General features: G+C 39.9%; 6 protein-coding genes and 2 long non-coding RNA genes across 19 annotated transcripts in view; 1 reads left to right on the top strand and 7 right to left on the bottom strand.

The window, feature by feature from the left end:
• LOC147167384 (uncharacterized) overlaps nucleotides 1–14154 on the top strand; it is a 94349-nt gene extending 80195 nt beyond the window's left edge. The window contains exon 7 of the long non-coding RNA XR_015096279.1: nucleotides 12261–14154. This is a non-coding gene — a long non-coding RNA (uncharacterized LOC147167384). The remainder of the gene's footprint in view (nucleotides 1–12260) is intronic.
• slc6a11b (solute carrier family 6 member 11b) lies at nucleotides 13401–36015 on the bottom strand. The gene is made up of 15 exons (XM_086086923.1): nucleotides 35715–36015; nucleotides 35255–35535; nucleotides 35020–35154; nucleotides 34010–34150; nucleotides 33849–33930; nucleotides 30048–30180; nucleotides 28045–28179; nucleotides 22702–22805; nucleotides 22496–22620; nucleotides 21726–21838; nucleotides 20830–20967; nucleotides 18959–19061; nucleotides 18614–18714; nucleotides 17237–17407; nucleotides 13401–16467 (listed from the first exon to the last, which is right to left on the bottom strand). Exons 2-15 carry the CDS (start codon nucleotides 35463–35465, stop codon nucleotides 16324–16326), a joined length of 1836 nt encoding a protein of 611 aa, XP_085943049.1. The 5' UTR covers nucleotides 35466–35535; nucleotides 35715–36015; the 3' UTR covers nucleotides 13401–16323.
• A 6906-nt stretch (nucleotides 36016–42921) lies between these two features.
• On the bottom strand, nucleotides 42922–134515 carry atp2b2 (ATPase plasma membrane Ca2+ transporting 2). 11 transcript variants are annotated; one of them, XM_086086917.1, is made up of 25 exons: nucleotides 119233–119433; nucleotides 111166–111755; nucleotides 92293–92493; nucleotides 89991–90248; nucleotides 88943–89068; nucleotides 87746–87871; nucleotides 87441–87473; nucleotides 85570–85662; nucleotides 81258–81299; nucleotides 79086–79247; nucleotides 76139–76353; nucleotides 75812–76054; nucleotides 68158–68399; nucleotides 66912–67146; nucleotides 63557–63736; nucleotides 63391–63478; nucleotides 61389–61495; nucleotides 60799–60990; nucleotides 59248–59461; nucleotides 58913–59124; nucleotides 58612–58719; nucleotides 56968–57150; nucleotides 55225–55317; nucleotides 52887–52936; nucleotides 48537–48682 (listed from the first exon to the last, which is right to left on the bottom strand). In XM_086086917.1, the coding sequence occupies exons 2-24, from the start codon at nucleotides 111365–111367 to the stop codon at nucleotides 52895–52897; spliced, it is 3597 nt and encodes a 1198-aa protein (XP_085943043.1). In that variant the 5' UTR covers nucleotides 111368–111755; nucleotides 119233–119433; the 3' UTR covers nucleotides 48537–48682; nucleotides 52887–52894. The 11 variants fall into 11 exon arrangements, with proteins under 11 accessions (XP_085943045.1, XP_085943038.1, XP_085943036.1 ...); XM_086086918.1 differs by having other exon boundaries at nucleotides 48538–48682; nucleotides 52884–52936; XM_086086914.1 differs by having other exon boundaries at nucleotides 48582–48682; nucleotides 55134–55317.
• Nucleotides 134516–137664: 3149 nt separating this feature from the next.
• Nucleotides 137665–183755, bottom strand: iars1 (isoleucyl-tRNA synthetase 1). The gene is made up of 34 exons (XM_086087990.1): nucleotides 183712–183755; nucleotides 182895–183025; nucleotides 182310–182466; nucleotides 182110–182229; nucleotides 181940–182022; nucleotides 179673–179790; nucleotides 179460–179607; nucleotides 176690–176777; nucleotides 176179–176239; nucleotides 175937–176032; nucleotides 174599–174721; nucleotides 169883–169974; nucleotides 169283–169381; nucleotides 165396–165522; nucleotides 162627–162700; nucleotides 162308–162502; nucleotides 161233–161319; nucleotides 160833–160916; nucleotides 158111–158255; nucleotides 157513–157633; nucleotides 157329–157420; nucleotides 155984–156061; nucleotides 155395–155516; nucleotides 154691–154793; nucleotides 154501–154584; nucleotides 151080–151254; nucleotides 146516–146628; nucleotides 143227–143322; nucleotides 141169–141345; nucleotides 140418–140538; nucleotides 139954–140079; nucleotides 139729–139875; nucleotides 138297–138449; nucleotides 137665–138224 (listed from the first exon to the last, which is right to left on the bottom strand). The coding sequence occupies exons 2-34, from the start codon at nucleotides 183011–183013 to the stop codon at nucleotides 138142–138144; spliced, it is 3807 nt and encodes a 1268-aa protein (XP_085944116.1). The 5' UTR covers nucleotides 183014–183025; nucleotides 183712–183755; the 3' UTR covers nucleotides 137665–138141.
• Nucleotides 172098–173234, bottom strand: vimr1 (vimentin-related 1). Its single transcript, XM_086087934.1, has one exon. It carries the CDS (start codon nucleotides 173232–173234, stop codon nucleotides 172098–172100), a length of 1137 nt encoding a protein of 378 aa, XP_085944060.1.
• Nucleotides 183756–184246: 491 nt separating the features above from the next.
• On the bottom strand, nucleotides 184247–185851 carry rpl29 (ribosomal protein L29). Its single transcript, XM_086087266.1, has 4 exons — nucleotides 185792–185851; nucleotides 185312–185364; nucleotides 185128–185192; nucleotides 184247–184432 (listed from the first exon to the last, which is right to left on the bottom strand). Exons 2-4 carry the CDS (start codon nucleotides 185346–185348, stop codon nucleotides 184301–184303), a joined length of 234 nt encoding a protein of 77 aa, XP_085943392.1. The 5' UTR covers nucleotides 185349–185364; nucleotides 185792–185851; the 3' UTR covers nucleotides 184247–184300.
• A 21995-nt stretch (nucleotides 185852–207846) lies between these two features.
• LOC147167378 (uncharacterized) lies at nucleotides 207847–213789 on the bottom strand. 2 transcript variants are annotated; one of them, XR_015096299.1, is made up of 4 exons: nucleotides 213558–213789; nucleotides 212521–212639; nucleotides 209426–209500; nucleotides 207847–208241 (listed from the first exon to the last, which is right to left on the bottom strand). It is a non-coding gene; the product is annotated as an uncharacterized LOC147167378 (long non-coding RNA). The 2 variants fall into 2 exon arrangements; XR_015096298.1 differs by lacking the exon at nucleotides 207847–208241 and having other exon boundaries at nucleotides 208252–209500.
• Nucleotides 213790–214087: 298 nt separating this feature from the next.
• dusp7 (dual specificity phosphatase 7) lies at nucleotides 214088–224956 on the bottom strand. Its single transcript, XM_086087633.1, has 3 exons — nucleotides 224111–224956; nucleotides 221284–221712; nucleotides 214088–217949 (listed from the first exon to the last, which is right to left on the bottom strand). Exons 1-3 carry the CDS (start codon nucleotides 224511–224513, stop codon nucleotides 217633–217635), a joined length of 1149 nt encoding a protein of 382 aa, XP_085943759.1. The 5' UTR covers nucleotides 224514–224956; the 3' UTR covers nucleotides 214088–217632.
• Between the last annotated feature and the right edge of the window lie 13901 nt (nucleotides 224957–238857).

Below are 238857 nucleotides of genomic sequence, written 5' to 3'. Positions count from 1 at the left end.
AGAACGATGGAGTGACAGAGACAGAAGAAAAATAAGAAAAAGAGAGAGGACGACCAAGTAAAAAAAAAAAAAAGGCATAACGTGACTGTCTGACTTTGGACATGGAGCTCTGAAGCGATGACGTGATGCTGACTCACCAGTCCTGCAGACACGACGCTTGTCACACGACTCATTTCAAAGGTTGACAAGAGGACACGCGTGTGCGGATGCGTGCGAGCGGACGACAACATGGGCTAACTTCACATGAGCGGGTGTAACTGCTTCAATGTAAGGTACTGCACCCGCGCCGAGTCAATTGGGGGATCGAAAACTGCATGAATGCCAAATAGCCAAAAATAATCACGTTTCGATTAAGTAGTTAGTTTGAGAGTCCATTTGACGAGATGAAAGCCAACATTTAGACGCCTCCTCGGGTTCTGTCCCGGCTGGTCGATGAAGAACCTTCACAGCAACAGCCTCGCTTTGCTCATCCCCGGGTAGCTCCCTCTTCGAGCAGGTGACGGAGTGCGAGGTAGAAAAGAAGCGGGCCAAAATCAAGATGTCAGGTGTTAAAACCACGTCGAGAGTGAAGAAATATGTCTTAAGTTAAGACTTAAACATTCCTGCAGAGGCTGCCATTTTAATTTCCATAGGTAGAGCATTCTAGAGTTAGTAGTGTCAGTGGATCCATAGAGGTCCGTGGTGTCATTGCGAGGGGTCCGAGAAAATAAAATCTTTTCAAAAACATGATATTGCATTTATAGAAAAATCATTAATTTACTTAAATATGACTCAAATAGTTACTTTATGTAAATATAGTACAGAAGATAACAAAGCTTTTTGTTCTTTCTAATTAAATCCGTTTTACAAGTATAATTAATATTTTAATGACATTAAAGCTACTGCATGACACAGTACACACCGCATTCCTTCCAAATTATGAACTCCCGAGCGTTTCAGTGGGCATACACCATTCATGTCTTTAAAAAAAAAAAAAAAAACACACACACACACAAAAACATAAAGCCAAAAGCTAATGCTAAAACTTTTGTTGTGAAAAATGAGCAGGACGGTGTTGTGGGAAAACTCCCTTAATCTGTGAGGTTTAGGTTATCATTTGAAATTAAGCTAATGTTACAAATTAAGAATGATAAGCAGAAGAAGAAGAAGAAGAATATAACATTTCAGACAAGTCGTATATTCATGGCCGCATAGCTTAACATGTTAGCCACTTAGCCTTTCTTAATATCAATGATTCCATGAAAAGGCCACGATCAATAATGTACACGTGTGACGCATGACGGCAGATCAATTTCATCACAAGTTGATTGGCAGGGGCTTGCTGCTGTTGTCACCTAAAATCAATTCTTCTGTTCCACTCCATGCTTTCATCAAGAGTCCAACAATCCTTCCTTTAATGAAAACAATCATGAAGCAGCTCATTTCTGTGTTTGTTTGTGTTAGTTAGCAAGCCACTTCCTGGTTCATTGGTGATGATGTAGTATGGCAGGGGAATTAAGGTTTGGTTTAATTCTTGAGAAAAGAAATCCCTCCAACAAAAGTAAAACAATAAATAAATACATCACGCAGCAGCCTAAATTTCTGGTCCACTGAAAATCACCTGAGATGGACTTCACCATTTGCAGTCTTGGGCGCCATGTTAGCGGAGGAATAGCTAACGGCTGATAGCATGATGGAAGATTCCGCGCACTCCTGGTTCCATATGTACATTTCAACCCAATAACAGAAAGCGCATTATAGAGAATGTGTCAAATGTAGCTCGCGAGACCAAACGCCTGGCCTGCAGCCTTATCTCTCAATCTGCTGGTTGCGATGGTCACGGCGCATCCAGCGGCTTCGAAAATAGCCTTGGACCATATTGCACTCGCAGGAGTGGAGAGCCACTTGATACTGTACGTACAAGAACAAAACAGATAAGAAGGCCTCGGGCTTTGAATTAGGACCGAATTAGCCTCCTCTCTCTCTCTGTCTCTCCTCCGCGTTATTTCCGCGCAGCCGCTCGTGGCATTGTAAACCAAGTAAATCCACTCGTTATCGCAAAGCACATCATTTTATGTTAATAGCCTATCCGTGTTCACACGCCATTAGGCATCGGGAATATGGCTTTAATGTGCTGCACCGTCCACGAAAAGCCAACGATACATAAAACGTCGGAAAGAATGACATTTAAAATGACTAATAACCTTCATTATTCTGATTTCACCGTGATAGGTGAGTAGCACGGTAGGATGGCGCCGTCACGTGATTGGATGTTGGATTAGGGGAGAGGAAATGGAAGAAGAAGAGGAATTGGACACAAAAGAGGGAGCTAGAGTGAATTAAGTGGCTGAGGGGACAAGAAATAGAAACCAAAGTGGCGGTGCAGGAAATTGGAACGGAGAGCAGAAAATGAACGTCGCGGATGTTCTGACGTTCTGCAGACCTGAGGTACTTTTGGCCCGGTTCCTTTCAAACGTGTCCTAAGACGCTCCCTTTGATAACGGCCGAGGTATTTCTTTCGGGCGACCTCTATTTGACACGTGCGCTTTTGAAGTTTCACTCCTAATTGCTTTACAACAGATTTTAAAAGTTTACAAAATCGTTTTCAGATGCCAGGGTTTGGGGATAAAAAAAAGAAGAAAAAAGATCAAGGTAAATTGTTTTAACATTATGACTATAACCTGTAACAATCAGTTGATGTTAGTACAAGATAAACAATTAACTCATTCACTGCCATTGACGCCTATAAACGTATGAAAACCTAGACATTTTTTTAATAATCGTTTTTTTTGGGGGGGGGGGGGAGATAAAAAGTTATAGTTAAAAATTAGGGGCGTCAGGCGAGGATTTTTTTTTATTGTAATTAATCGCATGACTTCAATAGTTTATTAATCACAAATTTTATATCTGTTCTAAATGTACAATACATTTTTTTTCTAGGTTTTCATACTCTTGTTAACAGAAGTGGAAAAAAAAAAGTTAAACTAATAGAAATAGTTCAAATGAATTTTTGACGTCTATAGCCGTCAATGGCAGTGAATGAGTTAAAATAAAGTGGGGTTAGAGACCGGGCCTCGCCCATGAATAGCGAAATCTGTGTATAATTCACAGCCATTACAAATGCACTGGAAATAAAAAAAATTCAAAAAAGACAGAAATTGTTGAAAAATTGGGGTGAACTTCCAATAAACATTTTCCATAAAAAAAGGGGGGGCAGGATTACCCCACCCTACCCAAAAAAATAGAATCAACAGATGCCAAACTGCAAATATGCAGTGACGACTGTAATGTGGTTGCAAAAATGTTCACACCCTTTTACAAGTGGTGGGCGGCTGTGTTCAGAATTAACCAAAGGAATTGAATAAAATTGGAGTCAGTCCACACCTGACACCAGAAATGGTACTTGGGCTCCCTTTAGTGGTCCGTGAAAGTATTACTGAAATAAATGTAAATCAAATTGACATTGTTTAAATCAGGCGAAGTATTATGATTAAGCTTATATTATGCATGAAGCCTGTTTAAAAAAACAAAAAACAAAATTAGTACAGTACATTAATAGTTGTATTTATTTATGTATGTATTTATTTATTACAGCTGAATTTTCAATTGTATGTAAGTTTAAAGTTCAGTACAAACATTTGCATTTAAGCTTTAAGAAATGTAAACGTTTATTTAAGATTTATTTTACTTCTATTTGCAACACATTTTAATCGAACCATTACGTATTGAATCATTGAATTATCGCGTATTTTCAAAAGTACTATCGGTTTTTTTTTTTTCCTATATTTAAGCGTAGCATTTACCAAGCGGTAGCTTATGTTAGTAGCTCGCAATAATGAATATACCGCATTATTTTTGATGAAGCCGCTGGTGTACAGTATACTTCGTGAGATCCGTATACAGTACATAGTGATGACCTCATTTGAATACAAAGATGCGACTTCAGCACTGGAGTTGCTCTGCATGCGTTCGGACTTAATGGATGGTGAGCACATGATTGTGGGCGGCTCTCCACTCTCAGGATATTTGTTCTTTCTCCCTCTCGTGGAGACACCGTGGGTGGACACAACGCTTCCATCTAACTGTGCCTGCATGCTTCTTTTTTTTTTTTTTTTTTAACATAACCCGATGGAAAATCTTCTTAGTGCCATCTTCTCACAGGGAGGCGGGTTGAATTTGGAAAAAAGCAGAGCAGCTTCTTATCTGACGTCCACGTACGAGATAGTAATAGAGAGGGATTACAACCGCTTGTGGATTATTTCACTCATGTTTTAAGCGCTTGTCCTCATTAGGCCTCATGATCACAAATAATTGGTCGGAGAGCACAAGAATAACGTTCACTGAGCCACATGCTGCTTCACCCCTGGACATTATTATTTGATCACATGTAGCATGCTGCTAAGGTAAATTTCCATTTCTACATAATTACCTCCATGTTGTGAGCATGCACACGCAACATACTACCTCAGGTTACCCCCACAAAAAAAAATTCCGACCCCCTATGTTTTGCCGCCGGCTTCCACATGGTGACCTTTCTAAGCGCAGGGTGAAATGTTGTGGGATGGCGGCTGTACCTCACACGGAGGTCCCTTCCCCTCCATCAAAAGCCCCACCCCAACACGCCCGCAGCCAAATTCATCAACACGCATGTAACCAAGTCCCTATGGACACGTTGAAGGTCTATACATGTTTGGGGGGGGGGGGGGTTGTAGTCGCGGCCTATTTAGAGGGTGAGTTTGCCGCTTTAAAACTGTAAGCAAGATTTAAATGTAGACACATTTCATTTTAACATAACAGGTCCTGAGTGACAAATCGTTGATCCCGCCTCCTGTCTCTGATTGGTTGTTTTTCCTCAGGCGCTGTAATCTGAACATGAATAGAGTGAAATGCTTTGATTGTAATTGCGTCAAATCTCAGTAGATCATTTTGAAATTTCCAGATGAAATCCGGGATCTGGGTGAAAAAAGTATTTCACCGTACGGAGCTGATACGGCAATATGGCCGACGTCTTTATGCTCACTGGCTGGGGCTGGGATTTAATTCACAGCATCCCGTTTGTGATACCTCTGGAGCTGCTGATAAGAATATTCAAAAGATGGCTGTCTCATCCATTTCCACACTTTAGAGGGAAACATTTCAACTGAAGTAACACACACACACACACACACATGCAAGTCTTCGGAGGTCATATTATATTGTTAACCTCAATTACCTCGTGCTTTACAACAGGGGCTAGAGGTCACTTTCATATTAGAATGGCTAGAGGTGTTTTGGACAGATAGCGTCTCTGTCAGTCTGCCTTCTAATTGGGCCTCATCTTTTTTCTTTTTTCATTTTCCTGGCACTCGTCATCACCTCCTGATCCAATGAGGCTGACAGGCCTGCCAACAGCACGATAAATCCCACGCTTGTTTGGGGACAGCAGCTGAAATGCATCTCAAAACAAATACAAACTTTTGATGGGGTCAGCTACAATGAAATGAAATAAAAAGAAACACACCGCCTCAATAGTGGTGTGCTGCAAGCCGTACTACTGGGGCCCTTGTTTGATTCATTTTGAGCTAATTTCCCATTTGGAAAGTGTTTTTGCTGGATAGCAAAAAAAAAGAAGAAGAAGGAGAGCAAACAAATGGACTGGAAGTCCACAGGTTTACTTTATCAATAGGAAAAACTTCTTGACGCTACCACGCGTCACGATTACGCGTACAAGTCCGATCGCAATCAAAATGCACTTATGGCCAAATGAAAAGGAGGTGCCACCTTGTGGCGCGGTGCCATACTGCGGCTTGTTACACAATCATGGAGGACGCTCAAATCATCATTCATCAGATGCTTACCATACAAACGGATTCCTTCATTGGTTAAAATAAGAGAGATCCATTCATGCAGTCTTGGTTAAAATGGCCATCTTCTACTCTGGAGGTAATCTCAGAGTCTCCAATAAGCATAACACAGAAATTGGCTAGATTTATTGCTAATTACTTTTTTTAAATTATTATTATTAAACACCTGAGTGATCTGAAAAGCTACAAAGATTCTTCTTTGTCATGATGGTAACAAAAGCCCAACTCCGCAATTTTTGTGTTATTAATTAATTAACTAATGTGTTTATGTATTTATTGTGATAAGTAGATATTAAGTATGTTTTAATTATTTATCCTTTGTGTATATTAACCTATCAATGTCATAGAACTTTTATTAAGACTGGGTACTAGTGATTGGAAGATGAAGCTTCATGAAGCACTTACAGTATTTATTTTACTCCTCTAGATGATGATCTTGCTTTGAAGATAAAAGCTAGTGAAATGGAACAAGAGTGCCATCGAGAGGAGTCCAAAAATATCACAGGTGCTTCATGAAGCTTCATTTGTCCATCACGACTGGGAACCATTTGAAAATGTAAAAAAATAAAAATTAAATTAAATTAAATTGAATTAAATTAATTAAAAAAAACGTCTTCTTTAAAGTCCCAATTTTTATATGCCATTTTTAGACTCAATTAAACATATATTGATTATATGAGTTATTCACACAAAAATATTAGTAGTATTGTGATTTGTGTGATAGTAAAAATATTTAAATCATGATTATAACCAGATTTGTCATAATTTTCTGTATTTGCTGAAACTTGACATATTTTATTTAAAAAAATAAGATTATTATTATTAATAATGTTTCATATCAATTAGTATAATTTAGAAAACGTTTTTAAAAGTTTTTTTTTAAATAAACATTGCTTGAAATACTGTACATTCATTGAGGGCTTTTATTACACTGCACCATGCCAGTAGCTTATTTTTCCCTTTTTTTTTTTTGCATATTGCTCCTCCTCACAGGGGTGTTCGACTGTTGATTGATCGATGATTGCAGGGGCCTACCTCATTATGATACACGTGTTGTGCAAGGTGCAAAAAAGTTGCACTACTTTGAAAATATATCAAGGGGTCCTAATTCAGTGGTAATCTTTGATCATGGACTTGTATCCAATTGAAAAGAAAATTAAGTTTGAACCGCGGACCTTGCTACACTGCCATTTGAGCCGCTCCCTCACACGCATACACACACATTCTATTCAAGCAGTGAGAAGTGCGATAATGGTGGTTGTGAGAGTGGAGGAGAGAAAAAAAGACATTGACTTCTATTATGGTGGCAATCGATGAAAGAAGTGTGAGGGGAGGAGAGTGATGAACGTAATGGGAAAAAGTCTATGGGGAGCAATACAATAAATAAGTCCTCGTGGAGGTCGTGTCCTGTTTTTAAGTGAGTCTTAATGGGTTCATGTGTACCAGTGTGCTGGCTTTAGTTTCTTATTGCTCCTAAATCTGAAGACAGGAAACATTTCATTACATCGTTGATTGGTGCCTTTTATCAACATTTCAAAAAAGCCTCTTTGTTTCCACTAACAGACACTACGTTGCGGTCTTAAAAAGTTGACATTGATTATTATTATTATTATTATTATTATTATTTAAAAAAAAAAAAGGAAAAAAGGGACAAAAGAAAGAAAGAAAAAATATTATTATTATTATTATTATATTATTATTATTATTATTATTATTATTATTATTATTATTATTATTATTATTACGCTGGTCACCACACAATTTGGTGCCAAGAGTATTTTGATGTCCCTGAATCTGAAAATGACATTCTGAAACGGCTCAAAAATTTTAGATATTACTTTCTTTCTTTTTTAAGTGTTAATTAATATGCAAGTTCTGACAGTGGTATCCTCTTTATGCTACAACTTTGATGAAGCTGAATCCGTCTTTTAATGATTAAAGTAACTAGCGTGCCCATACAGTATTTGTTCATTTTTTATGTGATATTGTGAAAGATAGCAATCGTTGTCATAGAATGACTTCCACAGTATGTGCAAATCATGTTTCACGTGAAAAATCAAGGAAAAAAATGTGGAAACGAGGTCATATCAGCAGTTAAGAAACACAAACACAGGTTACGTCGAAGCACAGACGCAATTTTTTAGTTACGATCAAAGTGCATTTGGTAATTTGTAAGAGCGCATTAATTATCAATTAATTGTCAAAAATATCAATAGCTCAAAAAACTAGAGCCATTCCGAAGAAACGGATGTCATTCCGGCCCAAAATTATTTAGAAGCCAATAAAATTTGCTTTAAAAAAAACAAAAACATTTTTGTTAATCAGTTTTAAGTAGCAATTCTTCTTCAACCAATCAACTGACAGGATCATTGCGTCATCCTTACACGAGCATTAGCATAAATAAAGGCCTCCTCTCAAATCAATACTTTTATGGAGTTTATTGAAACCCGCATCCCTGCAACTATTTAAGCAAATAGCGCCATACTGAAAGTGAGAAGAAGAAGAGGACCAATTGTCAGCGCTATAAAACGTGTGTACATTGTCCGCATAATTAGTGATCATTAGCTCTTACACCCAAAGTCTTTAGACCTCATTAGACTCCTTATCTGCGGTTTAAATAAAGCGTCAGTGTAATCATTAACTGTATTCTCTGGCCTGTTTTTGTACAATGGCCCACCTAACCAGTGACCCATTCAAGGCAGCCAACAGCACTTGACAGGGAAATTAGTGGCATTGTCGTTGGCTGGTCCCTTGATGGTTACTTGACCCACTAACACCAAGTGTGTGTGTGTTTATGCGTGTGTGCGTGCGTGTGTGTGTGTATGTGTGTAGCTGGAGGGTGATCGGGGGGTGCATAATATGTGAATGCGCTGAATGAGGAGTGGAAGTAGAACTGGAAAGACTGCATGAAAATGAAACCAAACAATGTCAAGATAAAATATTGTATATTTGCCGCCGCCATAATGGAGCAGCTGGTTTCATTAAAAGCTGATCTATTTGTGAAATAATCACGACGACGCATTAATGTTCAACACGACCTTATAATGTGAGAATTTCAAATCGATTTTTTAGAGTACAAACGTGAAAGTTAATGGATGTGTGCGAAAGTTATTGCAATAGCACATTTCTGTCAATGGGGGGGGGGGGGTATAAATCTCTTCTGGGTGTGACGTGGCCGCAAGCAAGGCGTTTTGGTTAGGCTGCATACACAAATGCCGCACCTTCGGCTCTGGGTGGCGGAGTGGTTTTGTTAGCGCGTTTGGCTTTAACCCCAGGTGCTTGCTAGGTAGCGCCCTTGCTAGTTGCCATGGTGCTTGTTAACCTGCTAGGGAGCTAGCTAGATATATAGCTAGCATCAGCGGCTAAAGCCAAACTGTGGCAGGGTTTTTACTTTCTGGACCTGGATTTGCCTCCTCTGAGCACAACTAATACACATTAAAAAATGAAAAAAAACTTAAACTAAAACTAAGCATTTTTTAAATAACTAAAACTAATAAAAACTAACAGAACCACCCTGAAACTAATTAAAACTAACAAAACAAACAAAAAAATTTTTTTCTCAAAACGAAAAAAAAAAACGAACTCAAATGAAAATTCCAAAACTACACATCAAAGTTTAAGCTTCAAAATACAGCTCTAGTTCTACTGTCAACAAACGGCGCCCTTGCGTGGTCGACAACTACAGGTATCCGAGCGAATGTTAACAAGTTACAACAAACTGTCTCCGGTGGTCAGCATAAGAGAAAAAAAAAAGGCGGAGCTATAACCTGTCCATGTGGGCACACAGCAGCGATCACTCGGTGTACTGTCGGCTCTCCTCTTCTTCTATGCCTTGACAAATGCACGCAACCATACTCATAAAAAAAAAAGACGAAAAAATATTCTGACAACTGATCGAGATTTTCTGAAAGAAAACAAATGACAGAAAAGGTGATGGTGAGATTTTCCCGGAAATACGTCACATTGTTTGTATTTATCGATTATTTTTTGTTTTTTGTATACATACTCTTGCGTACATTGCATCCATTTGTGTTTTTGTGTGCACTGCAAATGACAAGTATCTTTTTTTTTTGTTTTCTTTCAAGGTCAGGATAAATCAACAGAAATTACACAGCTGCCAAAACCCATTACTGCACAATCATGCAAAGCAGGGCCCGCCCAACAGGCAAAGCAAACACACACACACACACACACACACACACACATCAGTCAGTGGCGTACACAAACACTGGCTCACCATCCCACACGATATTTATGTGCTTATCATTTAACCTTGTATGTGTGCTAAAAAACCTTTGCAGGAAATATGAGTTAACACACATTTGCGAATATATTGTAATGATTCTCCAATGATGTATTTACACGCTGGCGACTTTGACCTCCCACAGAGGTCACTGTGCTATTTCACGCTGGCTGACAGAGATGTCGCACAATAATAGTCGTCTTCGAGACAAGCGGCGATGTAATGGCGGCAAGTGTTCCTGCATGAGGATGAATCGAGTTTATCAGCAAAAGCAGTGTCTTGTAATCGACTGGTTGGATCTGCTAATGATGATGACGATAACCTTCATTACGCACCCTAATTTGAAAGACTAACACTGGCTTGAAATCGTACTTGGATACTATAAACCGCCTTTGAATCCCGAACCCATGTTTTAAAACATCATTTCAAGCCATACCTTGAAACCGAACCTTGGTTTGAAACCCTCATTTTCAACCTTAAAACCTTTACTTGAAGCCATAATTTGAAACTCTAAGCCTTTATCGAAACCCAACTTTCAACGGCTAACTAAGACTTGAAACCCTAATCCAGGTTTGAAACCCTATTGTGTAACCTTAAAACCTTTACTTGAAGTCATAATTTGAAACCCTCCCTTGAAACCATAACGACGTCTTAAAACCCTCATTTTAAACTCCAACCCGAGTCGACACCCTGATATCAAACCATACCTTGAAAAGATAACCCTGATTTAAACCCTAATTGGTAACCTTAAAACTTTCATTTTAAGCCATAATTTGAAAACCAACTTTAAAACCATAACACAGGTTTAAAACTGTCATTCAAAAACCTAATCAAAGTTTGACACCCTAATTTCAAACCATACCTAACCATAACCCCGATTTAAAGCCTAATTTGTAAACATAAAACTTTTATTTTAAGCCGAAATTTGAAACCCAACTTTGAAACCGTAACACCGGTTCAAAAGCGTCATTTGAAACCCTAACCCAAATTTGTCACCTTGATTTCAAACCAGACCTTGGACCCCCTAATTTGTAACCTTAAACTTTTACTTCAAGCCATAATTTGTAACCCTAAACCTGCCTTGAAATGTGATTTTAAACATCTACAACTTGCAATAGTGAGGTTTGAAACCCTAATTTGAAACCCGACCTAAAAAACATAACACGGTCTTAAAACTCGCACTTGAAACCCCAACCCAAGTTCCAACCATACTTTGAAACCTTAAGCCTGGCTTGAAACCCTAATTCATAACCTTAAAACCTTTACTTGAATCCATCATTTAAAACCCTACCTTGAAACCCCAACACTGACTTGAACCCCAATTTGAAACTCTAACCCTAGTATGACACCCTGATTTGAAACCCTACCTTGAAACTCTCAATTAAAACCTCAAAACCTTTACTTGAAGCCATAATATGAAACCCTAAGTTTGCTTTAAATCCAGCTTTGAATCCCTAACTAAGGCTTGAAAACCTCATTTGACAACCTGATTCGAAATCGTGCTTTGACACCATAACCCTGCTTTGAAACCCTAAAAACGTTCTTATTTCAAGCAGTAATAATTATTTCAAGCCCAAAATCATCATATGCGAATAATAGAAATAAATGAGTACTTTGCCATGTTTTAAAATATAATTGCTAAAATGTATATCTTAAAAAAGTACACCACTTTTTTTTAAAAACTTCATTATCATTAGATTCTGATTCATTCCTTGCCTCAAAATGTGAAGAAGGAAAAAAAAAAGCACAAATGTATGTTGTTTTAGCACGACTCCATGTCAAGACAACAAATCGAATGCAGTGTAGAGCGTTTGCAGAAGCTTTGCAATCTGCTGCCCCCTGCTGACAGACAAAGGAACATCCTGGCCTCACAATGGCAGCGGGATCAAAAGAGAAGAAACATAAATCCCATTCCTTCCGTTTCCATTGCATCCCTCCTCTTCCATAATAAGCATTGTGCGTGCAGTGCAAAGCGCCGAATGGCGATTGTATTCGATGCGCTCGTGCCGTTTGCCGTCCGCGCACGAGTCGGCAAACGTCGCGTTCATCTCCTCTCTGAGCCGAGGCCGACTTTTGGGTCATGCCCAATCGAGTGCTTCTTTTAGCTTGGCTGCATACCCGCAAAATCCACAACTCGGAAGCGCGAGCCAACTAATCTGCCTCTTTCTGTCTTTTTTTGTTCTCTCTTTTTGCAGATGTGCTCACTCGTGTCGATTTCCTCATCTGCCTCATTGCACCTGCATCCGCCCTGCAAATCCGCCACCATCTTGTTCGTCATGCTGCGAGCTCTTTTATCATCATTAGGAAACTAGAAATGTCATAGACTGAACTAGCGGCTCTCAAACATCTCCAAAAAAAAAGAAGATACTTAGCTTTCCACGTATGACCGTCAAGAAGAATTCAGTACTGTGTTCATTGAAACTGAGACAGATGTTTATTCCTAAAAACTATGTCAAGTATGATATTGTGTACTGTTTGAACATTAACTCATTCACTGCCATTGACGGCTATACATGTCAAAAATTCACTTTATTTCTATAAGTTTAACATTTTTTTTCCACTTTTGTTAACAAAAGTATGAAAATCTAGATATATTTTTTTTTTTTACAGATATAAAGTTTGTGATTAATCGTGAGTGACTAGAGAAGCCAATTTTAATCGCCGGACGCCCCTAATTTTTAATAATGTTTTTTTTTGTTTGTTTAAGAAAAGATTATTTAAAAAAAATTAATACTTTTTTTTAAAAGAAAAAAGCAGCCAGGTTTGAATAATGTAAGTAAAAAACAAAAACAAACATATTAATAATATACTTATATGGCCAACAACATCCCCCCCCCCAAAAAAAAAAAATTAACCGGACTTAATTTTTTTTGTTTTCTTTCTTTTCTTTTCTTTTTTTTTACAGACATGAAAGTACCATTACGATTATACATTAAAAGATAAAACTCACTAAAAGTAGTAAGAGGGTTTCAAGCTAAACTTTTTGCAAAAAAAAAAATATATATTACTATAATAATTCACATGTAGTGAATGAGTGAGGAACCTTTCTGAGCAGCTCCAGTTTGACTCAACACAAGAAGATTAACTTTCCTCCATCACCAACAGGATCAAGTCAAAGACGTCCAAACTCCAAACCAGAGAAGACAAAGCGGATTTGCGAAGTTTGGTACAAACTGCGTGCGTATGTCTGCGGGAAATTCTGCTATTTTGACTACACACTTTGGTATATGTTCAATTGTTTCACTTATACAACGTTAACATGCTTAAAAAAAAATTGAAACTGGCTTTGGGGGACTTTTAACTTTCTAATGTGAAATAATAAGAAAGACCAAAGGTGCGTTTCCTTCACAATATTTATTCTTAAAAATGAGTAAGCAGACAAGTTCATGTGTCCTGTGAACACCAAAATGTGTGCAGAACAATACAGAACACTAGACCAACTTTTTTCTTCTTCTTCTTCTCCTTCATTATAGTTCTATGACGACAAAGAGCTTTTGAGCTGCCATTGACAGCGTGTTCGTCTGGAGATACAGAGCACAGGTTTCCTACAAGGTGAACAATCGTACGCAAACGTGTTAAATATACGTGGCTAATACATGCGAGCGAGGAGGGAGATTGGCATTGTGTTGAAGAAGAACGTCGCAGCTTGGGCAGGGGGGGCCTCAAACGCTTTACACTTGCATCCATTTCCCCTCATCACTTACTTTATGCAAACAACTCGCACCTTCCTCACGCTTTCTTTGCCCCCTCCTGGACAAACTGCAGAGTTCCATCGCCCTCCAAGGACAAGGGGCAGGAAATAAGTGAGGATGAGAAAATGAATGGCGTCAAATGAGCGATGCTGATATTGAGCAACAATGAGGCCAGCTCATCTGCATGAAATAAATGGACGACGTGGACAGACGAGGATTTCACCTCTGGTGATGAAAATAATACATTGGTGCTATTAGTGAGAGTTATCCACTTCCACTTTCAAAGGAGTCAACCCAAAAAATTAATTATTGTCAATATGTTCTATGCAACCCTACTAGTCTAAATGCAGTATTCTGGTTAATATTGTGTTAGTGGAATATGAGTTAAGCAGCAACATCCAGCAGTTTTTATCAATATCAGGAGGCGGCCATTTTGCCACTTGCCTATGACGTGGGTAAAAACGACTGGATTTTGCTGCATAACTCATATTACACAAACGTAATATTAATCAGAATGTCATGTTCAGACTAATGAGGCCACATATAACATATTATTGTCAAGAAATGTTTAAGGATGACTTCCCCTTTAATTGGTCTGGATGATAGGCTATATTTGTTCGTCTTCTGTGTCAGCGTTCAGAGGTGGCAAATCCAAGTCCAAAAAGTAAAAACCCTGCCACAGTTTGGCTTTAGAACCAGTTGCTAGCTAGCTAGCTCCCATGGTGCTCGTTTACCTGCTAGGGAGCTAGCTAGCTAGCTAGCATCGGGGGCTAAAGCCAAACTTTGGCAGGGTTTTTACTTTCTGGTGCTAGCTAGCTTGCTAGCTCCCATGTTGCTCGTTTACCTGCTGGGGAGCTAGTTAGCATCTGGGGCTAAAGCCAAACTGTGGCAGGGTTTTTACTTTCAGGTGCTAGCTAGCTAGCTCCCATGGTGCTCGTTTACCTGCTAGGGAGCTAGCTAGCTAGCTAGCTAGCATCTGGGTCTAAAGCCAAACTGTGGCAGGGTTTTTACTTTTAGGTGCTAGCTAGCTTGCTAGCTCCCATGGTGCTCGTTTACCTGCTAAGGAGCTAGCTAGCTAGCTAGCATCTGGGGCTAAAGCCAAACTGTGGCAGGGTTTTTACTTTCTGGACCTGGATTTGCCACCTCTGCCAGCGACATATAGTGGTAGTCAGAACAATTAAATGTGTATTCTGTGTATCGCATTTATATCTTCTGTCCGTGTTCTGATGCCGTTTTTTTGTTTTTTTGCAGGGGTCTGGTGTCAAAGAGGCTAATAATGAGTAGGCGGAAGGTAAGAGCACAGGCGCAAGGAATGAAAGTGCAGGGGCAGAAGCCTAACGGTCTGTCAGTCACAGTGTGAAAGCCTCAGCATAATTACGATGAAATGACACATGCGGACGTAGAGGAGGGCAGAGAGAGGTGATTTGTTCTTTTTTCCCCCTTTCTTCTTCCTAAGACTCGGCCTGCCGGTCGCTCACAGCCGTGAGAAGATTTTCCGAGGCTTTAAACCTATTTTGATTTACTCATCAGCGTCGCTGTGAAGCTCCCCCAGCAGAGACGGGGGAAATCACATAAGCCCCCGAGGAACCGATATAGCCCAACGCCACGATCAATATCCTCACCACTTCTTTCTGTTGAATCCAATAATGTGATTTTTGTTTTTGTTTTTTTCTATTGTTGCCATGCAACGACAAATTTAATGCGGTTCGTCAACTGTAAAAGTCTGTTCGTCTAATACCCAGTCAAAACTTGATTACATTATGAACATTATTAGCATATTTAAACGGAATTGTTTATGGTAAAATAAATCTTTTCAGCATATCAGTATCATCTACAAGAAGATGCAATTGATCCTCTTGAATCAAACCTAGTATCGTGAGATGAATGATCCACGCATTAATTTGCTGATCTAAGAACTTTTTACACGTGTAATCATGTATGTTTTGTTTATAAGCACAAATTGTACAACGTGAGCACAATACATTTGAACACGTTTTGGTTATTGTGCCTTATTTGAAATGTTTTGACTAGAAATTAGACATTAAACAGGATTGTAGCATTTTACAGCAGCATGTCTTCATACGTCGCGTTTGACTGCTTTCAGTGCCCTCCTATTAAGTTTCGAAGTTTAAGACTTGTTATCGCGCAGCACATGGACCAAAAGCTGCTACATTTGACATATTTGGGCATCTCGTAGCAAATACGAGGCATAAGATGTGTACACTGTGAGCCTCGTACAACACGACTGTATTGTTCTCAAGGCACAGACACTAATTGGCAATATAAACATGTCATCAAAATCAACTTTTAGCTATTAAATGGTTAGCAAAGAAAATGTCTGCTTTAGTGACAAAGTTAAAAAGAACCCAACAAAAATGTGTTATCAAAAGTTTGTGCAAATCAAAAGCAGACTAAATATCTGATGATCCATTTTGCTAATTTTTTCCCTTTTTTTTTTTTTACAAAATCAAAATAAGCCTTTGAATTGTTTCACATTTGTGTGATGGCAGCTGATGGTTGCTGCCATTTTTGTAAGGGTTGAACTTAAGCGAGGCCAGCAAGTCAGTTAGAAATGTGTTTCCTTCTCTGAGACGGTGGATATTTTCCCATCAGCCTTGAGCATGGCGTCGTTGGCGGCGTACGGACTGAGCGCGGCCAGCTTCCCTCGCATTTTCAAATCCGGGCTGGGCGTCGTCAACTTTTTCATTCTCTGCAGAGGAGAAGAAATCCGAAGAGGAGATGGAAGTGAGCCTCTGGTTCTGGTCGGCACTTCCTCGTGAAGGTCATCCAGAGTTTGGTACGTATTTATGTTTAAATATATTTTTTATTTTTTTAATATATTATATAATAATATATAAATAATTATATAAATACATAAATATATTTTTAAATATTTCTTCATCACTGTGAAAACTCAGAAGAAGGCTCTTCTTCTCTATAACAATTTGGAACCACTATGAAATTAATTACTGCCACCCACAGGACTGGAGTGGAATAATATCAATCACAACTTCTTGAACGGAACTTACGCTTCACAACCGGAGTGATATTGTCGTTTTCAATGTCTCTTTATAAAACCTTCAGCACACTGTCTGCCATTTAAAGTATGCGTTGTCATAAACAGTCATGCACAGATAAACATTACGTTGCCATTAGAGTATGTTACTGACCCCATTTGCTGAGAGGTGCTGATGGCAATAAACAAAATGGATAGAGCAGAGCAGTAATAAAATCAACAATTATAAGCTGAATTAGACGTGTGACCTGCTAAGATTGACATTTTGTACACTTAAAAATGAGCATTGTGAGCTCCTGGAAGTCGAACCTCTTGGGCAATACAGGATAGGCAAGTGTGAAGGCAACCCGGGGGCCCAACGTGGGCGCCATAAACTTGGGGAAAAAATACCTTCAATATTCCGTATTTTAGTACCTTGTCTGAACATGAAAACTTGAAGATCTGCAGGTGTGCATGTCTTTACCTCAGAGAAGGTCCCGGGAGTCTTCCAGATCATCCATATCATCCCCAGAGGAATGCACACCATGGAGGACATGGCCATGAACCAGCCGATGCCGTAGCCCCAGTCGGGGTAGGTGTACACGTTGTTGTACTTGAGCGGCTTATATTTGATCAAGAAGAACAGGAAAATAGCCTGCAGGGCAAACGATGAAATGCACTCTTTGAGGTATTGAACACTTAAAAAAAAAAATAATAATAAAAAAAGGCAATCTGTTATTTATTAATCGTGAGAAAAATCAGATGAAATGGCGATCTGAAAACAGTTGGGTCAAAAATAACCCAAACTGGGTCAAAAAGGGGCAGACCCAAATTTTTTGGGGTTATTCAATTAACTCAAAATGTTGGGTCAAATAAATAACCCACAAAAACAAAAACAAAATTGGGTTGCTTTGTAGGTTATTCATTTAGTTTGTCCCACCTTTTGGGTTAAATAGCTCAAAAAGTTTGTTCGAATAATTTTTTAAGCAATTCAATCGGGTTATTCAATTAACCCAAAAAGTTGTGTGAAATGAATGATCTACAAGCAACCCCAAAAAATGGGGTCACTTTGTGGGTTGTTAATTTAGTTTGACAGACCTTTTGGGTTAAATAGCGCAAAAAGTTGGTTCGGATCATTTTTAATGCAATCCAATTGGATTATTAAGCCAAAAGGTTGTGTAAAATGAATAAACCACAAACAACCTAAAAATAAATAAATGGGTCGCCTTGTGGGTTATTAATTTAACCCAACTTTTTGGGTTAAATAACTCAAAAAGTTAGGTTGCCTCATTTTTGACCCAATTCAATTGGGTTACTTAATCAACCCAAAAGGTTGGGTCATATTAAGAACCCACAAATAAACCCCAACAAACTGGGTTGATTTGTGGGTTATTAATTAACTACATTCAACCAACTTTTTATCAAATTAATAACCCATTTATAATAAAAACATTTTGGGTTGTTTTGTCGGTTATTCCTTTTTTGGGTTAAATAACTCACAAATTTGTGTCGGTCCATTCTTGACCTTATTGTTTTTGAGTGTGGGCATTATGTAAAACCAACATGAACTTTGGCCTAATTTAGTGTCAGGCTGCTGAGCTGGACGGATCCTGAGTGGGTGGCGCCCATGAGCAAGGCATGATGAGAAAAATCCCCATAGATGGTGTACTCAGTTAATGAATGAGTTTTGTTCTTAAAGCAGAGTAACCTAACCTATGTTAAGTAGTAAATAAAAATAAATAAATAAATAAATGAGTAATAAGGCTCTTGCTTTGACACACAGAAAGTGTGTGCATCTGCCTATCATTCTACGTGGACTTGCTCATCTCAGTAATAGTGTGTGTTTGTGCGGTGGACTCACAGCACAGATGCCCGGGGTCAAGATCATCCAACACCATTTGATGAAAAAAACGGGCTTGTAACCAATCATGTCCTCAATGTTTCGGTAGAATCTGTCGCTGCCTGAAAAACATAAATATTGCCCGCTCTTATTTCCTCCATCGGCATCAAACGAAAGACATGACTGAACTGTGATGACGCGACGAGGCCTTGACGTTTTTCTCTGCCGCTATCCTCATTACCAGCAGATGGCAGAGTTGCCACTGGCTTGATTTTCTCCACTGCTGTCTCCGTGTGTGAATAGTGAGCCGACAGGACTGGACCGCTGTTATTGAGATGAAGTAAGAAGTCTTGAGTGATGTCTTACCGTACACCCATCCGATGCATATAGACTCAAAGATGGCCACAAACAGCAAGCACATGCCACTGGCGGCGTATGAGTCAAATAGCTGGAAGACGTACATCCCGCCCTGTAAAGGAGACGAGGCAGGCATGTAAATATATTTAGATTTGATGGATTTACGGGGTAATATATGCGGGACGGGCCGAACATATCCGATGAGAACCTTTTGGTTCTAGGATGTATAAGAAACAAAAGTTGGAGCCGGAACTTGAAGTGGAACTGCGCCTACATTAATCCCCAGTATGACGCATGGACAGTATGACCCCGAGGGGCCATTTGCAGCGATCTGATTGGATGATTTGTGCAATTCTGTGTATAATCTCGCCTTTCATCTCGCAGGCAAAATGTAATGTATCAGAGCTGATAAGGAAAGTAATAGCTCCCCCATATCAAAGGAAGTGCACTTTCGATGACGGGGGTCGTTTCAATCCGTTGAGAAATGGAGATTGTTGATGTTGTTTTCAATAGCAGATAAAAAAATAAAAATACACAGCATATAGTCTTCTGATTAATACGCAAGATTCTGTCATGTGAGCCGCAACCAACTGCAATTATTAATTCAAGGGCCTCTTCCAATCTTTTTTTAAACAAACTCATGCAATCATTTAAAACTGTATTAAAATGATATTTTTCTCCTCCGCACATTATAAAATCTTGCGTACAGTACCAGCGGAGATTCACTTTGGCCAACGAGTCTGTTCTTTCCCGCTAAAAGGACACTCATGAATAAAATCTGCCATGAATCTCAGAGCAGCGTTACGTCAGAGATCTGACCTGCTTGCTCGTAAATAGAAAATCTACGCACTGTGTCCATTGTTTCCGCTCAATTCTTAAACAGCCTCCCAAAGGACCTTTTAAACATCGCACTCTGTAATTGTTATGGTATATAATCCATAAGGGCTGTTTTGTGGCAGATGTGTAAAAGTAGCTGCAAATATCGGACATTTTAACATACAGGTGTCACTAAGGATGACCCAATAAAATAAAAATAAATCATTGAAATTTGTAGTTGTAGAGGAGGAATAAAACTTTTGTCTCGAGTATATAAATTCAGTCTCGTGCATTTGGTTTCACATTTAATGGCGCTTATGGACTCTGTAGAGTACAGAATGGTTGAAGAGTGGGTGGATGGAGGACAGCGCTTACAGAAGCACCAGAAGCTTTTAGTGGGTGATATAAGGAACGACTGTTGTTGCAAAGTACAGGACAGCATTAAAAGCACGGGAGAGGTGGCGGCTGCTCCACATGGTGCATAGTAGAGTAAAATCTACAATCACAAAAATGGTCTGTACCTGCTGGCTTTCATCTGGTGGTGATGACGAAGACAGTGATGATGATGATGATGATGATGATGATGATGATAGATCATGGAGTAGAAATTGGTTAACACAAATTGAATACAGTACACTCAATTGCTTTTAAATATAATGGTGCTTTTAAGATACGTGTGACTTGAGTTCAGGGTTTTTCAATAATTATCACTCCCAGTTAAAATACATTATTAAACTAAACATAAACACAAAGAGAATGTTTAAAATACTCAAATAATAGCTTGAAGCTAACACAATATGGGAATTGCCGTAGACAGGCTAAAATGACATCACTGTTGCTCAGGCACCAATCAATCCCAGCTCACCCGTTTCCTGAAGCTGAGCCGTGATTGGTTGTTACCTCTGAGCAACCATGATGTCATTTTCCGCTGACAGCAAGTGACAAAATGGCCGCCATCCGTGATGGATAAAAATGGGTGGGGTTTGCTGCGTGGTCGCAGGACAAATTCTCTTCATATCTTTAGGCACAACTTTATCCACAACATTTAAGTGTAAAAGCCTCACCTCTGTACACATGATGAGTCCTATGAGGAAAGACACTATCGACATGCCGAGAATCAGCAGTTCTCTGCGGTAGCCTCTCCTGAACGTCTCTGGGTACATATCAACCACGGCCGTCACCAGGCTTTCCACGCACACAAACTGGGGAACAAAGGAGACTTATTAGCATTCTATCACTTTAGCATTACATAATAGCAGCTATCCATTGAGGCAATTGTGCTACTAGCCGAGTTGTTAGCATGCTAGCTATTAGCATTCTATCGCTTTAGCATTACATAATAGCAGCTATCCATTGAGGCAATTGTGCTACTAGCCGAGTTGTTAGCATGCTAGCTATTAGCATTCTATCGCTTTAGCATTACATAATAGCAGCTATCCATTAAGGCAATTGTGCTACTAGCCGAGTTGTTAGCATGCTAGCTATTAGCATTCTATCGCTTTAGCATTACATAATAGCAGCTATCCATTGAGGCAATTGTGCTGCTAGCCGAGTTCTTAGCATGCTAGCTATTAGCATTCTATCGCTTTAGCATCACATGATAGCTATCCATTGAGAAAATTCTGCTGCTAGCCGAGTTGTTAGCATGCTAGCTATTAGCATTCTATCGCTTTAGCATTACATAATAGCAGCTATCCATTGAGGCAATTGTGCTGCTAGCCGAGTTGTTAGCATGCTAGCTATTAGCATTCTATCGCTTTAGCATTACATGATAGCAGCTATCCATTGAGAAAATTCTGCTGCTAGCCGAGTTGTTAGCATGCTAGCTATTAGCATTCTATCGCTTTAGCATTACATGATAGCAGCTATCCATTCAGGCAATTATGCTGCTAGCCGAGTTGTTGAGCATGCTAGCTATCAGCAACAAGGTGTTATGTGAATTGTGTTTGCTTGTGTTCACCTGACTGTCCAGTCCGAGAAAGATGAGCATCATAAAGAAGAGGCAGGCCCAAAGTGGAGACAGAGGCATCATGGTGACAGCTTTTGGGTATGCAATGAAGGCAAGCCCAGGACCTGAAAACAGACGTCGGTTGATTCTCGCCATCATGAGTCTGATATTTTTATCTGGCCCCTTTTATTGTTCATGAATAAAGCACAGTAGCTTTTGTCTGCTGTCAGCTCATGTTTCCGTTTGCTTCATTTGCAGCATCTACAGTACACTTGCATGTTCACAATCAAATGATAATTCAGCTCACTTTTGCCGTTCTTATCCTGAAATGCAAAACAGACACATTCATCACTCAGCTGGAGAAACTGTGATGCATTACGCTGCAGCAGAGATAAATGGCGCAGAACATAAAAGCGGGCGACTGATGATGTTTTTGCTGTTTTTGAATCAACGCTAACTGCTTCAAAATAAGATGCAGCAGGCAGTCGTGTTATCTTGGGGCGACCGACTCTCGGGAAAAGCATTAAGTTGTCTCCTCGCTGTGCTCCGAGACAAGCATTTGAAATCTCTCACGCTGTCATTCTCACTAAATCATTCATACCAACTTGAATAAATCATCAAGTTGTGGTCTGAGAGGCTGTGCCAGTGTGAAGTTACACAATCTGCATTCGCATTATGATGGACGAGGGAAGGAAATATTCAGAAACTCCACAGCCTATAGTTTGTGATTTCGATACGCCCACATGACAAACATGTGGCTGCGACTTCGGTTCCGCACTCACCAGACTCTGCCACGGCCTCGATGGGAACATTCTGTTCGTAGGCCATGAATCCCAGCACGGAGAAAATCGCAAAACCTGCCACAAAACTGGTGCCGCTGTTCAGACAGCACAGCATGATGCAGTCCCTGAGGAGAAGGTCAGGAAGAGATTACGCACCCAAATGTCATGACAAATTCAAATGAGGACACAACTGAAGTCATTCTTACCTGTAGCAGTTGTTGTTGTACGCGTTATAACTACCAAGAGCGGTAAGGCAGCCTAAGCAGATGGCGTAGGAGAAGAAGATCTGCGTCCCGGCGTCCACCCATACCTGCAAGTAATGCAGCATACATTACCGACAAGGACCAGTATTTCCAATGTTTAAAAGTCTACACACCCCAGTCACCCCTGTTCAAACGACATTTTTTTGCGATAAAACCTATTTATTTAGAAAAGGCCTATAACTATTATGTTTTTTTGTCTCTCTGTAGCACTTTGAGATCATGCTGATGAAAAACGCATTACAAATTGAATTTAGTATTAGTATCATTATTATTATTATTTTATTAATTATTTATACAATTAATAATTGCCGTATAGTATTTGAATAATAATAAATTATAATAATAATTATTATTATTATGTTATTAATTATTTCTATTATTATTTATTATTGTATTTTAACAATAAAAATAAGAGACCTAAAGCGCCCCAAAAAAACAAAAAAAACATCATGAAAATATATTGGCACCTTAAGAATAATGCCCTCAGTCAAATTTTGACACCCCCCAAAAAATTCCTAAACATCTCCTCATGATGCTGGCCAACTATACTAAAATCAACTACATTCTTAATTAAACGGATAAATCTAATTTACCCCTGAAATGAAATTATTCATAAATATAATATCATCAGAAATTTTCATTTTTTTAATGTTTTCTGAAAAAAAGGCCCCATTAGTTTAGGAAGGTGACAACAATTTGACCCTAGTTCGGAGCAAAATGGATCCTAAGGTGCATTATGAAACCAGTTTGAAGTTGCAGCACAGGACCTCTGAACCCGCAGACCTAGCATGGGGTGCGAGCAAATTCAAACAGAATGCAGCACGGCTCTTTAAAAACTCCCTCACATCACCATTCAGCCACTAATCTCATTTCACCACCGCAAAACAATTCACAAACGCACAATCTTCGCTCCCTCCTGCGAGTAACCACGGTAACTTCCGTGACCCCACAAACACAGTCCTGTTCCTGTGGAAGAACAGCCCTTTTCTTTCCTAATGTTCATTAATGTTCCCTTTAGTTCGTCATGGGCTGATGGCCGCACAGCGCAGGGAAACCTTAACGGCCCGGCCCCCGAGAGAATCTCTTGTTGATGTTGTGCCTAACTTGGTCGGCTTGTGTTTGCAAGTGTTGAGTCTTGGAAACGTATTCAACATGTGAAAAGGACGCTAGGCCTACTCTTGCTATTACGAGCTACTATTGCTGGTTTCGTTCTCAATCGTGTATACCGTGTATACATTATTGTTGATCTACTGTATGTATAGTCAGCAAGCATGCATTGCCACTGCATAACCCTAAACACACTGCAATAAAGAATTTCAAAGTCCTGGGGTGGCCAAGCCAGTCCCCAGACCTAAACCCCCAAATCTGTGGACAGAGGTGAAAGTCTGTGTTGTATTACAAATTTGGAGTTATCTTTTGTTGTTGACCAAATTTCAGTATTTTCCATCATAATTTACTAATAAATTATTTTAAAATCCTACAATGTGCTTTCCAGATTTTTTTTTTCACATTCTGTCTTTCACAGTTAAAGTGTATCATGATGAAAATTACAGACTTCTGTCATCATTTTAAGTGCACTTTTTAAATGTTATTTTAATTTGTTATGTTTTTTAAGTGAACTTAATTGGTGGCTGACTAAATATTTTTTGTATTGTTTTTTTTTTTTTTTTTTTTTAAGTGCACTTTACTTGCACAATCGGTGGCTGACTAAATATATATATTTTTTTGTAATTTTAATTTTTTTAATTTTAAGTGCACTTAATTGGTGGCTGACTAAATATTTTTTGTAATTTTAATTTTTTTAATTTTAAGTGCACTTAATTGGTGGCTGACTAAATATTTTTTGTAATTTGTTGTATTTTATTTTAAGTGCACTTTACTTGCACAATCGGTGGCTGACTAAATATTTTTTGTAATTTGTTTGTAATAAATTTTTAAATTTTAAGTGCACTTAATTGGTGGCTGACTAAATATTTTTGATAATTTTATTTTAAGTGCACTTTTCTTGCACAATCGGTGGCTGACTAAATAATTTTTGTTATTTTTTATTTATTATTTATTTTTATTTTAAGTGCACTTAAGTTTTGCCCCACTCTACATTTGAATGCTCTGATCTACATATTCACACTAAATAATTGATCATAAGGTTTACGGCCGAATCCACAAAGGACGCCACGTCTTATACACGTCGGAGCGTTCCCTCACATCAGTCACGTTGCAGATCGCAGACATCTTATTGGTCGCACCCGCACCCTCAACCCCCCGTGGCAAATGCCCTACGCACCTACGATACCTTCTGCGTGTTAGTTAATTAGATGCTATTTATCAATGAGGGATCATTTGCATACATATTGCATGCATATGGCCTCATTTAAATATGTGTAAATGAAACCAGCGCACTGAACCGCATTCTGCTTGCGAAGTTAGCGACGCATTTGACCACCTGCGCGTGCTTTGAGAATAAGACGCTCCCCGATTGCTCCATTTTTCTTCGGCCCTTAGTGAATTGCAGAAACTGTGCAGATTAATACAACTGAGACATCTTCATAATATTTGATTGAAGTTATTTTTCTGTTCCCGATTGCAAGTTTGATACAAGGCAGCTGCGATGCTGACATTTGGCAGACACAAGTTGATCTCATTGAATACAGCGAGAAACAATTACGACATGAAATGAGATTTTTGGAGAAGTGACGTTCATTTTGAAAAGTTCAAATCAGGTCAATTTGTGATTTTTACTGGAATGGAATGTAGTGGAAGTCTGTCATATTTGTTACTTTTAGATGTGGTTCGATTGTAACTGTGTGATAGCGGGAACTTACCTATTGTACAAACACTCACATGACTTCAAACAGATTTGCCAAAGTCATAACTGTCTAATGTTGAAATATTAAATATCCAAAAGTGAAAACCTTTAATCCACTGACCAATGACATCATAATATTTTGCTACAGTTGAACAGAAATGAAGTCAGGTGTTTTTTTTTTGTTTGTTCTTTTACAGCCAATGTAAGAGTTACTGATGATAGTGAGGAAACATAATTAGGGTAGCAATGGGAGAAAGTGTGAGAAATCAAGAGAGGAGGAGTGATGCACAGCACTTGTAGAGTAAGGACATGGAGCTGAGCTAACACACACACACACACACACACCCCACACACAGCCAGGAAGTGAACAGAGACCTGATTGTCCTCCGAGGAAGCCAATTTAACATCAGTGTCAGAAGTAATGTCTTCCTCTGTCGCTTCTATATCACCCTCCTTAACGACCTCTGTTTGGGCTTTTGACCCCGCCCTCGCCCCTTCAACACACTCACACACTTCCTCAATTCTTCTTATGTTTGCAGTTGAAAAGAAGTCTAAAATGGACGCTGACTTTTATCAAGCCAATTTTTCAATTTGGACAGACTGCAGAATTCTCACATGTCCAAAAGCACTTCTCCTTCAGGAAATCATATAATAACGCTGTCTGGCATGGATGATGTTTTATACCTTATGTTCATATATCATATCATATAAACATCAAACACAACACCAACCAAAAAAATGCTAATTTATTGCACTGTTATTGATTCAAATACTAAGGCCACGTCACCGCCGCCAGCCATGCACATCAAAGTCTGCACTCACGCTGAACCCCCAACGAGACAAAACACCTTTAATGCTTTGTAGAAGCAAAAGGTCTGCGATTACGTCACCTTCCCAAACTCTTTAAAAAAAATTCAAGAACGAGCGATGCAATAAATGAAAGGTTGCGCCATGCATTGCAACTTACCTTTGCGGCTGACCAGCCTCTTCTGCACCTGTAGCATAACAGCTATCCATTTTAAACAAAAGAGGTTTACTTAAATGTGTCCTAACCTAACTGTTTTCACTCATTATAAATACAATCTTGAGGCAACATAAGTTTTTCAACACTTAAAATTGGGTTCACATTAACAGACGATGTGGCTGCAGACAAATAGAATCGATTTGAGAAAAAATATTACATTTTGGGATTTTTCACTCATTAGCGACATTATGCTAATTAGCATTAGCTAATTCTGCCGAAAGGTGAAATGTAGCTGCTAATTGCTATTGGCTACCACGGTTGCGTTATGTAATTTTGGGACTTTTGTCTTGTTTGTCTAATATAGAGGTATCTCTGGTAACTGTTTCAATCTAACTACGGTATCGCGACATTATGCTAGTTTTTATTAGCGACGTTATGCTAATTAGCATTAGCTAATTCTGCCGAAAGATGAAATGTAGCTGCTAATTGCTATTGGCTACTACTGTTGTGTTACGTAATTTTGGGACTTTTGTCCAATGTCGAGGTATCTCTGGTAATAGTATCAATGTAACTACGGTATCTAGCGGTATTATTGGTATCTTTGGTATCAATGGTTCTCTATCAATCTATGGCAGGTGTCACCAACGTGGTCCCCGTGATAGCCTTCAAGGACCACTTGAGTAGCCCGCGGGGCTGTTCTAAAAATAGCTCGGTGTGAATTTGGTAATGACAATATTTCAAAAAATAAATACATAGCATAGGTCAAAGGTCAGTGCTGTAGCGTCTATATAATTTGAGCAAATTTGTTGTTTGAAGTGCATATAAAACTGGCAGCCTTCGCATTCATCAATAATACCCAACAAGAAGCCCTGATCCATGGCATCTCGTATCAATGGTTGGTATTTATAGAATCAAATGTATATTTATTTTTCTATCCATAAATCTATGGTATCAATTGTATATATGCGATATATCAAGCCTATAAACCGCATATTCCAGACAAGATCAGAAAGATGATTATATGTGACCTCACTAGTCTAAACATTTGTGAAAAAGTTATGAAGCAAAATCCAGCCGTTTTTATACATCTCAGGGGGCGGCCATTTTGCCACTTGCTGTCGACTGAAGATGACATCACAGTTGCTCAGGCAACGACCAATCACAGCTCACCTGTTTTCTCAAGCTGAGCTGTGATTGGTTGTTACCTTAGACCTGAGCAACTGTAATGTCATTTTCACTTGACAGCAAGTGGCAAAATGTCCGCCTTCTGATATTGATACAACCATTTTGCTGCTTAACTCATATTCGCAATATTAACCAGAATACCGTATTTAGACTAGTGGGGCTGCATAGAACATATTATTATTGTCAATACATTTTGGGGGGGGATTACTTCCCTTTTAAAGTGTTACACGTAAATCTCAATCTTTTGGATTCTGGATGATATAAACATTCAAATACTTGGCAGAACAAGGTCCAAATAAGAACAGGGTGAGGAAGTTATCTCCGAGCTTACCTGAGGATCGGAGAGACGAGAGATATCGGGGTACAGGTAAAACTTGATGCCTTCATACGCTCCCGGCAGCGTTACTCCTCTGATCAGCAGAATCAGCAACATGAAGTAAGGAAATGTGGCTGTCACATACACAACCTGCAGATACAAACACATGAGGAATATGGAATTTTTGCCTTGATTAAAAAAATAGAACGGTAAATTGACTTTTTTTTATATAGCGTTTTTATCTATACCATCTCATGCCCAAAGTTCACACACCATTGGTAGGCTGCTGCAATGCAATGGCGTTGCCAGGTCCATTGGGAGCAAATCGGTGTTTGTTGTTTTGCTCAAGGACACTTCCACATGCTCACCGGGGGGTGAGGATCAAACCCACAACCTCACGGATGGGTGACGACCACTCTACCACACAGCCAAGCCTCCCCAAAACTAACAAGAAATCATCTGAGGGGTGAGGATCGAACCCACAACCTCACAGATTCACAGATGGGAGACGACCACTCTACCACAGAGCCATGCCGCCCATAAAGTAACAAAAAATCATCTGAGGGTTGAGGATCGAACCCACAACCTCACAGATGGGAGACGACCACTCTACCACACAGCCATGCCGCCCATAAAGTAACAAGAAATCATCTGAGGGGTTAGTATCGAACCCACAACCTCACGGATGGGAGGTAACCGCTCTACCACACAGCCATGCCGCCCCAAAACTAACAAGAAATCGTCTGATGCTAACCAGTTGGCTGTAACTGCCGATTGTACGTACATTACATAAAACATACAGTATATCGTGTTCATCAAAGTGGAAAGTGTTTTGTGAGTTGATCTTAACATCTCAAGAAAACATTTGAAAGAAAAGCCGGCAACATATATCGGCTGGCTTTCTGGAACGCAGTCAACGGTCACCAATTGAGGACAGAACGGAACAGAACAGAGCCGGCCGGGCCAGCAGAGTGAAAAGAAAGCGAGGGCTCCCTTGGCTCAGTCTCTTAAACGGGAGGAGCCCGTAGGAGTGATGCTGGCAGTGTGGGAAAAAGTGCTTCAAAGGGACGCACAACACGCGGACAAATACACAACTTCATTCACAACGTGGAAGTACACACACAAAAAGCTGAACATACGCCTTGCGCAGCACACGGAATTGCTTCTTCTGCTGCATTGGCTCTAAATATAGCAAGACACTCAATTCCGAGCTGAGCGCGTTATGCAAACATTTGTAAAGAAGCAAGAAAAAGTCATGTTTTATGATGCTCAAGACTTATTAAGGCTATGCACTTCAAGATGTGCTAATCCCAACATGTTCAACTGAAAAAGATGTCTCCTGCTTCTTTCAGATTGACATCCATTACACATCCTAAACCTCTCGTCCTCCTTTTCCTCTACTTTGGGGGGGGGGGACCAAAAGGGCAATATTCACTCCCTGCGTGAACTTTTGCCGGCGTTGCCGTAAATCTTAACGGGAGGGCTTAAATGTGAGAATGGCTCGCAAACAGTCACAAAGCAAGCAGCTTAGCGGTGTCGCGGCTGAATGGGCCCCGTTGGGTCTGTGGGGGGAGAAAGTGAGGGAGGGAGGGAGGGAGGGGCTGAGGATGTACTCTGCATGCTCCTCATGAACGCTCCCCTTTTCCTCCAGTGAATACAGGAATCAATCTTGGACCGACTGCTAAAGCCCGGCCATGAAGGAGCATTCTCCCCTCGTTACTTCACAGACACACAAAAGACACTTTTGGGGGAAATCAGCATTGCCGCCTCGTTGTTTTGTTTTCCCTCTATCATGTAGAATGTGAACCCATTCATCCTCCCCACCCTCACGCGCCTCTTTTTTTTTTTTTATTCTGTTTTGCCATTCTTGCAACCCTTTTCCACATTCTACCGCCATCTCCCAACTTATTCTGGATCAGAGGATTTTCCGAAAGGCTGCTGGGTGTGCTTACGAAGCAAATGGGAGCAAAGTCGTCAGTAAACCGTTTTTTAAGAAGATGAAATCAGTGCCATCTCACCTTGCCAGTCGACTTGGGTCCCTTCCAGATGCAGAAGTAGCAGATAAACCAGGCCAGTGCAAGGCACATGGCCAGCTCCCAGCGCACCCCGCCCATGTGCTCAATGCCATCAGATATCTTCAGGACTCTCCGTCTGTAGGGGCCCAGGAAAAGACTGAGAACTGGCGGCTCACGAGACATACGAGTGAAGGCCGTGTCCGTGTATTTGTATATCTGTACCCTACAGCATACAAAGGGGGGCATTAATTTTTTTTTTTTTTTTTTGCCATGCTAGCATAAAGTGTAATTGCACATCCACTACAGTAGGTGGCAGTGGCGCTCGTTGTTAATGTGCACAAGGAGTGTTAGCTTCTCTGGAGAGGTGTCCCACTTACAACCATTTTGTCGACAATTTATACTATTTAAAGTCATGGCAGAGAGTTGGGGGAGGAGATTGCAAAATATTTTGTTCTTCCTTGGGAGGGGAGTGCGTAATAAAAAATAATTTAGAAGCGCTGACATAGATACAAATGCAACATGCAAATGCAATCAACTTGCCCAACGAGCAATGGCACTTTATTGTGATATTGACCCATACCGATGATCACAAAATCACAAAGTTAACGGCATTCTTGGCAAAAAACAATTGTGATTTAAACTACAATTCTCATCTCTTGTGCTTTTGAATAGCAAGAGCCCTGGCTTATAATATGGTACACTGAAAGGAAAAGAAAAAACGGAAAATGGAAATTTGGACAAAACGGCAGAGCTGAAAAAGCTCATCAGCCTCACTGGCAAGCAATGCAAAAAACTAAAAACACGTTGTTTTGGTCGCCCGAGCAGATGACACCACATCTACCAACAAGAGCAGGAGTCGCCAACATGGTGGCCCGCAAGGACCATAGCCTGTAGACCCGCCCTCCTCCAAAAACAGCTCAGCCATGACGGGCCGTTGTGATTTCCTAGGAATGTTGCAGAAGAGATATTTGAAAACACTTGAAATAAACCTTTTCCGGTTTTATGGGCGATTTGCCATTTTATCCTCCAATAGAGGTGACAATTGCTTAAGAAAAAGAAAAAAATAAAGCAGATTTGACCTATATTGCACCGCAGGTCGTTTGCAGCGGCAAACCAACACTGTGCTTCCTGTTTTGTCAAAGCATTTCCAGGCAACGGCATTGATGGAGGATGCGAGGCGGCACAGCTAAACGCCGTTTGCCAAACCTTGGCCACCGGGTTCACCCCCGGAGATCCTGAAGCAGCCATTGATCACGGTGACATGTTCTTGGTGGCAGGCCACAGGCAAAGTCCAACACGGCTACCCGAGCTGTCGCCCCTGGTCAGCCACAAATGCTACCTTGAAACACTACCATCTATCTGGATTGCTCTTGAGTGCTCTAAGAAGTGATTTGAGGCATGTTTATTGTTCGGCATTCATCTTCAGATAGACTTGTACGCATTATGCTAGTTAGCTAGCTAGGTAGCTAGCTATAGCAAAGGGTGGTATGATATATATACTGTTTAACTGGTCAGTCTGTTGGTCCTTCAGATGGTAAAATATTTTCAAATAGTATCAATGTATTCTCTTTGGGCATGTAGTTAAAAGACATTTGTCAAAATTGTGAACTTTCATATATGGGAGGTTTTCATATACATTACAATTTTATCCAAACACACATTTTCCATTTACACGTTCAACATACACTAACTGAGGTTTCATGCGTGCTGGTTTTACAGTGGGTAAAGATTAAACAAGGCCTTAACCGTTTGGAGCTGTTTTTGCTAGCTACGTAGCGCTACTTGGTGAGTCATCCTTATACCTGACATTCGGTGAATATTCATCATCATTAATTCAAACTCAAATGATATGTAATCTCTGAAGGGTGTAAAATTGGAGCGTTATGGTGTAACCACAGGGACTGGCAACGGGACTGGAAGTGCGGTCAGCATTGCCCGCTGGCAAAAGCTGATCTGCTGCCACACTTGTGACTCCAGCTGAGAGACAGCCGGCCTAGTGGACCCTGCTGACAAATATGAAAAGAGCTGACTAATTATTTCGAGGAGCGAAGTCGAGGAGGTCAGTGAAACCGTCTGAGGCTGTCTTAAGATTTTTCAATCAATATTATACACGAGGCTGTCCGACTTGGGCTCGGGAGATGTTCGCTAACAAAGAAATGGCTGCAGTGCGATGGAGTGGGAAATTGTTTCATTCATATTTGAGTCAGATGAGCGACAAAATCTGAAGATTACTGAAAGTATTGAAGCATGGAGCTGCCAATGTAGAGTAATTTTTGGCACATACAGTTTCATATGTGTCATGTTTAAATATTTAAATACGCTCGAACGTATTTCCAAATATGTTTGAGAATATTTACAAATATGCTTGAACGTACTTACAAATGCGTTTAAACCTACTAGCTAATGTGTTTAAACGTATTTTAAATACATTCGGAGAAGATTGCAATTGCGTTTGTACGCATTTGCAAATACTGTATACACTCGACCATGTTGTAGACCATAGGTGTCAAACTCCGGTCCTGGAGGGCCGCAGTCCTGCAGGTTTTGGAGGTTTTGGATGTTTCCAATCAGCAGGATCGTTATCAGGCTTATGCAGAGCTTGCTGATGAGCTGATGATATATCATCTGTGTTGGAGAACGGAAACATCCAAAACCTGCAGGACTACAGCCCTCCAGGACCGGAGTTTGACACCTATGTTGTAGACTAAATGCTAAAAACTATTGCCTTGTGCATGTGCAAGTTATTTTATTTTATTTTTTTAACACTTGGCCTATAGTACAGTATATAAATATATTTTAAAATGAAGTAAGTAAAAATTGTTTATACATAGTTTTTATGATTTATTATTATATCTGTAACGCATTATTTCCAGCATTTTTTCCCCATAATGGGGAAAAAATCCATAATAATTCATAAAAATGATATCAAATAATAATAAATCATAAAAATATGAACTAATTTAATTTGTAATTTTCATCATTTAATTTTTTTTATTTTAATTTGATGTAATTTTAAGTTTGAACGTATTGGTATAATGTAGGCCGAATGCAACAAAAAAAAGAAGAAGTTTTTTTTTTCTTTTCCTTTTTTACTTGCACATGCGTAAGTCAGTACTAGGGATGTAACGATAACAGCAATATTGTGATATCGCGATATCAAAAATGCCACAATATCGTCACGATATGAAAAGCAGCACGTGTGTTAAAAAAGTGTCAGGTTGATTTCCATTTGTGCAGTTGTAGCACACTCTGGTGGCTAGTTTTTTTTTATGTAGTTTAATTTTCATAAGGGATGTTTTGGCCCTTTTAAGTTTAAAATCCACGCTAATGGTCAGATGAAGGGGAACACAATATGCTTGTGAAGCGAGTCAATACGTGGAGGAACTCAATGTGTGCGTGCATTAGCAAGTAAGTGCCTCAATATTAAATCTTATTAGAGCTTGCAGGTGGTTTATATGTATTGCTGTTATGTACGAAAGCAGAATATTGTGCTTTTTTTTTAGTATGAGGTCATTTTTTTACACTAATATGACCTTTTTTTTAATATCGCCATCCTCCCCATAATATCGTGATAATTATCGTATCGTGAGCTTCGCATTGTGATAATATCATATCATGATGTTTGGATATCATTACATCCTTAGTCAGTACTACGGAGTTGGCCTACAAATATGTTTGTATTTGCATTCCAACATATTTGCAACCGTATTTTAATACATTCGAACATCAAAAATATTGACTCCACATTGGCAGTTTACGTAGGAAAGCGACACAAGATGATGGGATAAATTGGACTGTACTCACTCCCAGAATTCAATAACAGGAGAGGTCGCGTTGGCGTTTGTAATGTTGGTGGCATTTTCTCCATAGGAGTCGACGCAGTTCTCTGTGGAGACACATTGACCTCATTGGCTTGTTGATGAGGAACAAACATGAACATGAGCAAAGAAGCTCCTCTCTCCCACCAGTATTCCAGTAGTGGCCACAGGCTGCCCACGGAAGCTCAGTGGTGAAGCAGTTAAAGAGGTAGAAAATGGCCCAGGCGAGGATGACTACATAGTAGACGTTTAGATGAGCTTCAATCACCTGGGTTGCATAGCCAATGCCTGAAAATGGCACACAAAAAAAAAAAATTGTGAGATGGCATGTGAGTGATTATACTACGACGGCGTATTAGGGCCACGTATAAAAAAAAATGTAGAGGCCAGGGGCAATATTCAGAGATTTTTTTTTGCAAATTTGGCACTTTATAAAGTTGCAAATTTGGCACTTTATATAGTGGCAAATTTGCGAGAATTTTTTTTCAATTTTTTTTAACTCAACTGTTTGTGCCAATGCTTTTCGGTCGGGTTTCCAAATAAGGAGATAGTAATTGCTTTAGCATAGATTAACCATATCATGTTAAGCATTCGCTCTTTAAACCGTTGTTAAAATGTATATTTACTTGTACATTTATGTTTCCAGAATTATTATTTACACATTCATACATGTTGGTATTTTTTTGTACAAGTATCTAAATTGATGTGTCGAGTCTTCTGCTCTCCGTCATTCACCTATGGTATGCTAGCATCTGATTGGATAGTGTTAGTCAGCTGATAGGGGATCAGGAAGTGTTGTCGCTCTGCCTGCTGTGAATGACAAGTAAAGTTTTAATTTAAGAATAAATCCGTCTCCATTCTGCCTTTCCATTTTATAAAGTGTCCCATTAACCACCATCGAATCCTCACATGATTAGACTATAGCTATGCAATGTGTATTTTTTGTAAGTTTCTGAGTTTTTTTCTCGCAAATTTGCCACTTTTTTTAAACTCGCAAATTTGCAAGAAAAAAATTTGCGAGTTTATAAAGTGGCAAATTTGCAGGTATTTGTCTTGGAATATTGTCCCCGCCCTCTAAAAAAAATATATATTTATACGTGGCCCTAATACGCCGCGGTATTATACAACCCGTTGAAATATCATGAGGGCGTTCTCACCCTCAAAGAGGGGGCAGACTTTTCTCCAGCATGTGATTCCTCCCTCACTGGTGAACTGACCAAGGGCGGTCTCCAGGAAAAAGACGGGGATGCCGCAACATATGAAGAAGATGACGTACGGAACAAAGAAGGCACCTTGAGAAAAATAAAAACAGCAACAAGTCAAGAGTACAAAACTGCCCCGGTGACGGCGACCTTTCTGCTAAATAAGTTGCCTTGAGGTCAACATCCTTACCTCCTCCATTCTTGTAGCAGAGGTAGGGAAACCTCCAGACGTTGCCCAGCCCGATGATTTCTCCGGCCACAGACAGGAAAAACTCGATCTTGTTGCTCCACTGGCCTCTCTCGTAGTACTCCTTGTTGTCCAGGCTGGAGCTGGAGTCGTCCGTGTCCCTGCCGTCCTCCGGCTTGCCGTTTACAACCGGCTCGCTCTTCTCGGCTGTCATGGTTGCGCAGAATCTCCAGCGGCGGAAATGAGGAACTTTCGCTTCAAATGCAGCAGCACGGCCCTCCGCCCTGAATAAAACAGCAACAGTGGGGAAGTGGAGCGTGCCATTTCATTAACAATTCATTTCTCTTTTGCTTATGAAAGAATAGAATAAAAAGGAAATAGCAAAATTGGAATAAAAAAACCAACATTTGAATAATTCGGAGTCATAGACAGGTGAGGAAAAAAAAAGTTGAAATGTACTTACCAATTTAGACTCCTAAATGCAACAGTGGCAACACTCCGTTCGGCTCGCTCAATAATGACACCTTGGCAAATCGTAGGGGAAACAAGAGCGACTTGGGTTTTTAATTTCTGCTCTCCAAAAGATTCCCAGACGTGGTTGGTCTGCGTTGCGCACCGGGCGATGGACGGTGTGCGTCTGCGCTCCTGCTATCCAAGCGCGCCGCTCTCAAGCGCCTCCACTTGGACTAAAGCCACATGGTGGGAGGGAGGTGAAGGCAAGGCACATGATGGAACACGGAGGAACGCTGGCATCGTGCAGGTGAAAGGATAACAGGATACTATATAACAGCGACTTATGGCTAACCCAGTGCTTCTCTTTTTTTTTCACGCCCCCCCCAGAAAGAAAATAATATTTTGCGTACCCCCAACTCTCCGCCTTGACTATAAATAGTCAAATTGTTGTAAGTACACCCCTGCAGAGTAGCTAATACACCTTGCGCACTCTCTGACAATAAGAGCATTACTGACACCTACTGCAGTGGATGTGCAATTACACTTTATTGTAATACAGGAAGAAAAAAAAAGTTATCAGGGGTCACACACCTTCCTGAGCTCCCCCACCCCTATTTGAGAAGGACTGGGCTAATCCAACCTCAAAATTCAAACACCCAAAGGAAAATTTGAAAATGACATGTATACAAAATATGTACCTCAGAATTTGGTCTTTCATCTGGTACAAATTTGTATGATGTAATGATTCCAAATAATATATAAAAGTATACAAAGTGTGACACCAAGCCCTGGTCTCCCTGTGTCACAGTCAACTATTCCAGCCAAACACAATAATTCTCAGGCCATGTGCTGACATCATGCATGATGTTGGGTTGAACTTTTAAGGCAAACTTAGTTACGGTGGGTAATATATTTTTTTTTTACGCGCAATTAATGACCGGCCCTTACTTGGGGGAATTCCAGTTACAATGCAGCAAACATGTCAAAATTTAGCGGTAATAAATTTGATAATAATCCATATATTTGTGGAGATTGGGTTCAAGTTGTATTACAATTTTAAAAATGTGCAGAATTTCACAAGTTACTACATGCTAAAGATTAGATCGCTCTTAATACAAAAAGAAAAATGCACTGAGCTGTCGCCAACGTCTTACAAATGCAATTATGCCATCTAGTGGCAGAAAAATGACCTCAACACAAATCAATATCACACTTGTTTTTATACAGTACTTTTTTTTAAATTTGAACTTAATTTTATGAATTATTATGAAATTACTGTTTAACATTTTATTGCCACTTTTTTGTTAACAAGAGTATAAAAACAAGATATGTTACTATACATTTTAGTGTACATTTAGAAAAGATGTAAAATTTGTGATTAATCGCGAGTTAACTATTGAAGTCATGCGATTAATTGCGCTAAAAATTTTGAATCGCCTTGACACCCCTGCATATCAAACGTCAAAACCAATATCAGCCCAATTTTCTAAGACGTTTAAAGAATTCTCAGTCCCGCAAAAGTGACATGAGCTTAGCATTAAGCTGCATTCATGAAAACCCCCAGCAGCACAAAACAAGTTAAGACTTCTCTCTTTGTACCTGGCCTAGTTGGAGACAGTGACCCCCGGTTTGATTTTGTCAATTGATGTCAACAGTCTTGTTCGCTCTCTCTTTTTCAGCCTTGCGCGCAGCATACCAACTCACTTCCCTTTGTCTCCCGCAGCAGTCACCGCCAGCTCCAGCATACCAATAGACTCTTTTGTTGAAAGAAAAGACAAAAAGCAAAAAATAAGAACACGGGATTGTCTTTGTCGGCAGCTCATGATAAATGATCAGCCCCGTCATAAAGTCCCATCTCACACGCTGCTCGGGAAAACAACGGTTTGCTCCGCAGGGGATTTGAAAGCTTTAAAAAGCTCGTAGGTTGTTTGTTCATACACAAGACGATTCACCGGGTTTCCAGGCGTGATATGCTCGCCGCACAAGGAACTCCCCTAACTCTAAAAGCTTGACCCAGTCTCTAAGAATCCCTTCACGCTAGGGTCACTCGTCATTAGAAGCCGGGAGGAAGCGGCCTGCATAAAAATGACGGCCACCCAAAGTGGCTGGCAAACACCGTGTGTGCTTTTCTGCCAGAGTCAAGTCCTTTATTTATGTTGTGAGCTCTGCAACATTATCCAAGTGGGAATAATTCGCTTAGGAGGCGGAGAAATTTGGACCGGTGCGTTTGCAGATGCAAACTTTGCGTCATATATATCTGAGAGGAAATATTCAACTGTGAATGCGCAGTGAAGGAAACCAGAAGGGACTGGCAAAAAAACTGTGAGTAATTGACACCCACAAACATTTGGGGAAAACAGACCTAAGAATGTTGATATTATATGAATACTTTGTTTATAGGCCACTCCTCCCGGCTGACGTACGATACGCCATAATGTAATTACGGTTTCCGTCTTGTTAAAATAAATAAAATAAAACATTTACTAATATGTTGCTGTTCAAAGTTGCATACTTTCGACTTTAATATAATTAGAGCCAGTCTTCTGTGAAAAGTGTACTCAAGCACTTAATTCCGATGTTTCATTATTGTCAATCTTAGTTTAGCGATTAGCATGGCTCCTCCGTCTTTCCTTGTCATCCCTTTGTGAGAATGACACTTGCCAGAAGTGTAGCTTCTTCGCCGCCGCGAAGGCGATGATTTCTCACTTGAGAGCAACTTCACAAGTTTGTGGTTCGCCGCATTAGTAGCCAGTCGAACCTTGTTGCTAGCTGGCTGGCGTGAGCGACTCGTGCGCGTCCAGCGCAGCAAAGACTTATGGGATGATGTCGGTAGTTGATTCTCAGCAAAATGCTAATTTTACCTAACAAATTAGCTGTGTTGTGGAACCGCTTATTTTGAGCCATGCATTGCCTTTGTTTGTAAATAGCAAGCTGCTCTGTTGAACCCGTGAGGGAATTACAGTAAAAGTCTAAATTTTACACCCAAAGTTTCTAAAACAAGTAAAAAAATATATAATTAATCCATAGCAACCTGGTAGAAATTAGCTATAGCATGAAAGTTCCACGGAGAACTATGCTATAGCTCGGTGGTTAACAACTAGCAACATGCTAGCTAGCATATTGCAACAACTCAGAAGCTATACTTAAGCTAACATAACTTGTAGTTAACTTTCTTAAATTTGGACAGGCGAAGTTTAGACACCTTTTTATGCATGGTAGAAGTGTGTTGTAATTTTAATTTCTGTCTGAAACTAGATTTTAAACTTGATTCGGTCAAAGCATTTAAAGCGCTAGCCATGTAGATGTTTGAAATGTCTTTGTTTGCAGAAAAAGAGAGAGAATAGAAATGTAAATGAGTGGACTGAATGGGAATTGTTTTTTCAGGGAATAAAAAACACAAACATTGAATTGCTGTTTAAATAAACAAGGAGGCACAGTGGACACAACCACTGCATTTGAGAGGCGAAAGCTTCATTTTAAACTGTATACTTTTTATTTTTTGAATCATTCAAATTTGGCAACATTTGTTAAGAACACTCTTCTCTGTTATAGTCAGATTTATGTTTATTCTCAGTTTAATATACAGCAATAAGGGATAGTGTTTGTAATTAGTATATACTAAAAAGTATGTTTAGTAGCTCTGATTATTATTATGGTCAGCCAATCCTTTTATTGAAAAATGAAAATAGTATTATGGCAATATATTTTTTAAACAAAACAAAACAGGGAACGCACTGAGCAGATGACCCAAAAAGTGTAAACAAACAACTTTTTTTGTCTCCCGCTACAGCACCATCTGCTGGATCTAGTATGGAATTGCTCCATTTTGCCCCCTAATGCAAAAATCTCTTTCCCACACAAACTGATCCGTATTGCTAACATTTTAAAAATATATGTTAAGTTATGTATGTCGTTACTGATGCCATTTTGCATGGACTAATAATCACTGACATCTCATTTTGGCGATTTGTCGTTCATTTGGAATTGAGGCAACGACTTATACTGCCTCACAAAATTACTTCAATCAAGTGTATAAAGACCCCCAAAAAAAGATCAATGGCGGCACTTCCCCAAATCTTCACATCGACTGCAATTTTCCTGAATGATTCAGCAGCGCTTAAACATGCATCACTTGGCGGAGAGCGCTTTCGAGGGACAAGCCTGCACCAACAAAAGCAAAGCGTGAAGCAGGAGGGGAAGAAAAGTGGGAAGGCACACACACAAAGCAGATGGCAAACTCAGGTTCAACAAACTTGTCACTATATTTCTTCTATTCACTTTTACAATTTAAAAACATACCGTTTTTCTTTTCTTTTATTCTATGTCGATTCATCTATCAGCAAATGCATTATTTTTTGTTGTTGTATTTTTGTTATTCAAAGCATCTTTATCCAACACAAATTTTAGGGGTGCACTGCATCTCCTTTTTAATTAATCATGACGCCTAATTATAGGTTATAAACTATTCTTCTGGTCAGAAGTGCTCTCTATCTTTATTACTGTCATCCAATATTTCATCCTCACACACAGATAACATATTGATCAGTCTGGGGTGAGGTGATGTCGGAAGGTACCAATCAAAACTGAGCATTATTATCGTTGCGATTGGTGGACTTTTTCGGAGGCCATGGGGGCAACACTGGGTCACAGATGCCCCCTAGAGGCGAGTGTATGCGACTGCAGCCCATCACAATCACCCAATTGTTCTCGCCTTACATGACCCTTTGCGAACAAATAAAAACATCATAAATGTCATTTTAAGTTACACATACAAAGTTGCTGCAATGTATATGAGTCCAATGCATAAAATTGTTTTTTAACTAATGTGCAACGCGTTTATTATCAACACAACACAACACACATCCATACCAACCGGCAAAAAGAAGGAGACCCTCTCTAAAACACACCACCAATGTTGGCCCATTGTAAAGAGCTGTCAGTTACGGCTGCCTGCTTTTGGGCCCAAAGGAAAGCAGCAGGATTCAACTTGGGGGCCCTCGGAAGGGTTTTTCTTCCTGGAAAAGGGCCCTCGCTCATGGACTTGAATGCACTCGGACGCTAATCTTCCGAGCTGTGGGAGCCCACTCTATATTCACACGCCGTGCCGAGACACCCCCCGAGCAAGCGCGGCTACGCATGCTGATGCTATACCGTGTTATACGCGTGCTTGATGCCAACATGGCGAGTGGAATTTGCGGATTTGGAACTTTTTGTGCAATTGTTACACTGCCCCCAAGTGGCCAACAGGGAAAAGACAAAAACACCTGGCAGTGATATTGGTAAGGTCAAGGTCAACAAGGTCTAACAAGACAAATGATGGCAAAGACGACAACATATGGAGTCAAAGAAACACAACTCAGAAAATAATGACCTCAAGCTTGTTCTTCAGTGTTAGCGTCGACGGTCAAAGTTGAACCGCAAAAAGGTGAAAACTCAATGTCCATCAAACTCCATCGAGTCACATCTCATATTGAAGGGCTTGATGAGAACTTTCCAAAGCTACACTTGCTTGATCAATATGTAATCATTACGATGAACAATTGAGGAAACAAATCGTTTTTACCGCTGAAATTAACCTAAACGGCCACTTAATGAACAAGGTCGCAAACAACTCCCATCAAGTCACCTTTCATATTAAAAGGTTTGATGAAGATAATGTCAATATTTTTGCCAATATGTCGTCGTCATCATCAGGATGAAAAATTGAGCAAAGATGTATTTTGCCCCTGAAAATCTCAGCAATGTCAAAACTAAACATGCAACAAATCCTAACAAGTCACGCCTCATATTAAAGAGCTGTGTTATGATTTTCCAGATATGTGAGTATTCTATAAATATCCACATTATGTTGAGCAGTTGAGGAAACAAAAACATAATTCATAAAGTCGAAAATGTCATAAAGGTCCGCTTAACAGTCAAAACTCAAATTCCATAGAGTCGTACCTCATATTAAAAGGTTTGGTGAGGACTTTCCAGATATATAAAAATTGTCTTAAGTTGTCCTCATTATGACTGAGAATTGAGGAAAGACATGTATTTCACCTTTGAAAAAGACTGCAATGTCCACTTAAGAAGGTCAAGTTGCAACACAGGTTACTTATTTGAGAGCGTCCACCATTAAAAATATCCTAAATATACCTTTATATATGTTGAAATAAGTCCAAAGAAATCTCAACTGCATTCATCAAATTATTTCTATACACTGTCTGTAATCGTGGGCTACTGCCCTCTAGTGGACATTAACTGTACATTACCAGTTACACAACCAACAAAGAAAAGCGCTATATAAATCGGATGCTTTATTATTATTATTATTATTATTAACCTGATGACTCTGTTCTCTGGAGATGACCCGACAGGCTCACACACAGTGTGACAACTCCTCCCCTTTAAATCAATCCTCTTTCAAACCACACATCAGCAATGTTCAGTCCTCAGGAGTCCTCTGTATCGTCATTCCTAACGTTGAAATTAAAGTGTTGTATCCAGGCGGAATATTACTTCTTCTTTTTTTCAAATCACAAAATTAAAAGGGGAAAAGAGGGTTTGGTTCTATAGCGCCCCCTGTTGCCTTGGTAAGAACGTCACAGCCTGGACTGTCGGCTTAGTCCTTGTCAGTCTGTAATCACAAATAAAATGAAATAAAATATTAAAAGTAAATTGAATATAAATAAAAATTCTCAAGGAAAAATATAAATTCAATTAAAATAGGTAAATTGATTTGCTGGTGTTGATGGCGAGGTTGATAAAAACACCGCCTCTCCAGCACACCCGTGACCCTTGTGGATAGAAGCGTAGCGTTTGGGGATATAGCACCCCCTGCTGACTTGGCATAAACTTTACAGCTTGGGAATGCATTTACTAGTCTGCCTTATGTCTGCAATCAGACACAAAACAAATATTAACATAAGAAAACAACAAATACATTAAATAAAGATGATAAAAAATATAAAATAACCCAAAATTAGGCCTGGAAAAATCAGCAAGATGCTTTTTTGTTTTTTTTAAGTCAAAAGTAGATTTCGATTAATTGTACATGTATCAAATTGTTTGACATGCATCCTATTAATTAAATTCTGGCAAATGTTACCTCTCTAGACAGAAAGTTGTAGAAACACTGGTTTATGGTTCACTCACGTCTCTATAATATGTAGAAAACCAATACAAAAGCAATGAATCTGCGATACAGTGCAACGAATCAAACGAGGACATGTGACTCGGGGCCAGGACACACCATGCTGGGTCATGCTGCTCTGGGAGGTTTATTTAGTAATTTTCCATTTTTTTTTTTAATTATGTTTTTTTTTTCCACTTGCGCTCTTCTCTTGTCAAGGAGTGTTAGGAGGACAGTCAAGCAGCAAGAGTCACAGTTGATTATCATCATTATGAGCATCCTCCCCCGTAGTAACAGAATCATTTGTCATCATCATCGTCATCATCATCATCATCATAGAAGTTTTCCTCAAGCTAGAAAAATTTGTTTACATCACATCGTTTAACTGATTTTGGAGAGCACAAACATTCCAGCAACATACTCTAGGATTTAGGGTGGGTAACAATCAGGGAGGGAGGGAGGGGGAAAAAAAGCATGACTTTTTGCATAGTATTAAATGAACAAAGACATTGAGTTCTTTATTTACAATTATTGTATAGATTTAGAAAAAAAATTGAAATTTGTTTAAAAACAAGATGAACACTTAAATCACTTACCCAATAAATGGCTAAGCATGTACGCCAAAAGGTTAGTTAGCTTGTTGGCATGTCTCTTTTTCTTGGTTCCACAAACTGCATGCTGCTAAATACAGTACATCGAGGCAGGTGAGAGTATATTGCAAGAAGTTTCATTGTTATCATCAGCGGTGGCGTCAGGGTTGGGGTGAAAATAGCTTGGAAATCACAATTTTGAGTTTAATTTCAATACTGGTGCATCATGGGAGACGTTGCCAAATTATTTACAGTGGAACCTCCAAAGAATGTCCAAAACGTGAAAGTTTAAATTAATTGACATGACTCAGCAAGTCTTGGCAGAATATCAAAAACGATACATAAGACTAGCAAACAGAAGTGAGTTGAGTTGATTCATAAGCGAATGAATTGTGAATTAGCAACATCTAGTTAGCGACATCACCTGGTTTGATTGTGTATATATAAAAAAATAACCTTCATATAAATAACATTTAGTGTTATAGTTTTACGAATGAGTCATGCTACCAATGTAAGCAGAAATGGCTAACGTTGGCTTGTTTACAGCGTAAAGCTAGCTTAGTATTGCTAGCACTGTTATTTGGTTCAAACTGGATGTGTTTTTGTGTTCGAGAATTGTGCTCGTGCACATTAATGATTGTTGTAGAAACTCCAAACTCACATTAAGCTAAGCAGAAGCTTCATACTGAAAAACTACAATTAACTCAATTCCAGAGGAGCGCTATTGTGGTTAGCATGTTTGCCTCACAGTTTGAGGTTGTTCCAGATTAGAATTTTGGCTCAGGCCTTCCAGCATATTTCTCTCTGTGTTTAATCCAAAAGTATTCAAGATAAATTATGTTATGTGTGAATATGCGTGTGAATAGTAATTGTCTCAATGTGATTGACAGGCAACCAATCCAGGGTGTACCCCACATTTTAGTGTTAAATAGCACAAGGCTTTGATGATTCTAACGATGCTTACAACATGCCACAAGGTCAAAGAATTACTCCCCCAAAACACCTGTCCATTTCCTTTCAAACCCTTTTCACACTGCACTTAGCAGGGAATGGAGCATTGCTAGGCGCCACATAACGGCAAAAGGACTTGTTCTATTTGAGAGTGGAGATGAGCTGGCGGAGTAGCACACTGACCAAGTGCAGTGTGAAAAGGGCTTTAGCCTTCAAAAGGGTGAGTAATTTTACTGTATTTTAGTTTTATTCTGTAACTTTTCTTCTTGTTTTGACAGCTAAGCGTTGCACTTTCATTATTTCCTATGAGGGGAAACGCCTTTGGAGGTTCCACTTGTATTTTCCATTGAGAGTTAGAAATGTTATTTATTTTATTGTATCGCTGCATGTGCCTTGGTTATTGTAATTACAGACAAGTAATCAAATGAACAAACAAGTATTTTGATTCTCGGTCAACTTCCTTATTTTCCGACAGGCCTGAGCTGATTGGTAAAGCTTGTGCACCCTCTCCACACAGGATCAGACGAGAGGATTGGAGCAAACGAGATGAGACAGCTTGGATAGTAGCTTGTAATACTAGAGCGCACTTATTTAGTAGAAAAAAATGGTTATGGTTTGCATAATGAGCCTATAGAACACGCCGCGCTTGCCAGTGTCTTGAGTGAGTAATAGAAAGAGCACAGGCTTGTTTAAAGTGGCCTTTTCCTTCTGAGTGCAATTTGTGGGGGGGTTTCGCGTGTAACTTTCCCTCTGCTGATCGTGTGTATCGGTCAAAGCACAATAAATATTACAACTATAAGTGAGCACAGCTGAGATGCTAGAGACTGTATATTCCATGACGGCAGGAAGACAAGCTCGGTTAAAACACACAAAAAGCACATCTAGATTTTACACCACGTAAGTTGTCATTCATAACCAAATAGTGCAGAAAAAGAGTCTTTTTTTTCTTGTTTTGTTTTTTTAGATATATGTATATATGTATATGTGTATAGAAAAAGAGCCAAAGCAACATTCCATTTTTGTGTCATTGTTTCCCCCGGAGATGTTTAAAAAATGGCCTACAGCGCTGTGAGGCTGTTTGTGGAGGAAAATCAATTCAAATTAATTATTATTTTTTTTTTAATACACTCTAAAGCCAAGATTTTAAACAAATAATAACAATAATAAAAAGATTTCTGTCCGTGAAAAAACAAAAAAAACTAATGGACTTGTTAGCAAGTTACACATACCAACATGAAATTCTGTAGGCTAACATAAGTAGACCAACAACAACAAAAAAATCTTAACTCATTCACTGCCATTGACGGCTATAGACGTCAAAAATTCATTTGAACTATTTCTATTAGTTTAACATAAGAGTATGAAAACCTAGATTTTTTTTTGTACATTTAGAACAGATATCAAATTTGTGATTAATCGTGAGTTAACTAGTGAAGTCATGCGATTAATTACGATTACAATTTTTAATCGCCTGACGCCCCTATTTAATCATCTTATCTCTTTTTTTTATCGAGTCAGGCGATTTTTTGTGTTGTAATTAATTGCATGACTTCAATAGTTAACTCACGATTAATCACATTCCTTTATATCTCTTCTAAATGTACAATAATTTTTTTCTAGGTTTTTATACTCTTGTTAAAAAAAGTGGGGGGGGGAAATGTTGAACAAATTTTTGACGTTTATAGCCGTCAATGGCAGTGAATAAGTTAAGAACCCATGAGCAAATGACACAGGAAATCTGCCATTTTGGTTTGAAGTGACCATTTGAGGGGCATTTTAGCAATTACTATTCCTTCAAATTTGGTCCGAAATTTGAACCAAGCCGGCTAGAGTACTGTTTGATGCTAAATTTGGAAGCTTTTGAGATTTCACCATGACATGTGGGCGGAACAAGGCAAAACAAAGCTCTTATCACTCAGCTGCACATGCTCGGGTTTGACAAAATCCAGCCCCTAAAGATAGTTTGACTTGGCAGCATGAAATTTTGTAGGCATCTCTAAAACAAGTAAACCCAAAAAAAAAGTCATGGCCAGGAAGACACAAGAAGTCTGTCATTTTGGCTTGAAATGACTATTCTGATTGTTCACAAATTTAAACCAAGACATTAGTGAACACAATTTGGAGGAATTTGAGCTCCACAAGATCAGGGTTTTCAAAATAAATTCCCTGAAGGCAGTTTAACTTAGCAACGTAAAATTTGGCATGAGCAGACCTACAAAAAAAGTCGCAAGAAGCCATGCCCAAAAATACAAGTCAGCCATTTTGGTTTGAAGCGACCATTTTATGGTCATTTTCATTGGTCCATCAAAGACAACTCCTCGAAATGTTGCCTGATTGCTCCCAAATATGAAATGAAGTTTCTAAAGCCAGTTTTACTTAACATGAAATTTGGTAGGCATATCTATCACGAGTAGACCCACAAAAAAAGTCTGAAGAGGCTTTGCTGCCATTTTGGTTAGAAGTGGCCATTTCAGGGTCACTTTCTTAAAAAACAAACAAACAAAAAAAAACTTATTTTAGAAATTGGTTTCCGATTGTTACCTAATTTAAATAAACAATAAATGGTGATTATTTTTAGTTTGACACTGCGTGTGGTCGGAGCTTGACAGAAAAGTTGAACACGCAAAACACTATTAAAGTTTATTGAAGACCAAACTAGTAGTTTAATGAGTATGGATTAAACCGTCTACCTTTGACTAATAAATCAAATGTAGTGCAACCAAATCTTTTTTGTTTTTGTTTAAAATTGGCCTACAGCGCTGTGTGGATGTTGTTCTCTCTGACAAAGGGAATGCATTGAAATATATCAGGATTTGACAATAATTAAAAAAACAACAACAATATATCCAAATGACATTGTCGAAAATGATTCCTGTGATGTCAAAATATATTACTTTGCTAATGTGACTCAAGCAGTTTTTTGAAGGTCCTGATATTAACCTTTAAAATGGAAGAAACCCCCCCCCCCCACAATTTTATATTATATATAAAAAGGAAGAAGTAGCAGTGAAAGAAAGTTAGCGAATGATATAATTATTCCCCCTGTCCCCGTGGATGCCTTTTCTTTAGAAAACAAAAAATACAAATAAAAACAAAGGCAACTCCATCCCGACAATCAAAGAATAATACTAAGATTCCACATTTACTACCATTATAGTTTGGTTTCTTTTTGTTTGTTTATCTTCTAAAAATATCTACAATATTTCACAAGATAGCAGGCAAATTCCAGCACATTTTTTTTTTCAATTTTTCCCCTCAGTTTTTTTTTTCCCCATTTAGTTTTAATCCTCAGCAATAGTAATAACACACTGTCTGAGCTCCGGCATCCCTTCTTCTAGAAACCAGGAAGTATATCTCTAAGTGGTTTGTAAACAAATTACATTCTCTTTTAAGACATAAATAAGTCAAAAGTACTTTCGAGCCATTCGAAGCAGGAACAAGGCAACATGCCGACAAACAAAGATAAAACTCTCTCTACTGTAAATATATTTATATGTGTTCATATTTATAGAATATAATCCCGTAAATGCTCGTAAATTGCAGTCGTATTATTTTTGCGCTCCTCTTTTATTTTTTGGGCAGGTGGTGGGGCGGAGGTGCAAAGCTGCTGTGCAAGTTGAGCCCTGGCACCCGGTCACATGATCAAATGTCATGTGATCATGCCACGCAGAAGGAGGAGGAGGAGGAGGAAGCTGTCCTTACGTCCACCGCAAAAGAATCCAAACAGGAGGGCGGGGGTGGAACCCTTTTAAATAAAACTCGGGCCAATGTACATTCATGCAGGAGCGACAATAATAATGTAACAATAATATTAATCTGAATATAATCACGAGGAGAGGAGGGGTTCCAGTGTTTGTTTTCTTCCTCCTCCTCCTCCTCCTCCTCGTCAGTTTGCTCCTCCACAACCGCAAATGCAAGATGGCTGTGTCGCTTTTTCCTAATCTTTCTTTTTCTCTTTTGTAATCGTATGTACCGGTTAGTTGAGGAGTTGAAGGTTCCGAAACCAGGAGGTTAGAGGCTGGTCTCCAAGCTGTGCAAAGGGCTGGCGGGGCTGGACGAGGCCGCCGATTTACTGGTGTCGATGGTGAGGTTGATGCCGCTGTCGATGGCGTTGTTGTTCTTGTTGGGCGACGACGGCTGGCTGGAGTACTTCCCCCTCCGGCGAGCCGCGTCGTCGTCCGTGTCGTCGATGAGCGGGATGTTGGGCGTGGAGTCCTCTATCCTAAACTCGGGCTGCGTCATGAAGTTGTGGATGGAGGTGCGGGAGTCGGGCTTCTCCAGGCCTTCGTAGAGGGAGCTGCGGAATGCGTTCACGACGCGGATCTGCCGGGGGCAGAAGAGGACAGCACACGTGGGGATTAGGAGGGGGCGGGATGGCGGGGAGGAGGAGGAGGAGGAGGAGGAGGAGGAGGAGGAGGAGGGAGCCTCTCATGGTTGAGGTCGGACAACAGGAAGCTGCCTCATTGGTGTCGAGTAAAATGTCGTTACTGACACTGAATGCACAAAAGCGGTACATTCATGGATCGGTCATTGGAAATTTTGCCGTTCAGGTCCTTGTTTGAGAACAAGTTCAACATGTGTGTTTAAAAGTTTAGAAAGGGTCAAATTAAAGTCTTGGTACTGGGATTTTTTTTTTTCCAATCAGATTATATTCAACACTGCAGATTCCGCATTAAAGATAACCAGACGCATATTCTTTTGACCTTGATAAATAGATCCTGCAGTACAAAAACCAGAGGCGGCAAATCCAGGTCCAGAAAGTAAAATCCCAGCCACCGTTTGGCTTTAGCCTCAGGTGCTAATAAGCTGGCTCCCATGGTGCTCGTTTACTTGCTAGGGAGCTAGTAGCCAGAGCCGTATATAGAGACTCAGGGTTTCAGCAGGGTAACAAGATGATTGGTCAACTGCTGGTCACATGATATATGGACGCCATCTTGTTACCCTGCCAAACTCTCTCTATATACGGCTCTGCTAGTAGCTAGCTAGCTAGCACCAGGTGTTAAAGCCAAACTGTGGCATGGATTTTAGTTTCTGGACCTGGATTTGCCACCTCTGACAAAAACACACTTCTTCAAAAATGATCCTACGGTATTATGCCAAATTTCCGCAAAAGTAACCAGACGCATATCCTTTCGACCTTGATTATAGTTCATGCAGTACAAAAACCAGAGGTGGCAAATCCAGGTCCAGAAAGTAAAAACCCTGCTACCGTTTCGTTTAGCCTCAGGTGCTAGTTAGCTAGCTCCCTTGCTAGCTCCCATGGTGCTCATTTATCTGCTAGGGAGCTAGTAGCTTGCTAGCTAGCTAGCACCAGCGGCTAAAGCCGAACTGTGGCAGTGCTTTTTTCTAGATGACCAGTGGTTTTCTTCAAAAATTATCCTAAGGTATTATGCCAAATATCCTTCAAGGATTATCATTTACTTTGATGTAAAGAGAAACTTTCTGGTCTCTTCTAAGCGGACATAAAAATAAAAAAAAGGCCCCTTTGTTTTCACAAGACTAATATGGCGGCTCACACTTTGCGTCATGTCAACTTCCTCCATTGGCGCTTGTTAATAAGAAGGCCGGGCGAGAAGAGGGTTTTGCTTTCACAACATGACCATACATTTCACTCAAGTTGGAGACGTGCACTAAAGGAAAACTGTGAGGAACATAATCACCAAAAACAACAACAAAAGAAAGCAACACAAATGCCTGTTATAAGTATACGCTTTTTAGTCCAATGTGCTGTATACCTAGAAACAAGCCACGTTAATCAACGCAATGCTCAAAGGAGAAAACAAACGTGAAAAGAAATCAAACTTTAAAAAATGCATGGTCGTTGACCACTTTGTATCCCACCGGGCATCATCCTCCAGTTTTCAGTATTTCCAGTATTTTATTTGATTATTTTTACGTCTACGCTGACTTTCTGGACAATCTAAACATGTTTCATAATTGTATTTTTACAGATGATATTTATTTTTGATAGATACCAAGTTCATTTATAAAATCTTTGCCTTTATAATTGCATCACACTGACAGATGTTTCTAATACAGTTGACTCATGCAACTCAATTCACTGAAAAGAAGGGGGAGGGTGTTTAAAACTGACAATGTTGTTGCGTAAGTGTGCACACCCTCTTAGAAATAGAGAGGGGGCTGTACTTACACACATTTGAACTTGTGTTAAATAGAAGTTGGCCACACAATCGCTATTATTTACGTCTCTCATTAACCCAAAATTTGGTCCCACTGTTCTAGTAGGCTTTTACTGCCATATTTGTCATCATGCAGTATTTTAAAGCACAAGCTATTTTTCTTTTATATCCACTATATGTCTGATTCCAAAGTATGACATCACATCCAAATTTCATCTCCTCTTCCAACCAGTGAATAACCCCCCCCCCCCCCCAATAGTTACATTACATTCATTATATGACAGTGTCAATCAAACTGAGCATTATTACATTACTTATAGAATACTATATAATGTAATCTCCCTTTAGCTTTCTAGCACCACCTGCATTCTACACAAATGCCATCTGTTCAAAGGAAACACATTAAAATATCTGTGGCAGCACCGGAGGGGCGACTATGGATCCATAGTCTGACACGGTGGGATACAATTCAGGAGAATATCACATGCAAGTTGGAGGAAATCTGGTGGACAAGGTCAGTAAGGAGGAAGGAGGTTAGATCTGAGCCATCCAATCGGGTGCTCTAAAAACAAACCAAAAAAGTACAAGAGCCAACTCTGCTGGCTCAGCATCCACACACACTGCGTGGGACACAAACATGTAGAGCACAGGGTGGTCCCAAACAAAAGATGGTTTGCGCACATACACAAGCAGTGCAGGAGTAGACGACTCACAACAACAAAAACAGCACACGCGTGTTGTGAGACAATGAGCAAACATCGTCACGTACAGTATGACGACAACAGGAAGTCAACACAACCGACATGCAACAAGACAAGTAGATGCAAAACGCATGGATGGGAAGAATAGTTAATATATACTTTATATATATATTTTTTTGTTTTTTTTAAACCGGGTCTGACGGCCTCAACTCCATGCATGGATTGGTAAACATTCAAGTAAGAGGTATTGAGGTAGATTTATGACTATAAAATGATTTAAAAAAATACTTTTAATCTTGGGAGCTCCAGCAAAATCCAATTTCAAAAGCAATAATTTATCAAACTCCAGTTAATACACTTTAACATCTTAGATATTAAATAGTTTGCCCAAAAACCCATAAAAAGAACAACAAAATATGTTATCCCACTGTATTAAAATAACCATTTGTATTTACACAATACTTTTATAGTATCTTTTTAGATTGGGAATATATGTTTAAAGATCCTTTTAATCCAACATAAAATATTTAAATGCACATTATTTTATTTAGATGTTTCAGTTGAGTTTTTAAATGAACTATAATAATAAAGATAGCACAGTAATACACTAACAGCAGGATTACCATTTTTTTTAATGCCTGCCAATTTCTTTACATTTTAAAATAAGCTTTAAAATTAGTTTCTCATTTAATTTAAATGTATTAAATGTGTGTTTATAACATTAACATTTTTATACCAATACAGTACAAGTATTACACAATTATATTCTAAAGCATCAAATAAAACTATAACGCATATTAAAAAAATGTGTATCAGATTTAGATTATTTAAAATATTGACAAATTGAACAGTGATTTTAAACATTAAAAATAGATTTAAAAAAGATAACTGTTTCCAATTATATATATATTTTTACAATTTAAAAATATTTATTATGCTAATGAAAGTATTAAATAGTAAAAATATATACTAATATCCGGCAAATATACTAAATCCATTTAAAAATAATAAATTATAATAATAATCCCCGAAAATGAGATCATGTAACAGGACGTCTGACACGTAACACCGATGGAGTGTTCCAAAATAGTGGGAGGTTGAATTTGCCAATTGTCGCTTCGGCTGCAGTTGAAGTACTGTATGTGTTCGTAACCATGGCGACATAACACTCAATTTCACGACAACATGATGCAACAGAACGGGGGTGAATACATTTCATTCGAGAACATATGAGAAAATCAAAACCGTGTGTGAATGTCTATGACAAAGGAATACATTTTGGTTAGTAAAGTATCCTCTTCATAAAAACTATAATTAATTTGGACCCCAACTAAACCATTTCCAATGTGAGGATCAACAATCGTGCTAATGCTTTTAGCAAAAACAATGAAACTGAACACTCCCACCTTTTTTAAAAGCACCGCCATCGAATAAATTATCTCAATGCTAACATTTTTAGCACGTTTTTTTTGCCACCTAATGAGATTGAAATAAGACCAGGATCCTTAAATGAAGCAAACCACCGCAGCTCATACTTGAATGTTCACCATCGGTGGAATTAGTTTGAGTTAGCGTCCGTCAAGACACAAACGGGTCGGGTGGGATGCCAGTGGTGAGGATTAGTGGTCGAGTGGTGGGGGTTGTCGGTTTTATGGGGATATGAGCAGAGGGAGACAAACTCACAACCTGAAATGTCACGCCGTGGGTATCACCCTTAGTCCCGCGCTCCTAGCACTCTGAGGAAACAGACAACACATCGACCAATGAGAGGACAGTACACCCGAGCATGGGAGGAGATTTGAAATCCAGCGTGAACAGCAACGAGACAGAAATATGCAAACAAAAAAGCAGAAGAAAAGCAGAAAATTAAAAAATAATGATTCAGAATCTCCAACCCCGCCAAAGAACTCTGATTGGTTTAAATTGTTGATACAGTGCATCCTCCAAAGTGGAATAATTGTAGGGCTGCTCGATTATGAAGAAAATATTCATCACAATTAATTTGGTAATAATTGAAATCACGATTAGGACAATCATTAGTTTTTTGGTACAGAACAAGAAAATGTAAAACAAATATTAAGAAAAAAAAAATTCTTTGAAACGCTATAATTATGCAAGTTCCTTTTGGAACAAGCAAGATTTATTAAATTAGTCATTTTAAAATAGAAAAGGTGCAAATATATAAATTTAAACAACTCAAAAGCAGTATAAATAATATTTTATTTTTGTATACGATTATGCAGATTTTGTAATTGTGGAGTGTAATAATTGAAATTGTAATTGAATTTCGATTAATTGCAAAGCCCTAAATTATTATTTGTAAAACCTTTATCAAAACTCATTTACTCCCAAAAACTTATAAATAAGTTCTATTTTAAATGTTTGAATTGTCCCAAAGGCGTATTTATGTGTTTTTTTATGCTAGAGCATACAGAAGGCTTCGATGCAGCCTCTGAACTGCAGAGAACGGCTGAAGCAATGGTAGTTATTACAAAACGGCCAGCAGGTGGCAGCATAGTATAAGAGATCAACCAGGGCCATGTTGCAAACAAGCTGATTTCCCCACAGTTCTAAACACATTTGTGAATAATGATGAAACTTAGCTATATTCTAATGCTAATTGCTGCAAAACGGAAATAGATAGAAATATACTTTTTTTTTTCCTGATGAAAGAAGAGACTCTAATCTTTCTTTTGGTAGGTTTTTATAGCAATATAACTCAATATTCAGTGGGCCTTGCAAAATCAGTCAAAATCCGGGAGCGAGGGGGGTTGCTTCAGTGAAAACGGCTGGGAGTGAATGAGTTAACGATCCACGCATTCACACATTCCCTCATCATCGAGTGAGTCCCACTTGGGTTGATGCAGTAGTTAGCTATTTTGGGGTGTTTAAATTTAGCGTAGTACAAATGACCTCATCAACCTTATCTACTGTAGATCCAGTCTTCCACATCACGCACTCCTTTCAAGCGCCAGAGTTCACACACGACGTCTTACAATATTGTTCATAATTGAAGCCTTTGAGACAGACAGAAAAAATGTTCCCTGATTTTATTAAACGCTGTGCTGAAATTCTACTCTTAATCATTCAGATAATTAATCACACTTTAGGCTCATTAAGCACAAGTCTCAGTAGATTTATAGACACCTAGTTAGTTAGTGATAGAGCGGATATTTATTTGCAGTAAAAGAGAAAATATTAGTGTCAAAATTTTAAACAAATGTACAAAAATTATAACAAAAATTGTAAATAATTTCAGCAAAGTTTTCTACTGTAAAAACATTTTATTTTATTTATTTATATTAAATTTAAAAATGTAGGGAGTTCCCAGTGTCAGCATCATTTTTCATAAAGTAGAAATTAAAAAAAATCCATAAATAAAAGGTTCTCTGTATATCACAAGTTTTCTACTGTAAAAAAAGTTTTCTTTTATTTATCTATTTATTTTTATTATATCTTTTTTAAATATTATTTAAAACAAATAAAAAAATGTAGGGAATTCCCAGTGTCAGCATCATTTTTCATAAAGTGGATATTTAAATAAATCCATAAATAAAAACTTTTTTTTTTCATTAAGCGACAAAGCATGCGAATATAGCTAAATTGAGGTTTTCGACAGGGTTCGCTTTATAAGATCTTCTGAGACAGTGAAAATTTGTCTGAATAGTAAAAACTGTTACAAATCCTGATGAAAACCCTCAATTCGCTACCTCCGCAAGCATTCCCGCTCAATCAGATTCAGATACGTAAAAAGGCCGATGCCGCTATTTGTCAAAATGCCAAATATCGGCACCGATAATCGGTCTATCCCTACACCTAGCACTACGTTAGTGTTTTCAACTTTGGAGGCTCCACTATGTTTTCAACATTAACGGGGCTGACGTCCCTGAATGCGAGCAGACAGACAAGCAGACTGACAGAGTTCTGACTCACGGCCAGTAGACGGAGCAGCAGCAGCAGCGCTTGTAGGAGAGGAAAGGGCATTGGACAAGGACACGTGACTAGGACTAGAAACATTGGTTACATCCTGGTTCTGGCTGGTGGTGGACGACTGGCGTCTCAGAGCTCCCGCCCCCTGAAAGGAGGTGCCACTCTTGAAGGTGTTGACTACTTCGATCTGCGGGGGAGGAGAGAGCGGGACAGGAGAGGACAAATGGCGGCTCGGGGTGAGCGCGGCGAGGCCAGGGACATCAACAAAGCACAAAATGTCCCGATTGTGACGAGACGAGGCTGAAGGTCAGGGTGTTGCATCATCTCGGCAAAATGCTTTCTGCTCACACTCATTGCTTCTCTGAATGACCTCTAAAACAAATCTATATTTGTTATAACTGTATTTGATTTATCAACCAGAAACCTCCAATTGTAATTTATTTATTTATTAATGTAACCAAATTAAGTGGCAAAAACCTGAAAGGCTAGTAGCGAAGTATAAACCACAACAGTTAAAATAATGTTATATAAGGCATCAATAATGATTTCACTTAATTTTGGCCTCTCTAAAAAGTGTCTATTAAATGTTATTATTTTAAATTGGGATCAAGTCGGGATTTTAAAACTGTCGCTGTCCAAAAAGTCAACCTGTGTCTGTCTGCAGCAGGGTTATATTATAGATTTGGAATTTTCATTTTAGCTGGCATGTTCATTTTAGTTAGCTTTTATTTTATTTTGAGTTTAGTTTTTTTAATTTAGTTAGTTTTAAATCGTTTTCAGGGTGGCTCGGTTAGTTTTTATTATTTAAAAAAAATGCTTAGTTTTAGTATTAGTTTTCATTTTTTTCCCAATGTGTATTACTTGTGCGCAATATTTAATAAACACCATGGTAAAATGAAAAAAGTAACTCATTTCTTACCTTATTTCAGGTGAGTTAAATGAATTAGCAGGCGAGCCGAGCCATTGGAGCCAAAAGTCAACCCCGCAAAATTGTCGCCTTGGAGCGACGTCATCTGAAGGTGCTTTTTATTAGCTGCTGCTCGATGACGTCACTTCTGTGTGACACACGTTCAAACGTTCCGTATGCCGGTTAAATAAATCTACTTAAAATCACATTTAAGATCATCCCCAAAGGCTCATGCTTTAAATTAATGACCAAAGACTAAAACGAAGGGCATTTTCGCTATAATTATAGTTGGTTTTAGTTAGTTTCGTAAACATAAAATGTAGTTTGTTAGTTAAAAAAAATTTTAAAAACATTTTCCTTTTTTTAAATTTAATTTTAGTTTTAGTTTTCGTTAGCTTTCCTTAACTAAAATAACATTGCTGGCATGTATTCTTTTGCATTTTAACGGCTTGTTTAAGTCTGACTGTACAGTGATTCATTTTTCAATGTTACACATTTATTTGAATGTGAGTGTTGAAAAGCAACACAGTTTAATTAATTTAATGTGCGTATACAAATAAGTTTCGACCGTTTTTGCTTGATGAAGCCCCTGCAGGACGTCGACCTTTGTTACCATTGCGATGTGATAGCACCACCCTGAACCATCAGCAACACACAGTGAGATGAAACCATTCGGTACACAACAGTTAGATTGTATTGAATATCACAGTGATAACGGTCTGCAGAGCTCAGGGTCCAAGAAGCATCTTCTTGGGGGTCCACCGGGGCCTTCATTTCCGTACCCCGAGCGAGAGCCGCGTGTCTGTGAACTTAACTCATCTTGAGAGCAAACATTTTTCCGTTGCGGACTAGGGTAATAAAAGTTGAGTGTAATTCAGACTTCATAGGTGACGACGACGTGTAGCTTAAAACTGCGATTGAGCACCCCACCTGAGTCTGAATGCGGTTGAGTCCCCGGAACCAGAGGATCTGGCCTCTCCTCAGCTCCCTCTCCGCGTGGTCGATCTCCTCGTTGTCCTCGTTTAAGTCCTCGTCCGGGAGTTCGTCCTTTTGGCTGAGCTGGCCGGCCCGCCGCAGGAAGCGCAGCTTGCTGTTGGGTACTGTGGCGATCACCTGAGAACCGCAGAGAGGAGCGATGTTTATATTAGAGATAGACCCATATGTTTTTTTTTTTCAGGGGCAATAAATACCGAGGTCGATTATTAGTAGCCAAGGAGGCCGATAACCCATATTTGGAGCCGATATTCATTTTTCCTATTCTTTGTTGTAATGTGTTAAAGCATGTTTATTGACCAACTTTTCAGACGTTTCAAAATGTAGAATTATTATTATTTTTTTAATCTTAGACAATAGACATCCTTTTAAATTTCTAACTAAATGTTCAGGGAGCTCCCAAGGTTATCAGTACATCTTAAAAAGTTAAATGGCAACTCTCTATAGTCTTCTACAGTAAATATTTATTTTCCCGAAATTTTTAAATACCTGAAATCTTACTTTCACATTTCTTTGTTTTAATGTTGAACAAAAACAAAAGGTTCAGAGGGCTCCCAAGGTCAGCAGCATCTCTATAAATGTAACTGAAAACTTAAATAAATAGTTCCCTGAGATTAAAATGATTTTAGATTTATAGCCGGTCTATCCCGAGTTTATATTGTGTGTGTGCAAATAGATGTTAAGTGCAACTAATAAACATGGTTTGATTGATATATTATCCTCGCTGATTTGCTTCGTACGGCATATTATATATATTGGGGGGGAAAAGTCAATCATGTGAAAATAAATTCATGATATAAAAGGTAATCTTTTTTGTGGGGAAAAGGACATAATATTCTAAGTCTTTTCTTTTCCTTTTTTAGATAATTTTGGGTCCTAATGATGAGCACAAGATCACTTTTTTTTGGGATAGGTTTACGGCTATGCTGTTTTTTCCCCCTCCACACCCGTTCACCCAGAAAGTCATTCTATCATGAGAATGAAATCCCATTTTTTGAGAATGAAATTGAAAGAAATATTTGCGGAACAAGTCCTCACATCAGAAATTATATTAAAGTAAAAAAATGTGTATGCTAATGAACTATAAAGCCATATATTTTTTTAGTTTAAATTATTTGTGATAAAAAGGTAGTTAATATCAGGGCTGAAAAAAATTGTAATATAACAGTTCAAGTCATATTTTTATGACAATTTATTTTAGAATTATATTTAAAAAGAAATAAAGATAAAAATTCTTATTTTGAAAGAAAAAAGTACTCACAAGAATTAATTGTTTAATTTTTTTTGTTTTTAATTGTATTTCCGAGATTAAAAAGTAATAATAATAATATAGCAACATTAAACTTAAAAATCCATCAGAAGCTTATTCGACTAAAGTTGTACTTAAAGTCTTAACAATCCAACATTAAAAGTCCAAATTTTGTCTCAATATTATGACGCTCGCTTTGCATGTTCCCAAAACATATTTTTAACTGATATATCCAATGTGAGCTAAATACTGGACATGATCTGTGTTATGGATAGGGGCTTTCCGAATTGATGCGGAGAAATTGTGACGGGTTTTTTGGGTTTGTTCTTTACCTGCCCCCACACGAGCTCCCCCAAGCCGAGGAAAACGCACCACATCCACTTCTCCAGGTCCAGAGGTTGGCAGCTGAATGGCTTCCCTCCAAACTGTACAATTATTATCTAAACATAAAATTAAAAATAACAGGCATACAACAGAACATGTTTAGAATTAGTATACTGTAAGTGTAAATGAAATGATGTTCTTAAAAAGAACTTAACTTAACTTTTAAGAAAAAAAAAAAAAGAAGAACTTAACAAACTCTACAGGCAGTTTTATTTGACTATCAAACAAGTGCGACAATAAGTAGCTTACCTGTACAGCGAAGGTGCCAAAAACGATGGAGCAGAAGATGGGGTTCCTAAAGATGCCGTCAAACACGTTGCGCTCGCCGTGTATCTTGCGAGCGTTGATCTCGTTAAAGAGTTGCATCATGACGAAGGTGTTGAAGATGATGGTGTAGTGCTCCGATGGGGGCGCGTGGAGGGGCGCGTTGCGGCCACTGTCGATGTCGAAGATCTGCTCACCTGTGGAGGAAAGTATAGTGTGAAGTCATGCAAACAAATGTAGTAGACCACTTTAATCTTAGATACTTGACTTTTTTTTTTTTAAATTGCTAAGCGCAGTGTGAAAAAATCTTTAGTTCATACCGACAAAGAGGAGGAGAAAGATGATGATGAGCTGATAGATTCCATGTCCCAGAATGTTCTTGGTCATGGTGCTGGAGATGAGAGGCTTGTTGCGTCCGTACGGCTTCCTCCTGAGCAGGGACTCCGTGGGTGGCTCGGTGGCCAGGGCCAGCGAGGCGAACGTGTCCATGATCAGGTTGACCCAAAGCATCTGCACCGCTTTCAGGGGCGAGTCCTGAGGAGCACCAGAGGAACTTTAAACCATCAACACAAACATACTAACACAAGCTGCCTCGTCATGATCAACATGTCCAATTGCTTTGTGGTTACTTTTATGCTGCTTCACTTGATTTGATCTTATGGAGCAGCCTGTGATATACATTTGTAGCTCAGTAACAGCTCCTTACATGTTATTCTCTTAAATATAAATTAGATACAAATCTGCGAAAAGATATCCATCTTGTTACACCTCAGACTGGTTGCAAGTCAATAACTGCACACAGATAAACAAAGAATCACACTCACACACTTGTTAATGGACCTAACATGTAAGGTAATAAAGAATACAATATTAAAGTCAGATTTTTATAAAAGTGTTAATTTCTGTATAATTTCATAAGAATAAAAATGTCATAATTTATGAGAGTAGAGTCAGATTTGTTGTTTTTTTTTGGAAAAAGAAAATGTCATTATAAACAGATTTTGTTGTAATCTTATGAAAATAACGTTTTACTTTTTTGAGGGGAAAAAGTCATTAGAAAGGATTCATAGTCAATTTTTTTGTCATAACCTTGTTAATAAAGGTAGACGTTTTGGAGGAGAACCAATTATAATCCTATAAAAAGTTAAATTTTTTTGTGAACAAAGTTTTGCTTTTTTCCCTATGATGAAAAAAGTATCTATATTGAATTAATATTACACGAATAAAATCATACAATATAGGATAAATGCAGCATTTTTCAAGATTATTATTTTTTTTTTATTAGAAAATAATCATAGTAAAAAAAAAAGCCAACCCAGAAAAAATAAAGTATGACGTTTTGGAAGTAAAAGAGTCATTATCATAGGAGAAGTTTTATTTTTTGAGAATATAGTTGCAATTTTATTTTTATTTTTTTACAAAGATAAAAGCTTGAGTTTGAGCGTTACATGTCCCCACAAGCGCCCCTTTGCCGCCCAAAAATCAGGAAGAAAATGGGCTAATTCAATTCAAACTTAATACGGCCTGTCACCTGCTTGTATGGGTTTCATCCAGGTACTCAAGCTTCTTCCCACATTCCAAAAACATGCATGTGAGTTTCATTGAAGACTCTTAATTGTTAGTAGGTGTGAATGTGAGTGCGAACGCTTGTTTATATGTGCTGCTGGCGACCGGTACAGACTGTACCATGCTTTTTACCCAATGTCAGCTTGGATCGGCTCCAGCTCACTTGAGATCAGAACAACGACAAGCGCTATAGAAAATGAATGGATAAATGAAGTGGAATAAAACTGCAATGCAGCATACTGACATACTGAGAAGTCTTATCCAGTTACATCCTCACGCATGACAAATAGCTCATCCGTCCGTACCTGAGTGATGCAGGCGCCCGTGAACGCCACGATGACGGCGACCACGTTGACGGTGAGCTGGAACTGGAGGAACTTGGAGATGCTGTCGTAGACGTTGCGGCCCCACATCACTGCCTTGACGATGCTGCTGAAGTTGTCGTCGGTCAGGATGATGTCGGACGCCTCCTTGGCCACGTCGGTGCCGGCGATGCCCTTGGGGAGAAGCGTAGGAAAACCGTTTTACCAAACGTCTATGACAGGGAAGTTCAAACTACTAATTGCAGCCATTTTTTAAGTGGACCGCATCTTACAAAAAGTAAATAGCAAATTATTAAAGTAAAAGTAACATCTGACAAAGCTATTTAAATGTGAATAATCTGTTCCAGACTTCCTTACAAATCGGCACAGTGTCACTTTGTATGACAAAATGGATTATGCCACAGACACAATAGTTTAATAATCCACTGCAGTGATGGTGTGTGTCTTCTGTCCTCCACTAGGTGGAGCTCATCATCTTTACAGGGGCAACCCCACAGACCGCAGAGGTGAAGAAGATACATCTGCAGTTGTGAAGTGAGATCTATCTCAAGGGGGAAAATAGTTTTGGTTACCATGGCGAAGCCGACATCAGCCTTCTTCAGGGCCGGCCCGTCATTGGTCCCGTCGCCTGTCACCGCCACCACCTGCCTCTGCTCCACCATGGTGCTGTCAATAATGCCTGTCACACACACACAGCAACATGTTATTTGTGTCTACACAGTACACTATAAAAGGGCAATTGGACCAAAAGAAAACCAAAAGTGCTGTATGTGAGTTACACTGACATGTATGTATCGCATGTACGGGTTTTATAATGTATGCAGAGCAATGAAAACTCATTATTAAAGGTGACTATGATCTAAATATTGATGTTTTTGGTAGTAATTTCTGCACCAAGGACACAGGATGATGAGTATAACTACAACATGCTAATAAATTCAATTACAATTTCAACTATTACACTCCACAATTACAAAATCGGAATAATCATAAACAAAAATAAATGATTATTAATACTAATTTTGAGTTTTTTAAATCTATATACTTGCACCTTTTTTTAAAATTTAAAATGACTTATTTAGTATATCTTGTTTCGTCCAAAAGGAAGGCGTAATTATTGTGTTTCAAAGAAATGTAATATATCCATCCATCCATCCATTTTCTTAACTGCTTTTCCTCACAAGGGTCGCTGGAGCCTATCCCATCTGGCTTCGGGCAGTAGGCGGGGTACACCCTGAACTGGTTGCCAGCCAATCGCAGGGCACTGAAATTTAATATAACTTAATTTAATATTTTCTTTATAATCCAGCGGCCCTAATACAAAGCAGTGACAATATATGAAAATAAATTATTTTAGCTCCTAATCTGAAATATTGCCAAGGAAAAATGCACAGAAAAATGCCAACTTTGTGCTGTATCATCAATACTGAGCAGTGAATTGGTTTGCAAAATGAATGCATTGTCAATAGTTGTGTTTTTCAAGAATAAAGTAAAAAAATATATTGTTAAATCCAATTCTTGAGAAAAAAATGTTGTTAAGTCAAATTCTTGAGACATTTTTTTTTGTCAAGAAAAGTCAAAATACAAATACCGGTATACAGGAGTGGGATAAAAAAAAAAAAGGCCATACACACAAGAATAAAGTCTTTTTGTTTTGTTTTTTTGTCGCGTTGTATACCGGTAAATGAACTTGGCCGATAATATTAAATAGTGCCGTTTCATGTACAATACTAATTTCTGTGCCAACAAAACACCATTATAGGTGTATAACTGCACCATGCCAAATATTCTATTGGGCTTTTTGAGATGAGCTCGGCCCTTGAAAATAAAATGTTGTGGTTTTTGGAAATCATTTTAGTGCTAAAGGGAAACAAAGAAAAACAAGTGGCCAATCATGTGTTTTATAATAAAGATCAGTGGATTGGTTTGAAAAATTAATGTGGTTAGTTGTGATTTATGATAATAAAGTAAAAAATAAAGTTAAAAGGTCTAATTTGTTTTGAGAAAAGGGTCCAGATATACAAAAGTCTAGTTTTGTATGGTCTCATTTTGTTGCAGGAAAAAGTTGTACAGAACAATACTGAAGTCATATTTTTCCAGAACGAACCCTTTTAGCCCCCTCACTAAAAAGTCTTATTTCTAGAGAAAAAAAGCTGTAACATCCCAAGAATAAAGTCGCCTGGTATAAATGAACTTCGCCCATAATCTTAAATAGTGCGGTTTTGTGTGCCAATGAAACAGCATGACTGCACCATGCCAAATATTGAATTTGGCTTTCTAGGTGTTTTATAATTAATGCAGAGGAATGAAAATTTATGAGTATAAATGAACTTGGCTCTTTTTCTGCGCCAAGGGGGAAAAAAAAACATGATGGCAATGACTTTAGTGTGCTTTTATTTTAAAAGATCAATAAAGAGCAAAGCGAACAAGCTTTTTTTTTGTGTGTAAGTGTTTCCTAATTGCGCCAAGAAAACAGCATGGTGGGCATAACTGTTGCATCGGTGCTATTCTTCCTCCCACCCCGTGATTTCCGCCTAGCAACAAGTGATGTGATCAAGACGAATGCGTATTTACCTTTAACCAGTGTGTGTTTGTCAGTCGGGGAGGATCTGGCCAGGACGCGCAGCTTGGGCCAAACCTTATCAATACGCTCCTGCTCCACCTAAACACAAACGCATTGTGAGTGAGTGATGTTTTGTTTTCTCAGGGTCAACTCTTCCGCTCTCGGGCAGCAGCGTACCTCTCCTTTTTCATTGCGGATCCTCCTGTTGAACTCCTTGCCGTCAATGCAGAGGAAGTCCTCTCCGGGATGGATGATGCCGCACTTGATGGCAATGGCCCTCGCCGTGTTTATGTTGTCGCCCGTCACCATGCGCACGGTGATGCCTGCACGCTGGCACTTCTGAATGGCGTCCGGCACCTACGGAAGTACACAAAAAACAGAGATTTACATTTTTGGGTGGGCATTTAAAGGGGAAGCCCCCCCCCCAAAAAAACCTAACAATAACAAAATCTTGACAATAATATATTCTACACATAGTATTCTGGTTAATATTTGTGTTATATATGAGTTAGGCAGCAAAATCCAACAGTTGTCATCATTATCAGAAGGCAGCCATTTTGCCACTTGCTGTCATGTGAAAATGACATCACAGTTGTTCAGGTGTCAGGTAACAACCAATCACAGCTCGGCTTTAGAAAATAGGTGAGCTGTGATTGGTCGTTGCCTGAGCCCGGAGCAACTGTGATGTCATCTTCAGTCGACAGCAAGTGGCAAAATGGCCGCCACCTGAAATGGATAGAAACGGATGGATTTTTCTTCATAACTCATATTCCACAAATGTAATATTAATCAGAATGTCATGTTTAGACTAGTGAGGTCACATATAACATATTATTGTCAATAAATATTCAAACTTTAAGGTCACAATTTGTTTGGACCATGATCCCATTTGATCCCATCATCAAAGGAAGTCACCTTTAGGCAATTAGTACCTTTTTGAGGGGTGCCAATTACAAGAATCACAGATTTTTCACGTGAAACACAGATCCATTGGAATGTGGATGAGGGAATTCAACCATGTGTTTCTTGTTTATTATACTTGGCAGATCTCCAATGGGAACATTCCCTTCACATGACAGACCGGAACCATTGTCATAAATACAAGTACACCGTGCGCAGTATGCAGTGCACGTAGTTCTTGGGGCGAGCGCTCCACTGCCCGTGTATGATCATGTGATGTGGGACAGCATGGTGCATCCGCTGGGAGATATTATGTATGGAGATTGATGCACGCAAGAAGCCAGCATGTCCTCTTCTCTGGCAAAGGTCAGTGTGGGCGAGCTGCGCTCTCCAAACCCACACATCCACAAACACAGAGGCGGACCGGCGCATACGTTTGACCCGCGAGTCACTTGGGCATGTTTCACATACTTTTCAAGGCATGGAAGCCCGCACTGATATCAGAGAAACCCACCAGCGCAATTATATAGCCGAGCTAAAACAAGCCACTCGTACACAAAAACACAAAAGATTGACGACATACAAAAGAAGCAGTTTACACAGAGTGAACCAACAGTATAATATTTATGTATCATTTGGTCCAACTGGACATTTCACACGCTCACATCTGTTTGTGTCACTCACATGACTTTAACGCTTTGGAGACTTCAAACTAGAAACTGCAATTCCAAATAGAGAAAGTAATTCCTTTATCTAACCAGGCAAAAAAAAAAAGTGAGATTTAAAATCCCTTTTCCAAGAGTGACCTAATGAATTACTGTAAGAACGACAGGCAATCTGATTGGGCGCTTTTAGAGGGTTTAATTTCAGCATCATTATTTGAACATTATTTGCATGTTTTAAATGTTTCCCTCCTCCAACACATCTGATACAAATGATCAGCTCACCAGCAAGTTCTAAAGAAGCCTGTGGAATATTATTATTCCATTTTTCGAACCAAAGAAGTTATTGTTGTTCCACATTTTTCTCATCTACCCAGCTCATATTCTCGCTGTCTTCATGTCCGCTGGTCATAAGAAAGGAATTGTTCAGCAAAAAGCACAACATGGGTACAAAACAAGAGATTTTTTTGGAACAGCAATTACACTCTGCTTGGCCACAATTGTCATAAACTCCAGAGGTTATTCTTCTTTGTATATTTTCTGTTTAGTTTCCCCTTCATCTCAAATTTTCTCAGGGAGCCCTACAGGCTAGCCGGTCATCAAAACGAGCTACCTACAGTTGGGTTAATTGAAAAAGAAGACGAGCGGGGTAGCGAGGGGACGAAAGAGCTGAGGTCTGAGAGTGAGGCGGGCTGTTTGCGAAGAGGGTGAAAAGAAGAGGTTTAATAATTCAACACGGCTTTCCTGTACCTGCACGAAAGACGCCCAACGAGGTCAGATGTCCCACTGCACACAGATAACTTCTTCAAGCACAGCTCTGCTTCTGATCTTCGTCTTGTTCAGAGTCATGTCAAGGGCTGGAACATTACTCCGCTAACTTGTGGGATGTTTTTATTTTTTTCAAGACATGAACTAGTTAACATACTGAAGGTTAAATAAATTTGAGATCAGCCATGATTCATTTCTGCGTGTTCCACTGCTAGGTCAGCTCATCGTTTGATCTATTGCATCACCCGTGGCTCTAAGACCTTTGAAAAAGAGTTTGGGGAGGATGAGTTCGTTGTTTTTGCTTTAGTAACACTTCAAACGATACAAAAAAAATAAGTCAAAGAAAGGACTTCAGACGGTGACATAATAACTTCTATAAAGATAAACAAATAAAAAAGATAAGAAACTGTGAGCAACGCTGACTCGCCGCATGGCAATTCAATTGGCTGCTTCTTAAGTAATGAACGCTGTTAATTGACATGCAGCAATAAAAACACAACTTGAAATATGAGTCCATATACTCTGTTACTTGAAAGCAATTTTCTTCTCAAGGTGCAACACATCCATGGCTCAGTCGTCACAAAAATTCTCTAAACAGTCATCCTTGGACATTTGTGGATTATTGCCCGAGCGTTCAATGCCACAAATATTATTAAATCTTAAGAACATCCTTGGGAGAATCTTAATTGTCACGTGCAGCCTTTTAAAATGAGGAACGGCCCGATTTCTCATTTTGATGTTTGCGGTGGCCTCTTTCAGTGTCTTTTGTTGCATCTGACTTAAGAATATCCCATTTGTGCACCCAGCTCATCTTCTTCTTAGCTATTCTGTATTATTTTGCATTTCCACGAAGCAAAGCAACACTGACGATAACAGCATCAAAGGATGATGCGAGTGAACCGTAACCATGGTTACTGAAATGCACGTGTAAAGTAACTAGCGTGGAACAGCAAGCAGAGACTTTCAGTTTAAAAAGGTAAAACGTGCTGAAATAAAAGTTTGTGTTCTCTGCAGCAGTTCATTGATTTCATAAATGCAACACTAAAAAACAAAAACAAGTTATATATACAGTGTTTCCCTCACTCAAGATGTTCAAATGTTTTTGCGGCTCCAGTTTTTTTTTTTGTGGGACATTTGGCCTAGTGCGCGTATTAACTTAGAACACCCTGAAAAGAACAAAGTGATCGGGAATCTTGCCCTACCTCTGGCCTGACGGGGTCTTCGATGCCGACGATGCAAATGGCCGTCAGGTCGTTGAGGATGTTGTTCTCGTCCTCCCAGTCGGGCTCGGGGTTGCTGGGGAAATCACGGTAGGCCACGCAAATGGTCCTCAGGCCGTCACAGGCCATGGGCTCGATCACCTTCTTCACCATCTCGTCCTTATCCCGTGGACGGAAAACCCGGGGCTCGCCCACCTCGCTCAGGATGTGGTTGCATCTGTATGAAAATGTATCAAAACCTATCAATGGTGTTTAGACATGATATAACTGTAGGCATAGGAAGTACAAGAAATACATGAGTAGTAACTGTATCTTAGTTCATAGATTGTTCATATATGGTTGTCCAAAAGTTAACGGCTGAACTCTGTTGCTAACCAAAACAGCAGCACCAAATCATGAAACAGATTCTGAAATGAAGGAAAGTGTGGCGTCAACTGCATTTAAACAAGTTTGCTGTGGAGTAGTGAAAGGTGATCCTGTACGTTAAACTGTTGACATGTGGTCGCTCCATATTTGTGGGAAATATGCATTTTCATAATATAGTAATGCGAAGAGGGACAGAGCCTTTACGCAAATAGTAAAGAAAACGTTATTAATGCATTCAAACCCCAAAATGTATAAATATGTTTTTTAATACTTTGTCCTTCACTCCCAAAAACATATAATTTTTTTATGTTTTTAACATACAGAAGGCTTTGATGCAGCTTCTGACATGAAGATGTCACTTAAAACAATGGTAGTTATTACAAAAAACGGCCAGCAGGTGGCAGCAGAGTAAAGGGAGATCAGCCAGGGCCAACAAGCTCTTTTTCCCAGTGTTTTTAACAGGTTTATGAATAGTGATGAAACTTAGCTATATTCTAATGCTAATTGCTGCAAAACAGAAACAGATACAAATGTACTTTTGTTTCCTGATGAAAGAAGAGACTCTAATCCTTTTTTTGGGGTAAGTGTCATGTTTTTTTTATAGCAATAGAACACAATTTTCTGTAGGCCTTGCAAAATCAGTCAACATCCAGTAAAACAGCCGGGAGTGAAGGGGGTTGCTTCAGTGAAAATGGCTGGCAGTGAATGAGTTAAGTGGCTACGTGCCAATGCAAAGTAGATGATCTTACTTTGTGTGGATAATTATTAATGAATTAAAATGTTATGTATAGTGGCAGCAAATGTTCCCGTGGACAAACTTGTGCCCACCTCATCCCATCTGCAGTTGACTAGATAATCTTACTTTTTGAGGACGATCTCTGACGCTCCTTTGCTGTACATGCGGAAGCTCCCGTCAGGCAGTTTCACGACGGTGCTCATGGACTTCCGCACTGAGTTGAAGGTGTACACTTTGTAGAGCTTCTCCTCGGGGATCTGGTTCCTGATTGGCTGGTAATCTCGCTTCAGGTTCAGCACCAATCCTAGCAGGCCGCACTCCGTCTTGTTGCCCACCTGTTTCGGCAGGCCGCCTTCCTTATCCGGGGGCTGCGGGGACGCAGAAGAGAGGTTCTGAGATCAAATCAAATGTTCCTGCTTTTCTTTCCCAAGCATCTTGATCAAGAAGTACAACTTCTGTATTATCACACCAAAGCCATGTTGGTTTATGTGAGCATCGTATATTGTTGCAAAGCTCACATTAATCTCCCAGTGACTAAAAATATAGCTGACACAAATAAAGAAATACACAAGCAACGCAGCCTGTCTTCTTTTAATACATGTTCCCTTTCAGCCGGCGCCGAAACACAAATCTCATTAACGTCAACATCGCAGGCACTTCACTGTCGCTTTGCACATTTGCTCGTCTCAAGATCACATTAGGATAGCGAGCAATGCTGTCATTTGCACACATTTATCAAGAAAGCCTGCTTCTACCCTCCTCCTGTTTCTTTGGTGCATTAAAAATGCTCAAGGGTCAGTGTGACCTGCTGCATGCGTAACCATAAAAACAAAATAAATACCTTCTATTTAAAAATAAAATAAGGATTAAGAATTAAAATCAAGGTGTTGCATGATATTGGTGTTCCACTGTTTGTTATAAAACAAGACGTTAAGCTAAAGCTAAGGAAGGTGTCCTTAGCTTAGCATCTTGTCTTTTGCGACCCACTGTTTATTTTACTATTGTTTTTTTACCAAGTTAATAAATTATACCTCTTCTGTTTCACTTTGCTTTGCCAAACCATTAGCACAGTGGTCAAATAGCACAATGCACACCGGTGAATTCAATACAAATAGCAGCAAAGATAATTAAATATAATTTCCCGTTAGTGACTAATTATTCTAATGAATTAAGATATTTTTTATCTTCTGTCTTATGTTAGATTTTGAGCCGGAGGGTCACACTAAGATGTATTTAGACTTTTATTGGTTGCTATCTCCGTTTAAATAAATCATTTCTGAATGGCGTTCGAGGCAAGGAACTACGGGTTATTTTGAGACAGATTTGTGAGTCCCACTAGCTAGCAGCTGGCTAAAAACACACACGACGCAAGTAGGTTATTTTTGGGAAAATCTCAAAATTTGCATTTTTGTCCAAACTGTGTATTTTGGTCAATAACTGAAAACTAATCTCCGCAACATATGCCTGATTTTGTGAAAACACATAATCAACAGTATGAAAGCATTAAAAATATCTTGTAATATACTAAAATAATTTGCAAAATTCTGGGGTTAAGATGAAAATAACATTGAAATGGAATACAATTTGATATAATCTTTTTTGTATTGCTGTACATTTAGTTTCAACATCTTTAGCTAACAAGCTAATAACTAGTACAATATCCTATTGTGTACACTAGTACATAGTAAAAAGTGAAGTGATTTTGTAACCTGTGCCACAAAGCAGCCGGTGTGGATGTGAACAATTGTTCCATCCGTTCATTAGCCGAAGACGGACAGCGTCCCACTACTCTCATTATCGACCACGTAGGAGAGAGCCTTCATCTGTTTTTTTTAACCACACACTCACTGTAAAGTCTTTATCCTGCCGCCCAGCTAAACATGAATCCAATTGGAACAAAAGTGATTGGATTTTTAATAATTGATAACATTTTATGTGATTTCTTGTTTCCATCTCAGCTGGAGCTCCTTGGCTGGTGGCAGCTGCGGGGAGACAGCATGTAAATACGGCCGCGGCGAAATGAATCAACATTCATTATTCTTCCTTCCCGGAAAGTCCAAATATTGAGTTGCTCTTTCTGGAGGCGGCTCGCTCTTCTCTCGACATCCAGTTACCTTTGTGGACTTTATTCCAGCAACTCACTTCATCCGAAGGCCATTAGCAATGAACAAGGGTTGAAATTAATTTTGATGAATTCATTACAGACAAATAGCACATGAAAATAAAATAATATGAATCACATTACACATTTCACAATGCTCAAACTCCACTGTTGTTCCGACACTTTAAAGGGATACTTGACTCCATTTTCAGCAGTAAAACATGAATATTTTGTCCAGAATTAATTTGATAACATTATTTTATTAATTAGAGACAAAATATTATCTTCTAACTGTTGAAAATGGCTCAATGAGTCAATTATCCCTTTAAGTGTTCTGTGTGACCAGCATGTGTTTTTATGTATTAATTTAAAGTTAATGAGTTGGATGATATGATACGAGATTCATTTTGTAGATTTTTAAAACTTCCATCCTGTGTGTAAAACACCACCGAAACCAAAAAAAAGCCATGAAGTCTTCCCGATAAGTACACACAGTTGCGGCAATAGTCGCCTAGCTGTGTGCAAAAGGCGGCAAAATGCAGAATTTTCAACTCAAATGCTGCATGTCTCCGTGAAAGAGGCTTTGTGAGATTGCGCTGAGGTTGAAGGACGTCGGTACTTCCTCGCTGGCAACGAGAGTCCAACGTTGGCACGGCTGGGCTGCCGCTGGCACGTTTCAGGTCCCGCTCGGGCTGAGGACCAGCTGCCCTCTCCCTGGTCTTCGGGTGTCCCCGCGGGCAAGGACATATGCCAGAGGGAGAGCTGGCAACCGGACTTCCTGTTCCACACGGGGATCTCCTTGCTCCACGCCTCCTGTTCCTTCCACTTCTTTTCTTTCTCCTTGGTGATCTTCTCATTCACTCCCCTCCCTCTCAATGACCTTCTTCTCCTCCCTCCATCCCTCTCGCGAATGATACGCAAGCGCTTCGCATGAGTTAGACAGGCCAACTGGGCTGAAGCCGGGAGGTGCGCTGGAGGGCACTGAGGCGCTCTCGTAGTCCACGATGAGGACACACTTGTCACTCGGGTGCGCTCTGACAAACTCCCTCCTCCCCTCCAACAGTATCATGTCACCATCTTGTCTGACACTGCTTGCTCTAGTTCTCCAATTCCTGCTCCCTTTTCTTCCCATTTCAGGCACTTCTATATCTAAAAATATATTTAAATATAGAAGAAAAATGCAATAAAATTATTTTTTCAAACTAAAATGTACACAAAACATAAACATATGACACTTAAAAAAAAAAGCTCAAATAAAAACATAGTGAAACATTCAAGAATGAAAACAAATCAAATTAAGTAAAATTACAAATAAAAAGTTAAAATAAAGTTCAAAATAAAATAAATATTTCATATTTAAGCCTATACATTTAAAGTAAAACGGACCAAAAAATTTCATCATGGTGACACGTTAAAAACATGCAACTGATTTTAAAATAAATACAAATTAAAAAATATATTCATAGCTTTGTACCTTAACTGTTTTATCTGTGCAATTTGATATGCTCTTTCTGCTGTCGTTTATATTACGATTGACACTGTATATATTCGTTTGAGAGGAACATACAGAGAACACCCACATTTCATTCAACACAGACAATGTGGTTCTAAAGTAAAAATAAATAAATAAATAAAAATAATAAATCCCTCCATGAATGGCACAAATGTTCCTAAAGCTCTCTTTAAGGGTTAACAATAAACCCCTGCCACAAAAGACACATCACTGTATCCTTTATGTGTCCGAGCGTTTCCCTCTACTGCAGTCAAAAATAACCTCCCAAGAGATACTTGTAAAACACAAGTGGAATCAGATTGTGTGTAAAAAGAGCAAAAAGACAACTACATAAATATCACTTTCACTGTGAAGAGGCGTTATGGTCCCTGCGGGCCAATCATGAGGACGTCTCTTGCCATTTTGCTGAGAAATATCCGGACTGGCCCAATGTCATTAAAGAGGTTTGTTTACTTTTCCTTTAAGCTCCACTGATTATCGCCAAACAAACCGTGGAAGTAATACCGGCGTTTGCTTCTATATCATAATGGTGCATGATTAGAAATTGCATCACCAATGGCACTGATCAGTGGAAGTGCAGATTCAACACAGTGAGATGGGGAAAAGCTCTCAAAAAAGTGCCAATATGATGATGATGATGATGATGATGATGATGATGATGTTGCTCTGTCAACTCTGATGAGAAGGAGGGTGCAGATTCCCAAACGGAGGGAATGAGCAAACTATGTTAATCAGAACATGGGGGTGGCTTTCATACAAGACACTCCAGATGACAAATGGAGCCCAAATGAACCTCCGTGCCGAGCCAAAATGAGCAATGTTTCATAATAGAAACCACATTGTTGTTGCTTTCTGTTGTTCTTTAATGCCATTTATCAGCATCAGTGGCAATTTTGCACAAAGATGGCGCTTTGGCGAGGAAAAAAACTGAATGTTGTATTTTATATTGAATACGGAGCAGTAACACAATTGTCTAACCATTCATTTTCTGTACTGCTTATCCTCACTATAGGGTTGCGGGTAAGCTGGAGCCTTACACAGCTGACTTTGGGTGAGAGGCGGAGACCACCCTGAATTCACCAGCCAATCACAGGGCACTTCAATTGTGAAATCAATACAGTTTCTCACAATCCTGCTTATCTTTTCGATGCCCATAAAAAATGCAACACATATGTTGTACTGTACTGCAAGCCAGCAAGAAGTTGAAGTCAGGTTTGTTATTTTGTTTGTTGGATGAGAAATATGAAATTATGTATTGGCACGATGACACTATATGGCATCAGCACTCTTACCCCGGCTCTACTCTTTCTTGACTAAGTACTAGCTTCTAAAATTCTGCTACTGGTCTATAGATCACTGAACGGTTAAGGTCCTGAATACATTAAAGAAAATGCTAAGTGAATATAAACCCAGTAGGGCTCTGAGTTCTGCAGATTTGGGTCAATTAGTGGTTTCAAAGCAAAAATGGTGAAGTAGCTTTTAGCTGTTATGCTGCACACAAATAAAATAAGATGGCAATAGAAGTGAAGTCAGCCCTGAGTGTAAATGCTTTAAAATCCAGGTTAAACACTTTCAAACTATTTTGGGATTGAATGACAATTACACGATTTTGCAAAATTGTTCGCGTCTAGATTTTTGTAGGCATATTTCAGTATATTTTCGGTCTGCCTTCCGCATCTCCACTTGAGGCAAAATAGTGGCTGGATTACGAAGACATCAAGGTGGTAAGGAGACTTGATGCGAGTATTAAAGATTACGTTCTTTGCCTTTTGTGCCGCTGCCGTGTGTTTGATGGCCATCAAAGACTTTCCACAGCCATCTTGGCATCCCACAAGATTTGCCTCTTATATAAGAACACAGCAGCTAACAAACTCCAGGGCCGGCGGCGCAATGAGTGACTGGTGGGGGCGTTAAGAGCTAAATATTCCTCTAAAATGTCCCTTTTTTCAGCTCCTGGATGAACTTCCTTAATTGCATGCTTCGCGTTTCTTCTTCATTCAAGAGCTCCTAAAGAATAAATGTATTCACATTTCCGCATGTATGCGTGTTAATGCATGCTTGTATGGATGGATGAGCTCGTCTGTGCTCGCGAATGGCCAAAGTGGTGGTGTAGGGGCTTTTTGAGCGGATGTGCTCAAAGCGCTTTACTGTGTCGTTTTGTTCACACACACGCATGCAGTGAAGGCAGAGGCCGCTGTTTAAGGTCCGCACACCAGCAGCACTTCGCAGTCTTACAAACCGACCTCGAATTAAGTGTGGCCACTTAACTGTAAGAAAAATGAAGTCACTCATTTCTGTCCATATAAAGGTGAGTGGATGACAGAAGGGTGGAAGAAAGCTTTTTTGAGCGTGTCCAATTATTTACACATGGATTTCATACACAACCTTAGCAAAACTCACTCGGTAAATGTCTACGCTCAATTTCAGAACCAACACTGAAAGCCAGGAGCTTTTTTTTGGGGCAAAATGCAAATATGGAAAAATAATGTCATTCAGAATATCTTGAAGAAGAAATAATCCAGTGGTGTACTAAGCAATAGATGTGGTACAGATTGACAGAGGATAACAGCAGCAAGCTGATGACATTTTGAGAGCTGTCGAGAAAGATCAAGTGTTTGTCATGAGACAAAGATGAAATAAATTGAGGGGAAGACAAAAGCTTCAAGAAAGAACAATACAGTACAAAGAATAGTACAATGGTGCTTTAACTTATGAGTCATCCAATTTTTGCCTTTTTTTTATTTTATTTTTTTACTGATAACTTAATTACTTAGTTGTGTAACTCTTCTTCCTGTATTATCTATGTCTGTATTATACTGGCCCCTGGTGACAAAGGCAAACACTAGAAGGAGCAAAATGTCAATGGAAATTGACGCATGAAATCATGATTCATAAGCTGTTTAATTCTTTATATATTATATATTTTTCAAATTAATCTGCCTATCAATCGGAAATTGGAATTTTACTCTGCCAAATAACGGAATCGGCATAGGCCACGAAAAATCTGGTATGTAGTATTTTTGAAATTCACTTATTAAAATGGGACTTTCTTTCGTCATTAAACTTTTACTTTAAAATCATTACATCACAATTTTACTGTCATAACATTACAACTGTATTCTTCAAAAACATGAACTTGTGAGCCTAACCTTACAATTTTTTTCTTTTTCAAAAATAGCAACTTTTTAAATCCCATCACATCTATGGGCACACATGGTAATTATGCGTGATTATTGTTAGGAATATGAAGAGGTGCTCTGTAAGGGAGTAGAAGAAGAAGTGACTTTTGTGTTAAAAAGCCAAGTAAAAAAAGAGGCTGAGGTAAAAAGCCTGGGAAAAAAATGTCAACAGAACAATGTGGTAAAATCCTAGTGCAGCAAATAAATAATGTGGTGCGGAACATTTTGTACAAATTCTGTCTCAACGACTGCGACAACTTGTTCCCGCGTGCATCGAGAATGGTCATTTCAGCTAATAGGTTTTTCAGCCATACCAGTTCTGTAGACTGTTTTTGAAAAAAAAAATGCTTCCAGTGAGAATCACTTTGAAGGGACAGCATGAGGTAGGGGGTAAGTGGATGGACGGATTTCATTTTATTTATTTTTTTAATGCAAACTGGTATTCAATTTCATGTACGACTCCATCTCTCAAGTTCTCCCCGGCATCCATCCGCCGAGCGCACCGTCTGCTGCACTTGGACAGATTGGATCCAATTGCAGTCTGCTACACTCTGAATGTCAGATTGGAGCAAAATTACACAAGTGCTCTCAAGGTGACAAGTTTGAGCGAAAGCCTCCTGCATGTAAAGAGGCAGCCAAGGACACTGACTGCCTGACTGCCTGACTGCCTGACTGCCTGACTGCCTGACTGCCTGACTGCCTTCTTGTCTCCAAGGTGGCGGTGGCGGCGCAGCATGAAAGTCTTCCTCTCCCATCAGATGATGGAGAGGAAAGTGTGCAGTTCATTGCAGATACTCATAAGGTCAAGTCTTCTTAACTACAGAAGCTTTGGTTAAAGAGCTCTAAAATGCTCGTTTTTTTTCTTTGTAGAGCAGTTTTGCGAATCAATGACTTCATTTAACACAGAAACAATACAAATGAATAGAATTAACAGTGAATAAGACGTGAACATCAATAAATTAACAGTGAATACAAATCTTTACTTACCAGAATTTTGCTTGTGTAGGCGCTGTTGATGGAGATGGAATTGACCAGCAGGTCCAGCGATTTCGGGGGCAGGACCCCCGGCTCGGGGATCTCCTTGTAGTGCACGTCGGCGACGTAGCACTGCACGGCTGTCATGCGGTTGGTGGTGAGCGTGCCCGTCTTGTCCGAGCAGATGGCGGTGGCGTTGCCCATCGTCTCGCACGCGTCCAGATGACGCACGAGGTTGTTGTCCTTCATCATTTTCTGTTGATCGAAACCCAAAAAGAACGTTTTACCAAGGCGGATCTATTAGAAAGACACGCCGGCGCGGTAGTGCCGGTCGGTCACCTTGACGGAGTAGGCCAGAGAGATGGTGACGGCCAGCGGCAGACCCTCGGGCACGGCGACCACCAGCACAGTCACGCCGATGATGAAGAACTTGACAAAGTATTGGATGTAGATGGGCGTGCACTCGGTCATCCAAGGACGCTTCTGGATGACGAAGGCGTCGATGGCGAAGTATAAGACCAGGATGATGACTGTGATGGCCGACATGAGCAACCCTGGGCAAATATACCACACGGTGTTATACGACATGGAGACACACACTAAAACCCTGACACCACTTTGAAAATCATTCTTCGCATCCCTAAACAAAGTTTGAAACCCTCATTTTAAGCCTGAACGAGTGGAAACTCTAGCACAGGATTGAAACCCCACATTAAAACCCTGAACCAGGTTCAAAAGCCCTCATTTAAAACCCTAACCATTGCAATCCTAACTAGAAACCCCAAGAATACTTTGAAACACTAACCAGGGCTTGAAACCCGAAAACTGGTTGATATCTCAGTTGAAACTCTAACCGCACCATAACATTACTTACAAAATGACAAAAATAAATACAATACAAATCAACAGGCTATCTTTTTGATGTAGATGATGTGAAACTGCTGCATTGTAGCGCCAACTACAGAGGAGGAGGACTTATTCGACGTCAGATTAATTGTTTTGCCTTAATCAGCGGCTGGTATCAGTAGCCTCCACGAGTATCCGATACCATCAAATAAGTCCGGTGTAGGTACTCACCCCTCCCTAGTACAAAGCATCCCAGTCAAGTGCAAACAAAAAATGTCTTAAATACAATTTGTTTATATAAATAATCTGATTGTCATTCTGCATTATTTTTAAGAGTTTTTTTTCTCCTGAATAACATCATGCATAGTGCCATGTAGCAGCAATATCATCTGCACACCGCAATTTCAGTGGAAAACAGGTTGTACTAAAAGGTGACATCTTTACAGCAGCATCCCCGATTTAGAGATAAATCAAGGAGCCTCCCGGCAACAAGCACAAGTGCAGAGTAAATATAAAGCGTAATCATTCAAACATAATTTTGCTTAGTCGCCAATTCAAAAGGTCAACCATACAAGTGCTTTAATCAGTCTTTGTATTTGGATTAAACTCAGTCGACAAATGTGTGCAATTCCCACTGCTGGGAATCTTTTTTTTCTTCTTCTTTTTTCCCATAGCACAAGCAGCTTGTTGGGGGAAACACAAATATTTTTCACATTGCTCATTGTACACAGTCTAGTTTGGTGCAATACAAGCCCTGCATCAAAAAGTCTACCTCTACCCTTCTAATAATAATGAGCTTTAAGAGGTTTTAATGTCACAAAGTATTTATCATTGTGGATGTCATTTGCATTTTGGAACATTTTAGACAACATATTAGGAACTCCTCTCAATAACTATATTTTTGTTTCGAGGCAACTGGTAGCATTAGCATATTTAGGCAGGTTGTCTGACAGCAGCTGCCGTACCATTCGCAGAACACTGCATTCTGTTTTCATGGTCAATACATATTTCTCCTCTTCTTTCAACTTGCAGCATTTTGTTTGGTATCGAAGTTTATTTTGTGCACTCTCTCGTAACAGTACGCAATTTGTTTGTGGTCATGTGGTGGTTCGTGCAGGAGTGTAGTCAGAATAACTTGCTCTATGCAATTTCTATTTTTCTTTTTTAGACTTGATGAAGCAGGTTATTTTTGTTTCAAGCAATTGTAAACATCAGCTGTCATATTGGCCAGAAGAGTTGGTGTATGTATACTCTTCTTCTTAGTGAAGCAATATGTGGCTCATTAATCAAGGTCATTGCAGTACCTGTAAACATTGTATGTTTGTTGTCACGGCGGCAGCTCCCGTGATATCAGCTGCTGTGTTAGCCGGAAGACCTTGTGTACGTACTTCATTCTGGACGTCTTCCCTGTGCATTTTACCCTCTTCTTTAGACTAAGTGACGCAGTAAGTGGCTAATTAAGCAAACCTCTTCTTGTACGTTCTGCTCCTCGGAACTGTCAGCAATTTTATAGCACGTTTGTGGTCATGACAGCTCATCCTGTTTGTCCAAAACCCTTGTGTACTTCATTACATCCATCTGTTCTATGCAATTTCTGCTTGTCTGGCAACATATGAACAACATTAGACAACTAATGGTGTTTGCCAGAATTACAGCTATGCAATGCCATATGTCCTGCTGCAGAGGATAATTTTGTGCCCAACGTTGAACCCCAAGTCACCTCGCAAAGCTTCAAACGATATTTAGCGGCACGCCACACTGGATGTCAGGCAGAGTGCACGGCGACGCGTAACATAAAGCACCCACACGCGAGACAATCACAAGCTCCCGCAGTGAACAAAGTCCAAACAGTCTGCGCCGAGAGCACCTGATGATCCAAGTGTATGCTAATCTATCCGCAGCATTGCATTGTTCTGACACCACGTCCTCATTCCGTCACTCACGCCGACTGGCTGATGTAATGGCGTCACTATGACAACAAGGATTTTCTTTGAGGAATTTTCAGGAGAACAAAAAGCTTTTCACAAAAATAGTCCCTCCAAAATACTTTCTTATGCAACTTTTAAGTACTTAGCTAAAAAAAACTTTACATGCATGTTACATGCCATCGCTGCAGAGAGGACACCCACAATGTGGGCATGTTGGCTGTGCTAAAAATGCCTGCCAGTGCACACACACACTCCTTCACACCCTAAATTTATGTGTGTAGGTCCACAAGTACAAAAGTATTTTTAAAAACTCCATGAGAAAACACATTTAGCAGGCTGTTAAGTGCATGCCAACGCAACAGGTGGCGCTCTGACCCCTAAGCATGGCAGGAGGTTGTTTTAATAAATAAGAACAAATTAGAAAAGAGGCAATATAAATAAAATAAGGCACTCTCAATGATTATTTTTTTTAGGGCAGCCTACAAAAATGGCGGATTATACACACACTTTACCTGCTTTTCCAATCTGGACGGCCAGTTTTGTGAGCTTCCCTTGCAGCACCGACTTCTCCTTCTTGGGAACGGAGACCTTCTTTCGCTCCTTCTCCTCCTCGCCACCCTCGGCGCTCTTAAGAGGCTGCATCTCCATGGCGGCCGCGCCATCCTGCTTCTTCACTGTAAAGAGCACAAAGCCACAGCGAGGAGCAGAGTCAGGAACGGTGAGTTTAGGTCATGGAATAAGGATGAAAAAGGACGACTGGGTTTAGCGAGGAGAAATCGAAACAGGAGGTAATTAGTATGCACCTTCCTTCCGGAAGACTATGACCAATGCGACCATGTAGGCCAACATATATAAATAAACTCATAAAAATGTGCAGGATTAGATTTGAAATTCCATACATGTGCATCCAATAACACACCACAGACCAATAATTTTTATAGCAGTATATACCAAAAACGATGAGCTACAAAATGATGCGTTAACTGCATCATTAGAGCTGAGCGTCAACTACGATACGAGAGCGTAGAGACACAACCACAATCTAGTGTCAACTACATCATGAGAGGAGATATCAACCATGCTGCATGACAGCCTGAAGCGTCATGTCAACCACATGAGAGCAGAAGTGACAACAGCCAAATGAGAGTTTATAAGAGTCAACTTTGAAAGACTCGACCGTAACCTGAGAGCCAAAAGTATCAACGACCACGTGTGAGCCTGGAGTCAACTACAGCACAGTGGCCTGAAGTGTCAATGATGATATGACAGCCTTAAGTGTCAACCATGAGTCGACCACAACACGGCAGCCCAAAGAGTCAACTGCTACGAGAGCCTCAAGTGTCAACAATGAGAGTCAACCACCACATGAGAGGTCAAAGTGTCAACCATGACATGAAAGCATAGAGATTCAACTATGATATGAGAACCTATAGAGTCAATTACAATACGAGAGCCTAAAGTGTCAACAACTACTAAGAGAATGCAGGGGTCACCAACCTTTTTGAAAATCAGAGCTAACTCTTGGGTACTGGTTAATGCAAAAGGCAAACAGTTTGATACAAACTTTTGAAATAACAAATTTGCTCAAAATAATGTATGCTGTTAATAATAACTAATAATCAACAGTGATTTAATAAGGTAGGAAGCAGATAAATATCAATATGCAACACTAAGTCAAGTAAAAAGTGGCAAGAGAACAATGGGCGCAATGGCCATATCAACAACAGTAATTGTCCTATTTCTACAAATCTCTGCAAGTGTTTACATTTTTAAAGGATCACTTCCACAACATTCTTAAAAGGTCAGAGAAGAAAACTAAATTAACCTTACACGAGCAAAAACTTGGGGACAGAGGCAAGAAACCTCAAACAGAACATATTCTCTGGGGCAACCATCTGAGCCTGGGGCTTTACCCATGTGACCCTTGCGGAATACAGTACTGTACCTAGCGCCTGAAAGCAACATTTTGGTGACCCCTTGCCACAACATGAGAGCCTAAAGAGTCAATTACGACATGAGATCCTCAAGTGTCAATATGAGAGTCAAGCACAACATAAAATTGTATTGTATGTCATCTTCGGAAACTCTTATAAAGGGCCTCTTTACTGTATATAGTTTTGAGTTTTCTGAGCCCATTTAGTGTGTAATGCTAAAAACATTTGAGATTAACAAACAATGGATGGACAATGACAAAAAGGTTTAATGTGCAACTGAAGTCATATCGGGTATTGTCAGGATTCTGAACGCTTTCAGGTGCCCGGATGACCAGATCACATTATCGAGGCTGCTGTCGTCACGACAACATGTCAACAAGAAGAACAAGAACAACAACAGGACAACACAGCAGTGGCAGACGCAGCAGTGGGGAAGCGAGTGGAGGGGAGGGGAGGGGAGGGGAGGGGAGGGGAGGGGAGGGGGTTTGTAGGCTAACCTAATAAGACTCCAGGTTAAACAAAGACCAAACATGAGCTCTGATACGGCCCAACTCTTTAATTGTCTAGGAGAGTTAATTCCCCAGAATCCTTTTCTGCATTAAAAATGCACATTCTTTGTGGAGACGAATTGAATCTAACCTGCATTTGACCCACAGCTTACACTGCACACCAGAGAGAGGGAGGAAGGGAAGGGAAGGGGAGGGGGGCTAGGAGGAGGAAAGGACGGAGGGACAGATGTGGTCTGGTTACCTTTAATCTGGTTGCTCTCCATATTGCCATCCTGCATTTTACCTATGATGGAGACATACAAGACAGTAACAACAAAGATAACCAAAGCAGACAAGTCAACAAAGGATCATCACATAGACAAAAAACAAACAGTGAGGGGACTCCCTCCCAGCAAAAACAGAAAACAAATACAGGGAGACAGGAAAATGACTTTTAATAAGACATTTTTGCAACACAGAAAGTGAAATGTGAGTCGGCTGGGTTGCACAATTAAAATCTTACCAAAAAGCTTGGAAATCCGTGTTTGCGTGATCAAATTATTGCATCTGTTTGTGTGCCTACAGTCACCAACACAAGGACAATGGCAGACTTGCAACAACTGGTTCAAGAGTGGAAGGCCATCCCACAGCAGTGTGATGTGCCAAGCTATGAATAGTTCTTTCTTGTACTTGGTAACTTGGGTGTGCTGTCTATTCTACAGCAGCGGTGTCAAAGTCCGGTCCTCGAGAGCCTGAGTCCTGCATGTTTTAGAGGTTTCTCATGTTCAACACAGCGGATTCATATTTAAGGTCATCAGCAAGCTCTGCAAGAGCCTGATAATTATCCTGATTATTGAATCAGGTGCGTTTGGAGTAGAGAAACCTCAAAAACATGCAGGACTCAGGCCCTCCAGGACCGAATCTTGACACACGTGTTCTACAGTGACAAATCCACAATCGTGTCTTTCAACAACTCCCGGCAGAGGACTTGCGACGACTACTGGTTGAAGGGTGGAATGCCATCCCACAGTAGTGTGTAATCAGTCTAAGGTACCAGGCTGTTGTGGCTACATACGGCCCTAATTCACACTAAATTGGGCTACAAATACAATTTGGTCAATTGCTCTAGAATGACAAACATACCCATGTTGGCTGACTTACCAAACTTGGTTGAAGAGAATGGCCATTTCAGAGCAGCGTGTGACTAGCATAAGGTGTCTGGCTGTTGTTGCTGCCCATGTTTTCCCCCTCACATTATTAAAGCTCTTGAACGCAATATTCATTGGAGCTGCTTGTTGGTTCTAGATTGACCAAAGCCGTTGTCAGGCTTGGAATGACTGCTTCAAGAATGGTTGGCCATCCCACAGCAGTGTGTGACCAGCATGAGGTGCCAGTCTGTGTATGATACTTCCTTTTGGATTAACTCAGGGTGCTGTTTGTTCTAGAGTGACCCACACAACCGCATTGGCTGGGTTGAAAAGTAAGGAAGGCCATCCCACAGCTCTGTGTAACTAGCAAAAAGTACCAGACCGTTGCGGCCAAGTACGGTTTTCCCTTAAATTTTTGAGGGTCTTGAATTTAACAGTTCTCACATTTGTTTGAATATAGACTGACCAACACAGCCATGTTCACAGACTTGCACAGACTGGTTCAAGAGTAGAAGGCCATCCCACAGCAGTGTTTAACCAGCATGCGGTGCAAGGTTCTGTATGGTTACAACATTTAACACTTGTTGGATGAATTTGGACATGCTGTTCATTCCAAAATGAACAAGAAATCCATACGGGCTAACTTATGGCGACACAAAGTTAACTAATGGAAAATACCAGTCAATGGCAGCGTGTGACCAAGACTCTTGAATTGATATTTTCGGAAGGGGGCAGCTTGTTCCTTGAGTATGACCCCCCCCCCCCCCCCCAAAAAAAGCACATTGGATGTCAGGCAAACCCCTGGTTGAGGAATTGAATATATCCTTCCACAGCAGTGTATGACTAGTCTGAGGGATACTAGGACTTTGTATAAATCTTCCTCATAATAATGTCTCTTTAACTGACTACTTCTGTGTCCGTAAAAGAATAAGGAATACAACCACATTGGTTGAGAGCTCTTGGTAGGCAGGCCATCCCCCACCAGTGTTTGGCCAGGTTTTCCAACGGCACAAAATTAACCATCAAAAAGCATCAAACACGAACTTCCCAACGTTTTGGTGTATGTTGACTTTGAGTGTGCTGCATACATAACACAAATGAGCTATTAATAGTACCATGGCATATTTCATCCAACAAATTGAACAGGCTGTAACATATCGTGAAGCATTTAACATTGAACACAATGATGGCCCCGACAGCACGCAATGTTTGGAGACAGCGTGCACAATGTGTGTGCATGCAGGATCACAGACTCAAAGTGAGCAGAATGAATATGTGAAGAGGGAGGTAGGGAGGGAGGGAGAGAGAGCCTGAAAGAAGAAAAAAAAGCCTCCCACACAGTGAAGTTACGTAAGGATGAAAAAATCAAAACTTAAGTTTGGGGACAGAGAATTTAATTTGCCGGTGGATTCTTGCTTGCTCAAGGAAAGAAGTTTAATTTAAAAAAATATATGTCTTGCTCATACGTTTGATTGTTGTCTGTAGTATTAGCGGTTGAACTATCGCACTGCATGGTGGATGCCATTTATCTACCCTGGGCTGTAATTACAGTAAGAAGCACTAATTGTCTAAAAATTAAGACAAAAACCTTTCTGCCTGTGCTTTAAATATCATCAGAGAGGAATGTTGGACCTGTCCACATGGCTGCAAAGGATCTGCTTCACCCAACAGACGCCAGAGTTGCGGTGAAGATGACAAATGGCTGCATCCCGGGACGCTGCAAGGTCGCCGTCACCGTACAAATAACCGCCCAGCTGTGTCGAGAACAGGCTGCACGTTGGCGCTGGTCTCCTTGGAGACGCCGCGGTGCCACGGTGAAAGGAGTTAATCTTTTATTTCATCCTGAACCAGCGAAAATGCGGAAGAGAGGGATTAGCACTAAAGGAAATAAAGACGGTAGCTCTTTTGTATGATTTTGTCAGCCAGATCCTCATTTATTGTTAAATAGGAAGATTTATGCTCAGGCTAAAAATACATTAACTTTTCAGAATCCTTTGTTAAAAAAGAAATAAAAGATCTAACTGAGCAAGCCAATACAATAACAAGTGTCAATGTTTGTGTTTTTATTACATAATTCTGATTGTGCAAATGGTTACCGTTGCACTTGTCTTTGTCCTCCATTTCCAAAAAGGACCAACAAATCTTGCGCTTCATTAAAAATATATAAACTTACATAGTTAATTGTTATTTTATTGTATACATTATTTGGCTTGGTTGAGAATTTATTGAAGAATTTATGATACATACCAATTTGCATTGTATCTTAATCTATCTTTTCTTTTGTCCTTTTTCTGAGATTTGTAAACTTTAAATCAACAAACTGTTATTTTTAGCATATTCCCATATATGTGTGGTGCACAAACCATTTTGTACGTGTGCTATATGTCGGCTGTTTCAGGTGTTGAGAAAATTTATATCAGCTATGTGTCACTTGGAAAAAACAAACAGACCACAATATAAAATAAACAGTAAAAAAAAAATGGATACAGGTACAAAATCAGTATTGGGCATAGCTTGTAGTTAATTACACTGGGTAGTTCAATATTAAAGCTGCTTGGTTAAAAGCAACCCAAATTGGGTAAAGTTGCTGACCCAGCGCTGGGTCCAAAAGAGATCAAGCAAATGCTGGACTCAAAGCATAGGGTTTAGGATTTGACCCAACATGTTGGGTCAAGGTGTAGATCTACCCATACTGATGAGTTAAAGCTACCAAGATGTCAGTTACCATGTTATCAGTATAGCTGTGGTATAATACTAATTGTATGACTGACATGTTCTAAGAAGAAGAGGCAAATCACCACAGCAAGTCACTCGCATGATGTTTGGCAGTTTTTACATCAAATGTCCTTCTTGACTCAACCCACCCTTTTTTATCCAGGATTGGGCTTACTGCATGAACGATCATGCCTAGGGACCCAACTGGATGCTACTCTTTGCCCTGTAAAGAATTTTCACACCAACATCTGATCTCCAAGTCCAAAGTCAGCAGTGCTACACACTGAGCAACCTAGCCACCACCAACATACTTTATTTTTTTTTATTTTAATTTACTTCAACTTCAGTACACAATAAAACTGTGTCCAAAAAGGCTCCCCAGCACGCCCAAATCCATATTTCAACGCAAAAATAATTAACCCAACCTTGGGTAAAAATAACCCAATCAGCTCAAAATCCACAGCCACCCAGTGAGTGGGTTAGGGAAACAACCCGACATTTTTTTAGTGCGAAACATCTTAAGAAAGGGAAATTCTACCTGTGGGGGCAGGCAGATGAATGAAATCAAAATCATCAACAGAGACAGTACAAGGCCAGACAGGGAGGGGGGGGGGGGATTGGTAGAATTTAAAGGTCAAGCAGTTCATATGAGGCGGTGGATGCAGGACATGGTGAGGAGGCAAAGATGACGACGAGGTTTTGTCAACCTACCATTAATAAGGTTGGCACTGCCTGGGGCATTAAAGCCCGCTGCCCCATCCGTGGCAATTGTGGCGATGGGGTGGATGGGGGGATGCGAGCAGTCTAGCCAGTAACAAAGGAAGCCCAACATAAATGGACACACACACAAGAACATACACAAGACAGTGACCAGAAATAACATGGTTATAAGACATGTAACATTTGCATCATTTTTATTTTGTCAGGATGGATTAAACGTGTGGTGTATTTATCCTTCATGTAATATAGAAAGTGATTAAAACAAACAAGTATAACATTGGACAGACACGAAACACACAATCTAAACATTGTTTATTGGAAGGAATTGTCGCACAGAAAGCTCGACCTACTGCATAAAGAAGTAATTGTGTTTTAGCTCGTGTGGTGTTGTAAAAAGTACAACAGATCTTGCAGGCATTTTATTTGTTGGGCAGCTGCCACGTAAACTTTGTAAAGTCAAAGTTGAATTTGTTGAAATTGAGCGAATAGTGATGCCTTCAGGAGATTTTTCCACGCGAATGGCTTTACTGTTCACAAAAACAAGTTTATATAGTCATTAGATGTGGTCACTTCATCTTTTATTTATGATCTAATTAGGAAGTAATTGCATTGCAGCGCTCAGCAACTTTTGCAGGAGGGCTTAAAGTCTTTAATAGTTGTACTCAAAGATGGAACATATATATATATATATATATATATATATATATATATATATATATATATATATATATATATGCTCAAGATTATAGAGATGTTAACCTGAAATAGAATAGATGAAAAGTCTGAATGGCTATGTATAAAAAAAAAAGAAGGTTGCTAGTTGAACAGACACACTTGATAATTTTTTATCATGAGTCACATGCAACAAGAATGGAGGAAAAATCTTACACTTAATTGGATCCCTGAATCACACTACAAACGCAATGGTGTTAATTCGGAGACAATACCAAGGTGACTGTCACAAACTAACTGACTCACCAAGTAACAAATTAAATCACTTAAATTAAATCACTAACTGACCGACCAAATAAGTAAATAATTGATTAAACTCACTAAGACAAGACAATCTTTTTTTGTCCCACGATGGGGAAATGTGCTACTTTCAATTTGAGCTAACTAACTAACTAGCTATCTAACTGATTGTGTTATTACTGAACTGTTACTAAATCAATGACTAAAATTCAGTGACTAACTGGCTAACAAACTGACTAAATAAGTGACAGAGTTCCTAACTGACTAAGTAAATAACTTACTGACTGAACAAGTAAATGGCTAACTTACTGACTGATCAACCAACTGTGTACTAATTGACTTATTAACTAATAATACTGACTGAAAAACTAAGTAACCAAGTGTCTGACTAACCTTCACACTAACTGACACTGACCACCTACTCAACTAATTAAATGGTTGACTAACTAAATCGCTACCTGACTTCTTAATTAGCTAACTGACTAATTAACTTGATAAATGACCAACTGGGCAAGTGACCAACAAAGTAACTAATTGATTGACTGACTAGCTAGCAAACTAATTAAGTGACTAACGTTTAACTAACTAAATGATTGGCTAATTTACAAACAAACTGAAAATGTCACATAGTCACTGACTGTCTGACCGACAAACAAACTAACTAACTAACTAACTAACTAACCAACCAACCAACTAACTAACTATGGATGCTAGATCTATAGTTCCAGTGAAGTTAAAGACGTGTAGATTCCACATAAAAAGGTTTTCTCTTTTGTAAGTGGGGACGTGTTGAGGAGGAGGTGACTTGCGCCTGATTATTAGCGTAAGGGTTAAAGCTCAAAGGAATTGAGAGTACCACTCCTGGGTTTGAGACAAAGAGGATACTCTACCTGTATTCTGGTGTCCGTCTTCCACCGCGCCTCCTTCAAGGCAAATGTGGAACAATGAGACAAAGTAAAGGACAAAACATTTGCTGAGGTCTACTGCACCTCACCACCAAACCACCAGTCACCAAATCACACAATAAACAGTATTTCAAGCATGGGTGTTAGCAATGTGATCAAGCATATAATTTAAGGGCTTGTGGAAACAAATGTTTTTTGTTGTTGTTTTTTTTGCGGGGGGAATACGATCCGATAAAAACACATGTCATGTTTATTAATTCTTGAAAAAAAAGTAGTATTAAATAGCTTGCCCTTCTTTTCTTTCTTCTCTTCTTCCTCCACACCGGCTCCAAGCAGGGTGAAGATGATTCCAGTCTGAGAGTTGACGCCCACAGCGGTCACCACCATGCGCCCTGAGCCCTCCATCACATGGGTCCCTGGAGTTGAGATATGTTTTATCAAGGCGTGTTTGCACAAGTATTTGTTTTCCTATTTGTACTACGCTATAATAATTTCATGAAAAATCCTACACTAGGAACCATATTTGGCAACCTACAAAATTCCGACTGGATGCAACACTTTAAGTACATGGCTAATTGAACAGCCAATCAGCAAAAAAAGGTAAAAAAAAAGTCCAATTAAACATGATAAATATAATTTTCCAGTCATCACACTTGAGCTTTGTTATGTTAATTCTGTAGTGGAACTGGAAATATAACAAGAATAAAACAAACAATGTATGTAATTATGCAATTTTAATCCCTAATAGTAATATAACAAACAATATTTAATTCAATATAGAGGCTTATTGTCTGATTATACTGTACATTGTTTTGACATTTGTCTTAGCTACAGATGACAATAACGGAAACTCCTCAAACATTGTCAGAGCACGCATGCACACACATACAAACACAGACACGCACACACTCACTCACACACAAATAGCAAGCCTGATTAACCTTTGGGAAAATGTGGGTGAATTCGAGGCTAATTAATGACGGCGGCAAAACGGCACACAGCTAATTATCCAAGGAGGGGGAAAAAATGCTAAAGAGAGATTAATTCAAAAAAAATTTTAAATCAGATATTATGCAACTCCTACAGCTACGGAATGTGATTTATCTGATGCAGTAAACCCTTAAAACGCCCGAAGATAAGTTTAGCACGCAAAGGGGAACTGTGTCAGCCTTGCGATTATAGTGAACAACCTTTTTCCTTTGTCTGAATTAATGCCAAGGTAATAAATTAAATGCATTTAGAGAGAATGCTATATTTAGAAAGAAAGATTTAAAGTGTAAATAAATAAAACCTTTCCTCAACAAAACAAAATGGATATATAGTGGAAAAAGAAACATACAAATTCATGTTAAACAAGACTCACCCTAAACCTACCACCAATTGGAAGTACTTCTGATAAATCAAGTACAGCTGTTCTAGTAGGCTTTTCCTCAAATTTCTGTTGTATACTTATTATATTCACTGTGCTTGTGAGTTTGTTGACATACCAGAAAGCAGCATGGGGTCCTTGTCCGCGGCCTTCTTCACATGATCAGACTCTCCGGTCAGCGACGACTCGTCGATCTTCAGGTCGTTGCCTTGGATCAACACTCCGTCGGTGGGGAGCAAATCACCTGAGAACAAAAAGGCAGGACCATGCCATAAAACTGACACTCTTACATCATATATTCATTCTTTTGTATGAAGCAAAAGCAATGAATAGCTTTTTTTGTTACATATAACACTTGGCAGTTATTGTTGCTGCTGTTCATATCCACTTTTTAAACATACATTGTTTCATGTTTGTATAATTTGCCATTGAAATCTGCATATATATATATATATATATATATATATATATATATATATATATATATATATATATATATATATATATATATATATATATATATATATATATATATATATATATATATATATATATATAGAATTTTTCATTCCTTTACAGCTGTCACATATAATGCCTTCTCCCATTCTGCTCAGTCTCATTGTCTGATATTGTAAAAAGACATACTCGTGTGCTGATAATGTCCATTTTGCTGTTGTAAAATCAGAATTCCCTCATTATGAGATTACTAAAGGGTTATCTGCTGTATTCTATTCCATTCTTGATGAAGTAATCAATTAATCAGGAACCACTAGGAGCAATTTGGGGAGCACCAAAAACTCATAAAAACATGTCTCCTATTGAATGTGATGAGGTTTTGTCAAAGTGTGCCGCGCTTGAATTGAGCATTTTTAATTTCAGGCGCTACTTCATGCGCCGCCAGCCTCCGCAAATAATGAACACAATGAATGGGTTGATTAATGGTACAATGCGTTGTACTCAGTGAAGTGTGAAAAGGACTTAGGATTTCACGTTTTGTAATGTGACACTGAATTCCAAAATAGAACAAATTTTTCTGGAAATGTTTGCTGATTTTTTTTCTTCTTTTTTAACAAATTTGCAAAAATCGAGAGAAGAAGACTGATGTAAAAAAAAAAAATTGGAGGAAGCACCCAGGGAGAAAAAAAAACATGCAATTAGATACCTACCATATTTAATTTGTGCGATGTCGCCCACCAATATGTCCGATACGGGCAGCTGGATGACTTGGCTTCCGCGGACCACCTGGAACTTCTGCTCCTGCTCGATGCGACTCTGCAGCCCGCGAAACTGCTTCTCCTTGGACCAGTCGTTGAAGGCGGTCACCAGTACCACGCACACCACTGACAGGAGGATGGCGGCGCCCTCGATCCAGCCCGCCTCCGACTCGCCCTCGTCCTCCACGCCGCCCTTCAGCGAGCCACAAGCTGCCCAATTGACAAAGGTTTATATCGAAACTGTGCGATATCAAGTGTTGGATGGACGCCTCCCCTCAATTAATTATCTAGTTGAACAAATGAACACCATACCTCAAATAGATGAACTACGATTAAAAGTGATCACGTTTACAGTATTATGTGGCATTGGCAGAGGTCTGGGCTCTTTTCAGTGGTTCTATTTGAGACTGAATTTAATGAACACACTGTAAGGTTGAACCCAAACCCCCCAAACCATTTTAACTGGGTGTCAAGATCATGATAAATTTGATTTGGACCATAACACATTGGAAACTGAAGTATGTTGTGGATATTATATTTGCAAAGAGTTAAAAGCTTAAACGTTTAACCTTAATTTTGTTGCTTTACTTTGGCTTGCACAAATGCATTAACCCATCAACGAATCAAGCATGTTGCTCTCCAACAGCACTATGACAGCAGCTTGAAGCACCGTTGTAGCTGTCCATGGTGCTGAAGTCCCAATTGAGAAAGCTGCACTTCATTCATTTTCACTTTTTACTATACAGTAAAATGTTTTGGCATTTTTAATTTGACAAATTATTGTATGGACTGGAACCTTCATAATTTAATGTCATAACATAAGTGAAATAATTGAATATAAATATATAATATATCAAATGAAAAAAACACTGACAAAATATAAAAGAAAAACAAAATTTCAAAGAAGAAAATAAAATTACAAAAACATAAAATAAATGTAAAACATGCTTCCACATAAAATATATATTTTTAAAATAATAGTATTTAAAATCTAAACAATAAAAAAAAAAAAAAGTAAATACAAAACAACATGCTAATTTAAAAATAAAATACCCCAAAATATATATCACCTAACCATATAAACAAAATAAAATTCAAATTTAATTTAACATTAAAAATAAAATATTAAATAAAAAACAGCAAACCATTTTAAAGCCTATAGCTGTGCTGACATCAAATAATCAGAAAATAATGATGCATGTAATCAATAGCTGGGCATAGCAACCCATCATCCTGCCTTGTGTGCATCTTTCTTCGCATTTTCAATCTCCACATCACATGCATCGACAAGTTAAAGGGGAGCCTTTATTTTACGACTAAGTTATGAGCATAAAGATTCCTTCAGCACAATTCAACCTCTTTTGTCGAGTGTGCACTCTTCACTCTACAGGCAAGTAAAGAAAGTTGGCAGGTCAAAATCACACATTCTTGCAAATTGACGCATGAAGTGTTTAACAACCGATGAATTTATCTGAATAATACGACCGCTCGGGATGCTACACGCAAAATATAAATAACACCACTTCCGTTCCCTTTGGACATTCTCTAAAGTTTTTACAGACATCAAAATGATGACTGGTCCCTTTTAGCGAGACGGGCCGAGTGCCATTACTCTCACAACGCTACGGGCGGTGGTGACTTATGGCGCTGACTCAGCGCCTCGTTATGGGTCTTCATTTCCTGTTTCACGGCTCACGGGGCTAATGTATAGACACTGGGTGCTCAAGGTTATTTCTTGGCGCAACACTTCATTAACCTCCCGCTAACATGCCCGTGCACATGCAAAGTATGCGCGGTGAGTCATATGACACACTGCCCCCCCCATCCCCGTCCAACGTGAAATCTGACCATGCAATTAAGAAGCAAATATTTCGGTGTGAATGTGTGTCAGCGGTGACATACATTACAGTTGATTTGTGCAGAATGATATAGTTATATAGTTATCAGTGTTTAAAATGAGCAGAGCACAGAATCTGACATCATATTGTTCCAATCCAGCAAGTGAATTTGAGTCAAATTGAAAACTTTTTCTTTTGCAAGAATTCCATGTTAAGAATAAAAAATATTTCATTTTTTTACAGTTGTAGCCCTCCCACATACTTTAAACACATAAAGTTATTTTAACACACTGTCATCATGTTCAATAAATTACTGAAAAGTGCATCTGGGATGGGTGGCTCTCCTTTCCCACATGTGAGGGCAGAAGATGTAGCTGACACTTTTTTATGTGTCGAAGATAAATAAGTGGACTCACACTCTCCAGTGCTCTCTCCGGGCGGGTGGTAGAAGGAGAGGCCCAGTGAGATGAGGGCGGCGACCTCCAGTATGATGAGGGTGACGTCCTGCAGGGCCTCCCATACCAGCTGCAGGAAAGTTTTTGGCTTCTTTGGAGGTATCAGGTTTTTCCCAAATTCTTCTTTCCTCTTGTCCAAGTCACCTTGGGCACCCGTGAGTCCTGACACAAAGAAGAAAGGCCACGAGGAGGGTCAGTAATAGGACACAAAGATTGCATGGAAAAATAAGATAATCATATTTATTCATGGTCTAAACACCTTAGAAGGAAAAAGAAAAACAATCTTTCTCGAAAGGAACCACTCATTTTTAAAGCATACCACACATATCATGTGGTATTTATTTATCTATTCGTCGAAGGAACATAACCTGAGCTAAAGCATACCACATCTCGTGTTTTCTGTCATCTATCAATGTAATGTATGCAAAAGAAATTGCACATAATCCAAAGTATACCACATCATGTGCTTTCAATCTATCTAGGAAAATGAACTGCCACGCATGCTTTATTTATTTATATATAAATCAATCCTTCTATGGATCCAAAGCATACCACATCATGTGTTTTCTCTATCTATCTATTAGACTTTACATAGATATGATCGGCTAAAAAGTCTTTAATTCGCCGATCGATCAATGACGACATTGATCATCTGGGAAATAAGACAAAAATCCAAATCACGTACAGCCAATTATCTATCTATAAAGCAAATCCAAAGCATATCACATCACGTTTTCTATTTATGTTAGGAAAAGAACCGGTTAAGATCCAAAGCACACCACATATTGCATTATATACAAAAAGCGATAGTTCCTGATCCAAAGAATACCACATCATGTGCAATCTATCAATTTATTTAACTATAGTAACATTTAATGAGAAAAACTGTGGAAAAGAAGAAGTCATGATCCACAGCATACCACATCGCTACCTATCTATGGAGGCAACGTGCTTCTCATTGTAGCTCCATAGTTTGTTTACACAGTAGCATTGTGCAGCCTCACACAAGAGCAGACATTAAAATGTCGTTATGTCACGCGGTTGTGCGTCACCAGGATCTCCCGGGAGTGCCCCTGGACGATACCTGATAACGTGTCACGTGTGCACCGCATATGCACAATATAACCAGTGAATGACAAGAGTGGGTGGATGAAATAAAGATATGCGGAAGTGGGAGGGATCGAGGCGGGAGGAGGGACAGGGGAGAGCACAAGGAAAGCGAAGCATTCCCGGCTCCTACGTAGGAGAATGCCCTTGTTACAAATAGATCTGTCTATAAATAGCTTCATTATCTATTCCCTTTTAATTGTCTGTGGGAGAGGACCAAGCATGCTCTATCACTGAACTCACACAGTAGCAGCAGCCTGTCCCGCATCACACACGTGCACGCGTGCACGTGCGTGTGACAACTAATGACCTTTTGATGTCCTTTCAGCCACGTCGTCAATAAACACATTTCTCCACCGCATCAAAAGGGTTTATTCTTCCACGGCGGAAAGATGTAAAATCAATAAATATGCAAATCTCTGCATGGCCCACATTTCCGCGCGGGTGAGGGAGCTAGTTGAAAGCGGAAGAACTGCACCAACTTCTGTTAGCCGTCATTAGCATGGTTAGCGGTGATGCGGCATCAAAAAAATTGAATGTGCCGCATGCATGTTAATGTTTGGACTGCGATGTAATGGGACTTCATGGTGTAAATATTACCATTACCTCCCAAAGACATATTTATAAGTTTTTTTTATTTTTATGCTAGAGCATACAGAAGGCTTTGATGCTTGAAGAAATGTAGTTATTACAAAAACGGCCAGCAAGTGGCAGCAGAGTATAAGAGATTAACCAGGGCCATGTTGCAAAAAGCTCTGTCCCCCACTGTTTTAAACAGATTTGTGAATAATGATGGAACTTAGCTATATTCGAATACTAATTGCTGCAAAACGGAAACATAGTTTCTGATGAAAGAAGAGACTCTAATCTTTCTTTTGGTGAATTCCATATTTTTATAGCAATAGAACACAATATTCTGCGGACCTTGCAAAACCAGTAAAACAGCTGGAAGTGAAGGGAGTTGCTTCAGTGAAAATGGCTGGGTGTGAATGAGTTAAGTAGATTTTATTTTTTTAGGAAAGGTTATTCATATCCATATTTAAAAGAAGAGTCAGAATATAAGATTATAATTTTCGTTTTTTTTGAATTAGCTAATATTAAGAGATGATGGTTATATTATTAAATTAAGAATGGAAACATTTTACAGTTAAGTTTTTCTTTTAAAGAGACTTAAGTCGTATTTAGATTAAAAAAGTTATGATCTGAGAATATGTTTCTTTTTTTATCAAAAGAAGGTCTTGATATTATGAGATATTTTTAAATAGCTTGGTGAAATACCATTAATTTACACAAAATCGAACAAAAGGCATTTGCATAAGACAAAACTGTCCCCCAAAAGTGAGTGATTCCAACCAAGTGCTGTCATTTTATTTATTTATTTACCATTTGTGTATTCTGACTGATGGGTCTCAGAGAACTTAAGGCATTTTTCAAACTGTGAAAAAAATTATGCATTACGTTTTTTTTATTTCTTATAAAGTGTTTTTTGAACGTATTGTATAAAGAAGCCGACAAACCAAAGAAGTAAAGCATTAGCAAAGGCGGATAGAGAGTACGGCGGCTGTCTGTTCTCTTTCTAACAGTTCATGGCTTCTAATTCGCTGATCTGTCAAATGTTGCCGGCTCTGATTCAAATCTGCTGTGACAAACGGCGCCTACCTAACATCCTGTTTCCAAATACACGAGACATGGACATAAAAACCAAGAAGAAAAAAAATCTTGCTTCGTTCTCTCTCACCCGCTGCATGAGGATTTTTCTCTCTCCCAGTGAGTAGGAACATGATGGCATATTTTAACAGGGACTAAAAATAGATCACTATGGAAACACTATGCGTCCCACTCGTGTGGAAATACCCGCAAGTCTGAACCTTGAAGAACATGTGAATTAAGTGTGTGTGTGTGGTCCATCTTTATCGGCGTGACCAGGAGTATGCATGTAGCAAGCAAGAAAAGACGACTGGGGAATATAAATATGCAGTGACCTTTAAATGTCCTTGAAGAGCAGCAAAGGGATTATAATGTATATTTAAGTTAGTCCTCATGATATGTATCAGCTGTGTATTTGATTTTGCAACTTTCCCTCCGACTTTATGCGCGAGTCGCCATGGCAACAGGCTTCCGTGATGATCATCAACGTATTGATAGGAGAAAATTGGAGTGAATCAATGTGTCCGTGGCACATTCTCAGCCGCTCTTTGAAAAGCGAGGGAATAAAGAGAGGCTTCAAGTGTGACTCAGAGAGAGAATGTGAGAGAGAGAGAGCACACGGCGACAGAGAGTAGGCCGACTCCATCGTGAATAATAAGCCATCAGCGAGCGAGCGGCTAAAAGGTGGCTAATTATCACGCTGCCGTTACGAGATGGAGTGATGGAGAAATGTGTCACCGTGTCCTTGATAGTGACCTACATCATAACCACAAGTATGGTACTTACCAAGGTGGGGACAAATAGTAATCAGCAAATCGTTTCACTAGATAACAAATTCTCAAATCAACCCCAAAAAAAAAAGATTTGATTAGTTTTTTATGAGAAAAATAACTTCTATTGTACTTTATTAAAGCATACAGTAATGGGATAACGTAAACAATATTTGTCATACATTGCGTTATTTTGAGGCTTGCTCAAGGGTACTTTGAGAGCAGATAGTCAAAGCCAGGAACTGAACTACTGATCTTTTCGGCCAGAATTTTTTTTATCATGAATTTCGATCAGTTTTGGCTAATTACCCTCCAGGAAATTTGACGACTAAAGCGATATACAGTATATCGTCGTCAACGTTCCTTTCACCCTGTGGAATTTTTACATGATCAAGTATTAATACTGTTTCAAAAGAAAACACGAACGGGTCCATTAATTGGCTCCAAAGTAGGAGGATGTGATTACTGATAAAGGTTCCCATTCGGCAAATCGGCGTGCAGAGACGGCTGAGGGGGAGGAAGTGATAAGTCTTCATTCTATGAATCAGCGGGCAGGATTCAGACACATGACATTCAGTCATATTTACTAGAAATCTATTTGAAAACTTTTTCTCATTCTGATTGTAGTAGTAAAAGTGATAGACTTGTACGTAATGTAGCTCAAAATGGGATGAGTGTCATTATGGAGTGATAGGTGACATTTAAGTAACACAAAATCAATGAAAACACCCTATACACTAGATTTGATTGATATATATATAGTATATAGCCTAGACATAATTTTTTATTTCTTCATTGTTAAACATTGCCATAGGATCTCATTGTGCGATGTTTTGCAGAAGTTGTATGAGGAAATTAAAAAAAATAACAGCTGTTGTTCAGAAGCGCCGTCTGTCCAATTGCTCTGTGAAGCAAGTGGTGATTTGCAGTATTTTTTGTAGAACATCAGCAAATTATCATTATCGTTTTTTTCGCATATCCCGACTGACATTTGTTTCCTCTCCCAAGTATTTAGTTATATTATTATTTGTTTATAATCATTTATCTATTATTATGAGTTAAACTTTAGTCGGCTATGGAGTGGGATGGAGTATGTTGGCTCTCGTCAAAGACTACACTATGCACTCTCAGCATGCAACATAAATAAATGAAAGGGGTGACACAAGGAAGGAAGTGGACCACACCTAACAGCACAGCAGGTCCACCCACATGAATATGCACAAAGGACAAGAGAACGTCCTAATCCACATCCACACACAGATCGGATGTCTGGATGGATGGATGGTAGGTTGGTAGGTTGGTGGTGCGCTGCATGAGGCCAGCTCAAGTTGATGTGTCATGACTTGAGTAGCAGCACATCACATGCAAGCTTACACTGAGCTGTGCACACACCATTGAGCAGTCAAATCTCACAGGCAAATTTCAGCGGGCAGGCAAACAAATACAAAAAAACAACAAGCAGATGAATAGCGCTCCATAGAGCGCACACCCTCAAGTCTGTACTATTTTTTTTTAGTCTGGAAATAAATATGAAATGTTCAGATCCCCCCCCCCCCCCACACACACACTTTTTCCCCCTCAACATGAGTTTTTTCTTAAAAGAATACAAGATAGTTGGTAGAATCTTATCCAGATAATAGCTTTCTAGCAATACAGCTAACCAGGCTAACAGGCTAACTAAGAAGGACGGACGGACGGATGTACAGGCAGACAGAGCGAGAAAGAGAGATAATACACACACATGCACACACACACAAAACCCGCCCTTTTCTTCCCCCTATACCCCTCACTTTGAAGTTGGAGCAGTCGCGGTAACAGCATGGTGGACTCCGCCTCCCATTTGTCAATTGTCACGCAAGGAAAACTGGACATTTTCATGATTTTTATTTATTTATTTATTTTTAAATCCTGACACTCGACCAGGATGTAAAAAAGTGGGCATGTCCTGGCAAAAGAGGATATTTGCATTCTGGGGCAGGGGCAACAGTTCAATCATCACGTAAACGACTAACAGAGAAAATCAATTCCATAATTCCATTTTGGCTGCTTCCTAGTTTCTGGTCACAAGTTAAAACTAATAACACAAGAAATGTCCTGGCTGGTCCAGCCAATATTTTTGTTGCGGACTTTTGCTGGTCGCCATGACAACAACCGACCTATTACCCTCTTCATTTTGAGCCAGTATCGTCAACATACTTTGGAAGAAGTTGTAGTTTAAAAAATAAAATTAATAAATCAGGCCACATTTAATTAATAGCCCAGGAGAACAGTGCAGTGTTCAGAGCACTTTTAAACGGCTTTGCAACAAGCCAGATCAAATGAAGAAAATAGAACGTGCGAGTGTGTAGGGGTGTGTGCGTGTGTGTGTCTGTGTGTATTTGCGTGTGGGGGCAGCTGTACAAGTGGGTGAGTTTAGCTGTCAGGCACTGTGCTCTAAGAGTCTGACTCATGCGAGTGATAACCGAGTGGAGTGAGAGAACACAGCTCACAGCTCCCTCTTTCACACTCACAAACTGAGACACACACACACACACACGCACACACACTAATCCCACTTCAAAATGTATCAGGGCATCGAGGTTAGGGGCAATTTTGTAAAGACGAAACAGTGTGTGAGAAGAAAAAACGAAGAAGTCATCTTACATAAAATTAGGCATCTTCTGACCTAAAGTACACACGCACAAAAGCATACATGCTCTTTTGTTTCCATGACAATGATTCTTCTTGCAGTTTTTTTGTTTGTTCCTTTTATAAATGCGGGAAAGTGTGATTGTGTAACGTTATGCAAGGAAGACAAGTACGAAATAACAACAAAAACACATTTGAAAGCCATACATGGGGATTCATGGGGAGTCTTGGAGGGGAGTAAATCAAAAGTAAAGCAACATATTGTACAACAATAAGAGGACATAAAGATGGCTTTCATTTCAATTCACATGGACATTAGATACATTTGAGACTCACACTGAACAGAATAAGGGTCATCATTTGATGCATGGCTTTTTGCATTGTGTCAAACACACACACACACAATAAGTAATGAAAGTGCACACAATATGCAGATCAACAATCGTCGGAAGGAATGAAAAGTGAGAGTGCTCTTGACAAAGCGGGAGAAAGGTTGCGTGACCATCTTGTATCTCCCATCTGGGTGTCAGTCTCTGGTTTCAGCCCTCGGATCAGATACACTCGCAACACAATAAGGGGGACAGCCTGAGCCATTAATATCCAAAGTAGCAGAGAGAGTCATGAGAAAGTCATGACAAGTAAGCGAAATGGACAACTTAATCAGGAGATTAAAATTGAATGAACGTGTTGTGACATCGCAATTCGGCTAATTCACATAATAAACGCCCACACCGATTAGAGAAAATCACCAAAGCTCGGCAAAGATCCGGAACTACTTAGTTTCGAGTAATGGCTAGATGATACAGAGCACTACAGAGCACTAATATTTAGAAGTATCATGCATAAACCCTCACATCCCCATGGGTTAGAATCCCCACGTCAAAGCCTAAAGGTAAGCAGAGCTGCAATGAGTTTTGTTGGATGCAAAGATTAATGTTCGCCAACAGCGTTAGCTTTTGATACCCAGCAGATTTTTTTTTTTAACAGTGGTGGCAGTTGGAGTAGTGGGGTTGGGTGGATAGTTGTGTTAGAGGATGTGTTCATATAATATACGTGGTGACCAAAGCAAAACTTGTCATAGGTCAAGTAGAATATAGGGGCAGAGTATGGAGTCGCTCACTTGCATGGTCATAAAATAAAATAAATGGTGTGTGTGCAGTTTTCTACAATTCTTTCTTTTGAAGTATATTAGACATTTTGACAAAAAAGTGATTAAATTGGACTGTTTTTTTCCATGTCTCACATAAAGCATTTCTTTACTTAGGCTCACAAGCAAGTAGAACCAAAAGGAGAATGGTAGCGTATTGAACTATCACGGGACTGAGCCAGCGAAAGTCTTTCCAAAACAACAACAAATGATCCATCTGCCGCATAGATTAATCTCTGTCCATACTCCTGAAATAACACAGGTGCATTTACAAAGTATTCCACACAGTTTTTGTTTTTTTTTCTGGCAGAAAATGAACCTATGTTAATCTCATCAAGGTGTGACATTTGTCACTGACGAGCCAGGTCAAGTCAGGCCCTGACCTTGCGGCATTGCAGTGAACCCCCCCAAGTAGTCGTGGTTTGGCATTCACAAATTTCCATATTCATTGATTAAAAAAAAAATCTTTTTTAGGGAACCCATTCCTCCATTATTCGCTAATAACTTGTCTTTTGGGTGTGTTTGTGATCAGGTCAAAAATAATAAAAGCGACTTGTTAAATTTAAACTGTACAGTGAAAGTTTGCGTTTATTTCTCTCCAAATGCAGCTACTGCAAGCCGGATTTGCTTCCAGGTGTGTGCAAAACATGTGGTGAGATGGAGACTGTCCTGTTACCATCCTACTGAGTGTCAAGATAGGAGACGTAGAGGCCACCCTAGGAAAAACACTGACACGAAGAGAAGCGAGCCAGTTATAGCCGGGGAGGGACTGTGCGTTTGCAGCTAAAAGCATCACTACGCCTGTCAACTTGCTTGTCACACTGCCGTCTTTCAAGTGGTGGTTCACACTCGGAACATTTTGCAGGACATGTACTGAATATAAATGTACAATTGAATACTGGAGGAAGAAGCACTTGAATTGTAAGATGAGGAGGGTATTATATTTTAATACTTTAAATTGATAGTCATTTATGATTCAACTTCATCAGCGTCATCTTTTAATGTGTCCAGATCTTTTATAGTAAAATCTGACGGCTTTGAGATTGGCTAAAATACTAAAATAAGCAAAACTAAGAATGTTAAAATAATTAGCATAAAATAAGGTCAAACAAGAGAGCTCGGATAAGTGAACTGAGCTAAGGTTAGCTAATGAGGAAAGGCTGAGAAACGTGAAAACTAAGAAGGTCAGGCCTAGCAACGCAAGTGAATCTAAACTAATGAGGCAAGGCTATTTAAAGCATGCAATAATTTAAATTTAATCGTCTAGGCTAAATTAAAGAGACTAGCTAAACCGCACAAGACAGGACACACTATTTTTGTATTTCTGTGTTTCCTATGAAGGAGCCTTTTGCACTGGGAGCTATCCATCCATCCGTCTGTCTGTCTGTCTGTCTGTCTGTCTGTATATTTTTTTATTTTAATGCTTCTGCACTGAAAATGTGTGTATCCCAACTGTAACAATCCATATGCTACCATAGCCACAAAAGTAGCAGCTTATTAAAACGTGACAGTTCAATGCTTTATATTCCATTCATCCATCCCTGGAATGGCTGGCAACCAGTTCATGGTGTATCCCGCCTACTGCCCGAAGCCGGCTGGGATAGGCTCCAGCGCCCACCGCAATCCTTGTGAGAACAAATGGGTGGGTGGCTGGGCTGGCCCTTGACAAATTCCAGTTTCTTATGGGGCCCCTTTGGAAAATGAATTGCCCTGGGCTAGGCTAAACTAAGAAAGCTACGCAAAGCAACATCAGCTAGGCTAAGGTACTGCAAGCTAGCGCTAAGAAGCCTGTACTACTGTTCAGGGTCTTGAATGTTTACTAACAACCACTAAGTACTTTAAGATAAAAAAATAAAATAAAATAAAAAGGTAGACCTTCTTTACTAAAACAAATGTCAAATTCTAGTCAAGCTACCTCAAAGTTAGCGTTATTGTCAGAAGAAGAATTGTTTTAGTTTTCTGCAGTGGTGTCATATGGGTGAAGTCATCACAGATGATCACAATAACAAGATAAAATCCTACAACACAATTATGATTAAATCCTATAATACAATAGAGCAGATGTCAGCATAATATGCATACGAGATTCATATGAACGTACAATGTTATATAGTACAGCAAATCTAATAAAACCACTCCTAGAGGAAGACATTGTTCCTCCATAGAAACAAGAGTCTGTTTATTGGCATGTGTTCACTTAATTTAGTCAAGCATCTGTTGGGACTGCTACACTCACAGCCATGTCCACTATCCGTGTAGCACTTCCACTGACAAGCCACGACCTACTCAGAGAAATACGACATTGAGTCATTGCAAACTCAAGAGAGCAAAACCAAAGCTTGCTTATGAGATTTTAAACATGTGAGAAGTGATCGCACTTCACATCACGTCCCAGTGGAGGCGTTCACAAGCCATTAGCAGCTTTTGGAAGGTGGCACATTGGTAAGTAAACAGGTACAGTATCGCTGTAAGGCATGACTGAGCAGCTACGAACTCAACACACACACACACACACACACACACACACACACACACACACACACACACACACACACACACACCCCCACCCCCACACACACACACACACACACACACACACACACACACACACACGCAGCTTGCTACAACTGATTGTCAACAGTGAATAAATTACGATCAAAAGCTAGATAAACAGACCTATGATTGGGAAGAAAAAAACTTTAGCTAGCAATGGAATACCAGGACAGGGGTGTGATGTCACGCCACCAACTTTTAGCCCATTTCAGAGTAGCTCAATGTGCTTTTTTGCTTGGTTCTGTATAAAAAAGAAAAACTGAGAGACAAATGCTGGCCCCTCTGTTACGGCCATTTTGCAGGACCTCAAGGGAATTTCCTCTGCCCGTCCAGTTTCTATACTACTTGGTCTTACTAACATAACAGGCGTGCAAATGTTCCAGCGGACATTTGGGAGAGAAGCAGGGTACGATACACAGATAGACAAAACAATCATTCAAATACTTTCAATTGACCTAACGTATATGGTTTTGGAATGTAGAAGGAAGCCGAAGTACCAAAAGAAAACCCACAGAGTGAAAGGGAGAAACAAAATTCAATTGGTGTTTTAAGTCAAAAGTCTTGTATGATTTAAATATATCACAGTGACTGGGGTGCACCAACCAATGTTGAAAGGCGTGTACGATTTCAAAAAGGATGAATAATTTGCTAACTAAAATTATCAAAACTTTTAAACAAGACAACACCCCAACTTTCTGACACAGTCTTGATAACCTTGGTAAAATATTAGCACGGTAATTTACAACAATTTATTCCAACTTAAACCAACATTAAGTTATATTGCACCAAGTTTTATAGCACAATGTAAAAAAACAACCCTACTGAGAAAAAGGATGGGTTTTTTTTTACCTTGTATGATAGTCTGCCCTGTAATAAGTCGCACCTGTGCTGGACTACCTTATGGTCTCGCTCCCTCACTGAGCAAAATGGCTATGTATCATTCAGAATCTGTCCTCTGGGATCCATCGCTCTCCATTCTTGTCTGACTCCGATTTTATTACCACTCTTTCTACCCACACTGTAACCTTCTGCATGGCTTCGGGAACAGGAGACACTGTCCTTGTTCCGTACAAGACATCCCTTGTGGGACGGAGATTAAATAGATTTCATCAGACAGGAACGGATTTGTAGGGAGGGGGTGTGATTAGTATGATCATCAGGGAAGGAAGAAGGCGAGGTAGCACCCACAACCCATCAGACACGAGGGATTTGATTTGAGAAACTGGTGGGTGATCTGGCTCTCAAATAGCGGGCACACTGGTCGGTCAATAAAAGCAGAAATGTTTATCCTTTCTCTTATCCCATCTGTGTAGCTCTAAGCTATCGCTCGCTGCATTCACTCATTTACGTCATTCATTTCCCGGTAGTGCACCAATCTATGGCCATGCACCCTCAGACATCCATACTCACATTCAAGGACCCCCAGGATTTAGACCAAAATGACCAAACATTCAATGACTACTACATCATGATCTGTCTGAGAGACAAAAACCTTTCCCACCAATTTCCCTTTGTTGCGGGTCACCGGTCTGGTAGTCAATGCCAACCTTGCTCTGCAAGATGGATTCTCGTGGTATTTGTGAGTTCACAAAGGAGAATACATCTTGTACCGAGCCCCGTTGATTTCCCCTGATCCGACCCACCGAATCACAGAGCGACATTGTGTTTGGGGCGTGGACGGCGGGGGAAACAATCAAACCTAACATGGACGAATGGACGCTGCGTTGGGTCACATTGACTGTATATAAACCCTTTAAAAAAAAAAAAAAAACCATATGTAGGCATTTTGGACAGATTTTGCCAGAACAGTTGACTTAAGGTTTATACAAAAACATTTGAGCAATTTTAACTAACAATGGTTGAGGAATTGGTCATCAATCAGAAATAGAAAAACAACTCCAGATCGTCCTTTTTTTTCGTTTTATGCCATCCATGCTCACTCAACTCCCCAACTGTCACCATCAACATCATGGTTTGAGAAATGGATGCAAATGGCCACATAATTGATTGGTGATCAATAGTGTCAGCGTGTGCGGAGGCGCAAGGATCATATGGCGATAAGCAATACGAGCAGGCTGTTTACGCCAGAGCCTTCTCCCAGGAGGAAAGGATGATGTAGCCGGCCGCCAGTGACCACTGTCACTGTTATCAGCAAACGCAACGCAGGGCCACGTCCCTCTGGCGTTTACTCGAAACACAATTGGCTCTCATCAAGTCTGTGCCTCCCACATTGCTGCACTGCATCATCACTGTATCCTCTCCCAAAAAAATCTGAAATGTAACCTTTAAAAGGACGTGCTACTTTTTCCAGCCTTGTTACCGAGCGAGCAAAGGAAGGATGTGTAGCGGAGAGATGATAAAGGTTACAGATGTAGAGCAGGTATATTTAGGCCACGCTGCACAGCGGCCCGCTGGGACAGACGACCGACCAGCAAATGGAAATAGAAATGGGAGCAGAGGCGCGAAAAAGAGATAAAAATAAAAAGGAGCAGAGAAGTCAAGAGAAAGGGCAGGTGGAAGGTATAATGAGGAGTTATCAAATTATAGTGTGTAGATTAACATCAGGAACTGTATTACGGTGAGGGATGGGCATTTGGCTAGCATGCGTGGCCTAGATTTGTCATTGGCAACTAAACTTCTTTAGATTGACCATGCGTGCCAAATAAATCACCAAAATTCGAACTCATTCTTGCTAAGAAATAGGCTTGAAGCCAAGTAGTCATCTACCCCATTTTGTCGTCATTAGATTAATATACATTAGATCGTTTGATTAACGTTCCTTAACTGACATTAGAGAACACGTGTAGCCAATTCTTGCTAAATATTTTGAAGGAGTCAAGATGCTATGCAACATTGCCCCATTGCCCCATTAGAAGCACAGATGGACAAAATTCCACACAACAAATTCTTTACAAATAATACACAAACGGGTTTTCTGCTCATCATCGATTATCAGGAATGTATTAAAAATAGGAATGTCTTGTCGTCCTGGGTGCCATCTAAAAGTGTCTTTTGAATATATGTTTGTGGATTGTGAAACCCGTATAAACAGGTTTAAGCGCTGTTGCACAAGTTTTGCACTTACAGTAATTTGTGGGGTTTTTCTGCTTGTGTTTTCCAGCATTAAAATAAACTATTATTCTGTACATCTATGGCTACAACACACTAATATTTCAATATTCCTTTAGGTAGGACCCAATGTAGACCCCCACCTCCCACCCTGTTCTCACTACATCAGAGATCCGTTCTTCCTTCTCAAGCTGAATATGTACTGTCAGCAAATGCAGTAAGCATGCTTTCCCTTTCCATGAGTAACAAAGAGTCGGGTCCATAGCATGTGAAGCATCATGTCGGAGCATCTGTGAAAGTGAGCTGTGAATCCACTGACATCCCATCTGGCCTCTGCATGACTTATTCACCTGCTGTCTGCCTGAGGGGAACACTAGCTTCTTCACCCCGCACTCACCTATACAACGCATGCTGTGAGCAAACGCATCCCGCCTCCACATCGGCATGTCAGTTGCACACAATCAATACATGCTATGGATTTCAAATATAGAACATTGGGCCTCTTAGCGGAATCATTATTATAAACATAATCTTATATAATTGATGAACAGTTTGAAAATGACTGTCTTACAAAACAGGTACCTGGCTCTAAGAAGGTCTTACGAGAAGGTTCACTTGAAAATTGATTTTCAATTAAGTCATTTGCTCACAAAAATGTACAAATATGCAGCCTCAAAACTGAAGAGAAAGCTTAAAGCAATGGCTGTTATTAGAAAAACGGCCAGCAGGTGGCAGCAGAGTATAAGAGATCAACCAGGGCCAGGGCTTTCCCCCAGTGTCTTAAACAGATTTGTGAATAATGATGAAACTTAGCTATATTCTTATGCTCATTGCTGCAAAACGGAAACCGATAGAAATATACTTTTTTTTTTATAATGAAAGAAGTTACTCTAATCTTTATTTTGTTAGGTTCCATGTTTTTATAGCAATAGAACACAATAACACTCCCCTCCAATTTAAATGCACCACACAACTGTGTGTGTGTGGGTGGGGGGGGGGGGGGCATCAGTTGGGGCAGACCGCAGTATAGAGCAGTGCTGCGGTCCCCTGTCCGTGTCCCCGCCGCTATTAATTTTTTTAATGCACCACATACACTCACGGACATGCCTAGGAGGCGGGTGGATCGGAGCGTGGGGATATAATTTCCCTCTGCTCCGGTTCACCTGCTCCCAATTTTAATGCACCGCACACACACACTTGTATATACACTGGGTGGGGTCACATTCAAGGTTTAGGGGTAGAGTTCGCCAGTCGGCGAGCTGGCGGACTCAGTAACAGGGTTAGCTTTCACTAAGAACGCTGGAGTGATGACCGGGGCCTTTCCCCGCTGGGCCTAGGGTTCGGGGGTGCAGCCCGTCCTCCGATGCCCCCATCTCCCCTTCTGCCCCCGGTGTTCCGTCCCTCCACGCGGCGGGGGGTGGGGTGGGCGCGGGTGCCCTCTCCGCTGTCCGGCCCCTCTTCGGGTTTGGGAGGGATGGCGGGGGTGGATGGGGGGGGGTCGTTGGGGGAGCGGGGGCTGTGGACTGGTGGGGTGCCTGGCGAGCCTGCAGTGCCCCGTCCTATGGCGCTGCTGCGGCCTGGGGGGCCCTGAGGTGTTGCGCTTGCTCTGTCCTGGCAGGGGTCGACGGCTCCCCTCTTTGGTGGAGATTTTCATGCATGCCAGATCCACTACACCAGCATCTATCCAAACTCAGACACAATCTACTTCTTCCTCTGGTCGTTGAATCGGTGGAGGCTGATGTCTGTGGATCTCACTTTGCTTCGTCTGTCCTTCCTTCCTTCCTTTCCTCAGTCTTTCCTTTGGTCTCTTGAGGTCTCCCTGATTTGTTGGAATTTAGATGTTTCTGGGGTTGGTGAAGGACTCTGGTTGGTGGCCCGGTGGGTGGTGGGTGGTGCCTGGTCGGTGCTGGATTTCACTTTCCTTTCTTTTCTTTGGTCCTTCCTCGGGTCTCCTGACAGCGTTGTTCGGTTTAGGTGAACGGTATGGGATTTTTTAATAGGTTTTTGGTGTACTAATGAATACACACACACTCACACTTACGCACAAATGCACGCACGCACATACACATACAAAATAATAAAAAATAAATTAAAAAAAGAACACAATATTCTGTGGGCCTTGCAAAATCAGTCAGGCTGTGATGCGACAAGATTCTCGTTAAATGTGATTATCTGTAATTTGTATCACAATGGAAAGATTAATTTGATTGTAATTAGCCCCTTTGCTGTAAAATAAACAATTAAGGGCCTAACAGAGGAATAATTTTTCCCCTTGAGTGCTTCTTGTTGATTAAATATTTTTTTCATATGCTTGATTGTAGAATGTTTGATTAAAAAAAATGAATGATTTCATACAACAGTAGGTTTAAAAAAATTAAATAAATACATATATATATATATATATAATTTTAAATGATAAATTATTTTTAAAATGATTAATGCCATATTTGTCTGACAATGGAGAAACTAATTTGATGTATGATAGATATATTGAGACTTGTACTGGAAGGAAGGTCAATCCAAACTAATACAATCATTCTTAGAGTACAAAAGTCTACAGACTTTCAAATCTTGGACCCGTGCAACCCTTTTGAGAAGCGTTATACAATATGCATGGATGAAACAAAAACACTCCTTAATACTGCTTTAATCTTAAAGCAGATTAATAAATAACCAGTCGCTAAGTGAAATGCCTTATGCATTATATTTGCCATAATGGATTACAGCTATCCATGCAATGTGCAAAGCATAGGAAAGGGCCAGTACAGAATGCAGGGGCGGTAATAGGCGGGGGCCATACTCAAGGGTATCTTACCCACCGCTTGTGGGATGCACACACATGCGCACAAACAGTTGACAGCAAAGCAATGCCCTCGCAGCTAATTAGCATGATCATATTTCTCATGTAACACATGTTGTGCGACGCAGCCACACCGAACGGACCGATACGGCGTAAACATGCATCACCTGGGATCACTAATGCAAATGACAGCGCTTTCCATGCGAAGCGAAGAAATAATGCATTCCATCAATTAATGATTCTCGCCGGGAGAACAGCAAAGGCATCTTCGCCAGAACCGTGCATCCAATAAAGACGACTATAAACGTGTTATGGAAACAAGTCGTTATCTGAGCAGAGCGCGGCACAAAAGAAACATGTTGCTGGAAATCCAATTAATCACACAAGTCCATACTAAGTCATGCAGTTCATCAAAGACGTTTTGAATAATTGAAAGGCTAGTATTTACATATTGTGTTGCTGTATTACTGATGTTAATATACAGTACAGCAATTGCCATTGGGGAATATCCTAAATGAGGATTTTCTGTCAAATGATCCGGCAGAGAAAAAAATTAATCCTAAACTTTTCATAGGGGACTGGGAAAGAGCTCCATTGTGAGTTATTGACGCCTTCCTCTAAAAATGTTTAGAATAATTGGATCCAAAATGGTTTCAATATGATTTCCATTTTATAACAATACCCATAAAAGTAAATGATAAAAAATAAATAAAAAAAATGCACTCGAAGTGAGCATATACATGCGTCAAAAACTCTTCTAACTTTCTCGAAGAACCCAGGCCAAATTTCCTGACACATGAAGCTGGTCTCTACGAGCAGTATCACATCAGCGTACCTGCTTGAGACTAATTAATATTTAGACAGCGCTTTGGCAGCCATTTTGTGGCATCTTAAGGCATTTCAGAAAGAGCACAAAAATACAAATAGGGATATCAGGAAGGGAAAAGATGCTGTGGATAAGTTCTACTAAAAAATATACCCCCCCCCCAACAAATATATATATGAATAAGTGAATTTGTATGCCCAAAATAAGTTGTAAGGTTCATGTTGTGTTTCCATGGCAACAACGTAACCCAAATTTGTAATTTATGTCAGAACTCTCTGAAGTCCATCACTAAGCTGCAAACACAATATTAAAGTAATTACAGTAAGAAAAACAAGTTTAGGCCATAAATATAAAATAATTAAACAAAAAATAGTAACTACGGCAATAACTGAGCATGCCTTCTTTTGTCGACTCGTATTCTTACACAGCGACACAAACTAGATCCTTGAACACACTTAAGATGATTGCCTGTATTGTGTAATAGTGAAGTGACCCAATATTAAACATACCTTGCAAAAATCTTAAGCCACCTTATTGTTAGTATATAACCAAAGATGGAAATGGTTTCAATGACCTGAATTAACTGAATTGCATCATCTTTCTATCTGTGGTACAAGACAAGAACAGATCTGACAGATATGTAAAACACATTCATAATTATAAAATTCCTCCTTTTATTTCAGGGTGTTTATGACTTGGGTCTTTGATTTGGTGCGGGTCCACAGGCAGTTAATTCTCCACCGGTGTTTAGTACACTAATAAAATGGGCGCTTGTGAGAAATTATGTGTCACTTATGCTAATTTTATTGCACTTTGCAAATCAGTTTCATTTTCAAATATCGCTGGCGACACTGCGGGCATCGCATTGCACCGCGACTCCTGTCTGAGTCATTCACCGCACTTGTTATGCAACTCTGTGTGTAATCTTGTTTATTAAGAAAGCCCTGCAACAACCAGGTGCCGTGAAGGCTGACTTTAGATGAAGGCAATGGTGAGGGGAGCATTTTAAAACTTAAATTACTGCAGGAAGGCCAAGACAGAGTGAAAATTAATACAGTAAGTATATTATAAAGAATGAAGACTGAAAATATGCATACTGTAACATTCCACAAATGTGGCTGACAGACAAACCAGTCATCGTATCAAAGCAGGCACATCACTGGCATATCATTCAATGGAAATGCCATCAATCCGTTCCAGACTTAACCTTTATAAAAAATATACAGCAATGACAATTAAATAGTGTAAGGATTAGAAGTAACCCCTTTTTTTTTGGGCACATTCTTTGTTTCAATTCCATGGACATTGTGCATACAGACATGTAGAGACAGACACGGATAAGAGTTTCACTACTGACTCAGTCAGATGCTGCAATATTAGCCATTTTCACAAAGAATAAATGCCTGCGAGTATTGCTAAATACAAGACATATTTCATTTTAGGAACATCACCAGTGCTAATATTAGCAGTCAATGTAAAATCCCACTGACAGGCTAAAGGAAGATTTGAAGAAGAGAAAGTAAGAAAATGTAGAAAATGACATATTAATAAAGAAATCACAACTTTATTTTTCTTTATCGTGATGTCAGTGTGTACTCCATGAATGCATGGCACCACAGTGCCCCTAATAGGCCAAGGTCTGCACAGCAGGGACAGCCAGTATTTATTTTTATTTATTGTGTTTGTGTGTGTATTTATTGTATTAATAATTTACTTTGTTACTCATCTATGTTCCTGTAGTTTATTTAAGTTATGTTTTATTATAAATTGTATTTTATTATAAATTATGTTTAAAATTAAAATTTAAATGTATAACAATATTTAAAATTTAGTTTTGGGTAGTTGAATGAATACAGTTTTGAGCACAATAATCATTTTTACTGATCATGATTTCAAAATCAATAAAATTAATAATAATGATAATTTGTCATAGTTGCCTATGATGTGATCATGAATAATTACAGCATTCGCTCCAAATGAGGGCTGGGCACATCCCACATTCGACTCAGTCATTCTTCTAAATAAGCATACGTCTGACTGGCTGATGAGAGAATGACACAGAAGGCAGCGGGCGGGAGTGAGGCATGAAAGTCATATGAATACTAAACAGGTAACCTGGCTGGAGAGATACGTTTCAAAAGGGACTCCCTCTGTTGTGAGGATGCTCCTACAACCACTTCCTCCAAGACTCCATCCCAGCAGGATGTGAGTCATGGATACATTAGTGCAAGACATCCCGCATACACAAGCACAGGGGACTGTGTGAGTGTGATGGTGGGAGACTCACCTTCCGTGGGTGAGGTTTTCAGTCGTTTGCACAGTCCCTCGACACCCCCGTAGTCCTCCTGGATCTTGACCACCGCCTCGGTGCCGCGGAGCTCCATGAGTGAGCGCAGCTCCATGAGCGAGCAGCCGAAGCCCGCCGCGTGGTTGGCGCCCTCATTTATTTGGTTCTTGGCGTAGAAATCGCTGTTGGACATGTCCCCCATGATGCCGGCCGGTTATTGCTAATAGGGATCGGATCAGTCTCCAAAGTAGGATTCAAGTAAGCAAAAAAACAAATTAAATAAACAGGAATGCCACTTGTGGAGATTTTAAAAAGGATGGCAAAATCCAATTATTGAAGCATCTGTTTCAGCAACAGAGCAGACGAAGACGAGGGGAGAGGAGGATGGAGGGGGGGGGGTGACGAAGCACAGACTGGGGAGCATCCAGGTGAGCGTCGGACGGCCCCTGTGGTCAGGTCCTGAGAAGGTCGCGAGGCTTGGGGGGTGCGGGGGCTCAGGCTCACCACGGCTGCAGTCCAGACCCGCTCCATGCGTGGCTTCCCATTGCTGCGATACGGCTGCCGCCTCTACATGGTGGTCATCCCCATCACTGCTGGAGAGATAGATGGAGAGGAGGAGGAGGAGGTTAGTTCCACGAGGAAAGAACGTGAAGGACAGCGCGGGAGCGTCGCGCGGACATACAACCACAGCCCGCCACTGCGGTAACTCCGCCGCTTCTGTGTCGACGTAGCGCCGCTAACGGAGCTGCTAACCTCATTCTGAGGACAACCAGAGAGGGGGGGGAGAGAGAGAGAGAGAGATAGCGGCGGGTGAGAGGACGAAGATGAGGAGGAGAGAAGAAGAGGATGCTCCTCTCGGATGCGGAGAAAGAGGAGGTGAGGTGTGCGCGCGGGGGCAGGAGGCCGGGAGCCGCTCTGATGACAAAATGGAAGAGGTGGCACGTAGCATCGCACTGTCGCCAGGGAGGCTGGGCTGACTTGGAAAAGGGGGGGGGGGGGGCACGTCTGGCATCACACGTCTCATCGGGATCCATTTCATCGGACGGTGTCACTTCAAGACGACAAGAAAAGGCACTTGCACCTCCTTTCTTGCGATTACGCATTCACGTATAGTTGTCACTATTGATAGTAAATGTTGCTGTTTCTTTCACTAACAACTGCTTATTGGTACTGTCTATGCAAGACTAATACTCTATTGTTAAAAATATATTTAAATTAATATATAATCCAAATAATCCTCTTGTATTAGTCTTGTTTGCTTTGTAGGTTCTCCAATTAGCCCTGCAATCATTCTCTCAGTCTTTTCCCCCAAACTTTCCTACTGTACCCGCCAAGTAGACTGAATTCATGTCGGCTGTACTGTTGCCAAGGCGGGCATCTGTGTCAGCCAGATCCTCTAAATGAAAGCAAACAAATGATCTCCTAGGAAAGAGTGTGAGTGTGTATGTGTGTGTGTAGACACAATCAAGCGCCAAGATGAGGAGTGCAACTACATCATATGCCTACAAAGAAATGACATCATCAACGGTAGCAGATGGAGCACCTGCAAAAGTGCCACCATGTCCCTGTGTGGCGCCCAACTCTAACTTGGGCATTGAACCCAGCTGCTCGTCTTTGGAGATCAGCAGGCAGTATAAACAGAGATGGAAAAGACAATGTAAGATTGAATTTCTCTTTGGGATTGCAAGAATCCTGCCGATTTTGAGCCCTTCTACTCTGAGCCAAGATGCCCATATCATGTTTAAGATTTTAATTTATGAATCCAAACCATTAAGTGCATGATTGCCAATTCAGCACTTACTAAGCAGAATCCTTTGATTGTGGCCCACAAATCGGTAGATGTACTAGTCTATTGGTATTGCTGTTTTCTTCGCAAGTCGACGGCAGACAAGGTCAAGATCAACAACGACGTTGTTGTTTCCCCACACAGAAGAGACTGAGCAGCGAGAGTTGGTCAGAACAGGACGGGCAAAAGTACTGACAAAGGAGATGATAGGACAATAAGATAACGACACAAGATCCTCTTGACACATTTCAGTCCGTCATTGAATTAAACTCTTCAATATCTAAAAACTAAAGCGCCCTCTTGTGATACTCCGTGGTCCTTCCATAAGCTCCTACTCAGCCGTCCTCCCCCTCATCCCAGTCTCCCACGATGTCCATGTTTCCTCTCGTCCCCTTTCACTCACTTTTGGCTCCCATGACCTGACAGTGACTAATGGCTAACACAAGCCCACACTGCAGGACCTAATCCAGACTGTGTGAATACTGTAATTAAAAGCTTTTTTCTTGTTTGTTTTTTTGCCCAAAGTGAAGGTGCATCTAATTGGACTTTATGAACATGGACACCATCTGGGATGTGAGCTTTCATATGAGCAGATGTCTTAAACACCTGATCATACAACTACAGCATATGCACATGACGGGTCTTTTACCTTCGGCTTTTCCCTTCAGGGGTCGCCACGGCGAATCAGTTTCCGGGTATACCGAAATAAACATTAATTTAGAGTACAAGCACTAACCATGAAAACATGTTCTTACATTGAACTGATACTCTTTCTAAAAATGTCCTTGAGCACAGTGCTGAGATTTGAGCTGTTCCCACTGCAGCTGCAGTAGCAGCAGCAGCAGCAAGAGCAAGAGCGCTGGCCCACAGCGCCTCCTGCCACTGAGGAAAAGCAGTGCAAGAGAATCCCCTGGGGATGATTGACTCATAGGCCACCACTACATTAGGTAAGGTCACCAAAATATTATTATGGCCTCTCAGTATGATGCAGTGTAGCACAGCATACCACTCCAAACTACAACCGCAGGTAATAAGCACACATTAATATGTGTAACATAACAACGAGGACACATACATAATATATTGCCATTACTGCCCCCATGCCCCTAACTACACAAACAGTGTTTCTTTTCATTACTTTGAGATAAAGACATTTTGCTAAGATTTCCAAAATGAAGGAAATTTATACCTAACAATAGTCACTGTACTTCCATTTGGAAGAAAAAGCTGTTACAAGTCTCATTCTCACTGGTATGTGATGAGAATGAATTTCTCCGAATTGCACTGAATTCAATTCGACTTCTGCAATTCAAATTCAATTCAAACTTCTTGTGGGTGGAGTCAATTCAAATTCAAATTCATCCATTGAATTGAATTGAATTCTGAAATTCTGAATTTTGCCCAGCCCTGGAACAGTGAATTTCCCTTGAGGATATCTAAAGTATCCATCTATCAATCAATCTATTTCTAAGACGGTTTGAATTAGAACTTAATGAAATTTCAAACATTGACTGGTTTACTCACTAAAATAAAATGATTCAACACATTTTCTATAAAAACATTGACTTATTTACTGTTTTATAATTAAGCTTACTTCACCAGGTAATGAGTTATTAAATATATGACATCCTTTATTTTAGGTATTATCTACTGTAAAATGTGATGCTGGGTTTGATGGTTTAGATTATTAGTGAGCAACTACTACACATTTCATTAGATTGATTTATTATTCATTGTTCTATTTTCTCTTTCACTTGTATCTGTGTTAATATGGATGTAGTTCCAAATCCAAATTCCATATACCGTCTGTATTTCTACGTCTCAATATCCGGAGACACAGACGTGAACAATACATAAAAACAAATTATATAGTGTTTCTCACTATTTCCCTATTGACTTAAATCTGAATAACGTCTGCATTTTTTTTTTGTGCTTTTTTAATCAAGGTCACATCTATAATGAAGCTGGATTTAATGGTCTGCACAAGGGGACCTCCAGTCTTTAGCTGTGTGCTACCTTTACACAGTGGTAGTGCTGTGTTTACTAATTTATTGCTAATCACAAGTGAATATGCTTGTTTTGCACATTCTAAAAAAGTTATACAGACGTAAACGGAAAATAACTCAAAATATACTTGTATGAACATTTTTATATTTCAAAAACGCAACCACTTCCACATTTTTATGGTCCGTGAATGACAATTGATGATGACGAAAAGACAAAGTGTGGGATCAGTTCACACTTAGCAAGAAAGATAAAGAGCATAAAGAGATGTGTCGTGTAACACAACAGTACGTCTACGATCGCCAACACAAAAATTAACATACCAACAGGTGAGCCGTTCCACAGCCAGCCTACTCTACTCATTTTTCTGACGCCCACATTTCTCATCAGGCCAGGCGCCGCCTTTTAAAGCCCCAACACACTCAAAGGAAAATTATACTTGCAGTTGCACCTCACATTCAAGTTGTTGTGCTATAATGCATTTTTTTTCCCCCTCGATTACCGATGTATTCATCTATGGGATTATCGGTAGGATAGTCAATTCTAAAATGATTCCATAGGTGCAGCGAGCAACTTGATGGAGAAACCTGGTCCATGCACACGCTGCAGTATAGCTTTACAGCAGGTGTTTTTAAAAATGTCGTTATTTGCATGCCAGACGCAGATGTGTAAACATCACTTCTTCATTTCAATGACGTCAAGCTTTGCATATTGGATTGGCATCCACATTTGGAAGAGGACTGATCCAAATTTGAAGATATCCGATTACATGTGTTTTTTTCTGTTCACTCTTTCAAGACGTCTATCCCAATTGTTTTACTTAAAAATGGAGATAAATGTTTCATTGTTTTACTTGAACGATGCAGTAGTAAAAAACCCAGTCTAACAGGAAGAAGAAGACCGAGGGGAAAAGAAAAGGGACTGACAGCAAGGTTTGACTGAAAAATAGGACAACGGGCATCAGGCCTAGAAAGGAGGATTAGAAATAGAAAGGGATGCTAGTCTATCGTTGAATTCAGCTGTCTAGAGGGAGATAAGGTGGAATGGAAATGGCTGGCTAGTAGAGCAGGTCTATCGCGCTGCTAATAGAACAAAAGGAAAAGATCAGAAGAGTCACTGCTAGCCATTTTAAATGCATTCATAGGGTTCTATTCAACATTGTGCAAAGAAAAACTTAAAAAGGGGAAGGAAAATGTCAAACTTTCGGACAGACACCTTAAGAGGTCAGTCGTGTCCACGGACTGTCCAATGGTAATGCCTGACTGAAATGATGGCCCATCACTTAATAAAGAGGACTGACTGTAAGGGACACCATCACGCACAAAAGGATCAGAAAAAGATCTTCCCCAAACTTGTGCCATCAAGTTATGATTGGAAGTGTATTGGTAAGATGACTGAAATATGCAATGTTGTTGCTTTGATGATTGCCACGTGAGGCAATCTAACGATTGCACAAGTAGAGTCTGAAATGCATGCCAACCACAGTGTGGGCAAGCTAAGTGGACTGAAGCTGAAAGCGAAGGAACCTCTGACAACTCATTCACACTGTGACATTCTTTGGCACACTTATATAGGAGTCACAAGAAGCAACAGATAAAGAGCTTCACAAAACTGTTACCATTAATTTGGAACATTATGGGTGTCTTTGGTCACAAGGCAGAATTTAAAATGCACTTTAAGGAATCATTGGTGATGCTATGATAATTGACATTGGCCTAAATTGTTGGCCAATCACAGTACAGGCGGAATTTAACGAGGACAGCACAATGCTCCATATACTGTGTACATTTATTGGACAAGTTGCAGGTGTTAGACAAACGGCGCAATCGTCAATTTTGTCACGCGTGTCGTACCAAAGTCGTTATGCTAACATTTTTCCTACTTTCCCAATTAGCCTCCGAGTAAACTGCTGCTAATGTGCTCCCACCCGGACCCCAGTCAATAACGTGACATTTAAAGTCGCGAGATGAGCACCCGTGTGTTCTAACCGCTCAATGCGTAATGCTATTAGCTGTACATAACGTTACAGCCACAAATGCAGATGAGTAAGGTCTTGTTTGCTTTACACGGTTTCCATTATCAACCAATCAATGTGGTACCTAAAGGAACAGAAAAAGGCTTTCCCCAAACATGAATCATGGAATAGACCAAAAATAACCAATCAATAGTGTATGTACCATTTTGGTGCCCCGTTGTTGAGGCACCAACTGCAGTGGGTATGGTGCTACTGTTAAAGTAACATAAAAGGGTCTTTCACAAAGTATTCCACAAAGCAATTGGCTGTGGTCAATTTAAAAAAAGGCTGTGAAAGGTACCAAAATCATTTTGGCATTGTTTTGTTAAGATATCAACCGCAAGACTATTGCCTTCCCCACACAGTTGGAACTGTAATTGTGCTTAAGAACGCATAATGGTAATGAAAGTATGGTACAATGGTACACCATTCTTTATTGTATTTTCATGGACAACAGTTGTGAAGGGGAGCAAAATATCTGGTCCGTACTGTACCAAGTTTGGACACACCACGGTACAGGAACAAAAACAGGTCATTTTTGTAGACAGTTTGGGGTATCATGTTCTGGAGTCCAGAAATGACTTATCTGTAGGGGTGTGAATTGCCATTCGATTTATATCACGATTCATAGGTCACGATTCGATTCGATACTGATGAGAATCTATAAATTGATTATTGCGATTTTTTTTTTTTACTCAAATTTTGGAAATACTAATCAGTAAACTTGTACATGTACACTGTAAGATTTGTATGAAAGTGTATTTATTTATCTGAAAATTCAGGCTTATAACTGAGCCACTGCATTTAACAAACAGGTTGCAGTCTGTTTCATGTTTGAACAGCACTAAAATAAAAATATTAAGGCTTAATGTTCTATTAATAAAACATTCTTCTATGCTTAATGTGTGAATTCTAACCCTAAGTAAGACGTTTTGTTGAATATTCCTATAAAAAAAATTGATGTTTAAAAATCGATTCGGCCGCATATCGAATCGATTCGAGAATTGCGCGCTGTAACATCGCGATATAGTGCCGAATCGATTTTTTCTAACACCCCTACTTATCTGTACTGCCTTAATTTTGGCACCCTTGCGCCAACCACCTTGGTACACTATTTTAAAGGAACATCGATCATGTTTATATTTCTACCATGTTGTACATTCTGCTACTGTTGAGTATGGTTGTAGGAAAATACTAAAATAACTGATTCAACTCAATTTTGGACACCCTTCCTTTGGATGACCAACCACATTGAGTATGGTACTTAAAGGAGCAGGCCAGTTTTCAGCATGCAGTGCAGATTGGTGATCTAACCCTAACAGTAACACTATGCCGTTTATTTTTGCATTTACATATTCAAAACGTTTGTGAAGGCTACCAACATAAATGGTTTGCACGGTATAATAATACGGTATAACACGTTTCTATTAAAGAACCAACCACAGTAGTACACTGCTTATAAGAACAGCCACATTTTTCATGATATTAGTACATTTTGGAACTTTTCGGTACAATTGTGGAGGGTACCAAAATAGTTGGTCCGTATTGTTCTTATACAGTGGTAAGATACTGAAAATGAAAAGTTCCATTTCCACCATGCAGTTCATTTTGGTACTGTTCAACAGGGTTGTGAAAGGTTCCTCAACAACTTGTGACAATTTCTGGACATGCATCTGCTCAAGGTGCCAACCACTGTGGTACCCATTTGGGGTATCATGGAATAGTCCAGAAATAACTCATCCGTACTGGACAATTTTTTGGCCCCCTTCTGTTTGGGTACCAACTGCAGATGTTTAAAATCAAATCAAACATTAAAGAGTATGAAAATGGACAAGGAAGGTAGCCGTCGGCATAAAATGGTGAGCAGCAAAGGGACTTGAAGGCGACGATGCATTAGCCCTTAAATATGGTAAAGGTCATGCAGCCATCCCAGCTTTCCAATAGCTTCTAAAATCAATCTCCATGGGCAGCCTGCTTGTCTTAACAGTGATCTTTGGGCGCATCGACTGATCTGCCAAAGCGGCTGCCGCGGGCAGTCGAATCCGCGACGAGCCGGCCATTTATCGGACACGCTTGCCAGTCGGGCATCACCACTGAGATAACAATCCGACTCCTTACCAATTCCAACAAATAGCAAAAAGCAGGATTCGGATGTGGAGCTGTGCAGTGCACATACAGTACATAACAAGGACGGTAAACACATCATGCCATTCCTAATTCTCATGTTTTACATCTCAATCCACACCACACAAAAAACACTTACATGACATCAAGGTTACAGTCGCCCGCAGTCCTACAATCCACCTGCGAGCGCACCAGCACATGCGGCGGTGTCAGCGGCGGCGGACTAACCACCGCAGCAGTGTGCTGTATGTGTGTGTGAGTGCGTGCGTGTGTGTGAGTGTAGGTGTGTGAGTGTAGGTGTGTGAGTGTGTGTATGTGTGAGGAGACTGAGGCTGTGAGCAGCTCTCTCTCTCTCTCTCACTGTGCTCCCGCCTCAGCTGGGGCCGTCTCACTGCGCAGCCTGTACCATGTCGGCAGGCAGTGGGGGTGCTACTTGCGCGCGTCTGTGTGTATGTGTGTGTGCGACAAGACTTTTTTTTCACATTTATGTTTTCACAAGTAAAATTACATAAAAAAAAAAAAAAAAAGAGGAGATGCCGGAAAGACAAAAAGGGCAAAGAGAAAGAAGTCATGGGAATAGTGACAGCTCTAATGGGGCTATAGTCCATTTTAGTTCCTCCAGGTTCAAGCCACACTAAAGTAAGACCTACTTTAGGGGACTCATTGCGTTATTATGTTCCAGAGTCGTAAAGGTCAAGTGTACAAAAGTAAAAATATCGTTCACCTAAACCGAATACTTCAGAATCCAGCTAGAGTCGCGAGGTTGTCAGGAGACCCGAGGAAGGATCAAAGAAAATTATTTATATTTATTTATAATTTGGTTTCCTCTTTAACAGACTTCAAATTATGTTGCGGTGACGGAAGCCACCATCACGGGGTGGGTCACCCGGCAAGCAACACATTTCTGCAGTCCCACAAAAGACGTAAATAATATGATTAAGTATCATTTCAGTTGTTCTATCACAGTTTTATAACTTGTGCTATTTTAAAGCAGCACAACTTTATTTCTTTTTACTCACTTTGTTTTGTTTCTATATTCACCAGAGTTCTTCTTTGTCTCATTTGTTCTTCGTATCGTATCTACTTGTATGCATTATTTTTTACATTGTGCCCCCTAGTGTTCATACTGAGACACTACATAACTGAAATGCCTTGTTTTACAGGCTAGACGTAAGTGAAATATGTGGCAAGACAGAAAAACATGCAGTTAGGTTAAAATGTCAGGTTGGCAAGTTGCTATTCCAAGACGTGTTATTTGAGTTAAAATTATGCCATGTTCAAAAATATTTGATCAAACTAAAATCAATTTTAATTACTATTGCACAACAGAATTATCAAGAAAAGGATGGTCTCTTGTACCGGTATTTACTTCTCCAGAAGGATACAGTTTATTTGCTAGGAGACTATGGACACGCCACAACAAATTGAACACTGTGGCGTATAACATTGCAAGGTTCAAACACAGCAACAGGGTAGGCTAACGTTATTAGCATGCCTACGTCCTGGTCTGGTCTTTGGCCACATTGTATGGCGTAAAATGAATACCTCTCTGATTATCTGCCCTAAATCCAAACTGAGGCCGATTTCTTTGACATAGCTCTTGACTAGCAGTATCATAAAGTGCATCATAAATGACGCCGTACCTCCGTTTCACTAAGTTTTGTGAAGTTGCAACACAGAGAAGCAATGATTCACTTAGCCGGAGCGTACGCTGATGGAGATTCGAGCAGGGCGTTACTTTTACAGAACAGCTGTTAAGACTATTTAACTTGGACACAGTAGAAAAAGAGAGGACGACCTAGAGAGAGAGCGAAGGAGAGCAGTGATGGGGATCGCACACACAGGCGTTGAATATCAATGCAGCGCAGTCTGAAAGATTCCAGAGCTGCAGTGCACCAAAAAGCTGCAAGGAAGAGTAGGAGAGGACACGCAGCCTGGTGCTGCAGGTACCACCAGGTGCGGATGGTCCGGGCATCTGCAGTATATTAGACAGGACATACCCCTCGCTTACACATGCACCAAATCTATTTTCAAGAGTCGCATGAAAAATTCAGCCTGAAGAACATACAGTAGAACTAACTGCCTCACATTTGCAGTTTTCACCCGTGTGTCCTTTTATTCTTGACTTCTATCAATAATGCAGTGAGGTTGGAGGCGCTCTGGCCAAGTTACATCTGTTCCTGTTTGTACTTGCTGCAAACCTATCAGCCGATGTGTATTTGGTCCTATCTTTTATTGACTAAGTTGTCTGTTTCTTTTCAGAACAGTTCTCAGCGATGACATCATCCATGCGTTCAGGATTGCACTTGTTACACAGCTGTAAGATCGTGATACAAGGGTTGTTTTTGTCTTTTATCGGCTAAGTGATTTGATTCTTCACCACACACTTCTCAAAGATTAAAGCCACTTTTTTTTTTTAATAAAGGCTTTCTTTGTCTGTTCAGAGTTGTACTTGCCACACGATTAGGAGACCATACAAGTGGGTCATTTGGGCTTAATATCATATTGCAATATTTATTTTTATTTAAAAATACCTTAAAGTTACCTGAGCTGCACTCAACCAAATGAACTAACGACTTAAATCATTGAAGTTGTAATAATAACCTAGCATTTTTAAAGACAACTTGACAGCGGATTTATGGATAAAGAGTCACTTTTAAGGATAATTAAAGACTTTGTTGTGGAAAAGCTACCTTAAGGCTTTTTAAAAGATGCCCTGTATAAAACAGGATATTGTATTGGGCTCTTTGAACTGTTCAGAAGGTAATTGTTGACAATTGTCATACTCGCAACTCTCAAGCTTGGGAGCTATTTTCCCTTTGGTGTGTGTGTGTGTGTGTGTGTGTGTGTGTGTGTGTGTGTGTGTGTGTGTGTGTGTGTGTGTGTGTGTGTGTGTGTGTGTGTGTGTGTGTGTGTGTGTGTGTGTGTGTGTGTGTGTGTGTGTGTGTGTGTGTGTGTGTGTGGTGTGGGGGGTTTGCTCTTTTAACCCTTTAAGCACTATCTTCACCATGTGGATAAATCTCCAACACTGATCGCTACCAGCTACCGGCCAATAACCATTAGCCTTATTAATTGCACAAGCCTCAAACCATTTCCTAAGTGCTGTAGTAAAATAAAATCGCTTGTGTGTGCGTGTGCACGTGTGACGTTAATGAGATGGCTCCCGGAGGTAGAATCTTCTCTCACTCAAAGTATTAATTGACTCATACGTTCCTCACACATTGGGGAGGAGACGGGTCATGGAGAACTTTCTGCCCCAAGGACAGCCCAGTGGCATCGGGAGAACGGAAACGCACACACTTGTAGACCACCGAACGCACGTAAGATGTTTGCACTTTGCGTCAGTCACAGGAAAGGCAGTAAAAAGCAGTGTACATTGAAGCTAAGCACATACAGTAGAAATGTCTGCGGGGGCTAGAGTAATGTGTATTCAAAAAAGTGAAAAAATATGACATCGGATTTTGTTAAGATTCTTTAGTATTTCCTAATTGTATTTAATGGATTAATCAATCAAACAAGCTGTCAAATGAACTCAAACTATTGCATGCATTTGTATACTGTACAGTATTTTATGTTTAAGGTCATGTCCCTTCCCTTTCAGGTTATGACATTTATCATCTGTTTTATTGAAATCCCAAGGCCTTAATCGGGGGGGATAATAATAAATTGATATAGAAATTTACAAAAATCGAATGAATAAAATGAATGATTTAAAAAGATAAACATAATATAAAGCAGGATTTAAAAAATATATTAATAAAAGATACAAAGGAAAGGAAACTTAAGAGTCACTTAAAAGGCAATATTGACGGAGGGATATGTCTGTTTTTCCAGAGGAAAGGATCTATTAAGCAAATGGAAAAGAGTACATTCACAAAGACAAGTTGCGGTTACTTAAAAAGGGATACGAAACAAGCAGTGGTGTGTCCAAACGCAAGTTATCAAACTGCAGCATCCAAAGCGCACAAAAAAATCCCACAAGTTTAAATCACAAATAAATAAAAAAGCCACAGAATGCCAATAAATTCCCACAAAACCAAAACTCAACTTCCAAGATGACTGCAGCAGAGTGCAAATCATCTTTTGGACTGGCTGTCTAGAAATATGTTGAAAAATAGCGCTTCCACCACTGCAATACCACGCTGCTCACAACCCTGCACAGGCCAATCAGTGTAAATTACTAAATGACAGCACTGAATAATGATATGCATTATTCCCCAAAGGGGTCTTAAAATGTGATTACTGCCATGTCAGCACCTGTAGGACATATTGACGGGTAGCAACGATCAGCTATAGCCTCTCCCTATAAGTCTGCTACGAAAGAAAGCAAACCTAAACCTGGAAAAAAAAAGGTAGGCATAAAGTAATCATAGGGGCAGAGTGTTTTTCCTAAGGGGAAATTTCTGTGACAATTTCAGTGTGAATACGACAGCAATCAATCAAACTATTTATACAGCACCTTTCATACATTAAAATGCAACTCAAAGTGCTAAACAATTAAAACATTCATAACACAATAATTAAAAAAACAGAGAAACCTTGTAAGGAAAAGCACCCAAGAAAACCAAATACGATTTTACACTGTCCCATAACAACTGGTTTTACCTGAAAGCTCATTGCCGACTGACATATTTATCAATTTTAATGAGCAATTTAATGAGTGTGTTAATATGTACCGTATTTGGATCTCACACTCTTATCTCCCCTCCAGCTTCACGGTAAGAGTGAACAGCAGTCATAGTAGCGCGCCATCAGTCAGCACAATTGTCCCCCGAAAAAGCAGCCGCACGTTCACCCGTAAAATGTCATCTCCATTATTCGTGGTGCAAACTATGTGACATTTATACACAAAGTCGCTGCCATGTTTGCGGCACTACCCCCGAGGGGCGAGAGGTATCAAATCGGTTCAAGACAGACGTATTTGGGAATGCACCGCGGGTCACAGTCACAACTACAAAGTCATATAAAGCTATAGTCAAAAGGTTCGTACAGACATTTCATCAATAAAGCAACCTGTCACCAAACCAATGAGTCACGGGCTCATTGGTTGCTAGATCAATATTGCGGGAGATGTGATCAGGTGTAGTGAAATTAACACATTCTCTGATAGTTTGATAAAAGCCTGTCAGCAGAGCCATGTTATTAGGACACCTGGGAAATAAATTATGGAAAAAAAAATGAAATGTCTCCTTTAAAGTTCAAATGAAATATTTAGTGCTTACATTTTTGTATGATTTCCATCAAATGGGAAAAAAAGTTGAGGCTGTGCATCCTTCCAATGTCTCGTTGCACTGCTCTTGTTCTCAACACATTCCACTGCTGAAAGATTTTCCTGCTCTTGAAAAAGTTCCTGTTGCTATGCAACTGATCTGCCTGGCACCGAGAAATGTTAGCTCACACAGGCTACATGGAGCGCTATACACACACACACACACACACACACACACACACTAAGCAGCACAGAATGTAGGCTAATTCTGTACTTGTTCAAAGAGATTGGACTATTAAAAGTGCACCCAAAAAATGTGTAGAACCCGAGCCCATGTCGTTACAGCTCGTTTCACAGTGTTGCAAGAAAGTGCCCCAGCAGTTCAACGTGTTACTGCTCCATCAAGACGAGACTTACATCCAACCAATTAGCATTCATTTTGTTCAATGTCAAAACCTCTGATGTCAAAACTAAGCAGAAGACAGAAAGGCAGGTCCTAATCCTGAGTGACACTTTCTGGGAAATAATAAGAAAGGAGACCCGGTCGTCTTCAATAATAACAATTATCGCACTGTCATCGTCCATTTTTTATTCAAATAGGACACACTCAAGAAGGGACGTTACCGGATTAAAGACAAACGCAGCTGTGGGTGACCTCAAAGGTTTAATTGGACAACCTTTGGTGGGTTACAGCCATTTCTAACCTCACATTACTTTTATGTTGAGCCCTTCTCCTGAGTGTAGCCACAGTTGACTCTCCAGGCATTAAGGCCCCGTCCAGACGGAAGCAAAGCCGGCTTCGTTCCTCAAACAAATCTCTTACACACAGAAGCATTTCAAGACTTGCGTGTGTCCAAAAGAAGTCGCTGAGGACGTTTAACGGCTGTAATGTATATGCCAAGTCTGGAGTGGCGCTTTAGCGCAGCCACAGGGAGTTAACGGAAAGCGTAGAAGAAGAATCAGCAAAGAAGACGGACACTTTTTTAAAAAAACTTATTGCAATCTACAGAACAAACATGGCTTTGCATGTATCAAAGCAACGTGAAAAAGATGAACACAGGAGAAGTGACAATGGCGGGTGATTCAAGTACACCACTTGTTGAACGTGGGAATAAAGAAGCAAAATATTTTGCTGCAAAAGCATAAGCTAAAGTCACTGCGCAAAACGACTATGACACGGCTATCCGCCATTGTTGTTGACAGACTGACAGTTGGCGCGCAGTCACGCGAGAATTGCCGCATACGTCATCAATCTGCGACAATGCGTCGTCATCGAGCTGCGACCATTACGTCATCGCTGGAGAAGTATCCTGCATAAGGTTTCCAGACGGACGCGTACTGAAATCTTTCGCTTTATTGGTTTTAATTTTATAAAGATTATACCTTCACAAAACATGCTGTGATGCTGAATCTTTAAATTTTTGGTTTCTTTCGTGGGTATGTGTTGTTGTTGTTTTTTAACACTAATACAGAGCACTAATATGGGCCTAATCGATTATTCGGCCGATATTAGCTCTTTTAATTTAAATTCTGCAAAAATCGACATTCTTTTGCCTTTTTTTTTACACACAAAAAAAAAATCAGATTTTTCTCTCTGTTGTAAAGTTAAACAAACTAAACAATAAATAATTTCTAGATAGTTAAATGTACTACCTGCAATATCTATATTGTTTTGTAAGCGCTAAGGGACCAAAAAAAGACGTAACTTTATTCATTCTATGTTTTTATAACTGTTTTAATTGGCCGATTAATCACTATCGGCATCTGCCTTTTTTTTCTTTTTTTTTCTTTTTTGGAGAGCTCAGTATTGTTCATTCGGTAATTTTACCAATTTGACATGTCATCATCATTGCTCTTTTTTTAAAATGTTTTATTTTTTTTTATTTTGTATGTGGGTGAGTATGTGTATGTGCATGTGTGCGTGCGTGTGAGCGTGTATTCATTAGTTCACCTAAAACCTATTAAAAAATCCCATACCGTTCACCTAAACCGAACACTTCAGAATCCAGCCAGAGTCGTGAGGCCGTCAGGAGACCCGAGGAAGGACCAAAGAAAAGAAAGGAAAGTGAAATCCAGCACCGACCAGACACCACCCACCACCCACCGGGCCACCAACCAGAGTCCTTCACCAACCCCAGAAACATCTAAATTCCAACAAATCAGGGAGACCTCAAGAGACCAAAGGAGAGACTGAGAAAAGGAAGGAAGGACAGACGAAGCAGAGTGAGATCCACAGACACCAGCCTCCACCGATTCAACGACCAGAGGAAGAAGCAGATTGTGTCTGAGTTTGGATAGATGCTGGTGTGGTGGATCTGGCATGCATGAAAATCTCCACCAAAGAGGGGAGCCGTCGACCCCTGCCAGGACAGAGCAAGCGCAACACCTCAGGGCCCCCCAGGCCACGGCAGCGCCAAGGGACAACCCCCGGGCCCCGCATGGGCCACCGGCCGGAGAGCAAACCCAGGAGCAGGAGCGCCCCCCACCCCAACACGGCCCGCGCCCCCAACCCAACGCAGCAGGACGGGGCACTGCAGGCCCGCCAGGCACCCCACCGGCATCTGCCTTTTAATGATACGACTGTTTTCCTTAATGTTACTCATTTGACACGTTAGCAGAAAATAAAATGCAATCAAGATAAATAAATTCAAGTTTGATCAAATAAAATGCAAATGCATCTACTCTGCTTCAAAGCTACAAACGAAAGTTAGATCATGAAGGGGGAACGCCTCGCGCTGCCCCATTTGCTTCTTGTTTGCTCCATCCCTTCTGATGTGAACATTTGCATATACCAACAAGCAGCTGAGAGAGAGAGAGAGAGAAAACAACTTGCTTGCTCACTAGCTTGCTACTGCAGAGCTTTAGTGCATGCATCTCCCTCCCTCTCTCTCTCTCTCTTATAGTCTCTCTCATTCACGGTCACACCAAGGGCATCGGCTCCCTTGGAACAGCACAGCTCATCACTGGAGAAGAAGAGGAGGAGAAGGAGGAGGATGAAATAGCGATTTCTCACGGCGATGATCACACATGAAAGGCAGACAGGAGGCTAGTGTAAAAAAAAAAAAGGCTTAGCGGAAACAAACAGCACACACGAAGGGGATTAAGAAAAGGAAGGACAATGAGAAAGGGGAGATGCTTTAAAAAGGAGTAACTGAGATGTTAATGTAAGGTGATTGCCTGCTGGTGATAATGAGGATGATGATAGCGATGATTGGGATGATGATGATGAAGAGGAGAAGGAGGAGGAGGCACTGCAGCAAAGTGAGGGAGGTGACAAGGTGGGGTGAATATGTGAGCGGGTGGATTCAGGGTGAAGATAGCGCCAGGATGCCGATGAAGCCGAGACGCGGTGAGGATAAGCACATGGCAACTTGTCTAGAATTGGAGAAGGCTCGCGTTGACCCGAGTGAGGGTCCTAACAGGTGTCGGTGGGCTTGGCGGAATTCCAAGCACTCATTAGGATCACTTCAAGCGCGTACGTGCCAACAATCCCACTCATGCAAATAAATTAAAAAATAAGAGGAAAAAAAAAACAAGCAACAAAGGCGGCACAAACAAACTATGCTAACCATGCTAGTTAGCTCGTGATCTGCCTTGCTAGAGCCTCTGCAGTATTTATTTCTATTGTAAACGCTTTTCTTCTATTGTTTGAAAACAGTCATGTCAAGACAGTGTTACAGCAATACATTAACATTTTTGCATTTTTGGTTTACGTCTCTCAAATGCCATTTAAAATTGGGCCTTTTATTTTATGGAGATTGTACGCCTGTGGCCAGAAAACACATTTCAGTGGAGAATTGAAATCTTGCATTTTGCCGTGGAGGCAACAAATGTTAGGCCAAATTTGAAAGCAGTCAGCTTACCTAACACTTGGCATGGGCATCACATGCATGGATACAAAACTTTGACAGGATGTCACGTATACAAATGGTCAACATTGTTTTTTGCTCATCTTTATTTTGCTTTAATTAGATTTTTAATTTCTTACATGCCTACCTAGACACCTACCTACCAATCGAGAATGAGATAACATCTACCTACGTTAGCTACCTACACCATCAAAACTACCTACCGGCTTAGCTACTTACCAACCAGCCACATCGTATCTACCAACCTACCAATCAATACATCTATGATCTACCTACTTATGTATTTAATCCGTGATCAACCTTACCTACATACTTATAACAATTATATTTTTTTTAAATACTGGAAAAGGATGCAACTTGTGCTTTGATCGTAGATACAGAAAATATTGAAATATGACCAATTTACCATTGTAAATACATATAAATTGACTACAAATAAAATTACATTTTCTAATCATTTTATATAAATAGTAAAGTCTGCTCAAATCAGGTAATAGTTTTTTGTCTATTATAAACCACAGACTTGAAATCATGCGTTAGAATGATAAAGCCGGTTAAAATACATCAACAACAGCACACAAGAAATTAAGACATACCCAACATGTTATTCAGTGGTGATAATAATATGGGATGGTTTCTTAAGCGACTCAAGTCTATCGTGGCCAAGACAGCCTTGTCCATAAATCATTCACTCAACGCCAGGGTCCACTGGCGTGACACTTTGGAGGCCGACCTCACGAAAACCAGAGCGTTGGTCCTTGTTTCACACCTCGATGAGCTAATACCCGCCTGTTCCCAGCAAACGCTAGATTTATTTTTAACACTTACGCCATATGCTGTATACGGCCGGCCCAAAGGCGTTTTGGAGTTATTGTGAGGCGCAATCACGTCTTTATCATACGGACCTTTGGCATATGAATCACGATGAACATGCCTTTAAGCAATACACGGTGTTAACTCTTACATTGAGGAAGGCATGATGTTAGAAAATGACCTTATCATTAGCTATAACTCACACACTATTTTCACAAACTGTTCAAAATGACATGTAGCAATAAATTAGCTTTGCTCCAACCCCAAGCTAACAAGCTAAATGATGTGTAGAGAACCACTAAGTTCAAAGGGCAAAACCTACCAAATTCTGCTGCTCCTTTTGCTTCCTTTGTCTCGCTTTGAACAGACAGTTAAGCACAATGACTCAAGATGGATGGCATGTATTCTTTTGATTGAAAGTTCCGGAAAGTTTCCGAACGCTCCTTGACGCCTCGCAGCAACAGCTCCCGTGCAAATATTGACTCGACTTGGTTCACGTATAATTAGCAATAAGTTTGTTTGCTTCCCAGCTTCAACCCATGGACAGCGGCGAATGCGGAGTTACTAATGTAGTGCTATAAACTGCAGATTTCAGTGATACTTACAGGGAAGTCGAAGTGGATACATTACAACAAAAATGTCATCAATGTAGCGGGACCATGTTAGGTAAAGTGCGATATAGCCGGCGAATGTTGTAGACCGTATGTACATGTGAGGGCAGCAAGAATAGTCATCAGCGTCTTGGAGGAAGAACTCCAAGCCACAAAAAGAAAAACAGTCCTCCCACAATAAAGATCACCAAAGGGCTGCAGCTGATTTGAGGTTGCTCTCAAGTAATTATGCTAACACAACACGAGAAGTGACTTGGCTGGTCCGTGATGACATATGAGGTGTGTCAAACAAATTCCCAGACTGGTGTTTACACATTTTTACACATTTCTAATCTAAACTAACAAATGAAATTTCCCCTTCATTGCGGGCCAGGTGCCCAAGCAGCATGTCTACAAAGAGTTCCTGCATGCTCTGATACGTTTCCACGACATCAAGACTGATAAGAGGCTGATTAAACTAATATTTGCCTTGATTCAACTTGAAAGTTTCACTCGAAGGCCCAATGCTTGACAATAAGTCGACTCCCAGCTGCTGCTCGTAAACAAACAAATATTTGATTTTTTTTTTTTGCTTGAGGATTTAGTCATCCCTGTCTTCTTTACTCGACAGTTCGCAGTGAAGGACATGTGACCATGAAGAATGGAAGTCACCTTGAGACGGTGTTAAGATGCATAAATTACCCAAAGGTCAAATAATAAACTTGATCCCGGGGTCACAACACCAATCTAATGTATATGTAATATCCAATAGACCGATAAATTACGTTAAATATATTAGGGCTCTATTTTTGTGCCCAGTGCAAGTTTGGCAGTCAGTCTAATTTGTTTTCTTTGTTTTGGCATTTTGCTTAACTAGCATAGACATAATAGGGATGTTTTGTGGCGTTGTGAGATGGAACACAGCAGACTTCATGGCCAATTGAAGCGGCTCACCTCATTCCCATTCAAATCAGGTTGGTCGAAGCGTACACAGTATTTTACAAACAGATGATGTAGTGTCCATGAGTAAGAAGCACATTTCGACTGAAAAAAAAGTTCAGTCCTCCATGTGCTAGGTTCACCGGAACTTGTTCAAACAGGTTACTTTGGTGACAGTTTGGACCCTCAAGCTTGTTGCCAAAGTCAAGAATTCAGTGGCTCTTTGAATGTATGTGTTACAACAAACCTCAGGCTAAGCACCAGGATATCGCATTAATTTAAAGAACATGCAATTGTGACATAGAAACAAACACTAAGTACTAGTAGTAGTCGTAATGGCAGCTAATGTGTGGCGCTAGTTAGCTGCCACCTCGAGCATGCGGCCACAACAAAGATTTACTATTTACAGTAGCAAAAGTCAGAATAACTATCGAGGATTCGACACGGTCAGTCATTTTAAACAAACAAAGGTTTCGTAATTAGAAGCAAAAGTTTCAAATGCCACCGAAACTCGTTTGCTGCCACTTTATCACTACCTGTGTGTGTACCTAATGAGGTGGCCGGTGTTCACCAGCCTATTCATAATGTACCAGTCTTCCATTTATTACATCTGCCATCATTAGCGGCGGCTAATTAGCAAAGAGTGAACCTGGTCAACCTGCATGCAAAGCACTATTTTGTGATCATTCTGCAGGTCAGCCAGCATCGAGATAGTCGACCTCGATCGGACGCCTTGTCAGGAGCAACATTCGCTTGGGCTCTTAGCTGCGCTCGGGCTAACGGACCCAAGGCGCGGTGCAGTGAGTGCATGGGGGTCGTTGATTGTATCTTTAATGGCCGCTGTGTGGACGCAGCATTAGCATGGTCAAGTTATTTGCTCTCAGGGGCAATTTCCACTGACTGAACAAGCATTTTTCCGTTCACTCCTTCAAACGCACGCTAAGAAAATGGCAAGTCCCTTACATTACTAATAAAAGGAGTGAGTGCGGATTTCATTTTAGACTACTTATTGGTTAACAGCACCTTGCGAGCGTCTACAGCGACAACACACGCACTTTTAATGAGAAATACTTGCAATCTTAACCCCCAAATTTGTTATATTAATATAAAACTACATGTCAGGATGCACAAAAAAAACTCCATGGGACTCGTCATAAAACAAATTGAAGTCGACCATTTTGGTATTTCAAAAATGTTTGAAAATTCTGCCCCCCGAAGCTGGTTTAACTTACTGAAGCTATATGAAATTTGGTAGGCACACAAAAAGGCTCAGGAAGCCTGCCATTTTGGTTTTTGGATCTATTGGTCCATTTCTAGGATGAACTCGCCAAACAATGTGATGGTTTGAAGCGGACATTTAACTGCTCCGAGCTAATTTGTCAGATTGCATACACCTTATACTTTACAGATAGGTGACATTAACGTTGAAATAACTGAGATTTAACCTGAAAATTTGGATTATGAGAACACATCCAACCAAGTTTTATTGCCAACGTTCCATTTCTACGGTGAGGATTCATTAATGTTCTTCATGGCACCTTATCAACAGTGTAGCAAGGAACTACAGAAAACTACACCATGTGATCGCATCCCCAAATTACTTTCTGTGTGCAAAAGCAAGTCAATGAAAACACTATCCATCTTTTGTATTGTTATCTGACTGGTGAGATGGATAGACCACCTATAGCGTGATGCAAAATAAAGACCACCACAGTTGAAGAAGAAAAGTGGGGGTGAGCTATATGGAGAAAGAGATGGATCGAGCTGATATTGTGGGTGAAGAATGATTTAAGTCCCTCCACATCTCTTTTCAGCAACCACCAACTACTGGAAATGAAGCTAAAAAATATATATTCAAAACATATTAAAAGGTGCTCACAGCATGAACTAAAACGATTAAACAAAACCCTGCACAAGGTTTCCTGGAAATGGGTTAAGTAGGATTTGCTTATGTTGCATTCAAGACGGCTGAGAAAGTTGGAAATGTCTGAGGAACGTGCACAAACTAAACTTCATCATGACTCAAGATGTGTGTGCATAGTGTTTATGCACGCAGACGTTGGATTTAAATTTTCCAGACCTACAACAGGTGGACATTTACAATTGAATCAAACTACTCCCTGAATGGTGAGGATAAGCAGTGCAGAGAATGGATGGACTGATGGATGTTCTGAACTGCTGTTTCCATGCCATTGTTGAACCCATAGTGGATGTAGTCAGACTAATATTTTTACTCTAATTAAATACTGATAGACGCTAGGAATGCTCCCTGAGGAATTCAAGTAGTGTTCAATAGAACATCAATAGAACACAGGCCTCCCCCAAGGTCAAACAATACTAATTGAGTTCAGCACAAAACTGAAAGCCCTCCAGAGACACCAACTTGAATTCTGCAAATATCACTCTTTCCTGACGGATAATAACACCTGAAGAACCCAGCTCGATTTTCCGCAACCACAAAATGCGATGAGATTACAAATCTTTTAAAATAGAACAGGACCACATGGTGTCGGGTGAATGAAACTCTGCAGGTGCAGGCACTGGCGAGAAAAGTTATTACGCACCATATTTGACACTTTTCCAAGAGCCCAAATTAGCCAGAGGATAAAAATACCAGTTCGGCAGCTACCATTATCATCTAATAGTTCTGTAGTGGTAGACAACAGCTAGGGAGCCAATTAAACACCATGTTAGCATCAGTATGCAGCTAGCACAGTCGCAATGGATTCTTAGCCATGTTATGTTTTCCAAGAGCCTAAATTAGCCAAAAAATGAAGAAAATAAGTTAAAGTTAAAGTAGCCACCACTATGAGTTAGTATTTCCTCCACAGGTGTCGACACCAGCTAGTTGATTAATGCCACATTAGTCACATTAGTGTTAGCCTGCAGTTAGCACGACATTGAGGGATTGTTGTTCGGCCATGATGGACCCTTTTTTTTTTTAAGTCAAATTTGCCAAAAATATGAATAAAAGAATAAGGTAAGGCTAAGTAAATTACACCCATGAGATCCTGTTATTGCTCCAAAGATGTCGGAACCCAGAAACATTTATTAGATGCCATATTAGCATTAGGCTGTAGCAAAGTAGCTAATTGTTTGACACGTTTCACTAAAAATTTTTGTTAGTTGTTTTTTTTTTAGCTACTGTAAATTAGCCAAAAGACACCATTAAGAAGAAGCTTATAATGACTAAGCAGGTATAGACACCATACTAGCCATGCTAGCATAATCTTAAAACTGTCAAATATGCAGGAGATTGTTTGAGGGCCATGTTTGACAGTAAAGACATTTGAATGCAACGAGTGACTTGTGTGTTTTCGCTCCTCTCTCGGGAGACTTTGCATGTTATCGCTGGGTCTTGTCTTTCCACATGTTCCCACCGGCTACTCACTCTCTCTACAAAAAATAAATATCCATCTATTTTCTATTGTGCTTGTCCTCATTATGGTCGTGGGTGAACTGGAGCCTATGCCAGCTGACTCTGGGGCTAGCAGCGGAGTACTCCCTGGACTGATCAGCAGCCAATCGCAGTGAAATAAACAGATAAAAATAAAACAGCTGGCTTCTTTGAAATTTTCCATTTGACACACTTTGTGTACTGGGATGAGTAGGAAAGGCAAATATATACTCAAGTAATGTGTGTTTCCCAAGCCAAAGCGTTAAGTTACAACTCACCAGTGTTAAATACTGCAGTGCTGATGATAAAAAAAAATAACACTGATGATTCAAGTTTATACACTAATCTTAGTTTGAGAAAGTTAATAGGGTCAAGTTTCAGCCATTTGACCTGGGGGGGGAAACATACACACACACACACCATAACCCTCAATGACAAAAATGCACGCTTAGTGCCATACTTCACAATTACGGGGTACTCACAAGGGGAAACGGCGGGTCCTGTTCTGGGTGCCCGGCGGTATCCTTCGGGCGTTAGTGCCAGTCGGCTCACCTGCGTGACTCCGAAGGCAATGTGGAGCTTATAGCTTGGGCTTTTCCCTCTTGTACGCACCTCAGCGGAGGCATTATGAGAGGCTGAAAAAGAAACAACACTTGGAGGAGGAGGAAGATGTGGAGGAGGGAGTGAAGGAAACAACTTACTATAGTGGACATATACATTAGCATTCATTTTTGAAGTACAGTTTAATGTACATATGCTTCAATAAACATGTTACTGTTAAAACTACTCGCTCACTGTACTTTTTTTAGGCAATACATATTGCCTATCAAAAACCTGCAACATTTCTTTGAAATAGATTAGTCAAATGACATTTTACCACACTTTGAAATCAAAATAATAATCTCAAATCACAACTATCTAAAGTCCAATGCTTTTCAATGAGCCCAATTTATTTTCATCGAGTAAGACCGCCATTTTGGACTTGTGACGTAAACATGTAATTGTCCATAGCCTACTCTGCCCATCACACATCAACCACATGAACTTTAATACATCTATGGTACTATTCTTGGGCATTAAATCATATTGTTCCTCGCAAATACACACTTATTTCCTGCGTATGGCCTCCACTAGTCTGCCCTATTCATTTGTGTAGCTAATCAACTTTACGTCAGTCCGTAATTCTCACAACTATGACGTCACCCTTGCGCTTAAAAATGGGCACGAGTACTTAAAAGCGTCTCATGTTGGTATCTATAGTAAAACGGTGGTCCGGTAACTAAAATAAATAAAATTCACTATTTATTTATTTAATCAAATGCGCAATATGTCACAAAGGGCAGAATCATCTATCACGGAATTCGTTCATGCGCCATGAAATTTGTCAGAACATGACAATTTAGCGACATTAGCTTACTTAGCTTAACTACCTGCTTTTGTGTTAAGTATGACAACAGTACCTGGCATCGAGGACATCATTTTGCAGCCAGAGTGTCACCGAGCAAAACACGCAAATAAATGTAATGAATGTGTTTTAAGTATAGTGCGTTGGATAATTAACATGACAGCTGTAATATTAGAACGACCAATTAGGGAATGCGAAAAGCTACAGCCATCACTGGTGAAAGCGCAAAATGGCTGTTTTGTAAAATTCCCGAAGGGGGAGGGGAGAGGCTTAAAATTATTATTTATATATATATATATATATATATATATATATATATATATATACATACACACACACACACAAAATTAACAAACTACGACCGAGTAGAAGTTGTCATTTATTAAATAAAATAAACGCATTGACTTTTATTTTTAGGGAAAGCGCAAATATGGAACAACTTGTAAATATTCACGTGATGCCTTTGAAAATTCACTACGAAGATAACCAGCGCAAAGTTTGCATTTGCCATTTACTCGTTTAATGGATTAGACGATTGAAGTTCGTTTGACATTCAGAAAACTCAGTTGAACCACACACAACCCACCACAGGCAGGCACCTCAACGTCAAGTTGGCCCACAAGTGGTCAGTGTGGTAACTGCGGTTGAGGTCAGCACCTTCCATCCTCTCCACACTCAAATTCTGGAGATGGTCTCTAAGTGTGGACCAGCGTTGTCATCCTGGAGCCGGAGGAAAGGGTTCAGTCTCAAGTCAAGACTGCAGTGTGACCAGATGCTTGGCCTTGGCAAAGACGACTTGGCAAAATTGTTCATGGGCAAAACCCACATTGCATGGTACTGTACTTAGCTGCAAATGTTGCACCGTTTGAAAAGGAAATATCAGATTTGTGTTGGTTTATTAAATAAGAGTTAGTATTCCCGTTTCATTCCTTTTCCTGTTAGGATGGCACATACACAGACACGCACCACAAACAGTGACACAGGAGAGAGCGTGGAGGTCTTCCCACGCCCTCCCGCCCTTCTGGTTGGACTGAGATATCTCCCACAGGCCAAGCTCTAAATAGACTGCACCCCCAAAACCCTTCACACACACACACGAAAAGTCATCAAATCCCACCCTCACGCAAACTAAAATGCTATGAACTTAAAACCTTTAAGTCAGTTAAAAAAAATAATGTTCAACAACTATGGTGGTAAGGTGTTCCCAAGTGTATTAAGGAGGAACTTAAAGCTTGTTCACAGACACATTAGTGAATAATTAAGTGCTACTAATAATGTGTTACCAAAAAACAGGATCATCAAGTACATTAAAGCTACAGTAATGTGCTTACCGATGTGAGCCACGCACACAAAAAGGAACTTGGGTGACCCCTCAGAAGGTACCTGCTGTGCCTCATACGTGGGAGGAATTTTAAGCTTTACAGGAGAGAACAACTCCCAACAATGCAGAATTATTTACAGTTAGGTAACACTACAAACCCTTTACCTTGAATGAACGGGGCAGATAGCACAGCAGCAACATATTTTGGATTGATTGTATATCAATTAAAAACAATTCCTCAAAAAGGCCAATGAATGAAACTGAATCTGTGTTAATACAATGTGTGCTTGCGTGCATTATTGTATTTAATATTAGATACTTCATATCATGAGTGACTAATGACGCTAAATTGGATGAGCTGGTATTTCCGTGACATGTTCATGCTAAATTGTTTCGCTTCGAGGGTTGAAGGGGGTGGTGCTGACTTGCAGATCTCGACGACTACTACGAGTCATAAAGATGATGATTGCCGCATGCGCTTAATTTGAATGCAAATTTATGCCAAGTTGTAGTAAAATAGTCCAACTTCGGGCCGACCAATCAAATTTGCTCTCATCAATAACACACTCTTTCGTTCTTCAATATTGGATTTTTTTTGTTGTTGTTGATATGTTACATATACCAGAGTCAAATGTGACCTTTTCCACATTTCAACGCGGCAACTGCGTTTCTGCTTTTAACACCACAGTATCACTATCTGATGTTGCCGACATTACAAAGCAGCAATATTGATATTTTCATTTACATCACATTTAATCATCGTACTTAATATTGCTTTGCATTTAAGTTGTTATTGTTACTGTGGGTGGGATGTTTTTTTTTGTTTTTTTGTCCTACCTCATTACAGCCACTGAAAGCATCTTTAATCCCCTTTGTTGCCTTTAATGGCCGACTTTGCAATTAAAGAAGGTTAGGCGAACAAATGGGACAAAGCGTGTGAGTCGGGCAGATAAACAAAAGAGCAAATGAGGTTAACGCTGCGGGACCAGACGCACTTCTCTTGACAAGGTTGAGAGAGCAAAAAAAAGTTCATTTTCCATCACCATTGATTTATTCCATTTGACAGCATTTTTCCATAAGTTGACCCGAAAGCTCAGCCACCGGAAAAGTTCATTTCAACTTTCCAAATGAAGACTCACAAAGCAATGAAAGTTTTATCTGGTCAATTCTAAACGGCGGGTGGCCACAATAAGGCAAATTGGTTTGCCCAATTAATTGCCACAGCTGTAATGACTCTGGACCCTTGACTTACCTTAAATGAGTTTCGAAGAGAAACACCTTGCAAGTTTGTAGCGTTGAATGGGAAAGAAACAGACAACCGCATAATTAACTGTTTTCAATGAGAGGCCTGTGCTACTTTTATGATGTTGTGCTCATGGGTTCTAAAAGTGGAGTTACACTCATGATCATATAGGAAGGTTTTTAAAAATAAAAAAAATGCAATTTTCGAAAGCTGTACTGTAACAGTGAGGACAAGTCTTGAGGTGTTTTGTGTCCTCCGTGTTCTACGATTCCGCAGTAGTGGGAAGAACTCGCACAAACAGAGTTTTGGTGTCCAGAGATTTTACTGCAGAATCGGCCGGAAGCTCTGAAAAGAGACGAGATGAGGATCAGAACAATGAAAATTCTCACTGACTGCTGGCATCACTCTTGATCGTACCCTGGCTGAGGTCCTGGTCCAAGTAGAGTCCGAGTCGCCTGCCGCGGAGACCGAAGACCTTGGCGGTCTCCGACATCAGGCCGGAGTAGTCGAGCCTGTTCTGGCCCACTGGGTTGACCAGCAGCAAGGTTCCCACTTGTCCCGTTTTGCACTCTGCAGGAGGCGAGCAGGTAGAGAGACAAGTGCACATATTTGACTAATTATTAAACAAATGAGGGTGACCTCAGTGTAAAAAAAAAAAAATTACAGAGGAATGCATGACCGATCGTTAAGGCAGTGACCAAGGTCCAATTACAAATTCAAGATGCAACAACACACTGATCGATGTCCATTTCATAAAGCGGTACCCTTAACTTACGAGTGACCCAATTTATGATTTTTATTTTATTTATTTTTTTAGAGATGAGCAACGCTCAGTTAAATTTTTTTGTCTTGAGCAGTGAGCTAAAAGTTAAGTTATGAGCACTAAATGGAGGACTTGCACTTCAAAACAAGCAGCAGTTTGGCAGATAGGGGACATTAATATATATATTTGTTTTATTTTTTATTGTTGTAATTTTTGGAAATTTATTTTTCATACATTTTAGACTGCTGGATTTCTGTCTTTTTTTCTTTTCTTTTTTTTCTCTCAATTGTATGGACACATGGTTAATTTCTGCCTCTCCTTTCTTTTTTGAACATTTTATTTGATATTTTTTCTGCCTTTTTTTTTTGCTATATATTTTCTGACATTTTTGGCAATTTTGTGGACATTTTAGGTACATTTGGGGATTTCTTCTTTTGATTTTGGACATTTAATGGTTACTTTTTGAATGTTTTATTTTCTGCTTTAAAATAAAAAATTTAAATCAATATTCTGCTTTTTGGCAATTCCAAATACATTTTGGGGAAATGTTCTGCCTTCTTTTGTTTTTGGACATTTTATGGTTACCCTTTAAATGTTTTCTTTTCTTCCTTTTTAATGATGTTTTTGGCAATTTCATGGACATTTTATGGTTATTTTCTGCTTTTCCTCTTCCTTTTCGAGCAGTTTCAGGTAATTTAAAACTTTTCCATCCATCTTTCGACTTAAAATGTCACTTAAAAATGTGGACTACATTATTAATTAAATGTATTTATAATAATATAATATATATATATATATATATATATATATATATATATATCTTAATAGCTTAATTTTTTACATTATTTTTTCTTTTTTTAGAGATCCACAGGGAAGCTACAGGAAAGGGACTTCAGAGCCACAGGTTGCAGAACCCTGTAATAGGTGTTGCACCAAGTCAAATGTTTTTGTTATATTGGCAGATCATTTTGTTTAAATTAAGTAATATCAACTCCATCTCACTAGAGTTTTTTCTTTTTTTTTGCAATTTTTTGCAGTGTTTTTGAATCAAACTTTTCTGCTTTGTGTGCATGTGCGTGTTCTCACCGGCGGGCTGAGCGTCACAGAGCATCAGGTTCACGTAAGGACATACGAGGGCGCTGCCGGAGGAGGCGGGCCCGGGGGATGCCGCGTCTGTCGTCACCAACAAGGTTTTACCACTCAGAGCCCGCAGGTCCGCTTTACTAGCCAATTCTGCGACGCAGATGAGCACGCCGTTAGACATCAAGAGTGCACAGAGGAGCACTTTTTAATGTTTGGACTCGTGCTCACCTTTGCCGTCGTTAAAGAGTCTGAGCTTGGCGTTGTTGGGCCCGAAGATGCTGCCGCACACAATTTTCAACGTGTCCACGTCCAAGCCGTTATCGCCTTTCGGATTCTCCAGCAGCACCACCCCGTCTGCAAAAGACGGTCATAAAGGGGTAACGGCCAATGAATATTTCACATTCCAACTTGTAAATCTTGCTAAACGCTTTATATAAAAGTTGTAAAAACACCAAGAGCTGTCTCTTTGGCGTTTCTGAAGAAGCTGCACACCCATGCATTCGGTGCAGTGTACATGCAGCAGCGGCTTCGAAACATTAGCCACCTCATGACCACAAACATTTTTACAACAATTGTACAGCTACTTTGATAGTGTTTACAAAAACAACCTTGGGCAATGAGCCACATGCTACTTCACTTCCTTTTCCATTATTGTGGTTTCTCTTTCTTTTCTTTTTTTTTTTTGGTTCCACCTTGTTCTTTGCCGTTGACTTTCACTCGGACGTTGACGTAAGCACACGCCGGTCCATTTAAAGCGGCCCGTGGCGCCGATGATCCCTTTACAATCGTTAGCTCCAGGTCAGAGCCCTTCAGCTGCGCCAAACATGGGGGAAAGAAAGGCAGGATCAGTAAATTGAGAATACAAATACTTTCAATACATTCGGTAATGTTTAAATGTTTATGCTCATATAGGAGTTTCCCACAGGAAATAATGTCAAGTTTGTTCCTTATTTTGACTCTTTTCCCACATAAGAACAACATGAGGAAAAAAAATTGGGGTTATCTCATGTTTTTATTTGTTATAGTGGATGCCAGGATAGTATGGCTGCAACATGTTGTAAACTTACCAAGTTTATATGCAACATTTTTAACATGAACATCATGCAAATCAACTAGCGATTGTGATTGGTTAGCTAGGATCCAATCATGAACCAGAAGTGTTGACATCATCCAAAGTATGCGTTTTAATGGTTTAGACACGCAAATATGTTATGTCCACCGTAATCATCTATGGGTCCGAAGGGGTTAAATAATAATGAAAAAAATCTGCTTGGTAAATGTAATTTGTGTATTTAATGATTTGATGCAAAGTAAATTGTCCTCTTTTTTTACATTCATGTAATTTATGTATTTAGTGTCATAAAAAAATAAATAAAATAAAAAACGTTCACACCAAATTTGAATGTTCAACTTTGGGGGTTCCACTAATTTCCAAACCCGTACCTGCGTCTTCTCCTGGATGATGACGCCGGCACCTTTGGGGACAGGATAAGGCAGAAGCGGCGCCTTCGTCGTCGCCAGGATGAAGTCCGTGTGAGCCTGGATCACCGAACCCAAGTACTCCCCATCTGGCTGACAGCGGTAGTACACCGTGATCTCGTCCGACGGCACCAAATGGCCCTGAGAGAAAACGTGGACCCGAATATGAACACAAATCGGCTCCTCAAAGGATTATTCCCTTGCTTAATATTCTTGATTAAGGCAAGAAAAATGACATAGGAGGGTGACGTTATTTTCTAATAAGAACATTAAACCTGTAGGGAACGGTTAGCTAAAGAACGGTAGAGAGCGTGGAATTAACATCACAGGAGGATGACATGAAAGAAGGTGGATTAGAAAGGAAAGGAAGCAAAAGTGAGAATAAATAAAGGCACATGAAAGTGTTCCGTGCAGCATCCGCGAACCTTGACACCTTCCTCAAGCATCGATTTCGTCCTCATCGGGACCGCTGCATGCTGCATGTGTGGACGGATGCAATTTCATACACGCGCACACACTGCAATTGCAACATACAGCTCAAGGGCAGAGAAATAAGTTAGCGAGATACAGTGGAGCGCTCAATCAATGGAGGGAGGTTTATAGGCCAAGGTAGTGACCCTCTGCTGATGTTGCTACCACTCTGATCGCGCGTGTGTGTGTGTGTGTTGACAAAAACAGAAAACTCCAGTTAAGTGTGAATACTTATAAACAATGGATTGGCCTACTGCTACAAAACAAAAACACCCACACGTACACAAACAGCAAAAGTACAAGCGAGCATTGGCTAAATTAATTCCCACCCCTAGGGTGGAAAATTCCTCACAGATCTTGAGGAGGGGTCGAGGGTTTTGAAATAAGAGTTGGAATGCGGCCTGGCCGGGATCCAGCCAGCAGCGCCGCCGCCACTTCTACCGCGCGCACCCATGGAAAAAACTTGTTTGTTTCTTGAGAAAACAAGAGGCTGCCGGCTAATCCGTCTTTACTCCCCGGTCGCACTTCAAAAGCTCCAACGCTCGAATCTGAAAGGGGCCAGAGCGTAATTAAGCCGCCATTAATCCCGCCTTATGATGGAGAAACGTCTGACTGGGACGCTGCAATGGAAAGATTTCGCAAATAAGCACGAGAGCGTTCAAAAAAAAATGAAGAAGGAAGGCAGAAGAGGAGGGCCATCATGAGGGTAGAAACATTTTTTAAAAATGGTGAATGCGGAATGGAAATTGGCGGGCTGAAATGGAAAAATTGGTTCCATTATGCTGCCAATTTGCCGTTTAATTATAATAACATAATATCAAATTCATTATTCCCCCTCATTGATTTTTGGGGAAAACGCAGTTACAAAAACTAATAGCACCCTGAAATTTAATAGGCATGTTTAGCATGAATAGACCCACAAAATTATTTTTTATTTTTTCTATTTTAATGTTGCAATGTTGTGCGCCTATGTTAGCTAACCCTCTGAACATTGTATGCCAGCAGTGTCCAAACTACAGCCCGGGGGCCATTTAAGAGGCCCGTGTCCTATACTAAAAAGGACATCTGATAATAATAAATTGATGTACTTTAGAGCTTTTATAAATATGCAAATTAGGTATTTACAATTCAACAAGTACAATCATATCTCTTCATAACACTGTGGCGAATAACTTTTGCAAACACAAATGGTTTCCTCCACTTTCTGCTCTGTGTCAAGTTCCGAATTCCGAATGATTTCCACGTAACTTCTTCAAAAATGGCAGGCCAGTTTACGATTTCTCCTGTTTTGGTTCTGAAAGTAGAGATGGGATTCGGTTGCTGTTCCATGCAGGGGCTGATATTTTTTTTGGGGGGGGGTCTTGTAAAATACTAAACTGTTGAGGTAGCTATTTTGCAAGAATAAAAATGTAATATAAAGACTATGCAAGTCCTTGAGTGACTTATTTTGGTATGAAAGTAAAAAAAAATCAAAAAATCAAAGTGGCCCTTGCATCCTTCGATTTGTCTGTATGTGGCCCTCAGAGAGGAAAAAGAAGCACCCCCACCCACCTTCTTGCGAAGCTTCTGAACACGGTTGATGACCTCTCTGGCCACGCCCTCATCTACCATGGACTGATCCGGGGTGACGTCCAACAGCACCAGCACCTACGGCACAGTAAAGAGCACACTTTTGTTACAGATGAGCCATAATAAGCGAGTTTTTCTCCAGCAGCATTCTAAAATTAAACATTTTTTAATTGAGCTGATTCAATGGCACACTTGAAAATCACATCCAAGAATGAACTTTTTTTTGCATTTCTTGTCATTTCTGTGGCTTTTTTTTTTAAGCACTTATTCACAAAGAAGGAGCTGCCCCAACAAAAAAGGATAGGTACTAACTACATACATTATACACTGTTTTGTGTATTTTACTAATAAAAGTGGTGAACTTCTTTTTAACTCATTCACTCCCAGACATTTCTACTGAAGCAACCCCCTTTGCTCCCGGCTGTTTTATTGGATGTTGACTGATTTTGCAAGGCCCACAGAATATTGTGTTCTATTGCTATAAAACCATGGAACCTACCTAAAGAAAGATTAGTCTCTCAGGGGAAAAAAAAGTATATTTGTATCTGTTTCAGTTTTGCATTTTCATCAAATTTTCCCATTCCTTGTGAAAACACTGAGGAAGAAAAAACTTGTTGCAACATGGCGCTGTCTGATCTCTTACACTTTGCTGCCACCTACTGGACGTTTTTTGTAGTAACTACCATAGATTTAAGCCACCTCTTCATGTCAAAAGCTGCATCAAAGCCTTCTGTACGCTCTTGCATAAAAAATATATATTTAAAAAACACATTAAAAAAAATTATGAATACATTTTTTGGGAGTGAAGGACAAAGTATTAAAAAACGTTTACACGTTTTGGGGTTTTGAATGAGTTAAAATTGTATGACAGTTAATAACATTTATTGTGATTAATTTACTTTTATGCTCGTATAAAAGTTAAGTATTTTAAATAGGATAGTGCCAGATTTCAGGTAGCCAAATTTAAGAATTTAAAGCAACACTAAGGAACTTTCAGTTTACATTGATTATGGCGGCGCCATTTTTCTGAAGAAAGACCACATTTCCTATGAGGACAAGCGCATTGCGTCGTTTTTGAGCAAATGAAATCCGGGCCAATGTTGATCTTTGACTGTCCTTTTATCCGGGTAGTTTCCCTTTTCCTTTTTTGTCTCCTCAGACAAAACCTCTCAGTTGTTTTACAGCTTCTGCCATGAAAGCAGTAATCGTGCATCGACATTCAAATTGACTTCCGTCTTTGTAACGAATGGGGAAAGGGGGGAAGTGACGTATGCCGTAAAGCGGTCATTACATTTGTAGTCTTTTGTGTGGCAGTGTTCCTACCGTCCTCCTCAAAGTTGCGTCGTGCCAGTAAAAATGATACAGCAAAGGTCATCAGAAACGTTATGAAAATATTTTATTAGGTTAAAAAGTTAATTAGTGCTACTTTGCTCTTTTAAATATGATCATTATGAGTGGGCGATTTGGTTTCACTATTAAAACAGAACATAACCAAAATAGATATAGTATAGATGAAGTATAAAACAAATGACATGAGATAGACAATGCTATTTCAGGAACTCTGCATATATTATGAACGCAGGTCAGGCTTGTTATCTTCCTCGTTATGACGACTACTGTACTGTACTGTACTGTACTGAAGAAGAATGTATCTACAGAAGCGGAGGGGAGGAAAATGCATGTAAGCAACACACAGCTGAGAGCGTGGCAGCCAGATGGGAGACTGTGAGGCAGTGCGAGCGAGCGAGCGAGCGAGAACGACGGCAAATTAAAAAGCCGGCTCGGTAAACTGGTATTAAGGTGCAACCGTGTGCTGTGCGTACGCTCGGCGGAGCAATGATTAGCGACGGCCTGTGGGAAAGCCGGACGAGCTGGACTCCTCTTAGCTGAAAGATGACCGTCAGTGTGGCGACGCGATCATTTGTTCCCCACAGCGTGTACAGTGGATGTGCAACACGACGACTTTGTCAGTAACATGTCAAAATGTTCGCCATCTGTCTCATCATTGGCTCGTTATGGCGGAATAGAGCAGAGGATCACAATCATGCACAAATGTTACCAACTATGCTAGTATGTGCATACTAACAGATGAATTGATTTTTAAGAATTCATGACATAATTTACAGCCAACTTCCACATGTGGGAAATCTGCCATGATGCTGCTCAACATTCACAGAAAGATTGTCCCATTCTATCTATTTTCTATACTGCTTATCCTCATATGGGCGAATCCCACATTCCTTTGAAAATAATTTGTAAACGATAACAATAAATTAATTAATTGACAATTTGTTTATTTTCTCTGAAGAGATCAAAAATATTTACTAACATGCTATTATAGGGGGTTAGAGGTATAAAAATAATAAAACCAATAAGGATTTTTTTTTTTCCTAAGTCAATGCCGATTCCAATACTAGGCAGAATATAAAGTTCCGATAAAAGATTAATCAGCCAATTACTTCTACATCTATCCATCCATCCATTTTCTGAATACTGAATAAAATTACTTCTTTTATAATCCATTAAAACGCACATCAATAAAGATATGAATTACAGGTACAACATTACAATTTTACAATACTTGTTTCTTTATTGTTTAAGTTTAAAAGAGAGGAAAAAATAGGCACAAAATCAGCTTCTTTTTTTTCTTGGGGGAGGGAATGTTTGAATATCATTGTTTTCTTATGTTGTAATGTGTTAAAAAAACTGTGCAAAAAAATAAAATAAAAATCGGAGAATTCTGGCCATAACAAAAATTATACATTCCGAGTACCTCAGTAGCCCCATCAAATTATAATTGTTATTATTATTATTATATATCTATTAAGAATATTCTGTTAAACCATACCATACCAAACCAAGTGCAATTTCATTCCTTTATCCATTTTTTTTAATTTTTTTACAAAGAAATTAAGTGAAATTATGCCCAATGATTAAATAATAAAACAATTTCCTTTTTTTTTTTACTCACAATTTGGTGAATAAAGGGGACATTTACTCAAATTAAAAAAATAAAAATAGTGATTTTAAATTATTTTTAGCAGTCACTTTTTGGGGCTAAATTGCTAACATTTGGCCATGTTTATTAAAAAAAAAATATATATATATATATATATATATATATATATATATATATATATATATATATATATATATATATATATATATATATATATATGAGTAATGGATTTATGCATCATAACACCGTTTCCTAGAGACCCATAAGAAGTGTTGTACTGTTTGAAGTGATTCTTCTATGCCAGCCGCTCACCTGTGCGTCAGAATGGGCTTCATACTGCGCGGCTGAGTCAGAGCTCTGATTGAACGCGTACATCAGCCTCAGATCCTCCTCGTGAAGCTCATGTCCGTCCACCACGATGGAACCTGAAATGCCGCCGCCACCACAAACATGCAGCACGTCAGTTGACTCGCAAAAACGTATACGTCATCCTGACTTCATCCTTCGCCAACACTGTTTTTATTGTCTGTAAACTGTTGGGGAAGAAGAGAATCAAAGCATAATTGATCTACGTTCATTAAAGTGGTCAACAAAAAGCAACAATTTCCCTTTATGGGCTTGGGATTTTCTCATTCAAAATCATGTTAAAGTGCTGGAGAGCCAATTATGAAGCCAGCAATAGCACACATCTGTTGTGTGCTCTCAGCTGTTTGCATGAGATTACATTATTTTCACTTGTCAAAATATCCAGTGGCTCATGAATAACTAACAAGCACGAAATATCAATATTGTGACTGAGTGAGTGACGATACAGATGTCCTATTGGAGGAAATTCCTTTTCCTGTTCTACAGTACCATCAAAAAGCTCAGCTTTAAACAGTTCATTGAACTGCAGTGTCATTAGATTTGCTGACATCACAAATGACTGTTTTTCTGTTTGACTTTCCGAGAACATTATGCTTGATTTAGGAGGCGCCGTCGTATTGCCAAATATTGCGAGTTTACAATATTACAAAGAGTATTCATGTGTGAAATGGAGCAGTCTGAAAAACGTAATATGTTTTCCTTTCGGATTTAAACCTCGTAAATAAAAAAGGAGCCATTTAATACTTGACGTACAATGAAACAGTGTGGGGACAGAGGGAAAACACAATTTACTTTCCCGCCACTGTGGCAGTGGAAATCAATGAGGTTAATCTGAGATTTTTTTTTTTTTTTTTTTGGAACTCGACACCAGTTTCTGAGTAGCACAACAAATGATCCTCTAAACGTTTCAACAAAGGCTTTTGGAGGATATCACCATCGAAGACAGATAAATCTCCGCTGTTTTGATTTTGTCCAAGTAGCTCTAATAGTGTAAAAAGGGATCTAGGAACAAAGTTTTCAGTCATTTAGAATGAAGACCTCTTCTATCCTCAGTTTATAACTGTCTTCAGAGGTGGCATATCCAGGTCCAGAAAGTAAAAAACCTGCCAGAATTTGGCTTTAGCCCCAGGTGCTATCTAGCTAGCTATCTCCCTAGCTAGCTCCCCAGGTGCTTGGTTACCTGCTAGTAGCTAGCACAAAGGGCTAAAGCCAAACTGTGGCAGGGTTTTTACTTTCTGGACTTGGATTTGCCACCTATGCTCGTCTTCACTTGTCGGGAGAAATTCCTGAAAAGGACAAGCTTCCCGGCTGCATCCGCGCGAGCTGTCAAACAATGCGGCCAATCAGCTGTCCTCGGGTTTGACGTTTGCCAGGGGCACCAATTAACCATCTCTGTTCTCCCGGAAAAAAACGTGACCACGTCCTCCTCTTCACTCCTGGACGCCCCGAGGCGAGAGGAGGGGAGGAAATCGCGCTTCTTGTCTAATCCTTCATCTCTATGCTTTTATTTCCTGCTTTTGCTCACAATTCACCTCTTAGGTAGCCCATCAAAACGCCGGCATCAAAGTTAGAGAGAAGGGGGGAAAAAAGCAGAAGCAGTTTGTTGCATCCCCATTAGTCTAAACATTGCATTATGATTAATATTGGGTTTGTGAAATATGAATTAAGCACCAAAATCGACTAGTTTTTATCCATCTCAGGGGGCGGCCATTTTGACACTTGTTGTCGACTGAAAACGACATCACAGTAGCTCAGGGCTCTGGTAACGACCAATCCAAGTTCACCTGTTTTCTGAGTATGATCATATGACAGTGATTGGTCATTAGGGAAGCATAGAAAATATGGTAAAGAAAATGTTTGGCTTGACTTGCCCTTTCACCAAAATACTAACAATATGCCTAATTGCAATCCAAAGCTAAGCTAATGAGGCTAGCTATGCACTCCTGGATCTAATATTATCAACGCCATACAATGTGACCCATAGTTCATCTAACACGGCCACGCAAAACATTTATTTTTTATATTCTTGTTGATTGCGAAATCTCTACTGTGCTTTATTTTGGAGTATTTTGTAATGCATTTTGTAAGGCGAGCTGCAGCTGCCAATGTATTTCTCAGCTGTTTATTGAATGCCAGGACAGTAAAACACTAACACAAATACATCTCACGCTAAGAGACCCATACGCAGTAATATTTTTAATAAATTTTATGTTTGCTGCATTGTCACCCTACTAGGCTCCGCCTCTTAAAGCCTCATATTCAATACACATACTATATAAAATGTACAGTATTTTCTAGCAATGTTACATTTTAGGTTTACATTAAAAAGTGTGTTTTAATGCGTGTGAGGTGTAAAAAGTTTATATGGTCTTTCTATATCACAGATTTTCACCTATTAACTCATTCACTGCCATTGACAGCTATAGACGTCAAAAATTCATTTGAACAATTTCTATTAGTTTAGTTTTTTCCATTTTTGTTAACAAGAGTATGAAAACCTATAATTGTTTTCTTGTACATTTAGAACAGATATAACATTTGTGATTAATTGTGAGTTAACTAGTGAAGTCATGTGAATAATTATGATTACAAATTTTTACCGCCTGATGCCCCTAATTAAAAAATATACATTTCCCCCCCCCCCCCTTTTTTTCTTTTTAATAATCTTTGTTTAAGAAAAGATCATTACAAATTAGGGGCGTCAGGCGAGTAAGATTTCTAATCATAATTAATCGCATGACTTCACAAATTAACTCACGATTAATCACAAATGTTATATCTGTTGTAATACAATGTAAAAAAACACTAGGTTTTCATACTCTTGTGAACAAAAGTGGGAAAAAATGTTAAACTAATAGAAATAGTTTTTTGACGTCTATAGCCGTCAATGGCGGTGAATGAGTTAATAGATGCATCTGAAAGGTATCCCGCCTTGACAGCACTAAATAAAGTGGTCAAAGAACTATAGCCATCTTTATAGGGCCATTCTTGCTCCTTAAAATTCTCTGGCGATTGTCAGGGCGGTTCAATTTTGCTCTTTTCGTCTCCGCTGCATCACTTTGATATGGCTGACGTAACCTTCAAAGGCATATGCCACATCACTCCCGCCTGCTCCTGACTGAAAGGGAGTGGTTCCTTCTTTGGGATCGTTTCGGTGCAAATTAAGACGCAAGTGAGCAATGCAGTAACTAAGTGACCATTTATCGACACACACAGGAATCCTGTAAGCCTCGTTAAAATATTCAGAGTCTTAAAATGGCTTTTTCCTCACTCAAATGCATCGTGATCAATTAACTGTCACTCGGAGCCACGCATTTCTTCATCCATCTTCATCATCTTCACCAAGACTTCAAACGTCCAAGTGATTGGCAATGCTAAGTTCCCACAGTCCGGATGACCTTGGCAGTATCTTTCCCATGAGACCTCGGGGGGGGGGGGGGGGGGGGGCTCTACGCCTTCCTCCTCGCCTAATTGGAGAGACGAAATACCTTGTGCTGCTTTGATGCGGATGCAGCGAGTTTACTTGGGGGCACATGAGATCACTTACATGCTTTATGTTGATTTGTAGGGGTGGGAATCTTTGAATGTCTCACAATTCGATTCGATTCCGATTTTTGGGTGTGCGATTCGATTCAGAATCGATTTTCGATTAAGAACGGTTTTTGCTTCAAAATGATTTGACTGACAATGATTTTTTCTTCAATTTATAGATGATCAAGGAATCGTAATGATCTAGTCTGACTCGCTAATGCTAATTAGTGCGCTACTCGCGGCACTTTTATCACTCAAAAGAACGGCTCCACGCTGCAAAACAACTTTTATTGAAATAACTTGATCGGGACTTTTTCCTTCTACTCGCTGATTTGGCTACAACTTAACAGTGTATCTGACCGCATAGAACCACGCTGCCCCTAAGTGGCCAAATCAGGTACAACATGAAGAGCGCTCCCAATAAAGACACACAAACTAAGGGAAGACAGTATAAAATAATTTAAATAAAATCGATTTTGGGACATTTAAAATCGACTCTGAATCGTACTAAATGAGAATCGTGATTCTTATGAGAATCGATTTTTTGGCACACCCCTATTGATTTGGGCACGGCTTTCAAACTTTAGGATGGACATTGGTTCATTATAAAGGGAATTGTATTCTTGCTTGGTCACATTCTGATTGTTTGTATGATTGAACATGACGCCTTTTTGGCAGTCTGCAATTTTGTTGACACATGATGCTATTTTGATAGCATTTCATACTATGCCTTGACAACCTTAGCACTATAGATGAAGATTAGCTGCTACCAATTTCCATTTACCACAGTCACTTAAAACTGAATTACACTTCACAACTGTAGCGGAGATGATAGTTTAACTGAAGGCAGAAATAACAAGCACCAAAGTGGATTAAAGTGGTACCGTACTGTGTGATCGCTAAAAAGACATCTCAGTGACAAGAGAAATGACACATCGGCACAGTCCCTTTTACCCCGAAGTGGACTTAATGGCCGTACCTTTCTTCTGGAAGGCCTCGAGCTGCTCGCTGCTGAGCTCCTTGATGGCAGCGGTGATGGCTTTGAACGCCCCCTTCAGCCTCTTGCCCAGCACCATGTGGTCCGGCTCGGCCCGCAGACGGATGCCGTACTTGTCTTTGTCCGTCGAGATGGTCAGCTGGCGCACATTGAGCTCCTAGAAGAGAAGAGAGGCGCCATGAGGAATTCCTAGTTGGTGCTGCTGTTTTGGGTGGCAACAGAGTTGGAAGACACCACAAGACATATCAAAGTATTTGATGGACTAATTAAAATGATAACAGATTCTAAAAAGATAAGCTAGTGACAACTAAGAATGGGCTAGTACCGAAACCAGGTATCAATATCGTGGTCGTTTTTCGGTCAGGAGGCTGAAATTGTTATTTTGCATTCATTGACCCCCACAGGGGCCGACGGTAAAAGAGCACATAAGTCTTCAGTTGTACTCAACAATTGAATTACCTCTGAAGTGCAGACAGATATTTGTATATTATATTGTCTTGACTACTGCACTTATATGAGATGAATGACGAACGGAGAACGTGAAACAGGAAGCGGAAATACAGAGCAGCCTTCCAAATTAAAAGCATGGATCACAAAACAAGATAGAATTAAACATCACACACTAAGCTTGAGGAATTGTTAACATGGTAGATATTACTAAATTACTTGAAACACTATTGTATTGAATTGAATTATTTGCACTTTACTGTATTCCTTAAAAAGAAGTTGTACAACCACATATTTTGATTGGGACTTTTTTTCTACTGGCCACTGGATTATTTGTTTCATTTGTTTATCGATTTTTTGACATTCATTTAATTGTGAGCTCTATGCAGAATGACTTTTATGAGCAAATTGAAAAAAATATAATTGCCATTAATTTCAAGCAATTGTAAGGAAATTTGCTATAATTGAGATATATAGGTCTTAAAATTATCTGTCTTGTTTTTTTTGTGTGGAAATTGTATGTATCATAAGAACTAATGGTATCGGTATCAATGAATACTGAAGATTTGAGTATCGGTCTAAAAAAAAAGTTATTTTTAAATCAAACGACAAAAAAACAATCCACGATCAATCAATCAATCAATCTTTATTTATATCGCACCTTTCATACATTAAAATGCAACTCACGGTGCTAAACGGTTAAAACTTCAATAGTATACTAAAAACCACACACACACAAAATAAAAAAAAATAAAAAATGATTGTCAAAGGAGATGCGGGTTTTCCTGACTACTATAGCTATCTATTAAGGCAGTGCGATATATAATTATCATAATCGAGACAACGTCATTCACCTGTGATGCAAATATTAGATCAACCCCCACTTATGAAACTTGTTGAACCCCGCCCGCACCCTGGGCAACTTCAACTGTCTTTCAGTCACATCGTTCTGTGTGTGTGGCAGGCTGAAGAAGCTGAACTCAAGACCGAATAAATAAGCATTATGCAACACAGCAATTTCAAACATAAGCGCTCTGGGAGTCAGTCTAAGAAAGGAATCAAGAAGTCCACGCTGGGGAGTCATCCTGTCACAGTGCGAGCGCAGCGTGAAATCAAGCAGGCACCGCGCTAGCCCATCTTTACGTCCTCAGTGAGCCTGGCTGCCTTTCTCAGACAATTCTATACGTTCTATTCTCCCTTGTCCAAAGAGGGAAATATGTGACATATTCAAATATTGGTCACGCTCCCTGGCGGGTACCGGGGGCGCTCCTCTCAATTGTGCTGCAAAGTGGCTGAGACAGACATTTGCCGCAGATGACTTGCTGATACGCTGCTTTTGACTAAATGATGGAGCTAAAGTTTGAGTACCAGTTCCATGTATCTGTATCAGGCCGATACCAGCCGCATTTTAACTCATTCACTGCCATTGACGGCTATAGACGTCGAAAATTCATTTGAACTATTTCTATTAGTTTAACATTTTTTCCACTTCTGTTAACAAGAGTATGAAAACCTAGAAAAAAAATTTGGGGATTAATCGTGAGTTAACTATATAAGTCATGCAGTTAATTACCAACAAAAAATTGTAATCACCTGACACGATAAAAAAAAAATAAATGAAAAGATTAATAAAAATTAGGGACGTCAGGCGATCGTTTTTTTTTTAATCGTTATTAATCACATGACTTCACTAGTTAACTCACTATTAATCACAAATGTTATACCTGTTCTAAATGTACAATAAAAATAATTCTAGGTTTTCATGCTCTTGTTAACAAAAGCAAAAACTAATAGAAATAGTTCAAATGATTTTTTGACGTCTATAGCCGGCAATGGCAGTGAATGAGTTAAGGTATCGGGTACTAGTAGAGGGAGCCGATACCAGTCACTAATACTTAAAGTCAAGTCAGAAATCTCCTTTACAGTAATATGTTCTATGCTCACCCACTAGTCTAAACGCAGTATTCTGACTAATACTGCGCTTGTGGAATATGAATTAAGCAGAAAAATCCACCTGTTTTTTATCCATCTTGGGGAGCGGACATTTAGCCACTTGCTTTCGGCTGAAAGCGACATGACGGTGCCTAAGGGATCTGGTAACGACCGTAATGGCTCAACTGTTTTTTTGTGTTTGGTTATGTGACGTTTGCAAGCCGAGTAGTGCCTTGCTGCCATCTTGGGGCATTTATAGGGAATTTAAAAACAGTTTTAGGGGCGGTGACAATTATTTGCAAACTTTTGCCATTTGTGACAGGGCAATAAAAAAAAATTAAAAAAGCTTTTCAGGGGTAGTGTCAATTATTCACAACTTTTGGTGTACCAATTTTGGATTTTACTATAATTTTGACCCAATGCATCTATAATAAATAATATAATTTTCTGGGCTTCCACAATCATTTTTGCCTCAGTTGTAGCTAATATTTTGGGTGTACATTTACCGGTATTATGCATATTTTGGCCACAGTGGTACCAAATATTGAGACAAATTATTCATTATTATTCATAAAACAATGAATCGATTATTTCAATATCTCTTTTTCCCGTTTATTTATAAGAAAATTGAATTTTTAAGGGTGAGGTTGTTTTTTTTACTGGGTTTGTTTTACATTTACTGTTCACTTCCTCCACAAAATTGTATTTGGAATTTAATCTTTATGGAGTTTTTATCATGTCCTTGATATTTAAAAAGACTTGATGTTCCATAATTAATCAATATCAGATTGAAGTGAAGCGAATCAAATCGGGACAAATTGAATCAAACTGAACTCTTGTAAATCGAAATCGATCATTCGGCAGAGGGTTGTTCAGTATATTTTCCCCCAAAACTGTTCCTAATATTTTGGGAATTGTGGGAGATGGCTCACGCGACCAATAGCCGTGCGTCATTACTCACGGAATACTGCGATATCACTTAAGATGTATTCGTACCATTTACATGATGTATGAATTGACTTACTTCCAGGATGTATTTCTGTAGCGACTGGATGTCTTTCAGAGCGTCTGGATCCTGGTGAATGACGACCACCTCCTTCAGTGGATACTGAGGCACATGACAGCCATTGCAGTCAATCAAAATGTTCATAGCGCAGTAGTCATACACACGCACGCAGTGTTGGCGCTGCACGGGACAAAAATGGATGATTTACCTTCACCGGCAGGGTCTTTCTGTCACGGATGACCCGCCCCAGCTCGATCACCGACTGCATCTGAGAGACGGCGTTCTCGATGCGCTTGTCAATCAAATTCCCTCTGCAAAAAGACGAGTTTAGCACATCCGCGATTTGTGCGACCGCTTGACTCAGACGATCACTTATCTGTTTTACAACTATGTCTCTTAACTCATTTATTCACAACAATGTATAAATACGTTCTATTTTAAATGTTGCATGTGTGCCAAAGACGTATTTATACGTTTTTATGTTGTTGTTTTTATGCTAGAGCATACATAAGGCTTTGATGCAGCCTCTGAACTGAAGAAAACACTTGAAGCATTGGTAAGTTCTTACAAAAATGGCCGGCGGGTGGCAGAGTATAAGAGATCAACCAGGGCCATGTTGCAAAAAGCTATTTTCCCCATGTTTTAAACAGATATGTGAACAATGATGAAACTTTGCTGCAAAACGGAAACATAAGAGAAATATACTTTTTTTCCTGATGAAAGAAGAGACTCTAATCTTTCTTTTGGTAAGCTTGCAAAATCCAGTAAAACAGCCGGGAGTGAATAAGTTAAGTATAGTATGTTAATGAGAGATCCAAGGGGACTGTCATGCTATCCATTGTACATTTTTAAGCTTTAATTGTGACTTACACATTCCACTCATTTTTGGGTAATGACGGGAATTTCCCCCACCTGACTTGGGGCAGCATGAGATAATGGATGCTGCCGGTGTCTTTCTCCTCCAGAGAGGCAAGGTCAAGGAGGTTACGCAGGTTTTGGTACATCATCTCAGTGATGAAGGGTGTGAAGGGAGCCTGGGGGATGAGGAGGGAAAAAAGCAGAGCGATTGTAGTAAAAATGAGAGGAAGATTATTTGACGCTGTGCAACTGCGGTTCATTTACATTTCCCAATGCAGTGGTCCAAAAGTCAAAAGGAGCTTTAAACGTTTCTTTTTTGGGAGGAGAAAAATAAAATAAAATCCAACACATTTTATTCCAGAGATTTTATGAGCAAAAGTTCAAACAGAGTTGTGCCAGCAGTGCACTTGAAGCATGCTAATGAATTCATAAAGCTTCACAAATGATCTGTATTGATCTAAGTTAGGCTATCAGACTCTGATCCCTCACGTGTTATTATTCATAGCCTTTGAAAACACATCGCACGAGCGCCCTTTCCATCCTCGTACGATTAGTCTGTCACACACAAAAAAAACTCTCAACAAAATATATTTTTCTCTTATTCTTACTCAGTCACGCTTTCACACAAGCCGCTCTGACTCACCATCAGCCTGCACATGGAGAACAGAACACTGAAGAGGGTTTCCAGCGCCCACAGACAGTCCTCTGTACCACTCTCGCCCTACAAAGTTCACACACGTCAATACAGTTTTTAGTCCAATTTAGTGAAGATGCACAAAATAAATATGCAACTTATGCCCGCTTTCATTTGGTATGATTTTGCTATTATTCTCAGATGACTGTCAACAAAAGATTAATGTTCGCTTCTTTGATTAATTCCAGAAATATTCCAATTGCTTCATCCACCTAAACATACCTTACCGCCATATCATCCGCCGCCATTTTTTGTGAATACAATATGTACGTGTGATGAAATATCCGGTCAAAACATGCAACGTGGTAGCCGGTAGGGATGAAACGATATCCAAACAACACGATAAGGTAAATATCACGATATGAACCTCACAATACGATAATTATCATGATATTATTTGTGGGGAGGTTAGCGAAATAAAAAAAGCTTATAATAATGTGTAAAAACTCATAAAATTGCAAATAAATAAATTAATTAAATTACTTCTTTTTTTTTAACTCATATTGGGGGAAAAACACAATATTGTGTACATAATAACAACAGTGACGGAGAAATAGGCTTGGCTATGTCATTGTCATGTGCGCCTATTGGCTCAGCGGCACGTATCATGTAATTCACAATGTTGCATTCGCTGAAGCAGGCAAAAGTTGTTGTTTTTTGACGGAGATGTTGAAAAATATTTGCTTGTATGACAGATTTATACGAGTGATAAACTGTTTGTAAAATGGATGGATGGATAACCACCGCAGTGGCCAAAACATTCCTAATTCATATTAAACTGCACTAACAAACTAACCACCAGGAGGTGCTAGAATTGCAACAAATGGAATGCAACCACACCTTTTTAACAGATGTGCTGCTTTTAATATTGTGACATGACGATAATATTGTGGCCATTTTTACGATATCACGATAATGCCGTTGCATCCCCAATATCCGTTTTTCCTTTTCCTGCCTTTTTTTTCTTTACATCTAGCGTTTCAGGTTTATTTTCGCAATTCGAGAAGAATAAATAGGTGGATGGAAGAAAAAAAATCTTAGGTGGCATTCCAAATAAATTCAATTAAATCAGGCCAAAATGTAGGGAAAAAGGAGGAGTGTGTCCTTCACCACTTATACTACATGACTCGCATAATCTGCCGCAACAGGTTGTCTCTCTTTACATTGCAAATTGTTATAATCCTAGAAATGTCTCAAAATCTCAAAATGGCAGAACGGTAGGATACAATAATCACTTGAGCAAGTGAAACTTAAGCAAAAGAGTCCGGTTTTTAGACTTCACTGTTGGACTCACCTTGAGCCGGCGTCTGTTGGTACGAACGTACCAGTTGGTGAGCATGTCCACAAACTTGACCAGACGCGGCACCACGGTGTACAGGCGGTACGCTGCATGACAGACGACAGTTAGAACTTTCGCAACCAAAGAGTGGAAAGTAGCACGCTGGACACATTACAAGTGTCCGCGTCTGTCTACTCACCATCCATTTCGGCCTTAAAGAACTGGATGAGGGACTGCGTGAAGGACTGGATCCACTTGTCCATGATGTTGTCACTCTGCTTTGCGGTGTTCTCGTTATACAGGAACTCAATGTCGTCGTCCTGGGTGCAATCATGCACAAGCATTGGCGCACTCCAACACAACAGGAAACTAAGCATCGGAAGCTATCACTCACGGGTCACAAAAATGGTATGTGATGTAATTACTTTTAAAAAGAAATGCTCATGGGCCAATACCTAATTGGATCTTCAGAATAAAGAGTATGCAGATTACTAATGCATTTTTTTCCTCAGAGGGCGGCTTTTTTGAAACTACAATATTAAATGTGCACCCAAATGCATCGTTTCCAGATAAACAACACCATAGGGACTAATTACTGCACCTTTTTACATTATTTCATTCTATTAATCAAAGGTAATTACCGTTCTGTACCAATGAGCAATGAATTTATTAGGCTGAGATTGTTACGCCATCAAACATGGCTGTGTTTTTCAAACCCGAGAGCAGAGGTTGTAAAGGATTACTTGCGGGAGTGTTTAGACAAGTGACATTTTGTGATGTTCATTAAGCGCCCGTACCTTCTGTAACCTTTGCACATTCTGCACCAGGAAGCGATAGGCATTGTACCACGGCAGGAAGACATCCTTCAACACATCTCGGACGCCATCCTCTTTGAAACGCAGGTTTTCCGCTCTCACCACTGGGGAGTTGATGAGGTACAGTCTGCAGAGAGACAGACAGTAAATACCTTGGCAAGCAAGAGTTGAGGCAGTTTGTAAAAACAAAAAAAACCTGGCAATTTTATGGCTACTTCAATCAACACATCGATTTTGTGCAGTGCCACCACGCACTTAATATAGGCCTGCTTTTTAACACCATAAACTTGGACATGCTAATCAGATGGCATTTAGCCCAAAACAGTGAAAACACCTAAAATGGTGATTCACACAGCTCCAGATTTGCAACTAAAATTGGCATGAATTTGTCCCTATAACATATTGAAACTTTGCAGTTTAGAACAAAATAAAAAGGACTATTAACTCTTTCACTCACAGCCATTTTTACTGAAGGCCCACAGAATATTGTGTTCTATTGCTATAAAAACATGGAACCTAACAAAAGAAAGATTTGAGTTTCTTCTTCTTCTTCTTTCGAAAAAAAAAGTATGTTTCTATCTGTTTCCGTTTTGCAGCAATTAGCATTAGGCCACCTGCTGGCCGTTTGTGTAATAACTACCATTTCTTCAACCATTCTTTGCAGTTGAGAGGCTGCATCAAAGGCTTTTGTATGCTCTAGCATAAAAACCTTTTTTTTTTACGTATAAATACATCGTTGGGACACTTAAAACATTTTAAATTCATTTAATTTTGGGAGCAAATGAGTTACGGAGATACGTTAGCAACTTAGCAGCAGCTAAATCGTCCATGGCCGCCGTCATTTATACCGTAAAAAGTCTTCTTTATGTTCTTGGTCAGTTATTAAATTCAACTGTGTAATATATTTTAAACCTTAGCAGCACAAATGAACGAAGCAGATTGTTTCCCCCACATTTTGCGTGCGTTAACAGTTAGCATCTGCTTATTTAGCCACCATGTACAAAGTGCAACATCGTCTAACGCATTGGTTCCTGTTTTGGTAGCCTGGCGCGTCATTCTTCCGAGTGTGGCGTTTGCCGTTTACTCAAAGTGGCAGACGCGTTTTCTATGCTGCCAAAATGGTTGCGCTAACGGCCATTTTGGGACGCGTGACGTCAACGTCGGGATCTCTATTGATTTAGTTACAGCATAACTTTTAAGTGTTTCAAGCCACAATTTATTTGCTTCATTCATCCGTGCACGAGTTCTCAACCCAACTGTTTAAAGTTTAACATTCCAAGTGTAAATAGACAAATGTCTATGTTAACCCTACAGGACAAGCATGCACTACGCTGTCAAACATCAGAGTTGAATTTGAGGTATGAAGGCTTGCGAAATGCCTTTCTTCATCCCCATGAATATTTACTGTGCAAATGCTTGCAGGGCTTATGTTTCAGCTTTCCATTCGGAAAAACAAGCACATTGATGAAGCAATGATAGAAAAGCTCAAATATACTGTGGATGTAATATACTGAAAAACTATAGGAGTAAGATGCTACTGTTTAATTGCTTTTCAACGGATTTATATAGACTATTTATTGATGCATGAATGTGATGCATGAATGTTTTTGCAACATAGAGCTAACTGCTCTTGCTTTTCAGTACATATAATATTTAAACTTGGGGTGTCGAAATGAGTGCGTTCATTTTGAGTTAATTTAAAGTTCCTTTAATGCCACTATTTTTTTAAACGAGCGATTAATGACCGCCCGACTTACTTGGAAAGCCTGTACTGGGGGGAGTTAAATGTGCAGAATTTCACAAGTCCCTTCATATTAAAGATTAGATAGCTCTTAATATGAAAAGAAAAATACACTGAGATGTCATCAATGTCTTACAAATGCAACAATGCCATCTAGTGGCAGAACACAAATCAATATCACACTCGTTTTTTACAGTACAGCACATCTTTTTAATTTTGACTCATTTTCATGAATTATTATGAAATTACTTTATCAATGACTAAAATATGCAGCCACATTTCTATTAGTTTAACCTTTTTTTCCCCACTTTTATCTTACCAAGAGTATGAAAACTTAGAAAAAATAATTTGTGATTAATCGTGAGTTATCTCTTGAAGTCATGCGATTAATTACGATTAAAATTTTAAATCAGCTGACATCTAAACATGCAGTTTGCAGTTCACATCTACATATATTAGTATTAATTAATCATGTACATGCCCCATATACACTTCTGCTCAACTCTTCTGTTGTTGCAAACATATATTCCTGTGTGCTGCAACTGTCCACTTAGCTGCTAGTAAAGGTCTATTCTATTTTATCGTATTGTATTCGAGAGAGAAAAAAACTGTTCTATTTATCTCTGCAACTCACTTTTCTTCCTGTATATGTGAACATATGGTGCAACTGTGTGGTGCTTTATTCATTAGGCCATATGGTCACGGTGCTTCAACTGCTCAGGGCAAAAGAGGAATTCGCATGCGAGTATGCACGTACCGTTTGCCCGAGTGTGTGTCTGTCCGGTATGTAGGACTGTGAGAGTTCAGAGTAGCTCGTCATTCTTTCGAAACCATTCCAGCTAATGACATAAGGTAGCTTAGCTAGCACACACATACACACTCTCCGCCACCGGCGCACAGCTAGCTATTCATGCTTCAGAAGCGCACAATCACACTTGCACACATTCAAGAGCGAGAGCTGACCTGAGGGCATCGGCGCCATAGCTCTGCACTATGAGGCCCGGGTCCGGGTAGTTCTTCTTGCGCTTGCTCATCTTCTGTCCATCGCTGCGGGGGAAAGACGGGCAAAGGCATTAATGTGCGCACGCATACACACGTAAACAAGCACGCATGCATAAAAATACATCCAAGTGGTATTCAAATTAGCGGAGCCCTTCCAGGTCAGCAGGCCTGTGAGCATGGTGCTGCGTTTAAGGCCCAGGGCTGAGAAGGAGGAGGAAGAGGGAAGAGGAGAGGCCCAACCGATGAGCACCTCTAAGGGACTAAATGTCACATAGCGCCAGGATCTTAAAGAGCAGCAGGTGAAACACGGACGACGCACAAAAATAAGAATGTTGGCGAGAAAACAAGCCTGAAAACTAACCTCGCAAGTACCAAGCCATTCACGATGACATTCTTGAAGGGCGGTTTGCCAAACAGGGCTGTGGAGAGCACCAGCAGGGTGTAGAACCTGAACAAGGACAGACAAAAAATAGAGATAGACCGATATGTTTTTTTCAGGGCCGATACCGATGCTGATTATTAGAAGTCAAGGAGGCCGATATTAATTTTCAGTAGGGGGGAAAATATTGTCCAAAAAAATTATAATACAAATGCAGATCTTTACTTTGTTGTAATCTCTTAAAGCATTTTTATTGAACAATTTTTCAGACTTTTCAAAACGTATTTTTTGTAATTATTATTATTTTTTTATCATAGCCAATACCAACATTTAAAAATACCTGAAATCTTAAACTTTCACATTTCTTTGTTTTAATGTCGACCAAAAACAAAAGCTTCCCAGGGTCAGAAGCATCTCCTATAAAGTCAGCTGAAAATTTTAATAAATAGTTCCCCGAGTTTAAAATGGTTTTAGATTTACCTTTTACCTGCCGTCGATTTATAAATAAGGCCGATACCGATATTCGTCAAAATGCCCAATATCGGCTCCGATAATCAGCTGTCTATTCCTACTAAAAAAAGAAACTTGAAAGGGAATCATTAATTTTCCATTAGAGCTGTAAAAAATAATCGATTAATTGATAATTAATCAATTATCAATTAATCGACAACTATTTTAATAATAATATATATTTTTTAATTTATAATTGTCCAAATCCTCTGATTTCAGCATATCAACAGTAATTGTTCACTGATTTCAGTAGTCCTTCATGAAAGAAGGCTGAGTATCATTTGTGTTTATCAAAATAAGACATTTGCAAACATCTGTTTTTACTTTGGAAATTACTGACCAAATCGCTTAACATAGTACAATATCATCAACCGCCTTTTTTTTCTTCTTTTTTTCCCTTTTTTTTTTTTAATCACTAAATTAATCACGGATCTGTGAAGGCAAATTATGTGTGTCAAGTTTTCACTTTTAACAACACTGAGACATGAAATATTTTTTTGTTACCAATCACCCTATTAAAAAAAAGAAAAATAGTTGACCCACTTACCACCCCCTGGTCTGGTCAATGCCCTCGGCGATGAAGTCTGCCGGGAACGTGTCTTCAAATTCCTTCCTGTTTTCAAATGGGTAGTGGACCTGGGCGTAGGGCATGCTGCCGCTTTCGAACCAGCAGTCGAACACCTCAGTGATCCTCCGCAGGACACCTTTGCCACAGCGCGAGGGCATGGTCAGATGGTCGATGCTGTGGAGGGAGCGAGTGCAAAAAGCGTGAAATTACAACTCCGCTCACTTTTTAGACAGTTGAAAGAGAATAGTTTTGATAGTCAGTCCTGTGCCAGTGTGAAACTTTCTGCTTGATCACTCACCTCTCTCGATGCAGGTCAGTTACTTTGACTCCAGTAAGTTCCTCCAGTTCGGCAATGGAGCCGACACACACCACCTGATCAACACGCAAAGTGACAATTGAGTAAATTGAGCAAAATCCACCTGTTTTTATCCATTTCAGGAGGCGGCCATTTTGCTACATGCAGTCTACTAAAAATGGCATCACAGTCGCGAAGGTCTACGGTAACAACCAATCACGGCTCAGCTTGGGAACGTCACATGAACAAACTCAGAAAACAGCTGAGCCATGATTGGTTGTTATCTTAGCCCCTTTGAGCAATTGTGATGTCATTCTCAGGTGACAGCAAGTGCCAAAATGGCCGCCACCTGAGATGGACCAAAACACTTTTTTTTTTAAAGAGCTCGTGAAGCTGTTTAATGTTGTGGTTGGTGAGCAAGGATAGGATGTGCAGTGAACTTAGCGTTTGATCAACCTTGAGTTGAAACGTGCCAACACAGGTAAAGTCACTATAAAATTCTGTGTTAACACACCTTCAGAGCTACTTCGCAAAGCGCTCTCCGCAGAGAGTCGGCCTAAGGGTTCTGCACTAGTTCTGGCAGCACAAGGAAGGTAACATGGCCCAGATAGATACTACCGCTAACCCCCATCTGACACTATGAAGGCATCATAACACAATTCTCACACTGGGCCTGGAAGTGACAGAACAAAAAGAACGGCTACCGGGGGATGGAAATCTTACTGGCAACCTCAAATAAAAGCAATTTTGTGTGCGCTAGTTTGCCGCTGCCGGTGTGGGAAGAGTGAGACAGGCACCAGGGAGTGCTCCGGAAACAGTCACAGTTCTATTTCCAGCAAGGAGGTCGCGAGCCGTCTCTCTTTCAGCCAAGGGACCAGCACTTCATTTAAAGCGTTCACAATTGGGTTGTTGTTTTTTTAGTTTAAGTTCACTTGAATTCAAAGCGTCAGCTGGGTTTGAATGTGATTAGTGGCGGCCCTAGTTTGAATGGCACCATGTGCAAGAGAACCGGAAATCGAATTGAATGGATCTGGCTGAAGGCCCTAAAGGTGGTACCCTTTGGAAAGCAATCAAAAAACGTTAAAGAAAAGGTGAGAGGTCAAACCTTCATGTGTTTAAGTCCATATTTTGAGTTAATTTAAAGTTCCTTTAACGCCACTAATTATTTGAACGAGCGATTAATGACTACGTTACTTGGAAAGCCTGTACTGTACTGAGGGAATTCCAGTCGCAACGCAGCATGTCAACATTTAGCAGTAATAAATTTGATCAGAATGATTTATTATTATGCCATCTAGTGGCAGAAAAATGACCTCAACACAAATCAAAATCACACTTTTTTTCTCTCTTTTTTTTACAGTACATTACGTCTTTTTGACTTGTTCATTCCCAGCTATTTTCACTGAAGCAACCCCTTACGCTGTTTTACTTGATTTTGGCTGATTTTGCAAGGTCCACAGAATATTGTGTTCTATTTATAAAAACATGGAACCTACCAAAAGAAAGATTAGAGTCTCTTCTTTCATCAGGAAAAAAAGTATATTTCGATCTGTTTCCGTTTTGCAGGAATTAGCATTAGGCTATAGACTAAGTTTCATCATTATTCAGTTCACTAATGTGTTTAAAATAATGGGGAAAATAGCTTTTTGCAACATGGCCCTGGTTGATCTCGTATACTCTGCTGCCATCTTATGGCCGTTTTTGTAATAACTACCACTGCTTCAAGCATTCTCTTCAGTTCAGAGGCTGCATCAAAGCCTTCTGTATGCTCTAGCATAAAAACAAACAAACATAAATACGTCTTTGGGACCATGGTAATATTTAAAATAGGACATATTTATATGTTTTGGGGCACAAATGAGTTCATTTAAAATGATGAGTTTTTATGAATTATTATGAAATTACTGTATCAATGACTAAAAGATGCAGTCATATTTCTATTAGTTTAACATTTTTTCCACTTTTGTTAACAAGAGTGTCAAGAGTGTGAAACTTTAAAAAAAGACATTGTACATTTTATTGTACATTTAGAACAGATGTAAAATTTGCGATTAATCATGAGTTAACTATCAAAGTCATGTGATTAATTACGATTAAAAAATGTAATCGCCTGACAAAGTTACTTAAACAAAACAAAAAACTTCAGGAAAAGGTTTTATGACTTGATAAAGCTCAAACCTCGGACACGTCAATTACCTTTACACATTTTCCTATAGGATAAATTGTAGTAAAATTACAACATGCAAGTTAACTACCCTCACACATTAGATTGTGTTCAACTTTGCAGGTTGCACTGCAATTTCTGAATAAGTGTTATTTATTCTTTCCTCCACCTTCCATTATCTTCTTTGCTTTCTATTCCGTGGCTGTTCGCATTGTATTCCTTGGAAGTTGCCCTCGCCGGTATGATGAGAAACCTGAACGCATTAGATTTCCTGTTTATATAAATGAATTATGTATGAGTTTAGTTTATGGAGGGCAGTAATGTTGCATGGGGAGAAGCGGACGCCATTGTAATATGTAGTCACGCTACACATTGGAAACGATGGTCACCCAATACCTACGATAAGTACCATAATGCATATCATACATAATAAACACCCAAACAAAGACTGATGAATAAATTAATAAAAATGACTAATTGTGGAGCAAATATTCAACTTAATGCATATAAACTACAGAAATGAGTTACGGCTTTTCAATAGTGCCTCGTCATGCTCAGTGCCTGCAGATTTTTGTGAGTCATCTCCGCATATCTTGCGTTCTCCTGACCTCCTCATAGTCATCGCTGACCCACATGGGGATCGGCGTGCCCCAGTAACGGTTCCTGGAAATGGCCCAGTCGCGGGCATCCCTCAGCCAGTTGCCGAAGCGCTTCTCACGCACAAAATCGGGAACCCTGCAAGAGATGGAGGATTATATGATGAGTGTCGTGGTTGTTTTGTTGTCGTTTGAATACAAAACAGGTTTTATGATCCCAGTAGTAGATTGTAAATAGACAATTCAAAAGCAGTCGTTACACAACATTCTGTCCACTGAGGATGGTAATGATGATGTTAAAATAGATATGACATTTTATTTAACATTTTTGCCGTTTTGAAAAAAGGATATTTTAGGTCTAGTGTTTTCTCTCTTCACTGTGCCTTGAAATGTTGCTCAGGAAAACAAACTGGGATGGTGGTGGTGATTATGTTAGGGGGAGGATGGCGGATAAATCGTCTTCCGCATCCACCCACCAAGCAATGAGTTCATCAATTCCCATTTGTAGCAGGCATTTCTATTTAGCCCGCTAATACATCAATCTAATGATTTTTTTTTTTTTTTTTTTGCTGCTACTGCTCACCAAGTCCCTTTCCTCCTCTCCTCCCTTTTTCTCTTGCTACATGTAGGATGTTAAGTGTGCAATCTTTGAAGATTCAGGGGCTTCGGTCAGACAGGGGACTCTCGAGGTTAAGGTGTCATGCATGAGAATTAGCAATTTAAATGCAGATTTCTCCAGTAATCGCTAAAACCACAGACTAAGTCCAGCAGGGAAGTCTACAGTGACTATGAATAATTCACATTTACAAATGTACTTAGTTACATCTCAACAAACACAACTAGCACGCAATCATAATATTATAAGATAAATTTTAACATGAAAAGCAAAATGATTCACTTTGATACAAAATCCAATCCTGATCCCCATAATGCTTTGAGTCCTAGTTAAAGTGAAAGTTAATCAAAAGCAACTCAAAATGATTCGTTCCAATTTGGCTCAAAGTGCCCTTTCTGGAAGAAGTGGCTCAAAGCTGCTAATGTGTGCCTCAAAAGTCAACAAATAACATTTCACTCCAAACAGTAAGCCATGTCGTAATGCAAGGCAGGATGACTGTTTTTTAATTAGTTTTTTTACAAAGGGGCTGAAAGGGGAAGTCAAGTCGTGAGTGGAATATGAGTTAAGCAGCAAAATCCAATTTATCAATATCAGAATATTTTGCCACTTGCCGTCAACTTAAGATGACATTACAGTTGCGCAGGTCTCGGGTAACAACCAATCACAGCTCAGCTTCAGAAAACCGGTGAGCTGCGATTGGTCGTTGCTTGAGCCCTGAACAACTGTGATGTCATTTTCAGTCGACAGCAAGTGGCAAAATGGCCGCCCCCTGAGATGGATAACAACAGCTGGATTTTGCTTCATAATATGTTCCACAAATGTAATATTAATCAGAATTTAGACAAGTGAGGTCACATATAACATATTATTGTCAAGAATTGTTTAAGGTTGGCTTCCACTTTAACATGAAGGAATGGATCTGCTTCATCTATTTGTCATTATGTCCAGCCGTGGTAGGCAAAGTGTAGCCAAGCATCCCTCTACTGAAAAGATGAGCTCTCCTCCAAGTACTCGTTAGCTTGGCCGCTGATTTACACAGAAGAAGGTCCTAATAGATACTTAGCCCTCGCCTGTCCGCTGCACCAATCCGAGAACGCAAGACAAGCCGAACAAATGAGTGTGGGGATATGATAACAAGCACTTTGCTTTCTGAAGAGCTTCTCTTTTCTTTTTTTTTTTTTTACTCTGATAAACGAACACGAACGTGATCTGAAAGCACACCGAACCCGGGGAGGATTTTCCTTTTTATGTGGATGCTGATGAGCCGGCAATGCTCCCTGACAGACAATCTTGGCGGAATTAAAAATCTTCACGGGAGCAGAAGTGGTGCGTCTAATCAAAAAGCGTCGTTTCAATTATTTAACGGGCACTGGAGGAAAGTTTTAATTAGAAAGTTGCATAAGAGCGCATGTTTGAAGGCCTTAAGTGTGGCAGCTAAATCCATCATTATGGAAATTGTATTATCAACATACGGTAATACTGTATATCATTGAAGGCAATACATATTTCACACCTTTCCCCATTTGCCAACAATTCGAACCAGTACACCCGAATACCTCATTAAAGTCAATGTAATATTTAGCTTTTATTTTACTTTTTCTCCCGCTGCAAAAAAACAAAACAAAACCTCCCATCAGGTCTAAATTAACATTACACTTCTCTGCACAGTGCTGCAAATATTTTAAAAAATTAACAAGATCATCTGGTATTCATAATTTTACAATGCACAACTTTCCCAAAATATTTTTTTTAATGTACTACATAATAATACAAATAATGACCTGCTGATTTTTAGCGCATACTAAAAGTGTTCCAGTGCTGTCGATTGATATAAAATGCAAATTGTGAAGGCTGGCTGCTGTGAAATTAAGTGTATAACGCCATTACACCACAGGAAATGAATTTATTCTTTACAGTAGTACGCGTCAGTCTCGCCCTTTCTGTGTGTGTAAGTGTGTGCGTGCGTCTTCACCTTCCTAGTGGCTAGTCATTCATCTCAGTTTGACAGTCCCATTACCAGCCGCTCACTAAAGAGCACTGGGAGCACCTGGGGTAATACCACTTGGTTGGTGAGCCTTCACGCAGATGTTTATTTCTACTCCACATTCGGCTATCGAGATTATCATCACGTAAAATTAATATTTCATTTATTTTACTATGTATGTATAATATACTAACATATCGTCGCTGTCCTGTAAAAACACTTATGTCCATTGGGGGGGGGGGGGGGGGGGGGGTCTGCGTACAGTTTCACCCCCTAAACGTAAAAAATGACCAAAACAATTTACGTAATTGTTTTTCACAGGCCAGCGACAATATGTAAGTATTTGATGGGGATTTCATTAAGCCATTTTGTCATTCTAAACCTGACTTTCTATTGTGCAAGGTGATGATATTATGAATAACTGGGAGGAGCAATCACATTAATCAGGAGTTGTCCAGCACATTGTGTAAGTGAGTGTGCCCATACCTGCCATTTTTTCCCCTATGGCTTAGTTGATCTGATTATTTCTATTGTACAAAGTGAATAATTGGCAAGTGGAACTATGTACCTAATTATGTAACAGGAACATGTGCATATTTGTCCGTATGTCGACTTCTTTTTTTCAATCTTTTTTTTTTTTTTTAAGTTCTTTATTCCAATTGTGCACAGCGGAGATTGTCACAAATAACTGGTGGAAAAGTATAATCTCATTATTACGTATATGGTAGCACATTTCGTGCGCATGTGACCATGCATGTCGGAGCACGTGGTGGGATTTTTTGGGCCGGATTATTTCGCACCCAATAGCAGCAATGCACAACGCGTTCTGTTCATTTCTATTGTGCAAGGTGGCAGTTACACTGAAGATTTTTGCAAGAGGAGTGATCTTATCTCTCATATGATAATAAATTGTGCGCTGTGAACATTTTTGATTGTGTACTTTTTCTAGTCTATGGTGGTAGACATGTATTATGAATAAATAACAGGAAAAAAGAACATTGCATTAATTATATGGCAAACACATTTGTGCACACATGGTTCCGGGCATGCGTAGTCAGCAGAGCCATTGCATTAATTGCATGCCAAATACATTGTTCACACATGGAACCATGCATATTGCGTAATCAAGCATGCAGTGGACTTTCTTCTTCTTTTTTTTTTTACATTGTGTATTAGGCAAGGTGCCGTTATCATGAATACTTAAGAATTTATTGTATAACACCTTAGGTGTGCGTGCATGTTCTTGACCAATCGTTGCGGTCAACATCCATCAAGTGTGCCATTCAAATAAAGTCTCACCAATAACACTGTCCATTGTTGTCCAGGAGCTTCTGCACCATGTGCTCCACTCGGACAAACCAACTGGGTACAGCTTTGTAGATCAGGGGCGTGTCTGACCTGCAGGTAAATGGACCTGTTACAAGCAAATAAATAACACACAAAGCCAATGGAAAATAGCGTGGTATGTTCTTTTCTTTTTTCCAATTAAGCACAATGCATGTCACAAGTCAAATGATGAGAGGTTAATGAATAAAAAGACATGCATTCATCTCTGTGAGCCTACATCTACTAGTGGCTTGACATGGTTGAATATGGCCAGCTTAATTAACCCAACCACTGCTCAGAGAGAAGTTAATGAATTGTAGTTCTGCTAATGTAGGAACTTGAAAGGTTATGACTGTGCTTGCACGCTGACTTTTAATTGATTCTGCGCCGAGACCACAAACCATTATTGACCCTGTGGTACATTTGGATACAGCTGCCTGAGAAACTGCACTGCAACTTCACAGGAGGTCACACGGTTTGCTGCTGCTGAATAAGGCGGTGTTTAATGTGCCTAGTAATTCTCATTATCGGTGGTCAGAAGTCAAGAAAAGTCAAGTTATGTCCATGTCTCACCTCCAGCAGAACGGGTAGTTATGTTTGAAGGTGCTAGAGTTGACGAGGCGACCGTTCTCCTTCAGCCACTTGATGATATTCTTGTCAGCATCCTACAGTAGCAACACAAACAGTACACATTTAAAAATACATGCAATGGTAAAAGGATGTGATATACGTGCAACAGAAAGAATGCAAATCCAATCTAAACATTTACGGCAAGTTTTGTTCATCTCTCCAGCATTTACTATATTAATTTATTTTTACTAAGACAACTTGAAATGCAATTTATTCCACAACTGCCAGGATACAATAATGGATTATTCTGAATAAAAATCCCCTAAAAATGGCAAATGCAGCTATATCAATATTAAGATTGTGGGGCACGCACATTAGAAGTGTATTTTGGGGGATAAAATATGTGCTAATATCACTTTCTATCATTTTCCCACGGTTGTATTTTATCTTTAATCCATTTAATGGTTTGTTATTTTGAATGGAGAAAAAAAATAATATTTGTCCACATCAGCTGTTATGAAATACGTAGATTGTCAAACCATTTTCAGCTGTATCGCGCCTAGTCCTATTTCCCAACTTCATACAGTCATGCTTAACAGTTAACAGTTGAACTGGCATTATTTTTTGCACTGCCACTTATTTTAAACAAACACTAAAACTCAGGGACTTGTGAGTTTTATTTCGCATTTAACAATTAATCCTAAATCTGAGTAAGTTGTGTGTGTTTTGTTTTGAACTTAAATTCTCTATTACAGAGTAACTGTTCTGCCTTTTGTCAGAAATAATCAAAAGGTGTTTAAAAATATCTGACACGGGTTTATAGAAATTGTTTATATCAGAAATAATAGTGGTATCAGTTACTTGGTATCAGTATCAGTGAGTACTGATAGCTGGAGTGCTGTATCTTTCTAGGGAAAAAAGTGGAATCGAACATCCCATTCCCTAATTACAGTAATTAACGTTTCATATGGAAACTGTTTACTAAACTCAAATGTGAACACCAGCTTGCAATATGGTGAGATTGAGAGGAATTTTGCCAGTTACTGTGTGAGCCGAAGGATTTTAACTACATTTGGTTAAAGTACCTTTAGAATGCAAGTTAAAATATGCTTTGGATTGAATCACTTGAGCAACCCCTTTGATCCCAATTCATATACCTACTAATACAATATTAAAGTAACTAGAAAATAAATTGAACCAGAAGAGAAAAGACCTCACAAGAGACAACTAAAGATTAATACTTTGTTTTGTATGCACTCCAATTTTTATTAATTTACAGCGGCTTAGTAAGGTTTTATCAAGAACTGAAACTTGGATTAAGAAAAGCTACAAACTATGATAGCTAAAGGAAGTGACTGACACCATGAAGAGAGGCAACATCATGAGACCAACACGCAGGGAAAAAGGACAAGCGGTATCAGGTCGGACGAAGGAGACATTACGGCTGCCAAAGATGACAAATGGGAGGAGGTGGGGTGGTGGCAGGAGTCGAGGAGAGGCAATTGAATGGAAGGCAGGCTATTTTAGGAAGCGGTGTCAAATATGACACAGTAAGGACCGAGGACGAGCTGGGAAACAAGGGAATTTTCTGGGAAAATGGGGCCAGGGAGTAGGCTGGGTAAATGATGCAACTTGCAAAGGTTGGTTATGACACCATTTCCATAACAGCCTACCTGATAGTGTATTTCAAATTCTTACTGAATTATACATTACAACAACAACATTTCAAATATTTATTAATATTTGAAAACTGACTGTGGGGGCATTTTTGTCTATTTAGTGCCTTTTCAAAATAAAACCCGTCCATGTGCATATAAGTGGTCAACCCCAAAAATATATATTTTCACAATATGTTCTATGCAGCCCCACTGGTCTAAATATGGTATCTTGGTTAATATTGCGTTAGTGGAATATGAGTTAAGCAACAAAATCCAGACATTTTTATCCATCTAACGGGGCGGCCATTTTGCCACTGGCCGTCAACTGAAGATGACATCGCAGTTGCTCAGGTCTCAAGAAACGAGCAATCACAACTCACCTGTTTTCTGAAGCCGAGTCGTGATTGGTTGTTACCTGAGACCTGTGCAACATTTGCCATCGTCAGTCGACAGCAAATTATTATTCCACAAAAGTAATGTTAATCAGAACGTCATGTTTAGACATATAACATATTATTGTCAACATGTTTATGGTTGACTTCCAATTTAAGAGAAAGTAATTAGTCATCTTTGGCAATTCCCAGCCTGAGCTCTTCCCCATCAAGCAGCTTCCTATAGGTGGCGATCTCCGTGTCTAGCTTGAGTTTGGTGTGCAGCAGCTCCTGGTAGTCTCGGAGATGTTTGCTCATCTCCATCTTGGTCTCGCAAAGCTGGGTCTCCAACTGAGCGATGACATCCTCGTGGCTCCCCGCCTTATCCATATGGGCCACCTCCACGTCCTCCAGCTGCTGTTCAAAGGCGGCGTTGCGGGCCCTCAGGCCGTCAATCTGGCTCTGGAGGTCTGTCAGCTGGCCGTGCAAGGTTACAATTTCGTCTTTCATGCTTTTCATCTGCTCCTCGTGCTTGCCGGCGTGCTGCTTGAGTGCGTCAAACTTGCCCTTGTACCACTTCTCGGCCCCCTGGACGTTGCGAGCCGCGACGACCTCCATCTCCGCCCGCATGTTGCGCAGGGAGGCGACGAGGTCGGGCCGCTCTTCAGCAAACTCGACGGTCACCTTGGAGTCCTCCATCTGCTTCGACAGGTCAGACAGCTCTTCATCGTGCAGCTGCTTGACGAACTTGATCTCGGCCACGAGCTGCTCGATGCGCTTCTCCAGCTCGGCCTTGCGCTGAGTGGCGTTCGCAACATCCTGATGAAATTCCCGCAATACTATTTGGGCCTCTTCTTTGAGGGCTAGCTCTTCGTCCAGCTTCAGTTTCCACACTCCGACCTCCTCTTCAAGGTAGCCTCTTTCAATATCAGCCGCTCCTTTCTCATTGGTCACGGCCTCAATCACATGGCGCACCTCTTTAAACTTCAGCTCGTATTCTTGTGCGATGCCTGCTGATGCGCCCTTATTGCAACCCAACAGTTTGGCCAGCTCTTCCTGAAGAGCAATGTTCTTCTGCTCCAGGGCCTGCACCTTGCCGATGTAGCCTGCAAACTTGACATTGAGCTCCTGCATCTCTTCTTTTTCATTAGTGTGCTGCTGGTGCAGCTCTGATCCGAGCTCGACGGCAGCGACGCACAACCCGGAGTCCCCGGGGCCTTCCAAAGAGGATTGGGGGCCTCGGGACGGAGATGGGCTCTGGACCTTTACTCTGCTGCCAGGGCTGCTCATTTGCAGGCTCTTCTGAGTGTAAGATCTGCTCCACATGTTGCCAATTGTTCTCGGCTTCTCTCTTCTTCTGAGGCAGTGCCAAATCATCGCGGGGTTTTTATGCGCCAGTAAAGAATGTCTCAGACGGCCTCGAAACGTCGCCTCAGCTTTATCGTTTAAAAAGAGGGCTATGACGAGGAGGGCTGTGGTCGCTAACGGCGTACTTGTTAGCGTCAAGAGTCCACTCCCTGGTCTTTTCACACGGGGATGTGAAATATTTGTCAGATCATGTAGGTCTATTTTGACTAGGTATGTGCTAGGAATATGGCACTGAATGCACACAATGTGCCATGTCTACAGGTTTCCCTTTACACACATACAGTCATGTTAAAGTTGTGTGTTCAAGAGATGACTACTCATACTGGTATCAGTCTGATGAAGAAGAGAAAAGTGGTATTGAACTGTTCAAACATTGTCTAAAACGACCACAATGTATTGAATGACAATCTATGAGGATATAATGACACCACCATGTCAGGTATAATTTATTAAAATGTCAAGTACTGTATCAAGTACTATGGGGATATGCAAGTTGCCCGGAAAGTAAACAGTAATCCACTGATATTAACTCATTAAGTCCCCAAAACGTGTAAAAAAGTTGTTTTTAATAAAATGCCCCCCCCCAAAAAAAAACATGTCTACACGTTTTTTGGGTGTGTGTGTTGTTTTTTACAAGAACATGAAAAATGCTTTGATGCAGCTTCTGACATGGAAAGGTGGCTTAAAGGAATGGTAAAAAAAAAAAAAAAAGAGTCAGCAGGTGGCAGCAGAGTATAAGAGATTGGCTAGGGCCATGTTGCAACAAGCTCTATATTCTAATGCTAATTGCTGCAAAACGGAAACAGATACAAATGTACTTTTTTTTCTTGATGAAAGAAGAGACTAATCTTTATTTCGGTAGGTTCCATGTTCTAGCAATAGACACAATATTCTGTGGGCCTTGCAAAATCTGTCAAAATCCAGTAAACCAGTCGGGAGCGAAGGGGGTTGCTTCAGTGAAAATGGCTGGAAGTGAATGAGTTAAATGTTTTAATAACTGTATTTAGAACATCACTAAGCTCTGAGTTTTATTTGAATACTTGAATAAAGCTGTGTTCACACTTTGATTCACAAATTGTCCACTGTGATTGCTTGGCTCATGCAATTCGTTTGGTCAAGTGTGAATCATCTGAACCTCAATGCGCACCGAATAAGTGGTCCAAATATGGTTCTTGGTCAGCTTCCAAGTGAAGCCTAGTGTGGTTAGATACACAAATACACGACAGGGGCAACAAAAACCCATAAGAAAACAGCATGTAAAAAAATAAACGATGGAATTAATCCAGCTCTCAATAGATGTTAAGTATTGAAGCGTCACTCACTTTGACGTACTGTCCAGCAAAATCGGTGACCTCTGAAGTGAAGCAGCCGGAGGCGTCCACGGGGCAGATCGGAGCCTGGTCCCTCTGGATGATTTTGTATTCAGTGCACACCCTGTAATCGTCCTACATGGAAAATTGGATACACGACCAAGCATTGATTATGCTAATTAATCTTTTTCACAGTGTTAGTCACTGTAAAAATATTGTACAAGTCATGGAATGTAGCATAATTGTTGTGTTGTAATAAAAGTAAGATTGTCTCCCTGGTTACATTACCTTAAGAGTAATCCTTTTCATTATGTGATTTTGCCCCCAATACGTCTCCATTACATAAATTCAACTCTAAATAAGTAATTACCAAACTACTTTAGCAGGTTTGTCCCACAAACATAACGGCACCTTATGATTCCATCCTAAATAGCATGTTTGCAAACCTAGAAACAAAACACTGCCGCCGCCGCTGCTGCTATGTGACAGCTCAGCGCCAAGGAGCTGATTGCGCTCCAGCTGTAAATGTATTCTGTATTCAAACAGCCTGTCAAGTGGCGCAAGATGGATGGCTAACGGGGCCGCTTGGCATCTCAGCGCCAGGACATTAGCGTGGGAAAAAAAATGGAAATCCGCCTTCCAAGGGAAAATAAATGCATTGATCTGCCATCTCTCAAATATGTGCATTGCAGCACGTTTACAATACATTACACTCAAGGTCTGAAAAAGGAACAAGTGGGTGTGGCGGTGACGAAGGTTACCTACAAGCGTCAGAGCATCCTAAACCATCTTGACAAGGTCCTTTAACTCGATTATCAATGACCCAAAAGCTCTGATAGAATAGCAACATTGGCTTTCCTAAATATTATATACAATGAGACTTCCAAATTGACATCGATAATTCATCTTTCTTATATTTTGTGAAATGCAGACATAATTAACAGGTCAGTTGCTCAAAGCCTATTTTGGATTAATAAAGACAATCAAATGTGTCAGGAAGGAAGACAAATTGCAGTGGAACCTCCAAAATAGAAAACACACTAACAATAATTTGGAATTAGACCAAAACATTTAACCCACAAATTCTTATGAGATATTTATCTGTGGGATTGGTGCACCTTTTTATTTTTATTTTTTATCTCTGATACAAGTTTTTTTTTTTAAAAAAACATATTTTTTTTAAACTACAATAGCCCCTGAAATTTAAAGTAAAACATTACTTTTCCAAACAATAGAACAGATTATTTAAATCCTGATTTATTTCTGTGGGATTGTGAATTCGGAACAGATTACAATTTGATGGATTCTGTTCTCCTGTACAGACAAAGACAAATCCACTTCCATACTTACAGCTCCAAAGTAAGGTGCCTGATGGACCACACCGGTGCCCTCCTCTTCCTTGACATAATTATCAGTCACCACCTGGAACGCTCCTTTCTCTCCACACTGAGATTAAATGATGCATAAACAGAGAGAGAGATTTAAAGAACGTAAATAAATAGTATATGGTCGAGAAGGTAAAAAAAAAAAAGGGTTGTTTTTATTTTGTAACCAATACATCCAAGTTGGAGACAGCCACAGAGTTTACTAACCTTGGCAAAGTAATTGAAAAGAGGCTTGTACTTTTTTCCACTCAGCATTTTGCCAGGGAATCTGGAAAGGCAAGGAACAAGCTTCAAAGTCACGTCAGGCAGAGTGGAAAGAAAAGTTTTCAGAAAACAATTCAGGAAAACTCCATCCAAGACACCCTTGCACTATTCATCTTCTATCGTGCTTGTTCTCATTATAGGGTGACAGGTGAGCTGGCGCCCATCCCAACTGATTTTGGGAGGGGCGGGGCACATCTCGGGTCGTATCAGAATCTTTGCTTATTTGCAACACAGTGTGACTCACTTAAGCATGAAACAGAAATGCTTGACTACATTCATGTTACTTGTTTCATTTGCAATTTAAATTCTGCACGCTTTTGGTAGAATTTTACACAAATGCGCTTTGCTGTTGTATGAGGGAGCTCAGAGGGACTTGTGATTAATTATCTACATCTAAAAGGGACGCGTGACTCACTCTCTCGCATGTTTGAAAAGTGGCACTATGAGCACTCACTTGTCCAGCAGCCTGTATTCGCTCTCCAACTTGAACAGAGCACCCAGCCGGGACTCCATCATGATGTATGTCTTGTTGGTGGTGTTATCTGAGAAAAGCAAACAAGTACAGGTGACCTCAGGCAAAAATGTACCTGTATGGTAGGTACATTTAGATTATTTATATTCAAGTTCCACATCAAAAGTCTTTGCGGTTGTACTAGCGCATCGGGGTCGCAGCATTGCGGACAAGTGATGAAGGCACATAGTGGAGAAATCCCATAGCAACGAAATTTGTATTCAGTAAAAACTGGACTTTTGTTAACATGCTATCAGTCGAAGGTGCTAAAGAACTCTCGGCCAAAGTATGTCTTGGCCAGAAACACTGAAAATTTTTTTTAATTACTTGGGTAAGGGTAATTATGCTATTAGGCTAACGACACATTACTTTAAAACATAGCCTAGACCAGGGGTCTGCAACATGCGTCTCTGGAGCCACATTTGGCTCTTTAGTCCCTCTCCTGTGGCTCGCTGTGGATCTAAATATATATATATATATATATATATATATATATATATATATATATATTTAAAAAAAAAATACTAAATTACTGGTAGTATAAATTAATGTTATTTTGTACATATGTATTTCTTTATTTTTTAATATTCTGTAAATTACTTGATGATTTAGATACATTTTTTTAAGTTGTCAGAAAGAGACAAAAGTAGATTAAAAAGTTTTTTAAATTATCTAAAAATGTCCATAATGTGACAATAAAATGGCCAAAAAGAAAGAAACGCGGAAAATTACCATAAAATGTCCATGAAATTGCCCAAACAGTCAGGAAATGTATTTTTAAAAAGGCAGAAAAGAAAATCTTTAAAAAGTAATTATAAAATGTCCAAAAACAAAAGACGAAATCCTGAAAATTACCATAAAATATCCACAAAATTGCCAATAAATAAATCAGAAATTGATTTAAGAAAAGGCTGGAAAGAAAACGTTCAAAAAGTAACCATAAAATGTCCAAAAACAAAGGAAGAAATCTTGAAAATTGCCATAGAATGTACACAAAATTGCTAAAAAAAATAAAATACAAATTTTAAAAAGGCAGAAAATCGATTTAAAAAAAAAAGCAGAAAAGAAAACGTTCAAAAAGTAACTGTAAAATGACCAAAAACAAGAAGGAATCCCAAAAATTAGCATAAAATGTACACAAAAATTGCCAAAAAGGTCATGAAAAGGGAAAAAATAATAATAAATAATATAGCCGTAAAATGAAAAGGAAGAAGAGGCAGTTGACCGTATGTAAAATTGTCAAAAATGTAAGGAATTTGACAGAGGCAGAAAATCCTAAAAATGTATGAAAAACGAATTATCACAAATTACAAAAAATAAATAAATAAAATCTAAAAACGGAAAACAAAAGGTAGAAGAGAAGTAATCTCAAAGTATTGAATGCTGCATATTTTTCTGTTATAGTGCAGCTCTAATTAGCTCTTGGGCCCTCAGTATTTTAGCCTAACACTAACACAGTTTCGTTCACCACAATGTTAAAATGTTTTGTGGCTCCAGACACATTTTGGGGTATTTATTTGGCCTAAAATGGCTCATTTGACAGTAAAAGTTGCCAACCCCTGGCCTAGACAGTTTGGTTTTGAAATAGTAACAACTTTGAAGTCATGTACTTTACAAAAGAACATAAAACACAGACGGGAGAAGCAAAACAAAAGAAAAATTGATCATCCGGCAAATAGTGTGACACAGAACACTTAGCGGCCATTGCAAATCAATTCCTCCTCGTTAGTGTCTTCTAAGCTGTCTACTTTGGCGACACGTGACTGATTATTTTTGTCATGCTCTGCTTAATTTTTGAAAGCTGAAACAAATGGCCCTGACAACAGTGATTTATGTTTATTGATCCGTGTTTCATGTGTGATAAACAGCAACCATATTATGCTCTTCTCCGCATAACTGCTAACTTAACTTGGATTGGGGGGGGGGGGGGGGGTCTAATCCTGCTTGTTAACAATGAGGCCACAGCCATAAAAAGTCAAGGTCGGATAAGGACTCCATGGCCGTGCTGTGAGACTGCTCAACCGGCGACAGAGCTGATGGAGGCGTTGCCATCAGGGGAGCCAGAACGGTCCCAAAACACCAAAATATGGAAATAAACGGTTCATGGAGGAGATTGGAGCAGCATGGGGGAAAAGAAGACGTTCCTGCCGCGTCGTTGGTGTGACAGATGATTGCGAGCCTGACAGAAGCCCGAGAGAGGAGAGGCACGGCCGACATAAGAGCGACGTTGGGTCGAAAACAGGTGGAGGGTGAAGGCAAACGGGCAGAAAATGTTGGCTGGAGATGAAGCGGGGAGGATGAGAGCTAAAAAGAGACTGAACTGATGCAAAGGAGGGAAAAAAAAATCATTGGTATTCCAAGGCGGTCTCCCATGCAGCACAGGCGGCGCCGTTACTGAGTCATTGGCTCAGTGCTTCAACAGTGCCCCCTGCTGTATTCCATTAGCTATGACAGGCTGATTGGAATCATCAAGTTCTAGAACATTTAGTACTTACTGGTCATAACATTAGCTAATCGCTACAAATGCACAATCTAACAGGGTTTTGCCCTGGCAAAAGATGATGTTCTTATAGATTCTACTTTTATTGTTTAAAAAAAGCATGGAAAACAAACAAGCTAAGCCCAATCTCATCATAAACCCATCTTAAACGAAGGTGTGCACCAAACTCTTAATTTTTACTTCTTTTTTTTTTTTTGTCAAGACTCTTCTTACCTTGAACCTTGACATAAGACAATTCAGGGTTGACACACAGAGCCAGGTTGCTGGGCAGTGTCCACGGAGTGGTGGTCCACGCGATGAGAGACACGCCTTCATCGTCGAGCAGCGGGAAACTGACGATGACCGAAGGATCTTGAACGTCCTGAAATAAAACGTGTTGTGACCGACTGTGTTGTCTAAGATGCGAGTGGTAAGGGTTGCGCAGACCTTGTAGTTCTGGTGGGATTCAAAGTTGGAGAGCGGTGTGTTGCAAGCAGTGGAAAAAGGCATGACCTTGACGCCGCGATACACCAAACCCTTTTCATACAGCTGCTTGAACACCCACCTGAAAGAACAAATAAAGGCATAACATGCTCTTCACATCATATCATAGATGGTTCAATTTGAGCAGCATCGGGACAATCCTAAAATCTCACTTTTGATTTGTTAGCTATTGAAATCCAATATTTTTGGCACGGGATAGTGGCTCAACTGATTAAAGTGCAGCAGAACCTCAAAAGTGGAATACAACGATGGCAAGTGAGGTTATTATTCACTTTGAGTTAACTCTTTGACTGCCATAAACGTTATAAAACGTTTAGCATAAACCTAGGGAAGGGCGCCGAGGACGTTAAAAGACGTCCCCTATGTTTTTGTTTTTTTTTCAAAAACGGGTGCAGGAAAGCCTTGGGCAGCTGTGCTGAAAGTATCAGGCAGATATAATTAGTCAAAGACTCGTTTTGGCCCCTAGAGGGCAGCGATGACTCTCTTTGCACAAGGTTGGATGGGCCGCCCACCGTGGGCGTCAGTAGAAGACGTGAGGCGGAGCTAGAGTGTTGAGGAGACAATGGCTGATCCAAGCCACAATGGCTTGACCAAGCAACCGGTTTTTTCAAAGACGGAAAGCATCAATCAATACTAAAAAGCGCATTGATGTCGACGATGATGATGACTCCGAGCTCTACGCCAAAGTTGGAAGCTTTGGCGCGACTGTTACTATCACGTAGTAAGCCTCACCGGCTAAGCGCGGCTAGCGCTGCTAAGGCCGGAAAACGCGCACAATAGCCGGCCGGGTACTTCTGCACAAGCGGACATTCGATCGGGCGATGGAGAGTTGGCATCGACCAATGCAGATTGATGATGATGATGATGATGACTCCGAGTTTGACGCCAAAGTTGGAAGCCTTGACGTGTTTACGATCACGTAGTAAGCCTCACCGGCTAAGTGCGGCTAGCGCGGCTAGCGCTGCTAAGGCCGGAAAACGCGCACAATAGCCGGCCGGGTACTTCTGCACAAGCGGACATTCGATCGGACGATGGAGAGTAGTCGAAAAGCATCGACCAATGCACATTGATGATGATGATGATGGTCACTCCCGAGGTTGACGCCGGAGTTGGAAGCATTGACGCGGCCGTTATTCTCTCGTCATAAAGCCTCACCGGCTAGCGCTGCTAACGCCGGAAAACGCGGAGCTGCACAAGCGGACATTCGATCGGACAATGAAGAGTACCCCGAGTCCAATGCATATTCATCGGAGGAGCGGGTACAGTCTGATCACGGAGAAGACACTGTTTCTGGACTACGATGCCACCATGAATGGAGTGGATAAAATGGATCAGAACATCTCCTACCACCCGGTATAGCAACTGAAGGACACGGGGAAGCGAGACGTAACGAAACCGTAGCATGATCCTGATATTAGACTTGATGACACACTGCAGTATATACTTGCTATTCCCCGGAAAAAAACGGCCTGCAAGAAAGTGGCGCACGCGAAGAGGCAATCTGTTGTGCAAATGCTGTTGCGTCTCCTTGCACGCAGGAGAGTGTTACAAAAAGAAAAACTGTCGTTGAAACATCCACATATTTGTAAATAGCACCACAGTTGCACACATTTGTAAATAGTTTGCCAAATTGTTGTCAAATTGTTACACTGTTGAATGTAAATAAACGTATTTTGCTATCAAAAAACACTTTTTCATTCTTGGTGGTAGTGTTTTATAGAAGTAAAGCACTATTTAGGTGTTTGTGGCATCATTCATGGACAAAAATAAGTGTAAAATTCACTAGAATGCATGAAATAATATCGTTTCACTAAAAGCTTGATTTCTCCGTATTTTGGTCCAAAACAGGCGAAATTGGGTCAAACTAACCATTTTCTATTGTTGATTACTAAAGAACGGAATAAGGTAGAAACAAACTCTTTTTTTCTGATGAAAGATGAAGGTCCAATCTTTCATGGTAGTACGTGTGTTTCCATAGTCCAAACAGAACATTTTCTGTGGACCTTGAAAGATCAGTCAAAATGCTTAAATCGGCTGGCACTGACGGCATCCCTTTTCTGAAAACGTCTGGCAGTCAAAGAGTTAATTGAATAATGTCTTTTGCAATACTTTTAGCCGACTAGCTGTAAATACCATGAAATAAAAGCTGCAATTTTTTTACTTTTTTCCCCTCATATTTATCTTTTCAACATGTCGTAAGACAGACATACCAGACAGTCTCCATGAACTCCGGGTAAAGAGTCTTATAGTCGTTTTTGAAATCGATCCATCTGCCCATTCGATTGACCAACACCTGGCAACGACCAACGAGACAGCGTTCGCAGGTTACACATTTGGCAGTTCCCAAAACACAACACTTATATTTCTTACACGCTCTCACCTCCCACTCGTTGGAGTATCTCATGACGATTTTTCGACACTGATTGTTGTATTCGGCGATGCCCATCTTGGCTACGTCGCCGGGGCCCGTGATTCCCAAGGTCTTATCGATCTCATACTCCTACAAACACGCACAGCTGATCGCGAGCTCCGGGAGGGTGCGAGTTCAAAACAACTGCAATAATATACAGTATTATTTACCACAGGCAGGCCATGGCAATCCCAGCCGAAGCGCCGATCCACGTGGAAGCCACTCTGGTGGGCAAAGCGGGTGACGATGTCTTTGATGGTGCCTGCTAGGATGTGACCGTAGTGGGGCAGACCCGTGGCAAAGGGCGGGCCATCGTAGAAGGTATACCTGGAGGGGGAAATTGGCATTGTAATTAAGTTAATTACAATGGTTAAGGTTTGGCCAAAATGTTTCCCAAAATTTAATCAGAGCTTTATGGACGTTTAAGTGAGGGCGCCCCTGCTTTTCTGACAATGAGATTGTCTTTAAACTTGCCATTTAAAGTCCAATACTTTGGCAATGGACTGCTGGTTCGAGTGGAATAGAACACACCTGGTCACTTTTGCCATTCATGTGTATTGGGTTTCTCATTACATAGCTCGACGATTTAGTTGCAGAGATCATTCGTACATTATCATACAATTAAACCATGCATACGGTGAAACCATGCAAAAGCTAATTCCACTCCTCTCAATACAAGTCAAGACAGTCATCAACAACAAGTTAGACAAGAAATGCTACGAAGTTATGAGCGGCTGAGACACTCGTATGCTCACCTGGGCCTGTTCTTGGATTGTTTGAGACACTCGTAAAAACAGTCCTTGTCTTTCCAAAGCTGCAGGATCTTCTCCTCTTGTGAGGGAAAGTTGATGGACTCAGGCACCGGCTCCACCATGATGGTGTGTGACTATCAGCGCAAGACATTGCATCACATTTAAGAAAGTAAACTTTATTTAAGCAGAACTTTTCACCAGTGCTTCAGAGTCAAAATAGTCATACTATATAAAATAAAGGGTCACACGTTATCATTTAATAAAAGAAAATGCCATTAATTCACATCAAAATTAATGCATTTTTAAAAACAAAATATATATACATTGTCTTGAGTGTTATTGTGGCCACTAAATTACAAAAATGTTTGACCAGGAATCTGACTTACATTGGTTTAAGCACGTTCAACATACATATCAGCAAATAAATACATTTGATTTACATGTACGGTATTTCATTTGTTGTTTTGAAGTGCTAACAAATCAACTAGCTGTCCACCGTCTGTCACTTTGACCAACGTTTATGTTAAAAAAAAATAACAAAGAAAGAAAAACGATATGTCATTTAAAAACCAATGCCCGATATATGCGCACTAAATCTTGTTTCAAGTTCACTTCTCTTCAGTAATGACGCCTCTTTGAAATTAGCTAGCGAGCTAAGTTAGCCAGTCAATGTTTAAGTTCATTTCTGCAAAACAAAACGCGTCACGGCGTTAGTGATTGAAGGCGTTCAAGTTACACACAAAGGTGCAGAGTTTGCCACAAGCGTGGTAATACTCATATCATTTATTTTACGCTGTGGCAGTCTGAATGGTTTACTCACATGCTGCCGGTTGACAAGACACACGAGAAATGATGCAAGTTGGTGTCAGCGTGAGCGGAAGTGACGACACCAGCGGACTTGACGTAACGTTCACTGTATTCAAGGGAAGTCGGAATTTCTAACTTCCAAACAGGGGAACGTAATTTGGTGACTCTAAATGCCTCAGTTTATCAATCTCAACATCCAATTAAGTGTGTGCGTCACAACCATTTTATTCAGTGTCCTACTTCTATTTGTGGTGCTGTGGTTGTGTTTTGCATAAAAAAACAATTGCCATATTCCAAAGTCCATTGAACTACCCACAGGGTCTACTTTATACATGCCACCTGTACTGTATGTAAAATCGTAATGAACAATATTGTACACACTTGTTTGAAAATGCAACAGTATACAGCTTGTTTATAGGCCCTTACTACACTGACAGCTGCCCCATTATAATACCAGTAATGTTTTCCATCCCTTAGTTCCCCTTCCATTGACAGTCTGAGATTATGATATATATTACAAAAATTTAAAAAAAGAAATGACAGGAGAGTGCTTAACAAAGCATTGCTTTATTGTGATGGTAACACAAGGGGTGACAAGCAGATCATTTCTTAGCAGGAGCAGGAGCGGGAGCGGGAGCGGGGGCGGCGGCAGCTGCGGCCTTCCTCACCGCCTTCATGCCCTTTTTGTTGTGCTTCTTGGCAAAGCGCATGTTCCTCAGGAACTTCGGGTCCACCTGCAAATACAAAACGAAACCCTTCAGAAACATAGTTTACGTGTGTTTTCTCCATGCTACTCTAGATTGTGAGACATGCGCATTTTAAGGCCCGGCGCATTCATTTCATGGCATGATATATTAAACATGACAGAACGTTTAGTTAACCTGTGCGTTGCTCATTTTAGTGCTTGAAATTGCCTCACTGGCAACATTTCTTGACAAGACTATACAGTTTGGTGCAAAATTTCAATTGAAGAAATAAAAACTGCAAAGAATGCGCGATTACTAAAATATTGCACAGCTACATGCCAGCTCAAAAGTACTTGTACTCCGTCTACAAAACTTCACATCCATGTTAGGAATGGCGTGAGACGGGAATTTCAAATCCGTGCATTCACGCTATACGTTTATACCAAAACGTTTTGATCATGCGATTGCTTTTTGTCTTCCATGTTAGCAACTGAGATCGGCCTCCAACATTGTAGTGTGTGAAACTTCCAAGACACAGAATTGATCCATATTTGGAAGAGGCCTAACCGCAATCTGGAGACACTCGCGTATCCTAATCGTGCCCGCTTCAAAACACACAACTTTTAAATATGTAGCTTGAAGTGTAGATCAAGCCTAAGAAAGATTGTTACAGTAAGCATCATGTCCACCAATGCAGCCTTGTTATACGTGGGTATATTTTGGACACTGGATAGAGTACGAACCCCCTTCAGAGACTCATAGCGATGGGTTCTGGGCTTCCTGATCCCATTCCTATGGGCTTTACGAGCTGCGGAGGGAGAATAGAGCATATGATGTACTGTAACATTTTCACAGACATTGGCAGTTATATGCGGGGAGGAACATCATGTTCATTGGGAGGCTGGCAGTGACTAAGAAAATACTTACACTGGTTGTGTGTCGTGTGGTTCTTCGACTTTGCCATTGTGACTCGAGTTTACCTACGAAAGTAAAAAGTAGAGTGAGACAATGCCAATAAGGCGACATTTGCTATCTACATCAGCGTTAAAAAAAAGTTTTACGACAGTCAGAACAGAAGACAACTTAATAGCCGGTATTTTATAACACTTAATATCACTCTAACAATGACTTAACAGCGAAACGTACAGTTTTTACTAAAAAACATAATAAATGACGTATGGCACTGTCCGGATCATTTTAAACGCTAGCTAACGCTAAGAGCACGGATACAACTTCACACCAACTCATCCTTTTTAAAAAGGGATCGTAAGAATAAAATAGTGCACCGGACGTGTGCTTTGTAACGTGCTTTATCAAACCATGCCACTGTTTCTGCACAAAAACTACAAACACTCGCTGATTGATTTAGATTTAAAGAATTCATCGTCAAGAAAAAGGTTTGGATACCTCTTACACGAACAGACGACAACCGGAAGAGAAAGAAGAATGATACCGGAAGTAAATAAATGAGTGGCGAATTGACTCGCAATTATGATGCTGCCCCCTGTTGTTAAGTCAGGGAAGTAAATGTTCACAATGGACCACTAGATGTCCTTCTGTGTTCATGGTAAACTTGGTCAATTGATGTTTTTTCAAGCAAATTTATTAGACGACATATTACTTTGCAAGTATGGTTAAAAAAAAAAAAGAAGCACGAAGGCAGAATTTTTAATTGATAAATTGAATCGAATTGATAAAATTAAGTATTTATTATTGTAATAGTTTTTTTTTATGGGTTTCATTTGGTAACAATATTTTCTAATGCGGTATACAGTGAAGTACAGTACAACAGGCTACGGAGAGCCCTTTCTAACATTTTGATTACAACAAACACATACAAAATATGAATTAAAAAGAGCTCTCAATAGGATCCACTTTTTTTCGCCAGGACAAATAAATTACAGCAATCAAAACTGAGCATCATTACTTCTTTTTTTTTTGTCAAGCTTAGGGGACATATTAGAAAGCACTATTCCAAAAATAAAATAAAATAAATCATGAATTGTAGTTTAAAATTAATTGGGAACCTAAAGAAACGGGGGGAAAGTCATTTAATTTAAAATTAAAATTAAACCCCCAAATTTAAAATAAAAACAAAACGAACATTTTAGAAGAAATAAGGTAACATAAAATTGTATTTCATTTCATAAATTGAAATAATGAGTGTTTTGAGTTACGTACCAGTACTCCTATCTCAACTTAGTACTGAACTGTTTATGCATACCACTGCCCCCTGGTGGCCAAAGCGCTCACACCAGAAGGAGCAGTACAATGAAATAATCATGGCACACAGTTTAATTCTTTACATTCTAATGTCATTTTCAATGGCAGCAGGTGGCAAAATGGCCGCCCGCTGAGATGATTAGACTAGTGTAGGCATATAGAACATATTTTAACATGTGTTCGGTCATAGAACAAATTAACCTTTTATCTCAAGGCGCCACTCCATATGTAGTTTAAGGCAAAAGCAATTATGCAGATTTTTCAAATAAACAAATGTGAATCCTTTTCTTTCCTTCCCTGCATCCTCAACTGAGGTCGGGTGAATCCCAGCTCAAGCAGAAGAAATTGTGCAGCAGCATCCTATATTTAGAGCGCCCGCCGTTTTGATCACCGCTCGCTCTCCATTCTGCAGCACCGCACTGCACTTACATACACGCTTGCTCGCATCCATCCATCCATCCATCCATCCATCCATCCATCCATCCATCCATCCATCATGCATTTAAAGTGTGTTCTCCTCCTGAATCGATTTGCATGATCCCGTGAGAGCAGAAAAGGCAACAGAAACAAACTCGGTAGACAAAAAGTACCTTGTGATTTCCACTGTGCAAAGCTTTGCATGCGGATTTGTTCCCTGCAATTGAACACGCTGTTCTCAATTAAATGATCTCAGCGCACATACACACTCGCCGCGTAATCCCAAGACGACGACTAATTCAATTACCGAATATGAAGGCCTCCTCGTGTGCCGTCTAGACTCAGCTTGCTCTATTATTCAACATTTAGATTCAAACGAGTCGCCGCGATGCGCATCTGCAGTTTGTGTTTATTACACTCGGCCATTATTGCCAGAGGTGGCAAATCCAGGTCCAGAAAGTAAAAACTCTGCCACAGTTTGTCTTTAGGCCCTGATGCTATCTATCTATCTAGCTAGCTCCCTAGCAGGTAAACGAGCACCAACGGAGCTAGCTAGGCAGCTAGTTTGACTTTAGCCCCTGATGCTAGCTAACTAGCCATTGATGCTAGCTAGCTAGGGAGCTAGGTAGCTAGCATCTGGGGCTAAAGCCAAACTGTGATTTGCCCCCTCTGATTATTGCCTCCACTGTCCCTCTTTCATAGAGAAGAGTAGTTCAATTATACAGTATGCGCATCAATGTCATTAAGTGACTGTAGGGGGCGCCTATGTGGTTTTGGCAGACAGAGAAGAAGACATCAACTAAATTTTTGTGTTTTTGAAAATGTGGTTTTCTTGAATTGGTGCAACTTTTAAAATTCCAAAATGATGATATCTTTCTCGTGAAATAACACGTACAGTGCCTCCATTTTCTGTTGCAATTATCCACGCTAGGGTCAAGTTTGACCTGTAATTTCATAAAATTACGGAAGCATGGAACAGCCAGATTCTAGGAAACCCTTTTTACTCTATGCCATTCGAAAGTGCTGCAAAGTCGTTCGAATGTATTGATTACATAATTCGAACGTATTGCAAACACTTTTAACTGTAATTTGTCAACTTTTTTGGGTGAATATTTTTGATTTAACTTTGTTAAGTCTTTCTTTTACAATTGCAATGTAAACATCTAAATGTTTGCCTTTCTTTTTGTTAAATTATGATTTCTGTTGGGGTTTTTTTTTTAAATCATCATCATTATCATCAATAAATTCTCATAGTATAGTGATTTTTTTTCTAATGAAATACATTATTCTGTACAACTTCCTAAATGATGAATTTGATGAGTAAAAATGTAAACTTTCTTGTGAAATAAGTTTTGTTAAGGTAAAATTTATTTATTTTTGTCAACTTTTCGTCATCAAAAACATTTTCTTGTAATACTGGAACATTTCCATTGTGAACTGAACTTTTTCATCCTGAAATTACAACTTTATTAGGATTATACAATTATTACTTTTCACATTACATATGACATAATATATACCTCATTAGTTTAGTTATTTTCACTTTTAAAAAATAGTAAATTTACAAAGAAATTATGGTAAAATTATGAATTTTTACAGTGAATTTTTCAGTAGATATTTTTTTCCCTTTTTTTTGGGGTGGGGGGGGGGGTAAAGTTTAATTTTGAAATTTTATTCCATTAAATAACAGACAAATATTTGTGAAATTATGATACATTTGTAAAACATATTTTAACAATCAATAAATGTATTTCTAATGGATTATTTTTTGTTAATGAAGAGAAATATTGTGTTTTTACAGTTTCAGTGATTTCATGTTATTTTACATTTAACACGTAAAATCAGAGTTCATTTTCGTAAATTAAATGGTATTTTCAAAATATAGAATATAGTTATATTACAGTTGTTTTTTTCCATTGATTAAATTTTTTCCTCATTATAATAACTTTTCCCTGCAATAATATGACTTGTAAAGTCAAGTGGCAAATTTGTTTTAATGTGTTTTTTTCTCTCATAATTTTTAGAGCTGGTTCCGTGCAATGTAGTGGAAGACGATTTCTTAAATTTCTAAAGACAAGACAGAAAACTGACACATTTTTAATTTAGTCCTCCACTTTGCTATCTTCTTATTTGCTTATTTACAACTGTATTGTATTCAGCACAAAAATTGTGAATGTTGTGTTGCGATCAGCCATTATTTAAAAGCACTGTATTCTTATCCTCAAGTGGCACACAGCGTGTCACTGTGCTGCACAGCGGCATGACTACAATCATCATCCTCCCGTGCTCATTATTCTTGCAACACAGTGTCTATTTAATGTGATGCTTCTTTAAAAATATGACTACACACAAATCAAAACAGACTCAATAACTCAAGTATTTGGAATGAATTCAACAGAAGCAAGTGCTTTCAACACAGACAGTTTGAGGAGAAGGAAGCGGGAGGAGGCATTATTAGTGAGGTGAGAGAGCTCAGGTAAGCCCAAGGCACAAATTGCTTGAGTCCTCCATGTTTCTCTGCAATAATGAGAGCATGCTCTCTGCACACGCTGACATTGTGACAAGCCCGGCCGGCTCTCTCGCTTTCAAAAATAGCTGCGACCACAGCTGGGAAAGACTGAGCGGCAAAGCCGTTTTATGTGTTAATAGTGAAAGAAAGCACAACCTGGCGATGGTGATGGGCTATAATAAACTCTTTAGGTGTGAAATTATTTTCCAGTGTTATATTTTTGGAGACAAAATACTAAATATAATATTTCTGTGACAAAAGTTTGTTTCTTTTGCAAAAAAATTATGACTTCTTTGTCGGTCATGTTTGTGACAAGATTTTTTTTGTTAAAATTGTGTTAATGGAGCAACATTTTTGAGTTTTTTGTGGCCAAATCTAGAATTTGGGACAAAATATACTTAAAACAATTTTTTTTTTTTTTTTTTTACAAAATCAGCTTTTGTGGAAAAGAAAAAATATTTTTAAAGACAAAATATACATTTTGCGTTAGTGTTTTTTATTTATTTATGACAACATATCATGTCAAAATGTAGTTTTCGTTGTAAGATATTTTGTGACCAGAAAAGTGTTTTTCAAACAAACATTTTTTGTTTTTTTCGCAAAGTAGTGTTCTTGTGACAAATTTCTTTTTACCATTCCTGCCAAGTAAAAAACAAAAAAAAACAAAAAAATAGTTTTTTCTTTGCCGGAAAACAGGCTTCTGATGGTTAAAAAATAAATAAATAATAATAATAATAACAATAATAATAAATAAATTAATTCATTAATGAAAATAAATTCCCTCCCCCCCATTTGCAGTAATGGGCTTCTGACGGCTAAAAATACATATATATATGTATATATACATATATATATATATTAGGGGTGTGAATTGCCTAGTACCTTGAGATTCGATCTGTATCACAATTCATAGGTCACGATTCGATACCGATTAATCTTGATACGAATCGATAAGTCAATTATTGCGATTTTTTTTTTAACTAACATTTAGAAAATACTAATCAGTAAACTTGTACATGTACATTGTAAGATTTGTATGAAAATGTACCTCAGGCTTATAACTGTGAGCCACTGTATTTAACAAACAGGTTGGAATCTGTTTCATGTTTGAACAGCATTGAAATAAAATATTAAGGCTTAATGTTCCATTAATATAACATTCTTCCATGCTTAAAGTGTGAAACCTAACCCTAAGTAAGACATTTTGTTGAATATTTCCATCAAAAATGTATCTTTAAAAATATTATATATTGCCGAATCGATTTTTTAACACTCCTAATATATATTTATTTATTTATTTTTTCCTTCCACTAGTGAACATTTTGTTTTTTTTACTGGAAAAAAAGATTTTTGTTAATGTGTTAACATTTTGTGTTAGAATGTTCATATATTTTATTTTTTGTTGTGTCCAAAGGTAATTTTTTGTGACAAGCTATATCAATTTCGTGTGACATCTTAGTATAGTTTGTGACAAAATATGGTGTTTTGTGATAAAATACCGTAACACAACTTTTGTTGTGACAAAATGTTAAGTATAGCGTCTGTGACAAAACTGATATATATATTTTTTTAATGGCTCAGTGCTAGAGTGGTTGTCTCCCAACCTCAAGGTTGTGGGTTTCAATCCTCAACTCTTGTGACCATGTCGAAGTGTCCTTGAGCAGGGCCCTGAACCCTTATTTGGCAGTGCTGTCCATGCCAGCAGCCTCCCATTGGTATATAAAGGAAGGAATGTTTCGGAAAAATAGGCCTACAGTGTTTTGTCACAAAATATAATGTGAGAAACAATTTTTTTTTGACTATTTTTGTTACAATACAAGTAGATTTTTTGAAAAAAAATATACAGCATTTTTGTTTCAAAATATAGTGCTTTGCCACAAATGACAACATACCTGTATATGACAAAAACATGTTTTGGTTACGCAATAGAGTTTCAAAATTTGAGAAGTGACTCGAAACATTGACATTATTTTATTCAAGCTGAAAGTTTGATGACAAGTCATGAAATTTGACTGGCACTGATAACTCTACACTCTTAAAAACAATTGGGTCAAAAGTAACCCAATTATAGATTTTTTAAAAATGGACCATTCCACTTTCTGGGTCAATTTGACTTAACTTGGGTGTTTTTATACAAATGTTTTTTTTATCTGACCAATATTTATGAGTTATTTTACAGTAAAAGACCCATTTCTTGAGTTAATTTTTGACCCAACCGTTTTTAGAGTGTACCAATCAAAGCCCCCTCATGAACAAGGTCGCGGGCGGGATGGAGGAGCTGATTGGTTGAGCTGCAATGTGCTTCAACCAGCAAATGCTGGCGGTGTTGTGTGCAAATGTGTCAGGTTAAGAAGTAGCATTGTGTGCAGAACGGGGCCGTTGGAGGTGTCAGGACTGATTGTGTTCCGTAACGGTGATGGGTTCAAGGGTTAGCCTGTGTCTCGCTGATGCTCACCGAGGACGGCGGCAGAAAGAAATGAATCATCTCTCTCCCCCTCCCCTTCCCTCCCTTGTGCTTCCATAGCTTCATACATGCATGTGGCCTTCATTCAAATGCTCTCATTCATTCCCTCGCGCCGACCAATCAGAGAGATGCTCTTTGTGGTCCTCTATCTAGCTCGCTAGTTCACTTTTTTCTTCTTCTTTTTTTTTTTTTTGCTGCAGGATGAATGGAATCAGAGCGGCAAAGCACACAGGCGGGAAGATGCAAAGATGAAAAGAAAATGCATCAATGATGCTTTAAAAGTGAACTGTAGGGAAGGTGGAGCGCCATTTCTGAGAAGGTTTTTGTGTTACGTATGTGTACGGCTGTCACATGCAAATATTTTTTTAATCGATTATTAATGGAATAACCGAATAACATTCCATTTTGATTTTTTTTTCTCAGTTAATCACGGTTTGAACTCGGCTGGACTGTCTATCAGGAATTACAGGAGGTTGTGTTTTTGTGACAAAATATTATATAGGCACAATATAATGTTATAGCATTTTGCGACAAAATATGCTTATGAGAATATTGTGCTTCTGTTACTACATATACAGCGTGACAACATCATTTTTTTTGTCATGTTGTGATTGTGAAATCATTTCATCGGGTTCGAGAACCACCTGTTGCGTTGACATAAACGTCATAGCCTGAGAACGTATTGCAGGTATGGACAGATTTTTTTTTTTGTGTGTGTGAAATGATTAAAGCAAATCAAAACAAAATCATGTCAACACTACAAAGGGAACCCTAATTAGTTCAATCTTATTAGAGCGATTCCCTGCCGTGCCGCGTCTAAACATTTCTGACACAGGACACACAGTAACAAGTTTTCACAGGGCGCCCACGCAAAAGCACACTCTGGCTTCATCTTGCCACTTTGCTGTGTATTTTTAAACCCATGTTACACAATCTGTCTGACTGTATTCCGTCCAGAAAAAAAACCTGTTAGTGTTACAAAAATAAAGAAGTACTTTTGTTGATACAAAACATTCTATTTCAAAATAAAGTCAGACTTTCACGAGAAACAAATCGCATCATTTTGAGGGAAAGTTGATAGTACAATTTGTCTGAGAATGAATGAGCCTGAATGAAAGAGTTATAGCAAGTTGTATCAGTTACAGTCATAGCAGAAAGTCACGATTTTATGGACCCAAAACATTTTATGTGAATTTGATGAGAAAACGGATATTAGTAAGAAGAACTGAAAGAAAAAAAACATGTGAGTCTCGTTAACATATTAATAAGGAAAATATAAAGTTGAAATCTTGCCAGAGGAATCAAAACAAAAAAAATCTGGATATTATGACAAAAATGTGTGAATTCACAAAAATAAGGTCAGATTTTTACCAGACAACGATAAGAAAAAAACTTTTAGTATAGAATAATTTCATGAGAGAATGTGGTAGACTTTCACCAATAAAGGTGACATTAGGTAAGTGAACATTTTTACATAAAAATGATCATTTTACATCAATAAAGTAATATTTTTACAACAGTCTAAAATTAACAATCAAATCATAATTGTATAAGTAGTGTGTTATTTTCCAATAGTTGTAATATTAAATTAACGAATGTAATTTTATAACAAAAAGTTGTATTACAATATGATATGGTAATTTTACAAGAACATTAAGAAAGAAAAATCAACATTAAAGTTCAAATTTTACTTAACTGTAATTTTACAAAAATAATACAGTTTTTTCAATAACAAAACGTATGTAACTTTACAACAATAAATTCAAAACTAGTTTTTAATTACAGCAGTAAAGACAACATTTGATTCTTTTTACAACACTGAAATTGTAATATCACAGCAAAAACCTATTTCCATCCAAACATCCAGCCAGTGAATATGTCAGAATTAGCGAGTAACAACAGAGCGGTTTGTTTGAAACAGTGGCCATCAATCAGTATTGCTCAAGTGGCCTTTCCCTCCCCCCCGTGTCTACCGTCAGGACGCATGTAATTATCTTGCATGGATGTACAACTCAAGAGTGCTACTTACTGCCGGAACCCCTGCTGCTGCCTGCTGGTTGGTGGTAAAAAAATAAAAATAAAAATAGAAAATAGCTCTTTCTCGCTCTCCCTCTCTTTCTCTCTCTCCCTCTCTCTCTCTCTCCATACATCCTATTAATCACACATATTGCACTCGATGAAGTCGGCTGCATGCAGAAGAAGGTGTTGATGAAACATGAGCCGGTTTGATCCCCAGAACAATTTATGAGTTTGCGTGACGCAACAATAGGCGACGTGTTCGGAAGAAACATGCATGAAAATGGGATGCAATACAGCACACATCAACGATGCTAAATTTGGGCCTTTCATTAATAATAACACACTTGACACCATCTGAACTAAACTGTTTGCAGGCTTTTTTTTGTGTGTGTGAATCATCTTCAGAAAAAAGCTTCCTTCAGGGACGCCAGCCGTGCCGACAAATTTGATGCAGTGTGCGGCGTAGAGAGTGCGAGAGCTGTAATAGCAAATTTTGCCTACCAGCTCCCGTTGGCGGCCATCTGTTTTTTTTTCTTTCTTTCTTTTTTTTTTTTCTTTTTTTTTTTCTTTAAGAGCTCAGTATTGTTCATTCGGAAATGTCATCATCATTGCTCCTTTTTTTTTTTATTTTTATATATATATATATATTTATTTTTTTTAATTATTTTTTTTGTGTGTGTGTGTGTGGGTGAGTATGTGTATGTGCGTGCGTGCGTGCGTGCGTGCGTGTATTTGTTAGCTCACCAGAAAACCTATTAGAAAAAATCTCATACCGTTCACCTAAACCGAACACCAGGGGACCCGAGGGGACCAAAGAAAACCAAGGAAGGTGAAATCCAGCACTGACCAGACACCCCCCACCAGAACTCCTCCCCAGCCCAAGAAACATCCAGACCCCAACAAATCCAAAAAACATAAAATCAGGGAGGCCTCAAGAGACCAAAGGAGACGAAGCCGCGTGAGATCCGCAGACACCAGCCTCCACCGATTCAATAACCTGAGGAGGAAACAGATTGTGTCTGAGTTTCGGTAGATGCTGGTGTGGTGGATCTGGCATGCATGAAAATCTCCACCAAAGAGGGGAGCCGTCGACCCCCGCCGGAACAGAGCAAGCGCAACACCTCAGGGCCCCCCAGGCCGCGGCAGCGCCAAAGGACGACCCCCGGGCCCCGCCAGGGCCACCGGCCGGAGAGCAAATCCAGGAGCAGGAGCGCCCCCCGCCCCAACACGGCCCGCGCCCCCGGCCCAACGCAGCAGGACGGGGCACTGCAGGCCCACCAGGCACCTCACCGGCCCCCAACCCCCGCACCCCCCACGACCCCCCGCCCCCCATCCACCCCCGCCACCCACCCCAACCCAGCCCCAGCCGCCCCCACGTCCCCAATCCCCCAGACACCCCCCACCCCCAGCACCCCCCACCCCGCAACCCCCACCACCGCCCCCCCCCCCCCCAACAAAGCCGCCCCCCCGACCCCACCCCGACCAACTGGCAGCCCCCCAACCCCCGACCCCCAGCCCCCGGGGACCACCCGCACCCAGGCACCGGCGCCGAAGAGGGGCCGGACCGCGGAGCGCAGAGGGCAGCCGCGCCCACCCCACCCCCCGCCGTGTGGAAGGACGGAACACCGGGGGCAGAAGGGGGAGATGGGGGCACCGGAGGGCGGCCGACACCCCCGAACCCCAGGCCCAGCGGGGGAAGGCCCCGGTCGTCACCCCAGCGTTCTTTGTGAAAATTAACCCGTTACTGAGTCCGCCAGCTCGCGGACTGGCGAACTCTACCCCTAAACCGTGAATGTGACCCCACCCAGTGTATATACAAGTGTGTGTGTGTGGTGCATTAAAATTAGGAGCAGGTGAACCGGAGCCGATGGAAATGATATTCCCACGCTCCGATCCACCCGCCACCCAAGCATGTTACTGAGTGTATGTGGTGCATTAAAAAAAAATAGATAGGGCGGGGGTGGGGGGGGGGGGGCGGGGACACGGACAGGGGACCGCAGCACTGCTCTATACTGCGGCCCCCAACCGATGGCACCCCCACAAGCCCCCCCCACAAGTTGTGTGGTGTATTAAAATTGGAGGGGAGTTGTAGGGTGAAGACGGTGTTTCCACCCTACCCCACCCCCCAAAGTGTGTTATGTGCCCTATATGTCTATAAAAGTGTATTGTGCAAACCTAGTGTAGTGAGTTAAGAGGAGTGATCAGCGGGGCCCTCCCCAACCGGGCGGGGGCAGGAGGCGCACCGGCCCACCAAGCCCCCACCCATATGTCCGACCCCGTCGGGCATATGGGACCCGTCCGGCGGGGCGATAGGGCTCGCCCCCCGGATACTGGGTCCCGCCCGAGGTGCCAGGACGCCCACCGGAGGACACCAAACCCCAGCCACCCCCGCCGGCCCCCGTAGCACCGAGACCCGGGCCATGGATGGAGCCCCTGGCCCAGGGGAGGGGAAGGAAAGCGTACCGGGGAGGGGGAAGGGAGGGGCGAAGGGGACGACAAGAAGGGCAGGGGGCAGCGGCAGGGACGCAAGGAGAGGGGGAGAGGAGGAGGAAGGGTGACGAGGGAGAGGGGACAGGGAGGCGGAGGACGGGCGGGGAGAGGCGAGGAGGGAGAGGCAGCAAGGGGGAGGAAGGGGGAGGGGAGAGGGAACCACCGGGCACCCCGGCGGCCCACAGGCCCCGAACCGCGTCGCCGGGCCCAGAGCGACGGACCGCGCCGGAACGGCGCCGCCCCCGACACCAGGGAAAGCCCCGCAACGCAGCACCCCCCAAGAGACCCAGGGAACGGCCAAGACGCAGCCGCCACCCAGCAGCCAACAGAGGGGCAGACCCGCCCACAGAATTAACCCACTGGCATGCCGTGAATCCGAATATCAACCCCTGGTGCCCATCGGAGGTGAATCCGCTCGATCCCGCTGGCAGCAGCCTGGTTCCTGACTATAGAAACACAACCATTAGTTACAAATTGCCTAATACAGAAACATCAATGCAAGTTATAACGCTGCTGTGGCTCTCGCTAACAGGCAGAATTAAAATCCAAGTTTAGGTTAAAAAATTCTATATACGTAGACCATGTTTCTTTAAATTTTGACATTTGGTTTTTATTTGAGGCAGATATTTTTTCCATTAAAATATGATTTATGAGGAGGTTAGACCATTGGTCGATATTCAAAGTTTGTTTATTTTTCCAGTTAACAAGAATTGTTTTTTTTGCGATAGTAAGGGCTACAAGTATAGATTGAAATTGTTTATGTGGTAAGTCAATCGTTGGCGGCCATCTTACGTTGCCACTCGCTAAGCCCGTCTAACTTGATTACATCGATTTTTTTCGCGGCGTTTTAAACATTATTTTCAGTCTCCACGGCGAAAATGCCACCATGTGTAGCATACGGTTATGCCAATAAGCATGGGAGAAGTGTTAAATGCACATTTCATCGGTAAGAATGTGATTTAAAATTTTGTTTTATATGGTATGTACGTCTGAGTGTTACATAAAGATGACCATCTTCACCTGTGACCCAACAGAGGACAAGCACCGCTAAAAATGGATGAAGATAAACAGAGTGTAAACAGGAAGCTTACAAGCGTATTATTCATTGAGAAAACATTTTTTTTGTGCCGTCTCTCATTTGTGAACTCGTCGCAAACTCTTGACGATTTTGATCTTCTTTTTTTTTGTCTTCTTTCCTGCAAGGCTGCTGCTGCTGCTGCTGCCTCGTGTTCTCCTCTGCAGAGGCCATGTGATCCACGCGAGAGGAGGGGCGGGGCTCGCAGGCAATGGCGGGCCGGGGAGAGAAAGTAAATGTACGGAACGCAATTACGTGCGCATTCATGTGCCGGCTAATGCATCTTTTTTTGCAAACATGCTTGATGGTGACAGACACACCGCTGTATGTTGTGGACTGTCACGTGACTCAAGGCGGGAATACATTATGCACGCAAGCGGGAGTGAAGGCCAGTGATGTGTGATGTGCAGCATGTGGCTCCATTAATGAATGAATAGCATACGGCTTAGTGTGTGTGTGTGGGGGGGGGGGGGGGGTGTATATAGTGGAATTAATACTCCCTCAGATCCCTTCTCACGGAGAACTCTGTACTAGAGATATGGATGCGTGTGCGTGCGTGCGTGTGTTTGTGTGTGCAAAAGGGAAGCAGTCAATGTTGGCTAATCTCTCATTCAGTCTCGACTGCTTCATATACCATTCAAGTAAAAGCTACACAGGGGTGGGAGGGGCCAGGCAGCGAGTGAGAAAATAGTGTATGGAGGGAGCCATAGCCAAGGACCATTTACATTTTACATTTCTCTTGTGAATGAAAGTGCATACAACAATATTAAGAAAAACTGATTTCGAAGAAGAATTTAGTAGGAAATCTTACAAAGAGATGAAAATTATATTTGGGTTATGGAGAATAACTGGCGAGAGGAATGATGACATAATCGTATGACACATACTGTTAGTTGCCCATGAGTGACTGACCTGACTTGACTGTGTGAATATTTCCTTGTCCTTATTTCTATTGCGCAAGGTGGTGGCTATTATGAATACAGTATCTGTATACAGTGGATTTAAAAAGTCTACACACCCATGTTCAAATGCCAGGTTTTGTGATATCGTCACCCTCTTAAAATAATGACTTAAGTCATAATTTGGCTTCTTTTTTTTTTTGCTTTAAACATTGGGATGCTAGCCACCAATGCTAAAATAGGCTACATCCTTAGCTATACAGCTCATTAAATTCTACACCTGAAATTAAATTATGTATTAACATTTTTTTCAGTTTTTCATGTTTTCTGTAGGGAAGGTGACAGTATTTAAAAAAAAAAAAAATACACCAATACAATCACCTATAAAAGTAGATAATAAAAAAAAACAGAATTCTTTTTTGTCATTGTGTTTATTTCTATTGTGCAAAGTGATTTATCATAAACAACTTGAGAGGGAAACAACTGCATTCATTACGTGATAATACTTACAATTTGTGCACACGTGCCCGTGTGTGCTGTTAACATTTTTGACTGGATTATTTCTAGTTGTTGTGATTATTTCTATTGTGCAAGGTGGTGGTTATCACGAGTAACTGGTGACGTGAGACACGTACGCTGCGGTCAACATTTTTTCCCCAAAGCAAGGCAACAGCCTGAAAAAACATCTGGTAGGGCTAGCTAATTTAACATGTATTAGCATCGTGGAAGTTAGCATGCTGCGTTCAACATTCTTTCACCAAAACAAGGCAACAGCCTTAAAAAAAAAACATCCGATAGTGCTAGTTAATTTAACATGTACTAGTATCGTGGAGATTATTAGCATGCTGTGTTCAACATTCTTTCACCAAAACAAAACAGCCTGAAAAAAAGTAGCACTAGCTAATTTAACATGTATCATCACGCAAGTTAGCAATATTAACATTTAAAAGATGTCAGCTTTATGTGTAATTTAAAACAGCTTAAAAAAAATGACCAATATTACACACAACTAATGAAACTGATTTCTCCCCATAACAATTAAAAACAAAAAACATGGACCCTGCCTGTTTTTTTCTGTAACTTGTTAAAAACTGATGAGGTGTGTAATGCTTTTTGAACGTGAAACTCAATCTGTTGTTTTTGTGCCGAAGCGAGAGCAGGCCTGCGCATCCCGCGAGAGAAGCCGAAGGCTGCCAAAAGCTTCTACAAACGATCGATTCTCTTGTGCACTTTAAATGTAATCCAACTCCGAGCCTTCGACTTCCCACTGCGGCATCCAGCAACGCTACCTCCGTTGGCCCTAACTGGAAATTATTGATCCGTGCGATTACGACGTGTTCTCATGACTCTCTGGATGGGAGTTTTATTGTTTTAGCAGCGGCATCTGGTTTCTGATGAGGTACGAGGGAGAAGAAAGAGAGAAATGAACGCAAGATGGCAAACTGGAGAGAGCGAGGGAGCGTAATGAGTTCAATCGATACGCTAAAGCATGACATCATCATCGAGGGCTTCTGCCAGGAACCACAAGCAAACCCCCGCCATGAATCATTAACCATATCCGCTAGTTCATTCCAGGTTGATGGTCCGGGGCTAAACTAATGAAGAGTGACTGGACTATTAGCCCGAGCCATGTAGCTGTCTATGTTAACATTGGCAAAACCAAAAAGGTAATCGTACTTTCAATGAGTTCAAATTTTTGTAGTAACCCCACAAAAGCCCCACAAACTCTTCCCCAAAAATGATAGATAGATAGATAGATAGATAGATAGATGAAAAAGTCCTCTAGTGAATATGCTACAAAACAGTCAACATCCGTTCCCCTCCAGTCACGTTAGTGTTGTAAAACAGCCCAAAAAAAAAAAATAATCTAATTTTTGACTTCCCTGCTGTAAAAAAACTAACGTTATTGTTGTAAAATAACTGGAGCTGTCAAACGATTACATTTTTTAAATCAGATTAATCACATCTTAGAATTTTGATTAATCGCTTGATAAAAAAGGCTTTTTAATCAACATTTTTTCCCCGCCAAATATGAAGAGCACCGGTTATGTGTTAATTCTTTTGACATTTAATGTTATGATCACGTCTTCAACATTTTTGGATCCACTGCACCCGCTCATCCTCCTCTTTTTCTAATCAATTAATTACTTGCATAATTTAAAATGGTAAAAAGAAGATGACCCCAATATTTTGAGATGAACAAATATTCTAAATGTGATACGCAAACATTTATTAAATATTTTACTTCAAATCTTTAATGCATGTAGTTATCATCCGCTGTCAAACTAAAGGATAATCTCTGGTAAAAATGAATAGTGCGATTAATCTGCGTTAATTCATGACGCTTTAACTTTGACAGCACTAAAAATAACATGAATTTTGTTCTTGCAAAATTAAGTCTTTATTGTAAAATTACAATTAAGAAAAACTTGGAACTTCATTGCCACCATTTAACATCGAATACGTTTCAGCTGTTCTAGTAGACTTTTCCTGACATTTTGAACGTTTTCTGTGAACAATGGCTGCTACTCTAAACTGTTCATCATTTCTTCCACCAACTAATGTAAGGTTACAATATTTCTTTGAAGCCTGCACATTTAATATAATTTTTTTTTTATGGTGACAGTGTATTCTACCCATCCCTTATTGGTAGTACTTGTCCTCAATAGGGTCATAAGTGATCTGGAGCCTATCCCAGTTGAATCCGGGCGCGAGGCGGTGAACACCTTGGACTGGCCACCAACCAACCACAGCTGCAGTTTACGCCTCATAGGGAAAAGCCTGTTGCGGAACAAACACTTGGTGGAGCCTTGTTCACCTCAGGGGGTCAGCTCTGAATAGCGAGGCTGGCAGATGCTGCCACTCTTCATCTTTTTACGCAGGGGATCAAACGAATCCCGCGGCGAAAACCCCTCCACTATCTCTCCCTCTCGCTACCAGAGGGGAGATGCCTCCGCTTATCCGAAGAGGTTAATCCCAACATTGCTGCCGCACACAAACACACTCGCATGCAAACCCGAGTGGTTCTCCACCGTGCCCCGGTTGCCATAGTGACAGCTGGGGTCGCACCTCATTGTGATGAAGTGTGCAAATGTGCATGTGTGTTTGTGTGGGGAGGTGACGTGGGGCGATGTTGGGCAGGAAATACTCCAGCTCGTCAATTGGCACTTCACACAGAAATAGGCCTGACGAGCACCTAATCACCCGGTCGAGAGCCTCGTTTCCATGGAAAACAGAGTTTGAGTCACCCGGACAAGTCAGACGCCGCCATTATTCACCTTCTCCTCCCAAATCAGTCATGCAGCGAACTCGCTGATGCTGGCTAATTTGGTCCTAAATTATGACTGTAGTAAACTCAGCAAATTAAAAGGGACATAGTATGGAAAATTGACTTTTTAATATGCGAAGAGTTGGGTGTCTGGAGTGCCTGGCCACTCATCAATTGTGAAATTACACACGCAGAAGCACCATCATGTCAAGGCCAAATTGTAAGCAGAGCTGCAGCGTAAGCACACATTAGCATTTGCTAACAGCGTTTCCAGAATTGACTTCCTGACTTTTCCGGCAGTTTCGTGGCATAGCATAGGAGCAATATGTGATTATTTATGTGACCTTTAAGCGATGGGTACAAAGTGGTGCGATGGTATACCTGTGCACGGCCTGTCATTCCCAAAATAGCAACCGTCATTGCTATGGCAAGCCTGGATCACCTACTTTAGTGGCCTATTTTACTAATGTCCTATGTGTATATGACAGGAGATTACATGGACCAATAAATCCTAAGGTAATTTTTTTTCTTCCGCTATTGACTAGTTAATGATTGTTCATCGCTTGTTAAATAATCAACGGGCGGGTCACATCTTTCGGTTAGTGAGTCATTAACACACCTTGTATTCCATACTCCACACTCATCCCTCATAGGTCAAAAATGATTAGCAATTATGTAATTGCTACAGCTATATGACTGTGAAAGAATGCTTGACTCAATGGACATGACAAATGTCAATGTGGCGTCAATTTTTTTTGCGCTGATGCGAGGGATTAGCTTGTAAATAACAGCGTGAACACTTTGTTTGCCATCAATGAGCCTCACACTCGAGCACCACAAACTCGTCCTTGTCTGGTCGCTGTGAAACCCGAGACGGCTGTCATTAGCTTGACAGGAAGCTCGGCCGTTAGTAGGTTGGACGCTAATGGCCGTGGCATCTATTTTCAGGTTGGGTGCCGCAACCGGATATGGCCGGCAGCTGCCAGAGAACAGGAACGGAAGGAGAGAGTACACGTCTGGGTGTCAGGTGTCCGCCATGTGCAAGTGTGCCCCCAAAAATTGTCGACGTGCATTGACAGATTACAAAAGCATCGTTTTTGATTAGTTTATCATTTTAAAGAGGATCTCTGAAGAAGAAGCTCTTTCTATCTTTCCTTTATCCTTCCTTGCTTTAATCTTCACTTCATTGAATAATTCAACTAACAGCATGATATCGCGTGATAGCATTCTGGTCATCCCGAAAAGGGGATCTTTCATGTAAGATACTTACAAAAGGTTTCTTTTTATTTATTTTTTTGTTCTAAGGAGTTTTCTAAAGGGTTTTCCTTGCCCGCATGAGCTAGCTCTAATCCCAAAAGGTTCTAAGATTCACTTTCATTTACCAATTTGATACGCGTTGGCGTTTATGCGTGTACAGTTTCTCTATGTGTGTGTTTGAGGTTGAGGAAGCGGACATGGTCATCCGAGTCGCCTGATACGAGGGGAATGTGTCGGCCCCCGATCAAATGACGAGGTCTGCCAACCGGGGGCCAAGGACAGGCCGAGACTTTCCCACATAAACAGCCATATTGAAAACCGATCGACTTTTCTTTCTTTCGTGTATTTTCTATTCAGACTGGAGTCTGATATGCTGTCGGTGTCGAAACTGAGCGGAGCCTCCCTCAACATCCTGGCGGCGGGGGAGCGATGAGGAAGTGGTGAATGTCGTAATAGTAGACAAGAAGCATATCGCAATGTTTGGAGGGGGGGAAAAAAACGGTATCCAGGGACTTGCATAAGGACGTGAGAAAGAACATGGGTGCGATGGGATGACACAATTGTTAAATTGGGGGGAAAGCAGAAGCGACAGACAGCTAATGAAGAGCTTACATTGTTTGGCTTCTGTTTAGGTCTCGCAGTCTACAGATTTCCACGTCATGATTTGTTTACACCAATAACCGCATTGGCCTTGTGCTTAAACCCTCATTATTACTTTTTTTTTGTAAATAAACTCTAAAATAAAGGTCAACTGAGGTGAAAATAAATATTTGCTCTGATTCAACCCTTGGACCACACGATTGGAGGTAAATAAGCCAATTGTTTGCTAAAAACAAATCACTTTGGAACATGAAGCTAGTTCAAAAAGAAAAAATGGGGTGATGGAGGGTATGTACGGAAGAGGATTAGGGCCAGTGAAGAGGAAAAAAAAGGTTGGCAGGATTCTCACAATTATGACTTTAAAGTCAGAATTCTGATTTTTTTTTCTCAGAATTCTCACTTTATTCTTTTCTGACTTTAATCTCAGAATTCTCACTTTAAAGTAAGAATTCTGACTTCTGTTTATTCTCAGAATTCTCACTTAAAAGTGAGAATTCTGACTTTATTCTCAGAATTCTTACTTTAAAGTCAGAATTCTGAAAATCTGAATTAAAGTGAGAATTCTGAGAATAAAGTCAGAATTCTCACTTTAATTCTGACTTTCAGAATTCTCACTTTAATTCTGACTTTCAGAATTCTGAGAATAAAGTCAGAATTCTCACTTCATTCTATTCTGACTTTAATCTCAGAATTCTCACTTGAAAGTCAGAATTCAGAGATTAAAGTCAGAAGTCATAATTCTGAAAATAAAGTAATAATTTTGAGAATTGTGAGAATAAAGTCAGAATCCTGCCAACTTTTTTTTCTCTTCACTGGCCCTAGTCCTCTTCCGCAGGTATGTAGCAGTTTGTTTGTTTTTTAAATAACCAGAAAATAAAAAAACAACAAAATGTTTGCTTCATTAATTTATGTATTTATAAATTTGCCCTTGCATCCTTCCGTTTTTCCATGCGCGGCGCCCACATGAAAAAGTTTGGACATGCCTGCTTTAAACCGCACGATAAATGTGTGTGCGTTGCGGTTGCACAATCACAGTTTAGCCACCAAGCCGAGCGGGGATAATTTTTGCCAAGAAGCAGCACAGACACCGACTGGCCATGGGATTTGTAGACGTGTTGCTCATTAAGTGCGCCAGCGCGCACACAAACACGCACACACACAAACATGCTATCATGTATCTCCCGCAGACAACTGCTTGTTGACATTCCAGATTCCGCATCTGTGCTCTCCCCACTGATAATGGACTTTAATGAGGTGAGACGGACAGCGGCAAAGCATCCGGTGGTGGGGGTAAAGGCGGGGGCTATTTGGGTATAAGTGAGGAGCACGAAACAAAATGAGGCATGAGATGAGTGCATGAATGCGATGAGAACACCCGGTGACACGCTAATGAGATGTCAATGTGCTTAGAACATTGGTGATTATGGCAAGCTCGCATCCCTGCTGATTCGGTGGCGCGTAATTAAGCTCTTGACATGCAGTCGGCATTACGTTTGACTCCACAAAAGTGGAATTGATATTGATTTAATGATGTGAGTTTTTTTGTGGGTGTAGTCGATAAAACTGAATGATGAAACATTGTCGGGATTGGACATGCATGAGTCATGGATGTGCCAAATTTGGCTGCTAGGTGATACATTTCTAACTTGACGAGTGAAAGTAAGTCAACCTTAAACATTTCTTGACAATAATATGTTATGTGTGACCTCACTAGTCTAAACATGACATTCTGATTAATATTACATTTGTAGAATAAGAGTTATGAAGCAAAATCCAGCCATTTTTGTCCTCTCATTTTGCCACTTGCTGTTGACTAAAGATGACATCACAGTTGCTTGCAAAAAAATAATAAAAAAATAGCGTTATTATGTATAATACAATTTTAAAAAATTGGGTCAAAATTGACCAAAGTTAGTGAGTCGGTCCAATTTTTGACCCAAATTGGGTTGTTTTTGATTCAGTACTTTAGAACAACCCCAAAAATTGAGTCGTTTTGTTCAGGACAAACCCAAAAAGGTGGGTCAAGTTGACCCAAGTAGTGGATCGATCCATTGTTGACCCAAACTAAGTTATTTTTGACCCAACAGTTTTTAGAGTGTATATTGAGGAGATGGTAAATGGAATACTTGGATGGATGTAACATCAATTTAGAGTCACTCCAAACCATCCTTCCATTTTCTGAGCCTCCCAGAAGAAAACAAACCATTCCAAGGCTTCAGGAGGCCTCCAACAATAAAGCCCTGATGTCGAAATCTCATCAGACCTCAGACACTCTTCGGTTCCTCCTAAATTGAAACAAGATGTTCCTCAAGCCATCTCCAAAGAATTGTCACGTGACGCACATTCCTGGCCGTCGCAGTAATCGTCGATAGACCACCAAAGGCTCGCGGTTGTTCAACATTTTTCTAGCATTAGTGAAAGATGGAAAAGTTATTTAAGGTTAATTCTCTTTGAGGTAGAACACCAAGGGTCAACGAGAAGCCCACCATGACGGTGTACTAGACACAAAACAGTAAAGCCGCAGACATCTTGCCCTTTGAACCCTTGCAAAATCACCAGACTAACTATCCTGCAAAGCTCATGGATCCTGAACCCTGCTCCTGCACAGGCTTGGATGTTGATGCCTGGTTGTATCTCCAACAGCCATCTACATTTTGCATGACTTTTTGGGGGGGGGGGGGGGGGGGGGTTGCAATCTGAGCTGAGTGTGGGTGGCAGTTACGCAACGAAACGCTTCTTTCTTTTTAGCCGAGCAGCTATTTAAAAAAAAGAAAGAAAAAAAGCACTATGAATAAACAGCCTCGTGTGAAGGACTCGACTTCGGGTCGCCCTTACTGTACCTTAAACAGCGATTACAGCGAAAAGGTGACTCACTTGAAACGGGTTATAACACACATCTCAAGAGGGAGAAAAGATGTAACATTAAGAAACCCGATGATCCTCCCGCGTGAGAATTCAACCGAGAAATAAGAGGGACATATCTGAAATGGAGATTGGAATCAGCGGGAGCAGCTGCATTAATATGCATTCTTATATTCGTACGTGTCAAGTCGGCTGTGAGGAGAATCACGGCGCATTACGTAACGCTATTGCATCCCAGCGCATGCCTTCGCACAAAGAGTTGGCATGCTGGCTCACATTTAGGCCAGAGGACGAAGAAGGCTTTCCACGGCTTTGGGCAAGGAAGACGAGGATTAGAGAGGTGATTTTCCTCAATCATCCACAAATTCCTCTTGACCCAGACAACTGGAACTGGCCTTGATCGTTCTACGACCTGTAGATGGACGCTCGGAGCCATATTGTACTGACCAAGACTTTACGTGTGACGTCTCAAGTTTGCTCAGTTTATCTCAGTTTTCCTATTTTCTTCTTCCTTTCGTCTTGAATATTTTTTTTTTTGGGGGGGGGGGGGGGGTAATTTTTCATTCATATTTTTTCATACATCTCTATTTTTGTCTGCCTTTCTGTCAAATTTTTGACATTTTTGGTAATTTTATGGACATACTATGCTCTTTTCTTGCCTCTTCCTTTTTTGGCTATTTTTTAGTTTGCCATTTTTCTGCCTTTTTTTGCTATCAACCTTTTGACGGTTTTTGGTATTTGTAGACAATTTATGTTTTTTTTTTTTTTAGATTTCTTCTTTTGTTTTTGGACATTTTATGCTACTTTCTATATGTATTTTATATATTTTTTGGGCCACTTCATGGACATTTTATAGTAATTTTTACTTCTCTTCCTTTTTGTACATTTTCGACATGTTTAGGTCATTTAAAAAAAATCCATCTACCTTTCGTTTCTCTTTTTCTGATGACATAAAATTTGGACTGACATTTTTTTTTAACTTTAATTGTATTTTTTTATTTAATCATTAATTCATTGAAATAATATTTTATTTAAAATAATACAAGTAAAAATGTATTAAAACATTTATTTATTTATTTTTTCAGATCCACAGGGAGCCGGAGAGGGACTAAAGAGCCCCATGTGGCGCCAGAGCTGCAGGTTGCAGACCCTTCCTATAGGAATAATGCTTGATAAGCCCCAAGTTCCCAAATTAACCTTTTACAGGTGTAAGTTGTGGTGCAGGTGGTGTAATGCAATTTTGGTCAAGTCAAGTCAAGGTTATTCAAATAGCCCTTAATTACAAAAGAGTCTTAAAGGGCTTCACACACCCACAATTGACAAATATTAATGACACCCCCTTATTTTAATCCCACAGGAAGGCAAGGAAAAACAAAACAAAAGTTCAAAAAAGTTTTTATTTAATTTCTAGTTTTACTCTTTAGCATAACTCGTGAAGCGTGGTATCATCTCAAGAAATACAAACAAGGCCACTTTTTGATTTGATCTTTTGGATGCTCACTGAACCAAAAGTGACCAAATCAGAAAAACAACAACTTTTGCCAAGTCTCTTGATTGTTGAACTTTTTTTTTTTAGGGGGTCGACTTTCTTGCTGCGCCAGATGCACTGTGAAAACCCGACGAAGACACCAGCAGCTATATGAGGCAGAGCGACCGGGCGAGATGGTGATAAAAATACTTTTCGCAGCCCAATCCGTCTGATGATATCCCTGGCCGTTGCCATGGCAACAGGAAGGAAGCAAAGTAGTCGCAGAGCTCAGCGGGACAGACTGAACTGTGACAGAAATAAAGAGTGTGAGCGATTGTAGCCTCCAGAACAGATGGTCTGGATACAAACGCAAATGTATTCAAGGTGATATATGTGTTGAATTTATTATGTAATATGTAAAATATGCAATTTGGGAGGATTTATGGTGGTTCCTGTCGAAGCCGTACACGTTTGTGGTTATTACGGGAGCACACAGGAAATGTATCAGAACTTCTCCTACATGACCCAGCCAATCAAACCGTTTGTTTAGAGTAAGTTTTGCGAGTTGATTTGAAGACAATGAAAACATTGATTGTGTTTTCACTCGAGTAGGCAGCACTTCATCATCACAATGGAGAATTACACTTACACAAAAGTGAAAAAGGCTCACTGTCACTATCAATCTCTCAAATATAAGAAATGTTTAATTAGTCTACCAGTTCAGTGTTGAAATAATCTAAAAAGGAACATTTGAAAACATTGAATGAACATTCTTTTTCATTCTTTTCTTCCATTCTCTTCACTGTGGGATCCTTTGGGGCGAGTTCAGCCGGTTTTATCTGACCCCTTTGCATGACCCGTCAACTTGCATAATCAGCCTCCGCCAACTCCAGGCTGACCCGAGATGCACCGAGCCCACATCAACCGGACGGTGCGCTGATTTCACTCATTGGTCAGCAGGGAGGCTCGCTGGAGCGAGGAAACAATGCAGTGCAGCCGCTACGGCGGTGCTTTCATCTCAGACGTTACGCATGTAATCATTTTGCGCTACATATGGTTCAACTTTCTTGGTTTGCGTAAGGAAATACTCAAGGAGCCCGGAAGCGATTAGATTAACTTGCATTCCAGAAAGAAAATGGAAAGTCAGAATGATTCATGTCAGACGAGAATTCTATATGTATGAAACACAATCAATGATCATTTCATTACTGACTGGATGGATGGATGGATGGATGGATAGATAGATAGATAGCTTGTGCACCACCTCGCCCTTTCTCTGCTATAATGTCACTGCAACGGTACGTCAAAGAACAATAAGAGGAGGAGGTGGAGGAGGAGGTCAGGAAGGAAGGAAAGAGACAGTGGGGTTAGGGCTTGACACAAGGCAAGTACCATAGGCATTCCATTGAGTCCATCAAAGAGATTGTGTCCACATACTGTACCTAAAAACAGACATTTTGTCCACACCTCCAAGAAAAACAAAATCTTGCCTTGCAATTGGCTGGCGACCAGTCTAGGGTGTACCTCGCCTCTCATTCAAAGTTGGCTCCAGCTCACCAGCGACCCTATTGACGATAAACTCTACAGATTAGAATTTGGATAGATGTATGCGAAAAATCTCAGTTCCCGTGAAAAGGCATGTAACAAGCTGTCGTGCGCATGCCAAAGCAACAAGTAGCGCAAAGACTCCTAACTGTAAAACTAATGATTAAATCACGACTTTTCATTTAATAACACGACATATTTTAGACCCCAGTTTAAATGTTATTTGTGTGGTATAAAAAATTAGACAAAGATAATTCCATAACTTTTTTTCCACTATTAACGTGACCTACATCCTGGAAAAGTCATCTGAATTTTACTTTTCGAGAGAGGAAGTTAACACTAAACAACGGAGATAATGTGGTGAGGCAAGTGTGCACATCCTCTTGTAACTGCGGATGTGGCTGTGTCCAGAATTAACCAATCACATTCAAACGTATGTTAAATGGGAGTCAGCAAACACATGTCCCTATTTAAAGTGGATAAAAAAAAACACAAAACTATAAAAACATAATTTTTTTTAAATTAGCACAAAACTGCTGGAAAGCGTAAACAGAAATTATAGGAAAAGCCTACTCGAACACCTGAACTTTATTTGGGATAAATCAGAGGCACATTAAAAGGAGGCAGGTGTGTGTAGTCCCATTTAACATGAATTTGAATGTGACTGGTTAATTCAGGACACAGCCAGTTTCCCAAGTTATGAGGGTGTGCACACTTATGCAAGCACATGATCTCAGTTGATTTTTTGTAACTTCTTCTCTCAAAAGATTTTTTGTTTAACCGAGTTGTACAGGTCATAGGTCAGGTTAATGGTTGAAAGAGACACAGAAACCTGAACTAGGGTGTGTAGACTTTTGATATCCACTGTTTCAGGTCAGAGAGCTCATGTGACGCATGTAACTTCTACGCAAACGGCCAAAGTAGAGGAGCAACATATTTTCTTTAATTTTCACTTCTTTTGATGTCCCGATACTTGATGTGTCAAGCACAAGGAAGTAAGTTACAGCAGCTCCGATTGTAAGCTCATTCAAAATGTCTGCTCACATGGCCAATCAAGCAAATACGACTTTGGCCTCCGAGATAGCGAGCGGCGAGAGGGTCAGCGAGATAAGAGGCCGCTTGTGAGTGTGTGTTTGCTCACCGAGGCTCAAAGTCAAAGTCAAACAGTCACAAGACGCTTTTTTTTCGCCCACGCGCTTCCTGTGTGACGCCGTTAAGCAGTCATACGGGTGACACTCGCAGGCGTGGACCGGTGCACACACTGACCAGCCGGAGTGTCATTATGTTCACACCTTTTTTTAATGGGTGTGCTCATTTTGTCAGACGTGATGTCAGTCAGTCAAAGTTCACCCTGCTGTAAATTTGTTCAGTGCACACACTGTAACCACGTATCTCAGGAGGGAACTATATTGAATGAATATTGCACATGCAAGTCTGTGCTTGAATAGCTTGCAAGTGAAAACTCGGGGCACTTTACTAAGTACACTGGCGCGATGTAATTTGATCCAGTACATTGTCAGATACTTCCGTTTATTGGAATTTAATTGTCATTTACCCGAATGTATTTTCATTTAACATAACTTAATTTTCATTTATTTAAATTACTTTAATTTAAATGTATTTTATTTTAAATTTGCTTCCTTTTTTTTATTTATTTTTTTTACAATTTATTTACTTGTTTTAATTTTATTTATTTTAATATCAATGAAATGTATGTTATTTTACTATTATGTTTATTTATTCTTCTTCACATTTATTTAAAATAATTTTTACACAAGCATTATGTAGTTTGATCGAACGAGCTTGTTGAGCTTGTTCATCATCAGATTCTATTTACTTTCATTTATTATGTTTTACTTGGTTTTCAATTTATTATCATTTAGCTCCATTTTCATTTATCTTAATTTACTGAAGCTAAAATTTATTTTACTTCAATTTACTTTCATTTCATTTACTTTTATTGATTTTATATTGATTTTAATTCTGTATTTTATTTTATTTTATCTTGCTTTATTCTCATTTACTTTTATTTATTTTAATTCACTTTCATTTCATTTCGCTTTTATTCTAATGTATTTTTTTATTTTAATTAATTTGTATTTAGTTCAGTTTTGCGTTGTCTTTACTTTTAGTTATAAATCAATGTCGCTTCTTTTTTTATTCAATTTTAGTTTATTTAAATGTAAATGCATTTTAATTGTGTTTGGTTTGTTTATATTTATTTAATTTTATTTGTACTTACTTTTCTTTATTTTGATTACCTTTTATGTTATTTAAATTTACCACAATTTTAATGCATTCTATTTTAATTTACTTTCACTTGAATTGACTTCAATTTAATTCCTGAGTAATTTATTGATTTACTAGCTTTATGTTATTAAAGCATTGTCTTAACTTTACTTTTACTACTAACATGCCAGTTAATAATGTAAAATGTTAATTAAACACTGTACAGTTATATTGGCCGCAGTTTGGAATTTGACTTTGGTCTTACAACTTTACGATGTGTAAAGGTGCTGCACGCACACATGTACACACACGTTCCTCTTTGCATTTCCTTCTTTTTTTTTTTTTCCGACTGACTCAACGCACATTTTCTTTCAGTCTTCTCAGTAAGTGTCGCAATGTCTCTTTCAACACACGCAAGCACACAAGGACACTGGTTGACTTTCAATTTTGTTTCACCTTAGAGCTATGAATTGAACTAAAAGTTAATTTACATTTAGTTTCATTATCTACCATACTTAACAGGAAGTTAACTATTTTACTTTCAAATTAAAACAATGTAAAACTATTCAACATTTGAAGATGACATGCTAATACATTAGCATCTGCTTGATAAAAATGTAATTTGCATATGTAATTGTGTTAAATTCCCCGCTCTATGGTATTCATCACACATTTCCTCGACATCAGCAAACTTTTTTCCTCTGCGGTGACATTCGCTCCCAGAGATATCGCGCCTCGCTCGTTCCTGTTCCGCGTGGGCGTAATTAATTCCCGGTTTTCATTATCTCGCATTGAGCGGCGGAGACGTTACCTGTGTCACATGAGGCGTGATGGCGACGACGGGGGAGGGTGGAACCCTGTCACCGGGTTGCCAGGTAACCTGCGAGCGACCAGTCAGCCGTCATTATCGTCCTCATCCTCCTCTTGGCTCTGCAAACAGGATGGTGGCGATCGCAGTCATTTACTGTTCGACACTTCATGAACTGATCATCTAATGTGGAGTTTAAAGGCACAATTAGTTTAACACCGCTGCAAATTACAAACACAATTATCCCCATTGTTTCTTTATAATGCGTTATCAACTTTGTGAAGGCCTAATTGTTTTGGGATGAGTTGTGAAACAAAAAGAGGAAATAAAGTGACAAACAATGACTAAATGGAGTCTAGGGTTGGACTGCTGACTCAACAACTTTGCACATTCTTCCTCATTTCCTGTTGTGAATTTAGAAGTCATAACATTTTAAATACAGTGTGTATTTTCTATTTGTTTATTTGAACTTATAGGCCTATATGTCTAGAATCTACCACAGCACTTTGTAACTTGTTTGATACGTTTCATACAGATAAAGTTATGTTAACTAAACGAATGTTGTCAAGTAACAGACGTAACTTTTAAATATAAATACTCTATGCCAAAAGGGTTGTGTTTTCAAGGTTCAAGACAGATCAATTATTCTTATTATTCAAAAGTGGAGAAGCGGCGGTGTATCGTATGTGTGTTTATCCGTTTGTTAGTAGAACACTTCTGAATATTATTATTATTAAAACGTTTGTTAGCTACAAGGCTACAGTTGCTACTTCCTGAATTATGAAGAATAACGTGATAACGCTCGAGTTGGACTACCAAGACTCAAACAAAATAAATAAATAAATAAATAAAAGGTATGTTTGTTAGCTTGCAGGCTACGCAACTTTTTTTTTTTGGGTAGACAAAGCATTTAAGTCATGAACTTATTTTGATTGAAATGATTAATTATTTCAAAGGGAAAATACAATGACAAGCCAACATATGAACGTTCATTTGTAGTTCTAAATATATTTAGGGTGTTTTTTTTTTTTTTTACTCACTTTGTCTCTCCCACGACGTTATTCCTCTCTCCTACAGCGGCCATTACAATGAAATGCAAATGACAAATTACGCAAATTAGGCGGTGGCTTCATTTTGCGACAAGATTGTTGATTCTGGAGTGGGCGGGTGTTTCATAAACACATTTTCGTTTGACGTTACTGTTAGCAAGCCGGCTAACCTGATAATAGCCAGATTGATAATTGTGACACTCTCAAGGGAGTTCTTCACAAGGATCTCGTGATGTTTGTGAGCAAATACCGCGAGAATTCAGCTTGCTGGCAAGGTTACAGGCAAGCTACCTCCTGGTTCACAGGGGGATCACACGACTATGATTCTAGAATAGGAAAATGGTTCCTATCATGAATCAAATGAAAAATCTAAATTCAAAAGTGAAATTTTTTTTTTTTGATCATATAGCTAGCAAGTTATGTTAGGCTCATGGGGTATATTTTAGATCCTGGAGAGTATGAGTAAATAATTAATCTACACGCAGATAGCTTGGTGGAAAGAATGGAAGCCAACAACACAGTAAAGAAAAAATATGTCAATATTTATTACAGTATAAACAAGTGTGGTGTGGTTTGAGTATACTGTACAGTACAATACATTGGGCCAATGGTGTTTCTATCCCTCCTTCCCTCGCCCACACAGCTTGCATGTTGTGTTAAAAACAGCACAATACAAATCGACCATTCAATACAAAACGGCCATTCAATGCAACACGATGCAAAGACGCATTGTCCCCCCCCCCAAAAAAAATCCCTGAAAATTCCCTCATTGAGGTAACTTTTTTTTTTTTAAATCACTCACTTTATTCTTTTTACTTCAAATCGTTGAATAGTCCCTCCAGTCCTGAGCACATTGAAACCCAGATGTGGCTACAAGTTAAGGACACAGAAACGTCCGTTCCCGTGATGTGGCAACATTTACGTGTTTTTCCCCCAATTTTTTTTCTTCTTCTATTGTTATATAAAAAAGAGAAATAACACACAGGAAAAGCAGCTCGGAATCAGTTTTACAAAATGAAAGCTGCGAACTGAAACAGAGTCAAACACTGTTAAGTGTTTTTTTTTTTTGGGGGGGGGGGGTCATTTTCCACTCTAGTGCTGTAGTAGAACAACATTTGCATATAAAGTCATAACATATTCAATATATATATATATAGTGTATATATTACCATTAAAAGGCCACAGGAATAGCATAGAGCACATTTAAAACTAAACAAGACGGAAATGTAGCTTGATGGGTATTTGATTACTTTGCCTTGATTGGGTAAAGGTTTAACAATCAATTTGTTTGATAGTTCTGAACTCCTGTTTCCACAGCAGTGGAAGATAATGTCATAAATAAATAGGCCAATGAATACAGAATTTTACAAAAAATTTGAGTTGGGGCAAGCGGCGGTCATTAAGCAAATGCGTTGATCAATATAGTACAAAAGGACATTTGAGGTCTTGTACAAAAAATGAGGAGGAGTATTGCAGAGTAATAAAGACAACCTTGTGGGCCTTGTTGGGTAAAAAAAAAAAAAAAAAAAAAAAAAAATCTTACTGCATTCTTTTTTTCTATAAATTATTTTTATCGTTTACACAGCGGTCTTGTAAAAATTGACATACAAAGAGTTTTTAACAGTCAGTATTAGAAAGAGTTTGTAAGGCCATCTGAGACCAACCCTGCTTACAACCGACCGCTGGACACAACTCGTTCGGTTTTCGATTGTAAAAATTTAACCCCACGCAAGAAACTCACAAGAAAGTTGCTGTGGTAGTCTTAGTTAACCATTGGAGTGGATTTAGATCAGAATTTGGGGGCAAAAATCAACACATTTGCTCCATTCAACAGATTAGCTTTTAATAATTTTTTTTGTTAGCATGTGGCTAAGCTAACTAACGCCACAAAAGAACACAGCCCAAGTCTGTGGCATCAACTCATTCGCTAACATGACACGGCCGAGTTACACAGCACAGCTAACACGTTTCCTGACGCAAAGTTGATTATAAAGACTAGAATTTCACCACTTGAATGAATTGAAAGCTACCTCTCCCCCCACCATTTAAATTGACATAATCGCTTACTTGCTGTTAGCATCGCACAGATAAATTAGCTAACAGCACGCAATACTGTAAGTTAATTTCCTGATGCTAACTCGGTTGTAAAGTTTGAAGTTTAATAACTAATAAAATGAAAGACGTTCCTTTTCAGCAATTATGTCCAAATCAACGCATTTGACTTTTTTTTTTTTTACCCTTAGTTTGGCAGCTACCTATTTAGCTAACACTGCTAAATATGCTAAGATGAAGCCAATCATTAAACATATGGGTTGTACATAAATTTTGAAAAAATTAAAAATTGGATAAAAATGTAAAATAAATATATGTATTACCAGTTGTGAGAGGTTTGGCGTACGTTTGGACAAAAGCTACACATTCTTTTGCACCCGCTATATTAAAAAAAAAAGGGGTGGGGGGGCATCCATCTTGACGGGGCAGCAGGAGTTCATGTCAGTCTTGGAAAAATCCTCCATTTTGTAAATTAACAACAAAGTCTTCGTTCCTTTTTTTTTTTTTTTTTTAAGCAACATCCAACGAGTGGCTGAGTCATACAGTATCGCAGCATGCTCAGGTATACAAAACATTATAGATCTGCTTACTATTACGCTGTAATATATATATTTATATCCAATTAGGTTGAACACTTCTCTCGTACAATATATACTCAAGGCTTAAGGGTGATTCAGACCAAATGTTTTTTGTTTTTTTTAAAACAGTGGGCCTGTTTAAGTGCAGTTTTCATCTGTATACTTTTAAGAGCCTCTTTTACCGAGACCCCCGCAACATGGCCGCATCCGAGTCGTAACAATATCGAACCCGCAGATGCAACGGTGCCCGTTTTCACACAGAACCCAGCAAGTTTGAAGGTTTCCCAGATTTTGGCTTGATGTATAAAATACTTGTCGGACAAACTGCTTTTAAGGATCACTCCTCTGTCATGGTGTTACGGCGTTCCTAAACATACTATACAGGCCAAACACTGACCCACTTCTGTTAAGAGCGCCTATACTACTGTACTTCTAAAAAGATCCAACCTCCAAATCTTTGCAGTTCGCACCCCCATTCTGCGACAAACCAGACGTAAGACTTGGCTTTAACATGCTGCGTAAAAAGGGCTTTGTACATATTCAAGAAAGGAGGCACTTCTTTGCCAAAGATTGCCAAGATAAACTAAGTGCTGCCTTCCACCCACTCTGACTCCAAAGTACAAAAACCGGTTTGGGCAAAGCGTCTCACTTTGGCGCAATGACACAAAGCAGGAAGTTGCGAAACAAACAACTGGTTATGCGGCGTTGGGAAGGATGTGTGAACTAGAGTTGGTCAAAAGTCAAACAGAAGCCTAAAGTTTGGTCCTTTTAGCGGACCACCTCGGGATCGGCCATCTTGTTTCTTAAAATGGCTGCATGTCAGTGCCAGCACGCCATTGGCTACACAACTGTGCAAACTGCATCGGATCATCAAAGCCCGCTTTTTCCTTTCTTTAGTTTTACAATCATCATTATTATTATTATTATTATTATGTGTGTATATATATATATCGATACATGGTCTAAACTTGTGTGTAAAAGCACACAAAAATATACCCAAAAAAATGCATATAGACATTTCTTCCTGCTATAACATACAAACAGCACATACAGTACAAATACTTTGTGTGTGTGTGTTAACATTTCCTTGGTTTTTAAAAACTCTACATTCCGTAGAGAGATTTTCCGAAGACTCCCGAATTTCCGGGTGTGAGGAGGCGGTCGCCTCTAAGTGCGGCGCATTTTCTGTTCTCCACCCCCCCCCCCCAAAAAAAAATCTTTGCACGAAGAAGTCTCCTTGGCTTGATGAAAGCTGTCCTTCGCTTTCTTAAAAACTTCCCGCTTTCCGAGGCGTCGTCTGCGACCTCGACTTTGCCGCGCTCCCCGTAGCTAAAACATTCATTAAAGCGGCTGCTAGCGCCTCCAGCGCAGCAAACGTGGTTACCGCGGTAACAGGGATGATGACCTCGACCCAAAAGACAACGAGGTGGCACTCCTCACGTGGACTCCAGCGTGTCCAGCTGGAACACGTTGTGGTTGGTGGGCGTGGTGAAGAAGAGCTGCTCGTTGGTGGGCGATGCGGGGTGGTTGTCGCACGGGCTGTTCAGGCCCAGCGTCCGCTCAAAGTCCAGCAGCTGGCCCATGAAGTTGAAGTTGGGCGAAATGTTGGACTTCTTGCGCTTGACGAAGTCGTAGGCGTCGTTGAGCGACAGGTTGAGCTTCTGCATCAGGTACGCCACCGTCACCGTCACCGAGCGGCTGATGCCGGCCAGGCAGTGCACCAGGATGCCGCACTTTTTGGAGCGTGCCTCGTCTGAAGGGGGAAAAAATAGAAGATGAAGGCAATCAGAGGATGGAACCCCAAAAAATACATTTTATGTATTCGCAGAAAGAGCGGTTATTTATACGCGCTTAAAATCCTTCTTTTTTTTTTTAAACCCACTTCATTAGTCATTTATATTCATCTCACACCGTTTTCTGTATGTAAATTTTGGATTGTTCTTTATACAATGTATTTTGGGTTATTATTATTGGGTATCTGGAATGGATTACGGTAATCAGATTTCAAGTAAATATTACTTCTTTTTTTACAGTTATATGGGAATGTTGTTTTTGTACAATCGTCAGCCGGATTTCCACTAGGGCTGGGTTAAAAAAAGAAGAAAAAAATATATATATATATATATAAAACCGATTTTCCTTTTTGAGCCTAATATTGATTCATAAAACCATGAATCGATTATTTTAATATATCTTTTTTTGCCCATAAATTCATAAGGAAATATAATTTTAAAGGCCAGGTTTCTTTTGTATCTTAGTATTTTCTTGAAATTTATTGTTCACATGAATTTAAAAATATTTTCTTCCATTTATAAAAAAACGGACAGACCATTCAGAATCTTTATTAACAATTATTGAATTAGAATTATGGAAATATTTTCATCTCACCCTTGCTGATGTCAATGCTTGTGGAACACCGGAGTGATTGTAGCATGTGTTACTTTCATTCATAAACTAAATAATTTAACCAGTTATGGCCTCTGCAAATTTTTATTTTGAAATTGTTTGTGGAGTTTTTAATCATTCCCTTGATTTTTAAGAATTGATGTTCCATAATTAATATTGAATTGAAGCGGATCGAATCGAATGGGGAAAAATTGAAATCGAATCAAACTGAACTCTTGTGGATAGAAATCGAATTGATTCAGGAAATTAGAATCGATACCCAGCCCTAACTTCAACTACCATTCTCAGGGATACGGTGCTTCAAGTCAAACCACGAACTATACGTTGTTGTTGTTGTTGTTTCATTATTAATAAGCTGCATCCGTCTGTCCCTCCGAGGCCTTGCGACGCTCAGGCCATTAGACGAGCTTCGCTTATTGCTGCCTCCAGACGCCTCTTGTGTACACCGAATTCAATTTGTGTGTGATGTCTGCTCACTCTAAAGAAGGGGGGGGGGTGTTGGGGGCTCGAAATGGCCATGCGGCTAGCTAAAAGCATCCACAGCAGACTCTGAAGTCCAATAAGACGATGTCATCATTGACTTCGACATCACTTCTTGGCTTCCTTTTAACAGCTGAAAGCAGCTTGGACAAGAATGCGACGCGAGTGCCAACAGTGGTTATTAGCACCAGGCTCCGACACAAGTCACGCTTCCTCATACAGCAGCATTCCTCTTCTCACAATACATAAACACGTTTAAAAAAAATAAATAAATAATGGGAGCAAATCTAAGCCAAATAAACAACAGAGAAAGTTTTCGGTCATTTTCACTGACCCACTCAAGACGCCAGACGACGTTGAACGACTGTCTGACTTTAACACGGAAGCTCACAACACGAAAATGATCACGATATTGTGGGGAGGTTGGCGATATAAAAAAAAAAAAAAAGAGGTTACAATATTGTGACAAAAATTTACCCATACAATAAATCTGTAATAACACTTAATATTAAGGCATTTACTTGCTAATGCACGCACACATCGAGTTCCTCCACAAATTGACTCGGTTCGCAAGCATATACTTTTTCCCTTCATCTGACCATTAGCATGGGTTTTAAACATAGAAGGGCAAAACATGCCTTGTAAAAATTTAACTGCACCAAAAAAAAAAGCCATCAGAGGGTGCTAGAACTGCACAAATGGAAATCAACCTGACTTTTTTAACAGATATGCTGCTTTTAATATCGTGGCATGACGACGACGATATTGTGGCCGTTTTAATATCGCGATATCACGATAGTGCCGTTATCGTTACATCCCTTATCGTTGAACTACTTTGCACAGCGGCGTAAGGATACGTCACAAGTTATGAAAAAGGCACGTTCAGTTAATGTTGTACTTTGTGTTTTTCCCTTGCTTGCTTACATTTATGAGCTACAAGAGCTTTTCTCACAAATACTGTTACCGTTGCATTAGAATATGCTAGCAGTGCCGTATAAATACTTGGTATTTTTATTACCGTTTCTCATTGGATTATTTTATATTTATGGCCTACAAGTGTTTTTCATACAAATAGTTACTGAAATTGTGATTTTACTTTTGCATTACCGATGGTTAGCGAGTCGGAACAGTCTTGCAAATTTGTTTTGGAACTCTGGTCGTACATCGAGGACCGTATTCATTAGCCCCTTTCACACTGCCCGTCAAAGTCTGTTTCCGTGTCAAAAGTCAGGTTTCCATCCATCCAACTGTTTCGAATTTTTTAAGCAAATTTACTGAAAATGCGCAAAACGGACATGCGACTTATGCCAATTTCTATCTGTTCTTTTTTTTGTTGCGAATATTGAGAGGGGACTCCGCCGCTGTAGGTGGCGGTATACACCATGAGACGTGATCAACCAGTAATTGAAAAGAAGAAGACCAGGAAGCGACTGTGCCGTGCGATGACGTCGTATACGTTTTTTTTTGCAATTCTTGATAAACCGTAGCATTTCTTTGAGCTTTTCCATCGAAAATAGCATTAATATTCGCTTCTTTAACGAATTCCAAAATTATTTCTGTTTCGTCGTCCCCCCCAAACATACTTTATCGTCCGACATCGCTTTGGGACTACAAACGTACGTGTGACGTAAAATCTGGTCAAAACATGTGACGTATATCTGCCAGCGGTTGTTCGCAAAAAAAAATTCCATAGCCAAAATTTGCATTTTGCTTTTTTCGATACGCTTCAAAATCCACCCCCTCCAAGCGTAAATTTTTTTGCAAATTTTGGGCACTTTTTCGAATTTCTAGCGAATCTATTCAGTTTTATTTTCGCATTTTTTGAAAGTAAAAAAAAAAATTGGGTGGATGGAAACACAACTAAAGGGGTAGCAACATGGATTTGGTTAATTCCCCTTAACAGCAATGGGAATGTGAAAGTTTGAGACCTGACGCTCACTTCCCCGACTTAGTTGTGATGAAAGCAATCGTCAGCGTCTGAAGCATTTCATCCCTCACGCCAGACAACGGGTGCTGACATGATGTAATTATCTTATTGTGCGCGTGAAAGCGCACACAGTTGCTGTAATCCGCTGCTTATTCTGGGCTCCGTGTAAAAAGGCTTGTCATTTCTCATCGTTTTCATTTGCGTCGTCGTCATCGATTGACAGCGGATTATAACGACAAAGTTGACGGTTGTATAAAAAGGAGAGCCGACTCACCAATGAACGAAATGGCCTCCGGGAAAAACTGCGAAAGATTTTGGCTCCAGTGATCCGAGATGGGGATCTGTTTGTACTTGAAGTCCCCTTCGTGTTCGAACATGTTGGGCAGGTTGGGCGTCACGTTGAGGATGTACTTGATGTTGTACTTGCTGAGCACGTCCAGGTTGGCCGAGTCCTTGGCGCAGCCCAGGTACAAATATGGCAGGATCTGGACGGGGAACGCCGGCTGGTTGCTGGGCAGCGGGCTGCCCTCAGACTCTGTGGCGCTGCCCGGCTCGCGGTCCGACTCGCCGTCCGAGCAGTCGGAGCTGATGCGGAGGCCTCCCAGGCCGAGGACGGAAGACGGCGGCGAGCTGCTGGGACACGAACAGTCCAAGTTGGTCTCGCAGTGTTCGGGGAACTCGGACTGGAACTTATTGAAACCTCCTGCGGGGAAAAAGAGATACGATTATCGAAAGGAAAAGGAAAGATTACCGTAAAAATCCGAGTCGTAATTATTTTTGACTGCTATTGAAATCCTGATGAACTAATTTACTGCCAATGACGGCTATGAACGTAAAAAAAAAAATTGAACTATTTCTATTTGTTACATTTTTTCCCCACTTTTGGTAACAAAAATATGAAAACCTAGATTTGTTTTTATTGTACATTTAGAACAGATAGGAAATTTGTGATTAATCGTGAGTTAACTAGTGAAGTCATGAGATTAATTACGATTAAAAACTTGAATCGCCTGACGCCCCAAATTCTTAATAATATTTTCTTTCCTTCTTTTTTTTTTTTTTAAATTCATTCACTGCCGGCTACAAACGTCAAAAATTTATTTTAACTATTTCTATTAGTTTAACATTTTGTTAACAAGAGTATGAAAACCTTGAATGTTTTTATTGTACATTTAGAACAGATATAAAATTAGTGATTAATCGTGAGTTAACTAGTGAAGTCATGCGATTAATTACAATAAAAAAAGATAACCGCCTCTTAATTGTAATAATCTTTTTTTTAATGAGTTTATGGCAGTGAATGAGTTAATAAATATGGTTATCTATTAAAAACTACCAAAACCCAACTTTAAATATAACTTGAAAGAGTAAACAAAAAAAACAAATTAAAATAATGATATATAAAAATAATAAATTATTTGAAGCCACTCTTGGAACACAATGCTAATTTTCTATTAGCAAGTCAATTTGATTTCCCATTCACTGCTAGCATTAGCACTGACAATGTTTCTAAAACTAAGTATGTGTTGCAATAAAAATCCTTTTTGTTGAGTGTTTAGTTTTACTCAATAGCTGCAGTCTTAATACTAGCAAAGAAGTGTACTAGTGGTTACGTAGCTCCCAAAGCTGTGAGACAAGAAAACAGCTGGACACATGTGCTCCATTGAGAGAAGCCAAGTGAATGCTCGCTCGGCTCAGCGGACTTTTTGTGAATGGCACATGCAGCTTGTGGCTCCAGTGGCGCATACACACCCACACACACGTTCATACATCTGCTAGTCAGCTCGTGTGGTATTATTAATTACACAATGCACTTCTCTTCAAATAAGATGCCTTTCTTTGTTCGGGGGGATTTCATATGCGCAGTGAGCAGACGCGTTTACACCGTTCATTCATGAAAAAAAAAAAGAAGAAGCCTGCCTTATAAAGAAGAACAAACGTGGCTGTGCTGCATTTAATTGAAAACACATTTAGGCTCACATTGGGTGTTTTGTTGTTGCTGCACATTCTGTAAGGCAAGTGACTAAATACGTAAACACTACAAATTTGGAGAGTGGATTTCATTCTTCATTAATAAACACCAGTGAAAAGGGCAATTATACAGGATGTTCAGAAATGCACTGTGCAATTGTAGTCCTCATTAGACTTCAATACACAAATACAGAAGGTCTTCATTAGAGTAGCAGGTGAGCTGGAACGCATCCCGGCAGACTGGGCGAGAGGCGTGGTACACCCTGAACTGGTTGCCAGCCAATTGCAGGGCACATACGGTATCAACAAACAAACACTCAAACTCACATTGAGAATCCCTAATTAACCAAACAAGCATGTTTTGGAATGTGGGTAGCGGCTCGGATTCGAACACCAAACCTCAAAACTGAGGCGGATGTCATAACTACTTGGCTACTGGGCCACCCATTTTGAAACGGTGAACATAGATAATTGAAACCACAAAAACTGCCTCTGAATGTGACAGTTTTAAAAAATAATAATAATATTTACTTTAATTTTATTTATATTTTTTACTTTTTCACTCATAAATTCAAAGTCAATTTTACATGGAGAGTTTTGAGGACAATTTACCAGTTTATTAAAAAAAAGTGTTGAGTAACAAACCCTCAACCTTCAGCGTGTGAGGCAACCACTCTACCACCTGAGCCATGCCATTCCTGCTGTATGTTAGTATATTAATGGTGTCAGGTGGATTTCTTATACCTCCAACCGTTTTTGGTCTCATTTTGGACACACCAGCAATGAAGTATAGCGGCAAACAGCATGAGTTGCATGGCTCAGGTGGTAGAGTGGCTGTCTCCCAAGCTGAAGGGCATACGTTCGTTATGCAATGCTTGAGTAACTTAAATAATAATAATAAACTGGTCAAATGTACTCAAAACTCTTGTAAAATTTATTTTGAATTTCTGAGTGAAAAAAACAACAACTTTACACCGTTTTTTCAAGTAAACAATACTATTTTTTTTTCTTTTTAAAGAAAACATTCAAATTAAAAACAAAATCAACTATATGAAAATGGAAGTACAGCAATACAAAGTATATTTCTAATTTGCCACGGTTGATTAGAAACAAGCAGCTTCCAGACTCACCTTCCAGGTAGAACGCCTTGCAGCCGTCGTCCCGAAGCTTCTGGAGGAGCAACCCCAGCACGGAGCTCCCCAGGCCGGACTCCAGTCGCTCGGGACCGGCCTCGTCGTACAGAAGCACCACGTCGCTTTTGCAGCGCTTGACGAACTTCTCCTTGTCCTCGTTGTTGGGGATGATGGAGCGGATGGGCAGGTTGCCCTTCTTCAGCCTGCGCAGCATGAGGCCCGGGATGGCCACGTTGATGGCCGCCTCGACGTGCGACGACTCGTAGAGTTCGTGCGGCCGGCAGTCGAGCAGCAGAAGCGCGGCGGCCCCGGACTCCAGCTCCTCCTGCAGCCACTCGGCGCTCTTACTCATCGTCACGGTCACCATCGCGCAGCCTCCCCGCGGGTGAGGGCTTCTCATCGGGGAAGCGGTGTGTGGGGAATCCGCTGGCGGGACTTGATGGCGCTGGGGGAGGGAATGGGTTTGAAAATCGCAGAGCTAAAGTTCACTTTTATCCTCTTGCCGCCACCTCCACTTCCACTCAGCCGACACGCTCCGATCCAACATGCCCCTCCGCTCCCCTTCTCAAACACGCGGAGGATTCTTCCTCCCACTCCTCCAGCCCAGCGATGTCCATTCGAGCTCCCGAGTCAGATGAAGAAGAAAAACAATTAAATAAATACGGAAAACCAAAGGGTCGTGTTAGGGGCTGCCGTCCGGGTCCATGGCGGGAGTTCGACGACGGCTCACGGGTGACCCGAAGAGCGGCTCTGCTTCCCTGCCTGAGCTCCGAGCAGTTAAGAGGCTGTGAGAGCTCCGGGAGAGAGGGCGGGGCGTGAGGATTTAAAGGGGCCGAAACACACGGCTTGTTCCTCCGCCATTCACGACAAGCCTGGCTCCTGAAAGGATGAACGACCTGCTTGGCGTTCATGTAGGAATGTTCAAGCTGTACAGAAAAATGGAAGGTTGTGGTGATTTCGTGTTTATGAAACACGGAGGTCAACTTAAACAAAGTCAGGGGTCACCACTCACCAACCTTTTTGAAAATGAGAGCAATTTATTAGATAGGTGTTATCGGTGATAAACCCATAAATTATTAGTATTAGTGTGAAATCAAATGTTTTCTTTTATGAGACCTCAGATTAAACTTTTTTAAATGGTGCAATACATTGTATTAATATCATTTTTTTCTTTCAGTTTTAAAGACAATTGTGTGACAAATTACATAAAAGTGGTTGGTCAGGAATAATAATAAAAGTCTGCAACCATTAGGTGCAGTCAATCACGTTTGCATATTTAGTATTTACACTCTCTGAGAGAAATCTTTATCATGGCTGTACTGATGAATCGGGTGATATAAGTGCTTTTAAAATTTGGGAGAAAATCTGCCATTTTTGACGATTTTGCGCATGCTACTGCGCGGTGGCCGATTGGCCATGGACGGCGCAACGAGACAAAAAAAAAAAAACGGGAGAACAACTGGAAATCTACAGGTTCACTTTTATTAAAAAGAAACCCCAAAAAATTGTCTAGGAGTGGACTAGGCGCCCCGCGCGTTACAATTATTGTGCATCCCCAGCGTCAAAAACATTCACCGCTTAAAAAACGAAAAAGAACATGCCCATAAAACCAAAGAGGCGCCACCCTGTGGCACGGTGCCACACTGCGGATTGTTACTAACACAAGACAAAGAAAATGATATCAAATAAAAACAAATGTGTTGGACTTGGAAGAGTGTTACTTAAACTTTAAGGGACCAAAAAAGGTTATTAATTTATTATACATATATTTTTTAAATTAAGCAGCAGATTAATCGGTTGTCAGAATCTTATTCCACCAAATATTGATATCGACAATGGCCTTAAAAAAAAAGCCTATTGGTTGGGATCTAGTCTTTGTTAATGCAGTAAAAAAAAAAAACGTTTTTAATTGTGTGTGAAAATTCCCTTTCATTTATTGCTAGCACGGCAATAGATAGAATAGAACCAAATATTCCTGTTGCTAGGATAGATTAGTTGGGGATGTAAGTACCAAATTGAGGTGTTAACAGCCCCCCCCCCCCCAAACAAACCTCTCTAACGACAATATGCTACGACACGTTGCGACCCAAATGGGAAAATTCTGATTCTGCGTTTGTTTTAACGGCCAATTATCTAAATTTAAGTCACCCATTGATTCACGCACAGCCATAATTTTGGGTGTTTTTTGGCCATGGGAAAAAAAAAGTACTATATGATATGATGAATATCTCATCTCAGGTTACTCACAAATCTACGTAGACAGTGGGGAAATATAGCCTCGGTTCGTCGAACACAAAGATGGTATATAATCGCGGCAATCCATAATTTATTGTGTTAAACGAATGACAGTTAAGTGAAGTCAGATTATTTCCCACGGCACAACTGACGATTTCAGTGGCTGGCAATCACCGATCTGATTGCGGCATGATGTTTTGTTTTGTACAAGGGGCTCACTCCTCTAGTACAGTCTCGGTCCACCGACGATCCGCAGACGATCTGTCATTATATACTTTGCAAGTCATTTAAAGGGTCAAACAGTGCAAGTTCGCATTGCGCGCCACGCGAGGCCGCGGCAGCAGCTGCTCTGCATGTTTGTGGCTCGGGACTGCGGGCAAAACCGTGGACGTGGTTATTGCTGGTCGACGGGCGGCAGTTAGCGCAACCGCGTCGCTGCACAACAACTGCTGCGGCCGCACCGCCGCCTCTCGGCAACTTTAACTTTAGCCCGGCGCGCGTCATCAAAGGCGGGAGGGAAGTTGGAATACAACGTACGTACGACGGATGACGTGTCAACTCAGCAGCTGGTTAAAAACAAACGCTGGCGGCTTGTCACATCATAACAGGGAGAAGTCGGCTGCGTTAGAAGTTTTTATAGTCAGGTTAAAATTTAAATTAAGCATGTTAGGCGGCTGGACTGAGCCCTTTATTTCATATGTATAATTTAAAAAAAAAATCATTATAACCCTGACGTATATAATCTGACACATGCATTGCACAGATAATCCATTAGAGGGCAGTAATCACCCAGCTGATGGCTTTTCCAGCGACCTTGCAAGATCGCCACAAGTGAGACAGGAGAGACACCTGATTTACAAGATTTTCTTTGTCAAATATAGTGGTTAAGGTAAGAAAAAGTTGAAAAATGTTACTTAGACAACATTATAAGAAGTTAATGGGTGGATATAATGTGACAGTACTCAATATTTTTGACTAAATGTTTTAGTAAAACCGTGTTAAAAGGAAGTGTATACAATTTGAAACAGTAGGTGTATAAAGTCATTTTACGCTGAATCAGTGATATGTTATTTTTTGTAATTTTTTTTGCATTTTTCATGTAATCAAAGCTTGATTTTTCAATCAAACTAATGATGATAAATGTTTAAAATGCATAATTGATCATTCATAGTTGATAATTTACCAAAATGACAAAAACGACAGAAATGCAAGTTCTGCACAGGCCACTTTGCACTGTAAGAAATGCAAAGTACACTTTTGCCTGAACAAGAACAGGAACCGTTTTCAGGCTTCCCACTATTCTAAATAAAAATTTGTGACCCTCAAAGTTAAAAAAATGCTGTTTCCAGTTGTTTTGGTGGAGTTCTCAAATCCCAATAGTGCATTATAGCAGTTATACTATACTTATTAATAGTGGGAAATGTTCTTTCAGATTTTTGGAAATACTAATATATTTATTATTATATTTTCGACAGTTATAGAAGTTGATTTTCAATTTTGTTGTTTGTTCAAAAAGACCAATAAATACTCTAAATAATTAGAATTTTCTCTCATATATTTCATGGTTCAGGCTTTAGTTTTTTTTTTTTTTTTTTTGATGTGAGACACAAGTGTATTGTGTTACAAGCATGGTCACGGTATCTTAAGAAGATTACGATTGCTCCACATGTTCTCAATAGGGTTGAGCTCAGGGTATGATTACCCGCCATTTACAGTGGAGTTCGGCAGCCATATTCGCAGATTTCCCCCCCCAAATGTTTTAAATATTTGCCCCAAAGCAGCTAAAGCCTCAATGGTATATTTTGCAGCATGGGATCATTTGAGAATGATTTTAGTGCAAAAGTCACAGGTCGTCTTTTTATACCATGTCAGGAAATGGTTAGTTTGGAACTCCATAAATTTTGGAGAGGTCATTTTGACGCCGCCGGGCACCATAAATACCACCTGACTCTTGATGTCCATACAAAACATCACTCGACCACCTCCTTGCTGACTTTGCAGCCTTGTTGGGACATCCATCAAGCATTCAGAACTCCATCCATCAGGACCTTTCAAAGTAACACGGCATTCATCAGTGAATAAAATGTATTTCTATTCTCCTTCACAGCTTGGTTAGCTTAGCTCTATGCATGACTGCAAACCTTTGACGGGTCCTGTAGTCACTAAATATACATTTGAGATGAATTAAGTGATTTTTTTTTTTTAATAGTTTCTCGAGGTACATTAATGAGGTCCCTTTTGTTGGTATCAGAATTTAGTTGCCTTAAGTAAGTGTACAATTTCTGTATGAATGACAGCAATTATTTGAGCAATTGCAATTTTCTATATCTATCACACTTTCCATCTTTTCACTCGGTGGTTTTGTGGCGCACCAGTCCACCACCAGTGGACATGCCATGTCCAGGATTGATGTGATGGACGTGGTGTTATTTTTGTTTATGCAATTACGCAGCAACAAAGTCCTTCATTTTGAGGCCGACGTTTCTGCCCACTGTTTATTTTATTTTTTTCCGGCTAACCGGCCAAAGTGCTAACCTGGTCACAGCATAGAAGTGATTTTAGGAGAGCTCATGTTTCTAAATGGGGTCAGTGTCAGTGGGTCGTCACTAGGCTCCACCACGAGTGACCTCATAGGACATCAGCAGGTTGTGATAGAGGAGGAGGAGGGAGGGGGAAGAGGAGCGTTTGATTTCCTCACAGCTGCACAGAGCAGGGGTGGGGTAGGGGGGGGGTGCACCAGCTGCAGACAATGCTTCTCTTGACTCGCCAGTGAACACCAACACACACACGCACACACGCACAAACAAGACAGAGGAAAAACTTCAGGGCTCTCATGTCCGCACACACAACAAGCTGTATTCGCGTTTGCTTACAAACCGATGGGAACATTTTGAACTTTACGCACGACCACGCTCTGCCTCAGCATACATTATGCGTGCTCTGCATGTATTGTGCCTATAGGCTGTGGGATGTAACGGTCAAAAAAAAAATGAACACATGAAAGTATTATTATTATTATTATTATTATTTTAAACCTGTTCAGGACACGTTCTTGCTCACATTCTCCCAATTGGATTTGACTCCCTGCGACATTTGCCGAGTTACTTTGTCGGGATTAAGCGGGATTTGTGCGTTGGGATTGATGTGAGGTCAGTAATTGGCTTTTATTGTGTTACAAATGTGCGGCACGACGGCAACGGCACTGCTGCCATTTCCGCTGCCACTTTCCTTCGTCGCCACGCGTACAAATTGTTCCTAGGAAATGTGTCGTATTTGTCGAGGCTGATGCTCATGCGAGAGACTGTTTTCTACATGTTAAAAGCAACCTAAATGATTATCATTGGGTGGTTTAGGATCAGGCATCTATTATGGGTAAAGCATTTATTAGGCCAGCGATTCTCAACTGGTGGGTTTTGAGTTACGGATACATTTTCAATGGGTTTACGAACTTTTGACGAAAGAAAAAGGCCGTGCTTGAATTTTGAAAGGCTCATAATGTCTGCTATTCACACTCCTTAACATAGGGGGCGATGACACCCTGTAATCTCAATGGACTGCTATAATTTTACGGATCCAGAAGAAACGAGATGGTTTGTTTTGAATTTGGTAAAATTATTTATTTTTGCATCGCGAGCAGTGTTTTTCGGTATTACTCTAGAAAGGAAGGTTATTGAACAAGTTCTGTACTTGAATTGCTTGAATTTAATTGAGCAGTTTGTGGATTAAATCCCAAATGACACGTAGACAATATGGCTAGCTGGCTCATGTCTAACACAGGTGAAATCCTTTCTAGAGTGCGGCTGTTTTTATTCAGTCTTCAGGAATTAAAACGGAGAATATTCAAAGACATGAATTTTTCAGCAACATCTGAGATCCTCCTCAAGTATGCGTGTGTTTGTTGAAGATGATACGAACACGTGCTTGCAACGTGAACCCTCTCTCGACGGGAATAAAGTCTCTCGACTGATTTCATTGCGAGAGATCAAACTCGAAAGACAAAAAGAGACAAACTCCCGACGCTGGAGAAATGAGCGCAGTTGGAAACCACACACGCACACAAGCGATGATATAAGCACTATGGAGCTGACTGAATGAAAATCATGGGAATACATTTTTGAGGATTTTTCCTGGTTTTACAGGGGACATAAATGGGAAATTGACTTTTTTACTTTGAAATGAATATGCTATCTGGCTATTTCCAAAAATGTATCTGGAGCGAGCTGTTCTGAATATTTTAAATGATGACATAACTGTAACCAATTTAAATACATTTCTCCGCCCATGATTTGGTAGCTAGGCTGGGTGAAAATCCACCACTTTCAAGCACTACTGCGTTTGGTGATGTGTCAGTTGCATGCAACAGGATCAGGGCACTAATTGGCAGGCGGCCTTGTGATGAAGTGCTGCATCCACGGGTGAAAATACAGTAGGTCTTCAAATGGTCTTTTTTGCTTCACATTGTGGATTAGTACTTTGAGAAATAGTCTAACTGTGATGGACGGGGGCGGGGTAATTAGTCGTTTACATGAAACGGAACCCCAACACGGATTGTGAAGTGGATTTCAAGCGTTCTGTAATTCTTTGAACACACGGGAACTGTTCTATAATGACTTCCTTGCTTTAACACATATGTCAGACGAGTCTGGTCAGGAAAGTATGACATCTTTATGGTCTCAGCGTACTGTTAAATGTTTTCACCGGAGTTTGCAAGACCTCATGATCCATTCAGGGCCCGTCCACACTGATACAAGCATGTCGTCTCAAACTATCAATTAGGAAGCAGGCCTTGGAAGCCTTCAATTTTCATTTATCATGTAACCCAAGACATTTTGGACAATCGCATGCTACCACGTCGCGGTAGAAGCAGTTTGGGGAAGTTTCAAAGCAGTTTGGGGAAGCTCCCAGAGCACAAAAAGCACGCTTGCAGGAAGGACTATGGTGTGCGGAAGAACTCGAGATCCCTGACCTCAACAGCGTCAAACACCTTTATGATGAACTAAAAACAAACAAACAAAAAATACCACTCATGTCTATCGTTTTGCTTTGTCTTTGTCTTTTTGGCTACATCCCAAAATATGGAACAATACTTGAGCCGTTTAAATTAGTTCTGACGGTTACAAAAGAATACTGTTACTTAAAGGGGGAGTTTGCAGTTTTACAACTACTTGCAGGAGTATTGATCTTCTTCACTGAAAATGTTACTCAGTTGCCTCGTTTAATTCACTCTTTGCAAATGAACATGACCCGGCTGACTGAAAAACTACCATTTTTAGCAAGCAAATCGACATTTTATGTATTTATTTTGATAATGTAATAGTAAGTAAAAAATTAAGCAATTATTCTACTGGGTTAACATTTTCAGATTATTTTACATAATTGTTGGCGGGCTACCAAATTAAGTACAGCGTCTCATGCTATCAATGTAGATATTTCTGATTATTTTCTTGGTTTTTGTGTTTGTTTTTGTATGTAATGGTCAAGTGTATTTTTCACTTTTTTTGAGTGTGAGCGACACCACAGAGCCGCAGTGAGTAAAGGAACCCCGGAATGGCCTTAAACACAGGAGGAGGTGTCCGTCAAGGCGTCAGTGTTAATAAAGCGAGAGTGACTCATCGAACCTGCAGACACCAAGAACAACATTGAATGTGTTGCCGTTTTACTGACTGAGGCTGTTATTTCGACGTTTATCTCTTTAAAAAAAAAAAAAAACGGAATCAAGTTGGAGAGAAAAACATACAAACAGCGCCTCACCTAATTACGTTACCATGACAACTGAAGGAGGTAGGGCCTGGTCAAAGATGCATGGCCCCTAGGGCCACTCTTAATGATCACTTCAGTCTCAACATTCAAGCAGCACTTTTAATTAAGGCCTGGCTGCTACATTATACAACAATGCTGCTCAATTGCTCATTTCGGTGCAGACAAAAGTGCTTAGAGAACTTTGAAATGGGTTTAATTCATCATAATTGAGTCATTAACTACTAGTGTTAAACTACATCATTTCGAAGCCTAAATGAACATTCATGTTTATGAAATGTTTGTAATTGTCCTTTTGGCAATCATAATCATTTATCCATCCATCTTCCAAACCACTTATTCCTTTACTCCTATAATAATTGATACAAGTGTAATTTATTGAAATGACAGCTTTTTAAATACCACTATTCCTATTATAATTATCATATTAATAAAATTATTTTAGAATATGATTAAAGCTACTGAACGTATAATATTCCATTTCGAATCGCTACTGCCACCTGCTGACGAAAAATGAAACTGCACACACCGTTCTTCACATACACGCCACGCGCATTACGTCATATCCGCAGACCGGGCGCGGGAAATTCTAACCTGAATCCAGTCTGAAAACTATTGGCCAGAGGCTTGCAGGAGTACCCATTGTGAACAGCTGAGGTGTTAATCTACTTATTAGAAGGCATTTCAGTCATAAATGGTCAAATAAAAAGCTAATTGTAAAGTTATTTGGGGGGAAAAAGTTCCATATTGCAGCTTTGAATAATAAATGTAAATATCCTATTTCAATGGTACCTTGAGAGACGAGCGATTTCTCTGTCAATGCTTGTAACTCAAAACGTTTGTATCTCAAGTCATCTTTCCTCATTGAATTGTATTGAAATGTCATTAACCCGTTCCACCTTCCCTTTTTTTTTTAAATGTGCATTTTAATTAAGAAATAATCAAACAGTTTTGTTAAGATTAATTCATTGTGGCTCCTTCTGGTGTGTGCAACTTGGCCACCGGGGGGCAGTATGATACGACCATACAGATGAAAACGAAGAAGAAGAATTTACGACTGTAAGCTGCTGCGATAGTCATTTTACGTAGAGGACTTAAAAATAAACTTCAACTGGAGGTGGGGCATTTTTAGTGTTGGAGGTGGTGACATGATGCCATGGCTTTGTATTGAGGCCTTGTCAACATAAAGTCAGATTTTTTTGTTTAAAAGAGTTGCAGACAAATGCTGCAATAATAAACTAAATGGATAATCTATTTGATCAAAGACTGAGAAATTGTGGTGGGGCTATTTATAACATGTACAAATATTTCTTTAATTAACGTTTGGTGACCTTTTTTGTTGCAAGGCTGCCTTGCCCTATATTAAATGAGCGAGTGGTTGACCTTTAGTGTGGCAAGCAGATGAGGTGAGGCGTAGGTGGAAGGAGGGAAGCAGGTGTTGGCCGACTTATCCGAGGGTTTGTTTTATGGGTTGGGTCCGTTGTCAAGTGGGGTCATCAATTCTCAGTCTGCCAGCACATTTGCACAGCTTGCAGTGAAGTGCTTTCAAGCCGCACGGCAGGACAAATGAGTGGACTTGGGTGCGTTAAATCAGGAATATGGTTGACACAACTGCGCAGACTTTAGAGTGACGAGACGTCCCCTTTTCATAAGAACTTTTTTTTTTATGGCCAAAACATAGAACTACCTGGGGGGGGGGGGGTCGTGGATTGAAGTCAGAATTTTGAGAATTCTCTCTAAAGTCAGAATTCTCACTTTGAAGTCAGACTTCAAAGAGAGAATTTTGAGAATTCTCTCTAAAGTCAGAATTCTGAGAATAAAATGAGAATTCTGACTTTAAAGTCAAATTAATTTATGACTTAATTTCAGTATTCTGACTTTAAATTCAGAATTCTGAGAAAAAAGTGAGAATTCTGAGAAAAAAGTGAGAATTCTCACTTAATTCTCAGAATTCTGACTTCCCCCCACAATTCATAGGTCTACGTCACAAAGTCAGAAATCGCACTTTAAAGTGAGAATTCTGAGAATAAAGTGAGAAATCTGACTTTAACGTGAGAATCCTGCTAACCCTTTTTTTTTTCACTTAACTGGCCCTAATCCTCTTCCGTATTGAACTGATTATTCTGCTGAAGTATTATTTTTCTTATTGTTTGATTTAGTCTGCCCAAACCTTAGAAGAGCGGGGTTATATCTTTTATGGGCCTTGCAATTGGCTGGCGACCAGTCCAGGGTGGACCCGGGTTCTCTCGCCTCAACTCAACTGGAATGGGCTAAGTAAAAGAAAACATATAGAAAATTGATTGGCGATTTGATGAAAGCAGAAGTGAAAAGTTCCATTAAAAGTTGGGTAGATTTGTTTATTTGTGTGCGTGTTTGTTTAGTATATTAGTCTTTCTGGCCAGCCTAATTTACTTTCTAAAAATATTTTGTTGTTCTTTGAAGCCGAGTAAACCAGGTCCATGTGAATGGCTTTGTATTTGTACTGCCTCCAGCCATTCACTCCAAGAGAGCGAATGGAAAAGATGGTTTTGGAGCACAAGCCCAGGCGTGGGTTGAGAGCCTCGCAGCGCCAAAAACCTCAGCAACTGTCGACAAGCGTGGCTCAGTCTCCAGAGTGGAGGAGGGTGCGCTGAGTGGACTGAAGTGGTGGAGTGGAGGGTTGGGGGAGGGTGGTGGGAGTGCGGGAGTTCAGGAAATGAGGCACGGGGGAATTTGGCCAAATCCAGATCTGTTCCAAAAGGAGATGACGAGAAAGAGAAGGCTTCTCCTGCTTCAAAAACAGCCAGTGATGTCACAACATGGTGTGAGCCACACGTAACTTTCAACACTTTTAAATAACACTCATACTCGAACATGACTTCTAACGTACATAAGACTTGAACTGCACATTTTGCAAATGAAGTGGAATTTCTAAAATGCATGTTGTAACCAAGTTGGTCTCATTTCAAAACAATGTCTCCCATTGGAAGTAATGAAAATAAAGGTAGAGCAAAACAAACAGGAACCTTTTATAGCACAGGTGTCAAACTCAGGGCCTGGGGGCCAGATCTGGCTCACTTTTTGTGGCCCGTGAAATCTGCCCATGGAGGAATACAGAACTAGGAGAAGATTTACTTTTGAGAGGCCAAAATTCTGAGGATTTGTACAATTTTAAGTTAAATGTGGCATTGGTTTATCTAAGTAAAATTGACTTAATGACTTGCTGATTGCAACCACTGGCATCTTTCTTTGTAGCGTCATGAAGAAAAGCACAAAAAAAGTCAAAGAAAAAGCAAAACACAGATTTTTTAGATGCCCAATGAGTCTCCCGAGAATTTTTTTAGGTACATTTTCGACACTTTTTACATTTAATTCCTTCCATGACAAAAGTTCATGGAGCCACTGCAGAGTAATTCGCAGTATTTCATTATAATTTGAGTTATACTTCTTTGCCAATAGGCTGGAACCAACTATGGTTCTCTGCTTACTGAAGGGGCAACAAAATTAAAAAACAGTTGCAGCATGTGATGTGTCCGCATCATTCCAATTCAAGATTTAACACGTGCAGCATTTTTCCCACCTTCAGACCCAGCAGGTGGTCGCCTCTAACTGGGAAACGGTGCACACTTGCTCAATGGTGCTCCATCAGTAGAACTAAAGGCTTGGTGCTAGCCGTTAACTAGAGGGGGGGGGAGAAAAGAAAAAAAGAGAAATGATTGCAATGCCACATCACCCAGGCCTATCATCAAGCAACAAAAAAAAAAAAACTTCCTGTTTTAAATTATTCTGAGTGCGGTTTGAGCATTAGGTCTGTCGCTTTGTGTGGTGTGTGTGTGCGTTTCCTTTCTGCATATTTGCGAGCACATGCAACCACTTTGAAAGATATTTTGAGGTGGCCACAAGTGCACACTTCTTTCATCCCAGGTGGGATTTTCTCCCTATTGCTTAGAGCGAGAACAAACGGGAGAAAAGATACACGACAATGTGTCAAGACATGAACTTTTAGTTGCAGATGTGTCACATCAATCTGTGAAACGCCCCTGAGGTTGTTACTATTTAAAAAAAAAAAATCAAACTTTACACAGCATTTAGGTTTACTTTTTGCAAGTCATAAAGAATCATAACTGACAAAGGGTGTCAATTGCGCAATGGAAGTGGAGTCGCATTCAAATCAGTAAGACTTCACCGGTGTCACCATACACAGTACTTCAGTCGTTGTACACATCTGCGACAATTTAGGGGATGTTTTTGCCTAAAATACAGAGAAAAATCATGTCATTCGGGCCTTTTTGTGTATAAGATGATCGTGTAAAACTGCAAACTTTTGATCACAGATCTCTCTTACCCCTTTCGCACTGTGCTTATGCCAGTGCTGGTTTGGTACGGTGTTAGATGTTTAAACGTGACCGTGGTTTCTTGCTGTAAAAATAGCAGCTGAATGTTGGCGCCTTCTCCCAGGATCAACAAAGACTTGGTGCTGGCACTGGTTTGGCAAGTTCCTAGTGGGTCCTTTTGAAAATGAAAATAATCAAATGTGCCTGTTTTGTAGGGGGAGCCACTGCTCACGCAACTTCTCACCCGTTACTCATGATGGTTGCAGCAGAATGAATTATGAAGTCCACCAAGCCATTTTGTTACACTAGGGGTGTCAAAATTAGTGTTCATTTAAAGTTAATTTAAAGCTCAATTAACACCAGTAATTTTTTTTAACGTGTGATTAATGACCGCCCCCGTATTTGGAAAGCCTATGCTGGGGAAAGTCCAGTCGCAACGCAACAGACACGGCCATATCAAAATTTAGCAGTGATACATTTAATAACAATGCATATATTTGTGGAGACTGGGGTCAATTTGTATTTTACAATTTTATAAATGTGCAGAATATCACAAGTTACCGCATGTTAAAGATTAGATAGCTCTTAATATGAAAAGAAAAATGCACCGAGCTGTCACTGTCTTACAAATGTAATTATGCCATCTAGTGGCAGAAAAATGACCACAACCCAAATCAATATCACACATCGCAGCTTTATGAATTATTATGAAATCACTGTATCAACGACTAAAAGAGGCAGCCATATTTCTATTAGTTTAACATTTTTTCCCTACTTTTATGCCAACAAGTATGAAACTTAGAAAACAAACATTTTATTGTACATTTTATTCAGACAATTTAGCACTGGCACTCATTGCAATTAACTTGCAGCACAGTCCCATGTTGATGTGTACTCGCTTCGCTCTGTTTTTCAATCCCCAAATAAAACAACAGCTGCAATTTCTGTGTTTTGGTCTGAGAGACAAATTACAAGTGGCTACTCGAACTCGTATGTCTAAGAATACACTTCGGCTATTGATGTGCTTGGGAAAAAAAAAAAAATCGCTTTGTTTTTCTTCGGCGCTGTAACGACAAACGATACCTGAAGCGGAGAGGGAACCGACGGGGACCCGCCAATTGTCTCTAATGTCCTAAATGATGCCAGTTTAGTGAACAAGATGCGGAGAGGACAAAGCCTTGACACACTGAACCAGGGAAACACTAAAACATGCTCATTCACACAACCAGGCGAGCAGTGGCGGCAACCACAGCTTACAAGGAAAAACATATCCAGATGTTCTCCTCATAGACTCACCAACCCCCCTCCCACACACACACACACACACACTTGTAGGCCACATATGGCCCACATATTACAGAGGCCTACTCTCAAGACTCTTCTTACTTACTTCTGCAGACATTTTCTACACCTACACTTGTCAGGAAAGCACCGACATCCCCACCACCATCGACATCATCATTACAATGGCCGACCTGTAGTAGACAGAAGTCAGCCATGTAAAAAAAAAAATAATAATAATAATACAGTTCTGGAATAGGGTATGTGTAAGAAGACACTGATATAACAGGTTGTATTAAGGCAGCATGTCAACAATAGAAGATAGTGATACAAAAATGTAACTGGATGTACAATACGGTAACTTTGCTTAGTCTTTTGCTCTCCATTGGAGTCCATTCCTAAGTGAATACAGGCCATGCACCTATAATGACCGAACCCCCTCCCCTACAAGAGCTCCTGGCAAGCCATCTGCTTGAGGCCCATACTTACTGAAGGGAGACGTGTTTTCTGTGTGTGTGTGTGTCTGAGAATGCCCCAGACAGGAAGGAAGAGAGTGGGCCCTGCAGCACAACTCCAGAACTCCGGTTGTGTTTTACTTCTTTTTCCACGGGTGCAAGAGAGGCCGCGCTGGCTTCTTTTAAAATAAGTCAGTCATTAATACGTTCCCCCGCTTCCTCTCGTGACGCCACACGCCGCTCTCGGGACTGACCTGAGACCCGGACCACCGTGTTCTACGTCAAGTCATTTGTTCCATGAGTAAAAAAAAAAAGAAAAAGGTTGTGTCTGTGAGTGTAACCTCAAGCTCATTTCCATTGAGGCTACTAAAAATAAAAGTGCTGAGTTTTGCAAAAGCAGCAGGTTGTGTACTGGAATGAAACATAAAGGCTAATTGTGGGGTGTTTTTATTCAAGTCACTAAGGGTACGAAAAATGACTTTGTCACAACCTTATTTTGGGCAGTATGATACCAAAAAGGGTTACAGTACACCTATACTGATAATCAAGCCAAATTTGAGTATTTTTCCTTTTCTGTGTCTCTAAATAGAAGTTAGCACCACAGTAGAAAAGAATACCTGCACTTTTAAAGAAGTTACATTTACAACTTTATAAAAATATTAGCATTAGTCCATACGTTGTATATATGACCTCTCCTACCCAT

The sequence above is a fragment of the Leptonotus elevatus genome, chromosome 10 (genome assembly GCF_054856555.1).
Source record: "Leptonotus elevatus isolate MCC_2025b chromosome 10, RoL_Lele_1.0, whole genome shotgun sequence".
Classification (NCBI taxonomy): domain Eukaryota; kingdom Metazoa; phylum Chordata; class Actinopteri; order Syngnathiformes; family Syngnathidae; genus Leptonotus; species Leptonotus elevatus.
This window is presented reverse-complemented; position numbering and strand designations above follow the sequence as displayed.

Excerpts from the sequence above, each read along its gene's own strand:
- atp2b2 (XM_086086919.1), bottom strand. The coding sequence starts at position 111,367 with ATGGGGGACATGTCCAACAGCGATTTCTACGCCAAGAACCAAATAAAT. Across the intron at positions 58,720-58,912 it reads TTGGCACCTTCGCTGTACAG|ATAATAATTGTACAGTTTGG; the intron begins GTAAGCTACTTA and ends TTTTATGTTTAG. Across the intron at positions 57,151-58,611 it reads GGGAGCTCGTGTGGGGGCAG|GTGATCGCCACAGTACCCAA; the intron begins GTAAAGAACAAA and ends TGCGGTTCTCAG.
- slc6a11b (XM_086086923.1), bottom strand. The coding sequence starts at position 35,465 with ATGACAGCCGAGAAGAGCGAGCCGGTTGTAAACGGCAAGCCGGAGGAC. Across the intron at positions 30,181-33,848 it reads CCTGTTATTGAATTCTGGGA|ACGGAGAGTCCTGAAGATAT; the intron begins GTGAGTACAGTC and ends GGGCCCCTACAG. Across the intron at positions 16,468-17,236 it reads CTCCCGGGACCTTCTCTGAG|AGAATGAAAAAGTTGACGAC; the intron begins GTAAAGACATGC and ends TCTCCTCTGCAG.
- rpl29 (XM_086087266.1), bottom strand. The coding sequence starts at position 185,348 with ATGGCAAAGTCGAAGAACCACACGACACACAACCAGT. Across the intron at positions 185,193-185,311 it reads CCACACGACACACAACCAGT|CTCGTAAAGCCCATAGGAAT; the intron begins GTAAGTATTTTC and ends CTCCCTCCGCAG. Across the intron at positions 184,433-185,127 it reads GCTATGAGTCTCTGAAGGGG|GTGGACCCGAAGTTCCTGAG; the intron begins GTTCGTACTCTA and ends TTGTATTTGCAG.
- vimr1 (XM_086087934.1), bottom strand. The coding sequence starts at position 173,234 with ATGTGGAGCAGATCTTACACTCAGAAGAGCCTGCAAATGAGCAGCCCT.
- dusp7 (XM_086087633.1), bottom strand. The coding sequence starts at position 224,513 with ATGAGAAGCCCTCACCCGCGGGGAGGCTGCGCGATGGTGACCGTGACG. Across the intron at positions 221,713-224,110 it reads CAAGGCGTTCTACCTGGAAG|GAGGTTTCAATAAGTTCCAG; the intron begins GTGAGTCTGGAA and ends TTTTCCCCGCAG. Across the intron at positions 217,950-221,283 it reads GGAGGCCATTTCGTTCATTG|ACGAGGCACGCTCCAAAAAG; the intron begins GTGAGTCGGCTC and ends TTCCCCCTTCAG.
- iars1 (XM_086087990.1), bottom strand. The coding sequence starts at position 183,013 with ATGGTGGAGCCGGTGCCTGAGTCCATCAACTTTCCCTCACAAGAGGAG. Across the intron at positions 169,382-169,882 it reads AACTACCCGTTCTGCTGGAG|GTCAGACACGCCCCTGATCT; the intron begins GTGAGACATGGA and ends ATTTACCTGCAG. Across the intron at positions 140,080-140,417 it reads AGTCAACGGCAAAGAACAAG|ACGGGGTGGTGCTGCTGGAG; the intron begins GTGGAACCAAAA and ends CGTCTTTTGCAG.